General features: G+C 35.7%; 8 protein-coding genes across 17 annotated transcripts; 4 read left to right on the top strand and 4 right to left on the bottom strand.

The window, feature by feature from the left end:
• Positions 1–790: 790 nt before the first annotated feature.
• On the bottom strand, positions 791–130,619 carry LOC117335034 (tumor necrosis factor alpha-induced protein 8-like). 9 transcript variants are annotated; one of them, XM_033894936.1, is made up of 6 exons: positions 130,492–130,619; positions 98,334–98,383; positions 65,126–65,255; positions 13,712–13,802; positions 12,930–12,967; positions 791–7,935 (listed from the first exon to the last, which is right to left on the bottom strand). In XM_033894936.1, the coding sequence occupies exons 5-6, from the start codon at positions 12,961–12,963 to the stop codon at positions 7,367–7,369; spliced, it is 603 nt and encodes a 200-aa protein (XP_033750827.1). In that variant the 5' UTR covers positions 12,964–12,967; positions 13,712–13,802; positions 65,126–65,255; positions 98,334–98,383; positions 130,492–130,619; the 3' UTR covers positions 791–7,366. The 9 variants fall into 9 exon arrangements, with proteins under 9 accessions (XP_033750827.1, XP_033750829.1, XP_033750830.1 ...); XM_033894938.1 differs by lacking the exon at positions 65,126–65,255; XM_033894939.1 differs by lacking the exons at positions 65,126–65,255; positions 130,492–130,619 and having other exon boundaries at positions 98,334–98,686.
• Positions 38,658–45,946, top strand: LOC117335032. The gene is made up of 2 exons (XM_033894933.1): positions 38,658–38,897; positions 39,210–45,946. The coding sequence occupies exon 2, from the start codon at positions 40,208–40,210 to the stop codon at positions 44,621–44,623; it is 4,416 nt and encodes a 1,471-aa protein (XP_033750824.1). The 5' UTR covers positions 38,658–38,897; positions 39,210–40,207; the 3' UTR covers positions 44,624–45,946.
• A 2,101-nt stretch (positions 130,620–132,720) lies between the features above and the next one.
• On the top strand, positions 132,721–154,869 carry LOC117334692 (nucleolar protein 6-like). Its single transcript, XM_033894452.1, has 23 exons — positions 132,721–132,889; positions 133,571–133,855; positions 134,011–134,127; positions 134,563–134,745; positions 135,399–135,567; positions 135,681–135,818; positions 136,293–136,453; positions 137,693–137,813; positions 138,227–138,390; positions 139,605–139,720; positions 140,397–140,574; positions 140,996–141,118; positions 141,821–141,975; positions 144,653–144,887; positions 146,394–146,505; positions 146,717–146,871; positions 147,339–147,502; positions 148,834–148,986; positions 152,154–152,251; positions 152,845–153,065; positions 153,352–153,543; positions 153,822–153,923; positions 154,499–154,869. Exons 1-23 carry the CDS (start codon positions 132,848–132,850, stop codon positions 154,664–154,666), a joined length of 3,552 nt encoding a protein of 1,183 aa, XP_033750343.1. The 5' UTR covers positions 132,721–132,847; the 3' UTR covers positions 154,667–154,869.
• Positions 154,870–156,412: 1,543 nt separating this feature from the next.
• LOC117334693 (cyclic AMP-responsive element-binding protein 3-like protein 3) lies at positions 156,413–165,206 on the bottom strand. 2 transcript variants are annotated; one of them, XM_033894454.1, is made up of 7 exons: positions 164,446–165,206; positions 163,010–163,475; positions 162,482–162,600; positions 161,955–162,089; positions 161,448–161,575; positions 161,088–161,169; positions 156,413–160,824 (listed from the first exon to the last, which is right to left on the bottom strand). In XM_033894454.1, the coding sequence occupies exons 1-7, from the start codon at positions 164,545–164,547 to the stop codon at positions 160,414–160,416; spliced, it is 1,443 nt and encodes a 480-aa protein (XP_033750345.1). In that variant the 5' UTR covers positions 164,548–165,206; the 3' UTR covers positions 156,413–160,413. The 2 variants fall into 2 exon arrangements, with proteins under 2 accessions (XP_033750345.1, XP_033750344.1); XM_033894453.1 differs by lacking the exon at positions 164,446–165,206 and adding an exon at positions 163,723–164,050.
• A 5,244-nt stretch (positions 165,207–170,450) lies between these two features.
• Positions 170,451–173,472, bottom strand: LOC117334694 (iron-sulfur cluster co-chaperone protein HscB-like). The gene is made up of 2 exons (XM_033894455.1): positions 172,961–173,472; positions 170,451–171,215 (listed from the first exon to the last, which is right to left on the bottom strand). The coding sequence occupies exons 1-2, from the start codon at positions 173,447–173,449 to the stop codon at positions 170,838–170,840; spliced, it is 867 nt and encodes a 288-aa protein (XP_033750346.1). The 5' UTR covers positions 173,450–173,472; the 3' UTR covers positions 170,451–170,837.
• LOC117334695 (U6 snRNA-associated Sm-like protein LSm6) lies at positions 173,460–178,532 on the top strand. Its single transcript, XM_033894457.1, has 4 exons — positions 173,460–173,555; positions 175,033–175,125; positions 176,592–176,705; positions 177,856–178,532. Exons 2-4 carry the CDS (start codon positions 175,035–175,037, stop codon positions 177,888–177,890), a joined length of 240 nt encoding a protein of 79 aa, XP_033750348.1. The 5' UTR covers positions 173,460–173,555; positions 175,033–175,034; the 3' UTR covers positions 177,891–178,532.
• Positions 178,533–183,186: 4,654 nt separating this feature from the next.
• On the bottom strand, positions 183,187–193,796 carry LOC117334691 (isocitrate dehydrogenase [NAD] subunit alpha, mitochondrial-like). Its single transcript, XM_033894451.1, is given in 12 exon segments — positions 183,187–185,320; positions 185,855–186,007; positions 186,617–186,698; positions 187,119–187,183; positions 188,232–188,334; positions 188,724–188,857; positions 189,867–189,996; positions 191,058–191,071; positions 191,073–191,231; positions 192,038–192,121; positions 192,555–192,599; positions 193,697–193,796. Coding segments are annotated over 12 exon segments (1,101 nt in total). The 5' UTR covers positions 193,745–193,796; the 3' UTR covers positions 183,187–185,236.
• Positions 193,797–195,851: 2,055 nt separating this feature from the next.
• Positions 195,852–203,666, top strand: LOC117334578 (mitogen-activated protein kinase SLT2/MPK1-like). Its single transcript, XM_033894272.1, has 5 exons — positions 195,852–195,973; positions 197,259–197,828; positions 198,338–198,647; positions 199,892–200,037; positions 201,160–203,666. The coding sequence occupies exons 2-5, from the start codon at positions 197,265–197,267 to the stop codon at positions 202,246–202,248; spliced, it is 2,109 nt and encodes a 702-aa protein (XP_033750163.1). The 5' UTR covers positions 195,852–195,973; positions 197,259–197,264; the 3' UTR covers positions 202,249–203,666.
• The last annotated feature ends 6,011 nt before the right edge of the window (positions 203,667–209,677 follow it).

Raw genomic sequence — 209,677 nt, 5'->3', positions numbered from 1 at the left:
CTCTGGGGTGCAGGGCTACCAAATGAGTGACCATGACGTACATTCAAGGTCACGGGGGTCAAACATGCTTAAATCTTCAAACAATGTCTTTTCAATATGCAATATGCCCAGGGACCGGATGTTGAGTCTAGCATGTTTGACTGAAGTGCTACCAAATTTTGAGCTACTTTTAATGTTGCAGTACGTGGTCAAATATTCAAACAACTTCTCAACAACCAAGAAGCCCAGAGGCTGGGAATATATTCTGGATAAGTGCTGATGGGCATACACCTTGAAAACAACTATGACGTGTGGATGGATGGAAATAGGCTACACAAATGTTTGGCTTAGGTGATTTATATTCATCCTTAGAAAGAGGTGGGAATATTACAAAATAATTGAGTATCATTTGTTACAGCAATAGACATTTATAGGAAGCATAATGGTCTAGGATGCAGGGATATGTGACCAAAGGGTTGCTTGTGCGAGTCCCGGCTCCGAGTGGTAAAAGATACTTCACTTTGTTGTGTTCCAGTTGACTCAGCTGTAAATGAGTATGTGGTACAGCAGTTCAAGAAATGTTATGTAAACTGTTGATACTGAAATGGCAGCTCCAGCTGTATGCTCCCCAGGGAGTTTAGAAAGACATCAGCTGGTTGTTAAAGGTCCTATAACCACAGACGAAAATGTGTGAGCAGCTTTCAGATGGCAATGTTCCTGTGATATAGTGGTATATAGACCTCCAAATTATTATTTATATGAGCTATTGCTAGATATATTGATATGGTAATAAAAAGAACAAACACAAATATGAAGTCTGCCAGGGGCTTGTATTTAGATAATGATATTAATAGACAAATCAATCATGCATGCATACAGTTTCACCATATTTTTTGGTTTATCTCAATCTTTTGACAATTATGGGTCGATTTCGGACAAAATTTCCTATACAATTACAGGCATATCTGTTTATCAAACAGCTGTCTAATAATATGTTAATCCAGACTCAATTTAAAATTTAATTATGCTAGACAGCCATTTAAACAGTCGTTTGGTTTAATTGGTTGGACACAACCATGGTTCCAATGTTCTAAAGTTTGGAAAATTACTTTATATACTGTAAATATATAAAACCTGACCAGAAACTGCTGCCTGGTACATTTAAGTCTATAAGTTACGGGGTTACGGGCTTACGGCCATCATGACTTCACCAAATGCCAGGTTTTGTCTCGGCGACTATAGTCAGTGTTCTGTCGGTGTTTCACTGCCTCGTTCATATTTATTCAGGTATATAAAATATACAGATATTTAAGGTTGGAAAATTAACAAAAAAGGTCTGCTGATAATTTTGCATACCACCCATATATTAAAATTCTACTTAAATGCTAAACAGTCTGGATTAACATTTCACTATACATTTGTTAACACTACTAAATTGCACATGTCCATCATTAACTATTAATGCAAAAAGAGATAAAACTTGTAAAGAATAACTTTAAGAAATGAATTCAAGCATAACAATATAAATATTTATTATCAGCTAGTACACATACAAAAACTATATACCAGACTATGTATCATTGTCTTCAGTTTTGAAGTTGGTATTTTAAATTAAATTTTGCCAGAATATGTACCTTAGTTAATATGAGACTTCACAGAAGACATTCAATCCTTATGGGTGTACATTGTTCATCAAAGAAAAAGGAAAAAGGGAAGTCATCCTGATTAGTCACAAAATAGGCTGGTTATTTCCCAATATTTATAACAAGCAATGCATTCATATAAGCGAAATAACTCTTGGTGTCACCAGTGATTCAATGCTATCATTGGCAAAAGTTGCTCCAAAAGTAAAAACTAAATTTTGAAAAGCAACTTTTTTTAAAATCAATTTTTACTACTTCAGGTAGACAATAGATGTCAAAAACAATATAAATACATCTAAATGATAAATATAAATTGTAAGTATGTCATGAAAAAATCAAGCAGCAAGGTAAGAAATGTCATAAGAAGGTGATCTGTTCAACAGGGGTGTCATCGATGTCACAAAATATGTACTGTCACGGCGAGCTGAAAACATGGCTACAGCATATTGTTATGTACTAGACAATGTTTTCCAGAAAATAACTAAAAAAGGGACTTCGGGTTTGAAGCCAGGAGAAAATCTTTAAAAAAAACAACATATTTCAGACTACCGGTATCTGGTTGTACTTCGTTGTTATTAACTATCATAATTTTTTGAAACAGTTCATAGTAGCGAGATTCTTTCAAATATTATTTAACATTACAACTAAAAAGTAAAATTATTACAGGGGAAAATGTAACATCTTAAAGAAAAGGTAAATACATTGAAAACTAATTTTGAAAGTGTGAAAAGTCACAGTTTATTCACATATTATCTAGATGATATTTCACAGAATATTATATATATGAGATATATAGCAGTTATAATTATATAAAATTATTATTTATTTATAAGATTTCTTGTTCTTACTGTGTACATTTATCATTATCACTTGCTTACAAAAGATAAAAAAGCAATACAAAAGATGTAATATGTGTAGGTAAATGCAATATATTTGAGGATCATTTGTTGAAAAAATAAAATGTTCATATTGTATAGGGATTGTCTCCCTTTGGTTAACAAATTTACCAGCATCTAACCTCCCGACGGATATAACTTTTATCACAATCGGCAGGAGGAATAGAAGGATGGACATATGTTCCAAAATTTGTCATATTTTACTTGTATCTTTGAATTCTGAGGCAAATACTCTCTGAACCCTTTGCTTTTCTTGTTGCATGATGATGCAAGTTATGGCTAGTCTGGAAACTATTTTAGAATTATGTATTCTGGTTTTGATAACATTATAAGGATGCTTTGATAGATATAAAGTAAAGCTTGTATATTTGAATAATAAAAATAAACACACAAATGTTAGATCTGATAATGATATACTTCAATTAAAATTAGATTTCTTCATCCCAGAGTTGCTATCCATGTCAGTCTCAATTTAACTGGGCTCCTATTCTGGGGAGACACATATACCCTGTAATCCTCACACATGTATTTTCCTCCGACGAAGAATAACAGGGCCAGTTATATAAACTGAGGACTGCCAAACCATATACTTAAACAATAACAAAACAACACCAGTTCTGCACACAGAAGTGAAGCTAATATATCTAAGAATTAATCACAAACATATGTGGAGGACTTACAGAAACAGGAATTTTTTTTATAATCATTGATTCATTGAACCATACCATTTGGGTGAAGTATTCAGATGCATGAGACAAAATGTCTTTAAATTTGATTCAATTTATACACCAATTAGCTATATAATTATGTTGTGATAGTCAGAGTAAGACCATATGTAACTGTAAACCACCCTGTATACAACACAAATCTTCTACCCTGCGATGTTTCCCATAAATCTTGTATTGTATTGCACTTTTCATGAAAACAACATAATCAGAGAGGTAAGAATGTATACAGATACTGTAAACCTATCTTTTTATTCATTTAATACTTTCAAATTTTAGCACATTATCAAGTTTTAACTCCTTCAATTCTCATCTCACATAACAACATACAGTAATTGTAACTTAGTGTGATGTCTTCAGGACTAAAGAAGCTAAAATATAAGTTTTCAATTACCGTAGAAATATTGCTGTTTATAGAGCTTTAAAAGAAATTGAAGCAAAACTATTATAAGAAATATTCTGAGACAAATTATATTTGAGAAATACTTAGACATTTTACACACTATGTTAAGTTAAGATTTTTTTACAGAATTGAGACTGGACTAGTGACATGGTCATTTTTGAGCTGACCTTGAGTGAGACTGATAAATGTGAGCTTCCTCACGATAGGTAACTCAATATACCTAGCCTACAAATAACCTAACAATCTCACAACATTGTAATTCTAATTTTTGACATTTTATTGCGAAATTTTTTTACTGATCCTGGAAGACTAGACAAAATAAAAATCTTGTAAAATAAGGCAATGATGGAATAATATAAACTATTTATATACATACAATATATATAAGTTTATAATTTTTTCCTTCTTTCTTTTCAGAAACTGTGAGTAAGTGTACTTTTTAAACAATTCTGATGTTTTCTTTATTACATACATTATTTAAATCCATACATGTACATCTGTATACTGTAATGTTTAAATTATCTAAATACATCAGGTGCTTTTACCATAATATTACATTGTTTTACAAGTGTCTAATTTGTGATTTGTGCATATGAACTTCTAAATCTCACACCTGTAAGTGAAGACAGCACTCATACATACATGTTAACATTCACAGCTAGATACATAATATGAAAGTAAATTTGATTTTTAACAAATTTGAGAAATGTGTATCATGCTTAAAACATAAGATATAAAGTATTGCCACATATGGTTAAGATGTGTGTGTTTTTGTGTCATTTATAACAAAATACGAGTAAACAAACAACTAAATATATAACGGTAACCATATGAACGTAAAGATTATAAACCATGGCTACATTCCCTATGTAGTCGGTGGTGAAATGTTTTACAAATGTTTTACAAACTGTTCATGATAACAAGCCAAGCCTTCCTCAAGGAGATACACTAGATATTACATTTTTTTTTATCAAAGTTACCTCCCTTCAATTCATCACATTAAGAACTACTCAATATGTTAATGTGTTTATGCCATAACTAGCTATCTTAGGTAGCTAGATGTCACCTGCATATCTTTTACTGGGTACGGCTATCTTGAAATGATTTCCATAAAGGTTAAAAAGAAGAAAGTCCCCATTCCTCACATAAATATTTCACCAAACAGGGTGAAAAAAAAATCATTTTTGTAAACTCAATTTATTTTACAACAATGGCGAAACAAGTTATATCAACTTATATTAATCACTCTTGTTGGCGCGGATGGAAGCGGGCGAGGGGTCTTACTGTGGAAGGAAAGCGGAGACCCCGGGGAAAACCTAAGTGGTCGGGCAGGTGACATACCTTTTCACGTCCGATCAGGGATCGAACCCTGGCCGCCTATCATTTCTATAACTAAATATTTTCTGGCCCTCAATGCCAAGGCAGACAATACTTATCTTTACATTGTAAGGTAATAATGCTGCAGGTCAAATTAAAATTTGATAAATATCTCTTCAACTGTAAACAAAATTAAGTCAAAATTTATTCAGGTGTTCTTGACATGTGGTGACGGACTGATGACATCATGGCGCATCGTAAAATTGCCTAACAAATTAAATTTTTCTTAAGGCTGATGCCAAGCTATTAAACTGGACCATTTTATAATGCCATTTCATGTAGGGTCCATTGAAAATTGGACATGACATTCCTTGAAGTACATCACCTAACAATTTTGTTACACACGGACAACACTAAAGTAAGGATCTTGACTTTAAAGCTCAAATGACCACCAATCTTTGAAGTCTGCTAACTGGTTCTTCTGAAAATCACCTAAGCATCAAGGGGACCTGAGCCAGACAGTACAACAAATATAGAGGAAATCAATAAAACAGATACCGTGTAAATATTGAGTTATAGTTATTCCCAGGTCCCATCTATTACAAAACAACATTTTATTAATTTCTTCTGAATTTTTTAAATTATCATGCATAGAATTGATATTCATAACTTATGAAAAGAACTTTAGTGAAATGTGCCATAAAAAAATACATGTACATGAGCAGTCCACAACATTGATGATGAGTTCTATACATGTATGTAATGACAGCATATATTAGATATATATTATAATTGTCTAGCATTTAAATTCATAATCATATTTCCTTCAACATCAAATTAAGCACAAATTGATTAACTTTAAAGGCATTATAGATTTTCTCTGCTATTGGTTTTACCTTAATAATGGATGCAAAAATTATGTAAAAAAAAAAAAAAAAAAAAGCCATGGTTATATTACTTAACCTTGCTCATACATGATAATATCAAATTAACAAAAAGGTATGAAAAATTAAAATTCTTGCTTCCCAAAAATGACCTTAGAAACAAGAGGCACATGGGCCTTAATGATCATCTGATATCAAGAAATTGCAACAATTTACCCCAGTATACATTGTATTTCCAATAATACATTAAAATCCCATATAAACCACAAAAAGAGGAGACCTGTATCACTCACCTGCCATTTAACTTCTTTGAAATTCATTAATCAAAATTACTTTAAAAATTGGATTTTTTTTTTCAAGCAACTTCAATTTAAACTGATTTATGTCTTTCATTGGGATGTTAAGCCGAGTAATTCTTTGTTCCAATAAAAGTAATTCTTTGTTCCAATAAGAAAGTAGTTAAAGATAATTCATACCAGCATGTAACAGACCAAAATAGCATGACCCTGGCCATTTGGTGATTCAGAACTCATTAGAAATTTTAATACCTTTGACAATCTCATTTTAACAACATTGAATCCCCTTCACCAAAGGATCATTCAAGCCAAACTTAGTTAAAATACATTCACTGGTTATTAAGAAGAATGGAAAAAGTAAAATGTATGGACATTATAGCGGACAAAGAAGAAACACTGGCTTTAGGTTATCTTCCATTCGTCCAGACAGATGACCTGAAAAACTATACTTATTCACAAATAAATGTATACATCTATGCAACTGTTATATGCAAAGTAACATAATCAAGAGGCCCAATGGCCTGTATCGTTCACCTGTTCTACAGCTAATAAGAGTAGGCTTTTTTGGAAGACTTAATAGATAAGACATTTTTAAGTTGATTTGAGTCATTGATGTGAATCCCTTCTTTCAGGAACTTGGTAGCTCTTCTGGTAATAAAGAGTTGTTCAAAAATTTTTAAACACATTTGATCCCTTTGACATTGAAAGTAAAGTTACACATTTGATAAAATTTGATGGACCCTCCAGGGTCCCTTAAACTTGGTTATTGAGAAGTTGCTTAATAGATTTTATCAAATTTAACCCCTGTTACATTGAAAGTAGTTCAAGGTCATTTATTTAAACAAAATTGGAGGCCCTTCATTCCAGCATAATACTTGAGTTACTTTTGAGAAGACAGACACTGCACTTTGGCCTCAGCTCACTTGCCCTTTGGGCAGATGTGCTAAAAATATAATAATGAACACATCAAAAGAATACTGGTAATGAAGAAGGGAGATAACTCCCACAAAAGTAAGGAAAACGCAGCTACATTAACTCTCTCAAGCACTACATTGATTTTATAACTTCCATGCCTGGAATGGTCAATTATTTGCAATCCATACACAAACCTATAGCATCTATAACTTGTATACAAATGAAGTTGGTGATTGCAGACTATACATTTTGTAAAACAGTGATGTCTCCATGATGTCTAAGTAATGATAACTCCGAAGATTAAGTTATCATAAATTTCCTTCGTCCATCATTTTTCTTAAATTTATCACTATACTCTTCATGAATTCGTGGAATTTTCCTTCTGATGCGAAAATCACATCCATCAACTTCTCATCACAAAATGACTGGAATACATGATCTACACGACCTTTGGTCTTGTCTGTAGAATGTCGATCTATGAGAGTCTGTAGAAGTTGTCTACACTCTTCGATACTCGACTTGAGAAATCCTGCATCGTATGTAAACTCCACTTCATGAAAACTAATGACTGTCATTGCTAATGAATGAAACTTTTTCTTGAATGATTCGGCCATAGCCAACTCGTCGGCATTGAATTGGTCATTTCTGTATAATATTCCAACTTTTACAACGATCTTGATGATACATTTCATCATCTTCTCAGCATCCTTTTTGCTGGCATATTCCTTCATGATTTTGTAGGTGGCATCTAGCACCTTACCCGTGGTATCATCAATGAAGTGTTTTGCGATCGATTTGCTTGACATTTTCCCGAGGAGTTTTTTCTGAATCTTGAGACCCATCCCTCGGGAGTCAAAACCAGCTCCTGGCTCCGCCACTGAAATACACAAAAGAATTTATCATTAATCAATCAAACAAACAAATATTCCTTACTAAACAATACATTATATTCTATTTTGTCAGGTTCATGGTGATATCAAAAGAAAGATTGCACAATCAAAGAAGTTGGTGTCGAAATTGATACAATGCAGTGTAATATTAAGTATGCTACTACTTGACTTACTATCATTTTCCGGTTCAAACCTCTCATTCTTTCAATATACTTAACCTTTGAACTGAAGAAAAAGAGTGCTCAATGAATAAGGCTTGTTTTTAAAAAAAATTTGGAAGTCTTTCTTTTCATTATTTTTTCCCAAAATGCAAAGTATCAGAGGGTCTTTCAAATTAAGTTGGATATAGTATGTGCCATTGAAATCAGGTAACTAATGATGTGTTTGATGAACAAAACAATTCACAAGTTTTCTGTAACATACAATTTAGACCTTTGTTTGTTGCTTAGACATTCATCACCAAATGGACAGCCAAGGTCATTTTGAGGCAAGGTCTCCTGGTAGTTGTTGGTGACTACCTCACTGAATAACATACCGGAGGCCTGTCACATGCCACCCAGAGTAATTAGGGTAAAGTGTCTTCTGAGGTTACCTGACTGACACTCTGACTGACTTAGCTATCGAGGTCCTCCTCACCTGAGGTTACCTGACTGGCACTCTGACTGACTGAGCTATCGAGGCCCCCTCACCTGAGGTTACCTGGCTGGCACTCTAACTGACTGAGCTATCGAGGCCCCCTCACCTGAGGTTACCTGGCTGGCACTCTAACTGACTGAGCTATCGAGGCCCCCTCACCTGAGGTTACCTGACTGGCACTCTAACTGACTGAGCTATCGAGGCCCCCTCACCTGAGGTTACCTGACTGGCACTCTAACTGACTGAGCTATCGCGGCCCCCTCACCTGAGGTTACCTGACTGGCACTCAAACTGACTGAGCTATCGAGGCCCCCTCACCTGAGGCTACCTGCCTGGCACTCTAACTGACTGAGCTATCGAGGCCCCCTCACCTGAGGTTACCTGGCTGGCACTTTAACTGACTGAGCTATCGCGGCCCCCTCACCTAAGGTTACCTGGCTGGCACTCTAACTGACTGAGCTATCGAGGCCCCCTCACTTGAGGTTACCTGGCTGGCACTCAAACTGACTGAGCTATCGAGGCCCCCTCACTCGAGGTTACCTGGCTGGCACTCAAACTGACTGAGCTATCGAGGCCCCCTTACCTAAGGTTACCTGGCTGGCACTCAAACTGACTGAGCTATCGAGGCCCCCTCACCTGAGGTTACCTGGCTGGCACTCAAACTGACTGAGCTATCGAGGCCCCCTTACCTAAGGTTACCTGGCTGGCACTCTAACTGACTGAGCTATTGTGGCCCCTCCATTCAGACCTTGTAAGGAAATGTCTATTTCCGAGTATATCGGCAAAAATTTGGTCTTCCAAAGATGCCATAGAGATTTACGGAAACAGTGACCTGAAGCATATTTTTAATTGTTGACACTTTTTCAGTATTTTGTGCTGACCGGTATTGCTTAAAGCAGAAAGTATAGGTGACAGTGACCTATATTTGATATTTCAGGCAGATGATTTTGCCTGATGTTGAGTGTGACTACTACTAATACTGGTAAGTAACAGATCTAAATTCAAACTTAGCAGCAACATATCAGTCAACATATGTAACAATACACATTTCAATTTAGCCTTAATTATTAGATATTCTTCTAAAATAAATCGCTACTTAAAACTTACATGGTTGATAAACATTGTTACTAAGGCATCCATCATTCTTTACTGAGTCTATTTATTGAAACAATCAACAGCCCAGACATTAGATGACAACAGTGAAGAATGAGGGGGATTTTTTTTATCTCAGTGAGTAAATTACAGCACCAAGTATTTATGTCGAGGTATGGACATAACAGTAATTATCACAGGATAAATACAGATTGATGGGAAAGCGTATCAATTTATCGGGTATTCGTGAGTGTACCAGGAGACGGATGGGGACCTCACATGTTGGCTGTAAAATGAGACACAGCTGCTAAATACCTGATAAAAACAGGCTATTTATATAAAAATGAAACCATGTTGTATATACATTGTACATATGGAATATTATATATGATATCGATAATCACACATAATGAACTGATAAAAAAACTTATCCTGTTTTTCACGGATTTTGATTGCCTGGATATTAAATGCTGAAATTGTAACCTATTCATATTTTTTAGTTTGCAAAATTCTATAACAGGGTTCATTTCCAGGGCCATTTCAGTTTAATTCTCATGAAAAAAAAATCAAATTAAAAGTATAATTATAATTATATAGGCCTATATGAAAATTAAAATATGATGTGTTTACAGATCAGATCAGGGAAGGCTGTAATCCAATGAATACTGATAAACTTTGTGATATACAGAGGCTCGTACAGAGTAGGGTAACTAATCAAAATATGTCCAAAAAAATATGGTTTATACCAAAAGTTTATACTAAAATATGTCAAAAGTAGTATTCGAATGGCAAAATGCCAAATATCTGAATATATTGAACATCTCAGAAATCCGAAATTAACATTTTAACGTTCAATAAAATATCAAATTCATACCTAGACATTTCATATAGACTAACTAAGAGGCCCTGAACATGAAAGAGCTTATATGGACCAAACAATAGCGCTTGTTAATGCCTTCTAACATATCTTTACAGTTAACGTTTCATTAAATACTTATAAATGTATGATTCTGTTGATGAGGATGCACTTTGTAAATAAAGTTTATAATTCTTAAAGAATTGTTAAATATACTCTGATGTAGAAATTATTTCCAAATGTCTGAACAGTTATATTAACAAATGCACAATGCACTATTCTTTACTACCGCAAGCACCTCATATTTTCTCATTAGTTAGAACTTTTTAGTAGAAAGTTTTCATTAGTACATGAATAATACATATACCTTATTCTTCATTTACAATTATACACAAGAAGTAAACAGGAGTTATTTCCCTTGAACACTTTTGCATTTTCTCCAATAATTATGACTTCTTGAGGCATAAACAATTATTCAAAATTGTGTAAATATCAAAGTCAATAATCAATTTAACAAATTGGAACTATTAATGCTCAATAAATATATGAGTTTGAAAGGACAATAACTGATTTTTGGGCGATCAGAATATATTCTTGTAATTAACTCAAAATACAACATGCATTAATACTACGGACATACCATACTGCAAAATAAATAAAATGTTTAGTATATAAAAAAAAAAAAGCCATTCAACGTGACCAAAGTAACTTTGAGGCCATGATTAATTAACTAATATTAGTTTTTATCCAGGTCTCCTCTCTTACTTTAACCAGTACTGTACAGAGTTGGTCATTAAAAAGAGCTAATTTGGCCTCAATGTCACCTTGACCTTAAGTAAAAACTAAAGAACAAAATCAAAATTGAAAATTCCAGTTGATTCAGTGGAACTTTGTTAAGCAACATCGTCATTGTTACCTGTCTATATCAACAATATCTTCCATTAGGACGGGAAGAGGATTGTTTTCTGGACATATACACTTGATGTAATATGTATAACTTCCAATGGTTTATGGAGGGCATTACTCTATACTAGTGATTGTATTATAAGGACACCTTTCTTGATAATCACAATTTTGTAAACAACTTTTGTCGAATGTATTAGAGCTTAGATGGTATTTGTAAAACCTAAATATGAATAATTGAGTACAAAAAAAAATGCTGAATTAAAAGTGTGTGATATGCTTATTTTTTCCAAAATATTTCATGTTCATCTGCATAATTGCATACAAAAGTTAGAAAGTAAACATGGGGCTCCCCATGGGGTAATTACTGGATATATGCCAGATTATATGGTCAATGATTTTTGAAACCAATTCTCGGTCTTCCGATCAAGCAATTAAAGTGGTTTCAATATAAAAGATACCTTAGTGAAGTTATTTTGCTGCTGAGACCAATATGTCACTTAAAAATAGCCATTTTAAAAATGAAAATAAGCAGTTTTTATTTGTGAGGTAAAGAAGAATATTGGCCACATCAAGAAAAAAAGTAAAAAAAAGATCTTGAAAAAAAGTTAAAAAAAAAAGATCTTGAAAAAAAGTTAAAAAAAAAGATCTTGTAGTTATTAGAGTTTGTTAACAGAGTCTGTCTGTTAAATAAAAAGAATGGTTTGTCCTTGTAGCTTAATCGAGACAAACAATGAAACATATAAATGACTAATTAAAAACCAGTAACTTTCACTATAGGCTTACAGGCAGATTTCTTTATCTTTTCATGTAAAACAAAATCACCATACCTGTAAAACACTGAAAGACGAAAGCTGCTAGTTCTTAGATAGAAAATCGTAACTCTGTTTCTATATCATACGAGATATGAAATGAGACACGTTTTTCAGTCTTGGTGAGCAAAAATTAAGACTTTGTGACAAGTTTCATAAAATCTCATATGAAATGAAAACAAAAAAGACACTTTTTATCACATAATTTGAAAACTTTAGAATATAAAGAAGTTGAAAAATCAATATGTGGATGGGAATACAAAAAGAAACAGAGGCAGCCAGTTTGCTGCCCAATTTTCAATTCACGATGTTATATCATTTCATATTTTGATGTCAATCAATTTCCAGGATAAGTTACACTGGTGACATGCATATATACAAAATATTACATGGACAAATTCCCAGGATAACAGGCAGATTATGTGATATTTCAGTATATAAGCCACACCATATAGCATTGTCAATCTTATTGTCAATGTATACACAAATACAATAGAAATCTAAGGGAGGTTTAAGTATCTAAATATATACATATATATGCACTATAAAATGTACTAAAATTAACAAGAACTACATGTAAAATGATAATTAATATACTTTTGTGAGTGCTAGTAATAGACAGTGAATATATATATACGGCTATATATATAGCTGGCATATAACACAAAAAACACAAGCCCACCCTTATTATCATCTTCATCATCGAGCAAAGGCATATTGCTACAAAAAACAAAATCACATTATATCTCAAAAATATCAATCACTGGAAAAACAATTCCACCGCTGTCGGTGGCATATTGGAAAAAAAATATTATGTACAAAACATTTAATAGGTTCGCAGTAACTGTAACAATATATGGATACATCAGTACAATAGTTGTATCATTATTCCAATTCTGAAATTGTAAAAACAGATTATATTGCAACTGAGTATACGTTTTATTTCAATATTATTGTTATAATTGAATATGTGCATGAGTGGAAGTTTATTCATTATATATTTATATTCATCGTCTTTTCGATCATTTTTTTTCTTCACATTATTATAGATGTTATCTAAAATATTGATATCCTTGCATGGCTTTAAAGATTTATCCTTGCCTTGGGGCCAACACATAAACTCCCACTCAAAGAATAGTGTACATGCTTATTTCAGGAAAATGAAATAGTCTAAGCCAGTATAGCTGAAATACAATAGACATAGGTATATGCTTTACATACTATCAGGTTATTGTAAGGTAAATACGATAATATTCTTATTTTCTATAAATAGGTTTCTTTTTATGAATATATGTTGTAAATACATAAATAGAGTTACAATAAATATATAATCTTTATATTTGTCTATGACATAATTAAACATGTTAGATTCTGTGTGAAATCCAACAAGGATTAGCTTGAAAGCAGGTTGAAAAGCTTGCTAATGATACAGATTAGGACATGAGCATGGTTTTCAGTACTTACTCTTGTGTCTGGGTCACCAGACCGTTTGTAGGACTGCTATGTTAGGCCTGTCTGTCCCGTCTGTCACTCAGCTTTTACTGAACAATTACATCTGAAACAGAAATAGGAAAAGGTCAGCCACATCAATGTATGCCACATGTAAAGGTGATCCTATGTTCTACAGAGCATTGACAACTCAATCTCATCAAAAAGATCACATGTAAATCTGTCTGGTTTCAGTATAAACAAGCAGTTTATAATTAGTCATTTGAAGCTCATTGCTTCTTTCATGTCTACTAAGCAAGACAATTCCGTGAATCAAATTTCCTCCACCAGATGTAGGTCAAAGGTAAAAATGTAGGTCAGAGTGACCTACTTTTGGTAGATGACACACCGTCTCACTTAAGTGAACACATGCCCCAAACAGGAACTTCCAGTTGCAAGCAAGCTGAAGTGTGGACGTATTAACGAAAACCTGTTGTGTCCTAAGGTTCGTGGTGGGGGACTAGGGGGGACAGTCCCCTAAAATAACCTGGCTTTGGCAATCCAGTGATGTTGGAGGTACAGCCCGGACCAGCCAAAGTGTAGAAGGACAGACAGACAATTATATGGTGGCATTTGTTCTCTACCTTAACCTGGCTTAGACATACAGTATACTTAGCTGGTAATGATCAGGCTAAAACATGCAACTTAAGGGAGGGAGGCCAATTAAAAAAAAAAAGTTTTGCAGACATTTCTAAAGGACTTATTTGCCTTCTAAACACTTAAAGTAATAACCACTGTAAAATACAATTTAATCCTTCTTCACATCGAAAATTATCATTAAAATGTCCGATAAGACAAGTGTTTGACAAATTATTTGTCTTCTGTGAGATAATTCCATAGTAAAAGTATATAAATTGGTTTGAAAGAGCTTTTAAATACCATTCAAACAGCTGATAAGTTTATTAAATGGGGCATTTAAAACCCAGGCCTGCTATATACTATGATACATATAAACATTCCCCATTCAGTTCAGCTATAAATTTTAAATACATAATATACACAGTGTACAGTTATATACAGCTTCACACTAAGATAAGGTACAAAACCACAATACAAAATGGTATAAACCTATTTTTATGTATATCTATGTTGATCTTATTCAAAACATTACTAATTTACCATAAATATCCTGCAATAAGCCCAGGGGGATTCAATTTATACAGACCTATCACTAAATAGCAATTTACCGTATTTGACCTAATAAGAACAGGTGCTTACAAAAACATCAAAGGGGAGCCCTTAATAAAACCATGTATGACATTTGATTGGAAAAAGCAACTTTTTTTTTCATTTATATATCTATTATGTAGTGAAAACAATCTAGAGACTTTGATTAAAAGACTGAAGACTATATGGCAGATCAGTGAAGTAAGGAACTTTAAATGTTTCATTTAGCACAATTCTTTTTTTGAAAAAGTTTGGGAGCGCTTATTGGGGCAGGTGTGCCTATTAGGCTGACTATGGTATACAATATGAGTGGGCTTATTGTGGCAGGTGTGCCTATTAGGTCGACTATGGTATACAATATGGGTTGGCTTATTGTGGCAGGTGTGCCTATTAGGCTGACTACGGTATACAATATGGGTGGGCTTATGACCAGATGTAGGTTATTCCATGTTACATTGAGATGTTCTGCTTGTTGCATGGTATGCAGTTGGCAACTGCATTACTTTATAAGTCAAAATACGTTTATATCACACATACACAATGAATTCATGCCAGAAACATCCTGTATATCATTCCCCGACTCTACAATTTGTTTACTAGAGATACTCGAGAGATCGTTGTGTTCACTGAAGTATTATATTTACTGATTCTATCAGACATCTAGGTAAGTCTGATCTTGTCTGTATTGTTCTGCTCTTAAATGTTCCTCTTATCAATTACATTGTATATCATTTGTATTAACATATATGGTATTAATACAATACGTCAGAGCTTTTCTTCTGGTGATGTTAATATTCCACAAGCTCAGATAAAGGAGAACCTTCTGATAAAATTCTAATAATTTCAATTTTTTAAAGATCCGTAGAGAAACAACAATCAATAGCAAACTCATTGATCATAAGCCAAGAGGTTACCTATCAGTAATTTCATTTATGAAGAACCCCTACATGTAATTTTGGGAAGATTGCTTTCGTCATACCAGACTTTTGTTGATTTGGTAAATAAATAGTGTTATGTTTTGATTTTTAAAGTGTTGAATCATTACCATTTACTGAGTCAGTAAATTGATTCATTCTGTGAGTTGAGTAACAGTTTTGAGTCATGGCTTTACAAGTTTCTAACATGACTGATTTATCATTGTGTATTCAGATAAGCATCATTAGGTTTTAATGGAAGTTTAATCCCAACTACGGTACTATGTTATTTTAATTAACTTCCATAAAAATGAAGGTTCCAGTGGATGACAGAACAATATTTTACAAATTATATCAAAGTACATCACAAATTATATCAAAGTACATCACAAATTATATCAAAGTACATCACAAATTATATCTAAGTACATCACGTTAACATAGAAAGTTTATCTGGGTACATCACTGATAAATGATTATAGCAGTCTCATAAAATTTTCTTTTTCTTCTTCAAATTAAAGCAAGATTCTAAAATTTTTGCTTCTTTGAAAAAAGTTGTAATTGCCACCTCCAAGAAATGATCAAAGATGAAGTAATGTTGACTAATTAAATTAAGAAATTTGTAAGATAGATGACACTTAAGTTAATGTTTGAAGTTTAACCGAATTGCCCGCTTATATCTAAACAGCCCTTATTTGAGGTTTTAATAGCTGAAGGAAATCCTATGGTTTCCTTTGAATATTTGAATTTTCAGAGTGACACTAGCTTCTCAACAAAGCAGAGAGGCAATGACATCCCTGATAATGTTACTGAATTTATAAAACTGATGGACATGTCAATTTCATTGATTTGAACACTTGGTGTAAGGCCATTTCATTACAATGTCACAACAAATACTACTGTCGTATAAATCAGTGAACAAAAACTATTACAGAGTGTAACAGAAAAGAATGTCTTGTATCCGGCACTATAACAGTAATATAGTAAGCTAACCACACTTTTATCTATCCTGTTGGATCTGTAGAGCAGTTTCTCTGTCACTTTCTGTTTTTGATACTGTATGTTAGTTTTTTTTTAATAAAAACTATAAACTTTATTAATTTTACAGCAAAAATAAGTCTATCAACTTATAATAATCAGTCCTGATGGCCCAGATGGAAGCGCAGATGATTTTTATATGGGAGAAAACCTTTTCGTGGTCAAGGAATCGAACCGGGATTGCCTAAGTGAAAGTCATTACATTGTAGATTCAAAAACAGAATTGCGGGTAGAACCATTACGGTACAGATGTTGTACAGTTGTTGTTATAACCATTACGGTACAGACATTATACAGTTGTTGGTATAACCATTACGGTACAGACGTTGTACAGTTGTTGTTAGAACCATTACGGTACAGACATTGTACAGTTGATGGTAGAACCATTACGGTACAGACGTTGTACAGTTGTTGTTAGAACCATTACGGTACAGACATTGTACAGTTGTTGTTAGAACCATTACGGTACAGACAATGTTCAGTTGTTGGTAGGACCATTATGGTACAGACGTCGTATAGTTATTGTTAGAGCCATTACGGTACAGACATCGTACAGTTGTTGTTAGAACCATTACGGTACAGATATTGTACAGTTGTTGGTACCATTACGGTACAGATGTTGTACAGTTGTTGGTACCATTACGGTACAGATATTGTACAGTTGTTGTTAGAACCATTACGGTACAGACATCGTACAGTTGTTGGTACCATTACGGTACAGACGCTGTACAGTTGTTGTTAGAACCATTACGGTACAGATGTTGTACAGTTGTTGGTACCATTACGGTACAGACGTTGTACAGTTGTTGTTAGAGCCATTATGGTACAGACATTGTACAGTTGTTGGTAGGACCATTACGGTACAGACATAGCACAGTTGTTGTTAGAACCAGTACTGTACAGACATCGTACAGTTGTTGGTACCATTACGGTACAGACGTTGTACAGTTGTTGTTAGAACCATTACGGTACAGACATTGTACAGTTGTTGTTAGAACCATTACGGTACAGACATTGTACAGTTGTTGTTAGAACCATTACGGTACAGACGTTGTACAGTTGTTGTTAGAACCATTACGGTACAGACGTTGTACAGTTGTTGTTAGAACCATTACGGTACAGACGTTGTACAGTTGTTGCTAGAACCATTACGGTACAGATATTGTACAGTTGTTGGTACCATTACGGTACAGATGTTGTACAGTTGTTGGTACCATTACGGTACAGATGTTGTACAGTTGTTGGTACCATTACGGTACAGATGTTGTACAGTTGTTGGTACCATTACGGTACAACCAGTATAAAGAATACAACAGGTAAAGTTCACATACTTCACACTGACTAAAACATTTAAGATTGAAAATACAGCAATATTTTAGTCTCTATATATGTGGTACAATAATGAGATTTTCACAGTGATTACAAATTAACATTGATTCTTTGCTTTAAAACTTCTGAATCAAGCAATTTATCATATCAGTATTAAAACTGATTTAGTGACCGTGACTTTTTTGATGTTTTGTCACTGGCTGAAGCTATTTTAAGTACGATAATCAATTTTCTCTTTGATCTGTATTTAAATCAATATCAGTTCTCTAGAAAAGAACATTGAAGTTTGTTTTTGATAACAAGCAAAATTTCGATAAGAATTATGAACCATATGTTCTATTCATCATTCTCACCGGATTGAATTAAGTCATGTTATAGTATATACCTGACAACTTTCTATATAGTCAAATAAAACTCATTTTTTTGAATTCATGTCCACACCAGATGTTCAAGAGGCCCAAAGGATCTGTAATGATCATTTCATTCTTTTTATATCTGAACTAGACTTCAAAAATCAGAACTTCTCACATATGATCTGACTATTGATCATTTCAGTTTTTTTTTATATATGTGAACCAGATTTTTGAAAAATCTGAACTTCTCACAATTAATTTGAGACCATGATAAGAACCATCTCATACATTATCAATGACCTAGAAATTTTAACGAAGAGTTGGAAAGGACAGTGACAGAACTATTTGTATGACACTTGGTTAAAAAAAATTGTAGGAGAGTACTCGGTAACTCATTGCCTTCAGGAAGTTTTCTGAGCTTAAATCATTTTAATAAACAGGACGGTTAATAAGAAGATTTTCAGATACATGTATAGCCACTCCAGAAATTCCAATTTACATTTTGAACATGTATGTACATTTGAGTGTAGACTAAAAGTTACACCCGACAGTGTACATTAATATAAAGCACATAAATTCATTACACATAGATATTTTATAAGTATAGATACAACAGATAAGCTGACACAGAACACTATACATGTTTAATCTATTCTTTTCTAAGAGAACAGGAAATGTCTACTTGGTTACCAAGAATTGTGGGTAAAACCTGTACAACTCTACTTACAAACAGGAGACTGCAATTAGCATCAACATATTATTTCTTCATGAGGTACACTGGAAGGGACTAGTCATCATTTTCATGCCATATAAGTGGTATTTAACATCCTTTATTGAAATGGTCTTTAATATACAACAAATGCATTCTTTATTGAAAACACTGTAAATCCATCGATTTTAAAAGTTTTTAAAGATGATTTTAATTTAGGATGGGTATCGTGATTTGTGTCAGTACTGACTGACAAAAACTACGAGATGTCCATACTCTCGTAAAACACTGGTACATATATCAATGAAACCGCTGGTAAAATTACATAGCACTAATACAGGGGGCGAACGTGTTTAGACACGGAAATGTAGAAATATTGGTCCTACATTTCCTGATCATGAGTGCCATACTAGTTATTAAGACCCTCATTGAATGTACAAGGCGGACTTGGAGCATTGGAGCAGTGGACAAGTGATACAAGGATATAACTCTCTGTCGAGTTAAAATAATCCCCTTCCAAATACCAACGTCTGGTCAACCAATCTGAGTGTACATGGCAGACTTGGAGACCCTCCATTGGAGCAGTGAACAAGTGATACAAGGATATAGCTCTCTGTCCAGAAAAAATAATCCTCTTCCGAATACCAATGTCTGGTCATCCGATCCCAAAATTAGAACAAAATTAGAATTAGAGTTAGAATGTTGTTCATATCTTGTGTCATATTGGTTTGCTTAATCGTACCATAATCATAGACCAGTAGTGGTCAAAAAAATCTGTCGACAGTCCAGGACACTAATTTATCAGACAATATCAAATATACTCAAAATTTTCCAGTAAATGAAACAATTTTCATTTGGGGGCAAACAAACACAGTGTCGGTATTGTCACACATGATAAAATCTGTTAATCCGTTATTGATCACTATTAATCTCCTGTGGTTCCTGTCCAATGAAAGTCAATATCTGGACTTTGTTGGTGTGACCTAGGAGTTTATAAATAACACCAGTACAATATGACCTGATGATCACTTAAAAGTACAATACATGGTTAGTAGTATGTTGTCAACATGGATAAAGTGTCAGATCTGATGTGATCAGTTGAATGCAGATATTACACAGATTGTTTTGTTTTTATCCAAGTCAACAACTTGTTTGCACAGTGTTTCAATGGCCTCACAACAGCCAGGGTTATATGACAGGGGTCAAGGAGACACCAACAGCCAGGGTCATATGACAGGGGTCAAGGAGACACCAACAGCTAGGGTCATATGGCAGGGGTCAAGGAGACACCAACAGCCAGGGTCATATGACAGTGGTCAAGGAGACACCAACAGTCAGGGTCATATGACAGTTGTCAAGGAGACACCAACAGCCAGGGTCATATGACAGGGGTCAAGGAGACACCAACAGCCAGGGTCATATGACAGGGGTCAAGGAGACACCAACAGCCAGGGTCATATGACAGGGGTCAAGGAGTCACCAACAGCCAGGGTCATATGACAGTGGTCAAGGAGACACCAACAGTCAGGGTCATATGACAGTGGTCAAGGAGACACCAACAGCCAGGGTCATATGACAGGGGTCAAGGAGTCACCAACAGCCAGGGTCATATGACAGTGGTCAAGGAGACACCAACAGTCAGGGTCATATGACAGTGGTCAAGGAGACACCAACAGCCAGGGTCATATGACAGGGGTCAAGGAGTCACCAACAGCCAGGGTCATATGACAGTGGTCAAGGAGACACCAACAGTCAGGGTCATATGACAGTGGTCAAGGAGACACCAACAGCCAGGGTCATATGACAGGGGTCAAGGAGTCACCAACAGCCAGGGTCATATGACAGTGGTCAAGGAGACACCAACAGTCAGGGTCATATGACAGTGGTCAAGGAGACACCAACAGTCAGGGTCATATGACAGTTGTCAAGGAGACACCAACAGCCAGGGTCATATGACAGGGGTCAAGGAGACACCAACAGCCAGGGTCATATGACAGGGGTTAAGGAGACACCAACAGCCAGGGTCATATGACAGGGGTCAAGGAGACACCAACATGTGGACCATGTAAGATGAGGTCCACCATTTTGTGACACAATCTCTTTATGTGGACCATGTGAGATGAGGTCTACCATTTTGTGACACAATCTCTTTATGTGGACCATGTGAGATGAGGTCCACCGCTTTGTGTCACAATCTCTGTATGTGGACCATGAGAGATGAGGTCCACCACTGTCACAATCTCTTTATGTGGACCATGTAAGATGAGGTCCACCACTTTGTGACACAATCTCTTTATGTGGACCATGTGAGATGAGGTCCACCATTTTGTGACACAATCTCTTTATGTGGACCATGTGAGATGAGGTCCACCACTGTCACAATCTCTTTATGTGGACCATGTGAGATGTCAGGTTCACCACTGTGACAATCTCTTTATGTGGACCATGTGAGATGAGGTCCACCATTTTGTGACACAATCTCTTTATGTGGACCATGTGAGATGAGGTCCACCACTGTCACCATCTCTTTATGTGGACCATGTAAGATGTCAGGTCCACCACTGTCACAATCTCTGTATGTGGACCATGAGAGATGTCAGGTTCACCACTGTGACAATCTCTGTATGTGGACCATGAGAGATGAGGTCCACCACTGTCACAATCTCTTTATGTGGACCATGTGAGATGTCAGGTTCACCACTGTGACAATCTCTGTATGTTGACCATGAGAGATGAGGTCCACCACTGTCACAATCTCATTATGTGGACCATGTGAGATGAGGTCCACCACTGTGACAATCTCTGTATGTGGACCATGAGAGATGAGGTCCACCACTGTCACAATCTCTTTATGTGGACCATGTGAGATGACGTCCACCACTGTCACAATCTCTTTATGTGGACTATGTAAGATGAGGTCCACCACTTTGTGACACTATCTCTTTATGTGGACCATGTGAGATGAGGTCCACCACTGTCACAATCTCTTTATGTGGACCATGTGAGATGAGGTCCACCGCTTTGTGTCACAATCTCTTTATGTGGACCATGTGAGATGTCAGGTCCACCACTGTCACAATCTCTTTATGTTGACCATGTGAGATGAGGTCCACCACTGTCACAATCTCTTTATGTGGACCATGTGAGATGAGGTCCACCACTGTCACAATCTCTTTATGTGGACCATGTGAGATGAGGTCCACCACTGTCACAATCTCTTTATGTGGACCATGTGAGATGAGGTCCACCACTGTCACAATCTCTTTATGTGGACCATGTGAGATGAAGTCCACCGCTTTGTGTCACTATCTCTTTATGTGAACCATGTGAGATGAGGTCCCCACTGTCACAATCTCTTTATGTGGACCATGTGAGATGAGGTCCACCACTGTCACAATCTCTTTATGTGGACCATGTGAGATGAGGTCCACCGCTTTGTGTCACTATCTCTTTATGTGGACCATGTGAGATGAGGTCCCCACTGTCACAATCTCTTTATGTGGACCATGTGAGATGTCAGGTTCACCACTGTGACAATCTCTTTATGTGGACCATGTGAGATGAGGTCCACCGCTTTGTGTCACTATCTCTTTATGTGGACCATGTGAGATGAGGTCACCACTGTGACAATCTCTTTATGTGGACCATGTGAGATGAGGTCACCACTGTGACAATCTCTTTATGTGGACCATGTAAGATGAGGTTCACTGTCCATTTCATATTTTGCAGACCCCATGAAATGAGGACCATACCTATAATTGTCCAATATTTGTCTTTAAGCAACCTTCTCTACAGACATTAAAATGTACAGGTATTACATCTTATTTTCAAACAATCATTTTTTCCCTATTAATCATACGTTCATACAGTACTCCGATGAAAACAAAAAGTCTGTAATGACGCAGGAAAGTCTTGTAGTAGTAATTCTAACCCTGATGTCAGAAGCAAATTTAAAGTACAAACCAATCTTATAAGTACCCTCATCAAAACCCAGCGCCTGCCGAGGACCATTAGCGGACAGGCCTAATGTCAATCATGGAGTACACACTTAATGCGTACAAAACAATCCTTCACTACAGGTCTATGACCAATCAACACTAGCTTCCGTCATTTATTATTTTTTATTTAACTTTGATTAAATTATTAATGAAATTATGTGACAGTGATAATACTGTTTTTTCCAAGGTCTTATGTATATAATTATCATTAACTAAACTTAAATATACATGTACTTTTGCTTTGGAATTTGTATTGATTCAGCCGGGAAGGGTTCTTGTACAATTGGCTCCCTGAATAGCCTCCAGCCAGTGTTTTAGGGACCAAAATATCCCAGGCTGTCCAGTCAGTGTTTTAGGGACCAAAATATCCCAGGCTGTCCAGTCAGTGTTTTAAGGGACCAAAATATCCCTGACTGTCCAGTAAATATTTTATGGAACCAAAATATCCCTGACTGTCTAGTCAGTGTTTTAAGGGACCAAAATATCCCAGGCTGTCCAGTCAGTGTTTTAAGGGACCAAAATATCCCAGGCTGTCCAGTCAGTGTTTTAGGGACCAAAATATCCCAGGCTGTCCAGTCAGTGATTTAAGGAACCAAAATATCCCAGGCTGTCCAGTCAATGTTTTAAGGAACCAAAATATCCCAGGCTGTCCAGTCAGTGTTTTAAGTAACCAAAATATCCCAGGCTGTCTAGTCAGTGTTTTAGGGACCAAAATATCCCAGGCTGTCCAGTCAGTGTTTTAGGGACCAAAATATCCCAGGCTGTCCAGTCAAGTGTTTTAAGGAACCAAAATATCCCAGGCTGTCCAGTCAGTGTTTTAGGGACCAAAATATCCCAGGCTGTCCAGTCAGTGTTTTAAGGGACCAAAATATCCCAGGCTGTCCAGTCAGTGTTTTAAGGAACCAAAATATCCCAGGCTGTCTAGTCAGTGTTTTAAGGAACCAAAATATCCCAGGCTGTCCAGTCAGTGTTTTAAGGGACCAAAATATCCCAGGCTGTCTAGTCAGTGTTTTAAGGAACCAAAATATCCCAGGCTGTCCAGTCAGTGTTTTAAGGAACCAAAATATCCCAGGCTGTCCAGTCAGTGATTTAAGGGAGCAGAACAAGTCAATGTTTTAAGGAACCAAAATATATCTGGCTGTCCAGTCAGTGTCTTAAGGGACCAAATATCCCTGGCTGTCCAGTCAATGTTTTAAGGGACCAAATATCCCTGGCTGTCCAGTCAATGTTTTAAGGGACCAAAATATCCCTTGCTGTCCAGTCAGTGTTTTAAGGGACCAAAATATCCCTGGCTGTCCAGTCAATGTTTTAAGGGGCCAAAATATATCTGGCTGTCCACTCAGTGTTTTAAGGGACCAAAATATCCCTGGCTTTCCAGTCAATGTTTTAAGGGACCAAAATATCCCTTGCTGTCCAGTCAGTGTTTTAAGGAACCAAAATATCCCTGGCTGTCCAGTCAGTGTTTTAAGGAACCAAAATATCCCAGGCTGTCCAGTCAATGTTTTAAGGGACCAAAATATCCCAGGCTGTCCAGTCAATGTTTTAAGGAACCAAAATATCCCTGACTGTCCAGTCAATGTTTTAAGGGACCAAAATATATCTGGCTGTCCACTCAGTGTTTTAAGGGACCAAAATATCCCTGGCTGTCCAGTCAATGTTTTAAGGGACCAAAATATCCCTGGCTGTCCAGTCAGTGAGTTAAGTAACCAAAATATCCCAGGCTGTCCAGTCAGTGTTTTAAGGAACCAAAATATCCCAGGCTGTCCAGTCAGTGTTTTAAGGAACCAAAATATCCCAGGCTGTCCAGTCAGTGATTTAAGTAACCAAAATATCCCTGGCTGTCCAGTCAATGTTTTAAGGGACCAAAATATCCCTTGCTGTCCAGTCAGTGTTTTAAGGAACCAAAATATCCCTTGCTGTCCAGTCAATGTTTTAAGTAATCAAAATATCCCTTGCTGTCCAGTCAATGTTTTAAGGGACCAAATATCCCTGGCTGTCCAGTAAATATTTTAAGGGACCAAAATATACCTGGCTGCCCAGTCAGTGTCTTAAGGTAACAGAATATCCTTGACTGTCCAGCCATCACGGTTTAAGGAGGAAATAAATTATCCCTGTAATCCCACATTATAATCATGTGACTTAGCTGGTAACATATTAACAGCCCCAAGATATGTCAACATGAAGTATAAAGTAACACTTACCACACCAAATGATCCTTCAGCTTATTATCCTGCTCCCGAGTAAGTATAGAACAAATATACTATAAACCAATTATACAATATTTTGAAGTATAAATGTTTTATAACACATAGGAAGAACTGTGTGTCAACCCTCCAATGACTGGTGCACAACTGTATCAGCCATACCTCTACAAGGCTCAGTATCCTGTCAACGGTATTTAATTCACACACTCATCAATGACATCAACATGGGATTTTACGATCCATCATGTATCACTGTCAACTACAGCATTGTAAATCTGAGCACAGCCTTTGTAATTCTACCAATCCTCAAAGTTGTCACTAACTCAACCAGCCACTACTCGACCACCATCGGACTTTCTCCTCCAGTCTTACTCATCCTAATATCAAGTCTTGCTCATAGTAGCATGAAGTTTATCAAATTCACTAATGACCCCCTTCCATATCAAGTTATAGGACCCTTTAATACGATCACATCATCAAGTGGATAAGTTGTATTTGGAATTAATAGTATGTTCCAAGACGTTTATGGGTAATAGGCCTGGTTAACATGTAGACCGATAATAACAAAAGATGCAGATTGCTGTTGGTGAAGATAAGTTAAATCCAGTCCGCATACAAAGCGGGGTTGATACAGTCGATACACCACTACAATTTTACGATAAGCCATGCCCATAAACAAACCTGTTTCCTTTTAATGAACATCATTTAAAGTTGGTGTAAATACATCAGCCTCTTATCTCTACCCTGGAATATATTTATATCACAGCCACCATTATGGTAGTCCTAATTTTCAGACTTATGGTCAAAGGCATCAAATCATTGCCTTTCCTTTTCGCTTGTTATAGATAAAGCTTAAGTTGTTAAGTCTGAACAATGGACGATAACAATATATACTATCAAAATACGGAGAGGTAATAATTTTTCAATCTGATTTATCTTTGGAAACTTACAAAAGTTTATAAATAGGCTTCCGATTGAACAGGCTGCAAACCTCATTATACATTTACAAACCATACACATTTTAGTCATGTGCTCTCTGATTGACATATCAAAATCTCTAGAACCTACTTAAGACCATCATTTGTACAGGGTAAGGCTGTGTGTATTAACAAGCTTTGGCACTATAGGGCTTTATGACAAAAATACAGCCCTTCCAAATAGGACTTACAGACATCATACATGCATGTATTATAACAAGGTTTCATATCTTACGGTACTTTTCCACCAAACCCAGTCTAGGACACAGACTTAAGCTCAAAACTGGGGTGGGATTATTGCATTACCACAAATACCTTGTTAGTAGAACTGAAATATATATTGCCACAAAAAAAAATTCTGAATTTGTAATTTATACCTATTGTCAGTGTGAATACTGAAGTATAAGTGTTCAATAAGTATACAATACACTTTACCTACTGGTAACAAAACTATCATCATGAAATGAACTGTATAATTGGCATGCAGACCAGAATTTAAACTTAGGATGTTTCTAAGACTTGCCTTAAAGATACCTAGTGAGTTAAATCTCTAAGACTATCTTAAAGCTACCTGGTGAGTCTATGTCTCTGAGACTATCTTAAAGCTACCTAGTGAGTCTAAATCTCTAAGGCTTCCTTAAAGCTACCTAGTGAGTCTAAATCTCTAAGGCTTCCTTAAAGATACCTAGTGAGTTTAATATCTGTGACTATCTTAAAGCTACCTAGTGAGTTTAATCTCTAAGACTACCTTAAAGTATCTATTGAGTTTATAATCTCTAAGACGATCTTAAAACTACCTGGGAGTTAAGTCTCTAAGACAACATTAAAGCTACCTAGTGAGTTTAATCTCTAAGACTACCTGAAGGTATCTATTGAGTTTATAATCTCTAAGACTTCCGTAAAGTATCTATTGAGTTTATAATCTCTAAGACGACCTTAAAACTACCTATTGAGTTTAGTTGGTGTTACTGCAATCTCTTTTTCAAAAATATACTTCATTTATTACCAAATATTTGTTCTAAAGGTAAAAACGCATATAAAAGTTACTATCCTTCCATCTTCCATATTGGTCATTTAATCTGTGACTTATCAATAAAATGTGACAAACCAGATCTCGAGATCACACTTGTATCACACATAATCACAATGATTTGTCTACAACTTTATATTTAAAACATCAAAGATATGGCCCTGGAGAAATAATGTACCCAGCCATAAAGATCTATCTATCTATCTATAAAAATACTGGTGTTTCCCATTGCCAGTTACAGCGTTATCACACAAAACACATTAGTACATCAAATAGGCAGACATCATATCTCACCTCCAACATTGTACACTGCTGCTACCGGACTGACACAGGCAGATGTCTACTTACCATAAACACAGTGTTAACCACCTAGAAAATGCACTTTACATCACTGGTATAGCTGTTTGTGAACCAGGACATAACCATCGAGGCAGAAGGACAGATAATTCCCACATTTATAACTATTAATGCATAAAACAACCAACCGGAAAAGGTGACAATTACTTAAAATCATTGACGCAGTTGTGATATTAACGAACACCACCATTTGTACCGATTCTAAATGTATGTTCAGTGTTAGAGAGCAATTAGATCAAGCCGTCCATGTTAGATACACTTATAACATTGGTAAGAATGGACGTTTAGTGGTGTAACCACATGTTACACAAAACGACATATGTTGCGAGCGTTTAGCAATAAATTTTGTTAAGGTGTAATCTGAATTAGGATTTACTGTACAGATGTAAACGAAAAATAATGTGGGTGAAATTCCAAGATTTTATTGGACGAGATCAATACAACTGGCTTCTGTACAGGTATAGAATAACAACTACCCACCTTAAACATCTCTTATTCCCCTACAGAATACCAATATCCTCCTAAAACATCTCTCACTCCCCTACAGAATACCAACTACCCACCTAAAACATCTCTCATTCCCCTACAGAATACCAACTACCCACCTAAAACATCTCTCATTCTCCATACAGAATACCAACTACCCACCTAAAACATCTCTCATTCCCCAACAGAATACCAAACATCTACCTACAACATCTCTTATTTAATTATCTCTGAAGAAAATACAAGTTGAAATACAATGGACTACATTTACATACTTTTCTCTCACTGTGAAAGAGAAACAAGTTTGTTTCATTTGTAACTGTATGCCTCTGTGCTAATTTACCAGTTATATCACTTGTAACATGCCCCTGTGCTGATATACCAGTAATTTACTTGTGACATGCCCCTGTGCTATATATACCAGTAATTTACTTGTGACATGCCCCTGTGCTGATATACATGTACCAGTAATTTACTTGTGACATGCCCCTGTGCTATATATACCAGCAATTTCACTAGTAATAGCCAACATTACCAAGTATTGAAATGTACATACAAGTATTACAATTTAATAGCATATTATTCATCAATAACTGTAACATGATAATTTGGCCCCATTGTCATCAACTGAGAAATAACCTTCAGTAAGGAATAAATTACACTGAAGTATGTTCATTACAAATCTAAATGAGCTAATGACCTCTAACAAAATACATAGTAACCATCTTCCACAATAAAACTCTCTTCTCACAATTACAAAATGGAAATTCAATCAAAAAGAGGAAATAGTCATGAAAAGTAAATAACAAAAAAGAGCAGCCTTTTAAACATATTAACAATGCCTAAACTCAATGAATTTTAATTTTAAATCAAATTGTTCCCTTAAATCTCCCTAATCTGTTTTATGTACCCCAGTAAATTCTTAGAATGATTTTTTCTCCCAGTGGAATTCAGACAATGGTCCAAAATCCTTGAACTGTCACATGTAATTACCGGCCGGGATCTAAATCAATTTTGTGGTTATCCCGATTAGTACCGTGATTGGTAACTTCATACAGATTATGATGCAGTTGACATTCAGGCAGATTTATATAGCCTTGAACAGTTTCACTTTTCACATGTTTTATCCATGTAACATATAAAACAACCCTATGGTAATGATATATATCACTAACAACCAAATTATTATATATCAACCTGTCAATCATCAAAATGTCTATATAATTATCAAAGTGCATGTGGTTTTCACTTTTACTCTATACCCACTACTCACAAATGTGTTTTTCATTTGATCATTTTGCCTTTGAATTTTGGAATAACCTTTTGTACTAACATCATTAAACAGAGCTTTTTCTGGGGGGCTTTTTGGGGCCATTAATGGGCCCCATTCCCAATTGAAATTATATCATATTTAAGCCAAATTCCCATAATTTGCAGTTTACTCCTGAATAAATCTTTCCCAATTCTCCAATTTTCTTCCCAAAATGAGACAAAAAGGCACTTTCCCAAACCAGTAAGAAAAAGCCCTGTAAAAGCTATACATATATAACAATCCTGTTTCACTGTTGGCTTCTGAGCAACTCACAGCACGACTACTTAACAGAAACGCCTTGGTAAATTTTAGAATTGTTGCACAATCTCATTGTTCGGTAATACAACACATGTTTGAAAACAAAACAATAAAATAAAGCCATATTATATGTAAAAGCATTCCACAGACCCCTTAATAAAAGGGAGAAAAAGTCAGTTATTACATGTACAATATACCAATCTCAGACCCAATTTAAAACCCTGATTTAATTCCTCTTAAACATTTGCTGCAACTTATACAGCTACCAATATTTAATGTTAGTTCAGGAGGAGAGAATGGAGGAGAGAATGGAGACAAGTGATATAATGTCTGCAAAGTTTGATATCTAATTTGGACATCAATCATTTGCTGAAATCTACGCCAGCTAATATTTCATGAAGTTTGCAGAAATCATACTATTAGGACACTGTAAGGCAGTAGGGAACTTGATATAGAAGTCAGCCGTTTATCATTCAGGTGTCAATATTTTCCAGATATACATTATATATAATTTGCATGTAAATTATTTTTGGACAGCTACTATATATAGAAGGTACATGTGATAATGTTGGGGACACAATGTGTACGGCATGTCCATATCATGACCCGTTATCAGACAGTCGGTCTACCATCTTAAATCTACAAGGGAGAAACATGTAGACCAGAAAATAACATATCCTCAATGGCTGGTGTAGTGTTAAATGGACTCTGTATGGAAAACATTAATTGGTTAATGATGTAGTGCCAAGATCAGATACATTAGTCAGGGTCAGAGGTCAAACATTCCTGATGTAGTTGGAATGGGAACCCATCCTAGCCTAGTCAACACAGAAGGCAAAGATTGTAAAACACTGCACTTTTAATTATGCCATGTCTGCCCACTTAACAAATTATAAATTACCTGTTGTACCAAACACAAATTATGTGTCCCCCAAGTGGATTGGATATGCAGCAAGTTACAAAATCTTTCTTATTTGGCTTATTTTAAAGACAATCTGTAACTCTACACTGACACTTAATTATTAACGGAAACCAGAATTTTTGTGGATATTTACCATACCTTATTTTACTTATGGTCATTGGTCACCAGGATTTAAGGACATTTACCATACATTGTTTGTATGGCCATTTGATGATCAGAATTTGAGGATATTTACTGCACTTGTGATGGGTAACCAGTAGATTTGACTGTTTACAGACAGCGTTGGGTCAAATCAATGGTATAACCCCTGTGTGTCTCTGACAACCTGTTACATTTTCTGCCAGCAATATTCTATTTCAAATACAGACATAAATGATTTACTGTGGTAACCCTTATAAAATTTCGAAATTATTCAATGAAGGGAAAGAAGAGAGAAAGAGGAATTAAAGGAATAAGAGACAGATAAGAATGAGGGAAGGAGAAATAGAGCAGAAAGCAAAACAAAAATAGAAAGATGGAACTAATAAGGAAAAGAAGACAGAAAAAATAAGGATTTTTGCTAAAACCATAAAAGGAAAAAGAGGGATAGAGTAAATAAGAAGGATAATGAGATGGAAGAGAATCCATACTTTCTCTGAATAAAAGAATCATGTGGACTTTTTTAACAAAACATAGAGTCAAAAACATATTTTCAGGTATTGATCAACCTGTAATTCAGTAGCCCAGAATGATCCAGAAATACACCAATGTAACCAGATAAACCAATATAGGTGACATACCTATACAAAAGTGAACCCCTGTCCAAAGTAAACATCTTTGTCCGAAATCCACCCGGCTTTGAAAGATAATCACTCAACATTATGTATAAGAACTATCAGGTAGTCAATAACATTATACTAGACAAACACTAACTCTGCTAACATAGCTTATCCCATTTTTACCAAGTCCACAACTTAAAAGTCAATGTGTTCAAAGTATTGACTATTTTGCGAAATGCGTCTGATTCACATGTAACTTGAGCACGAACAACATCTCCATTTCAAAAAACTTTTAATCAAACAAGCTCCGTCTCTAGATCAATAATGTAACCAGCACTTGTTTTCCCCTTCTCCATAATAGAGGATGGGAGTATCCCGACCCATGATGAAACCTTCCAACTTCATAAACTGTCCTAGTTTTTATCATGCTATACTTTAATCATGCTATGCTTTAATCAGAGGTCTCCTTTCCACACATAAGCACTTTCATTGATTTTTAACTGTTTTTTAACTGTAAAAACAAATTTTGCAAAGCACTGTTTGCTTTTTTTCTTGTTAATTATTATTTTCCAACTTAAAACTTCATTCTAATTATCATGAGGTTAATGGTTTAGGTTGTTTGTCTCATTTAGTATATTTTGGATTCTATACACTAAAACTTTAATGGATAAAATCTTATTTCAAAAATATTGCAGATTACAAGTTCTTGAATGTATGTTAAATTATAGTTAAGATGACTATACTTACAGGCTGATGTTCATGTTCAAAACATTGTAAAGTAATTCTAGCAAACATTTTCTAAAAAACATTCATGTTTTATTCATATTTATAGTCATTGTACATTGTCAGATAAGAATAAATACATTGTCATTTTTCTGTGTAATTTCCTTTTTATGTTTCGTGATGAAATTGTGCGGAATAAATACATAAATCATATTTTTCTTCACGTCAATTACGTATTGTGCTGTAGGAGTGATGGGCAGATGGCATATACAATCAGAGGGCTACCCTAGAAACACGATAATAGAAAACAAATCATTCCAAATTTACATTTTTTAAGTATTATACCTGAGTGATAAAAATGACAAACATTCTGGTCATTGAAATGTAAGTTGATTTATATGAAATTATCAATGACCATATCAAAATCATGACATGACAGTTGCCGTGTGTATTGTGAGACAGCTGAAGATAATTCTACGAATGCAGAAGCAGTGTGATGACAAATCCATGCCCTTAATGGTTTAGTTATATACATCAATATATAGGTTAATGACCTTATTATCCCAAAGTGGTTGCCTGGGTTAAAGATCTAAGTGCACAACTAATTAACGCTGTCTGGGTTAAAGGTCAAAGTGCATGATGACTGGGTTAAAGGTCAACTGCACGATGGTGTCTGGGTTAAAGGTCAAGTGTCATTGTGGCATAGTTGACATACTAAACAACATACCCATTTAACTAGAAATATGTTGGTGCACCATGAACGCCCCTTTACCAGCTTTATTTTGACCTCCTACAAATGACCACAAGAAACTTAAATTTACACTTGACAAACAAAGGCATGGAAGAATTTTTGTTCAATTTTTTTTTCTTTCTTTTTATGAAAATTATCAAGAATTCAAAAAATCTTTATTTCATTCGTAAAGAAACTAAAATATCTGATTTATCACAAACCTACATTATAGAAACAAATATATTTTCAGCATCAAACAATACCCTTACTTTGATTTTTATCAAAATTTAACAATCACTGTCCTTTATTTACTGAGACACCGAACAGACACTTAACCTTGAATTTCTGAACTTTCAACATTTTCTCGAGGAAGTGGAGACATTATTCCAGTTAGAAATCCATGGATACATAAGAGGATTCGACCTTCACATATAACGATAAATCCAAATATTGGATTTAGAGGTCAACCTCATCTCCAGTAAGTGACTATAAAGTTCTGTTGTCTTCAAACTGTAACATCTTACACTATGTATCACTGATATGAGATTATTTTAGAGTATATAGTGTAAAGTTTGAGTTTGTACTGAACAAAGTGAAGCCATCGTAAATATGCCGCCAGACTGACATGGTATTTGAGTTATCTCCCCATTATATTAAACCCGACAGACAAATCTATCACTTTGATATCACAAGCAGTAATGTGCCAAACATCATATCGTCATACCATATCTGTAAGTTTATGTTTGGCAATTGTCCATCTTTAAATCGGTTAAGGCCATACTAATGCTTAAGCTTGGCAAGACAAAAATCAAAACTGTCAAATTTCTAAAATTAAGAACCTGCATTCAAAACATGGACTATTGATGAAGATCAATAAAGATGAATATAAATGTAAATGTCCTTCACAGAAATGTACTTGATATGCATTATCACCAGAATAAAGAGCTGACAATAAGTGCCATAAAGCTAGGGTCTAGTAGACTACAGAGCAGTCACTGCTGGTCAAGCTTGACACTAAAGGCCTGACTCAAGGATTGAGACAACTGGCCCTGAACATGTATCATAGAGATAACTTAGGCAGACAAAACTGGCCCTGAACATGTATCATAGGAAACATTGGGATTACTAACAAGGCAGACAAAAGTGGCCCTGAACATGTGTCGTGGAAATAACTTAAGACAAAACTGGCCCTGAACATGTATCTTAGGGATAACTAAGGCAGAAAAACTGGCCCTGAATACACACATCACAAGATATTCCTGTTACCACTGTGGACAATACACACTACTATCTCCTCTCCATGTTACCACTATAGACAATACACACTGCTATCTCCTCTCCATGTTATCACTATAGACAATACACACTGCTATCTCCTCTCCATGTTACCACTGTAGACAATACACACTGCTATCTCCTCTCCATGTTATCACTATAGACAATACACACTGCTATCTCCTCTCCATGTTACCACTGTAGACAATACACACTGCTATCTCCTCTCCATGTTACCACTGTGGACAATACACACTGCTATCTCCTCTCCATGTTACCACTGTAGACAATACACACTGCTATCTCCTCTCCATGTTACCACTGTGGACAATACACACTGCTATCTCCTCTCCATGTTACCACTGTAGACAATACACACTGCTATCTCCTCTCCATGTTACCACTGTGGACAATACACACTGCTATCTCCTCTCCATGTTACCACTTTAGACAATACACACTGCTATCTCCTCTCCATGTTACCACTGTGGACAATACACACTGCTATCTCCTCTCCATGTTATCACTATAGACAATACACACTGCTATCTCCTCTCTATGTTACCACTGTAGACAATACACACTGCTATCTCCTCTCCATGTTATCACTATAGACAATACACACTGCTATCTCCTCTCCATGTTACCACTGTAGACAATACACACTGCTATCTCCTCTCTATGTTACCACTATAGACAATACACACTGCTATCTCCTCTCCATGTTATCACTATAGACAATACACACTGCTATCTCCTCTCTATGTTACCACTATAGACAATACACACTGCTATCTCCTCTCCATGTTACCACTATAGACAATACACACTGCTATCTCCTCTCCATGTTACCACTATAGACAATACACACTGCTATCTCCTCTCCATGTTATCACTATAGACAATACACACTGCTATCTCCTCTCCATGTTACCACTATAGACAATACACACTGCTATCTCCTCTCCATGTTACCACTGTAGACAATACACACTGCTATCTCCTCTCCATGTTACCACTGTAGACAATACACACTGCTATCTCCTCTCCATGTTACCACTGTAGACAATACACACTGCTATCTCCTCTCCATGTTACCACTGTAGACAATACACACTGCTATCTCCTCTCCATGTTACCACTGTAGACAATACACACTGCTATCTCCTCTCCATGTTACCACTGTGGACAATACACACTGCTATCTCCTCTCCATGTTACCACTGTAGACAATACACACTGCTATCTCCTCTCCATGTTACCACTGTAGACAATACACACTGCTATCTCCTCTCCATGTTATTACTGTAGACAATACACACTGCTATCTCCTCTCCATGTTACCACTGTAGACAATACACACCGCTATCTCCTCTCCATGTTACCACTGTAGACAATACACACCGCTATCTCCTCTCCATGTTACCACTGTAGACAATACACACTGCTATCTCCTCTCCATGTTACCACTGTAGACAATACACACTGCTATCTCCTCTCCATGTTCCTACATTCCTGTTACTACTGTAGACAATACACACTGCTATCTCCTCTCCATGTTACCACTATAGACAATACACACTGCTATCTCCTCTCCATGTTACCACTATAGACAATACACACTGCTATCTCCTCTCCATGTTACCACTGTAGACAATACACACTGCTATCTCCTCTCCATGTTACCACTATAGACAATACACACTGCTATCTCCTCTCCATGTTACCACTATAGACAATACACAATGCTATCTCCTCTCCATGTTACCACTATAGACAATACACACTACTATCTCCTCTCCATGTTACCACTATAGACAATACACACTGCTATCTCCTCTCCATGTTACCACTATAGACAATACACACTGCTATCTCCACTCCATGTTACTACATTCCTGATACCAAATCACATTCTTCAATATCTATATAGAGCACATGACCAATAAAGTTTATTCCATCAAAATGAACTTTTGCTCTAAATGTTTTTATCAATTTTGACAATGCTGTACTGAGGAACCTTATCTGAATATGCTTTATAAACAGAATTCTACTTAAGATATGTACATGTGTAACAGACCATCGGGGATACAATTCAAGCTTGGTACATGATAATATTTATTACACAATCCGTCATTTCCCTGCAAAGTCTGGATATTATTGATGCACAAAAACCTTCCATGTTGTAATTGGTAACTCCTCATGTTTTGGGTTTGTACTTCCCAACTTATTACTATCACCTGAATTAAATATCAAATACACTGCCTGGCAGTTTCATTGACTTGACAGACAGCCAACTGCATACCACAGCATATTTCTCACAGTTTGTGTAACACCTGTGTACATCAGGTGAGAAGATATAGGGTATAAATCATCAAAATTTTTCACAATCCAAACTGTCTGATTCACCTGTATCGAGTTCAGATATTAAAACAATCCCATAAATAAACTATTTTGGTGATTTTAAAAGTTTACAGACCTTTATGTACCAAAACATCAAAATATATTAAGATCTAAAAACTTTTACTTACCGGTAACATAAACAGAGGAATTAGAAAATGGTCAATATTAAGACCAATGATGTCAAATTTCCTGGTAAAATCCCCAGAAGATATAAACAACTTTTTACTCTAAGTGTATGCATGCAATAGATACCTGGTCACAACAAAACAGACAGTATCGGCTCCACCACCTGTACCTGTGTTGATTATATCTACGTTAACATGTATCACTTAACGAGTTACAGGTAAGATGTCCTAACCCAGTGGAAGGCTCCATACCACTGAGACTGACTATTGAAGAAACAGGTGTCTCGTCAAGAGTACTGCAGTATTAATTGCTTAACCAGGACTGCCTAAATCATCCCAGGGTTAAGTGTATCTCCACACCAAGCTATTCTGTGCGATTATCCAGGTGAGACGTCACCTATTGTTGGTGAGCTATAGGTATATATAGACTGTTACGGAGGTTTTGAATAAGGAGTATATTCTTATTTACCTATCTATTGTTGACAGAGGGTAACATATATGCCACTTATAGTATAATAAAATACGCAGGAGGTGTATCATCCTTATAACACTGCTGTCCGGGGCCCAGGTACAATAAACATATCACTCTATAGCTATTATATACAAGGCTTAACACTTACATCATTAAATGTCCACTTTCTCGAAAAAGTTTACTTTATCAGGCTCCTAATCCAGTGGCAGATTCGGGATTTTATTTAAAGATAGGATCCTGTAAATTTCCAGTACTCTGCACTTTATTTACATCCAACCTTCAAACTTCCATTCCCCTTCCCCCTCCAATACCCTCCCCCCCCCCCCCCCCCCCCCCACCCCTTACCCCCATCCCCTGCCCCACTCCCATTACTATTCATGGCTAAGAGATCTTTAGATCTGCTGCAGCATTTCACTTCCTCACTTTTTCTCCCCCATTAAATACCACATGCAACAATTTCCTCGTTTAATTCTTTTCTTGTTCAGTCATTAAAGGCTACATTTTTTATATTACCATAATAAACCTGCTTACAACTTTGCCTGATCTTTGGGGGAAAAAAAGCATCTTAAAATCTTAAATCAGAGATAAAATCTTGCACACTGACCTTCTGATATCAACCCTGCCTTAATAATAGTAAATCACGCCATATATTAATCAAGAACACACATAATTACAGAGTTCTTCACTTTCTCATGGCTAAAGATAGGTCAATTAAGGACTTTTTGATGGGAAAAGTGGCTTTCTTCATTAAGGATGTATTTTACAAGCTTAATATCCAAGAACATTTTTTGATTCCTACATCCAAGTTTTAATCCTACTAAGCTGACTACTGAGTTGCTCAGGCAAATATGAAATCTATCACTAACACGTATGAAATCTATCACTAACACGTATGAAATCTATCACTAACACGTATGAAATCTATCACTAACACGTATGAAATCTATCACTAACATGTATGAAATCAGTGTCAATATTTTTCATGTACAAATAATTTTATTGCCCAAAACATTCATACAGTCAGGGTTGGGACCCTGGATTCAGCATCTGTACAAATATTATAGTCCCCAATTCATTCATTCATTCATTCATTCATTCATTCATTCATTCATTCATTCATTCATTCATTCATTCATTCATTCTGTAATTCATTCTGTAATTCATACATTCACTTAGGAATCATGATTCTGTTTATATGTTTTGAATTCATACTTTTTGTACATTTTAGCTTTCCAAACTCACCAGTCACAACAGATTCAGTATGCTAATGTAAGCCTCTTTAGTGTTGTGTGGTCCCCTTCCATCAAATCTGCGAGGAACAAATAGATACGAGCTGCAGTGTTATTCAGAGGCCTACAAAAAAGTTTCATTATCATGTCAAAGTGTGGACTGTCACATGCCATATCTGGTGTATGTAAGTATTTGTAACTTGTATGTATTTGTTTTAGTCCTGAGTATTGGTTTAAGAGTTTTAAATTGCGCGCCGTTTCTCAACTGTTGAGACCGCGGCAGGGTGTGTGCGCATGAGCAACAGGTAAGCGGGAGTACAGGCGGACAGGTAAAAAACCTAGCAGCGGGTGTTTGGAACGTAGCCCTGTTCGACGCCCAAACTACAGATTGGGGTAAGTATTTCCATCAAATATAACCCAATATTACCCCATAACGTTATCAATAGGTTGTCTGTTGTTATATTTGCCAGTTTGAGTGTGTTTATAGTGTTTTATAGTCGCTACATGTTACCTGTATTGTTAGGCGTGACCTAGTACTAGTGAGGCACGTGCGGTGTATTGTGTGTCGTCGGTAAATGAGCGCGAGTATCTAGTATGTTTACAAGTATGGTTTTGCTTATATGTAGTGTGGAATATATATTGTTTAAATAGTTTAATACATAAAATATAACTGTAAAGTAAATTGTAATTACTATATTGTTGTAGCTTGATGGGCCTACACCATAATTGATGAGACCATGAACACTACCCACCTATGGTATGGAGGCCTAGAGCCGAGGGCCGAATAGCTGTACTGATTTATGTACTACGAGATCCTACTCGTCCTATGAACTGTATGCCTATTGTGAACCTTCCCTGTTTTGGAAGGATGGACCGACATAACCTGCGTGGTATGTCTGAGCGGTGATACACATCGGGGCAGAGATGTGACATTGTTATTGATGACGTCACAGTTGTCGATATATTCAACGTCTTGGGATAATCATTACAGACGTAGAGATTCTGTTCTACTATAATGTTGATTCCCTGTTGTGGATGCTGACCATGTTCAGTACATGTATATTGAGCACTGCATGTGTGATTTTGTTCCGCTGTATAAGACGGCACTGATTGGATTCTGAGGGACCAATGATGGAGACATTCATGTTCATCTATTGCTTAGCAACGTAACTGTGTGGACTCGATGTTCAACTGTGGTGGCCTTTGAGAGACTTGTAGGGAACAGGGTGTCTATGTTTATGTATTTATGCTTATGTGTCTATGTTTATGTATTTATGCTTATGTGTCTATGAATGTATCAGAGTGTGTTGTATGTAAGATTGTGTAATGAGCGTGTTTATAAATAAATGTTAATATACATGCTTGTACAAATTGTAAATAAATCTTGTATATATTGTAGTCTGTCTTCTCGTGCAAATATCAGCAATCACGCTCAGTTTACGTTACAAATTTTGGTGGCAGCGGTGGGATGTGCGATTGTTGAGAGAGAAATGTGGTTGCGAGTTGATAGCTATGTACAAGAGGGTATGTTAGATGTTCCGAGAAAGTGTGATATTGCTTTATGGTAAGTATTATACTGGGGGGTCCTGGGGTACAGTATAGGCATTAAGTAGCTACTAACAGATGGAGACCTGTGGCTGTACATGGATTCCAGGTAAGTCAAACTTTATGTACTTTGCTGATATATCATCTTTCATTTTTAGATGTATTGCAGGATTTTGTACATTGTGTTGTTGTTGTTGTGTACCAATTTGCAGTGTTTTGTAAATATTATTTCAAGCAAATACTGTGGTGCAGGTTTTGTACTGACTTTTGAGATTGACAAAATGACGGCGGTCAAAGTTCTCATGGAGATTGGAACTGAGCTTGGGTACAAAGGCACAGATTTACAGAAGTTTGTCAAAGATGAGCAGGATAGAGAGCGAGATGAGAGACAGAGTGAACGGGAACAGAAGCAGAAGGAATGGGACGAACAGCAAAAAGTGGAGCAGATTAAGCTGAGTATATTGAAGGAGCAACGTGCTTTGGAGATGGACAAAGAAGAAAGAGCTGCTAGAGATCATGCAAGAAAGATGGAACTATTAGAGAAGGAGGAGAGGAAACCACAAATGGATCAAGGTAAGTCACCTTCTGTATCAGCGAGGGGACCGAAACTTCCTGCTTTTGAGGAGGGGAAGGATAATATTGATTCCTACCTTCAAAGGTTTGAGCGGTATGCTACAACGCAAGGATGGAACAAGACCACACAATGGGCTTCGAACCTTAGTGTTTTGTTGAAGGGAAGAGCTCTGGACGTATTCTCTAGATTGCCTGTTGATCAGAGTCTTGACTATGATGTGCTGAAGGGAGCCTTGTTAAAGCGTTTCGAGATGACCGAGGATGGCTTTAGGAAAAGATTCCGAAGTGGGCGACCGGAAACAGGCGAGACCTTTTCGCAGTTCGCGGTACGGCTTGAGAGCGACCTCGTTAGGTGGATGGAGATGGCATCCGTTGATAAGACGTATGATGGCCTGAGAGACCTGATGGTAAGAGACCAATTCCTACAGGCGTGTGGGAATGAGCTGAAACTTTTCCTTAAGGAGAGGATTCCCAAGAGTATTGCTGAGATGTCAACATTAGCTGACCAATTCGCTGAGGCTAGAGGGAACGCGTCTAACTTTGTAAGACCAGCCCGGAAGTTTGATAAGACCTCGTCAAGCATGAAGACCCAGCAATCTTCCAATTCTCATTCTGATGCCAAGGAGTCTAAGAAGGGACAGACTGGAGGTAAACATTGTTTTATTTGTAAGAAACCAGACCACATGTCTTACAATTGTCCGAAGAAGTCAAGTAGTGGTAAAGTTGGAGTTACGACTGGTAGACGTAGCGAGCATTTTGGAGTAAACATATCCTGCTATGTGAAGATTCCTAAGTCTGATGAGATGCCGGTTGTAGATGGCCGTGTTGATGAGTCTCCTGTGTCAGTGTTAAGAGATACCGGATGTTCTGGAGTGGTAATCAAGCGGAGTTTAGTTGGCGAAGAGCAGATGACTGGTGAGACCCAAACATGTAAGCTAGCAGATGGTTCTAAGTTAGAGGTTCCTATTGCTACTGTTTTTATCAACACACCGTATTACGTTGGTTCTGTCGTGGCGTGGTGTATGGACAATCCACTGTATGATGTAATTATTGGAAACATCGAGGGTGCGAGACAGCCTAGAGATCCAGATACTGATTGGAAGACGGAAGCTGTTGCTGCTGTACAGACAAGGGCTCAACGGCAGAAGGAGAACCGACCCTATCGCGCATTGAATGTACCTACTGCAGACAACTTTGCTACTCCTGATGAGATCAAAGCTGAACAGGAAGCTGATGACAGTCTTGTGAAGCTATGGCAATTGGCGAGGAATGATGACAAGAAGATACGATCAGATGGCGGTAAGTCTCATTTCTATGTCAAGAGGGGTCTATTATACAGAGAGTTTCAGAGTCCATCATCAGCACAGGGAAGGCTGTTTAAGCAGCTGGTGGTACCGACCAAGTTGAGACCTGCTGTGATGAAGTTGGCTCACGATTCTGTGATGTCTGGCCATTTAGCGGTGAAACGGACGACCGAGCGGATATTATCAGAGTTCTATTGGCCTGGGTTGACGTCAGATGTGACAAGATTTTGTCGCTCGTGTGATGTCTGCCAACGGACATTTCCCAAGGGCAGGGTGACCAAGGTTCCGTTAGGGGTTATGCCACTCATTGGAACGCCATTTCAGCGCGTAGCTATTGACCTGGTGGGGCCACTCCAACCTGCTACAGACCGTGGGAACCGCTATATCTTAACACTAGTGGATTATGCCACAAGATATCCAGAGGCCATACCATTGAAAGGAATCGAGACGGAGCGTGTCGCCGAGGCACTGGTCGATATTTATAGTCGTGTTGGTGTCCCAAGCGAGGTACTCACAGACCAGGGAGCTCAATTCACATCAGAACTCATGAGGGAGGTAAGCCGTTTACTATCTATTCGCCAGTTGACCACAACACCCTATCATCCGATGTGTAATGGCCTAGTCGAGAGGTTTAATGGAACTTTTAAACAAATGCTTCGTCGGATGTGTGCTGAAAGACCCAGGGATTGGGATAAATATATCAACGCACTACTATTCGCGTATCGTGAGGTTCCCCAAGAGAGTCTTGGCTTTTCACCATTTGAGATGCTGTATGGTCGTACTGTCAGAGGGCCAATGATGATCTTAAAGGAGCTTTGGACCAAACAAGTTCCGGATCCTGAGACAAAGACTACCTACCAGTATGTCATTGATCTGAAGGCAAAGCTAGAAGACACCTGTGAGATGGCCCAGAAGCAACTTCGGACATCGAAGATCCGCCAAGCGTCTTACTATAACCGGAAGGCTAAGGAAAGACAACTGAATGTTGGCCAGAAGGTTTTGATTTTGTTGCCAACGAAGAGGAACAAGTTAGAGATGCAGTGGCGAGGACCATACCGGATTACAGAGAAGATGGGTTCAATGGATTATAAGGTCGACATTGATGGAAAGGTGAAAACTGTGCATGCCAACCTCCTACGGCGATACGTTGAGAGGGGAGAGAACTCTGCATGTCAGCAATCCGGAATTATGTCTGTTGTTTGTGTGTCCATGGTGGATGAAGAGGAAGAGGAGACGGTTGATTACGAAGATGGTCTGTTGGAGGATATTACGATGCCTCAGTTGGGGAGGAAGGAGTCAGCTGAAGATGTATTAGTTTCTGAGCTATTGACCAAACCACAAAGGAAGGATTTGACAGAACTGATGGAGGAATTTGATGATGTTCTGACTGATATGCCCGGGAATACATCGTTAGTTGTACATGACATCAAGACGACAACATCCGAACCAGTTAGAGTCAAGCCTCACAACATTCCATTCAACATGAAGGAAACTATCAGGGATGAGGTAGATAAGATGTTGAAGATGGGAGTTATTCACCCGTCAAAGTCTCCTTATTCGGCAGGGGTTGTGATTGTAAGAAAGAAAGATGGCACGAATAGGTTTTGCGTCGATTATCGTCACCTGAATCGGATAACCGTATTTGACGCCGAACCGATGCCAGACGCCGAGGATATTTTCTCGCGACTTGCGGGTCACCAATATTTTTCCCGTCTTGACCTTAGTAAAGGCTACTGGCAAGTTCCTATGTCAGAGAGTTCCAGACAGAAAACGGCATTTTCAACACCTGTTGGATTATTCGAATTCTCAGTCATGCCGTTTGGTCTTGTAAACGCCCCAGCGACTTTCTGTCGATTGATGAGGAAACTTCTTCGGGGAATGACCAACATAGAGAGTTTTATAGACGACCTGTTAATCTACACGAAGACATGGGAGGAGCACGTTTTAGTACTTGCAGAATTGTTCAGACGACTGAGAGGGGCTGGATTGACAGCGAGACCAAGTAAATGCGCGCTTGGATATGGTAGTCTAGAGTGTTTGGGACATATTGTTGGACAGCAGGGATTGCTACCAACCCCGGACAAGGTCAAAGCAATCAGCGAAGCGGAGAGACCAACGACGAAGAAGCAGGTGCGATCTTTTCTGGGTCTGGCCGGATTTTACCGGAAATTCATCCCTAATTTTGCTGTTATTGCTGTTCCATTGACTGACCTGACAAGAAAGGGAATGCCAAACAAGGTGATATGGCAGGACACTCATGAGAGAGCGTTCAACACTCTGAAGAAGCTCCTATCATCTAGTCCAATACTGAAGTTACCTGACTTGGAAGCGGAATTCACTCTCCAGACCGATGCATCAGATAAGGGAATAGGCGGTATTTTACTGCAAATGGAGGGAGACCATTTACTTCCGGTGGCTTATGCTAGCCGAAAACTGAAGTCCAGTGAATGTGCATATTCCGTGATTGAGAAGGAATGTTTGGCTGTAGTGTGGTCCATTCAGAAATTCCAAAAATACATCTATGGGAAGGAGTTCGTGTTGGAGACAGATCATCAACCACTTATATATTTGAACAAGATGAAGGGTGTGAACGCGAGGTTAATGAGATGGGCACTGCAACTACAACCGTACAAATTCCGAATACGTGCAATCAGAGGATGTGAAAACGTTGGTGCGGATTTCCTCAGTAGAATGTGATGGCTAGGAAACTCTGTCATGTGACTTTTTGGAGAATAAAAGATAAAAGTAGCTCCACAACCTTTATTCTTCTGGTTGGGGCGTGTTGTCACATGCCATATCTGGTGTATGTAAGTATTTGTAACTTGTATGTATTTGTTTTAGTCCTGAGTATTGGTTTAAGAGTTTTAAATTGCGCGCCGTTTCTCAACTGTTGAGACCGTGGCAGGGTGTGTGCGCATGAGCAACAGGTAAGCGGGAGTACAGGCGGACAGGTAAAAAACCTAGCAGCGGGTGTTTGGAACGTAGCCCTGTTCGACGCCCAAACTACAGATTGGGGTAAGTATTTCCATCAAATATAACCCAATATTACCCCATAACGTTATCAATAGGTTGTCTGTTGTTATATTTGCCAGTTTGAGTGTGTTTATAGTGTTTTATAGTCGCTACATGTTACCTGTATTGTTAGGCGTGACCTAGTACTAGTGAGGCACGTGCGGTGTATTGTGTGTCGTCGGTAAATGAGCGCGAGTATCTAGTATGTTTACAAGTATGGTTTTGCTTATATGTAGTGTGGAATATATATTGTTTAAATAGTTTAATACATAAAATATAACTGTAAAGTAAATTGTAATTACTATATTGTTGTAGCTTGATGGACCTACACCATAATTGATGAGACCATGAACACTACCCACCTATGGTATGGAGGCCTAGAGCCGAGGGCCGAATAGCTGTACTGATTTATGTACTACGAGATCCTACTCGTCCTATGAACTGTATGCCTATTGTGAACCTTCCCTGTTTTGGAAGGATGGACCGACATAACCTGCGTGGTATGTCTGAGCGGTGATACACATCGGGGCAGAGATGTGACATTGTTATTGATGACGTCACAGTTGTCGATATATTCAACGTCTTGGGATCATCATTACAGACGTAGAGATTCTGTTCTACTATAACGTTGATTCCCTGTTGTGGATGCTGACCATGTTCAGTACATGTATATTGAGCACTGCATGTGTGATTTTGTTCCGCTGTATAAGACGGCACTGATTGGATTCTGAGGGACCAATGATGGAGACATTCATGTTCATCTATTGCTTAGCAACGTAACTGTGTGGACTCGATGTTCAACTGTGGTGGCCTTTGAGAGACTTGTAGGGAACAGGGTGTCTATGTTTATGTATTTATGCTTATGTGTCTATGTTTATGTATTTATGCTTATGTGTCTATGAATGTATCAGAGTGTGTTGTATGTAAGATTGTGTAATGAGCGTGTTTATAAATAAATGTTAATATACATGCTTGTACAAATTGTAAATAAATCTTGTATATATTGTAGTCTGTCTTCTCGTGCAAATATCAGCAATCACGCTCAGTTTACGTTACATGGACACCATTTGGATAATCTGTCAAAATGAATCCTGTAGTCCTGACTGGTCAAATTGGACACCAGTAATCGACCCTGTAAATCCCCCAGTCCTGGCTGGTCACATTAGACACCAGTAATCAACCCTGTAAATCCCCCAGTCCTGACTGGTCACATTGGACACCAGTAATCGACCCTGTAAATCCCCCAGTCCTGACTGGTCACATTGGACACCAGTAATCAACCCTGTAAATCTCCCAGTCCTGACAGCTGGTCACATTGGACACCAGTAATCGACCCTGTAAAGCCCCCAGTCCTGACTGGTCACATTGGACACCAGTAATCAACCCTGTAAATCCTCCAGTCCTGACTGGTCACATTGGACACCAGTAATCAACCCTGTAAATCCCCCAGTCCTGACTGGTCACATTGGACACCAGTAATCGACCCTGTAAATCTCCCAGTCCTGACTGGTCACATTGGACACCAGTAATCAACCCTGTAAATCCCCCAGTCCTGACTGGTCACATTGGACACCAGTAATCAACCCTGTAAATCTCCCAGTCCTGACAGCTGGGCACATTGGACACCAGTAATCGACCCTGTAAAGCCCCCAGTCCTGACTGGTCACATTGGACACCAGTAATCAACCCTGTAAATCCTCCAGTCCTGACTGGTCACATTAGACACCAGTAATCAACCCTGTAAATCCCCCAGTCCTGACTGGTCACATTGGACACCAGTAATCAACCCTGTAAATCCTCCAGTCCTGACTGGTCACATTGGACACCAGTAATCAACCCTGTAAATCCCCCAGTCCTGACTGGTCACATTGGACACCAGTAATCAACCCTGTAAATCCCCCAGTCCTGACTGGTCACATCGGACACCAGTTATCAACCCTGTAAATCCTCCAGTCCTGGCTGGTCACATTAGACACCAGTAATCAACCCTGTAAATTCCCCAGTCCTGACTGGTCACATTGGACACCAGTAATCAACCCTGTAAATCCCCCAGTCCTGACTGGTCACATTGGACACCAGTAATCGACCCTGTAAATCCCCCAGTCCTGACTGGTCCCATCGGACATCAGTAATCAACCCTGTAAATCCCCCAGTCCTGACTGGTCACATTGGACACCAGTAATCGACCCTGTAAATCCCCCAGTCCTGACTGGTCACATTGGACACCAGTAATCAACCCTGTAAATCCCCCAGTCCTGACTGGTCACATTGGACACCAGTAATCGACCCTGTAAATCCCCCAGTCCTGACTGGTCCCATCGGACATCAGTAATCAACCCTGTAAATCCCCCAGTCCTGACTGGTCACATTGGACACCAGTAATCAACCCTGTAAATCCCCCAGTCCTGACTGGTCACATTGGACACCAGTAATCAACCCTGTAAATCCCCCAGTCCTGCCTGGTCACATTGGACATCAGTGATCAACCCTGTAAATCCCATAGTCCTGACTGGTCACATTGGACACCAGTAATCAACCCTGTAAATCCCCCAGTCCTGACTGGTCATATTGGACACCAGTAATCAACCCCGTAAATCCCCCAGTCCTGACTGGTCCCATCGGACACCAGTAATCGACCCTGTAAATCTCCCAGTCCTGACTGGTCACATTGGACACCAGTTATCAACCCTGTAAATCCCCCAGTCCTGCCTGGTCACATTGGACACCAGTAATCGACCCTGTAAATCTCCCAGTCCTGACTGGTCACATTGGACACCAGTTATCAACCCTGTAAATCCCCCAGTCCTGACTGGTCACATTGGACACCAGTAATCAACCCTGTAAATCCCCCAGTCCTGACTGGTCACATTGGACACCAGTAATCAACCCTGTAAATCCCCCAGTCCTGACTGGTCCCATCGGACACCAGTTATCAACCCTGTAAATCCCCCAGTCCTGCCTGGTCACATTGGACATCAGTGATCAACCCTGTAAATCCCATAGTCCTGACTGGTCACATTGGACACCAGTAATCAACCCTGTAAATCCCCCAGTCCTGACTGGTCACATTGGACACCAGTTATCGACCCTGTAAATCCCCCAGTCCTGACTGGTCACATTGGACACCAGTAAACAACCCTGTAAATCCCCCAGTCCTGACTGGTCACATTGGACACCAGTAATCAACCCTGTAAATCCCCCAGTCCTGACCGGTCACATTGGACACCAGTAATCGACCCTGTAAATCCCCCAGTCCTGGCTAGTCACATTGGACATCAGTGATCAACCCTGTAAATCCCCCAGTTCTGCCTGGTCACATCGGACACCAGTAATCAACCCTGTAAATCCCCCAGTCCTGACTCGTGACATTGGACACCAGTAATCGACCCTGTAAATCCCCCAGTCCTGACTGGTCACATTGGACACCAGTAATCAACCCTGTAAATCCCCCAGTCCTGACTGGTCACATTGGACACCAGTAATCGACCCTGTAAATCCCCCAGTCCTGACTGGTCACATCGGACACCAGTAATCGACCCTGTAAATCCCCCAGTCCTGACTGGTCACATCGGACACCAGTTATCAACCCTGTAAATCCCCCAGTCCTGGCTGGTCACATTAGACACCAGTAATCAACCCTGTAAATTCCCCAGTCCTGACTGGTCACATTGGACACCAGTAATCAACCCTGTAAATCCCCCAGTCCTGACTGGTCACATTGGACACCAGTAATCGACCCTGTAAATCCCCCAGTCCTGACTGGTCCCATCGGACATCAGTAATCAACCCTGTAAATCCCCCAGTCCTGCCTGGTCACATTGGACATCAGTGATCAACCCTGTAAATCCCATAGTCCTGACTGGTCACATTGGACACCAGTAATCAACCCTGTAAATCCCCCAGTCCTGACTGGTCATATTGGACACCAGTAATCAACCCCGTAAATCCCCCAGTCCTGACTGGTCACATTGGACACCAGTTATCGACCCTGTAAATCCCCCAGTCCTGACTGGTCACATTGGACACCAGTAAACAACCCTGTAAATCCCCCAGTCCTGACTGGTCACATTGGACACCAGTAATCAACCCTGTAAATCCCCCAGTCCTGACCGGTCACATTGGACACCAGTAATCGACCCTGTAAATCCCCCAGTCCTGGCTAGTCACATTGGACATCAGTGATCAACCCTGTAAATCCCCCAGTTCTGCCTGGTCACATCGGACACCAGTAATCAACCCTGTAAATCCCCCAGTCCTGACTCGTGACATTGGACACCAGTAATCGACCCTGTAAATCCCCCAGTTCTGACTGGTCACATTGGACACCAGTAATCAACCCTGTAAATCCCCCAGTCCTGACTGGTCACATTGGACACCAGTAATCGACCCTGTAAATCCCCCAGTCCTGACTGGTCACATCGGACACCAGTAATCGACCCTGTAAATCCCCCAGTCCTGACTGGTCACATCGGACACCAGTAATCGACCCTGTATATCCCCCAGTCCTGACTGGTCACATTGGACACCAGTAATCGACCCTGTATATCCCCCAGACAATTCCACTTCTTTAAAGTGTGTGGTATATCAGTTACCATTACTCTCAATTTATATGGCACAAGACCTTCAGATATTCTTTCAAGGCTTCTGATAAGTTAAATACTTTATTACTCCAATAGACCTCAACTACTGTTAAATCTGATATAGGAGAAACCTGTCGAGCTAACCCAAGTAAAACTCCTCTCTGAAAACTTACACCCACATTCTATTAAACCGTCAACTATGAGTGTTTGAGGGTAAAACTGAAAAAAAAAACCTTCAGCATTCTTAGTCTCATAAGTTAACAATTTGATTTATATATATTGTTGAGTATTAAGCTATCTAAGGAGTAGCTTGTATATATTTTTTATATTATGGAGACATAAAACAAAAACAGGAGTGTACAGTAATTAAACTGGGAATATGAAAATACACTTTATATTTTTGTGTTTTATCTCCCTAACATAAGAAAAATATTCAAGATATTATCCTGTTTTATAGTGTGATTTATTGTACACAATGTGGAAATCTATTTTTATTGATGAGTTTTTCGCTCTTTGAAATTATCATGCCACTGTATCAACTTTTTGCACTTAGAAATTGTTACGCAACTGCATCAGTCAGTCAAAAGCAATAGATTTTTTTTTTTTGTATCATACATTATTTATGCCATGGACTGATAACATGAATTTTTAAGCCAATGAAAATGCTTGTTACAAGCATGATTAAATTATTTCAAATGTGCCAAGAAACAGTGTCAAGTCCAATTTGTCATTTGAAAATCTTCATTGGTAGTGTCAGATAAATAATTAGTTTGTCTGAACACAGACAGCCATAAATCGTCTGTAACAAACTCTATGTATAAATCATATATCATTTAATCTCCAATATCCACCTGTCTGTTTCACCTGTACGCCCCTTGTATTAGGAGGTGACAGATGGTTGTTTACCAGGTCATCGGCTGTTGTAGGATGTGTTAGAAATGTAAACACTAGCGTATAATTTACTCTCACAGCTCCTAATAAAGCTTGAAAATGATCCCTATCTATTCCGATTAATTTGCTTTGTTCAGTGCAGATCAATACACCTGCCAATTTACTTACCAGTACTAGAAATAGAGCAAAGGGCCTTAATTAAAAATATTGTATAAGTCACATGTATATCTGAAATTTCATTAGTCAACACTCAACAGCCTTTGATAATCAGTACATATGTATTCACCAAAGACAGAAACTGAGACAATAGCTCCAGCATACCATTGTCTTTCTCAGGGAGGGAGCATTGTCCTGTTATGTCTATATCAATATTTAGGCTTATACTTCAGATTCTTATTTCTCTCAGACATACAAAGTATGTTACAACAGGTCAAAAATAATAATAATGTACGTAATTATTATTGATCTCTTGTATACAACAAATTCATGGTGTTCCGAATTCCAAAGGATTTGCCATATAATCCTACCAATCCATAATTAATCTGATATGAGACAAAACACAGACAACCCAAGTGATCATATAGCATAGTACTCATTCTGCCATTTCATAAGGCTATGTCATAAATATCAGAAGACATGTGTAATAACACTATTGTGATGTCATAAATACTTTATGATGTCGCAATAACCATATAATATCGCACAATTGTCTCCATAGAGAAATACACACCCAGCGTTCGAATTTAACGCTCGCACACTCGCTAAATGCGAGCTGATTTTTCATTTTGCGAGTAGAAAATTGTAGTACTCGCATTTTTCTGCGAGTGCATATAAATCTTGGTAAAACAGACACACATAGTAAAACATCGACGAAAACTTTAAGCAAAAACCGACACACACAGCACTCGTTAGTTTTAAGCGTCTCAAAGACTACGATATACATGAATATATTGTAATGGAAAAGAAACGAGAGTTTCCGAGAAACAAAGCGTGACGTCTCGCTAGCATGGCTGATATAATCAATCTTTTTAAGTCAGCCGCTGCCGGAACATCAAATGAAAAGATCGGCGAAAATAATGAGAGCAAGGACACATGTAGAGAAAGTAGCCCAACTCCTAAGAAAAAAGTGACATGCATCCCAAGGCCAACAAAACTGTCGAGAAATGGGAACTGCATATTGACCTGGAAAAAACCTTGACGATGATCATGTGCACATTATTGAAATTTATTGCAAAACTTGCAAAGAATATAGTCCCGACAAGTCATCATCAGTAAATATTTTGTTCTTACTTGAAATTCTATCAGCACTTACTGTATTGTCCATTTTCTAATTTAACAAGTCAACTTCAGATATGACAAAAACAAAATGAAATTTTTAAACGAAAAAATTCGGGGTTTTTTTCCATATCACGAATATGTTGTAAAATCATGATGGACAGGGAATAGCATTTTAATTAGATAGAATTAATACTTATTTCATTATTAGTCAAAGATATTATGAGAAATCATACGTGATTAAATCAAATGAAATGACTGATTTTTTTGATTTTTTGTTCTCTTGAAAATAAATTATAAGATGTAAGTAATATATAGGATCAAAATCCTTCAATATTCATTGATCTTGAAGTTGATGATATTTGAAGGGAGTATACCCTGGCTTATATGAACAGTGAGTTAAATAAAACAAAAAACAAAACAAAAATTAATTGTATTTTGGCTCAAATAAAAACTTCATTTGAAGCAACTGTTCTTTTGTTTGTGGTTCTGAAAAGTAAAGATTATTTATCATAAAACATCTGTTATATTTAATGTTAACACATAATTCCAAAATTGCGAGTAAGTTTGTAATTTTGCGAGTTAAAATTTTATCCACTCGCAACAACGTGCGAGTTACTAAAAAAGTTAAATTCTACCCCTGACACCATCAAGGTCACAATGGTCTCTGTAGAGAAATACATACCATCAAGGTCACAATTGTCTTTGTAGAGAAATACATACCATCAAGGTCACAATTGTCTCCGTAGAGAAATACACACTATCAAGGTCACAATTGTCTCCGTAGAGAAATACACACCATCAAGGTCAGAATTGTCTCCGTAGAGAAATACACACCATCAAGGTCACAATTGTCTCCGTAGAGAAATACATACCATCAAGGTCACAATTGTCTCCGTAGAGAAATACACACCATCAAGGTCACAATTGTCTCCGTAGAGAAATACACACTATCAAGGTCACAATTGTCTCCGTAGAGAAATACACACCATCAAGGTCAGAATTGTCTCCGTAGAGAAATACACACCATCAAGGTCACAATGGTCTCTGTAGAGAAATACATACCATCAAGGTCACAATTGTCTCCGTAGAGAAATACACACCATCAAGGTCACAATGGTCTCTGTAGAGAAATACACACTATCAAGGTCACAATGGTCTCTGTAGAGAAATACACACCATCAAGGTCACAATTGTCTCTGTAGATAAATACATACCATCAAGGTCACAATGGTCTCTGTAGAGAAATACACACCATCAAGGTCAGAATTGTCTCCGTAGAGAAATACACACCATCAAGGTCAGAATTGTCTCCGTAGAGAAATACACACTATCAAGGTCAGAATTGTCTCCGTAGAGAAATACACACCATCAAGGTCAGAATTGTCTCCGTAGAGAAATACACACCATCAAGGTCACAATTGTCTCCGTAGAGAAATACACACCATCAAGGTCAGAATTGTCTCTCTAGAGAAATACACACCATCAAGGTCAGAATTGTCTCTAGATAAATACACACCATCAAGGTCAGAATTTGTTTCTCTTACGTAGAAATTAATTTTTGAGTTTAAACATATTCTCATTAAAACATACACAGTGAGACCTGTCTAATCCGACCTGAGTATTACAGAAATACAGAGATGAACTACAAAATACTGAGTTCTAGCGGCCCTGCCAAAGTGATAAAGACAGAAGGAACATAACAATTAAACCATGTAATCTTCTCACCCCAGAGAAGTTTCTCTACCTTTCACTCATTTGACCATTGGAGCACAGAGGCATGAAAACCTTCAGTTTGACATGAATATTCATACTTTAATTGACCAATCAAATTCTTTTTTATAAATGAAGCTCTTCTTTATCTGAACAAGAGATCCCAGAGGGATCTTGGCGCCCACCATTGAATGATCTTTATAGGTTCCATGTCAGATTGATCTTTTCTCTACTTTTCCCTTCCTCTAAGTCTTACTAATCTGTGTAAATTCAGAAACAGCCCTCTAGTACTTTTCAAACAAGGGGAGCCTATATATAAAATTTAAAATTTAGCGATATAATGGCTGTCTGTCGGCCATGTTGTTTCCGGATTGGTCCCAAAATGCAACACCAGGGACCAAGGGGAACCTACATATGAAATTTGAGAAAGATCCCTTCAGTACCTTCTGTAAAATAGCGATAACAAACTTCAATTGTCAAAATACAAGATGGCTGCCTGTCGGCCAGGTTGTTTTCTGACTGGTCTCAAAATCCAATATGCATAACTAGGCACAGAGGGCAACCTACAAATGAAATTTCAGAAAGATCCTTTCAGCAATTTCTGATAAATAGTGATAACAAACTTAAATTGTCAAAATCCAAGATGGCTGCCTGTCGGCCATGTTGTTTTCCGATTGGTCTCAAAATGCAATATGCATAACTAGGCACAGAGGGCAAACTACATATGAAATTTGAGAAAGATCCCTTCAGTACTTTTTGAGAAATAGCGATAACAAACTTCAATTGTCAAAATCCAAGATGGCTGCCTGTCGGCCATGTTGTTTTCCGATTGGTCTCAAAATGCAATATGCATAACTAGGCACCAAGGGGAACCTATATATGAAATTTGAGAAAGATCCCTTCAGTACTTTCTGAGAAATAATGATAACAAGAATTGTTTATGGACGGAGGGACGGAGGGACGGACGGAAGGACGGACCACGGACCACGGACCACGGACGCAGGGCGATTTGAATAGCTCATCATCTGATGATGGTGGGCTAAAAATAGAAAAGCGATGGTTTACCAATATGGCTGCAGGCCATCTTGTAAAACGATCCAAAGAACAAATATTAAATGTTTCTGATTGGACAGATTTTCCATAGCCATATTCAAATGAACCAATCAGATAAATGGATTTGTTTCATGAACAATTCTTGAATATGAGACTTTTAATAGTGCGAGTGCCCCCGAAGGATCAATCCGAGCTATGTGTAGACAGATCACATGGTACCAACGACGGTTTAACCCATGCCCACTAGCAAATGTCTGGGCCTACAGGGGAGACTGCATGGCGGTAATTTGAATATTCATTGTCGTCATAGATTTTGATATTTAGCTGTTTCATAACCAAGGCTACATGAAACCTGCAGCGATGATTGGGGTCTGATAATTTACTTTCCATATGGACTAAATTTGAACTGTGTAAAACTGATAGAGTATGATACTGATAACATCGTTTGGGCTATAGAATTCTATAACACTTCATTTCACTATAAACCTGATCTGATAGCAAACGTTCCCGTAATTATTCCAAAACAAATTATCCACAGCCTATAATACACAATCATGTATTCATAATGAAACAGAAACTTTCAAATGAAAACAAAATATTAAAGAACTTTGGCTCTTCCAAATTTCTCTGCAATTATCAACAAAGCATATCATTATACAATCAGTAGAGTTTTAATATGATTTTCAGGGATTTTTATGGTAACCGACCACAGACCCAATATAACAAAACTTTGCTGCGTTTTGGTGGGTGATTGACTGGGTAATGTACAAAGCAGGTAATTAGATAACTATTTAATAACACCATAAATTGTTTGACCACATGGTTAAATGAGACCATGTGTACTGTATAGTTGGTTGAAAAAAAAAAAAAAAACAGAAAAAAAAAACAGAAAACGTAGAACACTCTGTGTTTTATTCTTCATTTGAATAATAATGGAAATTAATTTGCTTTAGGAAATCAAATTTGTTTGGAACAAATTAAGATTGAAACTTAGAAAAAATAAGGGCTGTCAATATTGAGAGTCCCTGATTCCTTAAGTTAGGAGCTAGTTCTATTCTAATGTTGATGATTCAACTCTGGTTCAGCCCTCCTTTCCTTTGAATCAGCATGGATTTTTTTTACCTGTATGTTATTTCTAAGCCTATATTTTACACCCTTACCAGAAACTGCCATATGATAATGTCTGAACACTGTGGGACTAAGTCAAAGTGTTGAATATGATAGTGTGTCAGTAAAGTCAGTGTCCACAAAGGCAGGGGACCATGTCACAGTTCTGGTGGATATGGTCAGTTGTTACAGGATGTCGGTAAAGTCAGTGTCGGTAAAGTCAGGTTTCATTCTATTTCATCAAACACATCAGTAAAATTTATAATTCAGATTACATGGATATACAATGACAGTATTCAAAATTCTTATCCACAGACTAAAAAAAAAATTTTTTTGCTAATTTTAAACATTCAAATAAAACAAAAAACCCAACACTCACTACTTGCTGGTAAAACCAGTACCAATAATTGTTACTGAATTACCCTGAAACATTGACACCTATCCTAAACTGACTTCACTACCACTAAAACATTGACACCTATCCTAAACTGACTTCACTACCACTAAAACATTGACACCTATCCTAAACTGACTTCACAAATGACAGTCTCTGGTTTTCTATTGAAGTCATAGACAAACTATAGACAAAGTATTTTGGTGTTAAAAATGCCTACACTGTTTGATGAAACCCTAGATAACAGTAGCAAGGGTCAGGAAACATGGATGGGTGATGATTTCGAGGTCATTTCAGCGGGGTCACACAGAAAAGGAAAAAAAAAAATTCAAATTTTTTTTTTTAGTTTCCATTGTAAACTGTTGCCAGACAGCTTTTCCTTTGGAATTTACAGAATCTGATTATGTATAACACACACACACACACACACATTATGTTCACAATGATGGTCCTGAATCTTGATTGTGTGTTATTTGATACTGTTCTTTATATAACACATAGAATATGAAACGTCTACTCGTAGTTATATGATATGTAATATCTTTACATTTTGTCACAGACACTTCAAGTATTGTCATCGAAAATGTAAAAGGAAATCTTTATCTGATCTAAAGGAAATCTTTATCTGATCTAAAGTAAATCTTTATCTGATATAAAACAATCTTTATCTGATATAAAACAATCTTTATCTGATCTAAAACAGTCACAATATATATTGTCCTTATATAACCACTTATAATGAAATATAGATTATTTAGATTTTAATTTTATACCTGTAGATAAATAAATAGGTACAGCATTCATTACCAACAGTTAAATATGTTCCCTTACCTGTGACAGATGAAACCATTATTATGGGGGGAGGGGGAGATTTCCAGATCTTAATCCTAGGACTGAGACGAGGGGGTTACCCATTTCACTACAACTGTAGTTTGAAGTCACAGCAACAATACAATGAAGTCATGCTGATAATTTAATCATGTCACGCACAAAATGATATCGACTAACATTGAAGTAACACCAATATTGTATATCTTAAAGGATAAACAGGTTAAGAGAAAAATAATCACTTACCCTCTTGGGAGTTAGGCAATGGGATCTCAACACTTTGGACAAGATTCTTCAGCAGTCAAACACATGGCAAGGCCCATGTTTGTCAACTTAAAATCTTCCTCTCAATATGAATGGAATGTAATACTTTATTTATTTTACAACAATTGCAAAACAAGTTGCAATTTATATTAATCAGGTTTGTAAACATGCCAGATGGAAGTACACGAGAGGTCTTATCGCGAAAGGAAACCAGAATATTTGGAGAAAATCCACCATGTAGGGCAGGTGACCTCCATACCTTTTACGTATTCGATCCAGGAATCGAACCCCGGCCACCTTGGTGAAAGGCAAATGAATTAGCACTGTGTCACCCGACCAACACCTAGGTTGAAATCCCCATCTCACCCCCATGGGTTGAAAACTTCTACTAACTTTACCTTTGAGTGGGAGAGTTGAAAATAATCCATGGACATGTACATTGCCATCAAAGAAACCAACACCTTCCAAGAACTTATATCCCAAGTGTAAGCAGTACCCCTGAATCTGTTCCCAAATGACTGTTCCTTCCAGTCCTACAAAGACGCAGAATACCAGTATACAAATGTTCTTCCATACCAAAAGTCTCTAGAAATGTTTTTTTAAAAGAAGTCGGGTTTCACATCGTTTACATTTGTTGACAGGAGATTACAGTGTGAACATTTCAGCAACAGAGTTTACATACATTTACAGTAGTACAGAATGTGTAGATCGTCACGTCCTCCCAAATATTGGTATATCTGCAGAAAACATTTATTTTCTACGAGACAAGGCACCCTTATATAACATTTATACATCGACGTCATTCTCACCATTCTCACATTATTTAATCAAGTTCTATCTTCAGGAAGCAAAAAAATTGAGCCAATTTTTGCGCACAGCTTATTCATGTTGACAGAAGTTGTGGCGTAGCTGTCACCGCTGCAGTAAATTGTCTGTAATCGGGCCACACATACCAGGGGTATGTTTGAGTTGTCTCATTACTTTGAAACTCCAACAGTGAGACATATAAACAGTACATCAAATACAATTTACAGACAGGAAGGTGTCAGCTAAAAGCAAGCACAGATGTTGTTGAATAGTTCAATGTCCTTCAAGTATCTTTCTCCTACCCACAAACTTTTAATGTGGTCCATTTCAGTGATTGATTTGATCTAGACAGTTCTTTGAAAATCAGACTCACGACACACAATGGGCAATACAGACCCGACACACAATGGGCAATACAGACCCCACACACAATGGGCAATACAGACCCCACACACAATGGGCAATACAGACCCCACAAACAATGGGCAATACAGACCCCACACACAATGGGCAATACAGACCCCACACACAATGGGCAATACAGACCCCACACACCATGGGCAATACAGACCCCACACACCATGGGCAATACAGACCCCACACACAATCGGCAATACAGACCCCACACACAATGGGCAATACAGACCCCACACACAATGGGCAATACAGACCCCACACACAATGGGCAATACAGACCCCACACACAATGGGCAATACAGACCCATTTTGATATCTGACATCCCATTTTACTTTATAGGCAATATTATTAGGAAGGAACCACTGAAATCTTAAAAGATGGAAAAATACTTAACTGCCACCTAACCTCAGATTTCAAGGTCAGTTTTAACAATTGTCTATTGTTTGAGTCATTCCTACCTCAGTATTGAAGAACATCTCATAATTTTTTGATTCAAAGTAAAACCTGTCTAATCTGACTGCCTGCTGAACATTTTTATTTAATTCAGTCAAATCTGTCTAATCTGCAAGCCTGCTGAATATTTTTGTAATGCAGTCAAACCTGTCTAATCTGACAACAAGCTGAAGATTTTTTTTCATTAAGTCAAACCTGTCTAATCGGACAGCCTGCTGAATATTTTTGTAATGCAGTCAAACCTGTGTTATCCGACAGCCTGCTGTACATTTTTCACATTTTTTGTGTTTTATCTTCAGTCAAACCTGTCTAATCTGACAGCATGCTGAACATTTTTGTAATGCAGTCAAACCTTTCTTATCTGAGAGCCTGCTGAACATTTTTCACATTTTTTGTGTTTTAACTTCAGTCAAACCTGCTGAACAATCAGATCCTACACCGTCATATTTAACTTTCAGGGGTCAGATTAGACAGGAAGTCAGAAAGCACACATCACATGTTAGATTACAGGCAATACTGAAGGGTCAGATATGACTGCAGCGGGATGTTAGAAAACTCTGATCTTATTCATTACTCAGAAATCAGATTAGAGATATCAAAATGTTAGATTACAAAAGATGTTGGATTACTGAGGGGTCCAATTAGACAGATTTTACTATATATTCCCAATTTTGAAGTTTTCTTAGCTTAACAAACTCAGTAATATATAGACATATATATATACATGTACCTGGTATATATCAAGAAATCCACATTTGAAGGACTTAACTTGGTTTACAACACAACAGGATTTAACTCAATAATTCCAGAGTCCAACCTGCCACTTTGATTCAGATTTGAATTTGTAGCTTGTGAGAGAGATATTTAACAGGCATACTACTTGTACATCCTTTGACAGGAAGTGACAAACAGGATGTACATATTACCATAACGACGCTGTGTCATCTAATTATACGTAGGTAACCACAATAATAAAACTATCCTCCTACAGTATAACTGTCCTTTTTTGGTCTCTCTGACATTTCATTTTATTTTCACAAATAATAAAATAATCTATTGTAAATTCAAAACAGTCCGTTTTAAACAACATATCGGTCACTTCATCAGGGTATGTCACGTCTCCAACCTGGAAATTTTATCTTTAGACAGTTCAATTTATCCATGCATGTCCATGTGATTTGTCTTCCCATAGCTCCGAACAATCCCATTGGGGCATTAGCACAAAAGGTCTTGGATTCATAAATTATTCATGAACCAACTTAAGTGGTCTGATTGGTTCCATAGAAAATGGCTCAGAAAATCTGGCAAATCAGAAACATTGTTTTTATATGTTCTTTGGCAAGTTGTCACATAACAAACCATGCCTAAACATGGGTTCAGCCATCTTAGTATACCATTTCTATTTTCCAGATGAAGAAGAGGTTGGTTTTTTTTTGATATTGGTTCATTAATAACATATTGGTTAAACATTAACAGTTAGCTTTCAAGTCACTGCATGGTGACAATATTAGCATATTAATACTGCCAGAGATTTTTACTGTGCTTTATACAGTATAATCTAATTTTTTTTTATAAAATCCTGTATTAATATCGATTCCATTCTGTATTAATATCAATACAATCCTGTATTAATATTGATAAAATGATAATGTCATGATAGGCACAAAAATACTGAAACCTTCAGCTTCACTTTCATAGCATCCATACCCAAGGTTATCTACAGATAAACATGATACATGTACAAAAGAGAGCCAGAAAATCGAAACAACAAATACATCAATTATGACCTTTTACTTGAACCAGCTTTTGTACACAAACATTATAGTAAAAAGTTAAACAACAAAAGCTTAAAGACCCGCCTTTTTGTCACAATGAAAGGTAGAGGAATGTAGATGCATTATAAATCTATATATCATATTTAAATGAATCTTGTATGAATTGGTATTATACCTTGATCTATGAAGTATTTTACTGAGGCCTGAGATCTGGGAGACCCGCATGTGTGTGCTCCATTAAACGTACCAATGGATGGTCTATCTCCTATAAATCTCATTTAAAATCCATCCTAGGTTCAACACGTAACATAAAAACAAGTACAGCAATACTAGAGAGAAAGAAATTATTAACAATTTAACAGCATGCTATATATCAGAAATAAGCTTAATTGGAGCTTTAACAATATTTATTATGGGAACACAGCAGAAAATAGTTTACACCGTTTTCCTTACCTAATCTGTTGTATACAGGTACAGTCAATTTACTACAGGTATCTGATGTACTGTATCTGAATTATGTTTAATTACGTTAACGCCATGAGGACGGTAACATTTAGTCTGATATATGAAGTAATACAAAGTTTTATATCAATGTCAGCTATAACCAAAACATGTTATACAAAAACTCTAAAATAATTGCATTAAAAGCAAAGAAAGTTTACACAAAGCTGTGATGGCAATAATTGTTCATGGAAATATGAAATCTACTAAAACATATTCAGTGTATTTTATTTTTACTTCTAAAATTTTATTTAATGACTTGTTGCTGGAGTACTGTACCATTTACACTGTTTTGTCCAACAGCATCAATTATCTGGCTGATAATGAGTCAGCCACTAAAATAGTTGGATTCTACGATAGCTTGTTACCAGAATCGGAAACGTCAGTTTGGTATAATGGTTACCTAGGGTCAATAAAGATTACATGATTTTATGCCGACTCATCAGAACTGGTCACCAAAGGATGCTACAATAGTTACCTTAGATCTACAAGCATGCTCAGGGTATTGCTAAAGCAACACATATCCCCGCCAAAAACAGTAACAGTGACCTTGACCCAAAATCCCTGAAACTTGAAGTTGATCCGTTAAGCTACTCATACTGAAGTTAAATACCAACTTTCACAACATACCATGAAACAATGGCTGAGAAAAGTGCGGGAAAACTGAGTGGACAGACTGACAGGCAGATGGGGAAGAAACCTATAGTCCCCCCCTGGTTTCACCAGTAGGGGACTAATAAAGATTACCTGATTTTTTTTAATGACTTATCAGACTTGGTAACCAAAGGCTGTTATAAAGAATATCTCATGTATTTCAAGGTCACTTTTTCTATGTTATCCAACTCCTTCGGCAAGTTTGAGTACGAAAGTACTCGCCTAAAGGTGAGACATAATGGTCCAATTAACCTGAATTAGTAGTATCTAAAATCACTCCAGGGAAAAGGTAAAAATCACCAGTAATTTCGTAGCTACTAATCTAGCAATTACCGTCACCATTATTTACCTGCCCACACACCAAGACTACTGGCCCAGGGCTTTTTCAATTTACAAAGAATTTTTAACTAAAATGAGAAGTGTTACCAGGAAACCAAAAGTTGTTTTTATATCACATAAACAAATTAATGTGTAGAAGGCTGGCAAACAGATTTCATATTTTATACATAGCAGTTTAACTCATTTCACTATTCACTCTGGTAATATTAAAATAATTACTCCAGTTATTGACCTTTAAAGCTTCAATAAACAGGGCCAACTTACCCATTAACTATACGTAGGAAAGGTGATGTTTCTACAGCAGGATAATACTAACTGCACGTGACAAACATGACTGACGACTACGGGTATAGGCAAACATCTTAACCTCACGAACATGTCTGCACCAAAGTATTGCTGTAATGTGTTAACAGTTAGTGATGTCATCAACACACTCCTAGTAAAACTGTATATAAGCCATCACACGTGATTATATTTACACTAAGGGAGAGTCACCCCCACTAACAGGTAACACATACCTGTCACATTCAATCATTAATACCTCAATATAACCACATATCTGTCTCATATCGGACTAAGACTAAAACTTACACCGAGGGACCCTCAGCTGACAACATTGTAGCTGTGAGCCTTTATATAATACCTTTATACTGAAGGACCTCGGTACAAACCTCAATGGCTGTGGACATCGCTCTGAAGGACCTTGGTACAAACCTCCATTGCTGTGAACCTTTACAAAGACATCACTCTGGAGGATCTTGATTCAAACCACTATTGCTGTGAACCCTTTACAAAGACATCACTCTGAAGGACCTTGGTACAAACCTCCATTGCTGTGAACCTTTTATAAAGACATCACTCTGGAGGATCTTGGTTCAAACCACTATTGCTGTGAACCCTTTACAAAGACATCACTCTGAAGGACCTTGGTACAAACCTCCATTGCTGTGAACCCATACAAAGACATCACTCTGGAGGATCTTGGTTCAAACCACTATTGCTGTGAACCCTTTACAAAGACATCACTCTGGAGGATCTTGGTACAAACCTCCATTGCTGTGAACCTTTACAAAGACATCACTCTAGAGGACCTTGGTACAAACCTCCATTGCTGTGAACCTTATATAAAGACATCACTCTGGAGGATCTTGGTACAAACCTCCATTGCTGTGAACCTTTACAAAGACATCACTCTAAAGGACCTTGGTACAAACCTCCATTGCTGTGAACCTTTTATAAAGACATCACTCTGGAGGATCTTGGTACAAACCACTATTGCTGTGAACCCTTTACAAAGACATCACTCTGGAGGACCTTGGTACAAACCTCCATAGCTGTGAACCTTTTACAAAGACATCACCTTGGTACAAACCTCCATTGCTGTGAACCTTTTACAAAGACATCACTCTGAAGGACCTTGTAACAAACCTCCATTGCCATGAACCTTTTACAAAGATATCACTCTGGAAGACCTCGGTACAAACCTCCATTGCTATGACTATATCAGACCTCTGAACACTGAAGTTCCCATGGTCTAAACTCCAGCTATAGAAAGCTTAGCATCAACATAAACTAGTCAAAAATGAACCAGTTGAAAAACATTAACATAAAGACATTAGTTACCATAAGACATGATTCCATTTAAAGGTGGAGAGTTATGATTTGTTCCACACATGGAATGGTCTACCTTGGTTATCCATATACCTCAATAGCATAGTTTTCTTATCCTCCCCTTTCCTCTACCAAATGTATTGTAAATCAGTGAGAGTTCTTGTGGCTTAATTCAGGACCGAACTTTTCTAACATGTTATTGAATGGTATGATTTCAAAATGTGAACACTCGCCTAATAGAAGGCAATATGATAGCCAGTCTACAGAGTAAATTGTGTTCTTGGCAGTAAAAGAGAAAGCAGATTTCTCAAAAAAAGGCTATAATCACCATGTAACCTGACGTTACACAGCGTTAATCAGAACAGCGTACTAGCTCCATGATCACTCCACATACATGGCCTGGAGATTTTGTTAATAACACATTATAGGGGGGGGAAACTTCATGGATTTTGAATGACCCTCCAAATGTGATACACTAAATACACATTCCCTAACATGTGGTTTCCATGTGTTCTAGTAATGTGAAGGATTGGGCGCTCTGTATATAGCCATTCATTTTTGCTCCACTAAGAGTTCACTGATCAAATTTCTCGGACTTAAATTAAGAAATTGTACTCTTAATGCAGCATGGTATAATAGATTACCCGTATCTATTAGAACTCTTCAGAAAAGGAAAGGATGAAAATCAAACAATATAAATTACTCATAAAATGTAGAAAATATATATCAACTACATACAAGGCATAATACAGATCATTAAATTTGTCTCGACCAACTCAACTCATCAGCCCATGAAATTGACAAAAACAGGATTCAATCCCTAAGTATAAATATTTTGTTTCACATTTTGTACATACAGTAAATGTTAGTATAAATACCAGATCATTTATAGACCAGCCGACTTTAATCCCTCCAGTATACCAAGCCCAGATAATTAGATCCACTTAAACCTGTTTAGTCATCCTTGTTAGGGCTTGAACACGGGGTTTTTAAGGCCATGCACGCTGTACCAAGGAAGATGTGTTTATCCCCTAAAGCAACACATTTATATATACCACAACTTTCTATTGTATATTTCTTAAATCTAAGTTGTCTTGAGGCGAAGTTTCTACATGTTGACCATGAAGTTTGATTATATGTTGATAACTTTCCGGCAAATTCTCTGCTATGTCTGAGTTGAAGGCCATCAATGTGAATTATGTAAATATTTTCAGATCTCTGGAGGGAAGATGTCTACATATTGATAGTGAAATTTCATTAAACATCTACACAAATTTTCCACAAATTTAAAAGTAATCTTTAAAATAAGTTAAAAATATCATTCTTCTTTTTTTTATACAGGATATTTTGAAGAGTGAAATTGGATATTGATAGCTGCACTCTATAAGGAGTAATTGACTGACAGACATCTCCAACTATCCATATCTGTCCGTATCTGACTGTCCATATCTGTCCGTATTGAGTCCCACAAGAACCATTAGATTGTACATTACTGATGACATCAAAAACAAAAGCATCACTTACCTATAGATGTCTGTCACATTCTACGAACTAAACACTGTGAAGTACCAAATCTCGGACCCTGGTAGTTTAATCTCTATCTGTGCGTACAGGGTATCCCACACACTTCCGATACTATCCTACACTCCTTTACCTGCAATGGAAGTTAGGCTCTATATCCAAACAGAAATCTGTGTCTTTTGTATTCATTAAATAAAGCTTAAATGTCGACCAGGCTAGTAGTGTCTAGTGGTGTCGTGGCCAGATGAAGTGTTTGAGCATTACAGACTTCCTCTAGCATTGTATGAGAGACTGTTACCGGATATGTATACATGTATACACAAATACTGAGGTTTGAAAAAAGTGTTGGATATACATATATATATACAGGGTGATGTATGTAGGACAAGAAAAACTGCAAACTGAGCAATTTAAATTTACAATGAAAATCTGTCAGAATAACTACCAATACATTAAGAGCATAACAATTACATGAAAATACTAAAAGTTTTTATTTCAGATGAATTTTATGATCATATACTCAAGTCAAACAGCTTTAGATTTTTATAAATTTCTTGTGGAAAAATCCTTCACACTACAAGTCTCATAAAAAATATGCCAGTCACTATTCTTGTTTAATTTCTTGTGGCTTAATATCCTCACAAAATACAGGGCCAGATGTGGATGGGCCATTATATGAATGTAGTTGTACATTCCAGACACATATTTCAACAAACTGTTCTACCGTCCTTGACAATCCCAAACCCTCAGACAGTAATGTAGTGACTGTTTATTTTATTAATTCATTTAAAGTATTTACATTCACTTTTACACTTCAGTGACCACCATAGGGGCCTTTTATAGACAGCACAGTAGTGACCACTACAGGGGCCTTTTATAGACAGTACAGTAGTGACCACTACAGGGGCCTTTTATAGACAGTACAGTAGTGACCACTACAGGGGCCTTTTATAGACAGTACAGTAGTGACCACTACAGGGACCTTTTATAGTCAGTACTGTAGTGACCACTACAGGGGACTTTTATAGACAGTACAGTAGTGACCATTACAGGGGCCTTTTATAAACAGCACAGTAGTGACCACTACAGGGACCTTTTATAGACAGTACAGTAGTGACCACTACATGGGCCTTTTATAGACAGTACTGTAGTGACCACTACAGGGGCCTTTTATAGACAGTACAGTAGTGACCACTACAGGGACCTTTTATAGACAGTACAGTAGTGACCACTACAGAGACCTTTTATAGACAGTACTGTAGTGACCACTATAGGGGCCTTTTATAGACAGTACAGTAGTGACCACTACAGGGGCCTTTTATAGACAATACAGTAGTGACCACTAAAGGGACCTTTTATAGACAGTACAGTAGTGACCACTACAGGGACCTTTTATAGACAGTACAGTAGTGACCACTACAGGGACCTTTTATAGACAGTACAGTAGTGACCACTACAGAGACCTTTTATAGACAGTACTGTAGTGACCACTAAAGGGACCTTTTATAGACAGTACAGTAGTGACCACTACAGGGACCTTTTATAGACAGTACAGTAGTGACCACTACAGGGACCTTTTATAGACAGTGCTGTAGTGACCACTACATGGGCCTTTTATAGACAGTACAGTAGTGACCACTAAAGGGACCTTTTATAGACAGTACAGTAGTGACCACTACAGGGACCTTTTATAGACAGTACAGTAGTGACCACTACAGAGACCTTTTATAGACAGTACTGTAGTGACCACTACAGGGGCCTTTTATAGACAGTGCTGTAGTGACCACTACAGGGGCCTTTTATAGACAGCACAGTAGTGACCACTACAGGGGCCTTTTATAGACAGTACAGTAGTGACCACTATAGGGGCCTTTTATAGACAGCACAGTAGTGACCACTACAGGGGCCTTTTATAGACAGTACAGTAGTGACCACTATAGGGGCCTTTTATAGACAGCACAGTAGTGACCACTACAGGGGCCTTTTATAGACAGTACTGTTGTGACCACTACATGGGCCTTTTATAGACAGTACAGTAGTGACCACTACAGGGGCCTTTTATAGTTCTAGTTTATCAGATAACATAACCTGGACACTGTAGTAATTGAGACATATGACAGATCATGCATTGACACCAATAGGACAGGTCATGTATTGATACCAATAGGACAGATCATGTATTGACACCAATAGGACATATCATGTATTGACATCAATAGGACAGATCATGTATTGACACCAATAGGACAGGTCATGTATTGACACCAATAGGACAGGTCATGTATTGACACCAATAAGACAGGTCATGTATTGACACCAATAGGACAGGTCATGTATTGACACCAATAGGACAGGTCATGTATTGACACCAATAGGACAGATCATGTATTGACACCAATGATCAGATCATGTTTTGTCACCAATAGGACAGATTATGTATTGACACGAATAGGACAGATCATGCATTGACACCAATAGGACATATCATGTATTGACACCAATAGGACAGATCATGTATTAACACCATCAGGACAGATCATGTATTGACACCAATAGGGCAGGTCATGTATTGACACCAATAGGACAGATCATGTATTGACACCAATAGGACATATCATGTATTGACACACAGGACATATCATGTATTGACACCAATAGGACAGATCATGTATTGACACCAATAGGACAGATCATGTATTGACACCAATAGGACAGATCATGTATTAACACCAATAGGACAGATCATGTATTAAAACCAATATGACAGGTCATGTATTGACACCAATAGGACAGGTCATGTATTAACACCATCAGGACAGATCATGTATTGATACCAATAGGACATATCATGTATTGACACCACTAGGACAGATCATGTATTGACACCAATAGGACATATCATGTATTGACACCAATAGGACAGGTCATATATTGACACCAATAGGACAGGTCATGTATTGATACCAATAGGACAGGTCATGTATTGATACCAATAGGACAGGTCATGTATTGATACCAATAGGACAGGTCATGTATTGATACCAATAGGACAGGTCATGTATTGACACCAATAGGACAGGTCATGTATTGATACCAATAGGACAGGTCATGTATTGACACACACAGGACAGATCATATATTGACACCAATAGGACAGATCATGTATTAACACCATCAGGACAGATCATGTATTGATACCAATAGGACATATCATGTATTGACACCACTAGGACAGATCATGTATTGACACCAATAGGACATATCATGTATTGACACCAATAGGACAGGTCATATATTGACACCAATAGGACAGGTCATGTATTGATACCAATAGGACAGGTCATGTATTAACACCAATAGGACAGGTCATGTATTGATACCAATAGGACAGGTCATGTATTAACACCAATAGGGCAGGTCATGTATTGACACCAATAGGACAAATCATGTATTGACACCAATAGGACAGATCATGTATTGACACCAATAGGACAGATCATGTATTGACACCAATAGGACAGATCATGTATTAAAACCAATATGACAGGTCATGTATTGACACCAATAGGACAGGTCATGTATTAACACCATCAGGACAGATCATGTATTGATACCAATAGGACATATCATGTATTGACACCACTAGGACAGATCATGTATTGACACCAATAGGACATATCATGTATTGACACCAATAGGACAGGTCATATATTGACACCAATAGGACAGGTCATGTATTGATACCAATAGGACAGGTCATGTATTGACACACAGGACATATCATGTATTGACACCAATAGGACAGATCATGTATTAACACCATCAGGACAGATCATGTATTGACACCAATAGGACAGATCATGTATTAACACCATCAGGACAGATCATGTATTGACACCAATAGGACAGGTCATATATTGACACCAATAGGACAGATCATGTATTGACACCAATAGGACAGATCATGTATTAACACCAATAGGACAGGTCATGTTTTGACACCAATAGGACAGGTCATGTTTTGACACCAATAGGACAGGTCATATATTGACACCAATAGGACAGGTCATGTTTTGACACACAGGACATATCATGTATTGACACACACAGGACAGATCATGTATTGACACCAATAGGACATATCATGTATTGACACCAATAGGACAGATCATGTATTGACATCAATAGGACATATCATGTATTGACACCAATAGGACAGATCATGTATTGACACCAATAGGACAGATCATGTATTGACATCAATAGGACATATCATGTATTGACACCAATAGGACAGGTCATGTATTGACACCAATAGGACAGATCATGTATTGACACCAATAGGACAGATCATGTATTGACACCAATAGGACAGGTCATGTATTGACACACACAGGACAGATCATGTATTGACACCAATAGGACAGATCATGTATTGACACCAATAGGACAGATCATGTATTAACACCAATAGGACATATCATGTATTGACACCAATAGGACAGATCATGTATTAACACCATCAGGACAGATCATGTATTGACACCAATAGGGCAGGTCATGTATTGACACCAATAGGACAGATCATGTATTGACACCAATAGGACATATCATGTATTGACACACAGGACATATCATGTATTGACACCAATAGGACAGATCATGTATTGACACCAATAGGACAGATCATGTATTGACACCAATAGGACAGATCATGTATTAACACCAATAGGACAGATCATGTATTAAAACCAATATGACAGGTCATGTATTGACACCAATAGGACAGGTCATGTATTAACACCATCAGGACAGATCATGTATTGATACCAATAGGACATATCATGTATTGACACCACTAGGACAGATCATGTATTGACACCAATAGGACATATCATGTATTGACACCAATAGGACAGGTCATATATTGACACCAATAGGACAGGTCATGTATTGATACCAATAGGACAGGTCATGTATTGATACCAATAGGACAGGTCATGTATTGATACCAATAGGACAGGTCATGTATTGATACCAATAGGACAGGTCATGTATTGACACCAATAGGACAGGTCATGTATTGACACCAATAGGACAGGTCATGTATTGACACACACAGGACAGATCATGTATCGACACCAATAGGACAGATCATGTATTAACACCATCAGGACAGATCATGTATTGATACCAATAGGACATATCATGTATTGACACCACTAGGACAGATCATGTATTGACACCAATAGGACATATCATGTATTGACACCAATAGGACAGGTCATATATTGACACCAATAGGACAGGTCATGTATTGATACCAATAGGACAGGTCATGTATTAACACCAATAGGACAGGTCATGTATTGATACCAATAGGACAGGTCATGTATTAACACCAATAGGGCAGGTCATGTATTGACACCAATAGGACAAATCATGTATTGACACCAATAGGACAGATCATGTATTGACACCAATAGGACAGATCATGTATTGACACCAATAGGACAGATCATGTATTAAAACCAATATGACAGGTCATGTATTGACACCAATAGGACAGGTCATGTATTAACACCAATAGGACAGGTCATGTATTAGCACCAATAGGACAGGTCATGTATTGACACCAATAGGACAGATCATGTATTGACACCAATAGGACAGATCATGTATTGACACCAATAGGACAGATCATGTATTGACACCAATAGGACAGGTCATGTATTGACACCAATAGGACAGATCATGTATTGACACCAATAGGACAGATCATGTATTGACACCAATAGGACAGGTCATGTATTGACACCAATAGGACAGGTCATGTATTGACACCAATAGGACAGGTCATATATTGACACCAATAGGACAGGTCATGTATTGACACCAATAGGACAGATCATGTATTGACACCAATAGGACAGGTCATGTATTGACACCAATAGGACAGGTCATGTATTGACACCAATAGGACAGGTCATGTATTGACACCAATAGGACATATCATGTATTGACACCAATAGGACATATCATGTATTGACACCAATAGGACAGGTCATGTATTGACACCAATAGGACAGATCATGTATTGACACCAATAGGACATATCATGTATTGACACCAATAGGACAGGTCATGTATTGACACCAATAGGACAGATCATGTATTGACACCAATAGGACAGATCATGTATTGACACACACAGGACAAATCATGTATTGACACCAATAGGACAGGTCATGTATTGACACCAATAGGACAGGTCATGTATTGACACCAATAGGACAGATCATGTATAAACACCAACAGGACAGGCCATGTATTGACACCAATAGGACAAATCATGTATTGACACCAATAGGACAGGTCATGTATTGACACCAATAGGACAGGTCATGTATTGACACCAATAGGACAGATCATGTATTGACACCAATAGGACAAGTCATGTATTGACACCAATAGGACAGGTCATGTATTGACACCAATAGGACAGGTCATGTATCCGAGATATAAGCAATAATTCTGATTATTTATGTGATGTCACCATTCAAGAACACAGAAAATCCTCTATTGTACAGATAGAACCTGATATTGCACACTTATGTCACAATTTAAAGCAAGAGTTGTATAAAATGGAAACTTACTAATTGATCTGAAAAAATAAATCATGTTTTTTATTTATTTGTTTATTTTTTAAATGCCTAAATGTATACTCATAAGAATATATTTTGTGAAAACAGTTTTTTAAATATCAAATTCTATTTTTGTTTTTACTCTAAAGTTTTCAAACTTCATATGACACTGTTGATATATAAACATCACGCTCGGCACCATCAATCATATGGACAAAGATGTGTGGATGTATTTTAGATTGTTCATTTGTGTTCTTAAATGAGGTGATACAACTAAGGGGTTTCATTAGTTACAAATATAATACATAATTCTTTATATCTTGGCCTTAATGCTTCATTATATTAAGGCGTGGTTTGTTTGTTTAATGGCTTTATTACCCAGTGAACAACTAGGGTCATTTTGAAGTGGGCTCTCCTTGTAGTAGTTGGTGACTACCTCACTGAAAAACATATGGGTGGCCCGTTAAATGCCATCCAGAGCAATTAGGGTAAAGTGTCATGCCCAAGGACGCAACCACGTCAGCACAGACGGTGTGAATTAAGGAGCAGACAGGCGTGGTGTATAACAGACTGTCACTTTATGACGCACATCATTAAACATGATTTAGGTCAAATATTGTAAAGGATTGTACCAGTAGATATTATAAGTCTTGATCACATTTATTTATGTTTTGAGAAATTCAGTCTTACAGAATGGAAATGATATTCATAGATATTTTTCAGCAATGACTTTTTCATTTTTATGCAAATATATCTATTATCAAAGTTTTGAAAGCCCCTTAAATAATTCCAAATGTTTCCATGGCTACAGCAAATCATTAACGGTTTCTTTATTGTCCCCTATTTTAAATTTCTACTTCTTGATAAATCTTGTTTGAAAAAATTAATAAGGCATTGCCTGCATGAGGTCAATCTATGTATATTTTTGATGATGAAAAAAATTTGAATTAAGATTATTGAACCTAAAAAAAAAAATTAAAAATAAGGCATTGTAAATGATTCCTCTGGTGTCAGAAACTATTGGAAAATTTTATAAAAGTTCTGTGCACTTTGGTAACATAATTATGAAAATAAAGTCAGTTAGAGTCAGGACATCCAAATTATGAGTAGCAGTGACCTCATTTTTATACCCAGATGATTGATACATAAAGTCATAAGAGAGATATGGTATCATTGGATTGCTGGATTTATCACTCCATGAACAGCCAGAGTCATTTTCAAGTGGGAAATTGTAAGTTATAGTAGTTGGTGACTACCTCACTAAACAACAAACAGGAGGCCCCTCACATGCCATCTAGAGTAATTTAGGTAAAAGAGTCCTACCCAAGAACAACCACAACAGCACAGATAGGTACAGGTATATTACTAAGCTTCCCCAGAAACACAAACCGCTTAAGGCATTGACGTCTGTAGGTTGCGGGTACTTTTACATGCTTCCATATATATGGTTAAATCCCTATAATCCTTCATCAAGTAAACATGAGCTGATAATTATATCTTAATTACAAATATAATTCAGATACACTCAGTGAACATGTATTTGAGATATTTTGATAATTTAGGGTAACATTCATTTAGCAAGCCATTGAGACTAAATATTTCATCAAAGTTTGACATTTAAACATGTAAATCTCTTAATTACATTATCTCAACAGCAACTGTTTATATAAATTACAAATTTTGACTGACAGTATTTGAGACTTTGCCTTATTACACACAAAGTTAATTTTGCTATGTATCATTTCATTACAAAGTTAATTTGCATTATTTTATAATCATAGAAAGCTTAAATGAATTACATTGATGTACTTGGGTCTCTGATAACATTCAAAATACAAATACAAAGTTTGAATTTCTTTTAAATCAATTCTTATTAAAATAGATTAAAGTAAAAGAATTACTTTTTTAAACTCGCTTAAAACTCTGTAAGAAGGCAATGTAAAAGGGAGGCCTATCAGAATATGAGTCATAAAAATAACTTCCCTGTGCATTTGGTGCACAGTTTAAGAGCGCACTTTAGAAACATGTGTTAGTATGATCCAAGGTTTTTAATGAAATACAGGTGAAATTTATCAAACTATATACTCTTTCCTCCACCGTGCTGTAATTCCTTACTCACAAAGCCATATCTTTAAACCACTTTCAAATTACCTTGCCCAACTCATTAACCTATATTCGTGCCTAAACACAGCTTGTATCCTTAATACCTGCTAGCCCATATATCCCTGCCCACCAGTATATCAATGCCCAGCAAAATGCATTCTTGTCTAACAAATTTTATCCTTACCAACCAACTTGTGTCTTAGCTTGCATATACCAATTTTTATCCATGACCACTAAAATGTATACTTGGCTACCAACTCATGTCTTACAACCTACAGTGTACAAACCCAAATCCTTACCTACCAACCAATATCATTGTCTACCAAACAATATCATTGTCTACAAACCAAATCCTTACCTACCAACCAATATCATTGTCTACCAACCAATATCATTGTCTACCAAACAATATCATTGCCAACCAACCAATATCATTGTCTACCAACCAATATCATTGCCTACCAACCAATATCATTGCCTACCAACCAATATCATTGCCAACCAACCAATATCATTGACTACCAAACAATATCATTGCCTACCAACCAATACCATTGCCTACCAACCAATACCATTGCCAATTACCAACCAATACCATTGCCTACCAACCAATACCATTGCCTACCAACCAATATCATTGCCTACCAACCAATATCATTGACTACCAACCAATATCATTGCCTACCAACCAATATCATTGCCTCCTTGCCTCTAAATTTGTATCCTTGACTACCAACCTGTATGCTTATCTGATTTGCTCTCAACTTTGCATGTCTATGCCAACCAACCCACGTCCTTGTCTACTAACCTTTATCCTTATCTCCAAATCTTCGCCTCTAAACTTGGTTCCTAGCCGATCTGTATCCAGCTTGCCTACCAACCCATATCCTTGACCACCAACCTGTACCCTTTGTCTCCTTATCTACAAACCTGTATAGGGACCAACCAACCAATTGTTTTCCCATAGACTTTAGTGTTAACGTTTTGGAGTATTTCAGTCAAATTCTTGAATTCAATATGACAATTATGGTTTATAACAAAACTTTAGGGTCTGATATAACACCTAATCAAAAAAAAAAGTTGGGTCCTTCAGCTCAAATTTTCTCCAGGGTAGCCATTTTGAAAATGGGTGAATTTCGCAGTAAAAATTCTCAAAAATCTTAAATGTTTACCTGTTTATTATTATTACGTGAACTTTTTGGAAAAAAATCAATCGGACTTACGAAATTTATATCAACATTTCTTATTGATAGTTACCTATCAGGCTAGATATCTATTTTCTCACTTCATAACATACTGGCCAATCAGTGGCTGCCAGACATTTTATCCTTGGCTCAACTTTCTATACACAGGGGCTGTTTCAAAAATATATTTTTTCCATTGGTTGGTTGTTCCCTATGACCTTGCCTTCTTTTGACTCTCAATTTCACATGTTACTTGTAATGTATTTTGATAGGATTAAAAACGAGCAAAATATATTTAAAATAAGATACTTAAAAACGAGCAAAATATATTTAAAATAAGATACTATGTTATTTTCTACAAAGATAAAGCAACATATTAAACACATAGGCCTGTAACACATATACCAGAACTTAACGTTCATGTATCATGTGACCAATATACCCAGGTGTCATGCATAATATGTACCCCCTACCAAAAGGTATCCGGATACTTTTATTCCTGCATTAAATGTACCCCTCTTCCTTAAAAAGTACCCCCATCAAAAGTCATTTAATTTTAACTTTAATCTATATGAAATAGTGAAGATATGAATAAACAACAAGGAGGTGGGTGGGTGTCATTTACAATGTTTCTGGAGGGGGGGGGGGGGGGGATGTTGCAAGATGTCTTTTATATATGCATATGGAGGTTTCCTATGTCAGGGATTATTTTGGGTATTTTGGGTTACCAAATGGATGGGTTATTTTAAGAAAAAGAACTATCTGTAATATATTTTTGGGCCATTTATAGAAATCCAAAGGATTTTTCTGAATCATGTGGGTCATTCAGGAAAACTGGCCCCATGGCCCCCACCAAAATGATCCCTTATACTTTGTTGGCCCCTTGGCCCCCACCAAAATGATCCCTATTTGTTGATCCTAAGTCATAATTGGTGTTTGGGGAAAAAATACCATACAATATTTTACTACTTTTTTTATCCTACAATGAGACTGAAACTGCCAACCTTAGAACACCGAAGGAATAGAGGTGACCTAATCAACGTCTTTAAAATCGTGAAGAATATTTATGACGAGCGAGTCACAACAAATATGTTCCAAATGGACACCACCAGCAGGACAAGGGGACACTCGCACAAAATATTCAAAAAACGATGTAACCTAGACATAAGAAAAAACTTTTTCAGCTTCAGGGTAGTAGATGTTTGGAACAATTTGCCACAACATGTTATAGATGCCAAGGAGATTAAACAGTTTGAAATTGCACTGGACAATCACTGGGATAATACCAACAAATAACTTGTGTATATATATGAAAAAGGACAAATTAACTCATTGCACACCAGATGTATATCACATTGTAAACATTGTAATATCAATTGATATGGACATAGAGGCTTACAGCCTGCATCCATTATTTATCGTATTAAATCGTATTAAATATTAGACAGTGAATATCATCTTCAAATAACCTAAAGCAACGGGTAAATCAATTAGGATTAAACCAACAGGTATATCAATTAGGATTAAACTAACAGGTATATCAATTAGGATTAAACCAACAGGTATATCAATTAGGATTAAACTAACAGGTATATCAATTAGGATTAAACCAACAGGTATATCAATTAGGATTAAACCAACAGGTATATCAATTAGGATTAAACCAACAGGTATATCAATTAGGATTAAACCAACAGGTATATCAATTAGGATTAAACCAACAGGTATATCAATTAGGATTAAACCAACAGGTATAATGACCATGATCTCAGGTATAGAATCTTTTTATCAATTCAGGGCAAAAAAAAAAAAAAAACTCTGCGCAAGAATATGATCTACATGTAGGTAAAGTTATTGCTAAAGCCTGAATATTTTTCCAATAAAAAGTGATGCCGCAGCATTTGTCAATATCTGTATCTATAAATAACTTGGGAATGTCTCGTTATATTGTCACGAGGACATATTGACTTCCAGTCATTTATTGGAGAAATGGAAAATTCTGGGTCACCCAGATCTTCACCATACGTGACTGTGGCTAATTATCCCTGTAGTGTGATATGTCGGTAATCATCTACTGATATAAGTATACCTTGTATTCATACACTTCAACAACTGTCATCACCAACATATATCTATCATGTTTGTACACATGCAGTGTACTGTTTTTATTGAGTTTAGTATGACTCGGGACCATTCATCTTGATTTTGACAATTTATATCATTGCTCACAGACCACTTTTATCATTCTTCAATCTTCCAAACATAAAGTATCAATATTCGTTATGGTTTAATTTCATGGTTAATGTATAGAAGCAAATTTGTTGGGATTATAATTCATGGATTCAGTGTTTCATATTTCATGGGATCATTTTTTAAACAGATTGTTTATGTTTGGTTAGTAAAGTGTTTCAATGGTACATAAGTAAATGTTTGGTATATTTTGTTTAACGTCCTATTAACAGCCAGGGTCATTTAAGGACGTGCCAGGTTTGGAGGTGGAGGAAAGCCGGAGTACCCGGAGAAAAACCACCGCCCTACGGTTAGTACCTGAGTTAGGCTGAGGGATAAAATCCATCATGCTCAATAGGTCAAGTGATATAATCCATCACACTCGATCGACCAAGTGATAAAATCCATCATGCTCAATAGGCAAAGTGATATAAACCATCATGCTCGATCGACCAAGTGATAAAATCCATCATGCTCGATCAACCAAGTGATAAAACCCATCATGCTCGATAGACTGAGTGATATAATCCATTATGCTCGATAGATTGAGTGATATAATCCATCATGCTCGATAGACTGAGTGATATAATCCATCATGCTCGATCAACCAAGTGATAAAACCCATCATGCTCGATCAACCAAGTGATATAATCCATCACGCTCGATCAACCAAATGATAAAACCCATCATGCTTGATCGACCAAGTGATATAATCCATCATGCTCGATAAACCAAGTGATAAAACCCATCATGCTCGATCAACCAAGTGATATAATCCATCACGCTCGATCAACCAAATGATAAAACCCATCATGCTTGATCGACCAAGTGATATAATCCATCATGCTCGATAAACCAAGTGATAAAACCAATCATGCTCGATCAACCAAGTGATATAATCCATCACGCTCGATCAACCAAATGATAAAACCCATCATGCTTGATCGACCAAGTGATATAATCCATCATGCTCGATAAACCAAGTGATAAAACCCATCATGCTTGATCGACCAAGTGATATAATCCATCATGCTCTATCGACCAAGTGATATAATCCATCACGCTCGATCAACCAAGTGATGTAATCCATCATGCTCGATCGACCAAGTGATATAATCCATCATGCTCGATAAACCAAGTGATAAAACCCATCATGCTCGATCAACCAAGTGATATAATCCATCACGCTCGATCAACCAAGTGATAAAACCCATCATGCTCGATCAACCAAGTGATGTAATCCATCATGTTCGATCGACCAAGTGATGTAATCCATCGATAGTGATAAGAAACTTGCAGCTTGAAAAGTCTCACACCACAGCTATATAAAAACTGTACCCATCATAATTGTTCAAACTCTTTGACATTAATAACTTCCACTATAAATTGTAAATTCATCTGTCCAATTTACGATAATTATACCTACAAATTGGTCAAATGAATAGAGCAGAATGGTCAAGAAATTAACCTGAAATTGACATGAATAGGACATAAAAAAAATCAGGTCAATTTCAGGTCAATATTTTTCAGTTCAAATTTACCTCTAGACATATTGCCGGTGTACATGTTAAACAACTTATGCACAACTTCAACAGATTTTCAGATTAAAACCCATAATTAAATTAAATTAATTTGGGTTTTATTTTGGGCGGCAAATATTTTATAGGGATTGTATTTCATGGATTTTCTAAAACCATGAAATAAACGAAATTAAATCCATAATGAAATTTTATGCTTTAAATTTACAGTACATTAGTTTCTTTGAAGTTATCAAATGTGCTGGAAATCAAGTTAGGGCTCATACAGAGGTCCCCATTTGGGTTGCATATTTAAATGTTAACTTATATGTCCCCTTGTTGCTAAGATGTTCCACAATTTGTTTTCATCAAAATCCACTTGCAGTAATAATTTTTACATGCAACTATATCACAGTAATATAGCCCTTTCTATATACCACTATATCACAGTAATATAGCCCTTTCTTTATACCACTATATCACAGTAATATAGCCCTTTCTTTATACCACTATATCACAGTAATATAGCCCTTTCTTTATACCACTATAACACAGTAATATAGCCCTTTCTTTATACCACTATAACACAGTAATAAAGCCCTTTCTTTATATTACTATAACACAGTAATATAGCCCTTTCTTTATACCACTATATCACAGTAATATAGCCCTTTCTTTATACCACTATAACACAGTAATATAGCCCTTTCTTTATACCACTATAACACAGTAATATAGCTCTATCTTTATACCACTATAACACAGTAATATAGCCCTTTCTTTATACCACTATATCACAGTAATATAGCCCTTTCTTTATACCACTATATCACAATAATATAGCCCTTTCTTTATACCACTATAAAACAGTAATATAGCCCTTTCTTTATACCACTATATCACAGTAATATAGCCCTTTCTTTATACCACTATATCACAGTAATATAGCCCTATCTTTATACCACTATAACACAGTAATATAGCCCTTTCTTTATACCACTATAACACAGTAATATAGCCCTTTCAAAGTATAACTAAGATTTTCCACAACTTTTTTTCTTTATCAAAATCCACTTGTATTAATAATTTCTATTTACCACTATATCAGTAATATATAGCCCTTCAAAGCAGTTCATAATTATCATCGATGGTTTAATCAGACTTATTTTTTATTTAGCTGTCAGTCAATGTCTTTAATTAGCTACCAGTCTATGTCTTTAATTAGCTACCAGTCAATGTCTTTAATTAGCTACCAATCAATGTCTTTAATTAGCTACCAGTCAATGTCTTTAATTGGCTGTCTGCAGTCAATGTCTTTCTCATTCCTTTGGGTGAATACAGACGGAGCTGCCATTCAGCAGATTACACACAACTTCAAATTCTTACACTGCCCAATCATGTACTAGTTTTCTATATGCCGAGAGCTGCACTAAGCGACCCTTCAGTCATATAGCTTGAATCCTACCACTAGACCACCGTAGTCTTTCTAGACAAGTGGTTTTGATCATGAATTTCAATTGTATTTCACTTCTATCTGTAAAAAATTCAATGAATTCATTTTTTTTTTCTCACTTTCCAAACGGCACAAATTCCACCAATTCTCTTTTAGCATTCTATCAGTTTTGGCAATCAAACTCTTAAAGCATAACAAACACCATATTCGTTGTGCCGTTCTCCCCAGAGACAACATCTGCTATCATTCCAAACAAATATCGAAGATGAGCAATGCATATTGCATAACTTCACCAATGCAAAGCTAGTTTGACAAATGCCAGAAGTCATGCTAACTAAATCATTTTAAATCTTAAAACCTGTAGCGATGGAAATGTTAGGCCTTCCTTCTGGTTTGCTTGGTTAGATTTCATTTGAAGCAGAAACACATCTGTTTAACACCTTCCTAATGTATTCAAATCTATAATTATATCTAATTCTCTAGATTCTTTTTTGATAATTTAATGATACAAAAAATTATTTACACAATAGATACACAGGAATTTTGTCTAATGCAGTACTGTACAACCTCCCAAAACCAAACATTCTCAAAACTGACCACCTCTCGATACCGACTGAAATGCCGATGTACTGGAATAGATCGTTCCTCATTATAGCCTAACACTAAAATTCTGAATATTGAACTGATTTTGAGTCCAGAACGGTTAAAATATACCCAAGATTACTTCTATAAACTGACCTAACCTGAGCGAACATGACAGGTGCCTGGTAAACCAACCCTGATATCAACAACTGAGGCGATTGTTCTTGTAAGCTTTATCTTGGGGAATACGTGTGTAGTAGGTAAATTGGTACATAACACCATCGACTAGAGAAGCATTACGATTTAATTGTGTCAGACTTCATTTTAAAATACAATATCGATGAACATTGGCAGGGACTGGTTAATGTTTGAAATTATAGTTATCATATTTTTTTTTTTTTTTGTAAAACCGTTTTAGTTTGCAATGAAATAAATATCCTTCAGCACAGAGGAGTATTATGAGTGACAGGCCGGATGTAGGTCAGTGCCAATAACAGCATTAATTGTGAAATAAGTGAAATGATATGATTATAGCATATGTTCCCAATCAGTATTAAAACTCATTTAATTAGTTAATAAATAGTTTGTATTAATTCAGCATTTTATGCATTCATGAACTTCCAGAATATTAACACTGCTTCAAAGAACGTCATCCAATCAATATCATCCCCGGATCCTGACTCGGATCTAAATAGATCTCTTCTCCAAACCGAACCCTCTCTAAACCGGCAATCATTAATGTACCATGCATGATCAGTTTAGAGAAGATCCTCTGTACAGCAACACTGAAATCTTTAAAGTGTTTAAGGTAAAAGAATTAAAGCGGTATGCATGTTTTACCGCCTATCAACATGAATGTTTGGTAACTGCAGCATATCAGGTGAAAATACCTTCCAGGCATTCGATTGGTTAATCTTAGCCAGCTGCAGACCTTGTAGATATCTTTCTAATTTTTTCTAGGTGTCTCTATACCCTGAAAATACTTCTTTTTGGTCAGACATTAGCACATTGTGTATACTTAACAATAATATTCAACTTCCAATAGAACTGACACATTAATCGTTCTGATCTTGGAATAGTCATGGATTGTGATCGTTATCCCTGGAAATTTTACATTCAAGTTTTCATCAAATTAACTTATTTAAGGTAGACTTCAGTACTGTGAAATAAAATTCCAAACCATTTCACATAATAAAAGCAAGAGGCCCAATGGGCCTGCATCACTCACTTGTTATTCACTTTGTATGATTCTCTGCCTTTCAGCTATTAACAAATTTGTCCCCTGTGACCGTGAAAATTAGTAATTTCTTTTAGAAAGCTTTGTGGAACAATTTCCCAGAAACATACCAGCCAAATTTCACCTCAAGACTTTTGGTTTTCGAGAAGTCATTTAGAGGAAAAAGTTGACACCAAATGGACAACGGAAGGACCATTGGCATATACTGACTTAGTGCTTTGGGTCAGGACTGAGCTAATAACTGGGTCAAAATACTATCAAACCTGTAATTAACCAACTATCTGGAGGTGACTTAATATTTAACCGAGTTTGATTGAAAAATTGTTTATTTAAACAATGAATTCGGAAGAATGCACAGGTTGTTCCTACAAAAAAATACATGAATAAACAAGGTTTTGCCACTGTCTATAAGACCAATTGGTGATGTTCTATGTGTACCTATACCACAGTTATCATGCGGTTTAAATCAAAGGGAGGAAGAATCGATATACCCCTGCTTTGCCCCGAAACCATGACTACTTAACTACAATTTGAAATGGTTAATAAATAATTGACACATGAAACAAAGCCCTTGATTAATCCAAATGAGCAGGCTAATAGTAATTTCTTCTCTAATCAATAACACACTAACTGACCAAGGGAGGTCAATATCTGTTTATTAACCTTTCAAGATGTGCAGGATTTCGGGACCTTGTCGTAACAATATAATCTCATTCTGCAAACTTTGGCGCAGTCAATATGTTTACAGTTATCAATATATTCTAAAAATATCTGGAATCAATTTCTCTATGTCATTACTCATATTCACTATCTAGCATCAAAGGGGTTCTCAAAGGTCAAACTCTGAGAGGGACAACCATATCACAATATACAACAGTATTTTACCTCTGATACCAGTGTAATTTCAACATGAATTCAATTACTTCTTTAGATGAGTCTACCACAATAGCTATTTGTATCAGCCATACAGTGTTTAATAGGCTACATGGAAATGTTTATCAAAGTAACATATATTGTATATATCCATAACATATACTTTCTGGTATTAGTCCAATAATATACATTTTAATACCAGAGGCCCAATTGGCCTGTATCACTCACCTGTTAATTCACTGCTTTAAGGATTCAAGTTAATCAAAAAATTTTACACGAGTGTTTTAGCAAAGTTGGCTTCTGTTACATTGAGAAAGGGTAAAGGTCATTTCTTCTCACAAACTATGCTTGACTTTAAACATTTCCATTTCAATAAACGGTGGACAATATGATTTTCGGTTTTATTATTTTTTTTTTTACTGCATATAGATGTTATCTTATCTATAAGTACTTGAATAAAAAATATCAACTACCAGTAGGTTCTGTTTTTTCTTAAACTTAATCAGGAAATTCTAGTAAAGTGGCAAACAGATCGAACAGTATCTAGATTATTTATGTGTTTTATGTGAGATAGAATGTACGTACAGATTACTGTACATGTTTAATACTATAAAAAGTGTTAGTAACATATTGGTTTTGTTGGTCCAAATTTCGGGATCCCAGCAGAGAAGAAATTTAATCAGTTGCATCCAAAATTGAAGGTAGCTTTCTGTAATTGTAAAATACAGCAGAAGTTCTTAGAATTCCTGGCGTATTCTAATCTCATCTTACACTATTTAAAAGTATCGTCTATAGGATACACAAACTTTTTATTTAATCTCAAAAAATCTAATGTCTTGGAGATCTAACTAAACACATAACACTGTTCATGTTATCACTGATTAAAAGTCATCAATTTTAATTCATTGTGTTGAAAGACACTTCAATTAATTGGAATCAAATCATTTCACCTTAATACCAAGTAATTAGATCTGTGTAAATGATTTTAAAGACATCTTTCTGAACATTTCAGCTTAGATTTCCAAGCGAATAAATATCTTTGGCCTGGAAAACATATGCCTAAAGCACAACTGTAAAACAGGAAGGATTTGTTCCAGTTTAATTTTCACCCTTAACCTAATTATATATAAATAAAGTATGAAAACAATGTTAACAACTCGGCAAATTCAGCCAGGGTAAATTTGTTTTAAAATGCATTGCCATTTGAATGAAGATATTCAATTTATCACCATTTTTAGAAATAAGCTAGAAAATAACAGAAGATTTTAAGATAAGTAAGCTAAAATTACATTTAATATATTTACACTTCAAAACCCCTGCAAGGAAATATTAAGAGATCGGATGTGAAAAGGTATTGGGCATCTGTTTTTCTCCTACTACTCTCGTTTCCTCCACTTGATACTTTATACATTCTTTATATATATTTTAAGTTAGAGTGACATCAATCACTCTAAAATCATAGTGAGGCTTTAACACAAGGTACTGGTAACCGACGGATGTTCTATTGCATTAAGCCGAAGACCGAGTACAATAAAACTTCAGTCGATTACCAGTACCGTTTTTACTTGTTTTATCACATAATCACGAAAACACACTTAAAATCACTGAAATCTTGACTTTCCTGTAGGCCTAAAGTCACCATGACTGTCGTCTGGCAGTGCTGACATCTGAGTGACTTAGACGCTTGAAAGGGTAGGACTAAATTCTAAAATGTCACAGATGTTCAATCGCTTGCTCGTGATCATGCAATGGTCATTTTATATATAGCTTATGTGTATAGTTAAGGAAATTCAAGTGCATTAAATTTCGGATACTATTCAGACAAGGGCCAACGGCAATTAACCTACCAAGGCCCTTAACTCTGTAAGGTACAACAGAATCGGCCCAAATGTCAACCTTATTTTAGATCTTATTGATATAAGGCTGCATACCATGTTTTATGAAAATCTGTTGGTATTGAGTTTATTGTGTGCACAAAGAAAAGTTAACGTGCCACAAGACAAAAGGCCATAGCCCTACATACAAATGTAAAAAATAAATACTGTTTACACAATTGCTTTGGGTGTGAGTGAGTGTATGGATGTGTGGGTGTTGGGTGTGTGGTTGTGCTGTTGTGTGGGTGTGCGGTTGTGTGTGTGTGTGTGTGTGGGGGGGGGGGGGGGGGGGGGGGGGGGGGGTTGAGTGGGTGGAAAACGAAGGATTAAATTATCCACAACATGCATTTTATGAAGGTCAAACTCCTACTAATTAAAAACTCACCTGCATATCAAATACACAATAGTCTTTGAATTTTACAGTATAATCCAACTTCTCCTGCTTGGGTGAAATCCTTAACACATACAATCTACAATCTGTGTCTATAGGATCAGCAGACAGGCTAATTATTAACAAAATCAAAAATATTTCTTCACCCATCCAAAGCACAAAAATTTACAAAACTGAATTTCTATTGATCTTTAAAACCTCTTCAGAGCAGCATCTTTTAAAATATCCCATTTGTACATTAAAATTCCAATTAAGCACAGAGATCAGCTGAGCATTAGCTCACTGAGAGGAAGGAAAGGGGTCTATAATGACATTTTACCAGATGGCTGAGGTCTATAATCAATTGATTTGTGATTTGGGCTAACTGAGGCTTGATAGTAACAAAGTTCACCCAAGAGGTGAACATGGTTTTAAGTATCAGGAGTAAAAATTCTGAATTAGTTTTAAGTACACAATTGGACAGGGGATCCTTACTCCTCTTGGGAGACACTAAAAAGATGTCAAACTCTCCATAGGGGTCAATTAATATCAAAACCAGGATAAAATATCTAATCTTTCTAAATCTGTTTAAAGACTCCAGTCAATGATAGAAATCTAAATCTTTCAACAGACTGGTTTTTTTTAACTGTTTAATTTTTCAATAAATCTGATTTTATTATATAGTCAATCCTTCAAATTGTATTAGAAAAAACTGGGAAATGCTTGCATGAATAGATGTGACGTGAAAAATAATTCATACTAGCAAAACCTTTATTTTATCGAGTAAAGCATATTAAACAATTGTTTGCATAGGCAATTATTTTCTATCTCATTTCTATTTAATATACAATATATCTAATTACAGCGCTATATTTTCTGGTTGAGTTATCTCCCCTTTTTCATCCTCGATGAATTCTGATAAGATTTAATTCGGACCAAGGGGACTAAATAACCAAATGTTCAAAACCAATAACCAGTTCTAAATGACATCAGATAAATACACCCACAGAGTGTATTGATTTCAATCCACAGCTGCTAAATAATTCTATTAAAAAATATCCAATTATTTCTTTTGTCATTTCAAAGAGATAATAAATTTTGATTTGTCGGACATCTATTTAGACAAATGTATTTTTTTATAGTTAATAAAATTATCTGTAATAAGATATTTTTTATGAGTGTCACTGGATACATTTCAGCATCCATGTTTCTTGTAAAGTAAAGATGAAATATGATATGAACGCGTGGGAGAAAACAGATATAGGTCTAGAACTATTACCGTATTTCAGTCATGGATAAGGAGCTCTGACACACAAATTTTAATCCAATTTCAAGTCTAGGACAACTGTCACCAACAAAGCAACTTGTACAGCAGTATAAATCACTGGTTACATACAACATCGTAAAGCTATGTAGAGAATTACGCAGGGAGTCCATGTGTATACTGTCCCTCACGAGGTCCTCCGAATGGATCCTCCCACTCAGTATCGTTACATACAACATCGTAAAGCTATGTAGAGAAGTTCCGAATAGAGCCCATCCATGTACTGTCCCTCACAAGGTAATTCGCATGGATCCTCCGACTCAGTATTGTTCGGTGGCCACTGACCAATCAGCAGCCTTTGCATGTAAGCCTTTGGCCAATCACCACCTAGCCAGCTGGTGTCAGTGTTTAAATTGTGGACATATGTAGCGTCACTTCAGAAAATTGCCAAGCAAAGATGAAGAAAATTTTCAGCAATTTTTTTTTGGTTTAGGTGAAAATTCCATTTACCTTGACAAAGTAATTGCCTGGATTTAGTGAACTTTAACAAGTTTTTGTACACCAAGTAATGGTATTCCACCCAAACCACTTTGTGTTCTAGTTATTTATTTAACATGTTAGAGGTAAGCATACTGCATAACTGCAACCTTACTCTCACAAAATATAATATGATTTCAATGCAATGTACATGTGTAAGTGGAAATATAGGTCACAGTGACCTATGATTCATGCCGTGGTGTAAATGTAGTGTAGCACTGCCCATAAGCTTAAATATTAAGTCTGATGACTGGGCGATGAGCAGTTCCGGAGAAATGTAGATATAATATCCAAAGTATGTTATCGACCAGGCATTTACTAACGAAGCCAATTTGGCAGCTTCCATGCTGCAAATGTCAACACCATATAAAAAATCCTGAAATCAGTTGATTACTTCCATCCAATCTTCTTCATCTAGTAACAACCATAACACAGTTTTGTAATTCTTCTCCCAATCTTAATATCTTCTGCTTCAAATATATCCATAAATTATTTTCTAATCGCTGCGTTTAATGATTCACTTTCGTAAAAAATTTTCGGAGAGAGAGGAGTAATCTGATTGGTTGATAATCAATTGATATTGACTGCTAACTGTAAAGGTCATCATAACAATAAATACAGTCAAACTGGTCATAGCGACCACCTGAATTAAATGACTCTCTCTCATATCTGACTATATTTTCCCTTCCCATGTTATTTACTATATAAGTTACCCGAGCCTGGATTAAGAGACGACATGTATTTTGTGACCATATTTTCCCTTCCCATGTTATTTACTACACATCTGAACCTGTATTTAACTAAACTGTATCATATTAACAACTATACTGTATCATATTAACAACTATACTGTATCATATTAACAACTATACTGTATCATATTAACAACTATACTGTATCATATTAACAACTATACTGTATCATATTAACAACTATACTGTATCATATTAACAACTATACTGTATCATATTAACAACTATACTGTATCATATTAACAACTATACTGTATCATATTAACAACTATACTGTATCATATTAACAACTATACTGTATCATATTAACAACTATACTGTATCATATTAACAACTATACTGTATCATATTAACAACTATACTGTATCATATTAACAACTATACTGTATCATATTAACAACTATACTGTATCATATTAACAACTATACTGTATCATATTAACAACTATACTGTATCATATTAACAACTATACTGTATCATATTAACAACTATACTGTATCATATTAACAACTGTACTGTATCATATTAACAACTGTAGTGTATCATATTAACAACTGTACTGTATCATATTAACAACTATACTGTATCATATTAACAACTGTACTGTATCATATTAACAACTATACTGTATCATATTAACAACTATACTGTATCATATTAACAACTATACTGTATCATATTAACATTACAGTGATCACCATTGCCTGTTTTAACGTGGCGGCCCGCCACCCTTAGCTGGGTACCCGCCACGCTTACACAACCAAATTCACTCGATCCGCCACGCATGTAATTGTTACCTAACACCCCTATTTTGTATCGATTTCAAGCAGAAAACTGACCCGTTTCTATAGCGTCCGATACTCATTACCTATGGCCCCTGTTTTTACAGGTGAACTAGGCCTAATTGACGAATTGCGATCTCGGTAAGGTGCCTCACCGTTATGTTTTGATATGGTTGACTGATCTCTTGATCACACCTATATCGATGGTGATAACTTTAATTAATAGTAGGTGTACTGTTCTGACCATGGGAACAGATGTGATTGTATGGTTTCAGTCGATCGGGACATCAGAGAAAATGTTACCATCGTCTACATCGGAAAAACCGACGGTCCGATAAGATTTTTTTTTTCACAAGAATTAATATTCAGCTGGGATAATCAAACTGATAATATCAATACCTAAGCCGATGTTTGAGAGGCATGGATACATTTTTGAAAACTTTATGGCAATGTCACCATGAAGAGAGGAGTATCAGCTCCTTTTTTGGAACACCATGTGAACGACATGCGATCGCGACAACCGATCTAGAAAACCTGCAGCCAACAGACTGAAATCTGATATATCGCGCAAGCCACGGCTACAGAAATGCGCATGGATTAATTGTGTATGAAGATGACCAAGGTAAGCTTACAATTAGCCTATATTTGATTTGCTAGATAATGATAATAATCTAATGAATATTTCGTGCATTGGTTTTCTTGTCACGTGCTATTTTTAGAAAGTACTATTAGAGTGATCTCCCTTCCAAAAACGATCTCGAAACGTCCAATAATATAAATAATCTCAGAATCTCTCCTAATGTATCTCTCTATTTATTATTTGATAAGTGTTATCCAGGTTTTTGATTTTCTTTAATTATTATTAAATAAAGATAAGTTAATTAGCACCTCAAGTATATACAATGTAATTAAAAAATAACATGTACATTTGTAATGAATATGTACTAATTTGATTATATTTGTTAAAATATAATTAATTTGTTTTTTTTGGGGTTTTTTTTTCCAAAGATTTATTGATGGTTTTAATTGTTTTGCTTATTACAAATTTGTAGGAATAAGAAGTTCATAATTATAATGACCACAATAAGATTCATTAAGCTTTTCAAAAATATTTATTTATTTATTTATTTATCTATTTATTTATTTATTTATTTATTACCACCAGCAGGAACAGGCTCTCTCAGAGGATCTTGAACTCTCTGATGATGGTGTTTACCCAGAAAGTTCCCTACAAGAAAGCTGCTTCATTCTAGAAGGGACTGCAACAGCAGAATGTTCATGTCATTTGGAGAGACAAATTGTTTGGCTTCAATTGTTCATATATAGTGAAGACTATTTTCAGGAGAAAATTATAGTGACTGTGTTGAATTGATATCTTAATTGAAATTATATTGTGGCTTGTGCATTGCTTTAAATACTTTATATATTCTTATATTATGTCCAGTAAAAGTTGCCATTGAGTTTGATTTGTAGATGCTGTATCATAGATATAATAGTTGCTATTAATATGTTCACTGATAATATTATAGTGCAATTTATGAAATTAATAATTGAAATGTTTTAACTTATAATACTTGACAATGCAATATGATCTTGGTGTGAATGTTTATCATATTTATAACAGTAAAAGATGCTATTTGAGTTTGTTTTATTCAATGTTATTTTAAAGAACAGCGAGTTGGAATTGAGATTGAAATGGTTTTGTGAAAATAAATTGATGATTGTTTAAATGAGGAATGTATGTTTGTAGTTTTTTAAAGTAATGGTATAAGCTGTTATTTTGTTTTAATTTACACGATATATATGGCATAGAGTGAGCAAATGATTAAAATGCATATTTATTTAGAACTAAATCAAACAACATAAATAAATCTCTATTCTTAATGTCATAATTGATGATGTTTCTCGAAACGTCGCACCGCGAGGCTGCATGACATCCACAAAAGTACATGTTCAGAAAAAATTGTCAAAAAATTTTCCTCCACCCTTCATTTTGAAATTGTGGTGATCCCTGAACAACTATACTGTATCATATTAACAACTATACTGTATCATATTAACAACTGTAGTGTATCATATTAACAACTATACTGTATCATATTAACAACTGTACTGTATCATATTAACAACTATACTGTAGTGTATCATATTAACAACTATACTGTAGTGTATCATATTAACAACTGTACTGTATCATATTAACAACTATACTGTATCATATTAACAACTATACTGTATCATATTAACAACTATACTGTATCATATTAACAACTATACTGTATCATATTAACAACTATACTGTATCATATTAACAACTATACTGTATCATATTAACAACTGTACTGTATCATATTAACAACTATACTGTATCATATTAACAACTATACTGTATCATATTAACAACTGTAGTGTATCATATTAACAACTATACTGTATCATATTAACAACTATACTGTATCATATTAACAACTGTAGTGTATCATATTAACAACTATACTGTATCATATTAACAACTATACTGTAGTGTATCATATTAACAACTATACTGTATCATATTAACAACTATACTGTATCATATTAACAACTATACTGTATCATATTAACAACTATACTGTATCATATTAACAACTATACTGTATCATATTAACAACTATAATGTATCATATTAAATGTTTGTTGTATGTGAGTATTTAAGGTTTTCATGCTTGGTTAAGGAACTGTGACCATAAAAACAAGAAATCTGACAAGACACTTGGATTTATATGCATGGGATAGCCAAGGAACTCTACCCAATAAAATCACCTAAATATCCAGAAACCACAAAAGAGCATCCCTATTTTGTTTTTTTAACTTTAATTTAAATACATATCATCAGTTGAAATTCTTTTTGATAATTTAAAAGAAAAATTTACACTAGAAGAAAGAATATCTTTAAATATGTTGTTTAAAGCTGTTAGTCTATATAGAGGAAATCTAAAATTGAAACATTTGCAATCTAACCTATGGAGATTTCAAAAAGTTGGCAAGCATGAAAATTAAAAAGTAAGTTGGGCAATGTCAGAGGTCCATAGAACAAAGTGCAATAAGTCCAATCTTTAAAGAGAATGGAAAACACGAGATTTCAACACTTTCACATTGAATTTTAGTGATAATTAAAGTTCCACAAACTATCAAAATTTACAATACAAAATATTCTCATGGTACTAATTAAGTTGATTATTTCTTTAACAACTTGACCAATGCATAGATATTTAAATTCCTGTTCTTGCTCTTTCTTTGTTCATTAACGAGTTACGATATCCCTATATTACTCGAGATAATGCCAGGGTCACTTTCTGAACCTCCTAAAGACTTATCTCCCTTGATTTAGACCAACGTACAGTACCCCCTAGGTAAAGGTTTAATGACATTGCTGTGCATGGTTAAATGTGAAAATTTGTGTGAAAACAAACCTAATCATTCTTTTGTTTACATTCAAGGCTATTTCTAAATCTAATTAATTGTGGCTGTGGTATAAAAGTTCTAATTTCTTATCTTGTTTGGTTCATTTTCCATGATAGTGTACCATATTTATGAACAATAAGCCTATGCCTTATTCTTATCTTTTTGCTTTTGTTTTTGTTTTTGTTTTGTTGTTGTTGGTTTTTTTTTATTAAAGTAATCTTCATTTGTTTTATAATACAAAACCATTTATATCAACTTAAATTAATCATGCTTGTTGGTTTGGATGAAAGTGGCAAGGGGTCTTACTGTAGGAGGAAACTGGATAACCAGAGAAAACCCACGTGGTCAGGCAGGTGACCCCATTGCTTTTCATGTCTGAATGGGGAATGGAACCCCAGCCGACTAGATGAAAGTTAAGTGTGTTACCACTGTGCCACACAGCAACCCATGCCTGGTAATAACCCCATCTATAGCCACAGACGGTCAGTAAAAGTACTTACAAATGATACCACATAATGTCCTGTAATGCCCCTCCCCAATACTTTTATTCAAGGTTCTTTGATAGCCCCTAGGGTGTAAGATAAATATATGGTAGAAATCATAACATCTTGTATTCTTTTGATTTTTCAATAACAACAACCCTTCCGGTAGAAATCTGAGTAATTATCAGACAAAAATAGTTCATGTTATTACATAAACTTTGCGATTTCCTTCCCGAGACACATTGCTATAAATATCTAATCTAGATACTACATACTCTCCTTTTATCCAGGTTAAACACAACAGCCACTGGTTATATTTGCAAGATATTTTAAAAGACTAACAGATCTGATCCTATTTTAGGAAAAATAACCAATGTTGTATTTCCTTTCCATGGCAATCATTTTGGATCCTTCGACACATGCAGGTTTTATTCTTTTTTCCTTGTCTGGAACTCTTCGGAAGGAGGTTTGTTTTACATTAAGGAGGTAGATATAGCCTTAAATAAGAGAATCCTGATCTATCAGAGAGACAACTGTTCAATGATTTATCAGCTGAATGCCACTTAACATCAGGGCGTACTGTATACAGACATATGCTGATTCCAGGCTTTAGGGCAAAAACAAATTATTCGGCTAATAAACATACCTAGTTCCCAACAGGTAGCTAATTCCTTCTATATCAGTCTGCCAGCGTTCATGATTAATTAAGAAATGCTAATTTTGTACAGACATTCTGTCAGGAAGAAAATGTTCAATACATTTTGGAGTTCAGGACAATCTTCCATGCAATTTCCTGGTTAATTTGATCAATAAATATTTAAACATCGGAACTTTACCGCAAGCTGAATAGCCAACTATGTATACATAGATACTTGTTACCTGGGCTAATTGGGGCAGGTACAAGGAGTTGTGAGTTTTAGTGATCTTGGACATGTAAGACTTCATTAGCGGTATCGCCTGAGCCTAATAATGCATAGGATTTATTGGGAAGATATTGAGGCTGGTAAATCTCCGGTAATTGTGAAAGATATAGAAATTCCAGAACCCATCTCCGACCTCTCCTTGCGAAACAGTGAATTAAGTGGCTCCATCGAATCGGTTACTAATTCTGTTCTGTCATGCAATCAAAGTAACAGACTTGTTTCTATACCAGAGTGGAATTGGGTTGTGTATATAAGAGGATTTACATGTCACAGAAAAAAATAACACCGCTCACATTTCTGGACACTAATATAAACACACCATCTTCATACACAAAATAACATCCTTAGATTACATACACTATATATTGCTTATTCTTCAACCACTTCTAAAAATCAAATAAAGAAAACTGATATAGTCACCCATTCAATAATCTGTATAAAAATTTATAATGGTATATATATCATACACTCAAGAAAGTATGAAAGTGAGGCTTCAGAATCTGTACACCAGGAAACATTCATTTTCACTGGATATTCTTCATTTTTTCCTGAATTACTAAAACTCATTGTTATATTTTCATGGCAATTTATTTTTTTCAAAGAATTTCCTCTTTCATAACATACAGTGAAATGTAACATGTAGAAATGTTACAATTCATAACTGATGTCAGAACTGCATGTCTGTGGGAAAAAAAATCAAAATTTAGAAAAAATGTTTAAATTAAATTTAACTCAGCCATTAGGTCTGACACTATCCTTGACAGTCCAGCTTCAGTCCACCAGGGCACCAGCGATCAAATCCTATCCAACACTTAATATCAAGACAGATTCTGATTAATACAGTGGCCACTTTTATAATTAGAACCGGACCAGATTGGTAGTAACATGATCAGATACAGTGTTCTGACAGATGATGAAAAATTCAGTGAGAATGTACAGTGTCCTTAATTAAGAGGCGCTATTTGTTTGTGGACACTGTCTTTCAGAGGCCCTATTTGTCTGTGGACACTGTCTTTCAGAGGCCCTATTTGTCTGTGGACACTGTCTTTCAGAGGCCCTATTTGTCTGTGGACACTGTCTTTCAGAGGCCCTATTTGTCTGTGGACACTGTCTTTCAGAGGCCCTATTTGTCTGTGGACACTGTCTTTCAGAGGCCCTATTTGTCTGTGGACACTGTCTTTCAGAGGCTCTATTTGTCTGTGGACACTGTCTTTCAGAGGCCCTATTTGTCTGTGGACACTGTCTTTCAGAGGCCCTATTTGTCTGTGGACACTGTCTTTCAGAGGCCCTATTTGTTTGTGGACACTGTCTTGGTATGATCTCAGCTGTTTCCCATCACAAAGTCATTGTCATACGATTTAAACAGTTATTCTATTCTTTTTTGTATGATTTCCAAACTTTTTGTCAGTCATATTTGTGACCTTTCTTCTTCCAGCACCTTTGCAGCAGCCATGATCTGTTCCATTTGTTTCCTAATTTTAGCTGTCCGTTACATCTAACTCTTGTCATATGACCTTTTATCCTTTTCTTACAAACTTCCTTTTGTTACATGACCTTTGCCCTTTGTCTAATGACCTTTGCTCTTTGTCTAATGACCCTTGCTCTTTGTCTAATGACCTTTGCTCTTTGTCTAATGACCCTTGCTCTTTGTTAGATGACCTTAGCTCAAACTTGCTTTTGTTACATGACCTTTGCCCTTTGTCTAATGACCTTTGCTCTTTGTCTAATGACCCTTGCTCTTTGTTGAATGACCTTAGCTCTTTGTCTAATGACCCTTGTTCTTTGTCTAATGACCCTTGTTCTTTGTCTAATGACCTTGGCTCTTTGTCTAATGACCCTTGATCTTTGTCTAATGACCTTAGCGCTTTATAAAATGACCTTTTGCTCTTAGTATAACAACCTTAGCTTTTAACTAATGACCCTTGTTCTTTGTCTAATGACCTTGTTCTTTTTCTTATGACCTTTGCTCTTAGTATGATGACCTTAGCTCTTTGTCTAATGACCTTTAGTCTTTGTATTATGACCTTTGCTCCTTCTGTTACATGACTTTAGCTATTTAGTTATATGACCTCATCCTTTTCAACACAAGTTTTTCTATTACTAAAATGCTTGTGTTAATCAATCGCTGAGTTAAATTTACTTGACAACTTACATGCCATTGGGACCAAGAGTCAAACTGAAATCTACCCACACAGCATTGTTTAAATTTCAGCAAACAATCCCGACCACTAGTCATGTAAACATCTAAAGCAGTAACTATCCAATATATATATCTTCTCATTAGGAAATCTACAATTTAAACACTGTTTCTGGATATAATGCCCTGTATCCTGTTACAAGCAGACAGATTGTATGAAGTTCTTCCTGTTAGAAAACTGCCGTACTATTATCCACAAAGAAGAAATATCACAATGTGTCAACATTAATATCAGCTTGTTTTTTTAAATCCTGTTAGGATTACTTACAACTAGAACACATGACCATGCAGCAATCTTATCTTAAACTTCAAGTTAATCTACATAAGGATTGAAAAACTAAGTCAAAACTTTACAAAAGATAACTTAATCTAGACTTAATAGCCTTGAATGTTCTCTTATGACAATCAATTCAATAGAAATTTTAGATATCCATTGTATTAGTTATACCACAACAGGAACTGAAAACGTAAAGACTGTTCTCAAGTTTATATACCAGATTGACCCCCTGAATAAAGCCCAGGGTCAATGTTACTCTCTAGATATAACCCAGGGTCGGTGTTACTCTCTGGATATAACCCAGGGTCATTTTTACTCTCTGGATATAGCCCAGGGTCAGTGTTACTCACTGGATATAACCCAGGGTCATTTTTACTCTCTGGATATAGCCAAGGGTCAGTGTTACTCTCTGAATATAGCCAAGGGTCAGTGTTACTCTCTGAATATAGCCCAGGGTCAGTGTTACTCTCTGAATATAGTCCAGGGTCATTGTTACTCTCTGGATATGTCCCAGGGTCAGTGTTACTCTCTGAATAAAGCCCAGGGTCAGTGTTACTCTCTGAATATAGCCCAGGGTCAGTGTTACTCTCTGAATAAAGCCCAGGGTCAGTGTTACTCTCTGATTATAGCCCAGGGTCAGTGTTAATCTCTGGATATAGCCCAGGGTCAGTGTTACTCTCTGATTATAGTCCAGGGTCAGTGTTACTCTCTGATAATAGCCTAGGGTCAATGTTACTCTCTGGACATGGCCCAGGGTCAGCGTTACTCTCTGGATATAGCCCAGGGTCAGTGTTACTCTCTGAATATAGCCCAGGGTCAGTGTTACTCTCTGAATATAGCCCAGGGTCAGTGTTAATCTCTGGATATGACCCAGGGTCAGTGTTAATCTCTGGATATAGTCCAGGGTCAGTGTTACTCTCTGATAATAGCCCAGGGTCAGTGTTACTCTCTGGATATAGCCCAGGGTCAGTGTTACTCTCTGATAATAGCCCAGGGTCAGTGTTACTCTCTGGATAAAGTCCAGGGTCAGTGTTAATCTCTGGATATAGTCCAGGGTCAGTGTTACTCACTGGATATAGTCCAGGGTCAGTGTTACTCTCTGAATATAGCCCAGGGTCAGTGTTACTCTCTGGATATGGCCCAGGGTCAGTGTTACTCTCTGGATATAGTCCAGGGTCAGAGTTACTCTCTGATAATAGCCCAGGGTCAGTGTTAATCTCTGAATATAGCCCAGGGTCAGTGTTAATCTCTGGATATGGCCCAGGGTCAGAGTTACTCTCTGAATATAGCCCAGGGTCAGTGTTACTCTCTGAATATAGCCAAGGGTCAGTGTTACTCTCTGGATATGACCCAGGGTCAGTGTTACCCTCTGGATATGGCCCAGGGTCAGTGTTACTCTCTGAATATTGCCCAGACTCAAGAGTTAATCTCTGGATATAACCTAGACTCTGTGTTACTCTCTGAAAAATAGCCAAGGTTTAGAGTTCAAATACTCTGTTACTTTCTAGATAATAGCCAATGTTTAGAGTTACTCTCTGGATATGGCCCAGGTTTAGAGTAACTCTCTGGATATAGCCCAGACTCAGAGTTACTCACTGGATATAGCCCAGACTCAGAGTTACTCTCTGGATATGGCTCAGACTCTGTGTTACTCTCTGAATATGGCCCATACTCAGAGTTACTCTTCGGGTATAGTGCATGGTCTTGTCAGACATGCATCTCACCCTTTTTGTACATGATTTTGTCAGATTTGGTTAAAACTCTCAACCTTTTTGTACATGATGTTGTTTTAATTCTACAAAAATAAAAAATAAAAAAAATTGGGAAAAGAATTGATATCTTAACAAGTTAACACCAGAGCTTATCTAATAGTTATTCAACAACATCTAATATTTGATGACACAGAGATATTATTACATTGTGCACCCATCCCCACATACACACCCTATAGACAGATTTTTACTGCATGCATACTTCATAAGACACTTGTATAATCAACTTTCTACTTGAAATCATAGGTGGAGTACTATTGTAAATCTTTTAAAAAAGTGAAAAGGTATAAATACACTGGCAGTCTTTTCACTCTTAAATTATTACTTGTACGTCCTCATTATACAAACAGGGCTATTACTAAAAGGGAAAATACCTAGTTATTACAAGTGTACCTCAACACATCAAATTCACTGTATAGACATATACTTGATATACGACATACATTGGATATATACTTACCTGTTGATCTATGTCTCGGAATTAAAATAGGTAAAGATGTATATACCTGTATAGACTAAATGTGTATACACATATTAACTTATACACACCTATCTTACCTGTAACCTCAGGTATTAGGCACAGGTATCCGCTTGATCTGCTGTCATTCACACAGGTAAATACAAATATATTTATGTTGTAACATATATACCTGTACAGGTAAAAATATCAACAGAGTTTTTGAAAGTGAAATCATCTAGACTAAGTCCTACTTACCTGTATAAATCCAAGGCTATCCAGCGTATCCCCGATCGTGTGTATGATGCCTGAAAAAGTTTGAATAACGTACAGTCGTCTATAACACAATAACACCAGTGTTTAGAGTTTGTAACTGTGTATCAATAGGGATGCCCGATTTAACACAAATAGAAAACAATATGTTCCATTTAAAACATCATTTGTCACCATATATCATTCCAGCCAGAGAAAAAATACCATGAACAACTGGAATAAAGTCATGATAAAAACAAATATCCAGCTAGTTCTTTCCACAGTGTCACTAAATATCACTGTTAAAGAGCCGTTTGTCGATGCACCCATATACACAGATCAATGAAGCAACTTCCCCATAATTTCCCAACAGGAAGAACAGTATCTAGGGAAGCCGTGTCAGCTCTAATCTTATTCCCAATAGGAAGGACAGTATCTAGGGAAAGATGGGTCAGCTCTGCTCTTATTCCCAATAGGAAGGACAGTATCTAGGGAAGCCGTGTCAGCTCTGCTCTTATTCCCAACAGGAAGGACAGTATCTACGGAATCTGTGTCAGCTCTGCTCTTACTCCCAATAGGAAGGACAGTATCTAAGGATAGCTAGGTCAGCTCTGCTCTTATTCCCAATAGGAAGGACAGTATCTAGGGAAGCCGTGTCAGCTCTGCTCTTATTCCCAATAGGAAGGACAGTATCTAGGGATAGCTAGGTCAACTCTGCTCTTACTCCCAATAGCAAGGACAGTATCTAGGGAATCTGTGTCAGCTCTGCTCTTACTCCCAATAGGAAGGACAGTATCTAGGGAATCTGTGTCAGCTCTGCTCTTATTCCCAATAGGAAGGACAGTATCTAGGGATAGCTAAGTCAGCTCTGATCTTATTCCCAATAGGAAGGACAGTATCTAGGGAAAGATGGGTCAGCTCTGCTCTTATTCCCAATAGGAAGGACAGTATCTAGGGATAGCTAGGTCAGCTCTGATCTTATTCCTAATAGGAAGGACAGTATCTAGGGATAGCTAGGTCAACTCTGCTCTTACTCCCAATAGGAAGGACAGTATCTAGGGAAGACATGTCAGCTCTGCTCTTACTCCCAATAGGAAGGACAGTATCTAGGGAAGCCGTGTCAGCTCTGCTCTTATTCCCAATAGGAAGGACAGTATCTAGAGAAAGATGGGTCAGCTCTGCTCTTATTCCCAATAGGAAGGACAGTATCTAGGGAAGCCGTGTCAACTCTGCTCTTACTCCCAATAGGAAGGACAGTATCTAGGGAAGTCATGTCTGCTCTGCTCTTACTCCCAATAGGAAGGACAGTATCTAGGGAAAGATGGGTCAGCTCTGCTATTATTCCCAATAGGAAGGACAGTATCTAGGGAATCTGTGTCAGCTCTGCTCTTACTCCCAATAGGAAGGACAGTATCTAGGGAAGTCATGTCTGCTCTGCTCTTACTCCCAATAGGAAGGACAGTATCTAGGGAAAGATGGGTCAGCTCTTCTATCATTCCCAATAGGAAGGACAGTATCTAGGGAATCTGTGTCAGCTCTGCTCTTATTCCCAATAGGAAGGACAGTATCTAGGGATAGCTAGGTCAGCTCTGCTCTTATTCCCAATAGGAAGGACAGTATCTAGGGATAGCTAGGTCAGCTCTGCTCTTACTCCCAATAGAAAGGACAGTATCTAGGGAAAGATGGGTCAGTTCTGCTCTTATTCCCAATAGGAAGGACAGTATCTAGGGAAAGATGGGTCAGCTCTGCTCTTATTCCCAATAGGAAGGACAGTATCTAGGGAATCTGTGTCAGCTCTGCTCTTATTCCCAATAGGAAGGACAGTATCTAGGGATAGCTAGGTCAGCTCTGCTCTTACTCCCAATAGAAAGGACAGTATCTAGGGAAAGATGGGTCAATTCTGCTCTTATTCCCAATAGGAAGGACAGTATCTAGGGAAGCCGTGTCAGCTCTGCTCTTATTCCCAATAGGAAGGACAGTATCTAGGGAATCTGTGTCAGCTCTGATCTTACTCCCAATAGGAAGGACAGTATCTAGGGAAAGATGGGTCAGCTCTGCTCTTATACTGCTAGGACAATTAAGTACATGCTACAATGAGCCAAATGTCCTGTGAAAGCTATATGCTCCCCAGAACCTAAATCCTGCACTATTTAGATGCAGAGACAGGTGTAGTAACTGTCTTCAAACACTGATACACCTGTATCTTTTTTTAGATTTGTGTGATATAATAAAGTCTGTTTAAGGAGAAGTGTTGCACTTTTTTCATTATTATAAAAAAGTTCCACTTTAACAGTATTTTCTGGTATCCACATTTTATTTCGTATTCAAAATACTTGAGAGCAATGAAGGTAAAGTGTAAATTCTGGGTTTGATTTGTCAACAATATGTTGCTTTATTTTCATTTTACTCTGAATCTAGTTCTATTTTTAGCTCTACCTCTAATTATACCTGATCTGCCACCTTCCTCTGTCTCCTATCCATAGAAAGTGTTAATTGTATCACCAACAGCTTGACAAGAGAAGTGAGAATATATGATAGTCTGAGCTGAGTGTTACCTTATTCAGCATTTCTAATTCCTCCATTAGGAAAGTTAAAGACTTTTGTAATACAAAAGAAAATTCAACATCATCACAAGGTGGTCTTCCAGAAAGAGTACAATATCTTTAAACAAAAGAAATTATCACAAATTCTGCGAAGAAAATGGTGGTATAATATATTTTATCAAATGGAATCCATTAACAACTATTGTTACATCACAGCAAGGCATGGATTCTTTTAAAATCTAAAATCAATAAGATACTGACTCACTAATATTCCATCCAGTCTCCAGTTAAACCCGATCTCTGGACAGATCTCTTTGATCCTCCTTGAAATGTGTTCAGTTCGACTGAATCAACGTGTGATGATGAAACGGGGACATGTATATCGTACTGATCTACATCTCATCACTACGAGATTTATTATACTTTGTTAGATTATATTTATAATTAAATCAGTTGATCAGAACGCAGAATGCAAAAAAAAAAACATTTGTATAGATGCTTATCAAGGTTCAATGGCACTAATTTATCTGTAAAGAAGAAATGCTTCTCTAGAGTTTTGATTTTCTCACAGAAGCAAAATGATTAAAATTTTACAATGGCTTCACCGAAAGTTGGTACAGAAATACTTCTCTGGAGTTCTGATTTTCTAACAGAAGCAAAATCGTTCTAATTTTACCACAGCCTCACTGAGAGTTGGAACTGGTAGTTTGTCCGCCCATATACTTGCAAATTTCTTGGAATTTCCATGGCGAAGATTGTTGTGTGTTTACAATTGCAAGTCACAGAAAGAACATTTGTTATCTTCCTTTTGACGTACTAATACCTTATAACTACATATTTTCAGCTGCTCTTTCTCCTGAAATAATTGGATTTTCAAAATTCTGAACAATACAAAAGTTGCACTGATAATTCATGTCTAAATTTAGGGTAAAAAGTCAGGATTCTCTCGTAGAGACAGGGATGGTTGAAGCACTATAAGGCTCTACCATTAAAGCGACTATAACTAGATTTCATACAGATTAAACGATGATTTCTTCACATATATAGTGATAATGGACTTCAGATGTATAGCCCAACACAAGTCCATACTGTATGAATATAAAAACATATGTATACAGGTTTTAAATATTGTTTACCCTGTTTACATTGTTTGTAAACAATGCAACAAGGAGAAAGCCAAATAGAGTCACGTAGATGCAAGTGACGAGTTTGTGCAGCTTTCATCTTCTTACGAGCGGTAACATACGTATTCTTGTAGAATTTTTCCGAATTGTAATGTTATTGTTTTGCATTGATTTATGTATATTTTTCGCTATTTTTCCTTTTCTTGAGTGGTTTGCGTTGGTTTAAACTATTGTAAAACCCACAGAAAGCATCCAAACGCTAAACAAATTTCAAAATTTACGATAAAATCATATTTGCGACCCCTTGTAATTTTCACTGAATGGAAATTAAAATCTTTTATGACATATCTTAATATTACAATCACTTTGATATATTTCTTTTTTATCTTGATGATATTCTATGACTACACGTATTGACCTTTATCAAGGTTGATACACAAAATTATCAACATGTAAAACTCTATACATGTAGTTAGTAATATTCACCAGGAATTCAATTTTCAATGTATGGAAAAGTTTACTGCAATATGTTGACAAGACTTGAATTAATGGCTTCACAAAATTTGAAACCCAGAAACTCAAGGTCCAACTCAGACAATCATGAAATACACAGAATTATATATAAACACAACTTAGTTACAGTGTACATAGGAGAAAAGTAACATCTGAACCTTGTTTCTTAAAACATCAAATATGAAATGATATTAAATAAGTTCTGGATATATCTACAAGTGAAGAAGGTCACGACTTATTTAGGCAAACTAAGAAAAGCTGGGGAATTCCCAGGGAATCCATTTTTTAGCTATTTTTGGTGCATACTAATGTTGATATAATACTATGTAATTATATGCTAAATATTAAGTGCCTCAAGGTCAATATACCATCAGATCAAGGTCAGCACAATCAGAAGTTATATCTGTAGGTTTCATTGCAGGATATTCGAACACGATATTTATAAAAGTCAAACTATTTTAGTTATATCGATACACATATCAATGTGAAAAACTTTGAAAAGAAAAGCTCTGAAAAATTAACACTGGGTATAAACCTAGTTGTGGCTCCAACGGCATTTAAACCTCACTTTCAAAAGACAGTCTCACTTACCAGGTATTCTACAGGACTCCCCAAGTTAACACATCTACAAGGTGGCTTCAAAAGAGTTCTACTGCAGTAATGATTTTATAGTCACGATTTAATTATTTTATTTTATTATTTAGTCTAATGCCACGTTCACATTTTATTTTCCCCCACACGACATCCCTACATGTACCAATCTCACGTACAGCCAATCCCCTTAGGCTCATCATTACATGCTAAAGACTTGGATCATTTAATACATAAATACCCTAGTGGAGCGATCTATAACTTCGCCATGAATGATACACTAGCAGTAAACCTCACCACATAGAAGCTCACGGTTTCTCAGAAAACGCACTTGATCCCTTCCTGTGCAGTTTTAATAGTGCAGAGAACACGGAGATGAGGATAAGATGTCTGACAAAAACAAAACAACAAAGGCGACCGAATCTTTATCCTGAGCCTGGAAACTCTGCAGGCTTTTACTTTACAAGATAATTGACCTAACAAATCCTTTTAAACTGATTTTCCTATAATCAGCAATTTTTCAAACTTATATGTGAATGTTTTGTATTTATATGTATGGAGCAAAGAGGTACATTGTAATTGCAAAAGTGTGGACAATTTAAAATTTTTTAAATTTTCAAGGCAATCTGCCCCTTTATTATAATTAAGACACAAAGAATACAAATCACATGATATATAACCAGTACTAGAAAATACAATTAGATACAGTAAGATTAATATATATATAGTGGTTGAAAAAAAAAAAAACAATAATGAACACTTCGGCTAGTGTGGGCCGAAGGCGGTGACTAGCGTGACATGTGCATGCAGAACCATGTTCTATGATGGAACGCTATGTGACCAACAGCAAAGACATTGGAAAATATCCCACGCCTAAAGATGCCGAAATGTTAGCTGAAGGATTAATGATTAAAAACTAAAACATTAATTTAAGAGTTAATTAAATTGTATTTGAGAAAAAATTATTTCAATTTAGACCACCCCTTTGTTTCATGTCCTGTTTTACTCAAAGCCGTATCTGTAAAACTACTTAATACACTACTTCTAAATATTTTAGAATGTCTATATTAACTGTTTTTCTCCTCTAGATCTATAAACCAAAACATATATTTAGGATGGTGTTATAGTGAAGAGAAGCAGATTCAGTGAATGACGTACAGCAAAATCTTTCTTATTGAACACTTTCCAACAATGGGCAACAACTTCTTTCAAGAAACATTAGTTGCTGTTTAAAAAGAGAAAATGTATATCTGTATAGCATATAAGACATTTTGAACCATACTGTAAAAATCTGCCTGTGACCATGGTTCAATTCTGAGCGATTGGAATCTTACCAATATGCTGAGCTGTACAAAAATTGTCACATATTTATGCAGATAAAATAAAATTTATCTTCATCATGTATACTGTAAATTGGGATATTTTGGCTGTGGATTTATTTTGGTTTACTTGGAGCCTCGCATACAAGCGCTAAAATTTAACACAACAAATTAATGTCATTGGCATTAAAGTGCTCAGTAATTTAAGGTAATGTGGCTTTATTTCTGTGAAAAGTGCTCAGTAATTTAAGGTAATGTGGCTTTATTTCTGTGAAAACAACTGAGGACTTCGTGCCGTTCCATCATTCACCCTTAACAATGGTTCCTAAAAGTTATGTTGATATATATAATGTCTGTTCTTGTGAATATTCATGTTGAATGTTGTCTGTGTAAACATGAAGACTGCCCAGGGTCAGTTCACACGGTTTCGATAGACTCTTTATTCAAATTTAATCAGCCTAAATGCTATAATATATAGGTAACACTTGTGCTGGCTATATGTGAGAATCAATTAGTTACTGGATGATAACATTATTCTATACAAAACAGGTTAGTCAACTGCATATGGGTCATAGTAGATCTCCTGGTCTGTAAATCACTTTGACTTCAAAAGCAACAATCACGACATGACGATGATAAAACTTCAACGGCATGCATCTGGGGGGGGGGGGGGAGGAATACATTTCATCTCCGGCTCGGATATCAGTAATCGGTATTGCATCATGAAAATCAAAATACACAAAAATTTGATACAGGGTTGCTCGATGGAGACACCAAATTTAGACACACCAAAATAAAACCACTGTGTTTTGCCGAAAAAAAAGCAAAATTTCCCTATTTATCGTACTCATTTTTTTTTGACAATGACATCAAGGTATCACAGTACTAGATATTTGTTCCTTATTTTTATGCCAGTGACTAGTACAACAAGCCAATATTGAAGCCCGCATTCTCTACTGTTTATTCCAAAGTTCACAGAAACATCAATTTTCAGATCACCATGCATCTCTTGGATATGTCACAACACAAATTGACCTTGACCTTTGGGCTAGAATTGGACCCAGATTTATTTACAGTGGATGAATACAAATGAGTAAAACATCTACATCAAGAAAACCACTTTATTCTGTAACTGAGTGTACATGTGATGAAGTTAAAACTTCCACATATTAAATGATTTTCTACTTCTGGAATTTCCAGCATGTTCCACCTTTATCTCATGAATTGCTTCACCAATCAGACTAACCAAATATAATCAAAGAAAAACAAAATTTAGCTGGTTTAATGTACCATTACACTATGTCGTAATGCTTTTGTGTTGAAGTCTTGAAGGTTACGAGGTGCAACCCCGAATTTCATACATCACTCCAAAAACCTGTCAAGAAATATTTATTTTCACCATAATTATCAGGAACGTTCACAAACCACTTGTCAGCTGTTTTGGCCCAATTCCCATTATGGAATGAAGTGCAGTAAGGAGGCGATAACAGAGTTATCGTTCCTTACGGAACGTAATGTAGATACGGCTAATTCTGCCTACTTAGCAGCATATAGCCGCACTTTGGGCGCAAAGAAAACGGCTCGATACATTTTGATAAAAACTATCCACACTTGTAAAACTCGGTGTGATCTACGTCCTGACATATTCGGTATGTCTGGGAAAAATCTAGTTATGGAGATATCTGGGGCCAAACACGCCAAAATCGTCATTTTGACTAAGAGTTTCTGTTTAAACCGCCCTCAATATTCGAAAAAAAAAATCCAGAAACATATACAATGCACATATAAGTAGATAAATGTTTCCTGAAGAAAACCGTCTGTTTAGTTTTTTCGATATCTTTATCAGAACGGTCACAATATTGTTTTGAAAATGGCCTATTTTTTCGACCCTCTCAGTATTTTTCCACTCGACAGGGGTATTTTGATAGCACACGATCGCATGTTTTGATGACGTAACGCCCATCCTGAACTCGTCACGAAAGTTTGTTGCGTAAGCCGGCTGTTGATTGAACTGCTCGGTGAGCTGGGTTCCGTTGTATTTTACTGTCACTGCCAGTATATATTGCTATTTTTTCAACATCAGAGGCAATGCTCCAGAATATAGATACTTTGTCACGATCATTGTATGTCGCTTTTCACAAACATGCATGCGAAAAATCAACCCAGCGTTCTGAATGTCAAGCAAATTCCCGAAGCCTCGTAGGCCTAACGCTGACGGTAAGTAAACTTGTTTGTTAACGTTGATGTAAACAGACGACGGTAAATATGCACGAAGAATAGTTCCTGTTTATTTGATATTTACTGTAGTGATAGGCCTGCTTTGTCTCCAACTTTAGGTAATTGATTGATAGAACTATTTCGATAGTCTGTGTATTTGTTTGTGACTAGCTTCGACTCTGTGATTGTTTACGTCTAAAAATAACAACGGGAATCTCCAGATTGAGGTGGCAATGTACACAGAACCGTGTTCTCTCGGACACTATCTCGTGAACGAACACACACACATGACTACTACTTTGCAACTTCTCTGATATATGAATTACCTTGTGAAAGGAGAAATGAAATAAATTTTAATTTTTACCGATCATATTCTAACATACAGTCGACTTACTAGAGTCCCGCGGTGAAGCGATGCCTTACTCGTGCATGTTTGTCTTGCTACCTACTCGCACGAGAGAGACTAGTATATTATCAATGAACATTATAAAAATCATTACAAGCATATGTAGAACGCGGGCGACTTAAATATGGCTAAGATTTCATTTAATTTTGTAGAACTATTTAAATTGAACCTGCCATACCGAAATAAAGCACACTAAAGTATACTTTTATGCTACTTTAAGTATACACTTTTCCCTACTTTTTTGAAAAAGTACCAAAAAAGTATACTTTTTTTGTACTTTTCTGGACTTAGAAATTTTTCAGAGTACTTTTTCTGTACTAAATTTGGACTCTGAAATTTCTCAGAGTACTTTTTTTGTACTTTTCTGGACTTAGAAACTTTTCAGGGTACTTTTTCTGTACTTTATTTGGACTCTGAAATTTTTCAGAGTACTTTTTTTGTACTTATTCTGGACTTAGAAATTTTTCAGGGTACTTTTTCTGTACTTTATTTGGACTCTGAAATTTTTCAGAGTACTTTTTTTGTGCTAAAATCTGACTTAGAATTTTTTTGAAAGATTGTGAAAATATGGATGTACTTTTTTCCTACTTTTTTGGGACTTAGAATTTTTCAGCTAATGCCATTGTGCTTTTTTTGTACTTATTATGGACTTAGAATATTTTCAGACATTGCGAGGGGTTATAGCATATTAATATTTTCAAAATTAAATCGGACTTTTTCAGTCGACTACAAATCTAAGACTAAAAAAATAATACCCAGGATTAACCACAACAAATATCTATCAAATAAGATACAGAAAATTATCATTTGGTAATATCAAATGTTTTTGATCTCGTTTTTTGTTGGTTTTTTTTTTGTCTTTTTTATGTTCTAAAAAATACTTTTCATACTTTGATCAGTACCACAGAAATTTATCTAAAAATAATTAAAATTCAACAATTATTATCATAAGTATTTCACTTCAATGTACTTTGTTAGTAAGGTTCACACATTTTAACGGTGATTTAGTAATAAACTTCACATTGATGAATGTTACTATACGTTCATATGACGAACGTCAAAACTTAGCTCTATAAAAATTTTGTTCCAGATCGTTCTTTGAAGTAACAGTATTTTGGCTTTAATTATAAACTCTTTAACGGAGTTTAAAACATTTCGTTTATCCAAACGTTAACCTCTACCAGATCGGGGATCACTCTACGAACACACATGTGCCCGTGCCTGTAATACGCTTTTAATTCATTCAAATGAAATTAAAATCACTTGCTCTTTGTCTGCATATCATATACTTGCTGGATATACGTGGTTTTAAGATTACATCTGATAATTGCACCCGAAATCACGTCGTGTTCGGTCAAAATATTCACCGATATACTCATATAAACATGTGTAATACTGATATAGTCACTCGGACGCTTCTTTGTAAAACGTATATTGAAGTCAAGCGCTGTGATGATCTCGATCTCGATATGGCTTGACTGACAACAAACAGGCATGATCAAGGAACAATATTCCGGTATTTAAATCAGAATTACATCGCATTCATTGAAATGGTGAAAGTGAACACAAAAAGAAAACTTTAATTTGTCTGATATTTATTTAGCAAGATCGTACGATAATTCGGACAACGACACAATGTAGCTGTACTCTAATCTGTTGTAGAATGATCTCGTAGGAGTGTTGTGTGTACAAATAAAATACTCTATTGTATACAAAAATCAAGATCAATACCAAGATCTATCATAAATATTTTAATTGATATAGTAGACGGCTTGAATAACTGCAACACCAAGATCGATCAAAAATATTTCAACTGTTTTAAACTAAATCTTGAAACCTGTGTGTTAAGCTAACAAAGCGATCAGGATATATGCTTAACGTCGTACCGAAAGTTAATTTCACCCGTGGTGTTAATTAATATAAGCGACGGTCGACTGTAATGGCAAATCATACCTAGCTTTATTGTTTATGGAGTTACCTGTGTACCTCCCGTCTCACCTGTACACATATTGCCCCTCTTAGACTAAGTCTTATGCCCGCGGCGTTAATTATAACAATTTATATTGTCAAGCTTGACTGCCTTTCACTACGATCAGATCACAGGTGCCTACCCTCATTTAAACAAAACATCCGGATTACATAACAGGTACTGACGAGGCTTATACCTGTGTCAGATTTCCATCGGTCGGTTCACCTATGACCTCGGGGCCGTGATCTCGTTTGTTTACTTCGGTTTACGGAATCTACCGAGATTTGACGAGTTCGCTTCGTGCGATCATTTTGTGCAATGTGCAAGCTTTAAATGCTGAAGTAGTAATACCAAAAGTATGGAACAATAGAGGTTAAGGAAGTAGAATATAAAAAAACAAGTAATAAAAGAATGAAATCGATACAGTAGATCTCCGACAAAACTTTTTTTTTATCCCATGATGCAACAAACAGCGAGATTTTAGCGGGAAGTCTGATAGCCATGTTTGAATTTCACCGGATGTTTATCTACGGAGGAAACATAAACAAACACGATTTTGATATAGAATAGCCTAAAAACGAAATTCATTTTCTTGCCTAACTGAAGAAGATCGACTATCTGTCAGTAAGTGGCCAAAGAATATCAGCTTTCTTGTTGTTTTTGGCGACAAATGCTCATTTTCACCCGAAAATATCACGGATATCGCGACCAGGTAAGTTTACAATTTTATTATTTAAATCTATTTCGTCTTCTGCACGTTCCTACATCGTTTCACATTATATAGGTGAATAGGGGCCTACACATGTTAATATTAATACTTGATTACTTCGTGTTTCAGGGTTTTCATAATGAATTCATCACCGATTACAGTTTACACGGCCCGAGTTTAATAAACAAAGAACTGCTAGATCCACGTGTGTTTCAATCGTAAGTATTGTATTTACAGATTTATGCTACCATACGCCTAGGATTTTATAAGCATCCTGATTGATAGCACCCAAATATTGAGAACAAGAAGAATTTAATTTCTTTATTGACGAACTTCGACGTAGTTATATTGCATTTTTATTTCTGTCACGTAACGGTAAATTCGTAATATCTTTACTACATATTTCATGCATTTTGACAAATTTCCAATTAATTTTTATGACTTCGTTTTTCAATGGAATTTATTGAAATTTCACTTACATGTAAAGAATTATTTGCTTATTCATCTGATAATATTTACAGAATTTTCTGTAGTTGATTTCAAGAGATATTGCATAAAATTTCAAAAAAAATAGCAATGACATTTTTAAGTTAGAATATAACGAAAGTAACGTCACATTTCGGGCAACATGTGTATATCTATTTTAGGGAATATATGTAAAAATATCGGTAAATGAGCTAATAATTGTCTACTATAGTATATGGAATTTGAAGAAAATACATTCAAAAACGAAGTCAATAAAATCCATTGAAAATTTGTTGTATGTCATGATCATGATCAATTCACAAAAAAATGATCTCAAGAAATGATTGAATAAAAAAAAATCTGTGTTTTGGAGTATTTTGATAGTTAGTTGCATAATTTAAGATGAAACAAACTGTCAGAGAATTCTGGAGTAGCTTGATTTTTATTAAAGTACTTATCCTTATAATTAAAAGTTTTATGTTGTAGCTTTAAACTTGTATACCTGTGGCTAGCTTTTCTTGATAAAAAGACTTCCAAGCAGACATGCATGTAATAAATGACAGTAAATTAAAGTGATCAGGTGCATATATAAGGAAAATTATCTACATTTTTATATTAAACAAATCTTTACAATTATTCTAAGTTTTGATATAAAAAATATTTTAAAATTTTCTCTTTCTTCCAACAGATTATGCAGTACATTCTGAAGTGAGGGAAAGCTTAAAGATATTGCATTGTGGTCCGAATTGAGGGCAATTATTCGCATAAAGCAAAAAAGGAATGAAGAGAATCAGACATTTTATTTTTCGAATTCACACTTACTTGGATTTGACCAGTTTAAGCAAGCAACATTATGCATATACCATACTTCATTGTATTCAGTATGCATTTATGCATTGTTTTTTATTTACATTTTTTTGTTGTGTTTCCTCAAGAGGAATTGATTCGACAATTTTTACAAATGTTATTGCCCTTTTTATTTAGAATAGTATATTTTTTTTGTCTGGATCTCCTACATACACATGATATAAAATTGTGTTTTCCTGCTTGAAAAAAATATTAGAATAATTTATCAAAAGTTATTGCCCTTATACATAGATGTCCATCTGTAAATCCTTAACCTCACCCTTAAACAAATTTCGAGCTTATTAGATCAAGACTTTGCTATGGCATGAAATTATACTCAGTGGAATTGTGATTGGATAACTAATCTTGTATTTCAATGTTTGTTTTCACTTGATACAATTGTGCATTTCTCTTGGAATGGGACTGATGTATGTATTGTTTAAGCATGCAGCATTCTCATTTAAGCTTATCTCCTATATTTTCAGAACTAATTTCCTACACCATTAAATTAAGTCCCTTTTTTTGGTAATTTTTTCCTACTTTTTCAGTACTTTTTTTTATACTTTTTCAGTACAAATTTCCTACTTTTTTAGTACTATTTTCCTACTTTTCTAGTACTTTTTTCCTACTTTTCCACTACTTTTTCAGTACAAATTTCCTACTTTTTTAGTACTATTTTCCTACTTTTCTAGTACTTTTTTCCTACTTTTCCACTACTTTTTCAGTACTAATTTCCTACCTTATTGGTACTTTTTTCCTACTTTTTCAGTACTAATTTCCTGCTTTTTCTGTACCATTTTCCTACTTTTTTGATACTTTTTCAGTACAAATTTCCTACTTTTTTAGTACTATTTTCCTACTTTTCTAGTACTTTTTTCCTACTTTTCCACTACTTTTTCAGTACTAATTTCCTACCTTATTGGTACTTTTTTCCTACTTTTTCAGTACTAATTTCCTGCTTTTTCTGTACCATTTTCATACTTTTTTTGTACTTTCGTACTTTTTTTGTACTTTATGGACTTACCTGTAAAAGTACTAAAAAAGTATAAAAGCACAAAAAAAGTACACCATCAATTTGGCCCTGTGCACTTTATACTATTATTGTACTTTTTCTGTACTTTTTCTGTACTATATTTGTGCTTTTTCTGTACTTAATGAAAACAATAAAATGTACTAAAGGTATACTTTTGTTAGACTTTTTTTGTACTTTAGTACTTTTTTTGACTCAATTTGGAACCGTGTTGGAATATCGGTTCCAAATTGAGTCAAAAAAAGCATACTTTTTCTATGCTTTTTTAGTACTTTTTTCCCATGCTTTTTTTGTACTTTATTTCGGTGTGGATATATATATATGCATGCACCTACACTGCGAGCTGGAAACTTCCTCACTACACTACAGCAGGCCTACATCATATTCATTTTTGAAATTTTTAATGAAATAGTATTCTGGTCTATTATATTGGAATGCCTATAACTTGAAATTAAAAAGGCTGTTACATGCCCTTTATTGAGACTGTGCCTTTGAACAGGGTTAAATCATATAATCTTTTGCATGCATGTAAATGTTAAAAACAATTGTAGTAAATTTTCCAATTCTTTGCCACAAATACCCTACAACATATATAAACCTTTCGCTTACTTGTGCCGAAGAAAACAATTTGTGACAAACCTGTTCTGATAAATTTATGCTAAAATATTGTCAATTATTATGTCACATTAAGTTAAATTAACTTATTTAAGAACCATGTTGGATTTTTTTATATTTTGAATTCAAATCAGTATCAACATATTAAAAAATGTATTAAAGAAAATTACTAAACATATATAAGATAGTTTTTCTTCAAAATGTCATCTGCACACAGGTAGAAATAAGTAAATTTTCAAATGTCTTTACCTAAAATACTATATCAACATATTTCAACATTTCTTTACATGTGCCAAAGAAAACAATGTGTGGACAACATGTTCTGACAAAATTATCCTAGAATATGTCGGTTATTAATTAATTTATTGCGTTTGCAATTGATAAGGATTGCGAGCAACCTGGTGTAACAAATTTATACAATGTACTAAAACAACTTAATTATTATGTCACATTAAGTTAAATTCAGTAATTTCATGTTTAAAATCATGTCATCAATTTAACATAATTTGTTTTGATATTTTGATTTTAAAGTAATTTCATCTTCATACCAAAGGTATTTTAGAAAACAACCATATTAAAGTATTAATAGAAGTTACCTAGTAATCATAAGTTTACAAAATATTCTCCCTGGAAATGTCATATGCGCACAGGTAAAAATCAGTAAATTTTGAAATATCTTTGCCTCAAATACCATATTTCCTGTAACATATTTTATTAAACATTTCGCTCACATACAACAAAGGAAAAAAGGTGCGAGAAACCAATTCTGACAAATTTAAACTAAAAAAAATTACATTGAAGTAATATGTACCATATCTAATATATATTTTATTTTATTAAGTCAATTAATATTTGGATTTATTTTAACTTACTACAAAAGGTATAGAGATTATTTGACAATATCAAAGAATTAGATAACTTGATTTAATTAGCAAAATTGTTCAGAATAGTCTTAAAAATGCCATCTGCACACAGGTAGAATACTGTGACTTGCACAGGGACTTGTGTAAACAGTTCGCAATGTATGTTTCTGTTTTAAGGCCCACACTGCCATGGAAAATATATTTACATCCGGAGACACATTCTACTTTGTAGGCCTCTGACTGCAATCAACTTCCCTCTTTGTTCTAATAATTGAAATATTCTGAAATTTTGCCAGAAATCTGGTTTTAGTTTCATATTGTAGAATTATTCTCTCAATTTCAAGCTATTTAGATATTGAGAATTCTAATTCACTTAGAAAAATTCAAAACTTGCTAATTACCTAATTTTCATCAGGGAAAGATAAAAGGAATTAACTCGCTCATCTGGTCATGATATCAATTTATTATAAATTATAATGTAGTGATTATTGATATTTCTCTTTCTATTCATGATCGATCAATAATTGATCATGGATTGTTTAAGAATTGTTGATGATCGATCGATCAAGAACTTTATAGTGATTCCAAACACTATAAGAAGTTGCAAACTGTTTAAAACAAATGTAATAGACATTTCCTTATTTGCTTGATATGGACGACTGACACTGATCATGACTTTGAACTTCAGGGAAATTCTCGAAATAGCATATTATTAAAATAGCTTAGGCAAAAAAACAAACAAATTTCCTTCTATCATTCATACCGTACTAAAAATTTGGATTTTCCTCACGCAAGTATGAATTATTAACTTATCCTCCAAGATTGAAATTGGTGCGAGCTAATTCCTGTAAAATCATGAAAATTTACATCTGATTGAGTTAATGATTATATTGTGAGGAAATTGAGTTAATCCCTATGTTGTGAGGAAATTGTTCCAAATTAAGATATTGTCCTGTTTTAATGATTTTTATACGTCCCGACCCGACGTACATTATAATGTTATCATGTTGGCGGGTGGTCCGGACCATAACTCTCGACCCAGGCTCTCTATACTTAACAGAAATACACATCTTGATGAGCCGGAGTGTCACATACGAAAATCATGCCCCTTACCCCCGTATTGGAGTTATTCACTTTTGATGATTTTACTTGTGCGGACCATAACACCAATACTACTCAACCCAGGCTCTCCATACTTGACACAAATATACATCTTGATGACTCGGAGTGTCGCATACCAAAATCATGCCCTTTTCCCCGTATTTGCGGAGTAATTCCCCTTTGATGATTTTACTTGTCCGGACCATAACTCCAATTCTACTTAACCCAGGCTCTTCATACTTGACAAAAATATACATCTTGATGAGCCGGAGTGTCCCATACCAAAATCATGCCCCTCACACCCGTATTTGCGGCGTTATTCCCTATTGATGATATTACTTGTCCAGACTATAACTCCAATACTTCCCGACCCTGGCAGGCTCTCCATACTTGACACAAATATACATCTTGATGAGCCGGAGCACTACAACCTGTGAAACTATCCCCTTCCAAGTGTCAAATATTGCCCGGGCGTATGTTCTGGCCATCCAATGGGTCCTTGTTTATTTTTATGTACATCATGGGAAATCAGCCACTTTCGTAACCTGATTTTCACATTTTAACAAAATGGCCGCCATCAACTGAGCTCTGCTTGGTTTAAATTTAGATATTGTCTGATTTTGATGAAATTTGATATGTAGATACATCATTGATCACCGGTCGCTCTCGTAGCCTCACTTTCACATTTAAACAAAATCGTCGCCAATTCCTGGCCTCTGATTGGTCGAAATGTAGATAATGTTCAATTTCAATTAGATTTGATATATGGGGGTTTTAAGGGAACTGCAAATTCAACTTGATGGGTTTTGTTGCCTTTACGAACAACAGTCTTTTTATTGGTCGAAACTTAGATATTGAGCGATTTTGACAAAACATGCTCACACAGAGTTATCGCCCCTTACTACACTTCATTCCATCTGTGACATCCTTCAGGTGTCACCATCTAGTATTGTAGAAATTTAGAACTTTTGAAAATTTTCTTTTTGGCATCCCATAAATATTTCATTTCCAAAACTTTACAGTTTACAACTATGTTTGATTAAAAACAAATTAAAGGAGAACTACAATTAGATTATATGTCTATAGACCATTTATCTCCCCTCAATTTACCCCCAAACACGTAATAGGTCTAGCCCTCCATATTGCTTTAAAGTATTCTGTTACATGATCAGTTGCCATCAGTATCGTAAGTTTCTCCACATTTATTTATCTACGGTTATTAACACTCTATTTCCAATAAATTTCAATGTAAACCAAACTATATACATATATAAAAGAACTTTATTCTGATTCTACAAGAAATAAATCATACATATTTTTCTTTAAAACTTTAAAATCTTGCTTGACTTTCAATTTGTAATCACAATGACCTTCAACTGTTATCATGTACTCGGAAAACATGCTGTTTTTCATCATACTTTAAGCAAAATAATTTCCTCACTCAAAGTTCAGGTCTAAATTTAACTGTATTTCCTATAATAAACAAGTTAAGTGCAACCTTGATCAATATCAATAACACTGCTTCTCGTACGAAATGGAGCTAGCTGAAGTAAGGTGTCCTTGTAACCCGACCTTATATTGCTGTGAAGATACTGACACGGAAATAGTGTTCTTTTAATCTGACTAAAGTGTATTGAAGATATCACCGTCAAAATAAAGATCCGTCTAAACCGACGATAGCACAGTGAAGTCATAGAAATAAACATCCTTCGAATCCCATCATAGTGTAGCGAAGATACAGAAATAAACATCCTTATCCCACCTTTATATACAGCGAAACACATGCGAACAGTTTACCTGTTTATTACACTACTGTTATATATATATAAATTACAAGCTATATATCATTTGGCATATCAGGGGCTACTCACTCAATACAAATTAAAACTCTTCACACAAATTTGGACTCTGAGGTGTCCCATAGCAGCTACAAGAGCAAGACTCTGAAGCGACTAGACCCTGGACTTTCCCAGAGAAGCTGCTAGACTCTGTAAGTGAATCTGGAGATGCTGAATGAGGAATAGAATATTCAATGACTAGCTAGACCCTCAACGATATGAGAGAAGCTAGTGTAGTGAAGACAGAAATAAACATCCTTCTAACCCCACCATAGTGCAATCAACCTAACTAAAATGAATTGCATTCTTCAATCTTCAGAAAACTGTTACTTAATTCAATGTTAACAGGGAGAATATATTTTATGTGGTGTACATTTGTTACAAGCTAGAAATAGCTAATCTTGTAGAGCATCAAGTATGATCTTAATACAAAAAGCCTGGTACGTCTTCTATATATATAATGGTGTTATTTTATCCCTCGATAATCAATACTGACAACTTAGTGCTTCTGAAAATACAACTTCATTACAAATTGCTGAGAATGCATTTTTCTGTACAAGATGTTATGTAAGTACTGGTGCATGTAGATTTGTATGTTAAAAATTTATTCCTAATAAATATTTAGTAAGATTCATGTTAATTGATATATGGCAGTAAAAACTATCTATAAAAACTTGTACTGTTCTTTTAGAACTTTTCTACCTCACACTCCATTATCATTAGTCAAATACTGTAAATATGGAAATTTACCTGAGGGGGAAATTTACGCTAATTCGTGGAATCCTTTTGATTGCGAAAATTTCCCCCACACATATCATAAATTGATGTCAATTTGCATCAATTTGCATAATCTTGAACTACATACGAAGGTTGATCAATTGGGAAAACTACCCCTATATGTGTATAGATTACGTATCAAAATCGTGAAATTAACCCCCCACGAAAATAACCCCATTTACAGCCGTTAAATGATGTAATTCATTATCTTTTTAAAGTCAATAAGGAATTTATGTCAATATTTTGTTCCAGATGATTTTTTCCCCTATGCTTCATTTTAGCATTGAAGATCACCAGGCATATTGACTTGCTATTAACAGAAGTAGAATTTAACTTTGGAATTGTTTGAAAGGAAAAGAAAACACAAAGCAAACAACAAAACATTATTGCACTAAAATTCTTTAAGAATCATGAAACATGATTTATGTCTATGTACTAGTAGGTAAACACAATAATAAAACAAGTGAGATGACTTGGTAGTATTTTATTGGTCAGGAAGGATTCAGATTTTTATGGCGGAAATTATGATGTGGGAGTAACACAATTACTGGTATCCTTCCCTCACAGAAGAGTTCCAATTATCTGTCGTGTGGATAAGGAAGATATTATTTATTTGGTAGAGTTTTCTTTATTAATGAGATTAAAATCTCATTTTCTTCCATCCTGCTGGTTCTACTATCATACACAACCCTGGGAAAAACCACACAGAAATTGTCACCACGGGAGCTAGGGAACTATACATGTAACTGGTATACTGGATACGGTTGTTTTACAGTAGGGAGTGAGTAATTAACAATCAAAAGCCTCAATACTTCATACATAGCTATTGTAACTACCTTACTGACTCCCTGCATCCCATGCATGAAAACATTAAAAAAACACACACACTGGCACCCTGAAATAATCTGAAGTAGTTACCTTGAACTGGAATCTAGGGGTTCAATACCTGTACAAGGTTGTGAAGTGTACGTGTAATCGGTATAATCTAATGTATAAGGAATTATATGTACCAATAAAAGTAAATCTATACCGATCAAATCATCATCATATAGAAATACTGTCATCAATTTGGAATTTACAGCTGTGCCCGCCTGATTATGTGTTAATTGAACTATAAAACGTGTAAATAAAATATCTCAATATGAATAATGATAATTAATTAATCTTAATTATGAAGATTAAGTTTGTCCCATGCTAAATCTTGAAAAAATATCCATTAAACCTAAGTGATGAAGGGAAACTTCATAATCTGAATTATGAGAATGTTATGACGTCTCTTATAATATGTGTAACGAGGAACCTCCTTAATCTGAATTATGAGAACTTAGTCTAGCAGCAACCTGTATAAAGAACCTCCTTAATCTGAACTATGAGAACTTAGTCTAGTAGCAACCTGTATAAAGAAGAACCTCCTCCACCTGAATTATGAGAACTTAGTATAGTAGCAACCTGTATAAAGAAGAACCTCCTTCATCTGAATTATGAGAACTTAGTATAGTAGCAACCTGTATATAGAAGAACCTCCTCCATCTGAATTATAAGAACAATTAAGTCTAGTGAGACAGCTGACAGACACTGATCAGTTGGGTCAAATGAATGAGACTAGGATCTCCGATATCCAGTATTAGGGATTATGATATGAACAGGTTAGATGGTCAGCCGTATAATTCCAGTGGACATAATTAATCTTTACGATAAATTCATGGGGACTATCTGGCTCCACCTGCGACCCTGTCGCCGTGAATCTGAGTCGATACCGATGAATATCCTGTCATTGATCAAGCTACACAAGATAAAGCTCATGCTGTACTGCGACATTACTCCAGTCTATTTCAGCAGGCATCTGCATTGATTGCCAGATGTATGTTTCCTTAAAGAGCTTTGGTAAAAATCTACATGTAAATCCCGATGTAAAAATCTACATGTACATCCCGATGTAAAAATCTACATGTACATCCCGATGTAAAAGTCTACATATACATCCTGATGTAAAAATCTACATATACATCCTGATGTAAAAATCTACATATACATCCCGATGTAAAAATCTACATGTACAATGTACATCCCGATGTAAAAATCTACATGTACATCCCGACGTAAAAATCTACATGTACATCCCGACGTAAAAATCTACATGTACATCCTGATGTAAAAATCTACATGTACAATGTACATCCCGATGTAAAAATCTACATGTACAATGTACATCCCGATGTAAAAATCTACATGTACATCCCGATGTAAAAGTCTACATGTACATCCCGATGTAAAAATCTACATGTACATCCCGATGTAAAAATCTACATGTACATCCTGATGTAAAAGTCTACATGTACATCCCGATGTAAAAATCTACATGTACATCCGATGTAAAATCTACATGTACATCCCTGATGTAAAAGTCTACATAGTACATCCCGATGTAAAAATCTAAATGTACATCCCTGATGTAAAAATTCTACATGTACATCCCGATGTAAAAATCTACATGTACATCCTGATGTAAAATCTACATGTACATCCCGATGTAAAATCTACATGTACATCCCTGATGTAAAAATCTACATGTACATCCTGATGTAAAAATCATATGTACATCCCGATGTAAAAGTCTACATATACATCCCTGATGTAAAAATCTACATATACATCCCGATGTAAAAATCTACATATACATCCTGAATTAAAAATCTACATGTACATCCCGATGTAAAAATCTACATGTACATCCCGATGTAAAAATCTACATGTACATCCCGATGTAAAAATCTACATGTACATCCCGACGTAAAAATCTACATGTACATCCCGACGTAAAAATCTACATGTACATCCCGATGTAAAAATCTACATGTACAATGTACATCCCGATGTAAAAATCTACATGTACATCCCGATGTAAAAGTCTACATGTACATCCCGATGTAAAAGTCTACATGTACATCCCGATGTAAAAATCTAAATGTACATCCTGATGTAAAATTCTACATGTACATCCCGATGTTAAAGTCTACATGTACATCCCGATGTAAAAATCTACATGTACATCCCGATGTAAAATTCTACATGTACATCCCGATGTAAAAATCTACATGTACATCCTGATGTAAAAATCTACATGTACATCCTGATGTAAAAGTCTACATGTACATCCCGATGTAAAAATCTACATGTACATCCCGATGTAAAAATCTACATGTACATCCTGATGTAAAAATCTACATGTACATCCCGATGTAAAAATCTACATGTACATCCCGATGTAAAAATCTACATGTACATCCCGATGTAAAAATCTACATGTACATCCTGATGTAAAAATCTACATGTACATCCCGATGTAAAAATCTACATGTACATCCAGATGTAAAAATCTATATGTACATCCCGATGTAAAAGTCTAAATGTACATCCCGATGTAAAAATCTACATGTACATCCCGATGTAAAAGTCTACATGTACATCCCGATGTAAAAATCTACATGTACATCCCGATGTAAAAATCTACCTTTATATCACGATGTAAAATTCTACATGTACATCCCGATGTAAAAATCTACATGTACATCCCGATGTAAAAATCTACATGTACATCCCGATGTAAAAATCTACATGTACATCCCGATGTAAAAATCTACATGTACATCCCGATGTAAAAATCTACATGTACATCCCGATGTAAAAATTGCATGTTTTACATACATGTACATGTACTTTTATATTTGATATTAATCCTATATAACAGGAACTTCCCTCACATTTTTTTTTACCTATGGAACTAAATATATAGAGGATATTGAATGGTTTCCTGTTTAATATAACATATATTTCAAGTGTATGACAGAATATCTATATTTTCACGAGTGCGAAGCACGAGTGATAAATATCGAAATATTCTGTCATACGAGTACATGTATATGTTATACTTAACGGGAAACCATTCAATTTTCTTTTTATTGCATTGCATATACTCAAAAACAAAATTAAAAACATAGAAAAATTAATAGTGTCAAAAAGTGCGGGAATCTGTAATGACGTCATCTCTTTGTGACGTTACTCCCCATCAACTTGACGGCGCCATTGTGAAAGGACTGATCAACGCAATTTAAACGTTTTCTGTTGTTATCTGAGAATCTGTACATGAATAGCTATAACGTCAAGTGAGTATTTTGTCAAAAACTAGTCTGAAAATTTCAGAAATACAGCAAAATAGCCAATCTATCTATCTCCGCTTTGACTGGAAAAATCAGCAAGTTTCAACGAGGTGAATATAAAGGTCCGGTCTGATTGGTCGAAAACGGAAAACTTATATTTTCACTGCAAAACTTATATTTTCACTGCAAAATCTTATATTTTTACTGCTCATCGCTGCAGTGAAAATATAAGTTTTATTAGTTTGATAAATTTCTATATTTCACTGGCAAAAATGCAATAAAACAAATTTCTCGCAATATTACAGGTTCATAAGAAAAGAATACTTTATTACAATGCAAAAATTATATTTCACAAATGAAAATACAGTAGTAACAGATCTGGAAACAGTATTTATCTAAAAAAATTTGACAGTATGGAAACATAAACAAAACTGTTGACTTGACCTGTCAATCAGCTGTTCAGTTCTTTGGACCACTGGTAAAGATCATGACAGAAATGAAACCCAGTCAGCATTAAATGTATCATAGTGGTAAATATGCTCTAGTAATAATAATTTTGATGATTTCTTTTAATCACTTGATTAGCAAAAATATTATTCATCCTTTATTTCAAAACTATCATGTGTATATTCTATGAAATAGGCAGGTAGGAATTTACTGAAGTCTTTGGTGTGACAGAGTTTTGTAAAACAAAAGTTTCAAATTAGTTTAACTAGAAATGAATGAACAAGAAATTAAAATTTGATGTTAAACTGTGATTTAAGCCCAGTCACCTTTTGACCTTTGTGAGCCCCAAAGCCATAGTTTATACAATCACAGAACATCAACCACATGAAGATTAGAAATCTTACCAAACTCATTAGTTTTGATGATTGATACGGTATTGCCCATGATGATATACATATTTTTTGTGTTGATATAATACCTTAAAATATCATTTTGATTTCATGTATACACCTGTTACACAATTGTTTTAGAGAATCTCATAAATATATTTTTATTTTTATTTCCACAGGAAATATTGCTTGATATCTACATATATTAAATTAGAATCTTGAAACTGTTTATCAAATAGTGACCGAGTCAGCCATCAACAAATTAGACAAAACAAACAGCTACAACTCTATGTATAGTGAAAACAAGGGGCTACAACTCTGTGTATAGTGAAAACAAAGGGCTACAACTCTATGTATAGTGAAAACAAAGGGCTACAACTCTATGTACAGTGAAAACAAAGGGCTACAACTCTATGTATAGTGAAAACAAAGGGCTACAACTCTGTGTATGGTGAAAACAAAGCGCTACAACTCTGTGTATGGTGAAAACAAAGGGCTACAACTCTGTGTATGGTGAAAACAAAGGGCTACAACTCTATGTATAGTGAAAACAAATGGCTACAACTCTATGAAAAGTGAAAACAAAGGGCTACAAGCCTACAACTCTATTTATAGTGAAAACAAACAGCTACAACTCTATGTATAGTGAAAACAAGGGGCTACAACTCTGTGTATAGTGAAAACAAAGGGCTACAACTCTATGTATAGTGAAAACAAAGGGCTACAACTCTATGTACAGTGAAAACAAAGGGCTACAACTCTATGTATAGTGAAAACAAAGGGCTACAACTCTGTGTATGGTGAAAACAAAGCGCTACAACTCTGTGTATGGTGAAAACAAAGGGCTACAACTCTGTGTATGGTGAAAACAAAGGGCTACAACTCTATGTATAGTGAAAACAAATGGCAACAACTCTATGTATAGTGAAAACAAAGGGCTACAAGCCTACAACTCTATGTATAGTGAAAACAAAGGGCTACAACTCTATGTAAAAGTGAAAACAAAGGGCTACAAGCCTACAACTCTATGTATAGTGAAAACAAATGGCAACAACTCTATGTATAGTGAAAACAAAGGGCTAGATCTACAAGCCTACAACTCTATGTATAGTGAAAACAAAGGGCTACAACTCTATGTATAGTGAAAACAAAGGGCTACAAGCCTACAACTCTATGTATAGTGAAAACAAAGGGCTACAACTCTATGTATAGTGAAAACAAAGGGCTACAACTCTATGTATAGTGAAAACAAAGGGCTACAACTCTATGAAAAGTGAAAACAAAGGGCTACAACTCTGTGTATAGTGAAAACAAACAGCTACAACTCTGTATAGTAAAAACAAAGAGCTTCAAGTCTATGTATCGTGAAAACAAAGGGTTAAAATTCTGTGCAGAGTGAAAACAAACAGCTATAACTCTATGTATAGTGAAAACAAAGAGTTAAAACTCTATGGTGAAAACAAAGGTCTACAACTCTATGAAAAGTGAAAACAAAGGGTTACAACTATATATGTACAGCGAAAACAAAGGGCTACAACTCTAGATCTATGCATATTGAAAGCAAAGGGCTACAACTCTACGTATAGTGAAAAAAATTTGGAAATGAGAGCACCACATTTCTGTGTGCAATATTATTCTACCCATATCCTGGATAAAGTGACAGGCTTCATTACTACCTACATTTATGCCTGTACATGTGTTACCATGCAGCTGGTGTACGTAAGTTATATCCCTGTTAAATGTGTTTTCTCTCAGATCATGATCATGATCACATAAAGACAATTTCCAGATTTTCAGCCCGTTTAGAGAGTTAGAATGTTTCAAAAAAATATTCCCAATAATTATATAATATTGCACAAAAACAAATTACCACACCAAGCATCAGGACCAGCTAACATAATGCATAAGTTTTAATGTACTTGAGTGTACATTCTCAGTGTGAAACACATTTGTAATGGAAGGTTATAATCGCAAAGTAAGGCAGCATACGCCCTTAAGACAATTTAATGCCAAGATTATATTTATAAGAATGAACATACCAATTTTTAACTTAAAAGGAATGCAATTTTGCACTAGTCTTAACAGGTCAAAGGTCTAGCTATCACACCCACTTCAACATAACTGGACAATTACTCTATCCCATATCACACATTCCATTAAAAATTCTTATTGTTGCAGAAGAATTTCAGACATTTAAATAGAGAGGTCTCATCTTTTCAGTATGAAAAATATTGGTATCACTAACACCAATTGTAATTAGAATTGATAAGTTTAAAAACCAAACAAAAACAATTTAAACTGAATATAATTTTCATTATTCTAAAGTATTTAATATGACAATTAAATAAACGCAGAATTCCAATAACAAAACACATCATTTTGTAATATGATACTTTTGTTCACTTATTTATTCATAATGATTTTCAAATATTCATATTTCCTCCTTTTTCAAATTTTCTAAAGAAAAAATTTGACGCTATTTTTTTTTTCCATTTTTAAATCAGAGCAGGAACCTTTAAAATATCTAATTTTTATATTATATATTTATCTGTTATTAAGTTTCAGTAAAGGCCACCACTTTCTTTAAATTGCTATAATGATAGTATTTAACATTGCCAACAGAAGACTTGAATATGTTGTATCTACCATTATGTATTATCTCGTTGCTTTGTATACCAGATTTTACACCCCATTACCCAGGATCATTGATCAGATATATATACTACTAATCAGTCATGCCAAGATGACAAATGGGATAATGAAAAGTTTTTTTTTGCAATTCAGTTTTTATACCTCACCTGTTAATATACATAAAAAAATCATGCGATTATGTTACCTGCATAAGATGATACAGGCACACTTAAGTTTATAACAGACAAATTTTCTTCTGATAAGTCATACGAATATGTCAGCAGATATATGACCTTTAAAAAAGCCATTTGACTATTAAAACAATTTACCTGATATTTGCTAGCAAACTAAATTCTGAAGTGAAACACCATGTATACAGTTACTTTGTAACCCCTTCACTAAAAAAAAATGGCATAAACCAATGCTCAACTTACGTAGCTGTAAAAGATGTCAACAACAGAAGATGACCAAAAATCATTCCCAATACTACCATACCATTAAATATCAGTTCTAATCATACTGGGACTTTTATGTAAATCCTAGCCCCAAAACCATCCTCACAGTTGTACTGTCAATGGTCTCCCAAACCATCCTCACAGTTGTACTGTCAATGGTCTCCCAAACTATCCTCACAGTTGTACTGTCAATGGTCTCCCAAACTATCCTCACAGTTGTACTGTCAATGGTCTCCCAAACCATCCTCACAGTTGTACTGTCAATAGTCTCCCAAACCATCATCACAGTTGTACTGTCAATGGTCTCCCAAACCATCCTCACAGTTGTACTGTCAATGGTCTCCCAAACTATCCTCACAGTTGTACTGTCAATGGTTTCCCAAACTATCCTCACAGTTGTACTGTCAATGGTCTCCCAAACTATCCTCACAGTTGTACTGTCAATGGTCTCCCAAACTATCCTCACAGTTGTACTGTCAATGGTCTCCCAAACCATCCTCACAGTTGTACTGTCAATGGTCTCCCAAACTATCTTCACAGTTGTACTGTCAATGGTCTCCCAAACCATCCTCACAGTTGTACTCTCAATGGTCTCCCAAACAGTCCACACAGTTTGCTGTCAATGGTCTCACAAACTATCCTCACAGTTGTACTGTCAATGGTCTCCGAAACCATCCTCACAGTTGTACTGTCAATGGTCTCCCAAACCATCCTCACAGTTGTACTAACAATGGTCTCCCAAACCATCATCACAGTTTTACTGTCAATGGTCTCCCAAACCATCCTCACAGTTGTACTGCCAATGGTCTCCCAAACCATCCTCATAGTTGTACTGTCAATGGTCTCCCAAACTGTCCTCACAGTTGTACTGTCAATGGTCTCCGACACCATCCTCACAGTTGTACTGTCAATGGTCTCCCAAACTATACTCACAGTTGTACTGTCAATGGTCTCCCAAACTGTCCTCACAGTTGTACTGTCAATGGCCTCCCAAACTATCCTCACAGTTGTACTGTCAATGGTCTCCCAAACTATCCTCACAGTTGTACTGTCAATGGTCTCCCAAACTATCCTCACAGTTGTACTGTCAATGGTCTCCCAAACCAACCTCACAGCTGTACTGTCAATGGTCTCCCAAACTATCCTCACAGTTGTACTGTCAATGGTCTCCCAAACCATCCTCACAGTTGTACTGTCAATGGTCTCCCAAACTATCCTCACAGTTGTACTGTCAATGGTCTCCCAAACCATCCTCACAGTTGTACTGTCAATGGTCTCCCAAACTATCCTCGTGGCTGATCTACCAATTAATGGTCTCCCAAACCATCCTCACAGTTGTACTAACAATGGTCTCCCAAACCATCATCACAGTTGTACTGTCAATGGTCTCCCAAACTATCCTCACAGTTGTACTGTCAATGGTCTCCCAAACCATCCTCACAGTTGTACTGTCAATGGTCTCCCAAACTATCCTCACAGTTGTACTGTCAATGGTCTCCCAAACCATCCTCACAGTTGTACTGTCAATGGTCTCCCAAACTATCCTCGTGGCTGTTCTACCAATTAATGGTCTCCCAAACCATCCTCACAGTTGTACTAACAATGGTCTCCCAAACCATCATCACAATTGTACTGTCAATGGTCTCCCAAACCATCCTCACAGTTGTACTGTCAATGGTCTCCCAAACTGTCCTCACAGTTGTATTGTCAATGGTCTCCCAAACCATCCTCACAGTTGTACTGTCAATGGTCTCCCAAACTATCCTCGTGGCTGTTCTACCAATTAATGGTCTCCCAAACCATCCTCACAGTTGTACTAACAATGGTCTCCCAAACCATCCTCACAGTTGTACTGTCAATGGTCTCCCAAACTATCCTCATAGTTGTACTGTCAATGGTCTCCCAAACCATCCTCACAGTTGTACTGTCAATGGTCTCCCAAACCATCTGAACAGTTGTACTGTCAATTGTCTCCCAAACCATCCTCACAGTTGTACTGTCAATGGTCTCCCAAACTATCCTCACAGTTGTACTGTCAATGGTCTCCCAAACTGTCCTCACAGTTGTACTGTCAATAGTCTCCCAAACTGTCCTCACAGTTGTACTGTCAATAGTCTCCCAAACTATCCTCGTGGCTGTTCTACCAATTAATGGTCTGAAACTATTCTGACAGTTGTACTACCAATTAATGGTCTCTAAAACTATCACCACAGTTGTACTGTCAATGGTCCATGCTACAGTATACCAATTATGAATATCAAGCAGTACATTAATCATAATGATATATATAGCTATGCATTAATTAGCCATGCATTTTCACTTTTGAAAAGCATAAAATTGCTTTTCACCTACAATACACAATTTCCAAATTAATCTCCCCTTGCAAGCTCTTCTAACAAGGAGATAAAATACACTTCCAATTTCCCACTGGTTGGGCAAGAACAATATAATATGAGTGTGAATACATAATGCAGGGACCCAGCAGAAGTAAAACTATTAGCTTGATGCATTTCAGACTTGAATAACACATTTCAGTTTTACTTGAAACGTAGAAACAGACATCTTACTTACAGAAAACTTAACAATATCAGTTAACTGATTATTTTCCAAACCCGATACACACAAAAAAAAAAAAAAAAAAAACAAATTTGAAAGCTTCCTAAGTTGTGCATGTGTTGGTTAACATAAGTAATACAATGTTATGATGTTGGTTTTGTTCCAGTATGTGTGTAAACACTCTGCCATCCCATGAGAGGACTGGTCACATACAAAATCTGATAATATTTTAGCTCACTGGCTGAGGGAGTACAAACCAGTGAACTTTTACTAGGGCATAATCAATATGACATCAAACTCACAAATAGAGGAAAATCTTCTTTTTTTTATGTGACAGTTGACACTTCCTGTATATATACAATTTGTATGACCCAGTTTCCTTAGATAATTTAAATGTATCAGAAAGAATTATTAGGGACAGCTACCAGACTGACTTGTCATTTATTCTGAGACTGACATCATCATTACACTCATGGAGACTAATCTGACTCTGACATTTATGATTTAACATTTGTCAACAAAAAAATCCATGTTCTTACTATTCAAATAACGTACAATGTGAGAAATAATTTTTATGTTTTAATCAGATTATAATCTAACCAAAACAACTAAAAAGTGAAGGAAATGAAAATATATCATTTTAGTCAATATGAAAGACTGCTTGCCGCTACCTGTGTCGCCTGAATGACACGTACACGTACAGGTAACACGAGGTTAGGATTTGCACATGCAAATTGCAGATCATCTCGCCACCTATTGGCACTGCATAACATTGAGAAAATGATTTCACCCTTATGGTTAAAAGTATATTAATGTTATATATACACTATACATGTGTATTTACACTATACAGTATACATGTTCAGTCGAATCCGGTTATTTTGAAATGCTCGGGGAATGGAAAAATACTTCAAATTAACCGGTTTTCAATATAACCGGGATCCAACCTCTGCCATCATATTTCAGTACCGCGCTGCGTCAAACAACACACCATTGTTCAATATAGTTAATCGACATTTTACTTTGTCAGTATTTACAATCGATTCCAAAATGATAGTAGTTTCACAGTTTCTTAGAAATAATGTTAAATTCGACGGGAAAAGTCTTCGACTGTTGCTTGTTTGTGTTTATGTTGAGTTCGTGTACACACGTGAGAACAATTTCCAAGAACTACCGTCTGAAATCGTATCTGTGCGTCGGTGATAGTTGGATTTTCATGAATTGTTTGAGGGTCGTTGTCAATATCACTGTTCTGGTTACGTTGTTATCATTGTCTGTCAATTCCCTAAGAATGGCCTCGTCATTTGTAATTGTCTCGCGTGTAGTTAAATCAGAGTCCATTTCGATGTATACTGTATATGTAGCAGATGCCAAAATAAGCTGTGTCCCTCAAGGTATACTCATAAACAAATACAGATTCATGCACATAACGAACGCATTTAATGATGAAAAGTCACAATTTATTTGTATTGTGTAAATCAGAATTTTACTTTACCTGTCTTTTCATCGGACGCACATACTGTAATGGCCGTTAATCAAAGCCTGTCGTGGCGACTTTCAATTAAAGCGATACATACACAATGGTTAAGGATTGCCGGGGGCAATAATTTCCTTTCAAATAAAGCGATATTTCAAATAAACCGATTTCAAAATAACCGATGAAACAATACAAAGACAAAGAAGGCATTCGGACGGGGATTTCATTTCACTTCAAAGTAAACGATATTTTAATATATCCGATTTCAAATTAAGTGGGTTCGACTGTATATGTATTATGTGTACTGTACTAATATGTGTTGCTGATCTGAAAGTTAAAGATATGAATTTCCTGTCATATAAGTTGAACAGTAAATGTGTTACATATATATAATATATTATGTGTACAAGTTGCATCCATGCCTCAATATACATTGTAATCCAGGTATTCATACCTACCATGTAATAGACGATTTGTCACTTTTAAAGATTAATATATATACAGCATCTCACATTGGGCTGACTTTTATATAATGCACCTTTGAAAAATCTTTTTTTTTTAACATGAAGATAAGATGCAGTGGTATAAGCTGCAGGTATTTCTGGTTAGGCAATTTAGTGCCATAGATCTTTAGAATGAGGTCTGGTCAGGGCACGAACAAGTCATAAAATTTTCAGTAACACAAATGACCACTGCACCACGTGCACATTCTTAGATTAGTACTCTATACATGATTTGATATCTTAACTAATTTGATACACATTATACATAAACAAGTGGGTTTTGGTCCAGCTTATACAGGATCTACCAGTTTGCTGAATTCTAAGTGATTTAATCAATTTAACCTAATTACTTTTTTGTACCTAATGTTAATTAATTAACCTACATATTTAATTTATGACAGTCCAATATTCATACACTTCATTATCAATTGATAGTTTATATGACATCATTGTCCTGTGTACAGAAACATAAATAACATGGTAAACTATTTGACTGTTTATAAATACAACTGTTTTACACTACAGAGTGATACCGACGAAGAGAGAGCACCGGGCAATGTCGTCGTCGATATCAGCTGTTTCGTGACAGTCAACCCTGCGTTAAATTGACATAAAATACTTACCAGACAGGAAAGTGTGTCAGACTATCTTCTTCGTGTCGAAGTCGTGTATAACATGTGTCAAAACAATGATATTTCTCCCCACTTGAAACTCTTAGCAACTTGCTGAAGTTTGTTCGAAGTTTGTGACACGTGACGTCACGAAAGCGGAAGAGAGGTGACACGGTTCGGAAGTACCCCTGAAAAGGGGGCGTGGCTTAATAAGTTAAAATTTGAAGCTATTTAAAGGGACATTGAATCAAAAACGTTTCGTGACTATACAATGACGACATCTAAATTGTCTACGTGTGTCGTTTTTTAAATCATTGCGAAAATCAAAAGACAGATCTCAATACTTTTAAATATATCTATGAACTCTAGAACAATAACCATGTTCGTCGTATCTTTCGCTACATGAGCATTGATTGAGATGTAAGTGTTCAAAATTAACGAACATAATTAAACATTCAATGAAGGCCTACATTAATAGTAGGGTTTCTGCCTAAACAATTCTGTTCAATATGATTCATTCATATATGTGTTAAAATTATGTGTTATGTTACTTTGCCTTCAAACTACTTTGTAGTTACAAATGTGCTAATGATTGAATTAAATTGAATTATATACGTATATAATATGTAAGACAGGGTGACGGGCTGTGACTAATAATGATTAATGGCAAATCACATCACGGAAACATTTTGTACTTGGTAAAGACAAGATGCAAGAATTTTTATTCAATATCGAATAATTTGATAGGTAATTTAACAAGCTGTCAGGAACTTGTATTTCGAGAATCATATATGATGATGATAATTAGGTCTGTACATTCAGGGACGTATAAACTACACGTACATGTAAGATACACGTATGTTGAAAGGAAGAGCAGATCATGCTGTCATTTAGTTAATGAGATGGGGAAAATATTTTTTGTATATATAGAAGTCTACATGTATAATATATAAACGGGAAAATGAATAAACACTAATATTGGTGGAAACGTGTGCACATATACATATAATGTTAGATATTTTGACTTTTGATTTTGAAAGAAAAAAAAAAGAAAGAAAAAGAAAAAAACAAGAAAGGACCAGGAGAAGGTAAAGTTGTATTGTACTATAAGGAATGTAGCCGAAATTACACGGACTTTATTATTTTGACCTTTTTTCGATAGCGAACCAATTATTCCGTACATGGTGCTATCAAAGATGCATGAACGTGTTTCGTTTGTCTCAGTCATTTCAGAGGTCATTTGAGAGCCAAATTCTGTGGTGGTCATATCAGCACATCACACACGCACGCACACAAGAAACCCGCATTAGCTAAGTACAGCGAAAAGTGTATAAATTATTTGCCGCTAAGCAAAGACTAATTGATTCATTAAAAAAATCAGTGTTGCATCAAAGTATATTTTGTGACGACATCAAAAGCATAAAAAAATAGCCGATAACACCCTGAAGAAGCTATGATAGAAACAATCCTAAAGTGAATTTGATACAATATCATTCTCTTAAACAAACGCGCATAGGACGGGGACGTATATGTTATCAAATCCTGTTTTGAATTGATAACAATGTTTCATATACACTTGTCATATTTAAAATAGTTAAATCACGAACTAATAGATTACTGTGTTATCTAAGTCCGTGGAGATTGGAAGCGAAAGTTGTATGTGATACATTTAGAAGTGTGTCAGTGAGTCTAAACCACGATAAATAATGTCATATAGTAAAATAGCGGTTGGGTATTGTTCGGGATCTATATAATGTAGTTATACATACATATGTCTCTGGTATTGTTCTCATAATCACTTCAATGGAAGCCAGAGAGGAATTATGAAAAACTCATTCTGGTTTAAATTTCAGTATATTAGATGTAAAGTGAACGACAATATTATCAAACAAGTATCCAGAGTTTCTCTGTGTTTAACAAAAGAGACAAAAATGTTTTTTGGGGTTTTTTTTTCGTTTTTTGGGAGGACTAAGTTGGACCTAACAACTAAACCTTCCATTTTGATGGTGTTAGAAGGGAGATAACTCTTACTCAAATGTTATAGTTTTTTTTGTAAAGCTCGCTTGCTAAAATATGTAATATTTCTTTCATATTCAAGTGTAGTAGAACTTATTTTGCCAACAAATATATTATCACTGAAATAATTATTAACACTGCAATGCTTTAATACGATAAATCCCATACTTCAGCAGTTTTTCTCTTCTCCAGGCGGTTCACCTCAGATGCATATATCTAAAGGGGTTTGCGTGTGATTAGTAATACCAAGATGGCGACTCCCATGTCCACGTGTTGGTGAAAAGTTAGGCAGATCTCCTAAAATAAGTAACGCTCGCTATTTTTGGTAAAGTGTATCGTTTCCAGTTTCACCATGAAGAGGAAACAGAAGAATCAAGACAATGACAATGACAATGTATGTCTTTTTTATTAGTTACACACATGTATCGTGAGTTATTTACTGTTCTGATGGGTTGTAAACAATTTAGAATTTACTGTTGTAGTCGATTTTTCGTTGTTTAATCGGATTGGAAATATACTCTAATGTGAGAGCATGCATTGGTACTTCAAATAAAATCTAAACTCGGAGAATTAATTCTCCCTTTTCCAATGCATCCTGACAGAGGTTACTACTGTTTGCCCCAAGGTTTTCGATCGATTTGAATTATGTTATAGCATATATGTATTGTCCACCAGCTACAACTCTCAACTATCTTCATTATTAATATTACTGTTGGTGATTTGGTTTGGAAGTTCCATTCAGATATGAAGGGTTTATGGTTCTGAAAAGTATACGTAGCTACTCAAAAAGCCTAAACATAGCATTACCAGTTAAACTTTAATATCCCCCAGTCAGTTTATCAACTTATTAATAAGTGATGTAAAATTTTAAAAAAATATTGAAGCGTTTTTTAATAGTATCAACCATCAAAAATGGAATCTCTAGACTAATCAAAAAATCAAAACTAATTATGTCAGTTTCAGACAACTGTGAATTTTTACTGGAGTACTAGTACTCTTCATGGCGTGTTATAACCTTTAGAAATGAGCCATAACGTTAACATTATTATATAAATTGAGATTTTTTTGTAAACAGAGCAAACAACAAAAACTGAATGACACTGATGATGAAGATAGTGAAGAAATAGATGATTTTGAGGCAGATGAAGACAGTGCTCCATGTGAGGATTTAGATGACAGTGAAGATGACTTTGAAGATGATGTTGATGCAGATTCAAAAGTGCAATCATCTGCTGAAGATGACGCAACGTCAGCAACAAAAATCAGCAAAAAAAGCTTGTTCAAGCCTCCCTCTAATGATGAGCTGAACCATCTGAAGGAGACGGAGAACCTTTACCACTCAAGTCTGTTTCGCATGCAGGTAATTCAGTGAACTATATATTTTTTTTATTGTTTAACTTAGTAAATGAAATTGTACTACATTCGCTCGAATTTCAATAATTAGAATTAAGATATGTTACTGTAGATAAAAAGTGAATATATGTATTGAATAAATATTTCCTTGTTTACATAAAGATTACAGAGCTGCTGTCAGAAGTAACACTAAAAGCAAAACGACGACGGCAGATTGAAAAAGTCTTCACCACTGTCAAGGATATGCTTCTGGATCTTCCCAAAGGAAAACCTCATGAGGTAAATATGTGTCTAGGGTATTACATATCAACCAAGGTGAATGTTAGCTATTCTATAAAATGATTGTTCCAAAAATGTCAAAGATGATAAAATTGATAAACACATAGCGAATGGTATTCCATATGTATATCATATATAGATGTAGAAAAAATAAACTTGTTTTACTATAATTATAATATACAACATATGGTTTTATGCACATGTACCAGGTCTAGTTGCTATTGATATACTGCATGAAAAGGTTTGCTGATTGATACAATAAAACATTTTACTAAAAAAGACATAAAATATTAAAAAACATTTACATTAAAATAAATGGTTGCAATATTCAAATTGAGTAGTGATGATTTGATGGAACTTGTTATGAATTTCATAAGTAAACTGGAGATACAGTAGACTTTCATAGAAGATAATACTAAATTTTTTTTTTTCCAGCTGATGGACCAAGACTGGTTACCAAAAAAATTTGTCAAAGTACCAATCTATCAGTCACCAGAAACAGTGAAAGGAAGATTCCAGTTTTTTCCTCCAACTGAAGTAAAGATGGTTGGAAGTTTTTTGTCCAGAACCTGTGTAAAACCAGGTGTGAATTTGGATATCTCTGTAACAATGCCCATAGTAAGTAAGACATTCTGACATATCAATGACTGAAATCATCTCTGCTCTATTTTACCTATGTACAGGATATTTTACAGCAGATGAAAGCATCCACACAAAGTGACACATTATTTAAGTGCAATTATAACTCAGCACAATGCTTCCGGCCGTGAAAACAGATTTCTACTAAAGATTATATGCAATCATAAGAGGTAATTTTCAAATGGATGTTTGTCTCTCCCATAACACTGGAAAAGATTAAAAACAAGAGTGCAGACATTTATGTCAACAAAGAGAGGTACTATTATAGAGAGAATCAATTACAGTAAAAATCGGTGAAACTTACACACTCGTGTAACCTGCACAGGTGATTTTTGGGGCTGAAAATGTTGGAAATTGTTGGAAAGAAGCTTCTTCCTGAGTATTTTGCTCATCTAAAGTGATATATTATTTCATTATCATATATATTGTTTTCACTTATTCCTGTACTGAGAGGTAATTAAATTAAATCCATTCAGTGACTGATGACATATTCCTTAAATTTTCCAAAACACAAATATTTGACTCTGATAGAAAACTATTTGAACCAGTGTATTTTGGTGTGAAGCAAAGACAATTGACAATATATTTAAATGGTATGTAGTGTAGATAAACTGTTTCTTGTGTTATTAAAGGAATGTCTTCAGAGCAAAGACCACCTGAACCAGCGATACCTGAGGAAGAGAGCTCTGTACTTAGCGGTTCTCGCAAAACACCTGAGGAAGAAGGAGGAGGTAGAGGATCTCAAGTTTACTTACCATCATGGCAGTCACTACAAGCCTATCCTTATACTGCAGGTTAAAGGTAATGATAGCTAGCAATCGGAGCTATTCAACCATTTCCAGGAGATTTTTATTTTCATCAGGAATGAATTTCTTGAATTACTCACTACATTGTTTTTTCTCTTCTGTACACAGGGGACACAGGAAGGCCTGTCACCATACATTTGCATGTGATAGCAGAGGAGGGCATGTTTAAACTGCACCGTTTCCATGTCAACAAAAACAACGTGAGGAAACAATGGTACCATGGTCAAGCAGAGGATGTAGAGGAAGGTGACTACTTTTAAACAAAGCATTTGGAACCCAATGTTTCTTTTTAATTACCGTATGTTTTTTACAATAATCCCCATTGACTTTTTAAATATATTGATAATTCAACATGTACAAAAGCAGGCAATATTATCTGCAGAGTAGTAGCACTACAGTTAACCATATCATAAAATTGTTCAATTTCAGTACTTTCGTTCAAAAAAAAATAAAAGAAAAAAGAAAAAAACAACAAATAAGTAAGCATTCCACATTGTTATTACAATACTGTATTTGGGAAAGCTTGCTAATAACAAGGTCCTTTCTCGATGTAAATATTTACAAAATTGAGAGTTAAATATTTTCTATAGACACCATTTTCAGTGTTGTTTGTGTAGATCATATTATTGATACACTACTCACAGTATTGGACACAAGTTTATGTAGTCTGAGGTAATGAAAGTCACAGACGTAAATTTTTATATGTTTTCTGTTTGACAGGCGACCAACCTGCTACACCCCTGTACAATATGTCAGTCCTTGGCGACCTGACCTTGACCAGGAACACTGACCACCTGACAACTATGCTTGGAGATAGCCAGGGGATCAGGGAGGGAATCCACCTGCTGAAAGTCTGGCTTCATCAACGGGAACTCAGTATGGTTGGTACCCCTTACACCAGTTTTATTGGATAGAGTGGGTGGTCAGCAGTTTTAGTAGATAGAGTGAGTGGTCAGCAGTTTTTAGTGGATATAGTGAGTGGTCAGCAGTTTTAGTGGATATAGTGAGTGGTCAGCAGTTTTTAGTGGATAGAGTGAGTGGTCAGCAGTTTTAGTGGATAGAGTGAGTGGTCAGCAGTTTTTAGTGGATATAGTGAGTGGTCAGCAGTTTTATTGGATAGAGTGAGTGGTCAGCAGTTTTAGTGGATAGAGTGAGTGGTCAGCAGTTTTATTGGATAGAGTGAGTGGTCAGCAGTTTTAGTGGATAGAGTGAATGGTCAGCAGTTTTAGTGGATAGAGTGAGTGGTCAGCAGTTTTAGTGGATAGAGTGAATGGTCAGCAGTTTTAGTGGATAGAGTGAATGGTCAGCAGTTTTAGTGGATAGAGTGAGTGGTCAGCAGTTTTAGTGGATAGAGTGAATGGTCAGCAGTTTTAGTGGATAGAGTGAATGGTCAACAGTTTTAGTGGATAGAGTGAGTGGTCAGCAGTTTTTAGTGGATATAGTGAATGGTCAGCAGTTTTAGTGGATAGAGTGAGTGGTCAGCAGTTTAAGTGGATAGAGTGGGTGGTCAGCAGTTTTAGTGGACAGAGTGGGTGGTCAGCAGTTTTAGTGGACAGAATGGCTGATCACTTTGATAGTGAACATAGTTTTCGGTATCGGTGCATGTTCAGTAAAAGTTTTTTCTCCCAATAGAGGCAAACTTAAAGTCTTAAAACATAATAACAACTGTTTTCTGCTTGATGTTCAGCTTTGAATGGGTGTTGATGGAGACTGGTTATTGCTGTGCATAATATAATGATTGTTGGCAGTTTTAGGACAGTAGTAGCTCCAAGTAGCTGTGGAAAGATCTACCATTATATATATATATTCCAGTTGATATCTCACTTGGATTACGACTGCCATTGGTAAAGAATCGGGTAAAACCAGCTTATGACAATAGCACTCAAGTATACATGTGGTGTCGCGATTTGCCTTGTAATACTAACAGTGGTAAATGTATCTGTCAGTGCCCAACGAAAACACATCTGGTCCATCATACATCCACAGGGAATGATCTTATCAATTGTCAATTCTCGCGATATTTCACTTGGAATACTCATCTGAACTTTTTTCAAAGCTGTTTCAGTCCTAAGAATCTTCACAATCCAAATAAGGTTATTTTAACATGTTCTGCCTTACAGGGGTATGGTGGTTTCTCCGGATACATCCTGTCAATGTATGTCGCTTATTTGTTGTCAAAGCGACGCCTCAACAACATGATGAGTAGCTACCAAGTCTTCAGAAACACACTGTTAAACCTTTGTAAGTATTTCCTAGTTTGATCTATTTTTTTCAAGGAAATTAGGTCAAATTTGTTAAAACGCTCAAATGACTTCTTCTGATTAATAAAAATGACTTGAGTCATGGTATTTCTTAGGTAGATTCCAAGGATGAGGCTCAACCAGGTTTGTGAAAATAAATGACCTTGATCCATAGTCATGGTCACTGGGGTAAAATTTGTTAAAACACTCAGTAATTTTGTTTTATTAACTGAAAGATCTAGAATAATTAAATCGGTGAACAACAGGTGAGAAATGCAGGCCCATTGGACCTCTTTTTTGTTAGGACAAAAAATATATTTCATTGCAGAATGGAAACAATTAGCAATATTCCTATTTACTGTAAATTTAAATATAACAATAATCATTCTATATATTTTTCCATTGAATTTTCAGCTAAATCTGATTGGACAACACAAGGTATTACATTTTGTGAGAATGACTTGGATTCTCAGCGCCCCCTGTTGTCTGATTTCCTTGAGACCTTTGATGTCGTGTTTGTGGATGTGACCGGCTATTTTAACATCTGTGCTTGCATGAACAAGTCTTGTTACAACCGGGTAAGACAATTATTTTAAAGACTACAGTACATGTGTTATCAGTGGAAATGTGAAAAGTATAAAGTGATGATAAAGAGACAGCTGTTTCTCTGTGGAAACTGCAGGAAAATTATACATACATTTTGTACACCTACCAGGTGTATACATTTTAAAAGGTCATAATTCAAATATTTTATGATTTCCTTTAAAGTTTTTAACATGATACATTGTGTTAAGAGATCTGTATAGTCACAGTGTGTTAAGAGATCTGTACAGTCACAGTGTGTTAAGAGATCTGTATAGTCAAAATGCTGACACATCTCCAATTAACTAGCTTTGTGACGAGGCATTCCTTATATACTTATAAAAGACACATTAACATTACATAGAAAATCTTGCTGAGTGACAGGAACTCTTCAACATCTTTCTCTATCTATTGTTTTATACCAAGCCAGAATATATACCATAGATGTCAGACAGTAAGTCAATTATCTGGTAATTATATAATAAGTTCTGCCATTTCTATTGCAGTTCTGTAAAATGCTACCAAATGCTATTTGATTGTCATGCAACAAGCCCTATCCCTTTTTATCCCCCACGAAACTCGTTTGCGGGGGATATTAAATAGGGCTCCGTCCGTCCCTCCGTCCCTCCGTGTGTCCGTCCGAGATTCTTTTCCGGGCTATAACTCCATAACCGTTCAACGCAGCTCATTGAAACTTTCTGTATATATCAGACTAGTGCCCTAGTTGTGCCTTTTGCTATAGCGGACCTTCCATTTTCGGTATTTTTTCTGTCACCATGGAAACTTAATAAAAAATACCAAATTACTGTTTCCTTTTGTTTCCGGGCTATAACTCCAAAACTGTTCAACGCAGCTCCTTGAAACTTTCTGAATATATCAGACTAGTTGTGCCTTTTGCTATTGCGGACCTTCCAATTTCGGAATTTTTTCTGTCACCATGGAGACTTAATCAAAAATACCAAATTACTGTTTCCTTAATAACTCTTACTTTGAGCTTGATATATACATGTATTTGGGTTTTCATACCAACTGCGGGGCGCGGGGGATAATGCCAAGCTTTGCGTCTCCTTGTTGTTAATTATTTGAGTTCCTCCTTGGTTAATTTCTGGATAGATCTTTTAAAAAAATTAGAACCTCATGACTACATCAAGAAAAATTCACCAATTTTCAGTTAAAGATTTTGTTTATAATTTTCTCACCCCTGTTACAGGTTCGTCACGAGGCTGGACAGGCCATGTTGATGCTTGAGGATCATTCTCTGGACAGCTTCTCTCTCTTCTTCATGACACCTCTTCCTTTCCTCCGAACATTTGACAATGTATTACAGTAAGTCCTCAGTCATGGTTTGTTAACTTTCTGATTCTAAATAAATGTGATTATATTTTGTACCAGTATAGGATGTACATTTTGAATTTTAAAACTGTGATTTTAAAGTATTTTTTTTATTTATATAATATTCTGTATAAAATTTTAGGTATAGCCTGCCATCAATAACGGTGGGCTATTCAAAATTATTGCCCTGTGTCTTGTTCCTTCGTCCATCTGTTGTCAGTCTGTCATCAGTCTGTCATCCATCAGTCATCTGTCCATCCATAAACAATTCATGTGTAGGTTCCCCTTGGTCCCTAGTTGTGCCATTTGAATTTAGATATTTGATCAGAAAATCAAAATGGCTGACAGGCGGCCATCTTGGATTTTGAGAATTGAAGTTTCTCAAACTTCAAATGTGTTCCATGTTTTCATGTTATCAGATTAGTAAGAGGAAAAAAGAAAGAAGGGAAAAATAGAGAGATCAGTCTGGAACTTATAAAGATCATTCAATGGTGGGCGCCAAGATCCCACTGGGATCTTTTGGGGGTTTTTTAGATATGAGATTAAATGTTGTTGTAAAATTCATTTGAACATATTCTCTTGTAAGATATTGGAAAATATGGAAAACAAGCTTGTTTTTGTAAAAAAAAAACCTGTGATAATAATGTTCCTTTCAAAATGGCTTTTTCAGCATCAGAGACTTATCCTGTCTTGAGACATTGATCACAAAGTTTGGTCTGACAGACAGAGTTATGGACCTTGGTGGTGATATGATTGCCACCGTAACTCCTAGTTTGATCTCAGTACTACAGCGTTCACTGGACAGGAGAATTAAACTTTTACAAGTCAAACAGGAGGCCACACCTCAGGTCAGTATTGGTCAATCAGTCAGTAAGGACCAACAGTAAGTGACTGAAATACCAAGTATTTAGAAATCTCTCCTTTTTATTTTCAATCTAGTATATTTACATGGAAATCTAGTAAATTTAAGTTAAAATTCAATGAGAATTTCTGTAAATAAGATATAGATTTTAACCTACCTTGAGGCCACCTGCATATAACAAAATGTCTGGATAAAGGCCAGATGTTTTTCGTACCAATGTAACAGAATTCATTGTATTTTAAACTCTATATATAAAAGCACCTGCCGATAAAGGCCACTTTTGTCTGCTCTTTCAGTGGCTTTTATATAAAAAATTGACTGTCTTTAATAGATAAATTTAGTCAGAAATATAGTGTCATAATGGAGTGTACATGTTGTACATTTTACACCTACAATGTGGATTACAGTGGAACATCAAGGAGGAGCCACCTAAACCTGGTTGTCAGGAACAGATAACTGTTGGAGTTTTACTTAACCCAGACACATGCACTAGTATATTAGACAAGGGACCCCCGGCAGACTCTCCAGAGGTATGTGATAACTGTTTCTATTAGTACTTATTAGTCCCCTACCGTTGAAACCAATTGGACTATAGGCTGCCTCCGTCCATCTAGTATATATATACGTTTGTACATAACACCAAAGTTTTGTTAGGGCTGTAGCAGCTTCATTCCTCGACGGATTTTGATCAAACTTCATACAATGATAAAGGACCGTAGCATCTCAGACAAGTCCGAGTTTCAAGTTTTTTGGGTCAAGGTCAAGGTCACTGTTACTATTCTTATTGGAGGTCAGTAGGGGACATGTATTGCTTGAGTAATACCCAGTATGCTTATTTTAGGTATTAAAAACCTAATTCTCTATAACACACATACAGTACTGTAGAACTATTTTATGTGAACCTGACAGGCACGACATACTCGTAAAGTTTAAGATGAATGTATTCATGTATTCTGTATTAAAAGTTGCTACTGAATTATTTAAGAAGGAATTGTTGTTTAATTATCTAAAAAGGAATTGTTGGAAGATGTAATATAAATAAAAAACAGAAATTAAATTGTAGTGGGATTTAATTATAAAGAAAGAAAGAGATTTTTTCATTTCTCACAAACTTCTCTCACAATAAGTAGGGGTATTTAATTCAAAAATTTAATTTCATTAAGCATATTTTGAATAGTTATATAACTGTTTGTAAATCTTCCTGATTTTACTTAAAATGATTTATGTTGTAGGCAGAAGATTTCCGTGAGTTTTGGGGTGAGAAATCTGAGCTTCGCCGATTTAAAGATGGCAGCATTTGTGAGGCAGTTGTATGGATGGAAGCGAATTCTGAAATTTCAAAGAAGAGAACGGTCTGTTCTATAGCTGTCAAACATATTCTACTCAGGTAAGCAAATTTCATTTATGTAAAGGAACCCAGCATAGTGACATTGTTTATACCAGTGGTGACTCATAGTGACTTGTGGTGACTTGTTGACTCGTAGTGACTTGTGGTGACTCGTAGTGACTTGTGGTGACTTGTTGACTCGTAGTGACCCATGGCGACTTGTGGTGACACACGATGACCTATGATGATCCGTGATGACCCATGGCGACTCATGGTGACCAGTGATGACTCATGAAGACTTGTGGTGACTCGTGGTGACTCGTGGTGACTCGTGATGACCCATGATGATACTAGTTAGTGTCATGACAAGAGTGTTTATGTTGATAGTTACAACCTGTAACATCACAGTAAAACTTATGGTTACAGTGTAGGCTCTCAACTATGTTTATGACTTACTGTGACAATGGAGGCTTGTACAACTATGTTATGACTTACTGTGACAATGGGGGCTTGTACCAACTATGTTTTGATTTACTGTGACAATGGGGGCTTGTACCAACTATGTTATGATTTACTGTGACAATGGGGGCTTGTACCAACTATGTTATGATTTACTGTGACAATGGGGGCTTGTACCAACTATGTTATGATTTACTGTGACAATGGGGGCTTGTACCAACTATGTTATGATTTACTGTGACAATGGGGGCTTGTACAACTATGTTATGACTTACTGTGACAATGGGGGCTTGTACCAACTATGTTATGACTTACTGTGACAATGGGGGCTTGTACCAACTATGTTTTGATTTACTGTGACAATGGGGGCTTGTACCAACTATGTTATTATTTACTATGGCAATGGGGGCTTGTACAACTATGTTATGATTTACTGTGACAATGGGGGCTTGTACAACTATGTTATGATTTACTGTGACAATGGGGGCTTGTACCAACTATGTTATGACTTACAGTGACAATGGGGGCTTGTACCAACTGTGTTATGACTTACTGTGACAATGGGGGCTTGTACAACTATGTTATGGCTTACTATGGCAATGGGGGCTTATACCAACTATGTTATGACTTACTGTGACAATGGGGGCTTGTATCAACTATGTTATGATTTACTGTGACAATGGGGGCTTGTACCAACTATGTTATGACTTACTGTGACAATGGGGGCTTGTACCAACTATGTTATTATTTACTATGGCAATGGGGGCTTGTACAACTATGTTATGATTTACTGTGACAATGGGGGCTTGTACCAACTATGTTATGATTTACTGTGACAATGGGGGCTTGTACCAACTACATGTATGCTATGGCTTACTGTGACAATGGGGCTTGCACAACTATGTTATGACTTACAGTGACAATGGGGGCTTGTACCAACTGTGTTATGACTTACTGTGACAATGGGGGCTTGTACAACTATGTTATGATTTACTGTGACAATGGGGGCTTGTACCAACTATGTTATGACTTACTGTGACAATGGGGGCTTGTACCAACTATGTTATGACTTACTGTGACAATGGGGGCTTGTACCAACTATGTTATGACTTACTGTGACAATGGGGGCTTGTACCAACTATGTTATGACTTACTGTGACAATGGGGGCTTGTACCAACTATGTTATGACTTACTGTGACAATGGGGGCTTGTACCAACTATGTTATGACTTACTGTGACAATTGGGGCTTGTACCAACTATGTTATGACTTACTGTGACAATGGGGGCTTGTATCAACTATGTTATGACTTACTGTGACAATGGGGGCTTGTACCAACTATGTTATGGCTTACTGTGACAATGGGGCTTGTACAACTATGTTATGATTTACTGTGACAATGGGGGCTTGTACCAACTACATGTATGTTATGGCTTACTGTGACAATGGGGCTTGTACAACTATGTTATGACTTACAGTGACAATGGGGGCTTGTACCAACTGTGTTATGACCTACTGTGACAATGGGGGCTTGTACCAACTATGTTATGTCTTACTGTGACAATGGGGGCTTGTACCAACTGTGTTATGACTTACTGTGACAATGGGGGCTTGTACCAACTGTGTTATGACTTACTGTGACAATGGGGGCTTGTACCAACTATGTTATGACTTAGTGACAATGGGGGCTTGTACCAACTATGTTATGACTTACTGTGACAATGGGGGCTTGTACCAACTATGTTATGACTTACAGTGACAATGGGGGCTTGTACCAACTGTGTTATGACTTACTGTGACAATGGGGGCTTGTACAACTATGTTATGGCTTACTATGGCAATGGGGGCTTATACCAACTATGTTATGACTTACTGTGACAATGGGGGCTTGTATCAACTATGTTATGATTTACTGTGACAATGGGGGCTTGTACCAACTATGTTATGACTTACTGTGACAATGGGGGCTTGTACCAACTGTGTTATGATTTACTGTGACAATGGGGGCTTGTACCAACTACATGTATGTTATGGCTTACTGTGACAATGGGGGCTTGTATCAACTATGTTATAATTTACTGTGACAATTGGGGCTTGTACCAACTATGTTGTGACTTACAGTGACAATGGGGGTTTGTACCAACTATTAAAGTTTAGGCTTTTGACTACATGTAGATATATGGTCAATGATTAGAAGCAACAATGAGAAGGGTATAATGATGTTCCATTGTACAGAGACATGATCATTTTGAACCACGTGGTGATTTGTTTATTACAGACAAGCTGGAATACCTCCAGAGTCTGTATGTTACATTGGCCCACAGCTGGATCCACTGTTGTACCTGCCAATGAGGACAAAGAAAGGGATGATGAGTTATGGTACAGGGGAAGAGGAGACTGTAGCTGTTATGCACACCTATGATTCACTGTGTAAAATCCTACGTAATCTCAAGGACCTGCCACTGACGATCAACTCCACGCAGGGGACGTCCCCTGTGTTCAGATTTACAGAGGTAAATCCATTAGTATAGGTGACACTGATATGATGTTTTACTTGTTTTACATGTTTGTCTTTGATTCATGTTGATATGTTTTCCATAGAGTATTAAATTCTCTTGTTTTTAGCTCACCTGCCCGAAGGGCAAGTGAGCTTATGCCATGGCGCGGCGTCCGTCGTCCGTCCGTCGTCCGTCCGGCCGTCTGGCCGGCCGTCCGTCCGGCGTCAACTTTTCCATTCAAGCAACTTCTTCTCAATAACCAAAAGGCCCAGAGACCTAATATTGGGCCTGTAGCATGCTGGGGTGAAGGGCTACCAAGTTTGTTCAAATGAATAACGTTGACCTTCATTCAAGGTCACAGGGGTCAAAAAGGCTAAAATCTTTAAACGACTTCTTCTCAATAACCAAGAGTCCCAGGGAGTTGATATTAGGTCTGTAGCATGCTGGGGTGAAGGGCTACCAAGTTTGTTCAAATGAATAACGTTGACCTTCATTCAAGGTCACAGGGGTCAAAAAGGCTAAAATCTTTAAACGACTTCTTCTCAATTACCAACAGTCCCAGAGACCTAATATTTGGCCTGTAGCATGCTGGGGTGAAGGGCTCGCAAGTTTGTTCAAATGAATGACCTTGATCTTCATTCAAGGTCACAGGAGTCAAAAAGGCTAAAATCTTTAAACGACTTCTTCTCAATAACCAAGAGTCCCAGGGAGTTGATATTAGGTCTGTAGCATGCTTGGGTAAAGGGCTACCAAGTTTGTTGAAATGAATGACCTTGACCTTCATTCAAGGTCACAGGAGTCAAAAAGGCTAAAATCTTGAAACGACTTCTTCTCAATAACCAAGAGTCCCATGGAGTTAATATTGGGTCTGTAGCATGCTGGGGTAAAGGGCTACCAAGTTTGTTCAAATGAATGACCCTGACTCGCATTCAAGGTCACGTCGATCAAGTATGCTTAAATCTTTGAATGACTTTTAGTGAAAAGCCAAAGTGCAGAGAGACATTATTATATTGGTCCTGTAGCATGCTTTCAAATAACTGCAGGATCCATATATGAAAAGATCACTGCATTGCAGGTGAGCGATTTGGGCCCATTGGGCCCTTGTTGTTAGTGTTCTGTCAATTCTCGATAATCAATGGGTTGATAACAAGTAATTAGCAAATCGGAAACAAAAATCCATAATGAATTCTTGTGAATGTATTTTTGATGTTTTGGTGAGGACAAAAAAGTGTGATATGTGAATTATTTAGATTTGTTTATTTACAGACCAATTATGTTTATTGTATGACATTACAATTAAATCTGATTAAATAATATTAATTGATAATAAGTAATTTATGTTTAATTTGATCTGATTACATAATTGATAATTAGTAGTTTGTGTTTAATCTATAATGGTTTATGATAATCTTGTTGATTCTGAACTGTATGTGTTGGTTGATAATTTTCTTCTTCCCATGTAAGTGTTGCCCCTGTATTCCACTGTTAATGTATAAGACTGTGATGTTTTATATATCCTAGGTGTTTCCAGCCCTTCAGTGCACTTCACCGACACAACTGGTGGGAGAAGAAGGCAGCTTTCAGTGCCCTAAGGCGACCAAGCCCCTTCCTCCATATACACCTGTTCACAAGAGTAAGTCTTTCTTTGCTGCAGTGAAAGTTTTGCCCTCTTAAAGTTAAATAAGTAGTTGCATACCTTTTGATATACAGAGTCTTGAGTTTTTACAAGCTTTCAGTGTATAGCTAATTCCTGCTTCTCTGAGTATTATATAATGCATCCCTGTGAAAATCATTTTTTGAGTCCCATGCAATATTAACGTAAAACAAATTTTGTCGATCAATAGTTGTATGCCTGATGGAGGGAAGTGGTAAATGGCCGGACGAGATAGAACCTTTCCGTCGCCTGAAGGCAGCATTTCATATAGCTGTGGGAAAGACTCTGTCTAGTGACCATAATCTTGTTGTCAGGACGACCCCTGGATATATTGATGTCAAGAAGGTGAGTTTGATACAACTGACTATTATATGATCCGTATTAGTACCCAACTGGGAACCAGTGGGGCGGGATTTACGATCGGATCATGCTGTGTCCGTCCGTCTGTCCTTTGACTTTAGTTTTCCTGGGTTCTATCTCACTGAAACTTCATAGTTAGGGCATAAGTTCACCTAGGTTAGTTGGTTTGCTATGAACCAAAAGTAGCTGGTCACTCACATTTTGACCTTTGACCTCCATCTGGTGGTTATGTAAATGTTACATTCCTATATAGAATTCTGATAAAGAAGCTATTACATATATCTGTATTTATTCCATCGATTGTAACATATCACCATTTTTTAATCCATTTACTGTAATATATTTCCTATGTTTAGTCCATCAAGTTTAAATATTTTCTGTATAAAATTCCTTAATGTTACACATTTTCACAGAAAAATTTCCTCTAAGATATTTTGCCTTGTAATTTTCAGAATAATTACATATTTCGAGTGGAGCTAGCCTACCTGCGTGAGATAGCACTGGCCAAGTCTCATCGTACGCCCGAGGGGATGATGAAGATGATAGACACAGCTGAATCAATAGAACTGGAAAAACAGATTGTTGCTCTCCCAAAACTTACCAGTACATTACATGGGTAAGTTGTGTCCCTCCCAAAACTTACCAGTACATTACATGGGTAAGTTGTGTCCCTCCCAAAACTTACAGTACATTACATGGGTAAGTCATGTCCCTCCCAAAACTTACAGTACATTACATGGGTAAGTCATGTCCCTCCCACAACTTACCAGTACATTACATGGGTAAGTCATGTCCCTCCCAAAACTTACCAGTACATTACATGGGTAAGTCATGTCCCTCCCACAACTTACCAGTACATTACATGGGTAAGTATTGTCCCTCCCAAAACTTACAGTACATTACATGGGTAAGTCATGTCCCTCCCAAAACTTACAGTACATTACATGGGTAAGTTGTGTCCCTCCCAAAACTTACAGTACATTACATGGGTAAGTTGTGTCCCTCCCACAACTTACCAGTACATTACATGGGTAAGTCGTGTCCCTCCCAAAACTTACAGTACATTACATGGGTAAGTCATGTCCCTCCCAAAACTTACAGTACATTACATGGGTAAGTTGTGTCCCTCCCAAAACTTACAGTACATTACATGGGTAAGTTGTGTCCCTCCCACAACTTACCAGTACATTACATGGGTAAGTCGTGTCCCTCCCAAAACTTACAGTACATTACATGGGTAAGTCATGTCCCTCCCAAAACTTACAGTACATTACATGGGTAAGTCATGTCCCTCCCAAAACTTACAGTACATTATATGGGTAAGTTGTGTCCCTCCCACAACTTACCAGTACATTACATGGGTAAGTCGTGTCCCTCCCAAAACTTAAAACATCAGTCTTGCCAAAACATTTTTTGTTCAAGGGATTTTTTCAGAAGTTTCAGAGGCCCCACAAAGGTTGATATAAGAATGATCTTGAGCTGTCATGGGGGTTAAATTTGTTAAAATATTCAAACACCTTCATTTCACAAACGAAAAGGCCAAGAATCATGATATTTCCTTGGTATGTTCCTGGCATTGACCCCCCACAAAGTTTGCAAAAAGAAATGACCTTGACCTATATTCCATGTCACAGGGGTCAAATTTATTGAAATGATTACACAATTTATTTTCAAAAACCAAAAGCCATTGAATTATGATGTTTGGCTGTTAGTTTCCTGTGACCTTGACCCATATTCAAGGTCACAGGAGTCAAATTTGTTAAAACTTTCAAATGACTTCTACTGATTAACTGAAAGGCCTAGACTCATATTCTTTTGATGAGCTAAAAGACAGTGAATCGCCAAAGAATGGAATACCATGTGAGGATGCAGACCCATGGGGCCTTTTGTTAAATAAGAAGAAAATGTGATGACATTTGCTTGATAATTTCTGTTTTGTTTCTTCAGTATCCAACAACAACACAACACTTTTAGTGGAGCAGTACGACTGGCCAAACGCTGGGTGTCCTCACAACTTCTGTCTGACCACATACGAGATGAGGCTCTAGAGCTCATGGTGGCCCAAATCTACATAGCTCCTAGCCCCTTTAGTGTGCCAAAGTAAGAAAGAAGCTCTGGGGGTTGTTACAGTTTGTTGTAAACTAAATAAAAATCTTTTTTTTTTTTTTTAATTAATACTATAAATTATTCTAAATTTGTCATCCGTTTACTATTCGGAAGTCGTTAATCAAACAAAATTATCACCAAGATAACCAAGTTATCCATCTCTGTACAGTTGGATGTGAACAAAGGTGCTTGACACTTTACTATCACCCAGAATGAAAATAAACCCCATGCCGTGACCCCCTGCATAACTTATTACTGAATGACACAAACGTGAATACATACATGTAGATAACATAGCTAGCATGAATTTTCAAATTGTATGAAGCTAATTGATCTCTTTTGATTATAATGATTACAGCTATGTCTAGTACACTTGTACAATGTACTTGGGTATTATGAAAGATGATACATCATGTGAAAAATGAATACAAAAATGTAAAAGGAGGCTATGTAGTATGTTGGGGAGTAACATATTAGTGAGGTTTAACTGTAGGAATTATGGCATATAGTACTCTTATAACATGATGATCGGCCGATTTATTATCCGACGTTATTAAGTTGACTGTGACCTCTAAGAGGTTACACAACAACTGTCAAATTTCATTTTTGGTGTTGAACCTCTAACATGTTGAGCTGAAGTATTACATTTATATGCCATGTATCAGTATTATTCAGAAACAAGAGACTTTCAGATATTCCACATCTTTCATAGCCATTCCAAATAAGCAATGTTATTGCGTACAAATTATTCCTCTCAAAACTTCCTTTAGTTTAATGGCTGTAAATGATTTCAATATTGCAGATGGGTTCTTAAAACAATGCAAATATCTCGGTACAAATCATACAATATAATTGTAACTATATAATTATATAATCTTAGCTCGAATCTGTGTGTAAATCTTAAGTAAATTTCAAATGAGAGCATTGTGTCTTCTGTCAACAGACAACATGGCGTCTGTTACAGGGTTTGCCCAATTACATGTACATGATGTATAAAAATATTGTACAAATACAAAAGAAAACAATTTTTTTTCACAAAATAAATTCTAACACATGATCACAAACACTTTATCATCATTAATATACATTATGATCATCACTTATGTATAATTTCCATGAAACATTTTAATGTATGTTACCATTATGTGATACATCTTATTTATCTTCAAATAAAGCCATTCCCTGAATGTAAATCTTCAAATAAGCCTTCTCAACTTGAGTAAAAGTTTGGTATTTAATTTTGAGGAGGACTTATTTTTAGTTTTGAATTATTTGAAATTGACTATTCTGCAATGCTATAAGAAAGGGGCTGTTGGTGGGCAGGCGCTTAATTATTTGCCGATAAATATGTACGGTAATGAAAAATGAATTATTAGAACTTTTCATTTGTTTCTTACACGATAGGAGGATTAAAAGAATCAATTTAGTTCACACAGTACCAACATTATAACCCACATTTTCTCTTGGGTCTCGCCATCTTAGAATTCCTTTTTTCCTGGAGTTCATTATAATTATTAAACGAAACTTAAATTTTTTGTAAAAAATAAAATAAAAACTTAATGGGAAGTAAAATAGTACATTTTATAACATTGATAAGAAATATGCCAGAGCAATTATATAGCATTAACAGTTAGATGGAGTCAACACCGGAGTGGTGTTGAATTGTATGACTGACAAGGACTGTATCAGTAGACCTGACTGGGTCACTTATAGAGCATGCTGCCTTCCCAAGTCTGTTTTCCTGTCCTTCAATGACCATAGATGTTGATTGGATGTTAATTAAACAATATAAAACGAAACTAAACTCCGTTCCAGGTTACAAATCCAACCCTTGCCTGGCATGATAAGGGCAGGACACCAGACTCCTAGAGAATATAGAGGCCCTTGGGCATGGACAACACTGACTTTGTCAGTGTATATAGTTAAATGTTATCCAGCTAAATACATGATCAACTGTACAAAATAATTTAGGATTATGGTGGTCAAATAGACTGTATTTGATACCGGACAGCCTCTGTCTACTTAAACCAAGCAGTCCTATATATATATCTTCACCAAATAAATATTGTATGACATGCAAAATCTACATTAGAGTGAAATTACCAATTCCACAAATTCATTTTACACTCTAACATTCACATAAATCAGATTTTTGTAGAATTTAATTCTGAGTCAAAAACCATGGCAACCAATTGCAATTTTTATGGGACAGATTGTACATATCATATTTGGTATTATATTTGACATTGATAGTTTCCCCATTATCATTGAGACAGTAAAAAACATTGTTAGTTTTATAAAGCATGCCTAAACCTTGTTAAACCTACTTAATATTATGTAAGTATGGTGATGAATTATAGATTTTCCAAAACAAAAAGATATCTTTTTTTTAATTAATACTATAAATTATTCTAAATTTGTCATCCGTTTACTATTCGGAAGTCGTTAATCAAACAAAATTATCACCAAGATAACCAAGTTATCCATCTCTGTACAGTTGGATGTGAACAAAGGTGCTTGACACTTTACTATCACCCAGAATGAAAATAAACCCCATGCCGTGACCCCCTGCATAACTTATTACTGAATGACACAAACGTGAATACATACATGTAGATAACATAGCTAGCATGAATTTTCAAATTGTATGAAGCTAATTGATCTCTTTTGATTATAATGAGCAAAAAATGATAACTTTTTCAGATTTAGTCCCAACTGGAAACAGATGTATAATTTTGTCACTTAATCATGAAATATTGCAAATATTGCCAAAAATGTCCTAAAATTCTTAATATTCAGGTAAGTTGTGTAAACTTTGCCTGCACCATGTTTAAACGAACACTATATCACAAGCCCTTTGACACATTGAGTGAGTTTTGACACTCGGAGGAAAAGCCAAGAAAATCTGAATTCTGCTTCAGTGAGGTAGCGCTGTAAAGTCAAAAGTAGTTTTGCGCTATCAGAAGGAGACAAACATGAACATACCACAACCTCCCAAACTACACATACATTATACTCATGCATCTCGCACACTGGCGAAGTTGTCCTTAAATTACTATAGCTGTTGTTAGGATATGAAACAATTAAAAACCAAACCACTTAACGAATAATTAACATAAAACTTTTACATGAAATATTCATCCTAATCTTGTGTTCTTTAGCTCACCACTTGTTGGGTTTTTGAGGTTCCTCCGTCTGTTGTCAAGTCATGACTGGAGCAGAACACCACTGCTCGTGAATCTCAACCAAGAGTTTACAGGTAGGTCTGTCCTCAACATCACTATATAGTGAGGGAAAGGCAATGTTACAGTATTCATGCTTGTGTGACCAGAAGTCAGTTAGATATTTGCCATGAATCTTTCAGTTCGATTTGTGGACTATTTGTAACCAACATCCATTCATTTAGCAATAATGTGAATACATTTATGTTTGTTCAATTTTAATGCAATTGTATATTCTAAATTGAAAGTTTTTAGTAAAATTGTCAAGTTTATTGTAAATGCCAATGATATGCCCAGAACATTTGAATATAGTATGAATGCACATATTATGTGAGGTTCGAAAGACATCAAAATAACACCCTATTTCATTCATAGCTCTATGATTGTCAATACTCTGGTAGTGTTTTGTAAAGTGCAGCACAAATGTAAAAATAATTACTCTGAAGTAATTTTGTTCATTACTTTCTATCAAAGGTTTAATATTCTATAGAATAAAATTCATGATGCTGTTTTAGTCTGGTTTAGACTTCAATGGCATGTGCTAAATGTTTTATACCCTCCCCTGAGCCAAACAAGAAATGCTTGGTCTTTCCAAACAACATGTTACATCCTATTTGTATATACCCTATAGCTGGTGACTATGCAGAGATTTCCTCAAAGTTTTCCAAAGACAGAAAAACTTTGCCCCTGATGTTCATTGCCACCCCTGGAGACAAGCTGAGCTCCCATTGGACAGCAGGGTTACCAACGGCCCCCATCCTACAGCGACTTCTCCTACTCGCAAAGGAATCTCTCAATGTCCTGGAAAGTCAACTCAACTCTAGTCAGCTTCTGGATGCAACAGACTTCAAAGTAAGTTTTTAATACTTCTGTCTAATTAGATTGTTGCAAAAGAATCGATGTTGTCGATTTTGCAATGCCTGACATCAAAAGTAGGAATATAACAACTAGATTCTGCTACAAATTATATACAGAAAATATTTGCAGAAATTGGCACAACTTAGTTATGATCTTATATATTATTTGATCTCTTTATTTCTGAAAAATTTGAAGAATTACTGGTTCGAAGTTCAAAGTAACTTGTTTTCAAACTTTTTTCTGACTTACTCAATAATATGCACTGTTATGTAATCACCAGCAAATTTTCCGGCCACCAATGGAAATCTATGACGTGGTCATACACCTGAGACAGAAAATGGTCCCGCGTCAGAACCAGGCAGTGGACATCACAAATGAGACAAACATCCCCCTGCATGTCTACAACGTGTCGTGTGAGGTGATGCCAGTGTACGAGTTTGACCCAGTACAGATGTATCTGTCAGAACTACGGGTTAGTATCAGTAACAGAAAGAAATTGGCCACTTGGATAAGAAGTCCACAACTGGAAACTGGGAGAGGCTATAGTTTTGCGCTGTGTCTCTCCATCTTTCTGTCCTTCCACTATCATGTCCTGGACTCTATATCTTACACTATTGTATACTATATTCATTTTCTAAAATAATGTAAATAATGCTGGATAAAAGATTATCAGGACTTAACAGGCTGAGAATAGTAAAATTTTGTAGTTCCCTCCATGATTTTGATATGTTATTTAATTTTGTCTTTCAGGCAGCTTACAGCGAGTATGCTTTGTTTTTCAATGATCGTTACGGAGGAAACCTTATTGGTGTTGTGTGGAAACCTCAGGCATTCAACAAGACTACATTTTCGGTACGTAATGTTTATAGCCCAAGATATTCAATAAATCCCTGTATTTGTACATGGACCTGTATTTATTGGGTCGGGAAGACATTTATGAACAATTAACTGAATTCAGATCATAATATATCTTTTAAAAGTCTGTAAACACAAGCTGATCTTTCTCAGAGGAATCAAATGACATTTTTGAAATTTCTACACAAAAGTAAGTACCTCGTTACCTATACAGTATACCTACATGTATTGTGTAGTTCATACTAAATGTAGATCCCTCCGTAAAGAAAACAGCTGTTAACTAGTGTACATTTCGTAATATTCGCTGGGGATTTGATTAAACTTCGCTACATTCATGATCATTAAATATAGTGTGAAAATACATAATCCGCGAATAGATCAACACAAATGTATGATGATAAAAACTTCACTACAGAATGTTTACAATTGGTGTTGGCATGAAATTTAATACCTGCGAACAAGTTCAGACTTGGACAACCACAAAATATTTGCCCCGCGAAATTAACAACTTTACAATAATTACTGGTTACATATAAATATGTACCTTTGTAGTATACCAATATTTGTTACAGGTGAATCGCATAGCAGGAAAGATGCCAATATCGCAGAACACAGACAAACATTCAGATATTCAAATTGTGGCAAACGTTGAGGCCATTCTGGAGGATTTTCAGGTGCTTGGTGGAGGTCTAGCATCCAAAGTGGAGGTAAAAAAGTGGAATTTCGGATCAGTACAGTGAGCTGGATCAATCTAGACACATCAAACAGTCAGCAATATCTTTTAATATAAAATGTGAAACTTATGTGGAAATGTCAGAGTTGAGGAGTTTACCTTCCTGATCATCTGTCTTGGACTACAGAACAGTTATAGGCCTATAAACTTGTTTATTTTACTGTATATAATGTGTATAAAATTACATAATAAAAAATATGTATTCTATGAGTGATCAGTTTATTATTATTTATACAGGACTGGGAGCTAGTATTTATTTATTAGAATTCTATTTGATATTGGAATCCTACATCAGGAGTAGCAGAAGAGTTATAGAAAAGTAGAATGAATGAAAAAAACACTGACTGCTTTCAGGTATTCAGATTGTGCAGTTATTACATTTCAGACACATTCTTTTAGAGACTGGCAGATGTGGTAGGAAAAAAAAATTTGACTTGGATTTTACACCGAGTTTTTTTGTGAACAGCCAGGTTCATTTGAGATGGAGTCTCCTTGTAGTAGTTAATGACTACCTCACAGGAGGCCTGTTGCATGCTATTAAGAGCAAATAGGGTAATGTGTCTTGCCCAAGGACACAATCATGACATCACGGACCGACCAGTTTCTCAGCCTCCTGAGAAATACAAACCGACATGGGTAGGGAGCATCAAACCATGCATGTACGTCGGATCTTCACCTGAGGTTATGTGGCCAGCAATCTGAGCTATGGCGGCCCCATGGAATTTACAGTGAAGTGTATGGGACATATTATTGCAGGACTTGGTGAAATAACAAGTTAAACAATTTCACTTCCATTGGATTTTATTGTGAAGTGAAATAGTTTGACTTCTTAATTAACTGTTCTGCAATATTATGTTACCATACATATAGACATTTAAAAAAAAATCTTTTCTAGAAATGTTAAATTCATGAATCATCAAAATATTCACACGGATCTAAAATCCTCATCTTAACCGTAGTAGTGATCCATTCATTATCAGAATTACTTCCCCTGGAAGGTTTTCTGTGACCTCTATTATGTCTCTGGGGTTAACTCAAAATGGAGAACTGCTAAGGCAAGAATAGATGGGAGGGGTTTACCAAGTCAAAACGTTCATGATGTTGCTATGGTTGTCTTCTACAAGAGCATTCAGCAAGAAATGTAATTGATTCTCGTTCCCAGTTAAAATGCAATATCCTAAGAAGTGTACATTCATCTATTTTCAGTTTTACTATTTTAGCATTCAACCTGACTTATCAATATGGTACAGGTTTCTAATACTTGATGGATTGATATTGGTAATGTTAGAAACCATCTTGACTATACAGGCCTGCTCTATTTGTTTTTATCATGGTTGCCATTGGTGATCCCCTGGCATTGCTTGGTTACCCACTAAACACCAACAGCCCAGTTTTGCAAGACTGGGGTCGATCTGGCTAATGTTGGTAAGGCCTAGTTGGTCGTCTTGACAACATCATCTCTGGGAATTAATCCAGCAGCATCTGTATGAAAGGCTTGAAGATTTGGTCTAAGGAATTATCAAGGCTGTGAACTATTCACATAAAAATCATATTATTTGAGCTGGTTTGGAAAAAAATCTTATCACAATTTGTGAACACGGAAGCAGGACAATGTCAATTGTTTTGTTTACTAATAATTTTAGCCCTGAATAAGAAATTGTATTATGAAATTAAATATTTTTTGAATTTTAGCCCTGAATAAGAAATTGTATTATGAAATTAAATATTTTCAAAAAACTATAAAAACACAAAATTCCACAAAGTCAAGATTTATTATTCAACAACTGGTTTCATTTTCAACAAAAGAAATCCTCAAATATCAAGAAATACAAAAAAAAGGTGTCCAACAATTATAGATATGTACATCCAGTAATCATTTAACTGTAAGCAAAGCAGGTACTCTCTCTCATTCCATACATTCATCCAAAATGTCTGTACCTAATGAAATCTGACTTGGAATCGCTACTATGTGATAATTTGTCACAAATATATTTATGTACAAATTCTATGTACAAATCATAGTAGGAAAAATTACGGACTTGTAATTCTTTAAATATCTGTGATACATCATGTTAGCTTTCTCAGCAGAAACGGCTCAAGTTGTAGAAATAGTCAACTTACAAATCTGAATATCTACACTACAGTGTGAAGTCTTCGTCAAATACATACTACCAAAGGCCCAACTCCAGTAGCTTTGTATCATCGTTAGGCAGTCAACTCCATACAACATTAAAACCTTGTTATATTGCCAACATACAGCTATGTCTAGTACACTTGTACAATGTACTTGGGTATTATGAAAGATGATACATCATGTGAAAAATGAATACAAAAATGTAAAAGGAGGCTATGTAGTATGTTGGGGAGTAACATATTAGTGAGGTTTAACTGTAGGAATTATGGCATATAGTACTCTTATAACATGATGATCGGCCGATTTATTATCTGACGTTATTAAGTTGACTGTGACCTCTAAGAGGTTACACAACAACTGTCAAATTTCATTTTTGGTGTTGAACCTCTAACATGTTGAGCTGAAGTATTACATTTATATGCCATGTATCAGTATTATTCAGAAACAAGAGACTTTCAGATATTCCACATCTTTCATAGCCATTCCAAATAAGTAATGTTATTGCGACAAATTATTCCTCTCAAAACTTCTTTTAGTTAAATGGCTGTAAATGATTTCAATTGCAGATGGGTTCTTAAAACAATGCAAATATCTTGGTACAAATCATACAATATAATTGTAACTATATAATTATATAATCTTAGCTGAAATCTGTATAAATCTTAAGTAAATTTCAAACGTGAGCATTGTGTCTTCTGTCAACAGACAACATGCATATGGCGTCTGTTACAGGGTTTGCCCAATTACATGTACATGATGTATAAAAATATTGTACAAATACAAAAGAAAACAATTTTTTTTTCACAAAATAAATTCTAACACATGATCACAAACACTTTATCATCTTTAATATACATTATGATCATCACTGATGTATAATTTCCATGATACATTTTAATGTATGTTACCATTATGTGATACATTTATCTTCAAATAAAGCCATTCCCCGAATATAAACATTTACCTGATCTTCAAGTAAGCCTTCTCAACTTGAGAAAAAATTTAGTACCATATTTATCCTAAAATAAACCCCATCCTCTTGTGTAAAAGTTTGGTATTTAATTTTGGGAAGGACTTATTTTTAGTTTTGAATTATTTTGAAATTGATGATTCTGCAATGCTATAAGAAAGGGGCTGTTGGTGGGCAGGTGCTTATTTGCTGATAACTATTTATGGAAATGAAAAATGAATTATTAGAACTTTTCATTTATTACTTACACGATAGGAGGATTAAAAGTTTCTTTAGCAGGGACCGCTAAAAGAATCAATTTAGTTCACACAGCACCAACATTATAACACACATTTTCTCTTGGGTCTCGCCATCTTAGAATTCCTTTTTTCCTGGAGTTCATTACAGTTATTAAACGAAACTTTACATTTCTTTAAAAAATAAAATAAAAACTTAATGGGAAGTAAAATAGTACATTTTATAACATTGATAAGAAATATGCCAGAGCAATTATATAGCATTAACAGTTAGATGGAGTCAACACCGGAGTGGTGTTGTAGGACTGACAAGGACTGTCGGTAGACCTGACTGGGTCACTTATAGAGCACGCTGCCTTCCCAAGTCCGTTTTCCTGTCCTTCAATGACCATAGATGTTGATTGGATGTTAATTAAAACGAAACTAAACTGAGTTCCATGTTATAAATCCAACACTTGCCTGGCACGATACGGGCAGGTCAACAGATCCTAGAGGATAAATAGGCCCTTGGGCATGGACAACACTGACTTTGTCAGTGTAAATAGTTAAATGTTATCCAGCTAAATACATGATCAAATGTACAAAATAATTTAAAATTGTGATGGTCAAATAGACTGTATATGACACCTGATCTCTTAAAGCACAACAGCAATTCGTAAATGTAATGATGTGATAAGTGACCGTTTACACCGCCTCTGTCTACTAAAACCAAGCAGTTCTATCTTCACCAAATAAATATTGTATGACATGCACTCAACATCAGAGTGAAATTACCAATTCCACAAATTCATTTTACACTCTAACATACATATAAATCAGATTTTTGTAGAATTTAATTCTGAATCAAAAACCATGGCAACCAATTGCAATTTTTATGGGACAGATTGTACATATCATATTTGGTATTATATTTGACATTGATAGTTTCTCTATTATCATTGAGACAGTAAAAAACATTGTTAGTTTTATAAAGCATGCAATCAACATGTCTAAACCTTGTTAAACCTACTTAGTATTATGTAGGTATGGTGATGAATTATAGATTTTCCAAAACAAAAAGATATCTTATACATAGCACTGAAAATTGACTTCAAAATAGAAGAATCCAAATTGTTTCCTTTTATGATAGAATGTAAGCAGGTTTTCACTTATATCAAATATTTGGCAGCAGAACAGATCAAAATTCAATGAAATACAAATTTCACAACAAAGTAGGTTATTCTGGTGAACCTATATTGAGTATAATACACATACAATAAATCATCCATACAAGATTAACACTGTCTAAAAAAATCCAAGAATATTTTTCATTTTCACAAACCAAGCTCTATCAAGGTAAAACTTTTAATATTTATAAATCTCTCACAAAAAGCAAAAATAACATTTTGAGTTTTTTTTCTATTTTTGTTATCCTTGATATAATATCCAAGATTCTGCCATTTCACTCTATTTATATATATCTACTGCTGTCAACATTGTCACATTTATAATGTCACTATGTATATATATAAACAAAATATTGATGTTTTCCCTGAATAAAATGGTGATGATATCATGATTGAAAGTCTTACAGCTCCATTTTTGTAGGATTTTGACAACTTTAACACAAAGAAGGACTATGAGTTCTAACTGGATTTCCTTTGGTAATACTTATTAAGCACTATTTAAAGACACTGATTTTCCGGTACACAGAAGGAAGTGTTTATTGTTGATTTTGAACAAATTTTATTGTTGAGAGACAACTTCTTATAATATAAGGGTTTAATGGTTTACCTGAGAAAATCAATGAAAGTTTAACTGGATTTTATTTTTTACTTAAAGCCACTACTAGGGAGAATACTTTCAATCCATTTCATCAAATAATTTTTGTAATGAATGATAAAATAATTGTTCCTTTCTAAAAGGAGCACAACCCATGCCCATGGTTCTATTTTCCAGAGAACCTTGACACTAATTCATATGTAAGTCAATGGGACTACAGCAATAAATATTCACTAATATGCATACCAGCTGCATTATAGTGTACTATGTACATTAACTGTAGGTACCAGGGTTTTAATAAGTTAATGAAAATAGAAAATGCACATTTAACCTTTTGTTAATCATGCTTAACTAAATATTTCTGGTTTCCATATGTTGAAAGAGCTCCATTTTAGTAACAAAATTCTTCCAAATGGCCAGCTGTAGATTACAGTTCTCCATCATAAAGAATTCCCGATGTATGATCATATTAGAAATCTAATGTACAAAATGTTTTGTGACTGGATACAGCAGCCAAGAAAACAATGAGAATGAATATAATTTAATCTGTGTTACACACTACATCCTTTCACAATGATAAATCCACATGCACCTTCACATGACACACAGTCAATCTTTCAAAACACTATCATACTTTAACTTCCATAAAAACCTCACATTTCATCATTAGCATTATGTAATCCTTTAAATTTCAACTGTGTATCATTTTTCTCTGTAAATTTGTTCGCAATTGTCTCAGTATCTGCCTCACTGTATGTGTCGGCCATTTTGTTATTGTCCATGACCTCTTCTGATTGGTCCATTTCATACTCTAAAGAATTACGAGCGTGTGATGGAATTTTCACAGCTGGTGTTTTGGGTGGTATTTCCCATGGAGGTCCGGGCTTCACAGATACTTGAATACCATAGGGGTCATCAAGGTCGGGCTCAATATCATTTCCGGAATTATGTAGGAGACTCCTCGACTTACCAGCCATAGGGATATTCCTAGCTTCCAGGCCGTCTTTCTTTCCCAAAGGACTGAAGTTCGGCACAATGATGAAAGCAAAGGATAACACCAACACCTAAAAAAAGAAATCAATTAATTCAAATAAATTTAATAAAATCATAATGATTTAAAGTATAAAAAAAAAAATTCATCCCATCAAATTTTGGTAAATGTACAATTTCCATCTTAGCATACCTTTAGAATTCTGTTTCTTTTCTCTATCAATATGATAGGTGTACACAGAAATAAGAATATTGTTGAGGAAATAACGAAAAGATGCATAACAAGAAAACACATTGTACTAATGGTTTCTATATTTACCAATGTTTTCAAACTTACCATAATACATGTAGATGTTTGTGGCTTGTTCGCCTTAGATAAAATATATGATTGTAGTTTTTTCAGCTGCTGTGTAAGTGTTCTGAAAAAAACATCAGAAAATTAATAAAAAAACACAATCTTAACAGTTTGGGTGAACATTTGAGAGTTAATTAATTCAGCTAAGAAAAAAATTCACCAACACTGCTCAGAAGAAGCTACCTGTAACATTTCTCCATTTGGATCTTGCAAAATATTTTCAAGCATAAGACAGACAAACAAAGTACCATATGAAGTCAATAACTTCTATACATTACACTATTTTTGCTTCTATACATTACACTATTTTTGCACACTTGCAGAGACATAAGATTTACGTACTGATTATGGTTTTCGAGGCTCTCGACCTTCTTTTTTAGTTGTTGATTTTCCGAAGTGGACATTTTAACCCTCTTCTCAAGACCCTCAACATATCCCTGCTTTCGCTTTCTGCTCTCTTTGGCCGACACCTGGAAGGCAAATGATTCAATCAGATTTTACAAGAAGTCCATCGAACGTGAATTACCATAATTAATATTGACTTCTTCATATTAATACAACTGTCACAAAAATCCTCATTATATTATCTGTCAAGAGAATGTTTAGTGACAAAAAACACTGGAAAGAAAGGATAAGAAGTCATATTGGTATTGTTACTTGAAATCATCCTGATAACTTTGACATGACCCTGTTAAATTAATAATCATCCTAATCGTTATGCTCTAATGTTAAATGACGAAATGTGACAAGAGAGTTTTAGATCACTGCTTCCTCTGAACTTATAAGTCTCGCACCTGAATTCCTGTGTGGTAATAATCTACAGTGATACTGTCCCAGGGAAGTTCTTACTTTATTTCTAATTTTCCTACGGACAGCTTTTAGAATCTTCTCTTCCTCTTTGGTGAGTGGCATGTCTGTTGGTAGTTGGACCCCTTCCTTTGCCAGCAAATCTTTCTCCTCATCAGAGAGCCGCAACTCTGGAAACTGAAAAAACAACAGTTTTCTCTTACACACTGTCATTGTCAGACTTTTTAAGCGAAAAAAGAAAATGAAAAATATGTGTATTTTTTTTTTATTTCCCCGCCCTATATGTATACATATATTTAGAACATATTTTTGACATTTCAATGTTGGACCTTATTTTACCTTTTATTTTTACTAATGCAAGCCATTCAAACTTTTCTCTGAACAGATGATATATATAATTTATAATATTCAATACTTATTGTCACTTATTCTCTAGACAGAAGATGAGCAACACAAGGCTTTTAAAAACTCAAAACATGTAACTGTAGACATGAATGACACTAAAATTTCAGAATTTAATTAATAATCAAAAGTTTTTTTGAAATTAACTTGTATAACAAAATATGTACCTTTGTAGTTTTGGTGTGGATATCCTTCATGGTGAATGGGAGGCCATCTGTATGGTTGGTGGTGACTTTAATGATACGGACAGTATTGCCACAACCTGATCCCGAACTATTTAGGTCATCTGAAAAAAGTATTTTACTAGTCAGGACATGTACTTATATATAGTTACATATAAATAAAAAAAAATTCTTTCAAAAGGAAAATGTTTGTGTTTGCGGCCAATGGTCAACCAAAATGTTCTCCCCAAACATATATATATTATATGAGGCCGATGGTCAGCCACAATGTTCTCCCCAAACATATATGAGGCCGATGGTCAGCCACAATGTTCTCCCCAAACATATATGAAGCCAATGGTTAACCAAAATGTTCTCCCCAAACATATATGAGGCCAATGGTCAGCCACATCATCTTCTATTACTTTATTATTTTGTCTACTGTCAGATATAATGGTAAAAGTAGTAGTGGATCTTCACAAGCAGTAATTATTTTGGGCCCTAATATGAAGGCACAAGGTTAACAATACCTACCTAAACTAATGGTCACAGCTTCATTGTCTTTCGTTTGTTGACTTTTGATACAAGTTAAGAAGTCTTGTTCACTGAGAAGACCTGATGTTTCTAAATCATCAACACCGTCCATGTTAAAATCTTTCATGTCCATATCCTCCATAGCCAGAGGACTATGTTCTAATTTATCCATGAAGTCTGTTGTCATGTTCGTTGAAGAGTCTGACAAATAATATTCTTTTGGACTGTTCTGTAATTGTTCATCACCAAAGCTTTGTGGTGAGTAAGCACTGGATTCTAGAGACACTCCACTGTCGCTGTTTGTTGGTGATCGCTGGGCATAATAATCATGGTCGGTGTGGGAGGAAAAACTTTTCTTTTGAGGTTGGTCAATATCTATATCAGTGTCAAGGTCCCCTAGATTTGCTTCCTTAAGTACGCTTTCCAGCAGATCACCATCTCCCTCCGAGAAAAGTCCTAGTTCTGACTGTAAACAAAATATCTAAATTGTCATAACATCAAACATGCATGTTTTATATCAATTATAGTAACAATTTTTTAAATAGGTCACAAATTTACATTTTGAATTATTCTATAATTTTTTGAAATAGCAGAGCTGGTATTCTTTACTTAATGTTAAAAAAAAAAGTTGATAGCAAATTCTGAATTGATATTATGTTGTTTTTTTTATGTGAAAAAAAATTAAGCTTCATTTAAAATATATTATTCAATACCAAAACATCATCGGTGAACAAGTCCCAGTTATCATCTTTCCTGGAAGAATTTGAAATTTCACTGTCAATGTCTGAATCGGATCTATTGGCATCATAAAAACTCAATGTATCACTTTCATCCCCACTTAGTTTATAAGGCATCAAGACATCATCTGTCAGGCAGTAATTATCCATTGTACAAGTTTCCAACACCATAATAGAAGTCAGGGATATATCTAACTTCACATCAGCTTTTTTCCCATTAAGTAGCTAATGCACAGCATGCATTAAATATATGTGCATGTGCAAGCTGTATATACATGTACAATAAATAAACCACTTCTGAGCAGGAACCCTGTGATGAATGATGATGTGTAACACACCAATTGGCTCTTGCATGATGAAATACCACCGAGAGATTCCCTGACTACACATAATCCTCACATGTATGAGTCATATACCAGCTGTATACTACGATTGATTCATGATAATTTATAAACAAGTTTATGACAAATATATTTAATATGCGTACAGCTGTCGCACGAGATCACTCGCGTAAAATACAACTACATTGATTTAGCGATATCGATGCATTATTGACAGTTTACTTCCATGTCCTACATACATTTACAGAATATATCTGCTGGGGTAGGGGTGTATCTTTATTATTATTTTAAATATGCTATGTCAAGCAAATTATTTTGATAAAATATACTGGGAATTGTGTGGTCAAATCCTACTTACGAAGTCTACGGTCTGTATCCCTGGCACTTCATATTTCAGGAGACCATCATCGTCATTAAAAAGCAAATCCAAAACTTGGTTGGGGTCAGATTTGACCGCCATCTTTGTTGTTTACAGTGTTACTGTAATGCGTATATTCTGTCCATGCAATTTCACGTTCGTGGATTTCCTATCGTCACACCAGAACACGTCATCGACCAAAACATAAATTCTTCCTTCGTCAAAACCTCCACGTGTATCGGGGTATATAAGCTTCGACTGGAAAAGCCCTGCCAGTCCTCTTGTGCAATACACGGAACCTATCGACCAGGAAATATAACTGTTTACGTCGGTTGCCAATGTCAGTTAGCAAAACATGTTCATCCTGAAGTGTTCAAGTGTTTAAAATAGCATCAGTGGTGGCACAATTAATGTGCAAATAATGTTATTTCAATGTCAAAGTTCCATTCCTTATCGCTATTGCCGATTTCGTAGAGGATGTTGTTCTAAATTTAGCGTCAGTGTCATCATCCGAGACACACCGCTGCAGGAATGACGTGGAGGCGGAAGTAAACAATGGACTTTCGGAACAGATTTTATCCTGAAAACACACGAACAATCTTTAGAGTTCCGAAATTAACTATAACCCTCCGAAAAACAGTTTTCAAAAGTATACATGCATTCCAAATAACCGGTTGCAATTTCTTCTTTCATATAATAAAAATATGAACATTGAACACAAAGTGTTCTTGAACATTATGATATAAAGAATAAACACGAAACATTCCTCAGTTGGTTTTATTTTTTCGAGACTATTTCTAAACGCGGGAAAATATATACGACATGAAAACCTACAAACACATAATATTATATATTTATATGATTCTTTTATCAAAATGACAGAGCGAAAATGATAGAAACAAGCGTAAAACTCTAAAAAAAATGTCTTGTTCTGTATAGTGCATCTTGGCGGATTCAATATATTTATGTGTAACATGAAAAAGTAATGTTAGGTACGGGATGGATCTATTTCTGTTTATATGACCAAGGGAATATATTAAGTCCCCGTGTTAGTGTATATTATAGTGTAATACCATAAAATAGGTTAAAGAGTAGAGCCGAATGTATGAGAAGATTAATCAGGCCACAGACCTGAAAGCCCTATGATTTTCTGCTTTCACTTTTTAAAAATAAGAAACTTTATAGACTTGTGTGCATGCATATGCATCCTGTAACCGTCGATAAACATAGTAATGTCATCAGTCATATTGCTAATGCGTCACAATGACTTCTTATCTCCGTCTTAATTATGTAAATGATTGATTTATATAAATGTTTATGGAAAGTATTTAAGATGGATTCTTGCGTATTCACGCTCAATGCTCCTTCCTGTGAAAATATTTATCAATTTCTATTCGGAGGGTTCTGATGTTGATATCGCCTTTAAAGCTGCCTTGTGGATACTCTCACCATTCAAAAGGAAGTGAAACAGTGTGTTATATCGCTAGCTCAATAGGTTCATTGGTTATCAATCCAAAGGACTATTATCTTACTACGTTTGGAAGGGAAAATCAAATGAATAAATACATTTAATAAAAGCTTTATTCTCTATTTCAACTCGCCGTGGAAACGAATTCGACACATATATATATAACGCACACGATGCTTGCATAGATCTGCAAAACAATATCGTCAGAAAATTCAGACTAGCCTAAGATTCGAGTTATGCAGTTTATTATTTTGTCAAGTGATTATCTGTTTAAAATACCAAATTTGTAACGCAACTTGCAGTATAAGTAATGAAATGAGAAAAATAGGTACCCGCCTCACATATTATATTACCCCCTAATGCACGAGACACTTTCCCGATACAGACAGTCACGAACATAAGTATCCACACGTGCACCGTCACTACCGTAATTGTGGATTAATTCACGAGTTACTTTACAAACCCAGTGTTAAACGCAGAGCTCATAACTAGGAAAAATACAAAATAAATAAGTTAATTAATTTTAAAAAAAATTGAAAATAGATAAATATCTATATTTTATGGGGTGCTATTGGCGTCATTCCTCGTTTTACGTTGAGTCCATAACCGAGAGTCACATGTATAAGGTTCTTCACAGTTTTTTTGTATTCGTTGTTTTTACTGAGCCTTGAAATTCCTTGGAACATCTCTCTCTCCATTTGCTGGTTTTATGAAGGATGTTCCCAGAAATATGGAGTCATCCTCCGTCTTCTGATTTCGACGCATTAGTGTTGACTCGGTCAACCTCAGTGGTAATGTATGAGTACATGTATTTAAGGCTGAGGAGTCTTATATTGTCCGTGTTTTTCATGGTGGCTATTTGCAAGGAAGGCAATGTCGTCTACACATGAAGATGTATGCTTCGATATGTTATTTTGCCATCTAACTTTGACAGATGACTTCATATTCCGTAGAAGCATCCATAGACTTGTTAAAGAGGATTTCATGGTTTACAGTGTCAAAGGCTTTCTGTGAAGTTCCTTGTACATCTTTTGCCTATGCTAATGCATCTTACACCACGCCTTGAAATGAAACCACGTGCGGTTTGAGTTTTGGTCTAAGTTAGGCAACTTGAGTTATGAGGCGAAATAAATTTAATTATCTATACTAAGATTGACCTCGACATTTGACCTTTTGATCCAAAACTAAATTCAACCAAGCACTCCAAATATAAAGTACGTGTGTGCAATTTGAATTTAAGTTGATTCATTTGAGTGTGGAAATGGTGATCCCGACGAAATGATAGGGACTAACAGACAACGGCATTACAACATCCATTTTTTCAATCATTGGGGATAATAAATATACATGCATGCCAATACATTTTTATCACTGCTATCGGGTAAGTCTGTAAGGAGAAAGCCTATCAAACCCACCAATTTGATCATGACTTACATGTCTACGATGTAAATAAATATTTGATTGATAAAATGCATTCTTCTCAGCTTTATCCTAAGATATGTCTTTATATAATACATGTACAAAATGACGAAGGGAGGACTACTGAATTATGACTAACGACGTCTTCTCCATTTTCTTATAAACGTTATGTCATAGCCAGTATGAAGTCACAATAGTACAATAAATCTGGCGTACATTTACGACTTACTGGGGCCATGCGATTGCAATCTAATTGATTGACAATTGTTGTGAATTTAAAAATATAAAGTTACATAGAAATAACACACTTTGATAATAATTAGATTTAAAGTGTAAAAAGATGCATGGTATTGGTTCAACCAGTCTCTAAATCAGATAAAGTTCAACCATTCTTGATATCTGATCAAGTTTTTCCAGTCTCTAAATCAGATAAATTTCTTAATCTTTCCATGGCAGCAATCTTTGGACGGATTTATCGGAAACGCACTCATAGACAAGATCCCAAAGACGAATATTGCTGTTGAAACTTAAAGGTAAGGGTCGACATGCCCTTTTGGGAAAGTATGCAAGAATAATCACGGACATTAGATTCACCAGGCAAGGTCGAATAGTTTCTCTGTAGGCATCCAGAAGCGACACACAGAAGATTCTTCATTGAGGGTTTATAAGAGACAAAGATGCAGGGATATACATTAGAAATTGGACACCTTTTGCATATAATTTCTGGGAGAGGGGTTTTCGAAAGTGGAACAAAGACAGCTGAAGACGCTGCATTCAGAATAGACGGAAAAGCGAAATTCATAATTTAAGGACAGAATTGACCACCCTTAAATGCAGATTTCGACGGTTGCCAGAGGAAGGAGGAAAGCAGCAGCAGAAATTTAAGACTGAAAGATTATGGGTTGGTAGGAAGACCAAGACCAGAACAAAGCTTGTCAAGGACAAATAATAGTTTTGCTAGAATCCTAGTGACGATGAGCATTTAGGCCAGCTGGAAAGATCCAAGGCAGAAATAAAACGCCATCTGCGAAACACACATTGTAACGAAGACAGATGGGACAACACCACTGGAAGGCAGTCAAATGGTTATAGAAATAGAACTACCAAGTACCCAATTTAATTAGGAAGAACCCTCTAGGAAGGGAGTAAAGAGAACGGTCATGAAAGCAAAGTCAGCACGCCCAGGTAGACTGCCATATTGTATGTACAAGAAGTGCTCCATGTTATTGCGATGGCTGGGGATGCCCCTAGCCCGAGTTTCCTCTGGCCCTGACACCAGACACCAGACATGGTGTCAGGGCCAGAGGAAACTCGGACTAGGGATGCCCCCTGAAGGAAATAGGGAAGACAGGGACAATCCCCGACGGTTTGAAATGAGCAGAATGATGTTTTGTTTTAAAAAAGAAGGGCTTAACATATGAATAGCAGTTTAGAACCATTGCCTTTCTCGTGTCAATGACAAACGATCTTCTCTGTTATGGTTAGGTGGCTACCATGGAATAAGGTTTGGTTGTATTAATATTGGTATTCTTTCTATCCTGTCTTGGACCCTTATGCTATACAAGTTGCTACTGACGACTGAATCCCTTGATAGATGTGTCACCAGAAAGTTGCAATCATGGCTAGTGAAACTGCAGAGTTTTCCAGGTCTGTACAGCAAGATATATCAGATAATGTCACTACCATCCACGGTGGAAGAATTCAAGGTGTCCAAGTGTAGATTGGCCATGGCCCTGAAGGAATCAGCAATGTATGGGAAACTGATCATGAGGTAGTCATAAGGACAGCTAGGTCTGAATTGGTCACTTAAATTGGCACTAAGTCAATAAAACAAGACTACACTGGAGCTACAGGGCATTGTGGGAAACATTTGTGTTGGTAGATGGGGACTGGAAGTCAACTACTGTATTTTCAGTAGTGGAGTAGAGCAGAAGGCGACAAAAGAGCTTCAAGGGATAGAATTGAAAAAGTGGTTAGATCAGAAGAGGAACAACAAAGCAAATGTAGAAAAGTTGAGCACTGTGCTACAGGACACCATGGAGAAAGAGCAGGGGCATGACTCCACTGCTTATCCATCACCTAAAAGATGTCATTTAATATGGGTTGAAATGGCCATTGATAGTTAGAATCCAACTGATGTCGTGATGATACTGTAAACGGTATTCTTCAGAGCTCCATGCATGTCACAAACACCAAACCAAACAAGTGCATGGTTGGGTTCATCAACAGATGGGAAATATTAAAAAGTTCATATTGTAATAAGTGATGAGTTAAATTCTCAGATCAAAGAAAGTAAACATCTACAAAGCTGTTGGTGTGTAACCAGGGAGAGTGATCACAGAAACAACCCTTATCATTTAACAGGGAATGCCTTATTAATGTCTTATGATTTTATGTTGTCCAATTGCAAATTCCAATGTTAAAGGATACACTAGCAATAGGCCCATTACTGTCATCTTGCTCTAAAAACCCTTCTACTATTGTAGAATACATACTCAATAGTGTCAGAGTATAATAGTATCATTGGCCATGGTGGTCATGGTGGCCATCTTGGATTTTGGACCGAACTAAACAATTTACAAAACTTGGTAAGGACAATCTCGGGTTCATTCTAGGTAAGTTTGACATAAACTCCACTGGAGAAACTGGAGAAGAAGTTTAAAATAGGTGTTGTTCAGGAAAACCATGATTGCCCAATCACGTTACAAAATGGCCACCATGGCTGCCATGTCAAATGTTTTTACAAGACTGAAATATATCAACACCTTGTTGGTTCCACTACCTTAAAATCTTAACTAATTTTCAGCTTAATGGTACCAGTGGAACTGGAGAAGAAGTTTAAAATAAGTTTTTCAAGATGGCTGCCATGGCAGTCATCATGGATCTCCGACTGGCCTGAAAAACACTTTGTTAAAACCCTTTCAGAATTACTTTTGGTAAGTTTGAAATGTGAAAAGTTTACGGATGACACATAGCAGACGACGGATGGCTATTAATCATCCAGACCCTTTGGTTGAGATGACCTAAATGCTCAAACCAACCAATCAATTTTAGATAACATGGCAAGAAATATATGGATCTACGTTTCGATATAAATTAATCAAGAATAATTCATTACTTCCAAATAAAATTCTGTTTATTATCAATTACATACTAAAGATATTTTCGTTTGAAACCAACAGTAACAAATACATGTTGTATGTATGTATGATTCCATGTATATTCTGTATGTTGTTTAAAGATTGTACCCTGATAAATAAATACAAGTATATCAAATCAACTCAAAAGCTAACTTTGTATTTAATGCTTTAGAGTTTTTACTATAAAATAAATATTTTTATACATCTGTATTCTGCAATATCAATTCATACATTACATATATATATGCGATACATTGTAATATACTTAAATAACAAGAAATGTTTACATGTTATTATTCATTTCACAAATTGTGGAGCATAATATTATTAATACTGTAGATAATTATTAAAATTAATATGATAAATCATTCAAAGCTTTTACGATATGTTTCTTTGATTTTCTCATCAATGTTTACGAAATATGTCATTCTTATCACATGTTCTCTGGCCAGTGTAATGTTTCCATCTTGGAAAGCCTTTGATATTTCCAAAAAACAATCATTCACTCGTTCGTTGTTTTCAGTCTGTATTTTCTGCAAAGATTCGGGACTATCAGCATCTGCAAGTTCTTCATTTATTTCCATGATCTCCATGAGAAAATCTGGGTCCACATCACTGTTAGCTTCTTCTATAGGAAGTTTGTTGAGTTCCAGGAGATATAGAGCTCGAGATAGTGGCTTTGTTAGAGTTGTATATGCCTTGTTAACAAGTGAGGATTGTATCTCGGCCAGGTCTCTTTCTTTCTGAAATAGATATAAGAATTTTTGAAATAAAATTTTTATACAACAGTGATATCTACTCCTAACTCGTATCATCATGACATGACTTCAGTATCCCATTTACTTTTTAAATCTGTGCTACTTATAAATATGGGTAAAACTCAAAACTTGCTTCCGGAATGCTTGTAAACATGAAATGGTTATCACATATCAATAGACTCAACAAATTACATAGGTTCACATACAGTATGTGGTGAAAACATGAAGATAAAGGCTTTGTTTACCCATTAATGGACTGAATATGCTCTAGCTCTATGGCTGATGATTAAAAATTCGAACACATCAGACGAATTCTGTACACTGGGGTACTTACGAGCGGTCACCCATCGAAGAGCTGACCATGCTCAACTTTGATTAAGTTTGGTACAGAGACATGACACTCATCCGCAGAGACACAAAACCTAGCTATTGGACTGTGCAGCTGAAATGCTCATATCCATGAACCATCATATTGTTAACAGTGGTGGTAAATTTATTTCAATGCCAAAAATTCAGCCCTTTATCACTGCAAAGATCATATTGGTTCTGATACCTCATGGTTATGCAGTTTGTTAAAAAAATCCTTAATTTAAAGATGTTTGACCCATGTGACCATATTATGAAGGTCAATGTCATATTCTGAAACAAACTTGGTAGCCCTTTCTGATCATCTGAGTATACTGGCTTTTTTTTTTAAATAAAACAAATTTAAGATTTTATTATGTGATCATTAACATTAATAGAGAGTTAATTTATAAAAAAAAAGTTGACAGTATGATACATGTACATTGTAACTTGCCGGATTTAAATACAGCAAAAGGCACTTAAATATTTTTTCACATGCCTGACTCATGCTACCTTGAAAGTTGGTCAAGTTTGGGAATTTTTTCCAGCCTCCTAAGCAGGTTACTGGTCAAATATTCAAAAGAAGAATGAAGCTGTGCAGTGGCATCAGTTCACCCAAGTAAGGCAAGCTCAAAACATTTAACTAGAAAATCTGACAGTATTGAAAATGAGAATGTCCTAACCAAGTGTTTCTCTGATTATCCGCTGAATATTTCACGAAAATATTATGCTAATTAGTAACTGCAACAGAGACCAGTATTAATCCATGGAGAGATATCAGATATTCACGACCCCTTCAGGCTAGTGAATTGGAGCAAGCTAAAATTGTAATTGATGCATAATCTGGAATCAGTTGTTTTAAATTGAAGATATAATGGATCTGTAGAGGTTGGATACCAGTATATAGAATAGCAGATTTTTATAATTATGACCTATTGCACAGCTGGGACATGTATTATTGCAAAACTGCTCATATGTCCCTTTTGGACAGAGACTCATGATCTGCAATATTGTTAGAAAAAAACATCATTATTATTAATTCTAAGAACTAGTTAGTTTATCAAAGGAGTGTTTTAAAATGATTATCATTATTACACTCAGGTTATAGTAAATGCATTAATATAAGAACTTCACATCAATATGGCACTTTCAAGTCTTATGCTAAACCAATCAAGTTAAACAGAATTTTTCTCTAGTCGAGCAGTATATTGCAGCCAGTATTTAGCAGGCTTACATAAGCATCATGTTTGTTTTTTTTTTTCTTTCTTTTCAATCCCAATACAAATGTTTGTTAAATGTATAATGTGAAACTATTGAATAAAATACTGTTTAAATTTTCATCCAAGTTTCATAAATTTCCTCTCTCTTACAGAATTAAACCTCACCTCAGTCTTCTGGCTGTACTTGTCTGGGTGCAGTATCTTCTGTAGCTCTTTGTACGTTAAGGCTAAGACTTTTAAGTCCACATCAAATGTCTCCTCAGAATCTAGTATTTGGAAATATGTTAAATCCGACACTTCTTGGACAATACCACATTCACAAATAAACAATTCAGATCTGCCATTCTTTGTCTTTCCACACTTCCAACAAGTTCTCCCTGTCAGTGTGGATGATAATCTGCTCCAAACACGCGTGGTTTTCGACAAAGTGAAAGTAGGCTTGTCAGTCTTTCGCCCTCCTTGTGGCCGAGTTGAGGATAATAGTGTGTTTGACTTAACGATAGCCGTTACACCAAACCTTCTTGCAAACACATGGCTAGTAAGTAAATCAGAATGTAATTCATTGCTTTTATTTACCATGAAAGGCGTTCTACCGATAGCATTGATCTGTTCTACGATGCGCCGTCTTAGCATGACTCTTACGGGCGCAGACATCTTGACTCTCGCGAGATTAAACCACGTGATGATTCTTTCAGCCTTACCAAGAAATCGTAAATCTCGCGATATTTCATTCTATTTTTCGTGCATCTTTCGACCGGCAGTAAGTATTCCAATATTCGCATGTTGAATTCGTAGGCTGAAGGTAAACGGTTTTCAAATGATATAGCCTACCCTGTTGAATATCTGCCACAAGAGACATGCAATTAGTAGATGAAAAAACTGTATAGACTCGGCAACAAAAAACATGCACCCAAACAACCGGGACCTAATGTAAATAGGCCTAGTTTAGGCTAATGGGTACTGTAACAGTACATTTTCTGTATATTTATCCTCATCTGTAGCTTTTTCTACATTTTGTGGGTAGTGTATTATTCGATTTCAAATAATTTTCAAGAAAACAAGTTCATTAGTCCCATTATACATTGATTAAACTTCATATTAAATTTATAATTTTGAGGTCCAATGTGAATGATCATGACAATGTGCAGGGTTTGCTCTGGGCATTTCATAAATGGGGTCCTTTTCAGATAAAATGGGGTCCCTGTGAATAACTTGAATGGAGCTTCAAGAAAAAATGGGGTCCTTTCAATTTTCTATGCTTCAATAGGCTATTGGGATGGCTTCAACGCAAACCCTGATGCATGTATATATAGGTCTGATTATATTTTGTTTGTGTAAAATTAAAATTGTTCGATTGTTTTAAGTGTGTGGTTTTATAGTAGCCAGAGTTCCCTCTGTATTCCTTGTTCCCACTATATGCAATCCCAAAATAATATATTGTCATATATAAATCATGATCAGGTGACAGCAGCCTCTTATGTTAATGGAGTATTCAGTTCTTTGCTGTGCCAAATAAGAAAATGTTATTAGGTTCTTTGCTATTGTACAATGTTTGTATATTGGATTGAAAAGGCCCTTATTTCTCATATATTTACTGTGTATTCCACATAACAAGTAACATATACTTGCCAACTATAGCTAGTCTATTAAGTATTTAGAAATCCTGTGATGGGGGGGGGGGGGGGGGGGGGGGGAGTGTGTGAGCAATATTTTCAAGCATGTAACGCAAGTATACAAAATACAAGGGGAGATCATTTGCTGTAGAAATAGTTGTCTTCAAGGAATACTGTACGTGGTATGCAATTTTTTGTGGTCCTTAAATTTGGTCGTACAAACCTTATACAACCAAATTGCTATATATATGTACCCATGTAGTTTTTGGAAGTTAGTTCATTTAGGACTACAAGGACTTCACTTAGCACAAATCCGAGTTCACTTATAATTACATACAATCTATTTAAGATTTTATGTTCAAGTTAACTCCACTAGATTGAATCACATATAATATTTCATTTGTTAATTTATAAGAGTTAAGAAAATTTACACTAACTCACACATTTTACACTATTACACAAGATCATCTTAGAAAACAAAGTTCAGGCATTAAATTTACCCAAGATCTGATACAAATATAGCTATTTCAGCAACACAAAATTATAATTTATATTATAAACATTGCAGTAAAAAACTGGTTGAGCTGAATCATTAATTTAATCAGACTTTCCATTGTGTTACAGAAATGAGTAGAAAACAGACACCAAGTGAATTTTTGAAGCAAATTATTGGTCGACCTGTTGTAGTAAAACTGAACTCCGGTGTGGACTACAGAGGTAAGGTTTATTTTCAGTTACATATTCATGTCTCCACAGGGATCGACACTAAAAGTAGCCCGGCAGCCCAAATCTGGTCGGCCGCCAGAATTTCCAGACCAGCAGCCCTGTGGGCTGCCAACATTTTCAGCCAAATGTATAATGTCCAGCTAAAATTGTCCTTGTTTACTTCAATAATTTTGTTTTCAAAACTGTTTATATAAAACCTGTTTGTGTAAGATCTAATATTTTTATGCTCAGAATGAACTAGACAGCAGGAAACTGCATTTTAGGGACCTTCCCCCAAATCCCCTATAGGAAGAGTTTCACCATTGGCAGTCCGGGCCGCTTCATTTCAAAACCTGGCAGCCCAGCGGTCTGCCAAGACAACTAAGTTAGTGTCAACCCCTGCTCCATGTGTGTTCTCCTTATAAATATAGACCTTTAACCAATCCGGCATTTTCTTAGTATGCACTTTTAGGTGAACAATAGCAATACCCCTTCCTCTAACCTTTCCAAAACTGAAAACTAAATTCTCATGAAATTTTTGTCAGCTGGAATTCGAAGCTGTCCATGATGCCAGTAGGTCAGTCAACAACAACTTCAAAAATATATCATACCGTATTTGACCTAATAAGGGCGCAGGGCGCAGGTAATTGACAGTGGGGGCACCCTTATTAAGATTCGTTATTCTGAAGTTTTATGAAACAGACTCCACCTTATAGCAGAATACCAAAGGCTATGGAAACGGTAAAATATTCAGTCATAAATATATTCCAGATGAAGATATCTATTCATTATCATATGCTAAGCTTAAATATCACTTGAATATTCCTGTAAACTTGTAAACCATGCCAGCTGATCTTTAGACAAGAGAAACGTGTGTTCCACCATTTATGTTCAAATAGAACTCTTTTGTGTTCTATTTATAGACAGGTATCATTTTTTTGACCAAATAATTGATTTACAATGTCTTTTACTAGCTTTCTGTTCTGAACAAAAGTTATTTATCAACAAGATTGAAGTCTTTTACTTTATCTTCAAATAAAGATGATAAGTTATTATTTGTACTGTATGTGTGTTTAGTTTCGGGTGCTCTTTGCACTGACATGTCATCTGTAGGAATAGACAAAATGTGATGAAAACTTGTGTTCCAGCTACTTAATTTACTGAAGAAAATTAAACATATAAAGTAGCAAAACATTTCACATGAATTATTACTTTTGAACACCATTTTGACACTCAGTAAAAGATTTATTTCCTTGAAAAAAGGTAGGGGCGCCCTTATTAGGGCAGGCGCCCTTATTAGGTCAAATATGGCATACATGTATATCATTTGTATTTTTCAGTACATGATAAGGTTATAATATATTTTCAATTTTCTCTTCATTTACAATGCAAACTTTATCAATTTTACTATAATAGCTCTTTTAATGGATCAGTGAGTTAGAGAATCAACGGTCACTAGATATTTGCTTTATTTGTAGGTGTGCTGGCCTGTTTGGATGGGTACATGAACATTGCATTGGAGCAGACAGAGGAATATGTGAATGGTCAACTAAAGAACAAATATGGCGATGCCTTTATCAGAGGAAACAATGGTTAGCTTAATTTGCAAAGTTTACATGTCATATGAATTATGATAGACCTTGAAAAGCCTGTTAGAATAATGGCAAATGAGAATCTGAACTGGATGGATCTAAAATGAATTTAAATACCCATCAAACTTTTTATAATACTGAGTAAGACAATGTTATTCCTGTTCCAGAATTTGTATAATTGTATGGGAATGATGGGAGACATTTTATAGAGAATCCAGCTATATATGTAACCGTTTACATATATCATATTATCCTAGACTTATCTTCTGTAAGTCTGAAATGATTAGTTGATTTATTTTAATGGAAAAATACAAACTTCTTGATTTGAATGCAAGTTAATAACAAGAAATCAGTTTTCAGCCGGGGCGTTTTGCTATTGAAAAAATATTATATACATCAAATGTAATTTAAAAAGAGAGGTTTGAAAACATGATTTCTGTCCTATACTGTAACATAATGAGGTTTACCTTCATAAACTTTCTTACAAACATTTGTTCATTGGTTGGTTAATTGAATAGCAGTATTTTATTATTTTCATAGATGACAAATTATTTTCAAGATATGTGACAAAAATGAATGTCTAATCAAAATGCTGAGAAAGAACAATTTGATGTTATTATGAAGTTTGAAAGAAATTGGTTGAAAACTGAGGGTGAGGATATCTACAGTGATAAATGTGAAAGGGCAATAACTTTTATGCAAAACAATCAAATCAAAATTTAAATATTGAGATAAAGGGCAATAACTTTAGCCAAAAAAGTTGAATCAAAATGCTGCTCAGTGAAAAACACATTCATGATAATCAAGTCTACCAAGTTTCAAGGAGATCAGTTGAAAAATGTAGGGAGATCTCCTAAAAAACAAGTAAACACTGGACAGACAACGCCATACATATACCATACTAGTGTCAACTTGTGATAAGTACCTGGGGGTATTTACTCTAAGCTTCCAGTAGATCCTTGAGAGTATAGTTTTGACTTCTCAGCATCAGATTTGACTCTTAGTATTCAAAGGATATGTCAATTTGTTATGTTTTGACCATCAGATTTCTGAGAGTATTTATTTGACTTCAGAAATTGTTCTAAATCCAGGGTTAACTGGACGCCCTGCCTTACTAATGATTCTAATGAAGTATTCTCTTTCATTTCAGTGTTATACATTAGTACACAGAAGAGGAGAGTATGAAGATCTGAGTTAGCGGTGTTGAAGAAAGCGAGTGTATGTGTGGAGTGTGAGAGTGTACCAGGTATATGTGACGTGTGTTATGATATGGAAGATGGATGGCTGTGTGGGCTGCTGGAAATCATACAAAGGGAAGCAACTGCGACATTAAAAAGTGCTCGGAACCATAACAACACAGAGTCAATGGACAAGTGCATACTGATAGATGAGAATTTGGACTTCGGGGGGAAAACAAACTCTTATAAACTCATTATCATTATTGGCTAAGTTTGCAAAGTGTTCTCAAGTAATTTTTTTTAGGCCACCTAATGTCAGACAATTGATTCAATTGTCTATTGAAGTCGTCGGTCTCTGTATTTAATGAACAACTAAACTACAAATATGTTTGGACATTTTTACTGGTAAAATATTTCGAATATTTCATAAAAAAAGTTATTTTGATGTTTAGATTTTGTTTAGGACCATGAAAGTAAACTTACTCTGCCATTTTGATATTTTCAAATGTGTGATGTCTGTGTTGAGCAGATATCGCATCATCTTAAACTTAAATTTTTCATAATTACTGCATATTATGTTTCATCTCATTGTTCATGATATGTAAATTTTATCCTTTTACATGAATCTAATAAAACAGTTGTTTTTGTATGTAGCTTTGGATGTTATGTATTCATAAGTGTACACGTTGTATTAAGATTTTGTCAAATAAATGAACCAGATTTCAAAGAGGGCAGCTCTTTTTTCATTAGATATCTGTATGGCCTTAACTTTAAGTTTTCTATTCAAAATGCCATATGTTTACCATACATCCATCTGTAAAAAATCCTTGTTTAGTATCACTATTTCTTGAAGTACTGAAATTATCATTTCTCAAACTCTGTAGGTTCCTCTTGGTCTCTAGTTGTGCCCTTCCAATTTTGAGACTGATTGAAAAATAAAATACTTCGTAATCGACACACCACCATATTTGATTATTGTTGAGAGTTAATGTTTAGTTATATCAATTTCTTGAAAAGCATTGGAAGTATATTTCTCAAACTTGATATATACGTTTCTCTTGGTTCTCATAGACTATTGTTGTGCCAGTTTGATTTTAAGACTGATTCAGAAAATGGCGGGCATAGGTTTTGATGGTTGAAGTTAGTTATTGCTACTTCTCAAAATTTCATGATAAAATTTGTGGAAAGTTTTTCATTGATCTTTCTCAGATTTCAGCTTTAGGTTTCCCTTTGTCCATTATTGTGCATGTTTAGCTACATTATGCATACGTACCCTCACTTACATGTAGTAAAGTGGGGTGCATATTAGAAAACACTTTGTGCATCCATAATAAGCTTGTGTATGAGATCCTGAACTCCTGAACAGATATAGTTTATATTCACACCATCAAGGTCTACTCTTGATTGCATTATCAGGTTAAAGATCAAAGCTCATACTTGAACTCTTTTGAAATGAAAAACCTTGAGTACTAGATATCTTCCCAACACCTGGATGGATTTATTTTTTATTAGCTTGCCTACCCAAGTCTGTCCTGTGGCAATGTTCCTTTAAACAATTTCTTTTCAACAACCAAGAAGCACAGGGAGTTCATATTAGGCCTTTGGCATGCTGGGGTGAAGGGCTATCAAGTTTGTTAAAATGAGTTACCTTGAACCCAGATTCAAGGTCACAGGGGTCAAATAGGCTTAAACCTTTAATTATATTGATTATTACATCTCAATAACCAAGAGAACCAGAAAGTTGATGTTAGGCCTGTAGCATGCTGGGGTGAAAGCTATCAAATTTGTTCATTTGAATGACCTTGACCTACATTCAATGTTACAATGGTCAAATACGCTTAAATCTTAAAACAACTTCTCAATAACCAAGAAGTCCAGAAACCTGATATTAGGCCATGGAATAGTATGCTGGAATGAAGGACGAGAAAATTTATTGATATGAATAAACCTAGCCTAATCTTGATATTTGAATAAACAGGTAATCGGCTTAGTATCTGCAGATCTAGATCAACTTTAAAGTGGCTGTAGAACCAGGTGAGTGATACAGGCCCATTGAGCCTCTAGTTAGGTCAACTGAGATGAAGTCTTGGTTGACTTATTGCAATCGCCTTTTGTCTGGCATCGTCCATTGTAAACAATTTATAATTAATTTTCAACTTCAACAGGATGACCTTGACCTAAATTCAAGGTCACAGGTTGAATATGTGTAAACCTTTTAAACAACTTCTTAATAACCAAGAGATCCAGAAACCAGGCATTGGCCCTGTTGCATGCTGGAATGAAGGGTTACAAGTTTGTTCAAATGAATAACCTTGATTTTCAATCAAGGTCACAAGGGTGAAATATGCTAAAAAAAATTAAATGACTTCCTTTACACTTGGCAAGAGACCTGATATTTGGCCTTTAGCATGCTTGGGTGAAGAACTTTCAAGATTATTCATATGAATGACCTTAAACTTCATTGAAGGTCACAGGAGTCAAATATACAAAAAATACTAAAAGAACATTTTTTCAATAACCCACACGTCCAGAGATCTGATAATTGGCCTATAACATTCTGGAGTAACTGGCTATAAAGGTTGTTCAAATTAATGACCTTGACATTCATTCAAGGTTACATGGGTCTAAAATATATAACAAGAGGCCCATGGGCCTTAACGGTCACCTGATTTTTGAAATATTTCAGTAAATTTTAATGAAAGAATGAATTTCAAAACAAATAAAAGAAATGATAGTCAAAAATGTGATTTCCCTATAACTATAGTAAAGTTTATCCCCTCCCATGGGGCAAACGCGAGACCCCAGGGCTAGGAAATTCACAATTATGGTAAAGCACCTTAAGACCCTTCGATCTGTGAAGAGTATTTAATTCTACCTTATTTGGGTTGTAAGAAGAAGATTTTTGAAATTTCAGTTAATTTGACCCTTTTTGGCCCCGCCCATCAGCCCCTGGGGGTCAGTCAGGGCCAACATGTTCATCAAACTGTCATCCCAAGCTGATAACGTTAACGAAGTTAGAATGAATTCCAATAAAAATCCAACAAATAATAGTCAAAAATGTGATTTCCCTATATAAACTATAGTAAAGTTTACCCCCTACCCAGGGGCAAACGTGAGACCCCAGGGTCATGAAATTCACAATTTTGGTATAGCACCATAAGACCCCTTCATCTATGAAGAGTATTTGATTCTAACATATCTGAGAGTAGAGAAGAAGATTTTTGAAATTTCAGTCAATTTGACCCTTTTTGGCCCCGCTCCTTCAGCCCCTGGGGGTCAACCAGGGCCAACATGTACATAACATCAAACTGTAATCCCATGCTGATAATTTGAACCAAGCTAGAATAAATTCCAATAGAAATCCAACAAATAATAGTCAAAAATGTGATTTCCCTATATAAACTATAGTAAAGTTTACCCCCTACCCAGGGGCAAACGTGAGACCCCAGGGTCATGAAATTCACAATTTTGGTAAAGCACCTTAAGAACCTTCCATCTATGAAGAGTATTTGATTCTAATATATCTGAGAGTAGAGAAGAAGATTTTTGAAATTTCAGTCAATTTGACCCTTTTTAGCCCCGCCCACCAGCCCCTGGGGGTCAACCAGGGCCAACATGTACATACCATCAAACTGTCATCCCATGCTGATAATTTGAACCAGGTTAGAATGAATTCCAATAGATATCCAACAAATAATAGTCAAAAATGTGATTTCCCTATATAAACTATAGTAAAGTTTACCCCCTCCCCAGGGGCAAACGTGCGGCCCCAGGGTCATGAAATTCACAATTTTGGTAAAGCACCTTAAGACCCTTCCATCTATGAAAAGTATTTGATTCTACGATATCTGAGAGTAGAGAAGAAGATTTTTGAAATTTCAGTCAATTTGACCCTTTTTGGCCCCGCCCCTCAGGCCCCTGGGGGGTGGGGACCATATAATTCACAATTTTGGTTCACCCTCAGCCATGGAAGTTTCCTGTAAAATTTCATTGAATTTAGTTCAGCAGTTTTTAAGAAGAAGTTGAAAATGTAAATTGTTTACGACGCATGACGCACGACGCACGACGCCGGACAAAAGGCGATTGCAATAGGTCAACTGAGACTTTGTCTCAGGTGACCTAAAAACATATGACCATTAGGCCCGGAGCCTTTTGTTCACACCATAACATCATTTGACATTCTACACCTGGTTAGATTTTGGTGGTCATCGGTCAAGGATATAAAGGTCAAAGGTCACACATGACCACTTTTGAAATCAAAAAGCTTGTTGACAATTGCAAGAAATCTCTTGAATCCCTGGACAGATTTAGTTTATATTCACACCATGACATTACAGCAAGAAATTCTACACTAGATTAGATTTTCAATAGGCAGCAGTCGTGAACTTATTAGTTTGTTGTCACTTTTTTTCACAAAGTACTTGATGGGTCTTTGTAAGATTTCACATGCAGATTTTCCTTTTTTCAAAAGATTAAAAAAAAAAGAGGAAAGGAGAAAAAAGATCAGTGTCACTTTGTACATAAACCCAATAAAGTTCATTCAATGGAGGTTGCCACAATCTCTCGGGGATCTCTTGTTAATCAAGGAGCTGTGTCATTTGAAGGTCAGGGCAATGCCCATCTGAAGGGAATTTTGAGATGAAATGTGAAAATTTGATGGTATTTGGCAGTACAATCCCATGAAGGTCAGGCTCACTGCCATTGTCCTTGAAAATTACCAGGAATATCAGTTCTTTGTGTACGCATTACACAACAAATTGGCCAGTGAGTTTATTATCAAATTTGAAAGATCTGGGGACAGATGAGCTATGGCTATACCCCTTGTGTCTATGTCCATACACAACTAGGGTAAAGATACTTATGATGGTACTGCTTATGTATTTGACATGTGTTCATTGTGGCAAGACTTTTCAATTGGTACTAAATTTGCAGACCTGCTGAAAAACCTATACCCTTGGCCTCAGTATGTTAACCTAACAAGATAAGGCTTTCATATATAATGCAAGTGCCTTGTGACAACACCTTTAATTTGGTACTGTACTACATTTGTGGACCTGCTGACCTTGGCTGTGACCTACTTTAAAAAAAAGTTTAACCTTGGCCACAGTATGTTAACTGTTTGAGATGTGGCTTTCATATTAAAAATGTGTTCCTTGTGACAAGACCTTTCCAATGGTACATCTGCTGACCTTGACCGTGACCTTTGACCTACTTTAAAAAAACTAATTCCATATTTCAACCCACTCGGCAAGCCAAGTTGTCTTCTGACAACTCTGGTTTTAATTAATAATACACAACCACAATTTACTACCAAGGATTTTTTATTCAAGAGGAGATCTAATAAACATGTTCAACTTATAAAATATTGCAAAATAACTTTACAATAACCGATAAACATAAAATGTGATATCCAACATAATTAAAACTCTCCCATATTTAACGGTTGATAACCAGAACCACACAATTACTACACTTACATCATCACCACCTCACCAATATTCTAACTTTGGCAGCTGAGGTCCTCTAAAGACAACATTGCTGGACAAGACATGACAAATATCGTGTGTAAACACAAGAAACCATTTTCTACTGTCTTTAAATTTTTTTTAAATTTATACAGTAATGGTGCACAAGTCACTTACATTTGAAAACTTATATTTTTTGCTAGTTAAGTAAAAATGGATAGCATGCGAAAATCTGCCTCTATATCCATATCAAAATAATGGCAACAAATTGATCAGTATTCACAGATATTGCTACATGTATCTTACATAACATTATGCATTGTAGTACCTCTGTGATATCATACAGATAAACAGTGAACTTATCTGAGTATTAATTGTGTACATATCTTACACGAGGTTTACATATGAACACATCTTAGAACTGTAATACATTGTGTATGGTAAATATTGTATATGGCCATAGAATTATTTTTTATAGATCTAAATACATAAGGGTTAATTGTTTCAGTTGTGTCATATATTTAATACATGTAGATATGATAGTTGTTGATATGATATATTTGCAACTATATTTTAGGGTAACAAAAAATTGATAATTTATTTGAAAATTGAATAAAAAAATATTTCCAATTGTCAGATACCAATTAATTTACCTGGTAATGTTTTGTTTGAAAAAGAAAATTGCAAAGGAAATTCACTTTTTACATCATACAGCTGTAACAGTAACGGAATATTAAGATGGTAAGTGCAAAGTGCTCCGACAATGGTTTCGAAACTCCATACAATTTTCATTTTTTTTTTTTATGTCTAAACTTTTACTTTTAATGTTTTTGTGAAGAAATCTTGCAGTACTTAAAATATTTCAGATACATTGTAGTTCCTCCTGTGACATGTTCCCACAAGTTCTATCATTAGTTGTGTTTTCAAGCATCATTTAATAAACATGTATTTAATATGTAAGACATACTACGAGTGAACATGGGATGAATTGAACCAAAAAAAGCAGATCACAAAATATAAAATCAAGTCCCTGTTTTCTATAAATATGTTTAACTTATATTTATTTGACACATTACTGCAGACACTACACAAACTGGTAACAACATTTAATGTATCAAATACATGTCTCAGATCTTCAGGTTTATTAAAAAACAACATAAACTTTGGGAGTTTGGGGACACAAAACTAGTACATGTATTTGACAAAATAATAACACTAAGTACCAATACAAGGTATTAAATCTGCTGTGTGCAATAAATTAAATATCTTTATAAACAATAACACAAGATGTAGGTAATTTTCCAAAGTAGACCCTTCAAGCACATGTATGTGGTCCTATCTTATTGACTTTGATCCATAGATACCTGGGGTTGATTACTGGTAATCTATTTCATGTTCCATCAATTTTTGGTTTAAAACCATTTTAAACTTATGAACTGTGACAGGATACAGGTAAATAAATGTTTCACAACTGTATTCCTAATGAAATAGCACACAGCAAGATTTAATAAAATAAATTAAGAAAATTCATTCACTGAACAAGACGGGTATTCTAATATCCAATCTACATGTATATGTATGCTATTTGGTCTGCAAGGAGTAAAGAGGAACGAGAAGAATACTGACGACAAACAAAAGTAAAATTTTACCCGTTTTCTTTTTCTTTTCTTTAATATAACTATAACTCACCCATTTAACAAGCATTTCATTCTCTCCGATAAGAAAATAATTGCTTTATATATTTGCAGTTTTTTATCAAAACATTCAAAAAAGTTATAATTCATTAGGATTGATGATGAACTTAAAAGTTTGAAAAAAGATAAGGACGAAGCAATGTTGTGTAGTAAATCATACACAATTTCATAAATAACTTCTTATGTTGCACTTTTTAACCTGAAGCCTGCACTTTCTCGCAGATGGCTTCTGTCAGATCTGAGCAAGTTGCCGATCCTCCAAGATCACCTGTCAGAGCCTGGAACAAAGAAGTTGCTATCATTAACTGTTTATAAATATAAGTTGGTATATCAGGATCTTACCAACTTTTTTTTTTATGTTTTCAAACCATATCTAGATCATAGATATTAACTATTTCATTCAATAAGTTTGCTTTCCACCCAAACTGTCTGGACATTTATACTTAAAATCTTATTCAGTCCAGAGGAAAAACCTGAAGAACTTTTGATATTTAAAGACAAAAAGTTGAAAATTATCATAAAAAAGATTGACTGAAGGCATGTCATGTGAACTTGTTTCCTGAGGGCAATGTGTTATGAAGCCTAGGGAGCAAGCTTAAGGCATGCCAAGGATGAACACATATACTGGTATCAACATCAAGGTATAATAATTGACTTTTAATCCTGTAAGTCTGAATCAATTTGGCACAGATTGACTCAACTATGCTTTAAAATAAGCATCCCTATTTCAATAAATTATAAAACTCTTCTGAAAAACAGGTCAGAAAAATATCCACATCCTGAACAAAGAATTGTAGACAAGGGATACTGACCTTGCCCTCTCTTATCACATCAAAGGCGGCCGTTTCTATCCTGTCGCCGTACGATGATAGACCCATGTACCGCAGCATCATTACAGAACTGAGGAGGAGGGCAGTAGGATTCGCTTTGTTCTGGCCGGCGATGTCAGGGGCTGTACCATGGACCTAAGTTTAAAATTACTTATTGTTGTCAATAACATCTATAATAATTAATTTGACATACATGCATGTAGTCTTAATTTATCATAAATTGATACAAATGTGGTCACAATTGTATGAAATACCCTCTTTTGAGTTTTCAATGTTTCCACTGAGTTTTAAACTTGTGACTAACAAGACGTTCCTTTTACCTTTTAATTACCCATAACTTCAAGTCGATTGATGACCACTGCAAGGAACCTGTTTGTGTTTTTCTAGGAATTATTCGCCTTTATTAAGAAAATCTGACCTAAAAAGACTTAGAGGAGGGAAAATGATAAAGTAAACACACCACTCAGTAAATTCCGACGAAGAATCAGCCCATGATGGTAGTTCTGGTCAGGTGTGGGTAACTATTTGTCAGTGCAGTCATCAAAAAGCAAAAAAATTGAGCTAAATTCCCCACCTCTTTGTCACTCGAGTTAAAATAAACCTTACTTATCTAAGAAATGATTGTCCCTATTTAAGTGATATATTTTAGTCCAAACCGAGTTGAAACCAGCCAATTTTCTTTTGAGATCAACTATTAAGTGGTACGTAACATCTCTTCCTATCTGCCAACATGTTTGGACTTACCGACTCAAAGATGGCACCATGTTCTCCAATGTTACCGCTGGGTGTCACTCCTAGTCCGCCAATCAGACCAGCACACAGATCACTGTAAAACATACAGGAAAACTGTTACTACCTTTCTCCATATGACACATTGACATGAACATTTCAGGTCCCAGTTTAAACAGAGACCTGAGGATCATAATTTGTAACAATGACTTTAATGCCTAATCAGACTTTGACTTCAGAACTTCATTCAGGTGTTGACTGACATGTCTATAATATTGTCATAAAATTTCTTCTGATGAAAAAGGTTCTTGATGAAGCAACTTCAATTTGACCTTGGTCAGACAACAGCATTTAATATTCCTGTATTATCAAAGTTTGGAAGGATTTACATGATCAGACCAATACATGTATATGGTTATATACAAAACTTTACAATTTGTATGTGAAACACTTCATACATTTCCATGAAAATTGCCAGGAAAACAAAGTCCTCATTTCCTGTTTCAGTGTTTCATACCTGAGAATATCTCCATACAAGTTTGGCATTACCAGAACATCAAATTGAGTTGGATCTTGGACCATCTGAAACAGAATATCAATGACACTGTTTAATAATGTTGAAAGGGAATAGATGTCAACACACATGGAAATAGATGTCAACATACAGGAGAATGTCAACATACAGGATAATATATGTCAACATACAGAATAGATGTCAACATACAGGATAATAGATGTCAACATACAGAATAGATGTCAACATACAGGATAATAGATGTCAACATACAGAATAGATGTCCACATACAGAATAGATGTCCACATATAGGGGAATATATGTCAACATACAGAGGAATAATTGTCAATATGCAGGGGAATAGATGTCAACACACAGGAGAATAGATGTCAACATACAGGAGAATAGATGTCAACATACAGGGAATAGTTGTCAACATACAGGAGAATAGATGTCAACATACAGGGGAATAGTTGTCAACACACCGGAGAATAGATGTCAACATACAGGAGATTAGATGTCAACATACAGGAGATTAGATGTCAACATACAGGGAATAGATGTCAACATACAGGAGAATAGATGTCAACATACAGGAGAGTAGATGTCAACATACAGGAGAATATATGTCAACATACAGGAGAATAGATGTCAACATACAGGAGAATAGATGTCAACATACAGGAGAATAGATGTCAACATACAGGAGAATAGATGTCAATATACAGGAGAATAGATGTCAACATACAGGAGAGTAGATGTCAACATACAGGAGAATAGATGTCAACATACAGGAGAGTAGATGTCAACATCGTACAGTGGAATAGATTAACTGAATCTGATTTGAAGTATTCATGTCTATCAAATTCTGTTTCACAGTTAATTAGACTCATAAGCCCTGTAGTATAAGGTACTTTTATTTTACAGTTATGTATATGAGACTTAAAAATATCAGAGACCTATACAAATTATTCATTTCTCAGAAAATATGGTAAAAGTGATATAAAGCAATACAAAATATACAATATTAGTTAAACTCTTAGATCCATGATTCATGACTTACAATGGAAGAGACAGTTTGATTAAAAACATATCACACAAGGAAAATTACTAACATTTAAACAGACAGTGTCAAGATACATCTCCCTGAAGCGGATATCCTTGTTGCTCTCTGCCACCTGCCGGCAACACTTGAGGAATAAACCATCTGACATTCTCCTGTAAATTACAGTTAATTTTTAAAACTTAATCTGTTGATTGAGTCAGATACAAAATACTTTAAATCTCTTCAGAAAAAAAAGTTTAACAAAATATAATAGCTTTTATGTGAAATTTACTTTTTGATATTAAGAAAACATTTTACATACTACATGTATATACATGTACTGGTATCTTTTTAGTGATCATGTGAAAGTTTTTATGCAACATTAGTTATTAGTAACATAGTCAAAAATAATCAAAAACTACAAATCAACCATTGTACAACTTAATATAAATTTCCACACATCCTTGGTTATAACTGTTATATCTCTGAAGCAAGGTATATTAAAATTGTATTCTCCATACTTTTCATCATAATTTTTAGGCTTGCATATCTGAGGTCTTACATGATATTAGCTTTATGCACAGCTGTGACGGTGTCCCTGTTGTTGTCACGAGCATATTTAAATGCGTACTCTGCCACACGTCTAGAGGCATCCTCTGTGATCAGTTTTATACTTTGTACAACACCATCTACAACCTAGATAAAAAACCAAGACTTATCCATAATGTTTTGATATCAATTATCAATAGCACTTGTATTCATGTTATAAACCATGAATTTTACCTATTTAGAAGTGATCACTTACCACATTTTCATCAATAATCATACAATGAGAAATCTGTTACACTTTTCTACTTGCAAAGAAGTGTCAACATTTGTGCTCTTTAGGTCTAGATGAGCTTTGTTACAGACATCGTAATAAATGACTTCTATTTTTGTCAAACTTTCAAGTGTTATGAGAAAGCACAATGGTCAAAACATAACACATTGTATATATGCCATTGTTTCCTACTTTGGTATACAACATACAATCTTCCCAAGATGTACTTGAACAAAAATCTACATAAAATAGGACAGCAGGCTAGGTATGCAATGATTTTTTGGGTTTTCATTTATCTATTTCATTTTATTTTTTGTTTCATGAAGGTCAAATATGAAAATGTAGGTAAATTACCCCATTTTAACCCATTTCTTAATGATACACTGTTTAAGTGTTTTCCCCTAAGACAATCTTCATAAATCTTAATGATCATAAAATGGTATGGGAGACCAAACTTTTCATATAAATAAAGTCATTGTGACAATATATGTATATCATCTTCCAAAAATGTACTTGTGCATGCACAAAACCTTGATCCTAAGTAAAATAGTATGGAAGCTTGGGATGTTTATGTCCATAATGAAGGTCAAAACATAAAATATACCAGTCACAGTGACCTACATTTGGGATGTGACACAGTTCATCTAAGATTTTCATGTACCAACATGAAGATCCTAACAAGTGAAAAAGTACAGGATACATGCCATGTAAACTTTTCAAGGACAAATTGATATACACCATAAATATTTACTGTCAAAGTGAGAGTATGAAAATATTTTCATCTTTCTCTAAGATTTCTCAAATTTCTTTGGCTTATCAAATCTCCAAAACACTCACATAAAACGTACTACCACCTCGACAGATTTTGTTGTATTAACAACCCACCTCATGTTCTATACCACTGTATTCCCCTTCTGTGTTCTCCCTAATGGTGACCAAATTCACATCTGTATAAGGAGTCTGGTATCCTTCAATGGATTTACAGGGACGAACATTGGCATACAGCTTAAAGGCTCTGAAAATAAAAACAAGTGAATTATACAACTGATTTCCTTCATATCAATCTTACTGGCAAAAACTGGAGTTTTCATTATATCTATGTATATCAAATACATTTTTTCATGCTATCAGTAAAAGACAATTACCATGATTATATTGAACTATCCTTAAGAAATTTGGGAAGTGAAACTACTAAAAAATTATGGGTATTAAAAATGGCTGCCATAGGTACAGAAGTTAGGCCCAAATACCCAGGGTATCAAAATTAGGGTAACCCTAATTTTGATACCCAACGTGCACCCAGTTACCCGGCAACACATTTTGACCACGATCATATTGTTCATAACATAGAGAAGATCATAAAATTAACATTAATTTTATTTATCAGAGTCGCTCTACTTTCTTTGTGATGTATAAAGTAATTTATTCTTTTCCTTGCATAAATCAACCACATGTAACAGTAAAATAATGCACTAAACTCGCTAGTACATAATATATAGTGGAATGATATCTTCTATGAGATTATCACATGTGTAGTTTTACCCATACGCCAAGTAAACTTCTGATGTGAACCAAGGTTTCCTACCATGAGAAACCAAAAATTATAAGCTAACAATGTTGCATTTGAACATGTTGCAAAGAGACTTATATTAATTATAAATCATATCCCTGGTGTCAGAGTGAAAATGTAATGAATGGCTGGGATATTGTATTTCTTTCTCCCCTTTTTTGACAGCTGACATACAAGCATGACAGAGTGTTCCCTATTTTGATCAAATAGGTATCCAGGTACACATTTTTGAACCTGGTTTCTCATCAAACATTCTTGTAATAGCTCTTGCATTAATGTAGTAAAAGATATTTTCTTATCCCGTTATCTATATTCTGAAATCACAAAATAAATACAACCTTTCCTGGACCATTAGAAACCCTATTGTCACATTATACAGTTGTACAACATTCAATGTTATTAGAATTGTTCCTATTAGAGTGTTGTAGTTTCATTGCAAGATATTAGGTAGTGCTCACTGTAGGCCAGTGACAGTATAGAACAGACCTTGGTCTTCCTAGACTCACTTTCGTAGGGCCAAAGTTGAGGGACTGATGACCTTTTCCCACAGGTGTAGCTAATGGACCTTTCAGACCAACTTTGGTTTTATCCATGGACTCAAAAATCTTCTGAGGAAGACGGAAATTGCCATCAGGGCCTTTTACTGGTGTAACATCAACATCTTCCCAGTCAATAGGGGCCTGGAAAGGACAACAATTGATCATATAATAAGTATCCTGGAAGGACAACAATTGATCATACAATAATTATCCTGGAAAGGACAACAATTGATCATATAATAAGTATCCTGGAAAGGACAACAATTGATCATATAATAAGTATCCTGGAAAGGACAACAATTGATCATACAATAAGTATCCATATATTGGAGAAATGTTCCCCTCTAATGGTAAATAGAGGTTACACAACAAGTGGTTGCTGGATATGGAATTTATTTCACATGAAGAGAGTAAAATAAATTTCATATCTAAAAATCAAGAGTCGTGTGACCTTTTTCTACCACAATAATATCGGCTTGAATCAAAGGGAGACGTGGCCATGGCCAAGTCTTATATATTGCATATATGCAAATAAGGTGTACAGATGGCAGCAGGAAGCCGGTGATGTGATGTCATTCGATTACTGATGATGTCAATAACAATTGCAGCTCGGGTCAAAGTTCGAATTCTTGACCAATCAAAAGACCGGAAGGTCTTATTCCACAGCTAGTGGAATATAAAAGTAGGTCATAGGTCAAAATGAAGGTCAGTGTGACCTGTTTTTGGAACACGACACACAGCTTCATGTAGGTTGAAGTTCCAGTTACAAGTAGTGTAGGATATAGAGCCTGGACAATGCTTTTCTTTGATATATTAGAAATACATGTACAAATAATGTGGGTGAAAACGACCTCTACACAAAAACCTTTTTCTCTACTCTCTTGGGTGAACTTTATGGACAGGTTTGACAGCAGTGATATATTGGCATCATAAGCATGTTTACTTACCCCAGCAGCACTGAATATTTGTTTGACAGAATCAGAGATCTCAGGTCCAATCCCATCTCCAGGAATCATAGTCACCAGACGACTCTGTGAAGTACAGTTTATATTTTCATTATAATCATAACCATATATACAACAATTACAATCACAATTTATAGAATTTTTTTTTTTTTTCAAAAAAAATGTGTCATCCTGTTTATATGCTATATACATGTAACTGTATCTATCACTACACCTGTAAGTCAGATTGCATACTAGAATAATTAATGTATGTATTTAAGATTAAAAATATTACTGTATGTAGTTGTCAGATTTATGATCTTGCTCAAGTATTTATATACAGTGTACTTGATTAAAATGGCAGCCTTACCTTCATTAATATAAAAAAAAACACCCTCAGAACATGGAAGGCATGCTTATCAATACAATTTGGTATGATAGATACAATTCATGTATACAATTTTGCAATACATTTTCAAATGATATAATACTTCTAAGTCCACTGATAAATTTAGCTTACCTCTGATGAAAAGTTTCTGGATAAAACTGCTTTATCAGCCTGCGGCTATTTTGAAAATGAAATGTCAACAAATTACAGTTTAACAACAGAATAGATATGTTAGTTGTTACTTCTAGATCTGGGTCCAAACAATACATGATTAGGAGATATTTTTTTAATTGTTCATCTCAATATTAGTTATTATAATGCAAACAGAATATCCCAACCTAGAATAGAGTCATATCTTCATCAGCTAAAAATAGTGTACATTGTACCTGTAAGAACCTTTTTCTTAAATAACCTTGGTGTATCAGTTTAGAAAATCACATCACAAGAAAGTATACAGCTTATTATTTATGTCAGCTCATATGTATGAAGACCTTGTTGAGTTGCTGCTATAATTTATCATCATTTCTTTTTTTCTTTTTCAACAGACATTTATGTGATTTGTTCATTTCTTATTGCTTTGTTGAAACATTTACTTTAAACACAATCACTTCACTTAATCCAGAACTTTTGGAGCACTGATATTCTAGTGATATATATGTAGAAAAAAATATAACAGTATTACATAATATCCACTTACATTTTTGCACAGGTCTTTGATTTGTGTAACCTTCAAATCATAAAGATCATGTCTGAACAGGGGTTGTTGACTGAATCTAATTTTAAGACACTGCTATCTTACTTACTTCCCCACCCTCCTTACCAGATCCAGCACGCTAATACCATAGTAACATTTTAAATTTGTATGTTGATAGGAGATGTAAGGAATTCTGGAATTACAATCTAGTGTGCATACTGTACTTGCTTGCCCTACTGTGATGTGATGGGATAGGCCTAGGTCACAAGTATTGACTAAAGTCATAATTTGTTACACATTAAATAGATTTGTAACTTTCATAACAATAACAAAACAATTAAGTTACAATTAATTAGGTTGAAATAAGTAAAACACATAATGAACAGAGTAAACCGACGGGCCAGATTATTGACATTTTGACATGAAAAAAAATCGTCTGCAACACACGTGGGAACATCGTGATACGTTTCGGAAGTATCGGAGCAAATTCTTCCCTTTCATATCAAGATGTAACGTAACAAAAGTATTCTATTACAACACACAGCTCACATATGATAAACAAAAACGTGTGAATTATTACCCGAGCCGGCAGATCGACAATTAATTTCCTCAGCAACCGACGAGCCATTGTTGACCTTCACGAAGATGGCGCTGTGTCATTTCCTGAATCGGGATCAGAAAGATGTTTGCTTAGTTGATTGCAGCATAAAAGTAATAAACGGTGCGACGTGTTTCGGAATTTAATTGATTTTATCAATTAAAATATGGACATAATAATAAGAATATAATAAATACATCTCTGATTAAAATAAACATGTATTTTTTCAAAGTGAAAACAAGAGAATATCGAAAGGTATAAAAATCATAAATGTAACTAAAAATCTACAAAACGAGGGAGTAGGATCAGAGACATATATATATGTCTCTGGTAGGATGAATAAAACATTGAGTCAAAGTCAGTTTGTCCGCGTACTCTTTATTTACAGTCGGTAGAATTGCATAAACATGGCAATAGACGCATTTTACAATTGACTGTACTATGAAAACATTACGTATAACAAATAAAAATGATAATACAAACAGCTGACAAAACTGAACAAACCATACCACACCAATTAATTATTTCCCTTAATAATCATGCAGTTTAGTAGTATATCACAGACATTTAGTAATTCAAAACATTGTATCTAAAAATATAAACATATACTTGATAAATGAGACCGTATCACGCCATTGTTACAAAAGGGTTAACCACACAGCCTTGTACAATATCACAGATAAGGGAGATAATCGCAACTTTGTTACGAAATGATTACCATATACAGCATGGCACATGACATCACAGATAAAGGGAGATAAAAACACCATTGTTACTTACATATTTGTACACATCACAGATAGAGGGAGATAAGCACACCTCTGTTTCTAAAAGATTTACCATACAGATTTGTACATAACATCACAGACAAAGGGAGATAAGCACGCCTCTGTTTCTAAAGGATTTACCATACAGATTTGTACATAACATCACAGACAAAGGGAAATAATCACAACTTTGTTTATCTCTTTGTTTACCTTTACATTAGTGCATGAGTTACATTATTATACATATCATAACAATGGATATAAAATTGCTACTGGGTATAATGGGCTATCTTTTAAGACATCATGTTCCATGCTGGTTCTACTTGCAACACGTATGCATTGCTTCCTGTTACGTAGGTACGTGTAGCTATGTATGAATTAGATTGCACCATCCCCAGACGGACACAGTAAAAAGCTTTGGTCAGGTCCATCAAAACGGCACCAGCATATTTGTTGCTGTCTAATGCCTCTCTCCACTCTTCAATAAGTACAATGAGTATAGATTAACAGATGTAGCCCATAAAAAAACTCGGCTATCGCTCCCTCATTTTTTTTAAAAGTTGGCAGAATGCATACAGGTCTGTAGTTAGACTAACAAAGACTCGTGGCGTCATTTAAAAAAAAAAGTGATACCCTGCCTACCTTCAGCTAATATTGAAAAAATCCTGTATGCATCAAGGAATTGACAATACTTACGATGCATTCATCCAAAGAGCTTAAAAAAATCTTGAGATTATATTTAAACTTTTCTTCTTAATTGCTAGAACGCTAGTTCAGTAAAGTACAATCTTATTGTCCGCATCCACCGTGCCTCTCAATAAAATACAATCTTATTATTTGTCTCCTTCGTTTTGGGTTCCAATCAGTTTTACAAGGAGTAAATTTCCTAAGTATGCCTTTCTTTTTATTAACTGTTTTCCTTAGTGTACCAATCAGTAGAATTATTTAGAAAATATATCTCAACTAGGCAGTGTTAATGGGGCATACTTATCAATTGGTTATGTTAACTGCGGGGTTCCTCTAGGAAGTTAGTTAGGACGACGTTTGGTTTTGGTTTGTATCAATGACATGAAAATTAGTATTGGAAGTTCATGTAAATTACTTCTCCGTGTGGGTGACAGTGCTATCATATTCCGAGTCATATATATATATGCTCTGAAACAATTTCATCTAAACGCTCTTTAGTTTTGGATTCTTGTCTTGTGTTGGCAATAAATTACCATTACATTTGGGGAAAACAGAATTATCCGTTTTGTTCCAAAAAGAAAATTCATTCTTTTTTTCCGTATATTATCCATTTTTTTTAATTTTCCGGAATTCGAATCGCCAAAAACAGTTCCCTTATTAGTCTCGCCATCTCTATCAGTGTGACGCTTTTGGTGTCAACATGGAGGATCATAACAAAATGAGTTGACAATTGCTTGTAGCTTATAAAAGGTCCTGCTAAAAGGAGTTGGCTTTTGAAAAAGCCTGGACGAGGCATCACAAAGGTATTCTTAAATATGAAATATTTCTGAAAAGGTAGCTCAACCTACTGAAAGACAATATTGGTAGCATTTAGGCCTACCAAGATCAAGCGACAGCAACAAAACAGCTGATCGCAAATTACAGCCTCGGTTCTGACCCCGAATTCTACACCCTCGGTAGAATGTCCCTATCCCACATACCTACACATATATGATGGACTCTATTAGTATTAGTGCCATCTTCAAGTACCATAAGTAGTTGCATTACGGTTGATCTTTTGGAAATGAATCCAAATTGTTTCTTGATTAGAAAGTTATTTTAATTAGCATCCTGCATTATCTTCTTCATTGTTTTTCCAACTATGCTGGTAAGGCTTACCGGGAAGTAGTTTTCCAGATCCGATTTTGGTTCTTTCTTGTATATATAGCTGTTATATTTAATTGGCCTCCTTCCAATCAGATGGTACTATGCTAGGCCCCTATATTTCAAACATCGATTGAAGATTATACTTAATGGTATAATTGACATAGGAAACAAAATAAATATAAGTTTAAGCAACACCAGATTTCTTTTACAATTAATATGGAGCAGTTCACAATTTAGTAAAGTAACACTTCTAATAAATACTGTCTTATTTATTGGCTAGAATAGTATTACCCTTATCATGATTTGGCCCGATCTGGGTATTGACTATATACAGTATACTAGTCTCCAACAATGACTTCAGGGTTCTGATCATGACACAAGGGGGAGAAGTCATGATTTCATGATTGAAGTGATATTCCATCATAATAGCTTTATATAACTATGTAAACAGTATCAAATCACATTACTTCTGTTTGAAAAGGTAAATATAACTCTAAGGGAGTTATGGTTGGTAATACGTACTGCATGGTTCATGTCTTTGGTTGTTATATATATATATTAGCTGCATTAAATCAAATTGTGACCTGTGCATTTTTGTATAAAATTATTTCAAATTATTACAACAAACATCTCATACCAAATGGAGGAAAGTGCTTGTAATATTATTGTCCTGCTTCACATATTCTCAAAGATTAAAAGTCTGGAAATTTTACCTCCACAACAGTAATAAGATGTTACTGGACTGGTGCCATCTTGGGTTATACCAAGTATAGTATGTAACTCAGATAGTCAATCTCGACATTAACCATATTGCCAACCTGATGAAATCCTTTATAGCTACAGTCTAATTCTGTGAAATAACTTTGCTTTTAAGGTATTATACATATATGTACATGTGGGTTTTATATTCCTGATTTAATTTTAATTCCATATCGTATTTATAGGTAACTATGGCGGACAGATATCCTTCCCAGCATGCCTCAGAAGACGTGGAGTTTCGTGTAGATCCACGTTTTACTGATCTCCAACGAATTGGCTGTGGTGGAAATGGCATCATATATTCTGCCACAGACAGTGATTGTGATAAATCAGTTGCCATCAAGAAGCTGTGTTTTGTGGACAAGAAAAGCTGTAAATATGTATTAAGAGAAATCAGAATAATGCGACGTCTACAACATGAAAATATAGTCACAGTCTATGAAATACTAGGTCCGAATGGTTTCGCAATGGGTCGCCATGGTAATATCAACGTAAATGAAATGAAGAATTTATATATCATTCAGGAGTTACTTGACATCGACCTCTATCAGCTTATTCAGCAGGGTCAGCTGACAGAGGAACATACTCGTCTGTTTCTTTATCAGCTATTACGAGGTCTCAAATACATACATTCAGCAAATGTTGTCCATCGAGATCTCAAGCCAGCCAATCTCCTTATCAACTTAGATGATATGGTGCTGAAGATAGCCGACTTTGGACTTGCCAGGGTTGTGGATACAGAATATTCTCACAAGGTATTTGAGTTGAATATGTTAAAAACACCAATAATCTTCTCCAGCTCTGGAAGACCCAGGGTCATGATTGAGGTTTCCACACAAAAATAACCTTGACCCATATACTTTCAAGTTGACAGGGTTACAATAAGAATCTAATGTGGACAGCAGCCTGCAATACATGTGCACCTGGAATGAATGACTTTGACCTTTGAATGTCATGGGTCATTTTACAATGTACAATGTTAAAAAACATTATTATTTTCTCTCCCAGACTCTACATTTTAACATATTTTTACAGATATGAGTCATTGATATGACTGAAAACACAATTCACAGATAGGGAAATGTCTGCAGTAAAGATGTACATGTATTTAGGGAGGATTCATCAGCACCACTGATTCTCTTGTTTGTTTTTTTCTCACATGCTATTAAAGATAAGAAGGGTCATCATGATTTATGTTTAAAGTGAACACATTTTAGACATGTACAACTCTTTGGAGTGTAATTTTAATTCTGGAATGTTTCAGGGTTTCCTGACAGACGGTGTGGGGACCTGTTGGTACCGATCCCCAGAGCTTATTGTGTCTCCCAGGGACTACACCAAAGCTATTGATATCTGGGGAGTTGGATGTATCCTCGCCGAGATGTTGACATGTAAACCTCTGTTTCCTGGAGCCAATGAGATGGATCAGATGGGACAGATTATCGATGCACTTTCCCTCAATGATAACGAGTGGAACATACTGACACAGGTCTTGCCTGGGTCTGTGCTCCGACAGAGGTCAAAGGCTCCCAAACACTCCCTCAGATCTAACTTCAAAGATTTCAGTTCTGATGGTGAGAGTTAGGGTTGAGTTTAATTAAACAGTAATCAGGTCATTATTTGGTTTCGAGACTTCAACTGGGAATCAAAGTCTGGTTGCTAGACTAACACTTAAGGGTGGTCATCACCTACATTATGAAATATCGAGAAAACTTTGAAAATAGTTTTTGTCTCGAGATGTCCATTCTTGCTTTCACTAACTTAATTTGACAGTCCAGTGTCCCACTTGACCAGGAACATACTTTCTAATAGATAGCCATATCTACAGACACGAAGATGATATACCATAATATGAAAGAGAGGTGACACCAACAATGTGATATAACATTTGCTAGGGTAAATTTGTGTACTACACACCAAGTTCTAAGCCAAATTCCAATACTTGGACTGTGAACTTAATTTCTATCTCAACTATGGTTATATCAAAATTCAATTATTTTTTTAAAGAAATGAAAGGATAAAGGCAATCTTGATATGTGCAGTATATTCAGTTTCATCAGAAAATTGTCAATTATTTAATATACACTAGCGGATCGGATGAGCTATAATCTTTTCATTTTCGAAATTTTGGCCCTCAAGACCCCTTGCCAAAAATAATTCGGCTCGCGCATAGGCACTCGCATTACCATTAAATTACTGGACCCCCCTTTTCAAATTCCTTGATCCGCGTCTGATATATAAAACCATGTCTGCTATTGTGATATGATGAGTCAATTTATTTGTAGCATTTAATTTATATTATATGATGATAGACTCATCTCAAGGTCGCTATAGACAATAATCTTAATCATATATAAGTTTCAAACTCGCAAAGAAAATATTCCAAGATTATTAAAATTAACCCATGTTATACTACTATGTTTTATACATATATTATTTTATCATGTTTATTAACCTATGAGAAAGAGGATTAAGATAAAATCTTCTCAAAAGAAATACAACCATTTCACAATGAAATTTACATAGTCAGTCGTTGTATTGTAGTATTATCATGTGACTGTATTTTCTCTGTAGTTGTTGACCTGTTGGTGTCTTTATATTGTAGTATTATCATGTGACTGTATTTTCTCTGTAGTTGTTGACCTGTTGGTGTCGTTGTGTTGTAGTATTATCATGGGACTGTATTTTCTCTGTAGTTGTTGACCTGTTGGTGTCTTTATATTGTAGTATTATCATGTGACTGTATTTTCTCTGTAGTTGTTGACCTGTTGGTGTCGTTGTGTTGTAGTATTATCATGTGACTGTATTCTCTCTGTAGTTGTTGACCTGCTGGAGAAACTGTTGGTATTCAGTCCTGGTCAGAGACTCACTGCTGAGGAAGCTCTCGCTCATCCATATCTCCAAAAATACAGCTGTCCAGAGGATGAGCCAATCGTCATCAAGTCCTTCCATATAGAACACGAGGTATTTATACATAGTGTAATATTTCAATATGAGGGAAATGTTGATATCTAACCAGTAACTAAGTGACCAAACAATATAACACTCCCCTTTAGAAGTTGGCATGGGTTAGTTGGGTATATTAGTCTATACATCGATAGGTACAAATGACTTTGGACAAAAATTGTGTGACACACTACTGGTTACTAGTAAACTATCGGGGGTGATATAGGATTATATTGTATTTGTCCATCATTCCATTCTTTAGCCTCTCCAGGCTCTATCTCCTACAGGTGCCGTGGTGGCTGAGTGGTTAAGGTGTCCAGACACTTTATCATTAGCGCTCCACCTCTGGGTCGCGAGTTCGAAACCCACGTAGGGCAGTTGCCTGGTACTGACTGTAGGCTGGTGGTTTTTCTCTGGCTTTACTCAACCTCCAGAACCTAGCACATCCTCAAATGACCCTTGCTGTTTATATGACGTTACACAAAATAAACAGAACCAAACCATCTCCTACACCACTTGTCACCAGAACTTCATAGTTGGAGCATGAGTTCACTTTGTCACAATACAATACAAAGACATATCAAAAGTGCCAGGTCACTCTGACCAACATTTTGATCTTTGACCTATATAGCTACACACAAAAAAATAGTTGTCTGGGCTCTCTCCTACGGTACTTGTCACTAGAAATTCATATTAGACCTGAGTTCACCTAGATGAGGCAGTGTGTCATTTTTCAAATGTAGGTCACTCTGACCTATATTTTTGCCGTCTACAGACATCGGGTTGGTGACTGTAGTCTGCTGAATTGTCTTGTTTTTACTGAGTATACATTGAGAAAAAACAAAATAAGAAAAAAAAAACTATTTGCAGTTTTGTTTTTACTATTCATTGGGTTTTAAGTATGTTATGTTAAACTATTTTTGGAGGTAATTTTACTGGTTTTCTTGTCATCCTTGAGAAATGAGAATAGAACAAGTTAATTTAGTATAAGTGTCATTATTTTGACTAGGAGGACTGATAAATCTTTAATGCTAACTTAAGAAATATTTAATCTGGTATACATTATAAAACTATAGAGAATAAAGCTAATACATATCGTTAAGACTTTGTTTTATTCCTGTTCTATTAATTCTTTTTCAGATTGATGATTTGTCACCAAAAGTTCTGAGGAAAATGATCAACCAGGAATCTGTTGACAAACCGAATCATTGTGGCAGCCATATTGAAGTTACTAGGGTAACAGATATAAAGGATTCTTTGGTGGAGAAGCAGGGCTGGTGTAACAAGCAGGAGTGTCAAAAATCAGTATCTTCATCATCAACATCCTCTTCTTTATCATCATCAAAGCCATGGATGAAAAACTCAGGAATATCAAATGATAATCAGGAAATCATTGACGACTCACTTAGCAACAGTATGGACTCATTAACCGAAATAGAAATAGTCCCATCAGATGAATTGTGTGAAGAAATTATGCTCATTGAAGAAAATTTTCAGAAAGAGATGCAGTTAAATGTTGTGGTAAATCTACCTGACGAGGAAAACAAAAAAGAACAACTTTCTCCGAAAGAGGAGAAATCTCAGGAAGAGAAAGAGAGTGAAAATAGAGGAGAAAAAAATGTGCAGGAAGAAAAAGGTCTGTCTTCTCCACGATCTCTAGGAAATAAAGGGTTAAAGAATTTCACGTGTCCAAAAGTGAAAGATCGTCTCAATGAGGAAAAGCGAGCAGAGTCACCAAGAGATGAAAAACCAAATAAACTGAAAGGCAGAATTGACCTTGAGGGTGTAAAAGGTAAAGGTCGCAGCAAAGACAAGAGTAAGGGGGATAACTCTAAACAGGAAAAAATGAAAAACAACAAGAATAATAAATACAGTGTGGAAACAAATCCAGATTTCGATTCAATGTACCGCTTACCGACAGAACATCTGATGACACAAAGACACAACAGTCGACAAGACAGAAGGATCCCATTACCCACCAGGGTTGAAGACCAGCTTAAACTCCACGAAAAGTTAAATGAAAAGCTGAGATTGGCCGAGTTGGAGCGAGATTCTTGCAGGTGCTCAGGTGCCAGTGGTGGAAATGTGACTTCTCCTGAGTCAGAATTTAGAGAGGAAATCTTTGAAGAGCATGTTCGTAGTCGCACAGGAAGTGGTAGTTCTGGGTCAAATCCATCTCGTGAAGACAGTCCAAGCTGTGAACTACCTCACAGGAGGTTTGAACATTGATGTTAGCAAATGTTAGAAAACTTTGTTTAACAATGCTACATAAAATTCCACATCAGTATTTTTTCTATTATTGAGTGCAATGAAGTGTTGGTACATGTGATTGTGTTGTTAGGTATCTAATATGTTTATAAAAGTTTTGGAGTGAAAAGGAGTGTATTCAGCCAATCAGGTAGATTATTTTTCTACTTACATCTTGTACAGTTTGATGCTTTGTCTTAATATTTTAAATTGAAATGTATATCTTAACTTTTATGTAAGTTGGTGGTCTACAAAGTATTATACAAATCCTAAATGATTACTGTTTGCAATTGACTTTTGATAGAAAAAGAAATATTAGATTGTTTTACACTATGTGTTGAAAATTTTAGATCCATTTTAACCAATTTTTTATTCAATTTACTTTTCCAAATAAGAATTCAATTGAACCCTTTTATATATGATACAACATCAGACAAGTCATTATTTACTAACATTTATGAAAAAGTAATCATAGGATTGAATTTGTTTTGATAAAAATTACAAGTCTGCATACATACATAACTCTGATGATTTCTTTAACAAGCAGCTATTTTAAGTTTGTTTTTATACACACTGTTAAGGTAGATATGTTCTTAGTTCAAATTTTACTGTTAATTTATCACATCATGACATGGTACAGGTGGTTTATTACGTAATCCATCTGTTGTCCAGTTGATTCCCACATGTATGTAATATGTTTGTGTATTTGTTACGAGTGTAGCATTTTTCTTTGGCTGCACCAGTCAGAAATCAATTGTGATGTCATAATATTGACGATATTACATCGTAAACTGAACATGGCACAACAAAATGGCTACCTCCATTTTATATTGCCTCCAGCAATTTGACTTTAAAACTTGTTGAAATGAAAACAAATTGTGTGATAAAAAGTATCTTTAATTTGTTTTTTAAAAAGGAAGTTTGTTTTTATTTGATCGTAGATTTGTTTAAACTCATCTAGATCTTGAATCTTTAATTTTGGCTTGCCAAGGCTCACATCTCATATGAAATGAATTTAAGATTGTACATCATGAGTGATACATACAGGTTTTATGTAGTTATTTAACTGGTTCTCGTAAATCATTTAATGAGGAGAACTTCACCATACATGTATTAAATCCAAGATAACCATCATGATACACTTACTTGTACACCTATGTACATGTATGTTCTTCGGTCATTGAAATTAGTTTCTTTTCTTGTCTAGCTGGTCCAGATAAAATCTGGGGAATGATACAGGCCCCATTGACCTTTTACAATGTACAAAGGAAATGAGGAACAAATTAGAATTTGATTTTGACCCATCCTTTGCTGGACAGCATATTGGTTATAATTCTAGACATAAATTTTGTTTTTTATTTATTTTTTGTTTTCCAATAAATATGCATTTGTCAACATTGTTTGAATGACTGTCATGTAATTCTAGACATACATTTTGTTTTTTATTTATCTTTATCCAATGACGCCTCGGTTTTTCTTTGATCTTTTGTTGGCGATATATTGCATACTATGTGATATTTCAAATATCACATATGTGATATCTGAAATATCACATGGCATTTCTGATTGGTCCATGCCTCAGTCTTGAGGCGGGGCCAATTTCAAATGTAGGCGTGACAAATGAACAAAGACAGGAAATGCATTTCAAACAAAATTTAATGAAATACGAGTGACGTTTAGAAACTTTCCGTCTTCTTTCTTCACCTTGTATGCACGTACAGCCCTGCTGCGATGTACCGTTCTGTCCACGAGTTGTTCATCAAAACCTGACCAAACAGAATATAAAACCCTGTTCATATTTTATTAAGTAAAATCTATTTTAACAGGTCAGTAAGAATAAGCATACATTACATGATTACTTATAAAATTTCAGTCATTTAAAAAAAATGGTTATACAGATTACGCTAAATGTAACAATATACTTTCGTTGCACAAAAATCCTATCATAAACAAAATAGTGATGAAAATGATAACAAGACGAGTGGATAAAAATACCGATTAACCGATTCATTGATTTCTTTAAACAATTTCACGGATTTTGAAAGGATTTTGTGACATTTTGAACGTCGAAATTTACGAAAAATATTTCATTTCACAATTTGTTCAAACGATATGATTTTAGACTTACCTGCTTGGTAAAGGGAAGTAGCGCAGGTCCTCTTTCCGGAATGGTTTATGTAATTTCCCTCGAATCCTGCAGCCTTTCACATGTTTTTCACATTACCATTCAGTTCATTTACAACAATTGGCTGAGCTAATTCCTTGGTATCAACTATTCCAATGTCAGTAGATACCGTGTCACTATCTTCAAGTTCATACTCATACTTATCTACGGACTGTGATAATGTTATATCGTCGAGGTCAGTGAACACATCGACATCAGTGATCAGTACCTGATCCGTCATGGTTGACAGTCTCACTAGAAATGAATGGGCTACTGTGACAGAAAACAAAACGTGTCAGAAATTGGCGGGAAACATATCACAGTGACAGGTTCTGATCAATTTTATAGCTCCACCCCTAGGCACGTGGGTGACAAAACCTCGGCTGTCATTGGATAAAACAGATACAAAATGGGTACTCGTGACGTATCGCATATATCACACTCGTGCTACGCACTCGTGTGATATATCCGATACATCACTCGTACCCATTATGTATCTATTACATTTTTTTTTCAATTTTCCATGTGTCAACATTGTGTGAATGACTGTCATGTTAGAAAAAAAATTCCTACAAGAAAAAAACATTTAGATATATTAAATTACACATAAATATGTATTGAAATAGATTCTAGAGAAAATGGTTTATAGTAAATTTTAATGCAATTTCCGCTTTTGATATATATTGTTAATTGATTTTCTTGCCTAATTGATTAATTTTTATAATGTATATTTAACAGTTGTCTCATATATTAATTTATATGTTGGACACATACACCGTGTTTATTTTGATTATTTTGTGGATTTTATGAAATTATTATTGTTGTAATACAGAGTAAAACAGATGAGACGTTCTTGGTGGTTTTATTTCAATTAATCTACATGCGTACCTGTACATACTTTTTATTTATCTTCCCAATTGAAGATCAGATGGGGATATGGTAGTTGTCATTCCATCCATCTGCATCACGTTTTCTGGACAATAACTCACTTTCAAGTAGACAGATCAAATTGTAACTTCACACACTGTTTCCACATCAAAAGTGCTCAGGATTTCTTTTGAGTCAAAGGTCAAGGTGATTGTCACGATATAAATATATAACATAGTAACACAATTGACGAAGGAAGACAACTTTATGACTCCTGCCCTAACCGGGCCTCGAACTCACGATCTACGGTCTGCAGACAGTATAAACTCCTGGGACTGCTTTTCACGTTAAGTCAAAGTGACATTGAACCGACCAGGGGGGGGGGGGGGGGGGGGGGGTAATCTGTCAATAGAAAATCGGTTGATGCACAATATCTTAAGAGTTCTATAAGACTTTCTATCCAGTGCTTCCTCAAAGAAAGTGCTTGCTTGGTTCAGCATTTCAGCTTCCAAGGTCCAAGGTCTAAATCAAGGTTACTATAAAATAATCACTTATGTAGAACCTATAATGTCTTTAGTTCTGTTGAGCCGATTCCACTTGGATTTTATCCAATACCTGAAGAAAGAAAGTGCTTGCATCTGCTAGTTTTTCAGGCCTCAAGGTCAAAGGTACTGTTGCTATAAATAGATAATCAGGTTATGTATACAGTGATATCTTGAATTCTGTTTGACTGATCATTGATGTCTTTTCTAGCCCTAAGGGGAAAAGGTCAAGATCACTTACTATTCGAGGAGGAAAATCGGTATAATATACAAATTATTTCCAATACTGTTATTATGATTACATGCATTTAGACCTTATCTAATGCTTCCTCGAAATGAATCTACCCAAATAGTTACCTGGCTTTATTTGTGGTAAAGAATGGAGGGGTATTCTGGTAGAGAATAGGCAAGTAATGCCTGCCCACGGAGAGGGATGGCATGATCATTAGAGGCGACTAAATATTGACAAGAACATAGTTTATCGTACTCGTCCGTCGGAAAACCAAGGTCAAGGTCGAGTTCTTCAGAGCGCTGGTCATGTAACTTCAGAGTGAAGATCAGAAGTGCGTAGTTCAGTCCTCCCTACCTACAGTCCTCCCTACCCGTGGCTGATTGTTTGTTTTCTCGGGAAGCTGAGAAACGGGCCGGCACAGGTCTGGTTGTTATGGTTGTGTCCCTTGGACAAGAGGCTTTACGTTAATTGCGCTGGATGGTATTCGGCGGGCCTCTCATATGTTGTTCAGTTAGGTAGTTACCAACTGCTAAAAGGAGTTCCCGCCTCAAAATGACCATGCTTTTTCACGTGGCGATAAACCTAGCAAACAAACTAGGAATTTTTGTTAACTTTGAATTTACATTGTATATAATTTTCACAATATTGACAATATTGAAATAAGTACGGAAGAAAACATTACACTCCATGAGCATAATTAATCTTGCATTAATCGCATTGATATGTTTGGCAAAAAGTACATTAATTAATTCTTAATTTTAAACGCTTCACCTTTTAAAATGATTTATTTGTAAAAAAAAAAAAAAAAAAAAAAAAAGTTCCCTACGCTACCATGTCTTTTACTTATTTTGTCAATAACTAATGCCTTCCTCACCTAAAATGGTTGAAATGGCAAAGGAATTTTAGCCGCCATCCATTACCAACATGTGTGACGTTATTTACAAGAAACTGACTCGGTAAGGGTAAACACAATTAAATGAATCATAAGCGCTTTGAATATGGAAGTACGATGAACTTTAACTTGAAATTTTAAATACGCGAATTCCTTGCAGTTTGTACAACGAATATCTACACGAACGTATTTCAGAATAATCTCCTGAATTACCTACACTAAGAAAAACGCAAAAAAAGGCTTGGTAATTAGGAGAACCGGGCATAGACAGTAGACACCTACCTTTGTTGATTTGTTTCGGCCGCCAACTGAGTAAGTCCACTCCATACCGAGTACATGATATAGTAATTATCCGTGAAAACATCGCCGAATTCCTCTTTCAGAACACCCTTTTGCAAACTGCTCCCTCAGCCTGTCCAGATTCCTCATTTACATTCCGATTGAAAGGCCATGCGTTCTTTTTGGGGTCATCTCCGCATGCATTTTCTCTTGACACCCGCATACTTTTCGGAAATCTTAGAACAAAATGCTTATTTAAATTACTAACTCTCCTCAGTTTGCTGAAATCAGGGCAAACAGAAAGAAAAATACTAGTGTATCACGAATAAAACTGTCATCAGCTTACTTGTAAAAGGAAAAAAGAAACTTTCCAGATTTTATGAAACTTAAAAATTATCAAAAGAATTGTTCACCTTTTTGGCGGTTAAAAAGTTAAAGGCCTATGCTATGAATAAAGCTTATTGCATTCTATGTATCCTAGTGATAATACAAATTAGATTTACCGCAATGCTTTGAACGGACATCAGAATCAGCCAAAATAGCCATTGTCAAATACGATCACCACCAATCATCGTTGCTGACAAATTCTTAATCCTACAGTATAACCAAATATATTGTTGAAATTTATTGAAACTGTAATTGGCGTTGTCAAGTTAGAAATCTATCTTCTTGCTTTTGTAAGGTTTGGTTTATACCTTGTTTTTCGGCTGATAGATAACTTTATTCAAGCAAGAAATAAATTGTTGAAATCTCAACAATATGCTTTTTTTTTTTTTTTTTTTATAAATTCCTTATTGCTAGCTATATGTTACAATTTTACTTTATTGCAGATATCTACATTGTATCTCAAACTTATTTTGAAAACGACTTTAATCTCACTAGCTCTATGTAGAAGGTAGCTATCGTAATATTCCGTGGGCAAATAGAATCTGTCGTTATTGTGACTAAAAGTTGAGGATCTTTTTGTTTTAAGATGTCCATTCTACAACGGTAATCGAAAAAAAAAGTTCATCAAAAAGTATTAATAGAACTGCCCATCTTTATATAAACTTGTCCAGGGGCTGTCTGTACGTAACGGGAAAGACCTTTGTAATATAGGGAAGTACTTGAATTAGCGTTTTACATCATGTTCTAGATGTAGGTTTACCAATATTATAGCCGTCTATCCGCAGACTTCGCTAGCCAAGGGTGTTCAATACGATACTCTCCTATTCACTGAATAGGAGAGTATCGTATTGAACACCCTTGGCTAGCGAAGTTGTCTATCCGCAGACTACACGATTGTATACTCAAATCATTTATCAATATTATTCTTATTGAGGATTCATTCAATGTTGCTTCTCAGAAATGTTTCATAACATCTGTGACCTAATTTATTACTTATTTTTAACAGGGTATATATCTACTGTATATGTAAAGTCATATTAATGTTGTCCATCTTTTAATTGTAAGATGTTGTCTTTAGTATGGTTATGAACATAAGGCTAAAGTTGAATAAACATTGAAACATTAAAACAGTAATGCATGGACGTAATTGATAAGAAATAAATAAATAATTATTAAGTCAAAAGGGTGCCAACACAAAATTAGATAATTGATACAATTATTAAAATGTGTATCTATTCACCTTAAGTTTTGCAAAAGAATTCTGAAAGTGAGGTCTACTACCCCAAATTTTATGATTTATGATGAGCTAGGTCGTGTGCCGTTAGAAATAAATGTTAAATTAAGATTAGTATGTTTTTGGAATAGACTGCTAAGCAATGATAATAAACTAAGTAGCATTTTATTACAATTAGCCTTACAATTGCAAAATGACGCTAGTTTTTCTTTTAAATGGATTAAATGTTTCCAAAATATTTTTAACGAAACTGGATTTTTTTTTTATATTCGATAATAAAATACAGATGCCTGATAATTTCTACAAAGATGTTTTGAAACAACGTCTGACTGATCAGTTTATACAAAGATGGTTTTCCGACTGTGCTAACTCATCTCGTGGACAATTCTACTCTGTATTCAAAACAGAATTTTGCATAGAAAAATATTTACTAAATCTGTCAGAACATGCCAGAATACAAATAACAAAACTGCGCACTTCGAATGTTAAATTCCCAATAGAAACGGGTAGATGGTATAATATCTCTAGAGAGAATCGTTTATGTAATTTATGCGCGGAAAGTATTAGCGACGAATTTCATTTCTTGTTTCTATGCAACAATATTGCTTTATCTTCCCTAAGAAACAAATATATACCTCGCTATTATTATACAAACCAAAATATCGATAAGTTAAAAGTTTTTTTTTTATCAATATGCAACCAACAAGTTCTGACAGGTTTATCTATTTTCCTAACTAAAATGTCTCCTCTTTTGTAATTAATTCTTGTGCATATTAAGCTATTTATAATTAAACATAGTGTAGATTTATAAGAA

Source organism: Pecten maximus, chromosome 9 (assembly GCF_902652985.1).
Source record: "Pecten maximus chromosome 9, xPecMax1.1, whole genome shotgun sequence".
In the NCBI taxonomy this organism is placed as follows: domain Eukaryota; kingdom Metazoa; phylum Mollusca; class Bivalvia; order Pectinida; family Pectinidae; genus Pecten; species Pecten maximus.
The sequence above is the reverse complement of the archived record's forward strand: the minus strand, read 5'-3'. Positions and strand labels throughout refer to the sequence as shown.

What these genes read in the sequence shown, in the direction of transcription:
- LOC117335034 (XM_033894936.1), bottom strand. Translation starts at nt 12,963, where the DNA reads ATGCCTTTGCTCGATGATGAAGATGATAATAAGG. An exon ending in TGATGAAGATGATAATAAGG is followed by an intron (nt 7,936 to 12,929) that starts GTGGGCTTGTGT and finishes TGTGTATTTCAG; the next exon opens with TGGCGGAGCCAGGAGCTGGT.
- LOC117335032 (XM_033894933.1), top strand. Translation starts at nt 40,208, where the DNA reads ATGTATTGCAGGATTTTGTACATTGTGTTGTTGTTGTTGTGTACCAAT.
- LOC117334692 (XM_033894452.1), top strand. Translation starts at nt 132,848, where the DNA reads ATGAAGAGGAAACAGAAGAATCAAGACAATGACAATGACAAT. An exon ending in CCTTATACTGCAGGTTAAAG is followed by an intron (nt 135,568 to 135,680) that starts GTAATGATAGCT and finishes TTCTGTACACAG; the next exon opens with GGGACACAGGAAGGCCTGTC. An exon ending in CTGTGTTCAGATTTACAGAG is followed by an intron (nt 144,888 to 146,393) that starts GTAAATCCATTA and finishes TATATATCCTAG; the next exon opens with GTGTTTCCAGCCCTTCAGTG.
- LOC117334693 (XM_033894453.1), bottom strand. Translation starts at nt 163,917, where the DNA reads ATGGTGTTGGAAACTTGTACAATGGATAATTACTGCCTGACAGATGAT. An exon ending in TGTTCACCGATGATGTTTTG is followed by an intron (nt 163,476 to 163,722) that starts GTATTGAATAAT and finishes TTTTGTTTACAG; the next exon opens with TCAGAACTAGGACTTTTCTC. An exon ending in GTAGGAAAATTAGAAATAAA is followed by an intron (nt 161,576 to 161,954) that starts GTAAGAACTTCC and finishes TTTGCCTTCCAG; the next exon opens with GTGTCGGCCAAAGAGAGCAG.
- LOC117334694 (XM_033894455.1), bottom strand. Translation starts at nt 173,449, where the DNA reads ATGTCTGCGCCCGTAAGAGTCATGCTAAGACGGCGCATCGTAGAACAG. An exon ending in AGTACAGCCAGAAGACTGAG is followed by an intron (nt 171,216 to 172,960) that starts GTGAGGTTTAAT and finishes TATCTATTTCAG; the next exon opens with AAAGAAAGAGACCTGGCCGA.
- LOC117334695 (XM_033894457.1), top strand. Translation starts at nt 175,035, where the DNA reads ATGAGTAGAAAACAGACACCAAGTGAATTTTTGAAGCAAATTATTGGT. An exon ending in CTCCGGTGTGGACTACAGAG is followed by an intron (nt 175,126 to 176,591) that starts GTAAGGTTTATT and finishes CTTTATTTGTAG; the next exon opens with GTGTGCTGGCCTGTTTGGAT. An exon ending in CTTTATCAGAGGAAACAATG is followed by an intron (nt 176,706 to 177,855) that starts GTTAGCTTAATT and finishes CTTTCATTTCAG; the next exon opens with TGTTATACATTAGTACACAG.
- LOC117334578 (XM_033894272.1), top strand. Translation starts at nt 197,265, where the DNA reads ATGGCGGACAGATATCCTTCCCAGCATGCCTCAGAAGACGTGGAGTTT. An exon ending in CAAAGATTTCAGTTCTGATG is followed by an intron (nt 198,648 to 199,891) that starts GTGAGAGTTAGG and finishes TTCTCTCTGTAG; the next exon opens with TTGTTGACCTGCTGGAGAAA. An exon ending in CCTTCCATATAGAACACGAG is followed by an intron (nt 200,038 to 201,159) that starts GTATTTATACAT and finishes ATTCTTTTTCAG; the next exon opens with ATTGATGATTTGTCACCAAA.